The sequence below is a fragment of the Thermobia domestica genome, chromosome 6, assembly GCF_964235325.1.
Source record: "Thermobia domestica chromosome 6, izTheDome1.hap1.1, whole genome shotgun sequence".
Lineage (NCBI taxonomy): Eukaryota > Metazoa > Arthropoda > Insecta > Zygentoma > Lepismatidae > Thermobia > Thermobia domestica.
The window spans coordinates 95,021,313-95,240,818 of NC_137459.1; the positions used below are offsets into that span (position 1 = coordinate 95,021,313).

The 219,506-nt window shown below is 36.7% G+C and overlaps 2 protein-coding genes across 6 annotated transcripts; one reads left to right on the forward strand and one right to left on the reverse strand.

Moving 5' to 3' along the window:
• Positions 1–28,882: 28,882 nt before the first annotated feature.
• Positions 28,883–66,332, forward strand: ScsbetaG (Succinyl-coenzyme A synthetase beta subunit, GDP-forming). Of its 2 annotated transcripts, XM_081761838.1 has the most exons (10): positions 28,883–29,039; positions 32,981–33,053; positions 36,811–36,949; positions 48,915–49,014; positions 51,183–51,335; positions 52,944–53,124; positions 57,404–57,662; positions 57,774–57,908; positions 58,852–58,980; positions 66,018–66,332. In XM_081761838.1, exons 2-10 carry the CDS (start codon positions 32,985–32,987, stop codon positions 66,125–66,127), a joined length of 1,275 nt encoding a protein of 424 aa, XP_081617964.1. In that variant the 5' UTR covers positions 28,883–29,039; positions 32,981–32,984; the 3' UTR covers positions 66,128–66,332. The 2 variants fall into 2 exon arrangements, with proteins under 2 accessions (XP_081617964.1, XP_081617965.1); XM_081761839.1 differs by lacking the exons at positions 28,883–29,039; positions 32,981–33,053; positions 36,811–36,949 and adding an exon at positions 44,063–44,202.
• Positions 66,333–73,678: 7,346 nt separating this feature from the next.
• On the reverse strand, positions 73,679–191,107 carry LOC145688102 (cyclin-D-binding Myb-like transcription factor 1). 4 transcript variants are annotated; one of them, XM_081761841.1, is made up of 14 exons: positions 190,907–191,107; positions 127,032–127,160; positions 125,651–125,743; positions 117,897–118,051; positions 114,219–114,401; positions 108,761–108,888; positions 107,183–107,355; positions 96,586–96,814; positions 91,422–91,573; positions 89,053–89,247; positions 84,715–84,935; positions 83,237–83,357; positions 81,622–81,798; positions 73,679–78,068 (listed from the first exon to the last, which is right to left on the reverse strand). In XM_081761841.1, the coding sequence occupies exons 2-14, from the start codon at positions 127,150–127,152 to the stop codon at positions 77,995–77,997; spliced, it is 2,022 nt and encodes a 673-aa protein (XP_081617967.1). In that variant the 5' UTR covers positions 127,153–127,160; positions 190,907–191,107; the 3' UTR covers positions 73,679–77,994. The 4 variants fall into 4 exon arrangements, with proteins under 4 accessions (XP_081617967.1, XP_081617969.1, XP_081617966.1 ...); XM_081761843.1 differs by having other exon boundaries at positions 117,897–118,048; positions 190,931–191,106; XM_081761840.1 differs by having other exon boundaries at positions 190,931–191,106.
• Positions 191,108–219,506: the final 28,399 nt, after the last annotated feature.

The following is a 219,506-nucleotide window of genomic DNA, read 5'->3' on the forward strand; positions in this document are numbered from 1 at the left end:
AGCCAAGGACTCCGCGCCGAAAGCACGTACTAACCATATAGCTACGAGGAAATTCAATATTCAATCTAACCAGGAATGCCTCCCAACTTTAAGTAAGGTTTTGAATAATTTGAAAACAAATTTAGATTTCCCCCTTCGAAGGTGTAATATATTATAAAGTTGTAGATCCCAATGGGCATAAATAATAGAACTATGGCACAATAAAAATTTGAGAAAAGTGACACCACACAATAGTAAAAGTTAAAGAAAAATGTTTTAAAAACTTCAAACTTAGTTTAGCAATCTATAAAAAAGTATAGTAATATTATTCATACAATAGAGGCTGTCCAAAAGTATTATCATTAAGTGCTGTAGGTAATACAGTGTTGCCAAGCCAGTATGCACTTTTTATTTTCAAATGGAACTACATCATGTTATAACGTATACAAGAGGATTGCATAGTGGTGAATAAAATTTATGTCTAATACATAACACTATTGCAAACTTTGAGTTATTTGAATAGGTTTATAATTATAATTCTGAAGCATATTTCCGAAATAATGGTTTCTGAGTGACGGGAGTAATTCTAAAGGGGGTTATACCTAGCCTCAAGTACAAAAGTATATACATTGACTCAACACTGTTGTTAGAATATAATGCTGTTTTACAATACTTTCGTGAAGGATATTCCGATAGAAATAGTCTCAAAATATAACACATTTCTGATATTGATATTTTTAAAGCATACACATTATCAGTAAATTAAACAAAATAATCATTAAAGAATCAGGCTAGGAAAAGAGAGTGAGGTGAATATCATTAAAATGAACTGCTTTAACCTATTTTCGGTGTGGTGTGGTGGTTAGCTTATCGAATCCCCACGCAGCAGATCAGAGTTCAAAATTGCTTACATCAACTCTTCTTTTATTATTTAGGTTTGTTTTAGTGTTCGAGAATAATAGAAAACTAAATAGGTATGCGAGATATCATCAAATGCTAACATCAAACTGCGTCGAAGTAATGACTTCACTAATTAACTATTTTCCTATAGACTCACTGCTACAGCCTTGATCTATATAGAATATATATTAGAAAAATGTTTTCTTCGTGTTTTCACTTGGCACTCCATGCGAAAAATTTGAAAAACAGTTTATTAGCAGATGATCCGCTAAATATGCATTAGCTGATTCACACACGATTCAAAATACGTACATAAACGTTTATTTATACATACACGAGACACATAATCGTACACATGTAATTTATACTTATAACCACAAAGAACAAAAATGGAAACAAACCCATACAAAATCTCCCCTACAAATAAAGAGGGACCAATGTTTCATACTACAGTATTGTGATTAGACAAATGTTGGACGTCGCTTATGCTATATATCTACCAAATTATGATAGAATTTCAAGAATTATTCTGGCGGTAATTATGTAAGATCTTTTATTTTATTTAGATTCCTTAATAATATGCATTGGGATATGCAAAGAAAAATATCTTGATGATAAATGCACCTCTTTTTGTTATATTTGGTGTTATTGCTTAAAACGTGGTATAACTGTCTGAGCCCTCAAACAAGTGTCTCTTTCAGAACTTTTTAAAGGGTGTGTGAAACTTTCCACAAGAAGGCGCGCGTCACTTTCTACAAGTTGCTGTTGTGATTTCTTTTGCTTGTTGAGATACATGTTTCAAGCAAATTATTTCGGCTACTGAAGTGCACCTTTCCTCCGGCAATTTTCAGAAATGCTATTACCTACAAATTAATTACGATATTACTGCTATTATTAAAACATTAAAACTCCCACTTTTATATAAATCAATAAAAAAATGTTATCCATATCTGACTTTTAAGAGCAAAATATAAATATATTTTCATAATTTGAAAGTATAGACACTAACTCATTGTCTCATAGCACGCCACGCGACTGTTGAAGACGCCAGTCCAATTCACTCATACTACCTAGTTCAATAATATGTGTGAGAAATTAACATACGTAATATAATGTAAAGCGAGAAAACTGTAAAATTTTAGAATTTTATCAAAGTGAATAGTTTATCACACATACGTAGTCATGTGTTTCATGTTCAACAAGGCAAGTCTGTTTTCACTAATATAAACAGTGTTGAATTCAGACTCAAATATTTTCATTATAATGATAATAAACTACAAAATTATTTTTATTATTCGTGTTTTTTCTAAAATGTATATTTACACTTTATTTACTCCAACTATTTTCTTCAAAACCGGTGCTTCCAAAAGCATTTCTCTCATTCAAAACTTCATCGCATCGATTGAATAAGATGAATATTCGCACGAGATTGGATGAACAATTCCATGTTATCTCATTAGTATGTTTTCGTCAGTCTTTGCAATTTGTAATTACTTTGGATCCAGCGGAGGCGCTCCTAAACCACAGTTGAGAACCAGGACAAAAAGTGTAGACCTTCCTGCTTCCTGGCGGATATTTCTTGAAGTGAAAATCCAGCGCGAAAGGTATTCTTTTTTTAATATCCGTACTTAGTAGTACTGGGTCATTAAGACCCGACTCAAAAGCGTACTACTTAGTGCGTAAACACCTCACACTATTCAATTCATCTTGACAGTGAATGTGATTAAGTTTCAATTACAAAGGAAAGCATAGTTTGCTTATTAAACAAAATAATAATAATAATATTAATTAACAAATAGATAAAAAAAAGATGTTACAAATGTATGTAACTACTAGTATTACTATACGTGTCTTCAATGAACGTGGAAAGAGGGGGGGGGGGCTTTTGACATTTTCGCTAGGAGAACTAGCATCCTTATATCCTTTTCACACGCAGCCACTGAGTTGCGCCACCGAGATTGCGCCACTGCTTGGGAACCATTGCTTTAAATTGAAGCTTTCGTATGGGGCAAGTGCAGTTGCTTTCAGTAAAACAATTGCCACCACCGTCTGCTCTAGCGCAACTGTCTCGAGCAGCTCTCAGTATTCGCCATTCGTGAAGAAGCATTGTCTTAAATGGAAGATTTCGCAGTGACACTGCAGTTTCCGCCACTGCACAAGGTTGCCAATGTATATTTTGTAAAATAAATAAATAAATAAATAAATAAATAAAAATAAAAAATGAAATAAAAACAAACGTAGTTGGATTACTGATCAGAGAAGACAAATGCACAATTGCTTTTAGTTTAAAATTTACCTTATTTTACACCATATACTGGAGTTCTCGACTGTCTTAAAACAACTATAGAGTATTCCTATATTCTATATTACAATGCGGTATCATCCCTTTGGTAAACGCATAAGATATTAGGAACATATTGTTGCCTGCTTCTTTATATTACTAACATCTTTCAAATTACCTTTATAATTCTGATTTTTCTGTAACGAACAACGTACCCATAGGAGCTAACTAGTCGTCCATTATGTTTTGTTCTTTATATATTAATCATTAGGGCCCGGATAATTATTTAATTACATATTTTTGTAGGGGTTATATTTTTATACCAAATCAGTGTAATAATGTCATTTGTGACCCATAGTGCCTAAAAACACCCATTTGAAAGTACACATATTTACATATTTTACACTTATGTACATATAATTACATATTTTACTCATGAGCACATAATTTTACATATTTCTTGATATTTTCATTTTTTATAGATATTTCTCATACAAAAACTGTTCAACAATAGACTTTGAAAAGAAGAAAACACTCACCTCTCTTTGAATTTAAAGTGCTTGCTTTATTTTTAATTTTTAGTTTTTATTTATTTATTTATTGTTTCACTGCGTTACACCCTTTTAAAATAGTATTGAAGCGTAGTTTGGAGGATTGGTAGGGAGAGTTGGACACAACCTGATTTGATTAGCAATCGTACACTCTCGGTCGCGGTAGTAACGCTCACATCCTTACGTGAGATTAATAATTCAATCGAATTACTATCGCGACGCTGTTTCACGATTGCCTATCGTGTTGTTGACGCAAGCTCGCCCCATTAATATTTTCCTTCGACGAAAAATATTAAATCAGATGGGGAAGTTTGAATTCACGCAATTGGTAACACTGAACTCTTGATTGGCAAAAGTGAAGCGCCTGCCGCCACAGCACATGCCGTAGGGAAAGTGTGCGCTATTTTATCGAATATTTAATCTCTTGTGCTGTCAGCAAATCCTGTTTCCAAGATACCAAAGAAAAAAAACTCGTTGTCAATAAGACCAAAGCATTTCACGGAAGAGTTTGAGCATTTTTTCCACCGATGGAAAAGTGCTTTATTGTCAGGTTTGTGAGAAGGGCGTCTCATGCGCTCAACGTTCCCAAGTTGTGCAACACATATTCACATCACGCCATCAGACCCGAGCTTCAAAACCTAAACCACAAAAACAGATGCTAGTAACTGAATCTCAAGCTCAAAGTAGTCCAGGGCCACGGAAGTCTCGATTTTCAAGTGATCTGTGCCGTGCTATGGTATGTGCTGATATCCCTATTTGGAAACTAAACAATACAGTACTTTGTGAATTTCTGCACCAATACACACACGAAACAGTTCCAGATGAATCTACAATTAGAAAGCATTGCGTGCCTGATTTAAATGTGGAAACAATGAACTCTATTCGTGGGGAAATCGGTGATGGTCCTATTTGGATGTCAATTGAAGAAACAACTGATGTAGAGGGGCGAAATGTTGGTAATGTTGTAATAGGTTTGCTGAAAGATAATGAAGTCAGCAAGCCTATCCTGTTAACTAGTGATTTGTTGCAGCGATGCAACCATCAAGCCATTGCAAAACTCTTTAATGATGCTATGGGACTTTTGTGGCCTGATGATATAAAGCATAACAATGTCTTCCTTCTAGTGACTGATGCAGCACGGTACATGTGCAAAGCTGCAGAAGCTTTGCAAGTATTGTATCCGAAGCTGTTACATCTAACTTGTCTTGCCCACGCATTTCATCGTGTTGCAGAATGTGTTCGTTCTAGATTTTCACATGTAGATGCATTAATTTCAAATACAAAGAAGGTATTTTTGAAGGCTTTCAGTAGAGTTGAGAAATTTAAAGAACTGTTCCCTGAACTACCTCTTCCTCCTCAGCCGGTACTAACGAGGTGGGGAAGCTGGATTGATGCTGTGTGTTACTATGCTACGAACTTTGATGCAGTGAAACAAGTGTTACAACATTTTGATTCTGAAGATGCATCTTCCATAGAAATAGCGAAAAAAATGTTTGATGACGGGAAGTTGAAGCATGATATTGCCTACATTCAGAGCAATTTTTCGTGTCTCAGTAGTACTATTGAATCCTTGGAGAAATCAGCATCTAGCCTTTCAGACAATCTTGAAATTGTTCGCTCAACAGTTATTTCTCTGGTAGGTGTGAAAGGATCGGTTGGGAATGCAGTGAATAAGAAGATAGCTTTCGTTTTGGAGAAAAATCCAGGCTATAAGACAATCTGTGCTATTAGTGGAGTGTTAAGTAAAGCTAAATCCGATGTCGTGGCTATTGAATACACACCTTCTGATTTGTGCAAGTTTAAGTATGCACCAATTACTTTGAGTGATGTTGAACGATCGTTTAGTCAATACAAAGCTCTGTTGCGTGATAACAGGAGAGGTTTTGTGTTTGAAAATTTGGAACACATTTTCGTTCCTTACTGTTACGGAGATCGTATGTTGAAATAGGGAAAAGACTAATTGAGAATGTTTTGTTCTTCACGATATTTTTTACTAAAATGTTTTGAGTGTGTAATGTACGGAAAGGTTCTATAACGCTGGACGCCCATTAGAAGTACAATAGCATAAACAAAGTTTTCGTAAAAATTCCTTTCTAAATAAGTTTAATTAAGATTAATTAGAGGTTTGAGAGGTTAGGCTATGTTAGATTAGGTTAGTATCCGTTGTACAGGTAGGCGGGCCAGTGTTCTAGAATTATCCCGTAATGTACAGTTGAACGATCTTTGGATGATTTCTGAAAGTGCATAGAAACTCTTTTATACGCGATAACAAGATAAGTTTTCTGACTGAAAATTTGAAACTCATTCTGTTTCTTAGTGTTGCGGAGATCATGTTGGAAAAGTAACAGATAGTAAACATTGTAATTGAATAAATATTGTATTTACCACAGTAAGTGTAGAAAACGTAATAGAAAATGCTGGTATTTTCATTTTACATATTTTGCTATTTTGGAAGGGTTTTATTACATATTTTTGAGATTTTATGTGCATATATATGTACATATTTTCATTGTTTTTAGTACATAATTATCTGGGCCCTATTAATCATATATAATAACCATCCGATTTCCAGCCACCCTTATTTGCTAAATGAAGCATTTCCGGATTATGTTTTTTATTATTATTCAACCACTAAAGAAATAAGTAAAGGAGGGAAATATGTTGTTGACTAAACAAAACATACATCGATGGGATTCCTAATGGCTAAGTGGTTAGAACTTTGCTGCCTATGTAGGAGGCCGGGTTTGATTCTCGGTGGCAGATACTGTGGTTTAAAAAATGAAATGAACTCTTGCAGTTTAACTTCCCAGATTATGCCCCTTAAGTTAAGGGAAGCAATAATTAAAGCAAGTGAATGATGATGGATGAATTGGAGAATGAGAATGTGGACAAATGGAGTACCCCGAGAAATCCCACGGGCACGATGTTGTTCATCATAAACTTACTTGATTGGGGATCGAACAAGGGACCTCGCACAACAGAGGTAAACAATCTACCACTGAGATACCGTGACCCCTATTATGGTTTGAATTAAAGCCACGGATCTACGTCTAATATATCTTAGTAGCCTAGGTGCAATATATTTCTATATATTTCTTGTGTCCTGGCAACTCTGCCCCACTACAGAAAAAATATGTAAGTGTTGAAAGATAAAATACAGAAGAAAAAACAAAAAACGGTGTCGGTGTCTGTTATCAATTGCTTGGTTTATATTTTTTTGATAGGTCGGTTGCATAACTCACTTGCTGTGTGTGAAAAGGACATTAGTTACGCTACTGGCTCTGGGCATAAGGCAGTCAAACCTTACATAAAGTAATGTTATTTTAATTGTTGTCCTGTTCCTCGAAGAACTCTAGTTATAGTTTTAAATTTTTAAATTTGAAACTTTAGTATGTGGGAAAACATTTCTTACTCTGAAATATCCATTGTTAAAATACCTGGCGCTTCATTGTTACTGGAAATAAAAATTAAAACAATAAATTTAGTTCTTGATTGCAATAATTAGACTAAGAATTAAACAGGCAGTTAATTTTCCAAGATGCTTTATTTAACATTATATGCTTTGATGCTTTATTTAAACAAAATCATGCTTTAATAAGCTTCTAAAATTAGTTATATCTAGATCCTTAGATAACCAAAATCATGTCCATAGTATAGTAGCAATCATATATTTAAGTCAGGATTGCTTGCAGGATATTTTCCAAGGTGGGGCAAAAGAACTAATTCCAAGGGGGAAAGACCGACACACAAGTGCATTCGCGAATACACACATGCTTTGTAACAGGTGTGCACACAATACATCGCACATATCCTTATTGACTACAGTGAATAAACTATAGTATTTAATATAAATATATTAAACACTATAGTATGTGAATAAACACATTAGTATACTTGACATGTACTTCCAAGATCTAAACACCCTTCGAGAATCCAGGGAAGCAACTACCCCCTCTTACCCCTCGCTGCGGGCGGCTGTGTCTAAAGTATTTTGCTGTTATGCTTTTGCGTAGTTCTAGTAATAACCATACAATATGAAACTATGTATGAATTTTATTAATACACTCACAAAGCTTACAGTAGATACGATAGAATACTGTGCAATGATACGACAACGTAATGTTTAGAAACAATGCATAACCATCCACATCAGTTTGTCAAAGAGTTTGTTAGCTCAAATGCAAAACCCTTGTCTCTATGTCATCATTCATATCTTTTTTGGTAGACTACTTTCGTGACATTTACTTTTGAAAATAAAGTGTATTCGTATATGTATCACAAATTGCGTCATGGGGGCGCGGTGGCTCAGTGGTAGAGCGTTCACCTCCGGTGCTTGGGGTCCCTGGTTCGATCCCAGCTCGCGCCGTGTTTACTTTGTGGTGGACAAACACAGTTCTCGTGGGCTTTCTCGGGGTTCTCCCGTTTCCTCCTACTTTCTTCATTCACAATTTCATTCATTTCTCATCATCACCGTCTCCTTTAGCCTAACCGGCATAACTGTGGGACATAAAACTCAAAACTCAACAAACTGCGTCATGTTTGGGCTTCAGAAACCAAAATCATTCACATTTGGCTGTAGGTTTCTGGCTTATTCAAACAGATAAATATTATTGAATTTCTCTTGCATATATTATCATCACCTAGTAATTAAAGTAGTTTAGCTCGATTTATCTCTACGTTTCTAGTTTCTTGTGTCCTTCAAACTTGTAAAGCAAGACGCCACATTTTCCATTTTTCAACATTTTGAATTTTAATGCACGCTCAATGCTTGAAGATTATTGTCTTAAGGGTGACCTCAATAGTAGTTTTCTTGGTATTTCCCTAGCCTCACAACTCAACATCATCCACCAGGTTTGTTTCGAAAGGAGAAAATGCACTTTGAAATCTTAATTCAAACAGTTTTGTAAGAAAGTGTGTTGATGATTCAGTCGAGCAGTCTTTTACATGTTAATATATAGTTGGTAGCTTGTCAACAACTAGAGTTATTTGTATGGCCTTCATCTTTAGTAAAGATAAGAAAATAAGTCAACAGTTCTTCTGATAGGGTATGTGACTTTCAAGAAAGATATTATTTCAATGTTATCAAGAGCAAGAAAAAAATATAACTTCTATACATTTTTACAAATCGCATTTTTCTTCCTTTCTGGTGGGTGAAATAATGACTACAATCAGCGGTGGACACAAGTATTTGAACACAATCTCTTCAAATTTACCCTTTCCCCTCCCCGAAAAAAGAAAAGTATTAGAGAATACCGGAGTTGCTTATGACTGAACCAAAATAATTTTCTTTCTGAACTAAATTTTATTCAATTTCGGAACATTTTTTTAGTTTTTAAACCATCATTATGATATAATTAAAGTTCAATTGTGCCATTTTCAATGAAAAATTGTAGTATACCTCTCAAAAGAATCTTATGGTTGCAACCTGCGTCCTAAAACCCACCTGTGAGCACTCGTGATTGAAATCGTACGAAAAAAAAATGTTCAAAATTAAAAGTCATTGTTTTCGAAGGGGAAATTCACTTGTGTAAAATTAGCCCACCTACATGTTGGAGGAGGAGGGTTGGAGCAACTTTGAAAGAGTAAATATTGATCCCAGTTTTTATTGTAGATTTGGATTCTACGGGGGGATAACTACATTTTACTCGAAACATTGGTGATAGATGGCGCTGTAATCAGTTGAAAATAGTTTCACTATGGTTTCGTCAACCGGGAGCTGCCATGTTTCATTACAGAATAAATCTGCGATAAACAGTAACAATAATTTGTCTTAAACGTTTTCTCGATTCATGATAGGTGGCGTGGAAGATCACTCTGCACTACGCGTGAATTCAGGTAATTCAAACGTGGTAGTGTAATTAGATGGTAATCATAGTTGGCTACCAAATATTTAATTCACTGTGTCTCTCCGTGGTCCAAGCGTACGGGACGCAGATATATTTTACCCAATATTTTACGCAGAGGCTACCCGATATTTTTTAAATTTGGTACTCATATCTTTCATTGAGAAAGATGCTAATTTAATCGTTAATCAAGAAATTTGACTACTAGTTGTTTCATTCGTTTATTTTGTATTACTTCTGAAGTATATTTTATTTTACATTTTGGGTACTACTGACACCACATTCTATTGGATATTTTTACTGATTTCATTTAGTTGCTTCGTTTGTTTTGTATTGCGTCATTTGTTGTTTTCGAACTATGAAGTTTTTGCCTTGTTTCATGACTACAGAGCGATGCAGCCAATAATATGCTTGATAGCCAACCACGATTGCCAAAGCAGACTGCACCTGATTGAACTGCTACATTTGAATTATCTTTATTACGTCGAATGCAGAGCCATCTCTGACATCCTTTTCACAAGGCGAGAAAACGTTGAAAACAAGATATTGGTGTTCCTTATCTCAGATTTATTCTCCAATAAAACGTCTGAGTTCCCAATTGATGAAACCCAAGTGTAACTAGTTTTCACTAATGACAGCAGCATGTATCATGATTCAAAATAAATGTTTCGAATAAAATTAATTTACTTTTATCCCTAGAATCCGAATCTGCATTTAAAAAGGCTAATTTTACCACAGGCAATTTTCACCTACAAAAATGATTTCACTTATAACATTTTATTTTGTCGGATGCTTATTCCTCCAGATATTTTGCAGTCTTACGCTAAACAATTCTCTCTCTCTCTCTCTCTCTCTCTCTACATATATACTCTTCAAAGCTGCATCAAAGCTGCATATATAGAGTACCGGCGCACATGATTTTACAGAGGGAGGTAGAAGAGTGACCGCAGTTCCCTCTATAAAATCCATTGCGCCTATAAGTACCAACTCTGAAACAAGGTTATTTTAATAGACAATATACTACTTCCTCTAATACTTTGTTTTACCACATTTGATATATCTCATAGTTTTCGAGCTAGGCAGCCTCAAAGTTCCAATTTTCTCGATTTCGGCATCTCGTAACTTTGAAACAACGCGTTATGGCCCTATGTTCATATGTTTTTTTTTTTTTTTGTTTAGGTGTGAGGATTTCACCAGTGGATCTGGCTACATAATAAATGAACACCCTGTACATGTGTGTGTGTGTGTTTGTACATGTTCAATTATTAATATTTTCTTTGACATAACAATTAATTACCCTCTTGATTATTTTCGGGCTATGTCACTGATATAAACTATGCACGTAACTCAAGGTTTCAATACTGGGCAGCCTAAGATTATTCCTTGTGATGCAGGGAAAGGCTTTCGAATGAACACGCCCAGCTTTGTGTTGGTGGGGTCGTGGTGACTCAGTGGTAGAGCGTTCATTTCTGGTGCAAGGGTACCTGGGTTCTATCCCAGCTCACGCCAAATAAACTTTGTGGTGGACAAACACCGTGTGCGTGTGTTTTCTCAGTGTACTCCCGTTTCCTTCCACTTTCTTCATTCCACCATTTCATTCATTTCCCATCATCGCCGTCTCCTTTAGCATAGTCGGCATAACCGTGAGACTTAAAGATTTCATTTCATTTTCCAAGGTTTCAATAAGCTGGTTCCAAAGAATAGTGTAATTTCCTTCAAACGAAGCAAATGTAAAATTTCAAGTTAATAAACGATCAATAAGGAATGATTTAGAACATCATTAAAGTAGCGCCAAACTCATGGTCACACACAGAGATCAGTAATAATTATCCAAATATAACAGGCACAGTATTTTTTTTTTTTTTTTTTTTTTTTTTTTTTTTTTTTTTAGCTGTTCGTCCTGTCACACTTGACTAAATAAACTCATATTCCTATGATATGAAATACCTTTAAGGCAGTAATTTCCTGTAGAGTCACTCTTCTATAGGAACTTATAAGTTCACACTATTATATATTATACTGGCTGAACCTGCGCTCTCTACACAGCGCATCATTCGCATATGAGCATAAATCTCCTTCTCATTTCTCACAACATATGTACACGTCCCTTTACAGACACAAGTGAAAGACGTCTTGATATAAAAAAATCGGCAAGGGGTAGGGGAGATTTTTTCGATTATTTTTTCTCAATATCTCGCACCGTTTGCAAGATTTGAGCCTACTTCCGGTTGGAGTTTCTAATTCGTGTCTGACCAGTGTTTTCTTTCTTCTTGCATGCAGTATGTAATAAGCAAATACATTACATATACAATTAATTATAATAGCAGTTATATATGGTGTTCATTAGGCAAAACACTCAAAAAATATTTATCTTAGACTCGAGAAATGGTTATCCTTCCTTTTTCACTATTATTTAGCCATGGAACGAGCGCCTGAGACATATACAACCCCAATATACAATATTGTGGTGTTGGAATGCATAACACATAGGATATGATGCTTTAGTTTTTTTTTTTTAATTTCAACGCTTCCTGTGTACTCTAAAAAAATGTAATAAAGAAATAATGACCATGTTTTTTTTTTTAATGTTCAATTAGAACTGGACAATCTACACAAAATTTCCAATCAATCAGTGAAAACGTCATCTTTTTAGAGCCTGCAGTTTCCGAGATCTCATTGTCGAAAGGATTGACCACAAACATATAAACATAGTTTAAAAGAACTCGAAAGATGGAAGCACAATTCACATGTATTGATTTTAGAGAAGACTTATTAAAATACAAAGGCTTTGAACAATAATTTTATATCATAAACTTAATGAAAAGATATAGTTAACTAATTTAGACTATTTAAAGTACAAATACTCAAAATGTTTGTCTCTGTTAAACGTGAAATCACACATAACCGTAAATGAAAGATTTGAAAGCCAAAGTTATAGGTTGGGACTCAGGCTCTTTTAATTGCTATTGTAGCATTTTAATAGATAGATTAATTAATATTAAAAAAAAAAAAACAAGAGTGTCGCGATGTCGTAGTTGTTCAGTAAAGTGTCTCAGTCAAAATAGATTGGAAACCACTGCATTAAGGATAAGAAATTTATTTTTGGCTCAATTTATTCGTGTTGTGTTATATAAACGATAATCAGAAATGAATTCCTCGTAGGCAAATGCCCAACACAGAGGCATTTCATAGAGGTACAAAACCCAACAAAGGTCATAAGTGAGCCAAATTATTCTTTTTGTTTCTGCAGTAATCAACCTTTTTACCGAACTCATAGCGTCGCGATTGAAAAGGCAAGACACACTAATCTAACATCAAATATTTGTATTATGTTCTTCTATACTATACGAAGTTCCACCAGTGATGGTTTTCCTATGCGTTCCCTCCCCCACACACGAGTGGGGGGACAGTCTCCTTTACATCTAAAAAAAGTGGAACGTAAAACTCAAAGATTTCATAGGGCTAAAAACCCAACAAAAGATATAAGTGAGACATATTCTTCTTTTGTTTCTACGGTGATGAACATTTTCCCAAACTCATATAGCCCTGCAGTTGATAAGGCAAGACACATTAATCTAATACCGAAGCATTGTAATATGTTTTTTATACTGCATGAAGTTCCAACATTGATAATTTTCCCGTGCGCCCCAAAAAATGAAATGAAATCTTTGGGTTTTACGTCCCACGATTATGCCGGTTAGGCTAAAGGAGACGGTGATGATGAGTAATGAATGAAATGAAGAAAGTGGGAGGAAACGGGAGAAGCCCGAGAAAACCCACGCACACAGTGTTTGTCCACCACAAAGTTTACTTGGCGGGGGCTGGGATCGAACCTGGGACCCCAGGCACGAGAGGTGAACGCTCTACCATTGAGCCATCTATAAGGAACATAAACTTTTCCTTTCGAACATTTGTAACTTTTCATTGCGATACAGGTTGGTCTTTTAATATTGGGTATTTCTGATAGAAATTTAGCAATAAAATACCACCCTTCAATTTTCTCTTTCTTTGTTTATTTCTGTTTCTTTTTTCTTTTTTCTTTCTTTCTTTTTTTTGTTCAGTTTGCATTAGTAGTCTGAAACGGAGGATATGACCAACGCTATCTAACTAGGTATATTAGAATGCATTTTGGATCAGTACGTTCAATGAACACTACCGAATTTGCAATCGAACCACGCGGAAACAAAGCATGTGTGTTAAACTTTTGACATTATCCTAGATGTGTCTCAGAGATATACAGTTCTACTGAAAATTGAGTATGGTATCCATTATGAAAGTGTCATAATGAATGTTTGAGGCATCCTGTATATATTCGAATAGTTCTGAAAAATATGTTAAAACAAACGTTGTTACTATATTACTGTTGGATTTCTGGAAACGAAATTTTATAATGCCAGGTTTTTTTCTAACTACGTTTGAATTCCAATTTTATCTGTTCTCCCCTTTCTTTTTCTTCCTATCTCGCAATCTCTGTGCCTCATTTTTGAATCTTTTTGTAATAGACATCCATTGGTTTCAATTTTTCATTGTGTGTGTTTCAGTTTCTCCCTACATCAACCTATGAATCTTGTTTCGTCTCGGTTTTGTTATTTCATTTTATCGAAACTAATACATGTGTAGTTTGAAATCAGAATTGCGCTCATGTTGTTAGATAATTTTAGTATGGGAGAGAAGAAAGGAGGAGAGAGAGGGGGTCTCTTTACCTGACACGATTATGGGGTAAGAATATGTATATTGGGTGGCCTAACTGCACGGCGTAACTATCGCAATTTTAGACTTTTACTAGGGATTTGAACTGGCGTACTCTAAGGTGATTGTCCAAAGAATGGAAAAGGTGATAATCGGATGGTTCAACACCCGGAGAATATAGTGGTTGCAATATTATTTCCCATCCAAGGCGGAGAATGGTGTTCTGAGTCATCATAGCCATGTGAGACTTAGCGTTGTCCCGTAAACGAGGACCCATTTGCAATTCAGAAGTGATGGCTCCAGAGTTTTGAGTTTTTTCTTGAGCACAGCTCAACTGCTGACACTACACAGTTGCATTGATACTCTGACCAGCTGGTGGCAGTTCCCGATGCACGATGCGCCAAACACACAGAAGGACCTTCTTCTTGTACAGTGCTGGTTTCGGCTATTTTGAAATCGGTTCATGGGATGCTAACCAATGACGACGGCGCCGTGGAGCTTCGTATAGGAGCCACCTTTTATCACATGTCAACGCCCTGTCCAGAAATGGCTCCGAAACAGTAAATAAACCCAGGCGACTGCCGCCTTGCCTTCTGGCCCGGAGTCAAAACATGTGGGACCCATCGACCCAACTTGTAGTGCTTCCCAAGTTGATGTATGTGCTGCCTAATGGTTTCTCCACACACTGAATTGTAGTCCCAGTTCCTCTTTGTACATGTGTTGGTCTTCTGGCACGTGGTGTTTTCGGGTGTTTCATCATCGTCCTTAAACTTGTTAAACCATCGCTGCAATGTCCGCGTCGTCACGATACCCTCACCAAAGGCCTGGCATATCTTTTGTCCCGCTACAGCGGCGTTTGACCTCCATTTGAACTCGTTCAGCATACATACTCTTATGACGCTCTGTGGATGTCCCATATTCTCTCTGTCTTTACGCAAGTTCACGGTGTAACTGAATTGCCACAACCAGGTAGTATGTTGGATATACCAACACCAACAACTGACGTTCGCCTTACCTCCACTCGCATTCAACTCACGGTGTGAGGTCCAATTGAACACAGACCTCCACGAAAAGAAACAGAATTTTCTTGGTTACCTTTATAGTTATGCACAAAAGTATAACGTTTGGTCCCGGGCAGTAGTTCTTGATTAAGCATAATAAAAACTATCTTGAATATAACTTATGAATAATAATAACAATAATAATAATAATAATAATAATAATAATAATAATAATAATAATAATAAGAAGAAGAAGAAGAAGAAGAAGAAGAAGAAGAAGAAGAAGCTAAAATAGTGTTTTTAGTTTTCCAGAAGGAAACCAAAATTTGCCTTTCTTTCAGGCCTCAAAAACACTAGCAACAACACATTTTTTGGCTTTGTACATTGTAGCTGGCCCACCCTCAAAAACGACGGGCCCCTCCTACACAAACCTGCTGGCTACACCCCTGAGTAGATCCTAGGGCAGGGGGAGGGGAGGGGACGTATAAATAAAAACTAATAAAACCTAATAATTTTTGAACCACCCAACCAATCTCGATCAAATTTTCAACATATATGAGGGTCAGATCTTGGGTGTTTTTTATCGTTTCACTTTGACTAGCCAACCTTGGAGTGGGGAAGGGGGAATATGTAAAAAAAAATAATAATAAAATTACTGCATTTGTGACTTCATCACTCTTGAACCACCCGACCGATCTCAATCAAATTTTCAACATACATGAGTTTAGGGTCAGGGATTACTTTAGGTTATTCACTTTGACGATGCAACGTAGAGGGAGGGGGAGGGGAAGAGAAATTTAAAAATTATAAAAAATGACCGATATTAGTGTTGAATCCGTAGTTTTCGGGGTCGATGAGAGAAACAGTGACACTTCTGATGATGTTTCAATCCAAGTTCAGCAAAGATCGTTGGGGAGGGGGAGGGTACAAAGTAGGGGAGGGGAAAAACATTTAAAAATGATAAAAAAGGACTAATATTCATATCGAAACCATAGTTTTAGAAGTAACTGAGACTAACAGTAACAATTCTGATGCCGTGTGCCGCAGCACGGAGGGGGAGGGGGAGCTATGTATAATATTAATAATCGAAAATTACCAATATTAGTGTCTATTCCATAGTTTTCGGGATCATTCAGATGAACAGTGACATTTCCGATCCGGTTTAAATCCAAAATCAGACCCTCCACTTGGGGGAGGGGGAGAAAGAGATTTATAAAAATGATCGAATATGGCCACTATCAGTGTTGAATTTATAGTTTTCTGGGTCTCTTAAATTAACAGTGATACTTTCGATTCCGTTTAAATTCAAATTCAACTCCACAACTTGAGAGAGGGGAAGGAAGAGATATTTAAAAGTGATCGAAAATGACTGATGTTAGTGCTGAATCAAAATTTTTTGGGGTCGCTGAGATGAACGATGACACTTCCGTTGCCATGGCCTGCAACATGGGATATATATATATATATATATATATATATATATATATATATATATATATATATATATATATATATATATATATATATAAATGGTCGAAAATGACCAATATTAATGTTGAATCTATAGTTCTTGGGGTCGCCGAGATAAACAGTGACACTTCTAATGCTGTTTAAATTCAAATTCAGCCCCGCATCTTGGGGGAGGGGTAAAAGGAAATACGTAAAACTCATAAAAAATAACACATATTAGTGTCGAATCCATAGCTTCCGGGGTCGCTAAGATGACCGGTGGCACTACCGATGTCGTGCCCCGCAACATAGAAGAGGAGGAGGGAGAGATATATAAAAATGATCAAAAGTGGCCGATATTAGTGTCTGATCCGTAGTTTTTAAGTCGCTGAGGTGAAGAGTGACAATTCCGATCCCGTTTAAAACCAAATTCAGCCCCGCAACTTGGAAAAGGGGGAAATAATAAAATGATCAAAAATGACCAATATTAGTGTCGAATTCCTGGTTTTCGGGATCGCCAAGATGATCAACGATCTTTCCGATTCCGTTTAAATCGATGCAATTAAAAACGAAAACTTCATATTTCACGGTTACTAAACACATGAGATGCGGATTTGTGCATTTAAATTTTTATTTTAACCTAGCGAAGCGGGTAATCGATGCTAGTATATATACATACATACATATATACATACATGCATATAGCCTATATACTAGCTGAATATACCCATTCTTCGCATGGGAGCTGTATTTGGAAGTCAACGCCTGTGGGAATATCACCATTCATTTCAGCACCCGCGAAACCTATGGATTTGACACAAATATCGGTCATTTTGGGCTATTTTTACATGTCCCGCTATCCTCCCCCCGCTGACACCTGGCAAGCATAGAATGGGAGCTAAATTTGCAAGTCATCGCTAATGGAAGTTTCAACATTGATCTCAGAGGAGACCGCCAATACTACGGATTTGACAATAATATCAGTCATTTTGGATTACTCTTACTTGTCTCGTTATCCCCCTCTTCGGTGACCCCGGCCCGCAGCCGAAAAGGGTAAATTTGGAAGTTAATGCGATCGGAGTTTCACCATTGATCTCAGCGACCGCAAAAAAACTATGGATTTGATACTAATATCGGTCATTTTGGGCTATTTTTTCCATGTCTCGGTACCTCCCCCCCCCCCCCGCCGACCCCCGACGCGCATACAATGGTAGCTCAATTTGCAAGTCATCGCTAATGGAAGTGTCACCATTGATCTCAGCGACCGCGAAAACTATGGATTTGACACTAATATCGATCATTTTGGATTACTTTTACATGTCTCGGTATCCCCCGGGTGACTCCCGGCCCGGAGCCGGATAACGTGAATTTGGAAGTTAATGCGATCGGAGTTTCACCATTGATTTCAGCGACCGCGAAAACTATGAATTCGACACTAATATCGGTCATTTTCTACAACTTTTACATGTCCCGATAAACGCCCCCTGAGACTCCTCTGGTTCGAATTTTGACAAAAACATTTACTCTGATCTAGAGCCTGGACCAAGGTATTCGTCACTAAAATTTGGTAACTCTCGGTCAATTTGTCTGGTTCCCAAGTCGGCTCCGGTAAACGCCTCCCCTGAGACCCCCCTGGTTCGTAATTTGAAAAAAGGGCTTCGTCTTGATCTGGGGCCTGGGCCAAGGTACCTCTGAGCAAAATTTGGTAACTCTGTCCATTCTTGTGGTCCCCAGGCAGCACACAGACAGACAGATAGACAGACAGATAAACACACAAACAAACTCTTTATTTTATTTATATCAGATTAGATTAGATATATCTTATCTAATATAAATAAAATAAAGAGTTTGTTTGTGATTTTGTCTGGCTGTGTGCGGCCTGGGGACCAGACGAGTGGACCAAGAGTTACCAAATTTTGGTCAGGAATTCCCTGGTCCAGGCTCCAGATCAGAGTTAAACGTTTTTGTCAAAATTCGAACCAGGGGGGTCTCAGCGGGACGTTTATCGCGACATGTAAAAGAAGTAGAAAATGGCCGATATTAGTGTCGAATTCATAGTTTTCGCGGTTGCTGAGATCAATGGTGAAACTCCGATCGCATTAACTTCCAAATTTACCCTATTCGGCTGCAGGCCGGGGGTCACCGGAAAGGGGGGACCGAGACATGTAAAAGTAATCCAAAATGACAGATATTAGTGTCAAATCCATAGTTTTCGCGGTTGCTGAGATCAATGGTGACACTTCCATTAGCGATGACTTACAAATTGAGCTACCATTGTATGCGGCCCACGGGTCACCTGCGGCGGGGGTACCGAGACGTAAAAATAATCCAAAATGACCGATATTAGTGTCAAATCCATAGTTTTTGGGGTCGCTGAGATTAATGGTGAAACTTCGATCTATTCACCCCATTCGGCTGCGGGCCTGGGGTCACCGGGGGGATGCCGAGGCATGTAAAAATAGTCAAAAATGAGCGATATTAGTGTCAAATCCATAGTTTTCGTGGTCGCTGAAATGAATGGTGACATTTCCATTAACGGTGGATTGCAAATTCATTTACCATTGTATGTGGGCCGGGGGTCACCTGCGGTGGAATACTGAGACATGTAAAAATAATCCAAAATGACCAATATTGGTGTCGAATCCATAGTTTTAAGGGTCGCTGAGATCAATGGTGAAGCTCCGATTGCATTCAGCCCATTCGGCTGCGGGCCTGAGGTCACTGGGAGAGGATTCCGATACATGTAAAAATACTCCAAAATGACCGATATTTGTGTCAAATTCATAGTTTTCGAGTGGTGTGTATGTGTGTATCTTTGAGCATATACAACTTGGTTTTGGGTGGGAGAAGAAAAAAAAAACACAAAGAAATCACACTGAGGCTATACCAACCGGGTGTTCATGGACGTATCATATCACTTAATATCTATTTTTACAACAGAAGTTGGAAACGTAAAGAAATAAACTACTGCTCAATCAACTTCAGAACATATTGTTGGTTTTCAGAAACTTACTAAACTATTCATTTAATAATTAAGCGGAAGCACGGAAGCAAGCGAACGCGAGCCTGAATGAAATAAAGGAGCGCGAGCTGAACTGAGCCCGAGCGCGAGCCCAGTTGAAAGAAATGAACCAGAGCCCGAGTGAATGCGAGCCCAGCTGAGAGAAGTGAACACGACTCACGAGCCCAGTGCAAAATGGCCATCTATGAACAAAAGTCAGTCCATCAAGTCTTTTTCCATCTGATCTAATGTATTCTGTTGTTTCTCTCACTGATTGTTTGTTCAGATATCAGCGCTCTTAAGATTATGTCATTTACTGCTGAATGACGTGAGTGACTGTCTGTGTCTACCAGTACTCCTTAAATATGACAGTGTAGACACTGTTTATCTAGTCTCTAGCATAGGCAGGGCAACAATGAGGCACACTCGCTTCTAAACGTAGAGCTATTTCTATCCGGAAACTTTCATGAGAAACATGCAAATATTATATTCATTTGCATTATTATTTTTAATAATTATGTAGAAGTACACAAGATAAATTGAGGAGTTAGATGTAATAAGGGCATAAGCGAGTTTACGCCCTTTTTACATCAAACGCATTTGTGGGTTATGCCATGCTTGTTTAGTCTTCTGATAATATTTCAATTCAATATCGTAATAAAACGCTGCATATTACATTGTTTTATGTAAGATAAAAAAACACTACTTAAATTTTCAACATCATTTTTCTCCAACTGCATGTTTCAGATTTACGCCCTTATTGCATCAAACTCCTAAATTGTCTACTGCAATTAAATGAAAGGAAGAATATGACCAATCTATAATCTTGCTATGATATCAACTTTTCATCTAGGGTACATGGCAGATGTTATTTTAAATATTATATTCCTCCAACAATAGTCAAACAGCAAATTCAAAATAGTTGTTGTTAAGGAAGCTTGCCCTTCTCCCTCGCGTGCCCTTGTTCTCGCGAAGGAAATTATTCCTCGCCCTGGCGCACCCTAACCATAGCAGTGGAAATTGACTCTCGCCCTCGCAGTAACAGTTGGTGTTCGCCCTCGTTCACCCTCGCCCTCGCGAAGGGAGTTGTACATCGCTCTCGCTCGCCCTCGCATTCATGTTGGGAATTTCTCCTCGTCCTTTTGCACCCTCGCCATCGTTGTCGAAATTTGTCCTCACCCTCGCGCACCCTCGCCCTCGCAGTGTCATTTGGCTCTTGCTCTCGTTCCAGGGGTGTCATTTCACTCTTCGTTTGAGGGGGGCAAAAGCACCAAGAACATAAGACTTTAACGTTTTGTACTAGTATATTAGCAGACAGTCGATTAAAGTATATTTATTCCTCAAACTCTTGGGGGGGGACAATTGCCCCTTCTGCCCCCTAAATGATGCCCCTGCCTCGTTCATCTTCGCCCTCACGAAGGGAGTTGCACAAAGCCTTCGCTCGCCCTCTCCCCCGTGCTGGGAATTTCTCCTCGCCTTCTCTGTCGAAGCTTGTCCTCGCCCTCTCGTCATTGAGGGCGAGGGTGCCCTCGAGAGAGCCACCCTCGCGAGGGTGAACATCTCTGCACCAACCACAACCGAAGCTCCATCGTATGTTTGAGCAATAAGTTTTCCGTATTGAAAACTAGTCAGACTGTCAAACACAAAACTACGGTATGATGAAAACGATTGCACAGTTCTTTTGCAACACATCAAACTGCATCAAAGTGCAAATTCAACTAGTAGATTAGAGACTAGAGCTGGAAATTTGCTGAATCGAAAGTATTCTATACTAAATTAAAAACAAAATATTTTCAACTTAATTAGCATAAATCCTAAATAATAATAAATATTCGAATTAGAAGGAGCGCCGGGAAACATCTTTACTTCTGTCTAATTATCCTATTACCCTTGCTCTTGAAATAGTTCACATATAGCACAATGTGCTTATTGATAGGCATTCCCGTATATTTAATGTGACACTTCAGAGACTGACAACATCTTTGCTCTTTTAGGCACGCGACAACTAGCATCTAATTTTTTCTACAGTTTAAACAGAAATAAAATCTCAATAATAATAATAATAATAATAATAATAATAATAATAATAATAATAATAATAATAATAATAATAATAATAATAATAATAATAATAATAATAATATTTTCAGAGCTCAAATTAAGTAAATAAGAAACTATATTTTGAATCAAAACAAACCTATATTAAATTTGTTTGTTAGAATATCCTATGGAATATATTCTTCTTGTTCTCTATTGGTATATTATTCAAATTTAAAGGTAATGTATTAACATACAAAGTCATGTGAAAACGATATTTTAGCATATAAATAATGCACTTTGGAACATACAGTCTCACACAGTGGCGGCGAATGGACGTTAAAAGTGGGGGGGCAAGACTTGACGGAAGGTTGTATAACTAATAGGATACTATCTTTTTGGTTAAAATACCGTATATCTTATTTCATATTTTATTAAGTAAATTGACAAGAGCAACGCAAGTAGATACTAGCCCTTTGTACTCTTAAACAACAAAGGTGTAAGAAGAGATTTGATTCCTTGCTCACGAACATCTTAAAATTCAAAGCGGCTGATTAATATATTGAATCCTTATAAGAAGTGAAAGTATGCTGGAATTCTTGTGTTCCAATAGGTTAATTTTGGGGTTATTTTCCGTGGCAATTAAAACGCAATTTCTGCAGCTTTCTTAACTCTACGGGAGGATAACCATCACGTACTCACGCAACGGCGAATGTTATATGGCACCATTATTTTCTATGAACCAGTAATACATACAAAAAGCTTACATTTCCACATGAAACTATATACATTAATTGGTTACAAAAAGTAGGGGGGCAACTGCCCCCCTTTGCCCCCCCTAATCGCCGCCCATGGTCTCACAGTAGCAGGTGCTCAATGTTGTTACTACGAAAAATCTGCTACTTTTATTTGTCTGAAATTGTATACAGTTAGGACAATGAAATAACTTTACAAATACGGAAATTACAGCCAAGTTTCCATACTTGGAATAGGAAAGCAAACGAAACAGTATAGTTGAATCACACTGCCAGTTTGATCCTCTATAGCGTGAGGAGAGCGAGTAGAATAAACATGCTGATGATACAGTATTCCAGGTTAGCCTTGTTTTGACAGGGAACGTTCCTATTTTTTCCTGATCTACTCAACCGAACGGTAACATAAGGGCTATTCCGAAAGTCCAAATACGAGCGCGCAGGATGCTTCTGGCTGGCACGCTGAAAGGTGCTTCTGGAGTGAATGACCGCTATCGGAGTTCGCGTTACCTCTGAAATCTACGGTATCAACAACAGTATGTTCCTATTTGGCGCTGGCAGTGTAAGTGTGGCATAGGCCGTCTGAACTTTCTTTTAAAAAAAGAAAGAAAGAAAGAAAGAAAAGGAAAAAATGTAAACATCTTCCCATGTTGATGATGAAATTTAGACATATATGAAAAAATGAAATGAAATGGTGAGTTTTACGTCCCACGGTTATGCCGGTTAGGCTAAAGGAGACGGTGATAATGAGTAATGAATGAAATGGTGGAATGAAGAAAGTGGGAGGAAACGGGAGAACCCCGAGAAAACCCACGCACACGGTGTTTGTCCACCACAAAGTTCACTTGGCGAGAGCAGGGTTTGAACCCGAGACCCCTAGCACCAGAGGTGAACGCTCTACCACTGAGCCACCGCGGCCCCTAGACATATATGAAAACAACGAAAAATTGTCATATTTTTACCGTTACCGCCGCTAACAGCGGTAATATGCACTACACGTCCCCTTTTTTAAAGCAATATTTCATTAGCAAACCTATCTATATATTAAAATCGAAAGTGACTATGTCTGTGACCATTGGCGGAGCTAGGAATTGTCTGCTGGAGGGGCAGTGGAAGGCAAACCTTTTGTTCGGTCTCGGAAGTCTTGGTAGGTGGCCATCTTATAGGTGGCATTTTAAATTTTTGTCAACAAGTTGGGTGGGGGAGGCAATGTTTGTGACTCTTAATCTCATGAACCACTCGACCGATCTCGATCAAGTTTTCAATATAGATGATGTTCTGACCTGGGAGTGTTTTTATCATTTCACTTTGGCAATAAAACTTAGAGGAAGGGGAGGAGGGAATTATAAAAATAAACAAAACTTAAAGAGCCTTATGCAGAGTCGTTTTAACGTATGATTAGCGTCTTACTAAAGGCCTGACTACTGCAGGAAACATATGTTAGTCGAAATCTTTAGTATGGCACTAATCACGTCTCAGAATGTCTCTGCATAATGCCCAAGAACTCTTGAACCAAACAATCAATCTCGATCAATTTTTAAATATAGATGAGGTTTTGGCCTGAGATTTTTTTTTTTAATCATTTCACTTTGACGGTCCAACCGATCTCGATCAAATTTTCAACATAGATGAAGTTCGGGTCTGGAAAGTTTTTTCTCTATATATTTTCAGTTTGACAGGTAGAATCTAAGGTAGGGGAGGGAGGGGATATATATATATATAATAAATAAAACTTAATCCGCCTTATGCAGAGTCGTTTTGAGGTATGATTAGCGTCATACTAAAGGCTTGACTACCACAGGAACCTTATGTTAGTCGAACTCTTTAGTATGGCACTAATCACGCGCCAAAATGACTCTGCATACGGCCCAATAACTCTTGAACCAAAAGATCGTTCTCAATCAAATTTTCAACATAGATGAGGTCCGAATCTGAGATGTTTTTTGTCATATCACTTTGACGGTAGAACTTAGGGGAGGAGGAGGGGGAGAGACATTTATAAATGCTCGAAAATGACCAATTTTAGTGTCGGATCTGCAGTTTTCGGGGTCACTGAGTTGAACAGTGATACTTCCGATCCCGTTTAAGTCCAAATTCAACAGAGAAAATTGGGGGAGGGGAGAGACATATAAAATGATGAAAAATAACCAATATTAGTGTCGAATCCATAGTATTCGGTGTCGCTGAGATGAACAATAACACTTCCGATACCGTAGCCCGCAACATGGGAAATGGAAGGGACGAGATATATAAAAAACATCGAAAATATCAGATATTAGTGCCGAATTCATATATTCGGGGTTGCTGTGATAAACAGTGTCACCTCCGATACAGTTTAAATCTAAATTCAGACACGCAACATGGGAAGGGAAGGGAAGAGAGAGAAATATACAAATTATCGGAATGACCGATATCAAAGAGTACTTTAGTAACAGTAAAAGTGACTGACTAACGGAACATATTACTATTTTTTTCTTAATTGAACCCAAGCCGGTAATTGATGCTAGTATATATATAAAAGAGCAACTGCACTGACTTACTAATTTACTTATGAAAAGATGTCAGAAATTATTAGGCGTAGAACTAGGGGCGGATCCAGGACCGACTTCTGAGGGGCGGTGGGTTGTCATACTGCTACTTTTAAGGGCTCCAAACTTTGGGATGGGTTTTATTTATATATATAAAATAAGAAAGTTTCCTCTTCTGGAGGGGGACGATCGCCCCGATCACCCCCCCCCCGTGGATTCACCCCTGTGTAGAATCTTGAAATGTACAAATGTTCCCTTCTGGTCCTAGGAATAGATAGAACGATATTTTTTGAAATGAAGATAACTGCTCATGAATATTTTTTTCTCCGTTCTCCAGTGAGAATGCAATCTAACCGAGTCAGAACGGGAGCTAAGCAGTGCTCCGCGCTGGGGTGTATTTGTAGGGAGCAGGCGCGTCAGTGTCAAAGAGTATGTTCATAAATGAGAATAGTTCAACGAATATTTGAAATCGCAAAACCACAAACCAACTTTGCTAGGTGGCCAGTAAAAGCGAAAATACGATCTAACCAAGTCAGGGCAGGAGTGTAGCAGGGAGCATGTGCGGGGGGTTGTCCATAGGGATCAGGTGCGTCAGCGATGGAGCGCACAAACGAGGACAGTTCAACAAATACTTGATATGCACTCACTCATTTTAACCCTACTATAGCCCTTGTAATGATTACACACTAGTAACATTACATAAAATACTGGTTTCCTATATTGTACAGAAATGTTCCGAAATGTTCAGTGAAAAGCAGGGTGGATTGATTTAAACCAGTCTGATTTAAATCACGATTTAAATCAAGATTTAAATCACTTGATTTTTTATTAAAAATCGTTGATTTAAATGAAATTTCGAAATAATATAATATAAAGTGAAAATAAGTAAAATGCCGTTTCTGTTCTGTTATTTTGGTTATGGGAGACTCAATGTACAGTATGTACAGCATAGAATGAAAACAAGTGTCATGCACTGGAAGATTAGGGAAAATCCCGTTTTGAACGGGTAACAGAGCAATCCTGCTTTCTTCTCTTCGTAACAATGGGTTTGGGTTTGTAAATCGTTAACTATTCCAACGGGGAAATCACCATCGACATTTAAGACGAAAATTCTTTCTTGTGTGCATCTGCTTGTTTGTTCCCAGATAATAGGGCGTATTTAGAGGGGTCCTATTCCCTCTCCGATTTTTTTCTAAGATTTATAACTTTACGCGAAATTTGTATTTCGTGCCTCAAACTAGTTCCATTTTTTTAAAAATATGCCCCTACCAAATATCAGTAACTTTTGTGAAAAAAAAAGTGTTATTTAGATAAACGTTGCTATACTTTTTCCTTAATGCTTAACCTTTTAAATTAGATTACCTATTTTTATTCTATTAAAAATCGAATCTTCATTATTCGATTAAAAAAGTACCAATAAACATTTTTTACTTCGTTTTTTTTTTTTTTTTTCAAGACTGGAGCCATTGTAGAACATGTTACATATGCTTTCACGACTTTCTGCGTCAAGACATAGTGTGTAATGACATCATAAATTTAAAAAGATATTTTTTGTTATGTCTATTATTCTTTTCTTTTTTCTTTCTTTCTTTCTTTCTTTCTTTCTTTCTTTCTTTCTTTTTTTTTTTTTTTTTTTTTTTTGGCGGGTTTACATTTTGCATTCAAAAGACAAACTTTGCACACTCGTTCAGTGCACCTCTTAGTATTTTTCAGATTTTTCAGATCTCTGCGTGAAAACAGGGGGTTAGTCCAGAGGAGTAAAAAGTAAAAAAGTATATTTTTAACAGAAAATCCCATTTTTCGTAATTTTTCCTCCCCAGATACACGATGGAGACATTTGAATGGTACGATTGAAAATCTTTTTTATTCTGAAGAGAATATACAAATCACGACCCTAGGATAAATAGAGATGTCTGAGGAAATTTTTTATATTACATGCGGATTATCTGGGGCATTGTGGGGATGTTCTTAGCTCATTGTTAAATATTTTCCCCGCTCTTACTATTCAAGATAGCTTGAAATTTTACACATACATTTAGTACACCCCTTAGTATTTCCAAGTTGATTTTGAGATATGTGCATTAACACAAGGGAGTCCAGAGGGGATCATTTTTTTTTAAATCCCATTTTCTCTCAAACTTTCCTGCTTCAAGAACACGATAGGGAAATGTGAATGTTACCGTTTCAAAGGCTGTTCTATTCTGAAGAGAATGAGGTATGAACCATGATCCTAGGATAAATAGGGATGATGATGTAGCTGCTTGACTGAAAGTCTATAATTTACCTTTAAAAAAGCCATAATTTAAAAGGGTTAAGAAACATTGTTTGGAATTGATATAGGTTAACAATTGGGGATTAATTCAAAATTCAACCCTAATACTTTCACTTAAATGACATAATTAGCATTTAATACTAATTCCTAATGTTTTTTCACCTAATACTTTCACTTAAATGACATAATTAGCATTTAATACTAATTCCTAATGTTTTTTCTTCAGTTCGCGACTTGTAATTTACGAGGAGAAAGATTTGATTTAAATAAAAAAAAAAAATCAACAAAAATGATTTTTTCCACCCTGGTGAAAAGTATTATTCTAGACCAGTGGTCGCCAAACTTATGAAACTTCTGAGCTACTAAGCTACTGAGCTACTTTTAACCGTAAAATTACACTTTTTATAATGGACTATTCTTAACCATTACCGAAACTTGTTGCCGATCAGAAATATTAAAGTCCAAACTAACCAATCATCTTTCATACTCTTTTTTAACACTTAAAGACCCATGGACAACTATAGTTGCCCTCTTGTTACGAGGCGTTCAGTCCCGGAGACAACTTTAGTTGCCGTGCCACCCATCAAGGCCAGCTCCCGCACTTCAGCACGCAGTTGACGAAAGAAGCCAACAGCTTCATACAGCTAGTCCCTTCTGTTTACTTTTCACTAATATTTATCACCTTCATGCCTACAGGTCACGTACTGCGTAGATTTATATGAAATGCTGTGTCAAATGTATATACCCCAAAAAGATATGAGTACTCAGAAGGAAAGAAACACGTAGTTATTTTTTTCTCCTGTTTTATAAGCCAGTGGAAGTGTGTGTGGTTGTTTCGACATCCTTCTTGTAATTTGCTTAGGCTTCACTTCCTCTTTTTAGTTGAGCTTCTGGCGATGAATACCACCGCAACAAGTCGTGGTTCTTATGATAGTGGCGTATTTTCGCCCGGAGAAATTACGGAAATAATAGATGATAGCGCATCCGATGCTTTTGAAACGGACGATGAATCTAATGTTTAGACATTGCTACAATATTAGAATAACTAGAATCTTCCGACAGTGACACGAAAACAACACTCGATGCTGTTCTTAGCACTAGTTCTCAACCATCGCGCCGCGCTTCTAAACGTCCTCGCACCTAACATGTCACCAAAAGGGACAGGAGGGGGCAGAGTGACATATTGTGATATGTAGTGTATATTTAAACTTATTTATATTTAGTTGTATGGTCGTTTGCAATTTACACGACATTATCGGACAATATATCTTTCGATTGGATTTCCAACATGCAAAAAATATTCCTTAAAGTTTGCAACACTGTGTATTCAACGGTAATAATGCTAAGTGCATTAGTGTTTTTCTGTTATATTAGTACATTTTTATTCGATTGAATCTGAAAGTTTCATTCACTTTAAAAGGGTAGTTTCTGAGTAACAAAATTTTAAAAATACATTTAAAATGGCCGGGATCCAAGCGTTTCTACATTTAAATCCCCTCCGGGTCTTTAAGTGTTAAAAGCAACATTTTTATATGAAATGATAATTTTGAATGCTATAGTTGGATACCCTCATAGCGTACTTCGTCTTCATCTTCCCCGAAGCTCAGCTGATCCACGTCAGGTCAGAGACGTGGAGAAGGAAGAAGAGAGTGTTGTGTGCAGTGTTGAGAAGGGGCTATGCTTACAGTATTGAGTACGGAAGAAGTTTTGTTTACAAAGTAGTTTGTGCGATCACATCACGAATAATATTGTAAAGGTGTGTAGAAATGGTTACTGCAATTCCGACAACCGATATTTGGCTGTGTAATTCACAAGTGATTATATATTACACGTGTGCCACCCTTTTGGCGTACGTCCAAGTCTGTAAGCATTTTATTTCAGCAATAGATGGTATTGTAGAAGCAGAAGACATGTTCAAACATATAGTGCTAGTGCCAATTCAAATAGTTATTTTGAATGATTGCCCTTGCACTTGTACGTGAGTCGTCATGTAACATACTGTGTTAAATTTGAGGTGCAAGAAATTTCCAAATCTAGCACATGAGGGATGTGTATTTATCTATAAGAGTGGTCGGCAAGTGTAAATATAACCAATTCATTGAAAATCATTTTTTTTTTCGGAACAGTGAAGATAAAAAATGTGAAAATGAAGTCTTAAGTCACCATAATTTGAAATATTTACAGATAATTTGGGTATTCGGCATCGAAATACATTAAGGTGGAAAAAAGAAAGGAATGAAATTTAAAATTTTATTTTATTTCACATACAGTGTCCAGTCCAGTGGATATTCAGAAACTAAAATTATTTCATTAATTATCTCTATCGTTTGGACGAATGTTTACACTTGTCCATAAGGTTGCAGTCATGTATTAGATGTTAAGGATGGCATTTAGTTATCTCCCCCAACTCGTTTCACGTCTCCAGAACCGAGTACCTTGTTTTTGTCTAAATTGTGATAAAGGTAGAAAACAACGAATCCCTGCGTGGCTTCTAATCCCCTTCGCTCGCTCAACTCTATTTTGTAAAGTAACACGAGATCTTATATTCGGGGGCGCAGTTGCTCAGTGGTAGAGCGTTCACCTCTGGTGCTTGGGGTCCCTGGTTCGATGCCAGCTTGCGCCGCGTGGACTTTGTGGTGGACAAACCGTGCTCGTGGGTTTTCTCGGGGTTCTCCCACTTTCTTCATTTCACTCATCTCTCATCACCACCGTCTCCTTTAACCTAACCGGCATACGCGTGGGACGTAAAACTTAAAGATTTCATTTCATTTTTTACGAGATCTTATATTTGCAAGATTGGAAAAGGATCTAAATATCAGCCAATGTTAAATTCAGAGGAGCCGCAACAAACGTATTTGTAAATAATATAGGCATTACTCGAGCAGGTTCTACCAAATTTTGATACATTTCTTACCTTTTCAGGTAAGGTTAGAGCTTTGTATTTCTTGTAACAGAGCATGCACTAAATGAGGAGCTCCAGTACTACTTGCAGTTTGACTTCAGAAGGGCTCAGTATTAATACAGTGTGGGCGTGTGGAATAAAAACTACAGTGCATAAAACACGAACCAGCTTGTGCTAGGTGGCCACTAAAAAGCACAAGTGCTATGTAACCGAGTCAACAGGAGTGCAGCAGGGGGGCCGAGCGATAACAAGGGGTGCGTCTTTAGGAATTGCGGTATACGCATAAACGAGGATTGAGGAAGACCACACTTACACATATAATACTTTCACTATCACTCAAAGTTCATTTCAATATGGTGTGCACTGCCAGTAATTACTTATTTTCACATTCTCATTCCTTCGCGAAAAATGTTTCATATCGTATTTTACGTATAAATTTTCTATTTGGTAGAACCGTCTGCTCGAATGAACCCATAATATATATAAATTATATTTTACAAATTTGTATTCCAGTAGCCAATTTTTACTTTTAAAAACGTGTAGCGTACGTAAAGTGAGAGGGTCCACCACCTGACAGCATAAATTAAGCTTAAGATGTGATGAAATTGTCTGTGGATTTAAGGATTGTGAGTCTTTAAGGCGCAGCAACCAAGATTTCAGATAGCAAAGTGCTTCCGCTCCCTATCCTCACGTTTCCCAGTGGGTCCCAAACTTTTAATCAGTGATGGTTTGTGGAAAGAATTATTTATAGCCATGTTTATGGTGACTCTCCTCTGCTCCATCTACATTTAGTGCAAATAGAAAGTCGATAAGAGTATGCGAGGTATTATGTTGTACTTTTTCAAAAAATAAAAATAAAATAGACATAATCCAATCGGTATTTGTGGTTGGCCTCCCAATTTCATCTGTATCGTACAAGGGTAATGTCATGTCACACGGTGCACAAAGGTGAAGAGATTGTAAAAGGATTTCAAGTCCTGTCTTTAAACACGATATCTATATGTACGTACATGTACGCCAAACCTGTTCCTGCTCATGAAAGAGTTTACATATAGTTTAAGAATACGGGGAGAGATTTACATAACAGTGAAACTCAAGTTTCTTCGTCGAAATAATATCCTCATATTTCCGACATTCTTCTTTTGGTGCAGATTATCAACATGATGCCACACTGTGGGAAATTTACAGATGAAATTTGTTGATTCACAAAGGAATTTGGTGAAGAAGAAACTTTCTTCGTGAGTATCGTTATGTTGAAAGAATATATTTATATGGGCGGCCGACATCTAGCTCATGTATTCACTGGGACTATTCTTGGAATGCGTTTGTCATATAGTAATTGCTGAAATTTCCAGTTGGAACTCCCGTCTTCCGTAGCGATTCTTTCTTAAAGCATTGACAGGAGATTTATTAAATCAGATCGTTGAGGCATATAAGTATCAAAATAAAAATGTTTCATCTAGCGATAAAAGTACGTTCAAATAGTTAGATCTCACCAGCAATAAAATTTGCTTCTCTTTAATTTAAAAAAAGAAAAAAAAAACCTTCATGGACATTACAAAACTTTTCCTGATGTTCCAATCTTCTTATTTTCACACAACTCTATTTCCGGACATATTTATTAATATGTTAATAACTTACCAAAACTAATCTGGGACAACTTACTAAAGCTTCTATTTACAGGTTAAAGAGTTTTATATATATGCTTTTATCAGCAAGCGGCTTAGTTCATTTTAAGAATTTCCTTTATTTTACAAAATCATAAGGGGCAGTACGAAGAAAATATTGAATAGGATTTCCGATTAGTGTTTTGTGTAAAATAACTATTGAAAATATGCCAAAAGATTGTATCATGAGAAACTGGAAGGAAGAAATATTAGAAATATTAGTTTATAGATACTTATGACGAATCAAATTTTATGGGCGAATAGCCCTTTGCCAAATAAATAAAAAAAATAAAGTGCTATATTTTGTGTCCGGGTTCGACCAGGGACAGGCTCGGTTTGGTTCGCCTTTTATGTGATACACCTCAATTCTAACCCATCTATTATTGAAACTGAAAGTGGTACAAATGTACTAACTACCACTTTCGGTTGCAGTATTTGATCACCATAGAGTAGAAATGGTAGAGGATGGCATAAAATAGTTTTTCATATGGTTTAAATGTCCCAAGAGTAGATTCCTTCTGCACCTTTTTCCCTCTATTGAAACCGAAAGTAGAAGAAATCTACAGCTTTTGCTTCCGTTTTAAATATTGAATTCGAATCGAGCAGAAAGGGTAAGTGATACTGATATATTTTTTTTTTTCTTAGAATAAGTGCCATCTATTCTAAGATGCCACTTATATTGAAGACGCTGCTGATAAATTTATCACTTCTAGTTAGGATATGACCTCTATAGTATCGGAAGTCTGCTGTAGTTTTACAATGTGTAACGTAACTAATGCGTGTTAACAGGAAATGACACGCAATAGAATTTAGTAAATGTAATTGAGAAATTATTTCTAAATATGTCATCCAGTTAGTGAAAAGAAGTGGGGCTAATTCTTTCGGGGTCTTGAAGAATAAGATTAGTTTTTGTGATAGAAAAAGGTGTAGAATTTAGATTTTTTTTCTAAAGAACAGAGAAATCTCAGTGTAACTATATTAAAATGAAGGGATTGTCTTTTAGAGTAGCGGCGAGTATTATGTTCCTGTGAATATTATTGCTTGAATGTTCTTTTAGTTCATGATTGTACGTCACGTGTACCTTTGAAATGAAATAACCTGAAATTAACAAGTGTATTTTAATTACAGAAGAATGGCAGCGTTAGTTCGATCGTTTGCTGCTCATCTGAAGAACGAACTTTTATCTAATCACCTGAGAAAGGTAAGACTCCTATACTGTGGCAGTTGATTGTCATCTCCTCATTGAAATTAATGTCCAATTAGAATTTCTCGTTTTTGTCAATTAAGACAATTTAAATTTCTATAATCATTTGAGTGCTTAATGCTTATCATATAATTAAAAAAGAATATATGAGAAAATGGAATTTTTATACATTAAATATTACTTCGGTTAACTTCAAAACAGTTCTGAAATCCATAATCTCTATTTATTAAACATTTTCACTTCATAAGAAAGGAAAAAAAGAAAAAGAAAGAAAAACCGAAGAAATATCTACATCTACGACTGCGAGTACGATGCTGTATGATGTTACATTCAGATCACTGATAGATGTTTTATTTCAGTTTAACATAACGTTCAACTTAATTATAATTTAGTTTTTATTTTATTATCTAGATCAAATTATGGATGATACAATAGATCAAATAGAAGTAGAGAAATTAGAGACAGCAGAACAAAAATAAATAAATAAAATTAAAAAGAAAAAGAAAAAAAAAACGTAAGTGCGTTGTCGTTAAACCTGTATTTCTTACTAGAGAGTATTTGTTTCAAATACAAATTATAGTTGTCTATAAACATTACTTCTCGAACACTTATTATTAATTAGTTCACGCTCTGTTAATCGATGAATGGGCACAGAACACTGTGAACATCCATATTAATCGTAAGGGAATAGGCATCTATTCCGATGTACGGTATATGATGAGTAATTAGTCTAGAAACATCTGTATATTAAAATGATGTTTGTCTCTAATCCTTTCGACAATGTGATCTCGAAGACCACAAGTGCTATAAGCGTCGTTTTCACTGGTCGATTCCAAATTTTGTGTAGATTGTCCAGTTCTAATTGATTGTTTAAAGCACTTGGCCGTTATTTCTTTATTACATTTTTTAGGGGCACATTAGAAGTGTTGAAATTTAAAGAAAAAAACATCACAACCTATGACTTATACATTCCAACACCACATAGTTGTATAGAGGGGTTTTACATCTCTCAGGCGTTTGTTTCATGACCAAATAATAATAAAAAACGAAGGATAACTATTTTATTGTTTGGAGTGTTTTGCCCAATGAACACCATAAATCACTGACATAATTAATTGTGTGTGTGTGATGTATTTGCTTATTACATACTGCATGCAAGAAGAAAGAAAACACTGATCATACATGAGTTAGAAACTCCAACCGGAAGTAGGCTCAAATCTTGCAGACAGTGCGAGATGTTGAAATAATAATCGAAAAAGTCTTTCCTTTATGGCACTCCTCGATTTTTATCAAGACATCTTTCACCTGTGTGTGTAAAGGGAAATGTACAGATGATGTGAAGAATGACAAGGAGATTCATGCTCATATGTGGATGATGCGCTATGTAGAGAGCGCAGGTTCAACTAGTATGTAATGAATTTGTTGAAACGGTCAACTCGACTTCTTACCTTATGCTTAACAATAGTACAAAACGAATTACATTCAGTGGATATGTGTCTTTCAATTATCGACTTTAAGCATATTGGGTCGACATGTCAATTTCATATTCACAAGGGGCACAGTTAACGCATATCGAGCCATATGTTCAAACGTAAGAGGCTGTTTTTGCGGCGGTAGCAAAGAAGTTTGCTTTTGATGTGTAAACTATCCTCTAGCGTCTAAAAGATATTTCGTTTGTATTGCTGCTTTCGTAAAATTTGGAAATAATATATTTGAAGTTTTCTTTCACATCAGTTAGTACTTACGAAGGAAACGACAGTGTGAAACGCTCAATGTCATCGCGTCACGTTAACACCTTGACTCTGATTGTCCTGTGTGATTTGGTAGTTGGGTACTGTGGCATGGTTCTGGGTCCTACTTCAAGATAGTGAGGTAGGGAATGACTTCTCCACTTCTGGTCTCGTGTCCATGATAATAGTAGGTCCTCTCCTTCATAACCTCGATGCTACATAAGGATGCAAAACAGATATCAAATTTTTCCTCTTGATAGAAGTCTCTATGTGCGTTTGTAGCGTTAAAAAGGTACTTCCCTTCAAGAGTTTTCGAATAGCTGAGTGATTAACATGTTCGCCTTTGGTGCGCGTGATTTTAAATTTGTATCTAGTGTGATCCTTTTTTCTTTCAGCTTCTTATAGCCTTTTTTCTTTTCTTATAGCTGTTAATGAGCACATGTAACCAAATTATTTGACATTGAAAATTTGAGCATAGCAAATTCAGACAATGGTAGAATTTTGAGATAAATGTACAGTATCTTTATATGCATGTAAGCAGTCAGCAACTGTAGTAACAATAATACTGTACATATTGTTCACAATTGTTATTACTAATGTTATAAGTAATGCACTGTTGTCAAATTGTTACAAACTTACGTGTTTATTGGTGGCACTACATATGCAGAATGTCTGCATAATGGTGAACAAAATCTATTTCACACGAAGCAGTATGAGAACTTTAATAGATATTTTATGAGACGAACTGCTCCAGCCCTGACCTAAAGATGCAGATAAATGAAAATTTCTGTTTTATTTTGATGATAGTAATTCCGAGATCGCCCTTTTATGTGGTCCGAATTCCACGTTAAGCTGCAGATCCACGTCTCATATAGCCTCACTGCTGAACGAGAGGCTAAACCCCAACTCAACCAAGCAACTGAGATTCAATGTGAAGTATTGTCCTACAGTCTTGTACTTCATACTAATACTACATAATAATCATAACATGGAATGGATCATGAAAGTAATCACCAAAAGTAAGATCAGAAAGACAGAATGAGACGAAAATCACTAGCATGGACTTTTATTAGCACCAGAAAGCACAATTTTCTGCTGAGTTGGTAATGCTGCATTGCTTATGATATTAGTGATAACATTGTATACATTTTATGTGGTAGTTCTGCGTTTCCAGAATTCTTAAATGAATTTGAACGAATCCAGACTTATCTCAAAATTTTACAATTTCCTTTTTTTTTTTTTTTTTTCATATTTGTATTGCACTATTATTTTGTTGTTTATGACCGTTGGCACCTACAACTTACGGAGAAATCACACCTTCAAAATGGCTACTAAATCCACTGTTCAGATTTTCTAGACATGTTTTACAGCAAGAAACGTTTCTTGTTATGATTTTCATATTTTATTACAATATTCTCGATATGTTCGGAATCATTTCCCCAATTATTGTAGATTCTTATATTTAGTCGCGTACTGACTTGCATTGTAGTTGTGTGTCCGTTTCCGAGAAGATATACTGGCTTTTGATCATTCTTGTTACTGTGGGATACAAGTCATCTGCTGAACACACACTTTTTTGGATTTTGCTTTGATTTAGTGATAAAGTGGTCACATCTCTTTTCAAGACCCATTCCAGCTCACTATATCTTAATATAGTTGCAGAACATTATATTTTGTTGCTTAAGGCTGTTTTATTATTTCACCAATAATTTTATAATTGTCTGTATTTCTCTATCATTAGCTTACAGGACTTATGGGGCGTAATAAAAAAAGAAAAAAAAAATCGTAGGGCAGGTGTGCACCTTTCGAAAAGGTTCCGTATTTAGTAGTTCATGCTTGCCATTCAAGAAAACTGCTATGTATGCTAGTGAGTTTCGAGAATACTGAATGTATCATGGTGTCTTGAAACAAGTACGGGGAAAAAGTTATTTCCTCAGTATTGTGCCGAATGTGGTTTACTAAAAAAATTAACAGTGTTGTCAAAATTGTATTTATGCGCTAAGAATACAATGTAATTATTTCAGGTAACAAGTCAGCAAGCCAGGCACCTAAATCTCCTCGAATACCAGAGTAAACTACTGCTTCAAGATAGTGGCGTGAATGTACAAAAGTTTGTAGTGGTAGAAGATGTAAGAGGAGCAAAAAGTTCGTTACAGGATTTTAGTAAGTATCTTGTAGGGATTGATAGATTTTATTTTTATTGGCTGTCTTAAAATCCGATTTTTCAGTTGGTTTAGCCAAGAACATAATTTCTTCCCAATGTTGGCCGTGTAACACTGTGTTAAATAAAGGTAGTGAATAGTTTGTTTTATATTGTTACTTGTTAGTATAAAGAAATGACTTTGTTTTGCAGGTCTAGTCATATAAATTAAGAGATTTACGAATTTGTACTCTGCTGTTTTTATATTCTATTTTATCACGCTTATCGACTGGCTCGAAACGATAATGAAAAGAATAAGCATCCCGGACAAAGAAAATATGAAGTGCTTACTTTATTGCTCAATAAGCCGTTACATCACCTGGGTGCGGAATACAACGTTGATTTTTTTTTGTGACGTGCTGTCAGTGTGGGAGAGGATGATGTTCAGGTCCAATTTGTCTCATTCCTTGAACAACTGGTCCCGCAAAGCGGCCAATGTGGGGTGATGTTGATATCTCCTCGTCACATTTCCCAAATTTTCTCGATAACGTTGAGATCAAGTGAAGCCGTGGGCCAGCTGAGATGTGGAATGTCCACTTCATGTTCAGCAAACTATTTCCGCACAATCCTGACTCGGTGAACGATGCAGTTGTTGTCTTGATACTGGGACGTGACCATCTTGCAGTAACTAGATAAATGGCAATACCTCATTATCCAGAATGGAAACGTAATCAACAGCCTTGATGCGGTTGGGCACCTCTATCAAGGGACCCACACCAGCATTCGAAATATACCTCACAACATGACACTACCCCTCCCTTCTGTACAGCCCTTTGCACACACTCAGCTTTGTAGGCTTCTCCGCCCTACCTGATCACCCTGGAGCGGTCGTCTTGGAATAGGAGCAGAACCAGGATTCATCTGACCAGAGGATGTGTGGCCATTGGTCTGTTATCCAGTGGCGCTGATCCCTTGCCCACGACAGGCGATTTTTCTTCTGTATAGCATTCAGTCTGGAGCGTACCCTGGAACGCGATTGAATATACCTACACCATGCAGTTCTCGTCGCAGGGTTTGCTCAGAGACATAACGACTGTGTCCTGTATTATATTCCTGCAGCAGTTCCTGCCGGGTTTGGAAGCGTTTGGAGGTCGATAATCTCCCCACGTATCTACGGTCGCGCTCGGACATGACGGGTTTCCTACCACTGTTGCTCCGAGAAGATTGAATTTTGCTGGACGTCCTCCGCTCTACATGGACAGTATTGACCGTGGATTCGGACACGCTAACGAACAATGACACCTCGGGCAGAGTATGGCGATGTTCACGCCCGAAGATAATGGTTCCCGTTTGCCACTGGGTCACATCCCTTCCTCACCACATGGTTCAACATATAATGAAATGATACTGCATCAACATGCACTTCTTAGTAGCCGCATACTGTCACAAGTAACATACAATACTCACAATCGCTGTATCTACAAGTATACTGCTATGAAAAACCACTTTCCATAAGGTCCCTAGAATGGCCACACTTCGTAATATTTTGTCCGGGGTGCGTGTGCTTATATATATAAAAGAAGTGGCGGCTCCAGATTTCTGTAAGAAGGAAGTCATATCGGGAATGGGAGCGAAACTGCATTTATCTCCATCCGTGCAAGCCTCATCCCAGTTTTAGGGGGCTCTAGTGATTTTTCACTTTGAAGGCATTCTTTAAATTCTGACGGGAGGCACAAATACAGTACTGAGAATATTTTTATACATATATTTTTAATAGTCTCTCTTTGTGTCAATAACTGAGGCGTTGTGTTCTTGATATGAAGTATAGTATATAGTGTAAGAAGGAAATACACCTGCACTGTACGTGCTTTCCTGTATTAAGTAAACGCATGTTTGATTATCGCACAACTTTCGGTCCCAATTAATGCGGCTAAATGACACTACAGTATGTGGGGAATTTAATTCCAGTCGGTCGTGTTTACGATTCTAAGTAATATGCGTGTTCGATTAGAAAGAAATAACTCTCCCTTACGCTGTTTTCTCCGAAGGGTTTTGATTACTTTGACAGCTTTGTTGGTTAGATGATGCGTGGTCGTCACTAAACGTCGGATGAATATGCAGTAAAGTCTTTTCGTAGTTTTTTTTTTTTTTTTTCTTAACTTACTAAATCCGCTTCATTTTTATTTAGATTTATATACACCCATAATGGAATTCTATATAATATTTCTTTATAAGCTTGAATTGCTTATGCTACGGAATTAGGGTCATGAAATACTTCATATTCATTTTCCGTACTACATTTTTTACTCTCCAGGCAAGGTATATGTTACAGCAGTACTTATTTTTTTTTATGATTAAAGTGGTTAATTTTCTTTAATTGATCATTACAGCAACAGGGCCTGGACCAACTTGACTATTCTTTACCCTGCCTTTTTTGAATCAAAATTTGCTTTATTATATTTTAAGAATTGCGTTACACTTACTTTTTTGTGAGCTAAGTTAAATTATCATGTATGATTTCTTTATTATAATATGTACAGTTAACTTGTGTAAAATTAATACTTTTCTGAGAAAAAAAGATAAGTCAATATATATATATATATATGTAGGGTGTTAATGAACTATACCGACAAACTGTAAGAGGTGATTCCTCACATCAAAATAAGACAAAAAGTTCATATGGACATGTGGAGAAAAGTCCATCGTTCCAGAGCTAGGGCTGTCCAAAATGGCGAAAAAGCCAAATTTCAAGAGGTCCTATTTCCAATTCGAGAAACTATGGATGGTGGTCCTTATCAGCGTAAAGGAAGTCCTCAATATGCAGTCCAAAAATGCACCTTTCATTAATGCTCAATGGATGTACAGAGTATTCCCTGCAGGGTGAAATTCCAAGATTCGCCATCAGCCGAATCTTGATATATGCCCTGACCTTATGATTGGTCCAAAGTAAGCAAACGATAAGTCTTGATAGCATTGAACACGGAATCCTTTGGCGCGATGTCGGAAGTGTTAAGGATCGCCAGCAGCACGGCCTCTAGTACTCGGGAAAATGCATGCTGCAATGCTTCCTTTCATGCTTATAAGTGAAGAAAACGTGAAATATACCGCGACGAAATACATTGCATCACACGTTATTCTGAACAAAACAAAAAAAATAATAATAATAAAAATAAAAAAAATGGAGCCTGGTTCCTAACACTTCCGCCTTCCCTCCGAAGCATTGGATGTCCATTGTTGTCAAGGCTTACCTCCTGCCTACTACTTTGGACTCTTCTTGAAACTAGCGTATATCTCAAACCTCTATTGAGAGCATATCTGAGAATTACATCGTTTAGGGAATACCGTGTACACTTATTGAAAATTAATGAAATATGCACTTTTAGATTGTGTATGCGTGGCTTCCTTTACGCTGATAAGGACCACCATTCACAGTTTCTGGAATTCGAAATAGGGCCTGTTGAAATTTAGCTTTTTCGCGATTTTGGACAGCCACAGCTCTGAAACTATACACTTTTCGCCATAGGTCCATATGAACTTTTTGTCTTATTTTGATGTGAGGAATCACCTCTTACAGTTTGTCGGTATAGTTCATTAACACCCTGTATATATATATAAAATTATGTAATAGTGTGTGTCTTGCTCCCCAGAACAAAATTCTCACCACATTAATGCATTAGATTCGTTCTTTTCATCATTTGTTGTGATGAAAGGGTCGGAGAAGTAACGTATATTAACTTTTTTTTTTTTTTTTTTTTTTTAATTTGCTACACACAGTAAGTATCAAATGTGAAATGACACTCACTGTGTGATTATTGCTCTGTCATCGTTTTATTTTTCGTATTTGTAAGTTAGAAAAAGAAGAAAATGCATGCGACGTTTTGCGTCTATGTGTTTGTGTTAAATAAAACTTTGGTAATAGTTATTGGGGCTGTTAAAATCCTTAGTTCTAATTTACATAGTTGTGTTTCTGTAAAGTCTGTGTGATTGAACTTACCAGAATGAATGCAGTGTGATCTGTTATGTCCTTCATGGCTTTCATTAAAACTATAAATGTGTAGTGGAGGTTTCTCAGGTCTCAGGGTGAACTTGTCCAGCAAGAGTATAGTTAGTGGAGAGGTAAACTGCTGTGTGAAGGAAGTGGAGCTCTTGTTACTAATTAGCTTTATATTGCATTGTTAAGTATATATGTAAAGATCGAGTATTAAATGTTAGAGATGGTTTCTTTGTTGGTACACTACATAATCCAAAGGAAGTGGCGTTATTGTATGCCGTTATTGAGAGATTGGAATAAGGGTCTATTTTTAGTGTATTGACATACGGAAGTTGACCAATACATACGTTTATAAGAAGACCAAGAGCTCTCAAATGACATTGCAAAGAGACAAGTAACAAATATAAGCTGATTGATGAATTGGAAAGTAAACATTGGTAGAATTGAGTGTACGAGTAACTTCAGTGAACTGGAAATGCAAGAGATGAGCCACAAAATGAGTATAATGGTACAGGTACAGTGTAAGAAACAGTTTTTTCCTATTCAATCTCTTACTGAAAATACAAAGTGTAACCGTATTATGCAGTACCTTTCGAGCGGAGCTTACAATAACTGTGACCAGATCAGGACTTGTATGATTAAATGGCATATTCTGCGTATTCAATGTCTGAATTCAGGGAATAAAATCCACCAAAGAGTATTCGATATAAATGCGATCGCCTTCAATTTGGAAATCCTGGACGTAATTCTCGAAATTTAACCATCTCGGCGGGAATTTTTTTTTCTGTTACATAAAGCTAATGCTGGTATTTTGATTACAGTTAGAGGTGTTTCTCGTCGAGATTCAGGTTGTCCTACTTTTACTACATCTGAATAGGGAAGGGCATACTTAAGACGTTTTCAATCAGAAATAAATATATGTAAGTAATATTTTCATAGACTTTGCTTGCATCTTTGTTGAAACACGGCGGTTGACCTTGATTCCAGCTGCTGAAACAGTTAAAACTCAGTGACCGGTAACATATATACATTTATCAGTTTCCCCAAATGAGACCAAACCGATCGATGTAAATGAATCCTGCAGTGTGTAAGAGATTCTCCTTTGAAACCACCTAACCTCTTTCATTTTTTTTACTACATGCGTCATTAACATTCGAGAATTTTTAAAAACTGTGTCAGAAAGACAAACCACTCATTTATTTATTTTATAAGGAAGCTTGCCCCCTTGTCAAGAGTTTGTTAGGTCGCTTCATAAATTTCAGTGAGTTTACAGAGGCTAATCCCTTTTTGTCCGAGCAAATCGAAATTTTTATTTGTTACTATTCCTTTTTGTAGAGCCATCACTTCACGGAGATAAGTGGAAGATACTACAAAGGGAACAAATTCCAGTCTTTTTATACAAGTGCCAAGGACTGATGAACCTTCAAATGAGGAGGAGCATAAGAACTTATTTAACCTTTATTTTACGGCTGTTACTACACTGCCAAAATAGTAAATCCGTTCTTTCCCGCGTGTCACTGTACTGACTCAGGCGAAAGGTTTACTTTGACCCGCGAGCACACATATTTTTTTTTAAATGATGTGCCTTATTGTATGAAGAGATAGTCCATAGTGAAAGGAACCAAAAACGTTGGTTCTCAACCGGTGTGTTCGCGGGTCAAAGTAGACCTTTCGCCTGTGTCACTACAGTGACACGCGGGAAAGAACGGTTTTACTATTCTGGCAGTGTACTGACAAACGGTAAAATAAAGGTTAAATGTTAACAGACGGAAAAATAGCAACAATTAATAACATGGCGATTAATAAACATAGTGCAAATTACGGAAGCACCTCACATTTGTTAAAAACGAGTCCTGGTGTGAACCATATGTTAAAAAAAAAAAAAAAATGAAATCTTTGAGTTTTACGTCCCACAGTTATGCCGGGTAGGCTAAAGGAAACTGTGATGATGAGTGATGAACGAAATAGTGGAATGAAGGAAGTGGGAGGAAACTGGAGAACCCCGAGGAAACCCACGCACATTGTGTTTGTCCACCACAAAGTTCACTTGGCGGGGGCCGGAATCGAACCCGGGACCCCAAGCACCAGAGGTGAATGCTCTACGACTGAGCCACCGCGGCCCTCGAACCATAAGTACCACTGAGAATTTCCATTTTTAATTTCAAGGCAATAAGTGGAAATATAGTTGATTCTAAAGCCAACTGCTCGATAAAGCCACTTGCTTACTTCTCTGAGTAGTACAAATTATAATCAAACATAGTCCTGGTTTAATTCTTTCTTAAAGCTTTCATCTATGCAAACTTCAAAATAAGTTACACATATTTTGCTAAACTTGTAGAAAAAATGTAATTTCCGATTCTGTGTACGAAGACCAGAATTCGGACGAAATTCTCAATAGTTTTCGGGAATCTGAGTCCGAGTTTTCGGTTTGATCGCAACTTTAATTCACACTGAAGGGTTTCGATGGCATCTGATTCGCATTCACAAAATAATGTTCAACAGTGAACGTACTGTATCTATCTATATAGACTAGGTCATATGCTAATGGTTGCTTATAGCTTTGGGAAGTTGGAAATGTATGTAATGTCTTGATTCATGTAGGATTGATTTGTATTGATGTAATGCATAAAGAGAAAGCCAATTCAAAGGAAGGATCTAGAACTTAATGGTGCATCACTAGCCAAAAATGCATTTTCGTTTCTCATATATATATATATATATATATATATATATATTAAGTACCTTTTCAATGTGTATAAATTGTTTCATTTGAAAGTAAATTTGCAAGCGCGAAATAAAAATGTTAGTCAAGTGAAGCACTTCATTGATTGGCTTTCTAACTTAAAGAATCCTATGTTTTAAATATTTAATAATGGTTCCAGCAAACCATTCTGAACGACCCCAAGGAGAACGATTTTTTGGTAAGTACGGTAGATGTCCTAACCTTACCTTCGAGCACATGCCTCTATTTTACCGAGGAACATTTAGTAGCTTGAGTATTTGCATTTTTCATCTTTATTTGGCTTCTGCTTCTTCATGTTTTCGTGTATATTAGAACGTTCGTTTTACTTTTAGATCAGTGTTTTGCAACAGTTATTTGAATCCTGGAAAACAAGATACAGTATCGTATGAAAATGGAGTGGGAAATTGAAAGAAGAAGGTATACTGATGAATGTAGTGATTTATAGTAGTGGAAGTTAAGCCAAAAAAATAATTTGAGTTAAAGCTAGCTTCTGATAATAAAAGTGGAACAGTACTACAAGTTGTCATCAACAGATTATGTTGGTAAGCAATAATAATAGTTATGTAATACGTATTTTGAACAATTAAGTGCCATTTCTCGTTTCACGGTTTTTTCCCCTCACTTTCCAAACTGTTGATATTGTAGAAAACCCACTTTCTTTACCTGAAAATGTATTGTGCTTTCTCTGCTGCGATTTGTGATTGTTAAAAGTTTGTTCCACAACATATCTTTTCCAAGTATGATATGATACATTTACTTACGTTGAAAAAGTCCCAACATTTTTTCCTTCATATTATTTGAAAATAAAATTATACATATGTTTGCATTTGCACTATGTAAAACCTTTATTGCTCGTGTTATTGAAATTCATAGCGTATAAGACTACTGATACATTTTTTGTTTTCAGTTGCGCAGTATGTATTGAAATTGAAATATGTTGAAGGAAATTGTAGAAATTTGGGACAGTACGGTCTCTATGGATGTAACATTTACATAATCTTCTGTAAATGGCACACATGAACTTGCATTTCGCGTAAGCTGTTAGGTTACAAAATGCAAATGATGTCTACTGTACTGTTCTTTTAACAAAGTAAGCAGATTCCGTTGTTTGTGATCATTTTAAGTAAAATTATTCTATGCGGATTCTGAGCGATTATTCCTTGTCTCGTAATTTTTTTGATCTAATTCTTTATTATTTTTTCAACACTCATACGAAAGATCACAACTTTTATGACGCGTCTACTTCATATACTTTTAGATCACTTGTAGTATTTTTTATGATCACCTTTTAAATACGTTAAAGTACTAGCAAAATATTTTCAATTTATGTGTTGAGTTTTGTTTTCTTTCTTCTGACAATGACTTTTTTTTTTCTTTTTTTTTAATTTTCAAAGTAAACGAATTAAGCAGAATGTTGGTCATACGCATATTACATATGGAACAGTACTGCTAGTTTAATTTTAAAAAATGGATCATGAATTTTTGATTGGAGTTAGCCGGTTTTGAACAGCAAGGACTTAATGCATTGAAAATTAGGTTAAATGGATTGTAAATATGGATTTATGTAAATACGGAAGTAGTTTATTGAATCTAATGCATATAAGGGATTCTGCATGGAAAGTATTCTGTGTTACAGTGGACGGTACTAACAACATTTTTGACTGAAGTGTCGCTTCTTGATTCAAAAATGGATATACTTTGTATGTGAAAGAGCAGCAACCGGAAATACGAGCGCATGGCAGCAGGGTGTAGTTTTGTAGTGTTTGTGAAAGTGTTTATGTTTTTGTGTGTACGTTATATATGTTGCTGTATCATTTTGTCTGTAAATCTTTTGTTATATTCTTATGAAACCAAAATCATCTAATCTTTATTATTTCTGTGTCTGTTTCCATTTTGATGTCAATATATACCCATACACTCGTCTACATATAAATTTGTCGTGTACATCTTGGTTTCCTGTAGTCGTGTTTATTTGATTTATTTTACTATAACACCTTTTTTTTTTTTTTGTTGTTGTTGTTTTTTTTTGTTTTAAATTAACTTTTTCAAACGACTCTGGCTTAACGCCTTTTGCCGTAGAAATATAATATTTTAAAGATAACAAATTTCATTTAAAAAGTACTTCTAAACATATATTACTTTTTCAATTTTATTTTGAATTTACTTTGATAGAACACAAACCTCCCTGATTCATTAATTGTTATTTGCAATTAGATTGTGACTCACAAATTTGAATTATTTTCTAAAAATTTAATCTGGTAGAAGCGAATCTTTACATGTGTATTCGTCATTGTATACAGTGCAGGTATAATTAGAACGAGACATGTTCAGAGCATGTTATTTGCGTGAGAAATACGCTCGAGGTACATTTGTGTGAAGTTGGACAGCCAGTGAAGAGAGCAGGTGGGAAAATAATACTGCTATGAAGTTGCGTCATAGCAAAATAATTAAGAATAAAATTCCGATTGGATAGCTTGGTACATTATGGGGTCTACTGGCGTGTATTTGTTTCTGCTGTGATAAACCTTCAGATTTTTCAAAGCACAGAATTAATTAAATAGTATGGTAATTGTGTTACTGATCGCTGATTTCGCAAGAAAGTTTGTTTTCACAGAGAATATCGTTTATATAATTAGAAATTGCTCGTAGGAAAGGATTGTAAACCACACATGACAAATAATAGCATCTTGGCTTACTGTGGTAGAACTGGGTTGACAGTTTTATTCATACAGCACCAGTAACCTGAAGCCGATAAATGATTTTAAACTAGCGCCTTGATGAATAATAACATGTTCTTTATCCACGTATTTCAAGAAATTAAGCAGTGCGTTATGTTGAACGTTTATCAGATGTAGTGTTTTGCCTAAAATGTCTTCCCATCGAAATTTATTGGAGAATTTCTGTACATAGCAGACTAGTAAATTCCGTGTCTGTGTGATTTAGAGGAACTTCAAAAAACACTACAGAATAAGTAAAGATTTAATATCAAACATCTGTCTGAAAGTTCATTTCTATATGACATGATTATCACCAAGGTACAGATCAGTTGTTGTCTGTGTGTATCTTATATGAAAAAGGTAGAAAGAGGCATGTTTTAATGGTGAAGCGTTTAATTCAAGAGCATTGGGTTAATGCTAAATCATGAGAACATTGAGGGTATATAAGACATGGTTTTAGAGTTTAATGTGGGATATGAACCATATATATTCCCTTACCTCTTCCTGGCCAAGTGTGCTAATGAGTGATATCTCGGATTTGATCGTGGTAGGGTTACTATCTTCAGATACGAACCTGAATGGTAGTTCGGGTCCCTTTTAAGCAGTAGACCCCGTCTTCGAACTTTAGTCAGTGAATCAGCCACGAATGCTGGTCTTCTGCATTGTAATCGGAAGCGCTAATCACTTAACCACAAACCCTCCTTATTGGCCTACTGGTTAGCGTGAGCGCCTTTGGTGCAGGTGGTTCCTGGTTTGATTTCCGGTGGAAGAGCATTGAAATTTAAACACATTACAGTGGTTCGGATTCTAGATCCAAATCTCGTATAGCCTCGATGCTGAGAAGGGCCGCCAAACTTCAGCGAACAAGCAAAACAATTAACTACACACAAACTCTATGTGTTCTGTGTATTTGATAAATATTGTGCCTAGATTTTCTTAAAGCATTCTTACTTTAACCTCGTTTTACCAATTATCTTCTCATCATTATTTGCATAGGCATTTCATTAGATGAATGGAAAATTGCAAATAGAAACCAGTAGAGTAGTGTAAAATAAAAATTATATCTACTCATAGATGCTGCAATAGTTAATACAGTGGTTCAAAATGTTTTGGTACCGATTCATACATGATTCATAAGAAGAAAGTGAGCAAATATACATCTTATTGTTTTAATGTTATTTATTTATTTATTTTTTCATTAATAAGCTTTGTACCATAGTCGCAATCAAAGTCAACCCACAACATATCTGTACTAATATTGATATTAATAGATTCATAATAAAAATAAGAATGATAAAGGGGAGATGAGTAAATTTAAATACATAGGTGTAGTGCTAATGAAACCAAATGAGAAAATCCATAGTGGATTAATGATGGGAAATGCATGATATTAATACAGTGTACAAAACCTTTTATCGTTGTGACTAATATTGAAGAAATTAAAAGTAAGATTATAGTTCAGCCCTTCGTATTGTATGAATGTTAAAGTTACTCGCTGGCACGCGGAGAAAAGCAGAGACTGAAGGTTTTCGAAAACAAAGTGGTGAGAAGAATTTTTGCCGCGAAGAGAGACGATCGAACGAGAGAATTTAGAAAGCTACAAAATACTGGAATTTACAATAGTACAGGTCAACGAATATCACATGTTTAATAAAGTCGAGAGGTTTAAAATGGGCGGGGCACATCGTTTGCATGGGTAATACACACGAGTTGAACAGTCGTAGTCGGGAAGTATGAGAGTGGAGGAATAAAGAAGAATATTAGAGGGATATGACTAAAAGCAATGCAGAGTGGATATGACTAATATTCTTCATAACTAAGAAGTATTGTTCTGCAGTGATGAACCTGCTGGTTTCTTAAGCCACATTGTTAATTTATATTATTATTATTATTATTATATCAGTAACTCTGAAACGAATTCACTAATTTGAGTACAATTTTCTTTGACTTAAAACATAGTTCCTTGCGCATTACTAAAAAACGCACACCAATTTATTGGTATATTTGAGGTGAATATATGCTTTTGTTGCGAAACACTGTAACTTCTTTTTTAAAAATGATTTTACAATTTGTTTGAAAGCTCGTGACTTGTAATGGTTTCGGTATATGAGATATCTAATTACTAATGGAAGGAATTGCGCTTGCATTTGGGTAACCTTTCTGTATTCCCCATTGTGCAGTTAAAATAGCACAGAATCAGCTTTATATATTTTTCTATGTTTTGTGATATGCAGTGTCTTTTTGTATTGCGCTTGTTAATTAACATGTGTGTTCGTGCTGTTTTGATTTTGTGTGTGAGAAACATATACCACGTTAAGTATTACAAACGCAATGCTTTAGAAAGGTATGCTGTTGTTCTGTCTGCCAATGACAAGTTGACATCTTTGTGTTTGCTTTTCACGCTAATTTTATTTTATTGATGTATGTATGTACTTTTATAGATTTTGATGCTTTATTTTAGATTGCCGCACAGTTATGTTCCTTTTTTTTTTTTTTTCCGCTGTACTACTAATACATTGTACTTTCTATTTTTACAGAAGTAGACGAGTATGTTATAAAAGCACAAATCTTAGCTGGTGGCAGAGGACTTGGTCATTTCGACAATGGTTTCAAAGGTGGCGTTCACATTACTAAAGAGCAAGTACTTTTGTTTTTAAAATATAATTGTGATAATAATAAATGCCGTTTTAAGAAATGTAGTTTAGAATAGCCATTATTTTTCGCAATTCATTTCCAGAACAAATGTATCCGTACTTTTGTTTTACTACAGTTTTTATATATTATGTCATTTGTTCGTGTTGCAATCCTTTTGATATATATGAAATAAAATGTTGGCTGCTCCATATTATACTGCATTTGTAAAGTAGATGAATGGTCAAGTTCGTGAACACCTGATCGCCACTCTTTTATTTTTAAGTACTTTATTTTAATACTTCTGGTTGAATTAAAATACTGAGAGCATAAGGGACTTGAACTTACTTGAAAGAACAACAAGTAAAATAGAAAAAAATAAATGTTATAGAAGAAGAAAATAAGTTACAGGTCAGAGAACATATGGTTCCTTAGTCATGCAGATGTAAGGAAATCAGTATCAGAAATAATACACTATAATTACTTACTTTTACACAAATCTGTAGTAACTTTTATCATCGGTTATCAGAAGAAAGAAAATCTGAATATTCCATGTGTAACGGTAGTTCCGATGCAGAAACTTTCTTTCTGAGAGGCTGTTTTCTAGGTGATATATTATTCTTTCTTGTTAATATCACTTAACGTTTCTTTATTCTGTGTTATATATTTATTTCTGTTCAATTGTGTTATTCTGCAGATGATTCTAATAATGTATTGCTTCGAGTGCACTGTTTACTCATTTATCTTTGTCATACTTTTGATATATGTATATTGCAATTTTGAACGACACTTTTGAATTTATGGAAATGGTGGATATTATGGAAGTCTTAGCTACCTACATTACGGAATTCTGATTACTCTGTAAATTTTTTATCTATGTTTTCTAGTTTTGAAAAGATACACGAACATTGATGAAAATTGAATAAATATTACAAAATGTTGGAAGATATTAAGGTAGCATATTTGTAACTTGTAAGAGTATATGTGTCACAGGTAGAAGTGTCTTTCTCTAGTAAGAGAAGACACAATCTGATATTTATTTATTTATTTATTTATTTTACAGTATGCAAATATAGCTATAAACAATCAGTCCCAGCAGAACTTTCATTCCTTGTTGTTGAGTTCAGTTTAACGTCCCTTTCAGGCATGGCTAAATGAGACTTGCGCCTACTGATTAACGTGGAAACCGAACTACATGAGCTCCCGCCGGGAATGAAACCCGGGTCTCCCACACCAAAGGCTCGTACGCTAACAGCTTAGCCACGAAGGAGCTCAACTTTCAGTTCTTATTGGCAGTGAGCGACATACTTTTCAGTATCGTAAAAGTTCGTTTTTGTTGATTATTATTATTATTATTATTATTATTATTATTATTATTATTATTATTATTATTATTATTATTATTTTGGAAAACTACTCATTAGAATTTACCTTTAAGCATGTAATTTTGTTAAGTTTTATGTGATCTATCAACAGATTTATGTCCTAACTTTGGAAATATTTTAGTTAAATACAGAATGAAGTTTAAGAGTTAATCAGAATTTTGGGCAATATCTCATGAACCGTACTACGTACAGTCATCATCCTAGTGTCATAGTCAAGAGCTTCGTTAGGATACTTCAGATCAGTCTCACATCAATAGGTGGCGTTTATTCATTCATCATCAGTTTTTAGTTTTACAAAATAATTTGTTTTTCTGCATTTTCTCGAAAACTAAGTATGAGCTTTCACACTAATGCATATCATTTTATTCTACTCAATCGATTGGTATATGTCTGATCTTTTAACTTTTTTTCTTTTTTCGTTAAACGCTAATTATATTGTATCATTATTGCTTCTGCTAATGATGTTCTTGACTCCGACTTCACCTAATCTAATAAAAGTTACATGTTGTTTATTTTAGCGTACGCTTAGCTATAGCAACTTACTCGATCGTTATTTTGATCTAATCGTTATTTATTAAAATGAACTAGAAAATATCCAGTTGCAGCTTAACCGTATCTTGCTCTTCCTGCAAATAAAATTTCTGGTGTGCTGTATGAATTGTCTTATGGTTATTAATAGTAAAGAACAGGGTGAAAGATTGGCTACTACTTCATTATTATTCTAAAACCTAATATTGTTTGGAAACGAAAGGTGATCTTTATGCATATTAAGTTCTCTCCTTTCTTCAGCTCTTCACAGGTGCTTCCAATAATTGAGAAAATGGTAGGCCATCGACTAATAACGAAACAAACGCCAAAGGAAGGAATTCGAGTAAACAAAGTGATGGTAGCTGAGTCTGTAGAAATTGTTAGAGAGACTTACTTGTGTCTGTTGATGGATAGGTATGTATGTTGTTTAAGTTCCATGTATCTGTAGTATTGCATTATTGCAATGAATGGAAACACTTTACAAATGAAATGAAAATGAAATTTTTACGTTTTATGTCCCATGGTTATGCCGGGTACTCTAAAGGAGACGGTGATGATGAGAAATTAATGAAATAGTGGAATGAAGAAAGTGGGAGGAAACGGGAGAACCCCGAGGAAACACGCACACGGTGTTTGTCCACCACAAAGCTCACATGGCGCGAGCTGGAATCGAACCAGGGGCTCCATACACCAGAGATGAACGCTCTACCACTGAGCCACCGCGGCCCCTGCACTTTACAGATACATACCAGTTCGTTGTACTGGATTACACAATAGTTTTCTTAGAATTGACGAGTTGGATTGTAGGAACACCAATCTTAACTCCTGACTTAACGTGTTTTAAATTTTTTTTTATCAGTTTTTAGCTATGTTTGTAAATTGTGTTTATATCAACTGTAGCATCTTCTTAAAATTTTATTGGGAAAATAATTTCAATAGCTGTTCGCGATAGTAATGAAGGCTCAAGTAAGTTCGTATATTGTGTTTTTGTATAGAACAATTAACATCCAATTCCTTATAGCAGCCTGGTTGATCACCTATAATGAAATAGTAGGTGGCCTTTTTATGTTGAATTACAAAGTTTAAGAGACCTACGGCTTTTAGTGTTAGTTATACTTGTAACACAAGTAAACTACAGTGTTACTTAAAACTTGCTTACCTAAAAAAAGAGAAAAAAGTAAATAAGCCAGAAAAGTGAATTTTCACCTGGATTCCTACAATCAGGCATAGGAAAAAGTATTGCTAACTTGACAGAAAAAGTATGCATTTGACATAGCTTTGGAGTAGAAGGAAATCAAGAACAATGTGGTATTTAGTTTTGTTGAAATTTGAATAAAATAAGCGCAAAACAATTTTCTGGGTTAGTAGCTTATTTGACTCACCAGTAATAAGCACAACTTCTTTAGAATTAGTAGCTTAAATATCATATACAAACTTTTGCGATATTCGAAAAACAGAAAGTATCTGTGTTGTACTCGGCAGTTACTATTACTGTTAAATTATCGGTGTTAAATACCAAAAGACAGTACTTGACTCACTGTTATTTATATCTTGGAAAACTAAACTGACAGTTAATCCAGAATGTATATGAAAGTCATAATTACATGATTTTGTAGAGTAACATACACACAAACAATAGCGAAGGAAACTGAGTGTATTAATTCTTAGTGGATCGTCAGCGAAGCATGAAATAAATGTAGAAAATCTGAGGGAGAAAAAAAAAAAGAAAAAGAAAGAGACCATGAAACAGTTTGTTAATATGTACGACCAATTCGGCTACCTGGACGGAATAGTATTCAGAGAAGGGTTTTGGAAGGAAAAAAAGAAGAAAGAAAAAAAAGAAAAAAGAAATAAAAAACGAAGGAAGGACATCCTCCGAAAATGTTTGTTGGAATGGAGAGCTAATTAAGTTATAGGTGAGGAAACATAACCTAAGATAGAAATACGTTAAAAATGAAAATCACTGAGTGTAATTAGTGTTTCAAAATTATGAATTTGAAACTTTGTTTTGTTTAATTTTAGGCAAAGTAGTGGACCTGTAATTATGGCTTCCCCAGCTGGAGGAACAGACATCGAAGATGTAGCAAAGAAAACCCCCCATCTGATAAAAACATTCCCTATTGACATTTTTGAAGGAATAACTGACAGTGTAGCAGATGCTGTTGCCGAGTTTCTCGAGTTCAAAGGCATATCGCGAACGAAGGTTAGTCTCTATAGAGTCTGTAATGAAGACATGCTTATGTTTTCTTTGCAGCTACTTCCATTCAGCTACGCAGCTCTAATGGATTTAAAATAAATGGGTTTGTATAATGCTGATTCACTAACCTGGTATTCATCTACTCACAGAATTCTTTCTGCATAAACATTAATTTTGCAGAATTAGTACCAATAAAGTTTTTGCAAGAGCTTAAAAGCCTTACTGGGTGGTATAGAAAATTGACCTATTAGCCTTCTCCTCCCACTACATGGTAGTAAAACACATTTTCTCCGAAATTCGGTGTTGGCAACAAAATTCAAACTGGAGGACAGCTCTCAGCCATAATAGGGGGTGAGTAAAAGCTGATCTTCACCGTCACTTGAGTAAGGAATGGAATGTCTTAAATGTTTTGGCGAAGAAAAAAAGTAGTCTGGAAACTTTGAGTGCTTGGTGTTGCTTTGTTTTTTGACACTTTGAACAGAACGTTTCTTCTTCCGTTGAAAAGGAACGAACCATATATGCAGGCAAGTTGGTCAATGTTTGTTCATGTCCCCCTTCTCTATATAGAAAGACTGAAATATAGAAAGAAGACGAAATACATTTTGGACTCTGCATTTTTTTAAACAAAGATAAACATGAATTCACTTATTGAAGAAAGAAAAAAAAAGCACGAGAGAAATTTTAATCTAAAATTTAAGTCTCTTCAATTCTAGTCGAATAATAATGTCTGAAATACATGATGAAGAAGTAAATAACTTTCTCCTTTACATAATAGATAAGGTTGCAAGAGATCAAAAGTTTATGAATATTGTAGTTTAATTATATTTTACATCGATTATCTTTATAAAATTGTACACGAGAGCATAGGCCGTCTTAATTAATTTTCTTTCACTGATATTCCTCATGACATCACAAGAACATTGGTATAATATTATATTTTCGTCTTTCTTTTCGCTGTGTATAGGCCATGGGGTATATATCGTGTACCCAGAATCAAACATGGCTAGTTATTAGCGGAACATTGTTATCTATTATTATTATTATTATTATTATTATTATTATTATTATTATTATTATTATTATTATTATTATTATTATTATTATTAATATTAATATTAATATTATTATTATTAATATTATTATTATTATTATTATTATTGCAGAGAAGTGTTTATTTAATAGAGATCCGGGTATAGTTGGAATGAATTTTAACATTATAATGAGAAATGGGGAAAAAGTGGAAAGGATTCTGACAGGTAATAAGTAAAAGGTACTATCTCACTATTCGTTTAATGGGAGAATGTTCAGTACTGAGCTGAGTCAAATCTGCATTGGACAGATCCAACTAAGATGCAAAGTGCAGGCATGTAACGGTGTGGCACGGAGTATGGAGTGAAAACCAGTTGTGAATGCTTCAAGAGCATTACCAGAACGAACTTAATAAAAATAATGGAGAGATGTAGCGGGAAGGATAACTGTGATTTCTCCTAGATGTAGAAGTAAATCTTTTTATCCGTACCTTGTTCTCTTTCCCGCAAAAATTCGCAAAATATCATCTCTCTATGGCTTACAGTCCCCGAGATATGGCTCCTTAAATCTCCCGAAATTGGAACTATTTTTGGCCAATATCTCGGGAACGGTAAGAGTGACCTGAAAAATTCCACCACTTTCTCAGATAGTTCTTGATGCTTTATTGAATGGAGGGCTCAAAATTGAAAAAAATCGCAAATAAGAGACAGACGAACAGGCAGACAGACACACAGACATAGAGAATTCAGTAACAAACTTTTTAAGTTCGTTGAAAATATCGGAACTATCTTCATTTATAGGACCCAAAATGCTGCGACATATCTAGATATGCCGGAGAACTGTTACGCCACTTTTGTTAAACGAAGATAGCACCTTCCTCGAATATTGGCAACAGGACGGCGCACCGCCACATTATTGTGGGCTTGTCAAGTGGCTTAATGAACAGTTTCCAGGTAGATGGATAGGTCGGTGTGGACTAGTTGAGTGGCCAACATGGTTCCCCGACCGTTTTACTTTGATTTTTATTTAGGAACGCTTATGTGGCAATGTAAAATTAATGGTATTGCCCACCTGAAAATGAAAATCTCTGAGGCATGTGCAAAATATCATCTTATGTGCTTCGTATGATGCACGACTATTGGGTTAAACGTTTGCGAAAGTGTTTAAAAGAGTGCGGCGACTTGTGGAACATGTTCTGTGTTGGTGCTCGTGTGTTGTTTTTGTGATTCGCAGATGTTTTAGTGATGTATGTAATTGTTGTTGTGTTACAAGGTGTATATGACACGTAATTCTTCCTTTCGGAACATCCTGCAGAATCCAAAACCTACCCTAAAATCGTTCACAAGCTCACAACCGTGACATTGTAAAATGAACTGCACATTCCATTTCTCGTTGAAAGAGGATGTCATATTGATACGAATTGACTTCACATCCAACCCATACGCGATTTGTAAAATATTCAGCTCGGTGCAGATTTTTGGCCACATGCTATACATGAAAAAAAAAAAAAAAAAAAAAAAAGGCGAAGGGCATATCAGTCTTAAAATATACGGCTCTTTACAGCTCTGTCCAGTTTTTCTTAAATTTTTGAAAGGAAAAATACCAAACCTCACTGTAAGGACCCGTATAAATGAATGTGCGGTAGTTTTAAATGGATTTTGTAGTATTTGTTGAAGGAATGTGTTTCGTGAACCTGATGCAGTAAAATTACGTTATGTGCTCTATCTTGAAAACCTTTTATATTTAATATCACATACTAACAACAATCTCTTCTCAGCAAAGGAGCGACTCATTTCCCGAATATCACTAAAACCAAATATAAACATAACAGCAACTTCTTTCGCCTACCTTGTTTCTTCCTTTAAATTAAATACCATTTTCTACATCTTGATATTAAATTTTTATAAATGAATATTATGATAGTAGTTAGATTATATATTAAAAATGTAGCTTTTAAATTTTAAGAGTGAAATTCGCCTCTCAGCTACTTCGGACATCTACAAAACGGAAGTTATGTATCAAATACGAGATATTTCGGGAATAAGTTTACTTCAAAAATAACAAGTAATATATAAATAATAATAATAATAATAATAATAATAATAATAATAATAATATAATCTGATCTCGTTTGAAATAGAAAACATGTTTTCTCATGTGTTTGTATAAACGGCTACTATTGTGTTGGGTAGGTTAAAGGGTTTTAGATGTCAGTTTGGTTAAAATTGAATCACTAATCGAAATGTTGTTTTTGTGTTATATGAGCTAGACCACATCACATTATTCAACCACTGAAGTTTTTCATTAATATAGTCAAAGTTTTCTGAGTGTAACAAATGTATGTTGTACACTTCATGTAATCTAAGATGACTGAAGATGGTCCCTAAAAGTGAATGTGTGTGGTTAGTAAAAAAAAAAAAAAAAAAAAAAAAAAAAAAAAAAAAAAAAAAAAAAAAAACCTGAGTGGTATAGTGTTTTGCACACTAGTATGGTAGATAGGCAGGTTTCTATTTCCAGCCCAGTTACGTGTTTTCAATTTTTAAATTTCTTTGGTCTCCGACATTTAAACTGCATTCATTATTTAGCATCAAGCAGTACTCCTAATATCTGGCACATTTTTTTAGGAGAGTTCATTTCAAATACACATTATAGCATTTTTTTTCCTTTTTTTTCCGAAGAAAATGTTTCCAGTGTGACTCGCCATGTTATCAAATGGATATTCTGTAAAAACTCACCTCTGATGGAATTTGATTTTCGTTGACGATTGCAGTAATGGCATTCTTGAGATGATTTCTTTCACCACAAATATTGTGTCTCTCTTGTTTAAATAGTTGTAAGAGTAACTTTTGCTGGGCTGGTGTGTTTTGTGAAAAATGGTATTGAGAACAGAATTGTTAGATAGATAAAATTATAAATGTATTAGTAATATAATTTTCATTGACAATTAGGTTTATTTGTTTAACGTCCCACGATTATGCACTGAGGTTAAGGGAGACGATGATGATGAGATGACATTCACATGGTTGAATGATAAAAGTGAGAAGAAACGGGAGAACCACGACAAAACCCACGTACATGGTGTTTGTCCACCACAAAACTCACTTGGTGGGAGGTGAGATCAAACCAGGGACTGTACGCGCCAGAAGTGAGCGCTTGACTACTGAGTTAGCGCTGTCTCAAAACAAAAGTTTAGTGATTGACTATACACTAGATATGATTACACAAAATATACTAACACTGCTGATTAATATTTTAGGCTGCAGCGGAAATAAAAAAAATGTGGAACCTTTTCCATAAGGTGGACGCGGTTCAACTGGAGATAAATCCTCTGGTTGAAACAAGGAATGGGGATGTGATCTCTGTGGATGCAAAGATTCAGTTCGATGACAACGCCTCCTATCGACAGAAAGATATATTTAGACTGCATGACACGTCAGAGGATGATCCATGTGAGGCAGAAGCAGCCAAACATAATCTTAATTACATTAAGATGTCTGGAAATATTGGTTGTTTAGGTACGTTTTTTCTTTCTTAACACATGCAGTTTAATCAGCAGTAAATATTTTTTTTCTTTTTTTTTCCTAATTTCATTGGCTCTTTCATTCTTGTTTTTCTGTCTGTTATAGTTAACGGTGCGGGACTTGCAATGGCGACAATGGACATAATTAAACTTTACGGTGGAGAACCGGCAAACTTCCTCGATGTTGGTGGTGGAGTAAAAGAGGAGCAAGTCCGCCAGGCTTTTAATATTCTCACATCAGGTTAGTTCACACATATTGATGCAATAAAATATTATGCAAAGTTTTGGCTTGTATCATGCTTAACTAAAAACATGATTGTTCTGAAGAACCTGATGATTATAAACGCACAGACTAATTTCTTGTATTTGTGCAGGGTAACGGAAATAAATTAATTTCTTTTGTAAAATTTATCTCATTACTATCTTCCGAATAAGCTGATTAATTACACTAATGAAATAATAATAATAATAATAATAATAATAATAATAATAATAATAAAAAGTAATTCAGAAATATTAACAAGGTATGTTCCACTTAGTTCATTGAGCGTACATTTGTTATGGAGTATGCATAACTCTTGATATCGGGAGGTCGTGGGTTCGAATCCCGCTGCCGACCATCCTGTCTGAGGTTTTCCAGAGTTTCCCTCAGTCCTACCAGGCAAATGCCAGGATGGTACCTAGTAAAACAGGCCCTGGCCGATACCTTCCCAAATCCTTTCCATTGTTATTGTTACATATCCAGTGTAAAATGGCCTCTGAGCTGTATCTGGTGATTGCTAAATAAATAAAATAAATAAATAAATATAATTATTTACTTTTATTTTACCATAGGGGAAAAGATTTTGATTGAAATTCATTTAACAGGATTCTTAATCGGACCATTAGCAGAAAACTTCAATGAATTCAGAAGACATATCACAAAAAGGGCATTTGCATTGCGGAAATACAGTTTTTATGTCCGCTCTCCGTGTATAATGTATATTAGTTCATTGGAAGATTGTCTGTACTGTAGTTGGATGGTATCATTTGCTTTAGGACGGAAATTTTAGGAACTGTGTAACTCTTTTTGTATTGTTCAATTATGTATTCATTCAAATAGTATGCCCTCTGTTTTGTACAGTCTACTGTCATTTTTTTCAATAATTATTGTAACTTTCTTCATTATCATTTTTATTTTTCAGATAAAAATGTAAAGGCCATATTGGTGAACGTGTTTGGAGGGATAGTAAATTGTGCTACGATCGCAAATGGAATTGTTAGTGCTTCCAGAAACTTGAAATTGTCTATTCCAGTTGTTGTTCGTTTAGAAGGTGAGTCTTTGAATATGTAATATAGAAATTAGAGTAGTCTTGGGAATAAACATCTTGGAAAACGTTTTTGGAAAAAAAAAAAAAAAAAAAAAAAAAACATTAAAATATATATTAGGTATGTATTTCAAAAGCGTCTGTAGGAAGTGTTTCTTTTAAGGAAAGTTGATTCACTCTAATATGAAGCCTACAACTTAATATATATATATATATATATATATATATATAGATATATATAGGAATACTTAAAACCTCTTTGCAAATATCCTAACTATATTTAACTACATGAGCTACATAAATTATTGAGTACTTCCTGAGGGCTACAATGATTAAATTTGGCATGATTGTAGCTTTCCGGAACTAACCGACAGGAAAATTGCCAAAAGTGAATATTTTTAATTTTTAGGGGGTCTAAAGAGGGAATGAAGAATCTCCCCATTTTATTTAAGTAGGCGGGTTTATATATATATATATATATATATATATATATATATATATATACTTATCTCATGTTTTAGGTACCTAGAATTGGAATAAAAACTTGAAATTCGGTATGCTTGTATGTTTTCGTTAGCGTTACCTAAATGAATCATCAGAAGTAAAAATTTCCAACCTAGAGTGGTTTTATGGGGAACTGAAAAATCTTTCCTATGTTATTTATATAGGACGTCTTCTACACCCAAAATGTTTAGGCACTTCCGGCAAGATTAGAATGATGAAATTTGGCATGATTGTAGCCTTTCGGGACTAACCTACAGCAAAATTGCCAAAAGTGAATATTTTTAATTTTTAGTTAAAATATAAAAATAAATAAAACTTAATAACTCTTGAACCACCCAACCGATCTCGATCAAATTTTCAACATAGATGATGTTCGGGCTTGAAATAATTTTTATCATTTAACTTTGACGGTATATCGTAGGGTAAGGGTAGGGGGAGGCGGAGATATATATGTAAAAAAAATAAAAATGAAAGTGACTGTCTATGTGACTTCACTCTTGAACCACCTGATTGATCTCGATCAACTTTTCATCATAGATGAGGTTCGGGCCTGGGATGGTATTTATCTATTCACTTTGACGATAGAATTTAGGGGAGGAGGTAGGAGGGGGAGATATATAAAAATAAATAAAACTTAATAACTCTTGAACCACCGAACCGATCTTGACCAAATTTTCAACCTAGATTAAGTTCAAACATGAGATGATTTTTGTCATATCACTTTGACGATGTAACTTAAAGGAAGGAAAAGACATTTACAAATGATCGAAAATGACTGATATTAGTGTCGAATCTATAGTTTTTGAGGTCGCTGAGATGAACAGTGACACTTCTGATGCCATTTAAATCCAAATTCAGCCCCGCAAATATTGTGGGAAAGATATCTATATATCTATATATATATAATCAAAATTGCCAATATCAGTGTCGAATTCATACTTTTCGGAGTCGCTGAGATGAACAATGATACTTCCAATGCCGTGGCCCGCAACATGAGGAGGAGAGGGGATATATAAAAGTAATCGAAAATGACCAATATCAAAGAGCGCTTTACTAATAGTAAAAAATGACTGACTAACGAAACATATTACTATTTCTTTCTTAATTTAACCCAGCGAAGCGGGTAATTGATGCTAGTATATATAAAGCAAAGACAGAATTTACGTTTTAGAGATATGATTTTTTTTTTTTTTTTTAAGGTAATACAGGGAATCAGAAACACCAGTTGGTTTCTATTGGCTACCACAAGTGAGCGGTGCATAGGCGTGTACAGACGACAGGTTCTACACACGCGCCTGTGTAAAGGAATTCAATGGATATCTAGAGCTCCTTCGTGGCTAAGTGGTTAGCGTACGCACCTTTGGCGCGGAAGACCCGGGTTCGATTCCCGGCGGGAGCTCATGTGGTTCGGATTCCACGTTAATCAGTAGGTCCACGTCTCATATAGCCTCGCTGCTGAAAGGGACGCTAAACTGAAATTCAACTCAACTCAATGGATATCTAGAAATAGCGTGTCCAAGATGGCGTTCTCGTGGTGGAATTGTTTATAGATGCCAAGTCAAAAGCAGAGACTCAACAAAGATTTCCGTTGAATACGTTAACGTAGGGACGTATTTTACAGTCATGCCTTGCGCTTTAGGAGCAGCAAAGTGGCGCAAGGAGGAGTCTTTACCCTTCATCCTGGACAACCCCAAGCTGTCAGGACACAGTAAAGCATCGACCATATGCAAGCGGCAATCGAGACTAGTCAACAAAAATAATTGCTCTGTAAACTGCAGTCATTGCACTTAAGCAGTGGCAGCATGTAACAAATTCTGCACTTAAAATCCACCCGCGAGCCCAGATGCAAGTACTGTACGCAATGGTCTCCGATAGCAAATTCGCACATCTTTAGTTATGCTACGCCTTTCTGAAGAAGTAGACAAAAGATCCAGGAATTGTTGATACCTTCTTGATGTCAGATAGCAAACCAGGAGCAGTAGATAAACAGAATGAGTTCTACGGTACCGAGAACTCGCGAGATTCTATTAAAAAGCGCAGCCGGTTGAAAGTTGAAGGATGATGCGAAATCGCTACCTTTGGAATCGTCGGTACGTTTTTATTCTGGGACGCCAATGGAGCTCCATGGTACGGAACTTCGTCATTCTAACGCCACAGAAATCTTTATCTAATTAGACGGGAGCTTCCTTGTGGCTAAGCAGTTAGCGTACGCGCCTTTGGCATGGGAGACCCGGGTTCGATTCCCAGGGGGAGCTCATGTGTTTCGGATCCCACGTTAAGCTGTAGACCCACGTCTCATATAGCCTCGCTGCTGAAAGAGACACTAAACTCAGTTCAAATCTAAGTAATAGTTCGAATAGAACTGAGTAACAACAGTTTATACCGCATGGATGTCAATGGCGGAACTGCACTTATTGTTTTCCGGCCACCTTATCTCCCGATTTGTCTGTGTGCCTTGGCCGTCACGTTTGCTGGATCTGATAGCTAGAGACTTTTTCTCTTGGGATTCGTGAAAACCGAGTCTTCGAAGCTCATCGAACAACAATGGAGGCTAACGTCCATACTGAAATCGCTGATACTTTGTTTTTATGCCATAGAATGCATTGCAGTACAGCTTCCTGGCTCAACTGCATAATGACTAATACAACAGAAGTGTCCATACGCACTGTTTAACAAATCTGATTGCCATAGTCCGTGGAACCTTGCAAGCTTGACCGGCCGGCATCAGGTACAAGATGAGATACAAGTTGAATCCAACAATCTTAAAATCTGGTTCCTTGTATTACTAGGTGTTTCTCGCAGCTGAACCCAGAAGATTAATTACAGAACTCAAAGAATGATGCATTAAATGGAGAGGCACACTTATTGTAATTGATAAGAATGATAACAAAAGCAAACTTAGATCCAAATTGAAAGCAACATAGAAGGGCGTGGTGGCTCAATGGTAGAGCGTTCACCTTCGGTGCTTGGGGTCCCCAGTTCGATCCCAGCTCGCGCCCTGTGAACTTTGTGGTAGACGAAGATCGTGCTCGTGGGTTTTCTCGGGATTCTCCCGTTTCCTCCCACTGTCTTCATTCCGCCATTTTACTCATCTCTCATCATCACCGTCTCCTTTAGCCTAACCGGCATAACCGTGGGACGTAAAACTTAAAGATTTCATTTCATTTTGAAAGCAACATCTACTCTTCTGGGTAATGTCAACCCTTTAAATGACATAACTAAAAAAGTGAACTGCCTGTTAAAAGAATCATGGCTAATAGATGACAAGCAAGCTAAATTTCTAAAAATTGATGGCCCATCTGTTCTCATCATTTTTGGATTATGTAAGGTACGTAAGGAAGGCGTGTCCTTTATAGTCTTAGAGAGAATCTCTATATATACAAAATAGCTAAGTAGCAAAGCAGCTACATTACCAAGAACATCGGAAAATTCAAATATACCATCAATAACAGTGTAGATTTAGAATCAGAAATGTGTCTGGTTGTAAATGCCAACAACTTAAAATTGACACCCATCGAAAGAACCTAAAAGTAGCTTGAGAGAGATTTATGAAATAGTCAAGCCTTATTTCGTCTTCGAAAATAAAATTTTCAGACGTAGTCATGAGCAAGGGAGTCAAAATACTGGTTTAATCATTATCTTATATGGAATGAACAAAAACATTTTAAAATCTTTGCATTAGAAAAAAATCCAGATTTGAATTTGGATAAGGTATGTCTGGATAAACAATGTATCATTAATAATTATTATTTATAATTAATGACAGATTTTAATTTGATATAATCTTTTACTTCATCATAAATGTTACATACATAATTTACACCACAGCAGCCATTCAGCGTCATAGAAGGAAGACATTATTTATTTATTTATTTATTTTTTTGTTTGTTTTAAGTTTGGTGATCAACCAGATTTTTATCTACTACCAATACAAGCTGTCAACAAAAAACAGAACAAAAGCAATTTTCAGATAGTGCAACGAATTTTCACGCGCTTGAAGTCAGTTATTCATCTCTTCAAGTTTTAGTAATACATTAAGTACGGAGACGCCGTATCTTGTTAATATGAAATGAAAATGAAATCTTTCATTTTTACGTTCCACGGTTATGCCGGCAAGGCTAAAGGAGACGATGATGATGAGAAGAGTGAAATGATGGAATAAAGAAAGTGGGAGGAAACGGGAGAACCCTGAGAAAACCCATGCACATGGTGTTTATGTATCTTGTTTAGTATTTCGTATAACATGTAGATTTTCCGTATATCAACAATAAGTGTGGAATTAACACAGCTAAATTATATCGGATCCCAGATATTGGTACCAAGATGTAGTTTCCTCAACATAAGAAGTTCAAGAAATTTCTTGTTTCTAGTGCTTCATAAAGAAAAGTTTCACTCCAGAACATGCCTAGAAATAAAAGGAACAAGGTTTCCAAGATTATTGGATTCAATTTTCTCCTACCTTGTACCATAAAATTGCAGGATGTTCTCACAGGTGGTCGTAGGTAAGCCAACCCTGCCGACAAAGATAGTAGCAAGAACTACCGAAACAGTTCAGCAATAACTTCTTGTGACATAATCAAGGTTAAACCAGGGTTGGTAGTGTGGTACTGTAATCCACCTATCTTGATGGCGAGATATTATGGTGGGGAACGATATATACAGGCAGGATTGATCTGGCATGATGGTCTGTGCACCCACCTACTGAACCGGAATCCAAACCCGGTCGTAGTTAGGAACCCACGTTAGTAGTAGGTCCCGTGCTTCATAACCTCGGTGTTGAGTACAAATTAATGGCCTGGTGCTTCTTAACGGCTTCACCCTATATAAAGACGCACAGATAGTTATCAGAATAATACAAAAATCCATGTACTGCGACCCGTAATCTTTATTAATTAGCAATTCGTGCTCTGCGACATCTTGTGTTTGTGTTATTTTGGCTGATAGTGAGTAGTACGGGAGGTGGTGGTGTACGGATTCGTGTGTGCGATAGGCTAAACGTTGCCGTTGCAAAATTAAAGGATTCGCCGATTTTGTAAGAGGGCAAAAATATTGAACCAATTGTATCCACGACTGCCAGTGAGTTTGTTGTTTCTAGAAAAATTGTATTGAAAGTGATGACGGCATACAGAACTCTTTAACAACGTCATCAGAGAAGAGAAATAGTAGATGAAAACCAAGGTTATAGGCAGTCTATTGTAGGCATGCTTTCAAAAGTGTTCCTTCTCCCTAAGTTTGCCAACCGCATTCCCGGAGCTAAGATAATTTAAGTTATGGTTATATGTTACTCCTGCACGAGCACCTCCTTTAGTAAATAGTATCACCTCATCTTGATTTTCCCCTCCAGGAGAAAATTTTTTGCAACAAATATAGTGATAGGGATCACTGAAAATTGAAGAAGATCTTCACAGATAATGGCAGAGCTAGTGCGACACAACTGACTGCAGGACTCAGTCACATGAGGAAAGACTTGCCTCTACATTGATAGTATTCTGCATAACTTCAATATCCGCGATCGGGTTACGATTTCAAAAAACCCTGATCACCGCCGCCAACACTGCAGGACTAAAAGATGGTAGCGAGAACGTAAATGATGCACTTCCGATGATTGTAAGAGAGTAATATAATCCGACAAAACACATTTCTCCTTTTGCTGACAGCAGGTCGACTTTGTGTCTGCGAAATGCCGAAGAGGTATACTCCATAGTGTCTGCTTCCTACCATTACGCATGACAGCTGCTTTTTGCTGGTGTGGGCCACAAATTCATGGTATTCCCTTGATTCTATTATTACCCTCAAAGCACGAATTCTTGTCAGTGATTGTGAACATGTTAGGTAACCAGGTGCAATTTATGGTACATATATTGTTCTCTAACCACGACGGACTCTTTCAAGATGATAGTCCGCTATAATATTCACAGATAGTCCTACCCAGGCTAATTGAGTGTTGCACTGCATGAAGAGTGACCCACCATTCCTCTAGAAACGATTCCTGAGAAATATGACTTCTACTACGAAGTCCTTAAGTTTTATATCCCACGGTTACGCCCCGTAGGCTAAAACAGATGTTCACGATGAGAATGAATAAAATGGTGGAATGAAGAAAATGGAAGTACCCCGAGGAAACTCATGCACACGGTGGCTTCTGCTAGGTGGTCCCACGTCGTATTAATCACGTAGGTTGCATTTTCTTAAAGTGTTTCCATTATTTTGATAAATATATATAATAGTTAATGCACTTACATGCTCAGTAAAAGAAAGTCGAGCATCCCCGAGCGTAGTTTTACCAGTAGATGGAAAGTCCAGTAGAAACGATTTTCCTTGAAGAAGGAAGAAAAAAGTAAAGAAATAAGTGGATTCCATTACACTCAGTTCTTTGTGATAGGGCTATGCGCTTTATCCAAATACCATAGGTAGTGCTGATTCCCATTATTGTCTTGGAATGGACTGCAATCATTTATCGTGTGGATTCTTCTTAATATTTTAAATGCTTGTTATTTTGCCAGTACTTCTCATAATAAGAAGTTGCTTTGTTTCCGCAGGGACCAATGTTGCTGAAGCAAAACGAATCTTGACCGAATCAGGCCTTCCCATCCAGTCAGCAGCAAATCTCGATGAAGCAGCGAAAAAAGCCGTCAGTAGTTTATCATGAAAATTGACTAATTATTTATTGGCTTTGTAGTACAAAGAAACACATGAGTAATTCGGCTTAATGATTTTATAACAACTACAATGTGCTTTTTATAATCTGTATATTTGTACACTAAAGACTGAAATTATCAGGGAGATACGCAGATGCAGTTCGACAATTGTGCATTTTTGTTATGTTTATACGTGCAATAAATATTTTAAGTATATTTCTTTGTGTTTATTTCATGGCAATTATTATAACCAAGTGTTTAGGGAAAGAAAAGAAATTGCTGCAGAGATCGTGGAGTCACTTTACTCACAGTCAGAAAGAAATGCTATATAGAGTTTTGTTCGAAGAAAACTTGGCACCTACTCTCTTTTTAAAATTCATATAATCAGAACTGTATATGAGGTTTGCAGTATTAGTTTTGATTGATCAGTGAAACCAAGGAATATGTTTCAGTTCATGGCTTCACTTCATGCATTTGCATTCTTCTCAGCTGCCAAGTTTCACAAAATGACAGAACACATACATAGTGAAGCGAAAACTAACTTCAAGAAGGTAGTAGCCAATGTATTTTGAACAAGACTGTATTTTTACATCCAAATTAAAACTAATATTTACATTTACGCCCCATAGTTATTTAGTTATTTACTGTCGATTAGATACGATGATGAAATGTAGTTAAAATATTGGATGAAAACGATAGCATCCTAAGAAAATTCATGCATATATTATTTCGCAGTCTAAAATCAAATTTCCAATCTTACTTTTCATGACTTGTATTGTCTTTTCGCCACTTACTACTGCAAACTTGAACACTATATATACAGTAAAACTTGTTGAAAGCGGAAGGTCGATATAGCGGAAGCTTGCCCATTGTGAATAAATTACATGGTCTCAACCAAGGAAATGGGATATGCACTTTTTTTTTTTTTTTTTTCAATAATACGGAGTATATCCAATTCGGAAACGAAAAACTGGTAATTAAAGAATTCAGTATAATGCGGAAATATTTTCGGAATAATCAAAAATTGAGAAATTATTTTTTAGTTTATTCCTAGTACTTTCACAGTTTTCATTTTATTCGCTTACTGCGCGCTGTTTACGGATAACTTAGGACTCGAGAAGTAGTGAAGAGATGCAGCCGAGTGCGTTTGTGCATAATACTTCAAACCATTGTTAGAGGATGGAGGACAATGGATACATCTAAATTCTTGGAGAATATTTCTATTACGCGTACTGACCCTACAACACAACCCATTGACATTTTTACAGTTTAGCGAACCAGTTTTTCCTACGTTTCTAACGGTGAACATCATGGCTAAGTCACTTGTCTTGTCTTTTAATGATAAACGTATCGAAACTAAAGAGAAAACAAACTCTCTGTAGGGGAAATAATGGCACTATTTAAGTGTGGGAAAATGCTAATCTTGGATGCGATAAAACATAATGGAAATAGTCAAATGTAGGGGAAAACCAAAGTAAACCGGCAAACAAATAAATTAACGAACTCGTTTGAGAATGGTTCACTAATGCAAGGTCAAAGAATATGCACATATCTGGACCAATGTTACAGAAAGAAACTGCTGAAATGCACTGCATTATAATTTAATATAGTATGGGGTGGTGTAGTGCAGTGAAATACAGTATGAAATCTAGTGTACACGTAATTTGTAAATGTACTGTTGAGTTCTACAACACCTATCAGTATAAGAATGAAATCAGTGAGAATCTACACTCCTGAACAGTAGGTAAGCCTGTTGGTATGTACTTAAAATTAGTATAAAATTCTTCAGACTTAAAGTTACCTCTGTATTCAATTTTATATAATGCGGAAACTTGACCGATTTGGAAAAACAGTTCAGTCCTGTACGATTCCACTTTGAACAAGTTTTGCTGTACATTTATTATATGTGGTTATGTAAGATTTCTACAGGAAAGTGTAAATTACTCCAAAATCTTAGTCTATCACCTCCTTCAAAAACCATGTGCTGTATTCACCACTGGGAGCCAGTGAACATTGTTTACATGTGTTTTTTTTTTTTTTATAAGGATAAAACAAGGATAAGGATATAAGTAGGAAAAACAGTAACGATTTACAACTTTTCAAATTTAACACATAATTGTTATTTTACTCAACGTATACCCAAATGTAAGCAGTTTTAATATTTTTATTCACATATATTTTCCCAGTATTTACACTCTTCCACGAAGTTAATAAACTATACATTAGATTAATTCCATTTGGGCACTATAGTGCTATTATAATTCGGAAAATACGAAAAAAAGCTCTACGTGTAGTGGGAAAAGGAAGAAAGGAAGAGTAGACATATACAATAATCGAAATGACTCAAGTAGTTCGGTGTGTGATTAAGATTTTTATTGTAAATACATTTTTAAAATGTAATTTTCATTATGAAATTGAATTTCTATAATAGTTAAAAAAATCTTTAAGTTATCATGGGGTTCCTGGTAAAAATATCCAAGTCTTGAAAGAATAGTTTGTCTCCTATGGCCAAGTGACTAAAGCGCGTGGTCCCGAGTTCGATTCCTAATGTGAGTGGTTGCATTGGATATACACTCGAGGTAGTAAGTACTCGATCCCCACTTTAGGCAGTAGACTTTGTTTCATATAACAAGATGCCGAAAAATGAAGAAAGATAGTGGAAGGAACAGAGCCTAGTTGAGAAAAATCACCAAACGTGGAAGAAGATTGTCATAAAGAACCGTAGATAATCGGGTACAACTGACTGAAGTGTCCTGTCAGCATCTGGGACGACCTGTTTCTAGTTTCACAGTTCGACGAGAGCTGCATAACCTAACTTCAACGCCCACGGTCAGGTCGAAACTTGAAAAAGGTAGTAGCGAGAACATAAAACATGGAATGCTGACAATTGAAGAAGGGTAGTATGATTCTATGAGCCATCTTTCTCCTTGTTTCCAATTCCAGATCAGGTTCATGTATGGCGGATGTCCAGAGAGGCTTGTATTCTGTGTTGATGTGAACCATAATCTCATAGTAATTTGTTGGTCTACTATCACTCTCAAAGTACAAATTACTGCCAGTGATTATGTGGACATTTTAGTGACGATGTTCATTTTATGGTAATTGTTCCCTAACTACGACGCAGTTTTCCAAGATAACGAATGCGCTAATACATACAGACAGACCTATTCAGTCATGGTTTGAGGATCATCAAGATGAATTTCAACACCACCTCTGGTCCGCTCCAGTGCCGACTTTAACATTATGAAACATCTATGATAGCAACGAGTCGGAATCAGATTTCCTTCTCCAACTGAACGCTTAACTGCACGAAGAATTGTTCATTATTCTTCTGGAAACTATTTATATGGCTTAATCCTGAGACGAATGCTAGCTGTGTTACATCCTAAAGGTTCCAACGTGCATTAATCAGGTAACTTCTATATAAAGTGTTTCCATTATTTTGATAGCTTTCTGCATATTATATATGTTTTACAAATTGTGTACCTCAATGGAAAAGTCTTTTCCACGACAAACCTTACATGTTTCGCTAATGACAGGGCTGATTACCAACATGTTTGGCCAGCAAGTGATCATTTGGCGAAATACTTCTACCTACTTCCACCAATCGTTACAAGACAAAAAACCATAGCCCTCATTCCCTGGAGGCTGAATTGTGACTGCGTAGGGCTACTGTATATAAGTAAAACCGCTAAGAATTGCGAAGAAATACTAAAGGAGATTCGCCAATTCTATACCAAGTTATATTCAAGCGATGAACCGGAAGTCAAAGAAAGAGAAGATAAGGATGAAAAAGAGAATCCCTCATTCTGCTAGAAAAGGTTGTATATACTACACGCAGCATGAAACGAGGAAAGCATCAGAAGACGGAGTTACATTAGGCATACTAAAGGAAGCTGGGGTAAAATTCTTAACGTAGCTTTATACGAGCTTCGTACTAAATGTCGAGTTTCAGGTGAAACAAGTATGAATTGCCTTTGTCCTGCGTTCATTGACTGAAAAAGTTTTCGATTCGGTGAAGAGCCCGGCAGTTATTAACGCTCTTACGTTATATGGTGTCGAAGTTTTCCACTCCACTGCACATGTCCAGTGTTTGGTTGTACACAGACTCAGAATAAAGAGAGGGTACGACAGGATCGTTTTCAAGTCAGACAGGAATTGATGCAGATCAGTTCTAACCAATTTCTGAAGAAAAAATTGTGAAGAATACTTCATGGAATGGACATTTAGAATCAAGTACAACGAAAAAGGTCACTTATCAATGCAAAGCATAAATCTAGTCTTCAACGCGTCGGAGTGCAGCGGATTTGAAATGTGTAGTGTGGTCCGACGAATCGCGTTCAAATGATGCAAGGAGTTGAGTGCACTGAAAGCTCAATGAAACATTGTGTGGAGGATGACATTCAATGACGATGTTTTTCGTACCATGACTTGGGTCCACTCGTACAACTGAATATGAACATGAACCATCATGTTTCTTTAGGCATTCTCAGTGACCAGGTGCTGTAATTTTTCTAGCATCTTCACGATGAATATACTTGGACATACCATCTTCCAAGGCGACAATTGTTGAGCTCACACGTCTTCAAAGCGTTTGCACACGATCTAAGGAACATTTAGTCACCTCGTCTAACCTGCAAAGTTCCCATATTTAAATCCAATTGAAAGTCTGTAGGACTATTTGGAGCAGAGATTGAAATGTAGGTATATGCATCCCGAAGTACTTTCCTGGAACTCCAAGATGTACTGGTAAGGGAGAGGTGTCATATCTGCAATACTTCGTGAAATCACTTCCAATCATAATCTAAGCGAGAATAGCTTTTGCCTAGTATTAGGTAACTTCTAACGGGTAACTATTATTTTATCCGGTGTGCTTACATTTAAATATAATCCTTAAACATTTTTTTTTTCTATCTTCTCTCTTCGTAGAACCACAAAAACATGTATTGCTGCAGGTTATCCCACGAGACGTATTGCAGATTTCTCTGTTGCATACAATGCATATGTTCCATCTATACTCGTGTTCATGTGTTGCATATTACAAATAGTATTATCTGTCAATAAAAAAAGCAAATATTTCTCGCTGATAGTATCTTTTGCTCCTTGCAGTAATGGAAGGTATGAGAAAATCAGTTCACTTAATGATTTAATTGACCTTATTTAAAACTTTTAAGACTGTGAACCTTGGTAAAATGACAAAATATATTATGCTTGCAAATGCAGTGTACGCAACACGTAACACAAATAGTTTTTCTGTTTTCCTTGCTTGTTACATTGTTATAAGTTCCACAAAACAGAAATATAAAAATAACTTGAATGTTTAAAGTTTATCACAGGAGTACAGCACCTGAATTTTTGGCGTAGTAGATATCGTTTTCATCTACCAGTCAGTTGATCCGTGTTCAACTCTTAATCAAGTATACTTTTTTTCCCCCCAATGATTTATCTATAAAATCTAGCATTACAGTTTTAGATCTGGCTTCATCCTGTTAGATCTTTCTTACTTTCCTTTTGGTAAGATAATAATATAAGGTAATAAGTATGATTTTAGATCAAAAGTAAGTGTGTTTCAGATTTCTCTTCCATTCATAAAATACAGAAATATGCTTACATCCGAAACTAAATTGCACATAATTGAAACGAGCGTAACAAGTTTCAACTATTTGACTCAACTAGCATTTGTGCCTCTGTCCGTCCATCCGTCCGTCCGTCCGTTTCACCATAACTCTCATACAACTTATTCGATTTTAATGAAGCTTGCACTGCACTATATTGGAAAATGCGTGAGATAAAGTGCCCAAGATGACTGCATAAATTCACTTGATTTCACTGGAAAGATGTTTACACCTACTTTTATGAGGAAAATGATTCAGTCATATTAAAAGAGAATAAAGAAATAATTTGAATACCCACCTCTGTCTCAGAAATTTTATTTTCTTCTGTCTCAGCAATGCAACCATTCTTTGTTTCTTCGAAGTCTTTTGGCAGTGCTATGTACAGAAGCGAAGATATGTATTTTTTCCATGAAACCATGAAGGTGAAGGAATGCAGATCCAACCCTGTTCAGAACGTACAGTGGCACGTGTCGAATTCATTTGTTTGCTGTGCGATGTTATGCCTTCAAGCAAACTACTGGCGATCAACTAGATAAGAGTGTCAAGGTCCAATGGGACATTCCATGTGAAATCAACCAATAAAATGACAAAATCTGACCTGACCATCTTAGATTTTTTTGTAAAAATTGTTGCACAGCTTTATTACAGTGGGAGATGAGAAAATCCCAAATGTTACCTCTCTCCTTCTGAAAGTGTCTCCATCGAAGTGTTCAAAAATGTCAAAAAAGGGCATTTTTTTCAGTTACAGTGATTATTAAAAATTGTCATAAAATGGTTAATATTTGCACTAGAGACATCAAACAAACACCATTGTAAAGCTTAAACATTGCTCTACGAGTTGTATTATATTGAGAAACCTTAAAATAGAAAATAACACTTCAAAAATTCAAATTAAAATTTGAATTTCTCATAGAAATGTCCCTGTGAATTTGTTCAAAATTGTCCAGATTGTAGTCCCATATGTGTGCTAAAACACCACAAAGTTGCATTTTGGGCACTCAATGGGATCCGATTCAAAATTCAACATAAACCAAGAATTGTACGATATTGACCATGCGAATATCTGGGTTCAGATCGATAGCCATTTGCCTGTAGCCATTTACCTGCAGCATCAAAGGAATTTATATTCAATTTCATTTGTTTCTTGACGTGTTCATTTGAATTTACACAATTATTCATCTTTCAAGTTATTTAGAGAGGTATTACCTTTCCAAACCGTACTCAATACAGGTCATTATTCTTGTTAGTCAGTATGGATGTTTCTGAATTTATATGGGCTACATTGATAAATGTTACTTTTAATTCCTTTGTTTCAGGATTGCTGTTACAGAACTTATTATGAAAGGGAGGGATATATTTCCCTCCCTTTCACAATATTTGTATCAAATGTGTTATGAAACACAGTGACACTGTTCACAATCACTTTACACGCTTTCAGCACAAATAATTAGTCAATAAATTCTTTTTCCTGTTTCAATTATCCATTTCCACATGTCTGTGACAGCAATCCTGAAACAAAGGAATGAGTTAAGTTCCGAGAATTTAGATGGGCAATCGAGGAAAGAAATGTTAGGATGTCTCTGGAACCACTGTTTAGTTATTCTCAAAGTATGCACACTGCCGCTATGTTAGACGTAATTAATGATAGATGTTTCGTCTTTCAGATTTGCGGCCCTGACGGTTGGTAACATAGGTCCTTCCAATATTTCCACATATTCTCCCGAATCCATCCTACCAATTCTCGAAACTCCTGCTGCTAATATCCAACTACAGAAAACAACGCTAATTCTTCCCCTTCTTGCCCTCTTTACGATATGATTTGGTGAATAACGAGTGCAACTGGGGCGCCACAGAGACAGTCGCATTTAAACACTACATGTGACAATTATGTACTTACGTTGATTTTTTTTTTCGATACATGAAAACATGAAATAAATAGACAAACAATTTTTAGAAAATCTGTTTAATAAATATTCAAAAATACCATTCTAGAAATGATCATAATCATCTTGATAACATATAGCTTATGCCTAGAAACTGAATCTGCACAGAAAGAAACGTTACGAAAGATGTATTTCAACAATGAAAAAAGCTAAAAACTGCACACAAGAACTTCATCCAATATTCAGATGAAACATTACAACAAAATACGTATTCAACACCTATAATTAACTACTGGCACCATTCAGTCATTTATTATTAATTTTGGACATTTGTGATAATTTTCTCAGTGTACTCACGTCAATCTGCATACGAAGGAACAATATTACGTACATTGTATATTAACAATAATAAAAAGAAAGTTTAGAAATTGTTAACAGTTATGCCGTTTAATGTATGAAATTACAATGAATAGAACTCAAACCCACGGATCAATTGGTGGTAAAGCCACCAATTATTAAGCATTACGGACATAAGCCATAATATATTTTCTACCTAGTAGACTTAAAAATAAATAAAAAATAAAAATAAAATATGGACAAAAAAATATTACACAATGATTTTTACCCGACACGAAGAAGAGAATACAACAAAGCATGAATTAAAGACTACTAGTTAAATTCTCGTATCTGTTAATACTTTCGAGTCAGTCGTGACTAAATGCTAGTATTTACATTTCAGGCGCACAGTGGCTAGTTTCATTCCATTATGATGACAAATCAATAATGTGTCTGAAATATTGTAGTTATTTGATCTCTTCCTTCACTCCAACATAATTTCCCGTCATTAACTTAGATGGCAAGATTGTAGAATGCTATATCATTTTGCTCCGATCAGTGATTACTTATTTTATGTTCAACTCATTTTCTCTTTAAGTATGGAGTATTAAAAGAATAGGGGGTAACCAATTAAAAAACAGATAGACAAGAAATAAACAAAAATGGAACATTCGCACAAAAGAATTTAATTTAATATGTAGATAAAAATATTGAGACAACATATGTATCCAACACCCGAAATTAATTCGTGGTTCAATTCAGTAATTATTTCTTACAAAATATTAAATACGAGGCATTTTTGTAAGTTTATGTATTGAACTTTTTTCCTCTACTCGTCGTGGCGAAAAATTCTGATCATCTCTGGTTGTTGTCAACGATCAGCAGGTAAAGAAGGATGCAATGTGCCGAAATACTGCCAGAAACATCTTTCCCAATTCCAGCAAGGAATTTGTAGAAAGTGCTGTTGGGACGAGAACAAAAACTGAAGTTTCTTAATTTAAAAAAAATAAAAATAAAAAAAAATCTTACGGAGAAAAGAAGCTTTTCGAAGCAAGTAGTGGCAAGAAAATCTCGAAGAATTATGTAAAGAGCTCTAGGAAATCACCAGCAAGTGCACACAGAAAACGGTTGAGAAGATCATCTACCTTTACTTACACCAGTTGTTTCTTCTACTCGTTGTGATGAAGCATTTCGATCAACTTGGGTTCTGGTTGAAAGCTGTCAATTGAGCTAAAAGTGGGAAGCAACCAACGAAAGGTTTCAGTGATAGTATAATGCCAGCTTAATCTAAGTTGAATTTTGATTTCGATAATAGTGATAAACTAAGGGAATTAAGAGTTCAATATGCCCGCTGCCCATAAGGAAGAAACACGTAATACTGTAGCAGCCGTCCAGAAAGCACCCTTTAAATCTATTTGGAAAATTCTCCAGGAAAAAAAAAAGGACACTATAGAATGCACGCTTTAATGAAAGATTTGAGCGAAACAGTATAGTACCTTGTAGTCTTACTGTGTAAGCTAACAAGCCACTAGCGACCCTGCGCCTCAAGTGTGAATACTTGCATTTGGTTACGATGGACTCAAGGGACACTATCACTGAAACACTATTTAACAAACTGCATAGATTTTTATCCAGTATGCACATCAAACTTGACCACAAAATACGCAATTATTAGTGGCGGTTTTGCTTACGTGTTCAATAGGAATTTATCTGCAAGAATTCTAAAATATAGAAGTTACCAGTACTATTATGAATTCTTACACAAATATAATCTTTTTACAACGTATAGGGTGCACAGCAGCTCTGCAGCATGTAAGCTGAAACTCACACTAAGTGTTTCATCTTTGATGCGAAAAATCCAGATATAATTTCCGATGGAGGTTAATTGTTTTGGATCACACCTTAAACTAAAATTTCTCGTGCTAAAATGGAACGCTAGTTTCAGACACAACCAGCCAACAAATAATTCATTTACTCGCGCTTCTTTCAGCATTTTCGCATTATGTATTTTACATGCATCTGGTACTTATGTACTTTACAAACCAGAATTTGAAGAACTAATAATATCAAAACAGTTTGCACAAGAAGAAACAATATCTAATGAGTAACTAAGAGAAGTGCTCAACATATTTCGCGAAATTAATGTTTTCAACACTAATTAAACAATATTGTCTTCCAGTAATAATTTCAGCCAATCGTACCCTAGTATATTTTATGCAAAGATGAACAAACAGAATGTTATAAGAAACTTGAACAATAGCAAATTGATAACAAAGGATTATATCCAATAATATGAAACAAAATACCCATTCAACATCACTAAGTAATTATTAGCATTAACCAGTAATTGTCTATGAGAAATTTTAGCAAGTCTGTACATGTTGTACCATAATACGAAAAAGTTGTACAATAAAGAACTGCTATATTATATATATTTTAAAAAATACTAACAGCAATACAAGATTTGTTGAATTACTACAGAAATATTTCATTTAATGTCTAAAAGCCAACAAAATATGTATTAATAATATATGCCATGATCAACAAATTTTGCACTCTCTACTAGATTCTAAAACGAAACAATATCTATCAGGAGCGCATTTACAATTCAAAAATCGACATTTTAGTTCAAGAAGTTCATCATTTGGTACAGAGTATAAATATCACAACAAATTAAGCTTTTAACACCAATCTCTAATTGACCGTATTGATACAATTCATTAACTATGACAATATTATAGTTTGTGCACCCTGCATACAAAGAAAGAATATTGTTGCCAACTGTAAAATTCAGTAGTTACGTAATTAATTCAAATAATTAATTAATTGGAATTACGGATATTTATAGAGAAATTTCAAATAGAAAACTAAATCAGGAAAAATTCAGCATTCTTAAAATACATTGTTAATTATATCCACAATTTTCAAATTTTACACCTATTAACAGAATTGCTAAAAGAAACTTACAAAAAATGTTATACATTAATGTTTTCCCCACATTAAATTCTGTATATATAACAAAACTATTGTGTGTTCATTATCTTGCCCCTGGGAACTCCTTTTATACATAAGAAAAACCATAATTCATTTCGAAAGCAGTTGAGAAATTCTCAAATTAGTGAGGGACTTAAATAATTGAGGCTGAAAACAATATCCATAACTACTTTGCACTTTCTTCATGAAATATTTGAAAGTACCAATAAATAATAATAAAAAAATAAATAAAAAATAAGAAAAAAAATACAATACTGTGATCGACAAGAACTTCGCATTATATCAGTTGCACCAAACAAACCAAAGCTTGCTAGGAAGTCAAATTCATGATTTCTAATATCGCAAGTATTACTTCAGCATTACAAAACTGGGATTACTAGTCGATCAAAGTCATAAAAATGCCACAATTTTTGCATTTACTTGATCGCACTGCAAACATTACTCATAGATATTAAAATTGTTTGTTTGGAATGTGCTGTATCATTCTCCTAAATGACAAATTACTATATTTGGGGACTTCTTTTAGCTACCGAAACCTTATACTTATTGATGCTAAATTGCTGAAAGTTTCAACGTTATGGCAACAGCATGCTCACTCTGATAATCTACAAACTAGTGCTAACCATACAAGGCCTTGTATTAACAGGATAGGCCCTAGCCCTTGCGTTGCTACAAACAACTTCAAATCTGAATACATTGAGGAAAAAGAAATAAAAATCCATCAAAATAGTACAAAATCAATGAGAAGATGATCTGTATGTTAGTTCTAATCCTGCCATATAATTTTGCAAATTTACGTAAATGAAGATGAATATCAAAACATTTTCGCTTATATGTAAATCAAGTTGAAGATACAAAACGCACCATCTTTGTATATTAACTGTACATAATTACATATAAAACCCTTACCTGGCGCTTCTAGTTCATAATTAAAATGGCACTGGTTGCATGTAGTTTCGAAGAAAACGACAAATAAAAATATAATAACGACACTCACTTGAATACTGATGTATAGTTAGGAACGATGGTTACTTTCACAAAGGCAAGTGGTTAACTGCTTTTCTCTTGCAAGTCATGTTTAACTTCTAAGGCTAACGGACTACTGGGGTTGATAAGAATCGGATCTGAAAAACGTAGAAATTATCATAAATATTTACTCTCTCCACAATGCATCTCTTTTTATATTTGTACTTTATTATATATACATGTATTTTATTATATATATTCGTACTTGTTAGAAATTAGTTAAAATATGACCACAAAACAAAAAGAAACTATGCAGGAAATACTTTCGCCGTAATTTCATCAGGCAGATGGGTAAAGAAGTAGGAAGGAAATATTAAAAAAAAAAAAAAAAAAAAGTAACAGTTTAGATATAGTCTCATTACTGGCATCCAGAGTCTTGTGATAACGTTAACAGATTGATAGTGGCGAGAGACAGTGGAGAAAGATATAAAATTCAAGGGATAGGTGGTAGGTAAAGTACAGTGGAAAAAAGGGAAAAAAATACAGAAGGAAAAAGAATTATTGATGGCATATAGACACTAGTAAATTCATTCGCGTGTTAAAAAGGGCAATATTTAGTGCCAATCTTTCTGCGTCTCATTGAATCTGTGCAAGCGAATGATATATTTGTTATTCTCTAGTCCAAATAGGCCCGATATACCAAATCTAGTGTTTGTACATCTAGCGGTTGAAATGAAATACTCAATAAAATTTCTTCTTCGTCCTTTGAGGCGGGATTTAAAAGATCTCCATTGTAAATATCTGCTTGCTTCAGTGATGCCCTATCGTCATGTCCGGATTCTAAATTAAAATTTCATTTTTATATACGAAGAGTTTTCACTTCTTGTGCCTCCAAATATTCAATAAGACAAATTATGCAAGTTGATCACATGTCATGATACAAAAATGAATTGAGAAGCACATTTTACATGAACGTGTGACGTATGAAGATATTAAAAAATACTTTTTTCTTTCCCCCTGTATCCTTCACATTAAAATTTGTATATTAACATTGCTATTCTGTGTATCAAGAAGTTCTGATATAGCGAATTTCGTGTTTTTACATCCAGCATTCAAATTCCATGTTTGAAAATTGAGGATGCTTCTTTTAATCCGTCAAGCCTTTTATGATTTTTTTATTTGTCAAAATTAAACCTCAGCTCCTCGTGGTGAAGGAGGGACGCACTACTCCTACGAAAGAGGTTAACAGAGAAAGTTTAGTCTTACGTCTGACTTAAGAAGCCACGAAAGATTGATTAATCTGCTTTCAAATGCATACACAACCTTAGATATACGATGGACTTTTCAAAATGAAAATGGTCCTAATATTTGATACACTAAAAATTTTTTCTTTCTTTCTCAAAATAGGAGAACTGACCGACATCATGGAAAAAAAAGACAAATGGACATATTTGGTCTTTGTGTGAAACAAAATGGAAATGGGAAGCCGAAAAAGATCTATTAGAGAACTATGTTGAAGTAGAAACAATGACACTAATGCGAATAGAGTGGGAATAAAGGTTAGTAAGAACCCAAAGACAGTGTGGAGGAAGTCGAATTTATTTTAGATGGAAGCATGACAATAGGAAAAGGAAAAATGTACGTAGTAAACTCAAAAATGGGTTGTCAAGAAGGAAAATGTCCGTTCGAAGAAGAGCTACAAAGGGAAACAAGGTTCATAAATAATAGTAGGAGGTGTTACCATACAGGTAGGAAAGGACAGACGGGAATACGAAGAAATATTGAGACATGTTAGTTTCGGAGGAGAGAATGAAGAAAATAATTGTCTATAAATTTCTATCAAATGAACGGACTAAGAATCGAGAAAGAATAATTTAAGAGAAATTGCGCATAACATAGTTTGGACAGAAAGACAAAATCAGTAATAGATTACATAATTACTTGAATATGGGGAAAAGCATTTAGGAAGTTAAATTGATTTCTACTAGATGAATCACAAAGATAATGCATAGTCTTCTTCTTTACTGCTGCTGCTGATGATGATGGTGCTATTGTTACAAGAAAGAAAACAAAGTATGGAAGCTTTGAGCTTTAGCAGCAAGAAATAAATTCAAAAAAGGTGTTCTAAAATGCCAAAACACAAATCGATAAAGAAAAATTGGAAAATACTGAAAAAGAGTGATAAAAAAAGGAAAGAAACATACGAAAGGATATCTGCGTTAAAAAAAATAGAAGATGGAGTGACAGAGTACGATAAGCAATGAGAAAGAAGAGCATGGCTTGAAGGAAATGGTTTAGAAATATATTTGCACAAGAAGCCAAGTACAAAGTGAGAAAATAGTAAAAGAAGAAAAGGCGAAAGCCTTGTCAAGTTTCGTACAAACCTAAAAAGAGATATGGAACGGAACAAGAAAGTGCTGATAGACTAACACAAAAGCAAGAAAAGACAACACGTGAATCGAAAATAAAAAAAGTATAGTGATCGTACAACTGGGAGATCTAAAGAAGGATGGAGAAAGTGTTTTGAGAAACTGCCAGAAGCAATAACTGCAGATAGCTAAGCTAGCAGAAAGAACAAAATCTAACAGAAACAACTACATATATTAGTCAGGAAGGCAGACGCAACATTGAAAAAGGTAAGAGCACTCGGACAAGAGGAAACAATGATAAAATGACACAAGTGACAGGTCTAGTGGGTACACACTGATTTTACCGGGTGACAGACTATCTGGATGAAAAAAAAAAAAGTTTGGAGAAGAGGAGAAACCGTGCCAATATTCTAGAAACTAAATTCAAAAAGCCGTATCAGTAACGGGCCAATGTGCAAAAAGTGATGGGAAGTCATGTGGTCTGTCTGATATAGAGTCCGCGTTGAGAATTACAAACCAACCAATGTACTGTATCCTTCCAAAAGAAATTAGTAACATTATTGTAGGGTCACTAATAAACTACTGATTTATGGAACATGAACAAAATTATTAAAACTATTTTCCAGAGAATGTCATTTCCTTTTTCATTCTAAGTTTAAAATTTGGTTTGATTTGTTGAATAACATAGCTGCTAATGTCTGCACATATAAAAATATATCCAAAAGCTGCAATGTTTTCCCTCTATCGTTTCCTTATTAACTTTTATTCCTTTCTGTTTGAGTAATAATTATATGATAATGATGATGGTAGTAATTATTACTACTAATATTTGTTCCGTTATTTAGATATTCATATTTTTTTCTTATTGCTTCTACTTGGTTCACTCACACTAATTTCAGTTTCTTTACCGAACTCGATCCGTTTCTTTCACCTCTACAGAAGAATTCTAAACCATCGTGTAAATACATTGTATTTAGATTTTTTCTGCATGTCGAGACACTGAAACTTGTAAACCAGTTGACATCTCGACTTCGAATGTTTCAACATCACGAAAACTTCCTTCAAAAGTAAAACCAACAAACTTTCAGAACGAACGGTCCAGAAATTTATAGCTGTTTATTATAAATTTGTGATTTATATTTATGTCCTATAAGACAATTAAGCCTAATTTCTTTTGGACCTAACTCGGTTCAGAAACTCAATCGCGAATTACGAAGAGAGTATATTATAACCTACTCCAACGTAAATTTTTTTGTCATTTCAGATGTTGACTGGTTTGCAAATATCATTTCAAAACACACACACATAGACAGTTAGGGCAGAAATACGTATATAAACTTACCATTAAGCATTATATCAGTATTCACTGTTGCCTCCGCTGTTTCTACTTCGGAATCCAAGCCTTCATCAGATGAACCCTCTAAACCTGACAGACCTTCCACCAATTCAGCGTCCGTTTCAGTCCCCTTATGCTGGGAACACGGCAGAGTCTCACTTGATGATGGAGCTGTAAATTCCGCTAGCGGAGAGAGGGAAAATAAGTTAAACGGTAGACAGTTATAAAGACACAAGAGAAACCTACGTATTTTATTTTTGTTTCAATAAACATTATCTTTAAAGATTGTCAGTTGATTAATGATTTAATTACAGTTGCCAACGAAAGGGCATTCCCACTTTGTACATGCTACTTTCTTAACTTCGGTAAATAAGCTAACCTAAAAACAATTTTCTTCGTCAGAGAGAGGATGTAATTCTTTAAGTCAAGAAACCGTATTTAAATCGATCTTTCATTGTGAAGTCATACGACAAAATAATATGGGAGAAATAAGTTATATGCTACAACTATGCTAGCGACTGCACATTAGATATGTTCTGTCACATTACAATATCGGTACAATTTGCGAGCCGGCTAAAGTTGACGACCTATTCAACTGAGTTTGGTATAAACATTATTAGGTTTTATGAAAAGAAAGGAAGAAAGAAAAAAAAAAAAAAGCAAAGCGTTAACATGAAGAATTTCGTTTTGGAGCTTAAGGCCTTTTCTTCTCACAAGCAGTATATATATGAGAGGAGGGGATATCATTTTAACTGAGATTCAAACCACATGGGGAGAGATGCAAAACAAAAATTGGGATGGTTGGGAGAAATATGATAGATGGACATCAAATTTTGTGCACTCAATTTTGTTGCATCATTTAATCAAAATTCTTAACTTTGCATTTACGTTTACAGAGAGCGTTTCAAATTAAATGAAGTATGCAATGCAAATATAGTAAAGTATTTCGTAGACTAGAAAACGAAAAAGTACAAATAATTAACGTAAATATGGAATCCCAAAAGAGTTCCTTCTCAAAGATGATGTTAAAGAAAATCAATTAGTATGTATTTTGCTATGAAAATTACTAACACGTACAGGAACTGAAGTATGGCTTCTGCCTGGTAAGTAACCGATTTATTCATTTAGCTGCTACACGAATTTGAGACTAATTTTAACTACAGTTCATGCGCTATGTTGAGAGAATGACATTTTTTTTCTTTCTTTTCGAGTTGGTTCAGTTTAGTTTGAAAACCACTACTGATCAGAATAGGGAGTTTATATGGAAATATGGTTCCTTAATTTTCTATAACATAAATTTTATTATTAATACCACGTCTATCCACTAACCATCTCAGTGTTCTTGATTGCCTCTCTTAGATAATAAGCTATTTCTTTTAAAGACAAACTAAATTCTATCAGTGCTATGTCAAGCAACTATGAAAAAATATAGAAAAATACCCCAAAAGTTATTCTTTTTTTTTTTTTTTTTAACGGATTATATCCACTATTTCAAAAGAAAAAAAGATTGTATCCACTATTTCAAATTAAATTTTGACAAATCAACCTCCATAGAAAAGAGAACTCTTGAAAATTACACAACATGCACGAAGTAATCGATCGGAGGATTTAAAAAACTTACCTCCGACATCATCTGCAATGCCTGTGTGATACAGAGATGTTGGATCAGCGCTTGATATTATAAGCTGAGCAGAGGGATTTACCTGCACAGTCACATTTTCGTTACTTGCTAATGATTCAGCCTGGAAAAGCAGAAAATAATATATTCATATATCATTATGTATACATATTAAGATTGTTTATAGTAATAACAGTCCAACATTTACTTAAATACAATGAATAACTGTAATTTAATAAATGTTTATTTATTTATTTTTTCAAATGCAACGGTATCACAGGAAACATAAATTTTCTTGCACCGGTCATTTTAACGTTTCGCGTACGCCACTCTGCCATAAGTTAGCGTGGCTCGAATCATCTTACGTGAAGTTAAACTGATTCAACAACATTAACTTACATTAACAGATTGATTTTACAATTACACCAGAAATATACTTGCAGATTTTCTCTTCGGAATCTGTTTGAGGCATGGTGACTCAGTGGTAACGCGCTCGCCTCTGGCGTGAGGTGTCCTTGGTTCGACACTAGCTCTTAATTTGATTTTTCCCTGCTTTCGAAAAAGTATAAGCAGGTTTTTGGTTTCCGAATTATGGATGGTCAAGTTTTGAGTCATATTATCGAGAAATAAAAGTAAAAAAAAAGATTAAAAGAACATATACCAAACTCATTCCATCGTGATCAAAGCGGGTGCGGTGACTCAGTGGTAGAGCACCTCCCTGGTGCTTGGGGTCCCTGGTTCGATCCCACCTCGCGCCGTGTGGACTTTGTGGTGGTCAAACACCGTGTTCGTGGGTTTTCTCGGGGTTCTCTCGTAACCTCCTACTTTCTTCATTTCACTCATTTCTCATAATCACCGTCTCCTTTAGCCTAACCGGCATAACCGTGGGACGTAAAACTTAAAGATTTCATTTTTCATTTCCATCGTGATCAAACTTGGTATTAGGCCTTGACCTGCTACATAAGCTTGTGAAGTATGTTGTGCAGGTTTCTGGTACCCGGGTTATGGGCGGTTAAATTTTTGAGTCAGATTTACGGAAAGAGAAATAAATAGACGGAACCCATCCGATCGGAATCAACCTGGCATGGTTGATTATCTTGATCTGTTATATAAGCGTGAGAAATATTAGGTTGTACAGGCTTTCGGTTCGCCGGTTATGGACGGTCAAAGTTTTAAATCAATTCATTGGACATAATAAAAAATGTATTAAATACTGTTTCAATAGCAATTGAAGAGCAGTCTTGGACAGAAAAATTAAATTCACATGAAGGACGATTTTTTTTTACAACTATGCGTACTTCACTTGTTCATTTTTTGTTCGAGATAAATACCAACATTTCAACGTATGCAGTAAAATTTGATCAATCAAATGAAACTCTCAAGTACATTCAGACTCAGTCTAACACACAACAAAACTCTACCTTTAAGGCAACATAAAATAAAAGTAATATCTGAACATGACTAACACTTGTAAAGCTTACCGGAACTGTATGAACGAAAACTCCTGTCTCTGAGGGTTGTTCCGTAGTCAAGCTAGTGGTAACCGGACATCCAATGAGAATGGTTTGTGGTGAAGCTACCAAGTTTTGTGGTAACACTTCAACTGCCGGTGATACATGCGTGGTCGGGTCACTACTCGTAACACTAACACACTCTTCAGTCTCTTCCACTGAGTTTGTAAGTGTAGGTTCTCCCTGTGTGGCTGTAAGTGTAGATAAAGTAAGTAAGTTATGAAACAGGAAATAAAAGTTTAAAAGAGGATATTTATTTTTATCCTCTTAATAAGCAACATAAACATACAATTTTTCGATTGATTTTAGTTTAGCGTGACTTTCAGCAGCGAGGTTATATGGGATGTGGGCCTACAGTTAATTGTGGTATCCGAACCACATGGGCTCCCAATGGAATCGAACCTGGGTCTCCCACGCACATAAACATATGAGATTCAGTGTTTAATTAATTAGTAAAACAAGAAAGATAAATTTATATTGTTTTACTAATTTAAAAAATGCTTGAATTATTGTTCAAATGCAGTTAAAGTATGTGGAAAAGTTTATTACTTTGACTCTTGAATTATATGCGTAAAAAGTGGAAATTGAGTAGAAAAGTACAGTCGTGCTCCAGATAAAACCAGGTCACCCACATACAAAGCACTATACTCTCACCTTAGTAAAGTACTACACCTAGTTAATATTATATATGTTTGTTTCTTTAAGATATTCACTGTCAGGTTAAACCTATTATACAGAAATGAAAAGGATCTTGTTTGTCATCGCACCACGGGAAAACTGCTGAACCGACTGAAATAATATTTTGGATATAGTTATCTCGTACCTTGACCTTTATTATTATTATTATTATGTTACTTTGATTAAAATGCATATTCTAAGAAACGAGTTGAGGTCAAAATCTATGTGAAAAATTGAGTCTCTCACTATCCTGTCAAGTGAAATGAAATCAAATCTTTCAATTTTTCGTCTCACGGTTATGCTGTGTAGGCTAAAGATGGTGATGATGAAAAATGAATGGAATGAAGAAAGTGGAAGGAAACCGGACAACTCCGAGGAAACCCATGCATACGGTCCTCTCGAGAAATAGAGTACCTAATGCTTTTTATTATTACACTTTCACTAAAATGTGTATCACAATGCGAGTTCAAATATTTTCGATAAATCTATTCTGCTCGTGCGATAAACGGGGATTTCAGCTAGTCTATTATATTGTACGCGCCTTTGGGGTGGGGATTCGGGTTCAATTCTCAGTGGGAGCTCATGTGGTTCGGATCCAACGCTAAGCTGTAAGTCCACATCTCATATAGTTTCGCTGCTCAACGGAACGCTAAACTCAAATCCAAGTCTATTATAAAATGAAACGGATCTTGTTTGGCATCGAGTCATGGATATACGGCTTAAGCGATTTTTTTTTTTTTTTTTTTTAATTATGTTACTTTGATTAAAATACGTAACCCAAAGGTAGAGCAGGGAGTCATATTTTATGCGAAAAATTTAGTAGCTCACCAACCTCTCAAACTAGGAACATGAAATTCGGTAGATACTTTCGTAATTAAAACCAAACGGACACGTATCCTGGAGTTTTTTAAATTTAAATTCTTGTTTTAAAGGGGTATTTTATATCTACCTGGATGTATGTCTATGTTCCAGCATAACTCTGGAACGCCTGGAGTAATTTCTCAAACTTGATACACATATAACTTACAATCAGGAAACAAATACTGTGGTGATAAATCTTCCCCAGGGTGGTAGGAGGTAGTAGCATATAAAAATAATACAAAAAATGACATATTAGTGTCGAATCCATAGTTCTCGGGTTAACTGAGATGAATAGTAACTCTCGATGCCATTTAAGTCCAAGTTCAGCCTCCAATGGGTAAATACCCCTAATATAGGGGTGGGAAGGGAGTAGCATGTAAAGATAATCATAAACGAACAATATTAGTGTTGAGTCGATAGAATAGTGACATTTGCGATACTGTACTGAAAGAATAACACACCTGTAACACTCCTAGGGGGAGGGGGAAGTGAAAAGTAAAAATAATCAAAAACAACTGATATTAGTATTGAATCTATAATCTCGGCACTGCTGAAATGAATAGCGACACTTCCGATGTCGTCTAAGTTCGGCCACTAGTAGGGTAAAACACCCCTATCATCCACAGAGAGTGGGAAGGGCGTGACATGTAATCATAAACGACCAATATTAGTGTCGAAGACAGTTTTTCGGGATCACTCAGATGAATATTGACACTTCCAACGCAGTACTATAAGAGTAAGACATCCCTACCACTCCTAGTTTTGGAAGGGAGTGACATGCCAAGATAGTCAAAAACGACCGAAATCAGAGTCGAATCCAGAGTTTTTGAGGTCGCTGAAATGAATAGTGACTCATTAGATAACTCCAAGTTGAGCCTTTACCAGCAGGGGGGCGAGAAAAGGTGAAAAGTAAAATGTCCAAATGACCGAGATTAGTATAGAATACATAGTTTTTGGCGTTGCAAGCTGATTGGTGGCATTTCCAGTGAGATTTAAGCCCAAGTTTAGGCAAAACGGGCATGTTAGTTGCCCCGGTGATTTTGCTCTTACATGTATTAACGAGTGTATGTATGTATGTATGTGTGTGTGTGTGTGTATGCATTTCCCAGCAGAACCCCGGAACATCTGGGGCAATTTCAACTAAACTTGGTATATGCATACATAGACACACAGTCTGGAAAAAAAATACCGTGGGTGTAAAACATTTCTAGCACCCTTAGGGTGTTAGGAAGGAGGTGATGTGTAAAAATAATTAAAAAAAAAATAATGCTATTAATGTCAAATCCACAGTTTTCGAGATTGCTGAAATTAGTGACACTTCCGATGCCGTTTAAGTCTAAGTTCTGTCACTAGTGGAGTAAGACACTCCTATCACCCCTGGGAGGTGGGAAGGGGGTGACGTAAGAATAATCGTAAACAACAGATTTTAGTGTCTAATCAATTGCTTTTAGGGACGCTAAAATGGATAATGACACTCTAGAAGTTCAAATTCACCATCCCCCCCATCGGCATGGAGGTGAGAAGGGGTGACAAATAAAATGTCCAAATGACAGATTAGTGTGGATCGATAGTTTTCGGTGTAGCTAAGCTGAATTGGTGACAGTCCTAATTATATTTAAACCCAAATTTAGGCAAGAACGGGCATATTAACTGAGCCAGGAACTGACAGGGGCAACGTCAAAGGCTCCATCCATACGAGAATGGATGGGTATGTGTCTATGTATGTATTTCCCAGCATAATTCTAGAACCTAGGGAAATTTCAGCCAAATTTTGTACACACATAACTTACTATGTGGAAAAAATACTGTGCAGGTAAAAGACCTATATATTACTTAAAAGTGGCATGTAAATATAATCGAAAATGACCAATGCTAGCGTCGAATCCGCAGTTTTTGAGGTCGCTGAAATGAATAGTGACACTCTTGATGCCGTTTATGTTCAAGTTCAGCTCCTATTGGTATGGAGGTTGAGAAGAGGTTACAAATATATCCAAAGTGATAAAGATTAGTGCCGATTCCATAGTTTCTAAGGTCAGGAAAACTGTTGACCCGTTTGAAATGACTTTTGGAGCATAGTTAATATCCACCTCAAGTTGAGATTTTGTCATATCACTTTGATCAAAAGACGTATTCTACGTGGGATAGGGTGTTTCCAAATGTATAGCAAAAGTAGATGTCTTAAGGATTTTTATCATACTTCAATTAAAAATATCCTAGCATTCAGTATCCTAAGGGAAAAGGGGATTCAAATATTTTTCATAAACCTAATTCTTCTCGCGCAAAGAACGGGCATTTCAGCTAGTATCAACATGTGGATAAGAATTTCTAAAATAATTTGAACAACTGTTCTCCTTCAGAAGATTTTGATAAATTATAGGAGGAAAAGAAAGCCATATGTCTTTGTTGTCTGAAGCTTTCTTGCAAGGCTATGCATCAAACTAGCGAGGGAGAGCCAGCTGCTGGGTAAATGGTTAGTGGATGATGTTTGACTCCCGATGGGAGCTCGTGTGATTCGACATTAAGCTGTAGGTCCAGGTCTCGTATGAGCTCGTATACCTGTTCGAAGTGTTTTTTTTTTTTTTTTTTTTAATTATTATTTTTAAACCACTGTTTATAAAGCGAATCATTCACGAAAATTATGTAGATATACATAAAAATTACCCACAGCTACATATTCTTTAATGTTTCTCGCTATTCTTCCCGTAAGTACACAATGAGTAATTGTTTCACGTGGTATTATTCCTTTACCACATAAGAACGTGACATTACCTTGGGTATCTAGGATCATAGACGTCGTTACAATCCCAAGATGAGGAACAATCAACGCTGTATTTGCAACACCCAACGTTGATGGCGTTTGTACCTCTGCATCTACCGTCAAAGGAAGATTCACAGTAGGAGTGTCCACACTTGAGTTTTTCACTAAAGTTTGTGGTTGTATAAGGTACAATTGACGGCATATTTCTACCAAAGAAAAGCAAAGGAAGGTGTAAATATAAGAACATATTACAAAATAACTGAAATCAAAATAACATAATAGAAAATATATAATGAAGAATATTTATAGATTGGATTTTCATAATCTAAGAAAGAAAGGAATTCATGAGACATAACAGGTATAAAATTACATTCATATCGAAATTTATTTTCATTCTGCAGTAATGCAAGCACATTCGATCTTAAATGCCAGTACATAAATTTAAAGATCATTGCTTGCTTTGCAAGTATCGTTGTAAAATTTAATCCTAATTCAACACATAACAGAACTGAAAAAGTGCAACTATAAATATACATAATAAACTATAGGATACATTTTGCAAACTCCTGGAAATCTCATATCTGTAGTTTGACATTTGTTTAAACAAATACATATATGCACTTCCTAAGTCTTACATTGCAAAGCTGAGTGGTAGGTGGCCTTTTCTCTACCACATAGATTATACTATAACATAGGTCTAAGACTCAGTCTAACTACTATTCAAATGCAAACTTATGAGGCATAAATAATCAAACTCAAGGGTAAGTTTTACTCTTAAAACATTAAAGACTATACAACATAACTTTTTTTTCTCCAAAAGTACAGCCTAACTGGGTATCAAGCGAATTGGATCGTTGTAGGATACCACCGCACAGTAAGTGTACTAGATAGTAGCTAGATACACACACACACACACAGACATACCATAAGTAAATAGACAACTAGCAATATAATGAAATGTAATGATTGAAGGTCATTAATGGTCGTAATTTGTTTATTATGGCAGATGTGGACAGTGTGAAGATACCACAAGAGAAACAATGCCTCGACCCAAAGAGCTGACTGATTTCGAATGTGGTCGGATAGTGGGACAATACTTTCTGGCGCATGCCAAAGACAAATTTCTCGAAGCCTTCAGATTTCATTGTTAAACTCAATCGGGTTATTACTCAATTTAAAAGACATCTAAAGGGAAGTGTGGGTCTACATTCTGGTCAACCTGGCCCAACGCAACGGCAGATGAAGGCTTCAAAAAGGCATGTGGAACAAAATCTCAAATGCAAGACTGTAAAGTGACCTGAAAGTGAGCCGAATTACAGGTACCAGTTATCTGCATCAACTAAAGTATCAGAGGAGAGCTGCAAGACGTTAACATAGCCAGTACTGTTAAGTGGAAACAGTGGGCAACAAACATCGTGCGGCACGATCTTAATTTCTGGCCCTGCAAGGTAAATTTCTGTGATGAGTCCATATTATTGCAATTTTCACCGAAGGGACACACATGGGCCTGGAGACAATCCTTTCAAGAATTCCACTTGGACCGCTTACAATCAACGGTCACAAATGTTGGGTTTTCACTGATGATGCGAGGAGCCATTTGGAGCTCTGAACCTTCTAAGTTGCTGTCACGCTCAACAGAGCTGGATACATTTCGTATTTTGAAGAGGGTTTAAATCGCAATTTAAAGTCCAATCTTGGACAGAAGCAACGTAAGTAAGGAAGCAACATATCAAAACTTTAAAAGAGAGAGAGAAAAGAAACAGATGCTGAGACCATTAACCGTAGCATTTAGCAGTTGTGGCATCAACCATGAGGAAAGGCCGATTCCAGTGATGGCCAAGCTTGTTGTATAGAAGTTAGCTTTCACTTCCTTTTGAACGTCATAATTTGCAATTCTATTGCAGGTGAATTATTCACTTTCATATCAAAGAAAACCATATATAGTCACTAAGTTTATCATTAGGTAAAATGACATTTTTACGAGTATGTGTAATTTATTAGTTCGATATTTTTGTAGTAAAACCAAACAAAACGTAATTTTAACAATTAAAAAACAAATATTAATACAGTAATCATTCGGTTTGGTAATGGTAAACAACTCTTGATAGATTATTTATTAACTACGGCAGCACCATTTTTATATTATTTCCTTTGGAATATTGTAGCTGCTAGCCGACTGTACTGATTCCATGTTTGGGCTTCTAATATGACTGCACGCAACGAATACAGAAGATTTGATGGAGAGTCAAACCTTTAGAAAAAGTGTTACATTAATTTCTGTATTAATCTAAAACAATAAATTTGACTTATGACATCACAAAAGACAAAATACTCCAATTAAGTTAGTCAGCTTATCTTACATTAACCATCAAAAGCATACCTTTAAATGGAAGGTTCTGATGTCCCGGTAAATGCCTTTTCAAATTCCACCATTTGCCTCTTAACCATTGTGGAGACCTCACTGATAGCCAGCCCTTTGCTAATTCATTCCAATCTATTTCATTTTCTTCCACTACATCTAAACACATAAGCCTGAAACACAAAATAAACATTATTAATTACAAATACCATATAATCAGTACGCATGTTCCCCGTGATTAACTCATGATTATATCTAAAGTAGAATATCTGAGAAGTAAGCTACAATGTAAGAACAATTAAGATTTTACGCGAGACTTCAGTCAGTGAAAGAGAAACCAACATCGAAACGTCGTCTTGCTTGTCGTAACTAGCTTCTCAGTATATATCTTGAAATGGAAATGAATTATTACAACTGGTTTCTAGAAGGTTGTTGAGAACATTGTGATTTTATTGATAGTCTCAATCTGTCTGACTATAGAAACTCATAAAACCCAGAATTTAATATCTGCATCCAAAACATGAATATTCAGGCCCCATTCACTCACGCACTGACTAGATCGTTGCTAGTCTAGAATAGGTGAAACACATTCTCAACATCTCTGATAAAAACATGTCAAATGAGGTATGAGTTTGACCGTGGGCTCCTTCGTGGCTATATGGTTAGTGCACGGGTCGATGGCGACTCCTGCTGCAACGTTTTAATTTCGAAGTTAAAGCATACAACGTAATCAGTAGGATTTAAAGCCTGTAACATTTGTAAACGGTAGAGAGACATATGTAAGCGCCTTCTTAAGAACCTCCATACTGCCATCACTGGCATTGCAAGTTCACTACTGGCCTTCCTAATAGACTTTTTAAGACTTCGCAAGAAACACACCCTAACGCTCTCAACATTCTCATCAGAATCTCTTGGTCGTCCTGTACTTTTACCTTTACACAGACAGCCGGTCGTTTCACACTGGTTATGCCATCGACGTATGTTGTTGGCATTTGGGGGATCACAAATAACTCCCTACGAAACACACGTTGAACTGCAATAAATGATTCATAACTAGCAAACTGCAAAACACAAAATGTTTTCTGTTGAGGAGTCGCATTGTTTGTTACGGTCGCTGCCAAGCAGAAACAAAGGAAAGCTATCTGCGCATGCACGCAACTAAAACTATCTTTCTTACTCTTTAAATTGAGCCTAAAACCTACCTAAGTGATAATATATATATATATATATATATATATATCAAATCAAACTGCTATATTCATTTATATACATCTGGTATATTTTGGGATTGTGATAAGGGAAGTTGTATCCAAACATTTCAAGTGCTGTCAAATACAGAATGGAAATAAATACAGAATGTAAAAATCGAAATCTCTAGTAACGGACTGTTGACAATGTTCAACGGATGAAGATACGTATTTATAATTTCTAAATGCTATCTTGGCCTCACATGTGGTGCATTACTAAGATCGGAATGGAGAAGTGTGATGAGTTTGTTCAGTCCAGCTCTTACTTGTACTTTGTACGGTTTGTCTTACAACAGAATTGTACCAGGATGTTATCTTGAGATTCTTCCTGATATCTTATTTACTATTACTACTTCTAAATAAATAAATAAAAAGGAATAGTGTGCTATTCCTTAGATTTGTGGCCAAGTGGAACTGGAAACTGTAAACAAAGAATATAAAAAAAGACGAATTACAGTAAAACTAAACGTGGGGATCATACGCAACTGAAAGGTCGAAAGCAGTACTTCTTTTTTCTTCTTCCGAGAAGCTTGTGTTGTTCGGGATAAGATAACTACTTACTACTTCACCGTTCGCAGTAACCTAATATAGTCGTTTTTGATATCTCATACATTCAAAATGTTTCAGAATTCGTTACACATGAAGCGTGATTGTACTGACGAAACGTAATAGAAATAATAAAAACGAAAGTAAAAAAAAAAAAAAAGTGTGTCTGTAGAAACATTCGAAATCGACTTCAGTTCTGATTTAAGTCTCCCAATATACACGAAAATAAATCTGCAAGAGGGACAACCAAAGCACTGATGTCTTTTGGAGACGACTAGCTGAAATTTCCGTTCCTCACGCGGGAAAAATAAGTTTATGGAAAATATCTCAGCCACCCTTAGGGTACGCATTTCAATGAAAGCGTAGTGATAAAAACTAACGAGATACTTTACGTTTCGCAGAAATTTTAAAACTCTACCCCCTTAACATATGCTCTTTAATCAAAATGAAATGATAAAATGCCATCCTAAGGTAGATACTACCTATTTTCTAAAATTCATTTCAAAGAAGTCAATCGTTTATCCGCGATGTGATCACAAACAACAGAGCGTCTATTTCAACGTGAAGACGGAAATTATAGAAAATGTCGCTCTTCTTTACTTAAAAGGGAATTTTCATAAACGGTGAAACTTGTTTCCTCTTAATGAGGAATTTATATAGAGTTTTACTTTCCTAACTTGACGGGTTCGTGAGATACTTTTTTTTTTTTAACAAATTTTGAACTCCCTCTACCTCCCTTAGGATACGTATTTTAACCAAAATGACACAATGAAATCCCAGCTAAAAGTTGCTACCTACGATGTTCCAAACTTCATTTCAACCTGTTCAACCGCTTTCCCGTGATTCGATCACACAGAAACAAACATCACTATCAATGTGATTACAAAAATGTAAAAAAAGCTCCCTTCTCCTTCTTGAAACGAGAATTCTCAAAAAAAGGTAAGACAGGTCCACTTATTTTTAATGAGGAGTTCATATTATCACGTTTCATTTTCCTAACTTAACAGAATTGTGAGAAATTAAATTTTTCGCGTGAATTTTGGTCCCTCGCTTCTCCATTAGGATACGCATTTTAATCAAAGTAACATGATAAAAACATAGTTTGAGGTAGTTTATAACTATATCCAAAAAATGATTTCAATCAGTTCAGTTTCATTTTTATTTATATAATAGGGAATAAGTAAATAAAATGAAATTTCTGGTTCTACATTCCACTGTTACGCCATATAGGCTAATGGAGAGTGATGGCTTAATGAAAGTAAATGATCATTAAATAATTGGTGAAAGGGTAATGTGAGAGGAAACGGGAGAAAACCCATGGGAACAATGTTGTCCACTACAAACGCACATGGCCTGGAATCAAACCAGAGACCGGGGCCACGGTGGCTCAGTGGTAGAGCGTTCATCGCTGGTGCATGCGGGTCCCTGGTTCGATCTCAGCTCGCGCCAAGTGAACTTTGTGCTGGACAAACACCGTGTGCGTGGGTTTGCTCGGGGCCTGCCACTTTCTCACTCCACCATTGCATTCATTTCTTATCATCACCGTTTCCTTTAGCCTACCCGGCATAACCATGGGATGTAAAACTTGAAGATTTCATTTTAATTTTCAAACTAGAAACCCCTCGCATCAGATGTGAGCGCTCTACCACTGAGCCACCATGTCCTCCTTTAAGATGTAGTGGTGGAGAAAATTTTAAAGGGAATAATACGTAAACCAGCCAATAATACACCACTGAGAGCACTGGAAATGAAATAAAATTATTTGATTCAGCATTCCTCAGTTATGCCGTATATACTATTAAAAAAAATGAATGATGAAGATGATGAAAGAATTCATCAAACGAGAATGTTCGGAGGACTGGTGAGAACCCTGAGACAGGAAGTTTCCAACCTGAATAGCAAATTAACATAAAATTTCTGTGCTACGTAATTTCAAGCATTACGAGTTGTTGATTTTGATTCGTGTAAGATCCTTTATTTAGTTTCTCGAGTGTATTTCAGCAATGCAACAGGAATTCTGAATCACCCAACATATAGGCTACAATGTGGACCATTTATCTTGATATGCTCTTGTAACTTCTAAAGTAATGGATACAAAACGCTGAAATTTCGTATCATGCAAATATGGACAGGGGAACATTGTTTGTTGTACTCTTCAATACTGCCAGGTTAACAGTGTTGCTAACCCAACATAAAGTTGTATTTTTTCAAATGGCACTATGTCAAGTAATTACATATTTTAAATCTACATGTAAAACGAAAATTTACAATTTCACACTTGTTATACAGTGCTGTAAACTAACAACGCTATAGTATCATAAAAATCGTAAAAAAAAAAAAATAAAAAAAAAAATAAATAAAAAAAAATAAAAATAAAAAAAAAATTGGAGGGTTTTGCAGCAGTAATTATGCAAGTAGCACGGACGGGATATCACATATCCAAAGTACTTTACTATTGAATACCACTGTCATCATATGACGTATTTCGAACAAGTAAAAACAAAGCTACAAGGAATTGAAAATTTGACTTCTTTCAAAGGACTTTATTTATTTTTTTTAAATGTTTGCCCAAGTATCATATTCAATTACGTAGATGGTTCCCAACAGACAAAGATCATTATGCTGTTTACAGCAATTTGATATTTCAAAATATTCCAGCGATATGAAAAAATTGTTAAATTTGGTATATTACTTAAAAGGGCGTATTTGTGGGAACTTTTTAAAACACTTTTTGATTTACTTTACTTTTATGACATTATAACAACACTTTTTTTGGTAGGCGTAAATACAAAAAGTTTTTTTTTTTTTTTTTTTTTTTTTTGAATTACATAATTGTAAGCAGTGCTGCAAACTTTACCAGTATTTACCATATTTCCAGAACGGTTTGACATATCAAGTTGCTGTAAACGGCATTCTGATCCTCAAACATATTGAAGGACATCTATGCAATTGAATGAGGTACATGTAGTTATCTAAGCAGATTTTCAAAACAGACTTTTGAAAAAAAAAGTCAAATTTTCAATCGGCTGTATCTTTGTTCCATTTCATTCGAAATCTGTCATATTACGATCATAGTATTAGATACTCAAGTACTTCGGATCTGCATTGCCCCGTCCTCCTCACTTGCGTTTTTATTGCTATAGAGGCTACCAAAATGTGCATATTTGTGATTCTGTAGTAACTTTAGTTTGCAATACTGAATAACAAATGAGACACTAAGTTTTATTTTTCCATATAAATTTGAAATATATAATAAACTGACCGTGTTATTTGAAAAAAAAAAAAAAAAAATACATGGCAACAATATTAATCTGGTTCTTTTGAAGAGTGTGTGTGTGTATATATACGTATAATTATTACAAAAGGGACATTAAAGAATTGTATTTTCTTACTTAGTAATTAGTTTCATGTCATCCTCTCGTGTCCACTCGACACCACCTGCGTGCTTCCAATTCAGGTAATTAAGCCACTTGGTTCGACACTGCTTCTCAGATCTACTCACGACACGTTCTGCAACATGGGACCATGATATTCCAGAAGTCACTTGTTCACCTGGTATTGCATTTGTTAATTCGTAAACAGCAGTCGCCAAACGCTCCTCTTCTTCTGGAAGCCATTTCCCTACGTAAAGATAATAAATTTAATTAGAGGATTCACAAGTTTTGTGAATTTTTAACTAATTTTTCCACTTGAATTTGTACATTTTCAAAACTCTTATCTTTATTTTATCTAGTTATTAGATTATGTTAGTGTTCTTTTGTTGAAAAATGGTGATTAAATCTGTTTCTTAAAGTCAATTACTAGAATGCGAGAAAGTAAGTAGTTTTATCAAATTTGAGATCATGCAATAATAATAATAATAATAATAATAAATCTTATCTCACTACATCTGTGTGTAAGTAAATAGAACGTCTTCCGAGATTAAATAGCTTCATCTTCCACGTAGATGAGGGTATTTCAAATGTTTTGTCTTCGTGATCAAGATTGACAATTTTTAGGTGAAATATTGGAGAAAAAAATACTACTACAGACGTGTTCAAATTATTACACTCACGCTCGAAAAATGCAAAATTGATGTAGGAGTCCTAATTTCAGAGTTCTAAAACATTTAATTTAAGGGTTAAACCACCAATATAGGGTCCTTCATTTGTTTACTGTACAGTTGAAGTGGTGATATCACCATTGAACAGCAGATGGTATTAGTGAGGGGAGAAATTTCTGAAAGTGGTGTTTCAGTTATAGATAGCTATTGTGGTTTCTATCAACAACTTAGTCTGAAGTGTTGTAGTTGCTGTCGTAAGAAGTTAACGACATTCAAAGCGTTCACCAGTTCGAATGGGCCAGTTTAAATTGATCGTGATGTGTTTCGTATATCCATCTTTTACTCTGCGTAGTTCTGTAATTGCAGCATAATGGGGAAAAGCAAAAGACCTTTCTTCACGTAAAATGGAAGTTAACAAAATACTTCTGGTGGAAAAAAAAATATACACGGCGATACATTGCTAGTAGAGTTGGGATAGAACAAAAATCTGTGAGTAGAATCTCTCTTGAAATGAATAAGAGCTAAAATAGGGTTGGGAAGTGAGGGCGAAAACCAAAGCTATCGCTAAGAGGTATCAGAAAACTAAGAGATTGGCTCTGGGAAACAGAAGTGCAACTTCTAATAGACTTAAGCATTAAAATGGCTGAGTACGGCACAGGCATTTGGCCTGAAAGCGTTCGAAGGATTCTTTGTGCCGAGGGAATAAAAGCACACGGTCAAGAAAGAAAACAAAAATTAGAGTCTACTCCAATCATGGCAAAGAAGCGCCTCGAATGGGCACGAGGCCTACAATATTGGACTGCTGACAATTGGAGAATAGTGTGTATTAGTGATAAATCATGTATCTTTGTGTCTGATGAATGTTCACAATATGTGCGACGTTGACCTGGGAGGAATTCAAGTTGGAATGTCTTTAATAAATCGTGAAGCATCCTACTTCAGTCATGGTCTGGGGTGTGATCTCTGTCTTCGGGCCTGGAAGACTGTATATAGTAGAGAGGACAATGAAGCACGACCAATACCTGCAAGTTCTTTAAGAAGAAATGCTTTCCCAGACTGCACTCTGGTTTGATGACGTACAATTCATCTTTATGCATGATGGAGCCCCATGCAACTGGGCCAAGACTGTGACAAAATTCTTCGAGGACAACGAAATTAGTGTTCTTTCGTGGCCAGGCACTAGTCCTGATATGAACCGATTGAAAATTTTTGGAACTTTATGAAGGAAAAGAAAAGAAGAAGCACACTACAACCAAACATCAATTGATCAAGATGAACAATTTGTGGTATCATGATGCTAAATTGAAGGCAAAATGTGTTAAACTCGTACATAGGATGTCACAAACTATGAAAGACTTAATAAGGAATAAAGGATTTCATGAGAAATATTAATATTTGTGTGAGAGATAATTTTCTTGTAAGTATTCCATTTCATTTTTTGTTTCCAATTTGGATATACACACTTTATAGTAATTATATTTGAATGTTACGTACGCATTTGTTTTATTGATAATGAAAAGCATATGCCACACCCACTAGAAATTAAGACAGAGTTACAAAGCAGTAATTTGGACTAAGTTTGAACGTATTTTCTCACATAATATTGTAAGAACAGTAAAATATTCAGAAACTGAATGTTGAGTCTAGTAATTTGAACACGTCTGTATTGCTCACATACAAAGAACACAGTGAGATAAGGCTAATTTATTGTGTTTGCATGCTCAGTGTATATAAGAAGATATGTTTCAACATCTTATATACTTAATTGTATTTACTAAGTTTAAATAATGATCTCTGCAAACAGCACAATATAAATATAATATAACCGCTACCAGGTTATAGAAGGATTTTTTGTGGACACTCTGTATATTTCGTAAAGACTGTGATCATTATTTTCGATTTATACTTTATTCTGCAATGCACATAAGTTCTTTCTTCGGTGGGAATTGCTTCTTTCCCACACAATTGGACAAAGAAGTCTTTCATCATTTTTTCATATATATATTTAAAACATTGATTTTGCTGAGAGCATTTCAGTTAGTGACTAACCATTTCAGTGTTTCTCCCTGACTTATTATATGCACAGTATATATTCTATAGTTATTGGGAACTGAAGTAAGTGCTTTCTTTAATCGCTTATGGAAACATTATAATAGATTAGAGAAATACGGGCTGACCAGATGTTCCAGCAACCAAAGTGGCACCAACTGCGTTGTTCTGCAGTCCGTTATCTGTACTTTCTCACGCCAAAGTTATCGCCGTGTCTAGTGCATTATAGGCAGTTGACTAAAATTAACATAAATTGTTTTCCATATTCTGTTTGTATGTGCATACAGGTGAGTTCACTGAGTGAATTTTGAAATGAACTGCCAACACTTTTCCGTTGACCATTGCAACCCGTAGCTTGAGCTTGGATGCTCGAGGAGTTCGACTCCAGGTCTGGAAGCCGTAACCACGCATATCGCGTCGAGCTTCTAATGTAACTTTTTGTAAAGGGGCACAAGCTATTTAGCCGATGAAGGACGATTTCTTACGGCTAGCCCCAACTAGTGAAGTCCCAGGTTCATAAACCTAGTGCGCTAAAAAGTTATATACGCGCCCTCCAATATCAGTATTCAACTGTGGAGACCTTCTTTTCGTTTATTTACTGAAGATTCACCTTTACGCTGCAGGACTGTTCAGCGTAACAACTGGATTCATCGTGGGACGATCCAGACAACTTTCCCCCAGTGCTAACCCCCCAAGTGTGTCAATGTTGTGTGAGAAGCATTTGTAGTGATATCTGAATTATAATCATATATATATAAAGGGCTATATTGCCCGAAAAGGGCAAAGCCTGATTTCAGCGACTAAAATTGTTATACATCCTCAGTGTTCAGTGTTGTGTCCATTCCTCTTTGCTATTTTTTTATAAAATAGTGTTCTAATAAATAAGTATAGTGTTATTTAATCCAGTGTGTTTTCGTTGTTTGTATGAGTGATGTTTGTGTGCGTTATGGTCTGGATGACCGTCTGATCGTCCGTGAGGTTTTCGAGACGAGACACCCGAACCTCTCGGCGCCTACTGCGAATCTCATTATTGAGACCGACGAGCGATTTGGAAACAGTTTGCAACCTTTTCTTGGAGAGGTCCTTCATCGTCCTGTCCAGGTAAGTTAAAGTATCAGGAGTATACTTATTGGTAGTACCACGAGCCACGGACAGCGACCAGATTACACGGAGTGGTTACAAATAAAAAGCCGCCCGAACAGCGACACGAACTCAGGACGGTTACAAATAAATGGAAGCCCGAACAGTGATTCGAACGCTGGGCGATTACAAATAAATGACGCCCGAACTACCGACCCGAATCGAGACCGTTGGTGCTCGAATACTCATAAGATAAATGTTTTAATATATCACTTCTTTTCCAGCATAGAACTAGTAATCTGAAAAAAAAAAAAAAAAAAAAAAAAAAAAAAATTCTCTTTCAGGTGATTTTAATAATATGTTTTGTGATAGCATATTTTATTCTAATTGTATGTTTTAAGCTTTATCTTGTTCAAGATGGCATACAACAAAGCAGATTTGTTTACTAAGATAGCTTCAGTTTTTCAAAAGCATTTTGCTAGGTTAGAACGAAAACTAGATAAAAATAATGAAAGAATTGAGAGATACATAAAGGAAAGTAAAGTTGATTTTAAAGAGACTTTTGCTGAGGTAAAGAGCGAATTAGGGCAAAAGATAGACGATTTACGGGACGTATTTCGTGAAAATAGTCAGCAAACAGTAAATACTGAAAACAGCCAAGAAACAGAGAGCGCTGAAAACAAAACACCGGAATGCGAACCCGAGTTACAGTCAGATGTTCCTACTGGATACGAAACACCGGAAATTGAACCTCAGTTAGCGACTGATATTCCTAGTGTAAATAAAACATTGGAATTGAAACCTGAGCTAGAAACTAATACTCCTAATGAAAAGGAAACGCAGGAATCTGAACTCCAACCAGAGACAGGTAGTCTAAACCAACCTCGTAAGAAATCTGACAATGATTTTATTCATTCAGAATCTAACAACATCCCTAATAGTAGTAGTAGTAGTAGTAGTAGTGACAATTGCGAACATATGATTGTACACGACAGAGGTCGTAAGCGCACAAGAATAACTACCACTAACCACAGAGTGAAAGAGCACAAACGAGGTTACAGTTATAGCAATAGGCAAAGATACGCAGACCGGAGCGTAAACAATACGAAATTTAAAGGGAATCAGAACCAAGACCGCACTCGAGAAGGCAGTAACAGAAACAGAAGGAGTCGTAAATCACGGCCACGTAACCTGAGTTATCACATACTAGACAGAAACCGCAATTTGTGTGACATTAAGCATAGATTTGTACATAGAGATAACCGCTGTAGGAATAGACGAACAAACCGTAATTATCAAAGTAGAAACAGTAATCATAGAAAAAAAAGGGGTAACCAAGATTTTGTGTGTTGATACGAATTTTCTTTCAGGAAAGCAACGCATTTCTTTTAATCTTTCTTTTAACTGTTCGGCGATAAACATGTATTCATTTTTTTTTCCCTTTTTGCTTTTAGTTTTTGATCGAAACACCTGGATACGAAAAGAAGAACTACGCATTTCTTTTAAAATTCATTTTTGCTTCTAGCTTTTAACTGTTCAGCAAAGAGCAGATAACACGTTATTCTTTCTTTATTTTGATAAGATAGTCGCTGCATTTTTGACCACCTGTGTTTATTTTTACGAATAACGGGTGATACACAGCTGATTAATTCTTTTCCTCCTTTTGTCTTTGCTCCGTGTAGCACTTCATACCTCAGTCAGCTGTGCATTTGTGTTGCAAACCTTATCAATGACTTACTATTAGTTTAATGTCATTAATTTTTTTCTTGTTTTCATTTCAGATGTTTGAATTTAGATTTTTTAGTAAATAATTAACGTAGGGGAATTGCATTTTAAAAGCAATTTGAAATCTTGGCGCGATTTCCGTACCCCCAGCTAGTGGGAAGATGTTTTGGCGTTATAATATATTTTATTAAATGTTTTAAATTTTAAATTCCTTTTTAGGATCCCTTCCCACTTTCGAAATTCTTAAATATGCTATTACATGTTATTTACAATTAATGTTTGATTTTCTTTTAGAAAAAAAAAAAGAATAATGTATCCAGATGCGCAGAATCAGAAAAATTTTAGTTGTTACTTATATATATAGTTGTATGTTTATAAATAAAATTTAGTATGTAATCACATACGTAGGGGAACCGTACTTATCTGAAAACGGTTTGAAATCTTGGCGCGATTTCCGTACCCCCAGCTAGTGGGAAGATGTTTTGGCGTTATAATATTTTTTATTGTGTTTTAAAATTAAAAAAAAAAAATCTTTTTAGGATCCCTTCCCACTTTCGAAAATCTTAAATATGTTATTACATGTTATTTACAATTAATGTTCAATTTTCTTTTCAGAATTAAAAAAAAAAAAAAAATGATCGATATGCTCAGGATGAGAAAATTTTTAGTTGTTAGCTATGTATGTATTTCTGTATTTGTAAATGAAACTTAGTACGTAATCTCATGCGTAGAACATGGAATTTTACAATTATCAATGTTATTTTTTCAGTGTTAATCTTAGATTTTCGTATTCATTTTAATAGTAACCCGTAACTAAGTATGTGTATTCTTAGATAAGATTTTTTCAGCATGTTTTATTGTTTAGTAATATCCCAGCAAATATTTTAGCGTTTATGAATCGTAACTAAATTGTGTATTTGTATGCTAAGGTGTTGTAATTTTTTTTAATAATTTTCAGAAAATTATATATTAGTCACAGTATGTCCCAAAACTATTTGGAATTTATTAGTAAAATTGTTTTTGTTATGGAGGATTTTTTAAATCAACATGGCCAAAGGTTTTGGAATATAAATCTTTAGGTTTCAGCCATACTGCAAATGACGGATGATTTTCTTCAAAAATCGACATGGCCCATTATTTATGAGGTTTCAGCCGTCTCTGAGATATTGAAATAGATATTGAAAAATAAACTTATTTTCTTTCTTTCCAACAGCATGAAGCCATAATGATTTATGAAAATTATTTTCTGTCAATTATTTTGTATGCTCGATGACTTTAAATTTTAATATGTTAATAATACCAGTTTGAATATTTTGTAGCGAAGATGCCTAAGAAAGTTTAACTGTCGTGGAGTGACATAACTGTTTTGTAGGGAATTTAATTGGATGTTTCAGACCGACCAGAAAGTTGTAATGTCCTTGACTATATTCTTGTTTGTATCTCATGTTTTTCTTTAATAGGTCTCATGTGTTTTGTCTTATAAAAACATATTTTACGGTGCTACGAGAGCATTTGTATTTTGTGTGTTTACACATCTTTTCTAGGTGGAAGACGTATATTATGTTCCAGGGAACATACGCGTAGTTTACTGAATATTAATGTTTATATTTCAGTTTTGTGCAGAAACATTTTGTAAGTGCCTATGGTTGCAGGCCTTTCCTCGTTTCTAATTTTGCCTCGCAGGTGTCGATGGCATATTTTGTATGTAAGTACGTGTAGTATTACACATTTTCCCACCTATGGTTTTGGTCAATTCATGGCGTAATGACCATTTATTTTCAGGAATGTTTGGACTAGTGAGTCAACTTCCTTGATTCAGACCTTTGAGAAACTTGGATCAACACCGTATAGTTTTCAACGCTGCATTAATATTTTTTTTGCAGATAATACCCACATTTTCTGGTAACCCTACAATGTTTACGTTTATGGAAGTGAACAACAAAAATTATTCTAGGCATAAGCTAATAACAACTTTGTTTCAGAACGAAACCATTTGTTGTATTGAGCATTATTGAATTAAAGTCTCGATTTTCACGACGAGCAGATGGCATTTGATCTTATGGCGTGCCGAATTTTCTTCATACATGTCAGCGAAATCACGATCTTTTCTTTGATATGCAGAATCATGCTTATTTCTTGGAATTACTATGAACGTCAATTCTGACACTTAAGTTTATTTTTTTTATTTTTGAAAAACGATTTTTCGTTCTTTTCTGCCAAACAGCACGAGGCACAGTTAAAAAAAAAAAAAAAAAAAAAAAAAAGGACATACAGGTTAAAACCTTATTTTTGTTTGTATATTGTCAGTTTATCATGTGTTTACATTTCCATTCATTTTACTTTTTCAATGATTTTCATATTTTTCAAATATATCACAGTAATATCGAAACTTTAACAATAATTTTAATATTTTAGTACCTTTAACATGTTTTGCTATTTGCTTATTCATTCACATTTTGATATTTTAAATACAGATATCAGTATATTTACTAATTTTTATTGAGATATTTAATAATTCTTTAAGTCGATGTTTTCATGAATAGTTATTGAGTGTGTATATTTATTTCATATTATACAAAATAAAGTGATCGAAACTGAACACTTAAACATTTTACGAAAAGAATTTATTAGTGTTTAAAAAAAAAGGCATTTAAATAGCCTTATAACGTATTTACTTCATATTATATCAAATAAAGTGATCGAAACGGAACACTTAAACATTTTACGGAAAGTATTTGTTTTTTTTTTTTTTTTTTTTTTTAATAATAAGAATTTTAATAGCCCTACAAACGCTTTTTGCGCTTTTTTAGTGCAGTTATCATACAGGTGTTGTAACCGTACTTCGTTTCTCACACCAGTGTTTAAAAAAAAAAAAAAAACTCCCCTTCTCCCCTCATCAACTCATCGTTGGAGAACCATGGAGGATACTCACACAGGAAGACAGCATGGTTTCAATATGTGAAGAAACGGAAGATAAGGAAACCCAACTGCACCAATTGTTCAAGAGGATCTTATTACCTTATGGAACACTTGGATTGGACATTGCTCATGCAGGAACCTCATATTTTGTAGTGAGTGGACAAGTTTTCAACTATTTTAAATAGCCCTTTTTCAGGTGAAAAACCAATCATCGTCTATGCACGTAAGTCTCACACCATATCACAGTGTTGCCAACTAACTGATTTCAAATTTTTGGTGAAAAACCTAATTTTATTCATATTTCGTCATACGGCCAAGGGTTCTCAACCTGTCTACGTGTGCACTTGACAGGTCGTTCCACGTTTCAGACGCCATATATAACAGCTACCAGGTTATAGAAGGATTTTTTGTGGACACACTGTATATTTCGTAAAGACTGTGATCATTATTTTCGATTTATACTTTATTCTGCAACGCACATAAGTTCTTTCTTCGGTGGGAATTGCTTCTTTCCCACACAATTGGACAAAGAAGTCTTTCATCATTTTTTCATATATATATTTAAAACATTGATTTTGCTGAGAACATTTCAGTTAGTGACTAACCATTTCAGTGTTTCTCCCTGACTTATTATATGCACAGTATATATTCTATAGTTATTGGGAACTGAAGTAAGTGTTTTCTTTAATCGCTTATGGAAACATTATAATAGATTAGAGAAATACGGGCTGACCAGATGTTCCAGCAACCAAAGTGGCACCAACTGCGTTGTTCTGCAGTCCGTTATCTGTACTTTCTCACGCCAAAGTTATTGCCGTGTCTAGTGCATTATAGGCAGTTGACTAAAATTAACATAAATTGTTTTCCATATTCTGTTTGTATGTGCATACAGATGAGTTCACTGAGTGAATTTTGAAATGAACTGCCAACACTTTTCCGTTGACCATTGCAACCCGTAGCTTGAGCTTGGATGCTCGAGGAGTTCGACTCCAGGTCTGGAAGCCGTAACCACGCATATCGCGTCGAGCTTCTAATGTAACTTTTTGTAAAGGGGCACAAGCTATTTAGCCGATGAAGGACGATTTCTTACGGCTAGCCCCAACTAGTGAAGTCCCAGGTTCATAAACCTAGTGCGCTAAAAAGTTATATACGCGCCCTCCAATATCAGTATTCAACTGTGGAGACCTTCTTTTCGTTTATTTACTTAAGATTCACCTTTACGCTGCAGGACTGTTCAGCGTAACAACTGGATTCATCGTGGGACGATCCAGACAACTTTCCCCCAGTGCTAACCCCCCAAGTGTGTCAATGGTGTGTGAGAAGCATTTGTAGTGATATCTGAATTATAATCATATATATATATAAAGGGTTATATTGCCCGAAAAGGGCAAAGCCTGATTTCAGCGACTAAAATTGTTATACATCCTCAGTGTTCAGTGTTGTGTCCATTCCTCTTTGCTATTTTTTTTTATAAAATAGTGTTCTAATAAATAAGTATAGTGTTATTTAATCCAGTGTGTTTTCGTTGTTTGTATGAGTGATGTTTGTGTGCGTTATGGTCTGGATGACCGTCTGATCGTCCGTGAGGTTTTCGGGACGAGACACCCGAACCTCTCGGCGCCTAATGCTCATCTCATTATTGAGACCGACGAGCGATTTGGAAACAGTTTGTAACCTTTTCTTGGAGAGGTCCTTCATCGTCCTGTCCAGGTAAGTTAAAGTATCAGGAGTATACTTATTGGTAGTACCACGAGCCACGGACAGCGACCAGATTACACGGAGTGGTTACAAATAAAAAGCCGCCCGAACAGCGACACGAACTCAGGACGGTTACAAATAAATGGAAGCCCGAACAGTGATTCGAACGCTGGGCGATTACAATAACACACACGTAACGTTAAGTGTTTATAGTGACTCTTTTTACTATTTTGTTATAAGTAGTAATTAATTTCCATTCCCATTACCTGATTCCTTTGTTCTAACTCTCTCTCTTTTATATGAGAAACGAAAGAAATGTATATGAAAAATGTTTAACATTTTCTTCCTTTCTATTTCTTCTAATCTCTATCCGATGAAGCGACAAGCAAAGTAGTTTAAAGTGTATCTTCCTTAGTGTGTAATATATACATGTATGTGTTAGTTGAATTTGAAAAGTATATGTTTACTTTCCTTACCTGTGTTGCAGTTTTCTTTCATTAATCTACATCTATCTCTTATTGATGATGCCGATCGTCCTAAAGCAACACCAATTTTTTGCCAGTCATTGCCATGCTTCGCTCTTAGTTCCCGCAGTTTTTGCAGTTCACTCTGATTATATTTGCCAATGTGATTCTTATTGTCATACATCCTAAAGAAAATCGAAGACAAAAGAAACAATGACTTCTCCAAGAAATGCACTGTATGTTACCAATCTAAACTCCAGTAAATGTACCGAGGCATTTACTTACATATAAGATCACATGAAATTAAACCCTTAAGAGTAGTCTCACATTATGCCTTGTAAGTTATAGATGATAAAAATACACGTGAATGATGAAAGAGGCGATGAAATACCCCACCCTTTCCCAGAAAAAAGTACCCTGAGAAAAAACAGCACGATATTCGCCATATGGGTTTGGATTGAACCTCCATACCAGAATTGAGACACTGTACCAATTTACAAACTAGTACAATAGAAAGACTACGTACGGCAATAATGCTTCAAGTTGTTCGAGAATAAAATTATATTCATATTGTACAAACAGTAAATGCTGCAGCTGGCATCAGCTACAAGATCTGCTTTTGTATCCCTTTCTATTTGCTACCCTTACTAGATAAACACAAGATCCAAAATCGGGTCAAAGTTGAAATCTTGTTTCCTAATATATAGTATATGCATTAGCTATTTAATATGCCAATAAATAAAATAAAAATAAAATGAAACGTTAGATTTGACTGTCAGCGAACACGTTTAGGCAATACAAATAAAAAGACGTTTGGATAGATACATGAACTGCCCAAAGTTACCTATCAAATTCCTACGATACCTTTCTACCAATATCAACAATAATTAAGGATGAAAAGGGTTCGTATACTTTGTAAGTGCTTTCCAACACTATGAAAGTAAATTGTGTTTATATGGTTATCATAAATATTTGTACCAATAAAGTATGCTAAATACTTCATCTTTAAGAGCACAAAATAAAAAAAAAAAAAAGAAAAATATGCAATTCACAAGATACATCAGTTTGTTAAATCTATTTCTCAACCTATAATAGAAACGTAGTACTAACCAAGTTTTTGTTTTTTTTTTTTTATTTATTTACAACTTATTTTGACAGTGATGGCTGTATTATTTTGAAGGTAATAAAGCATTATTCCCTGAAAATTCACACCTTCAAATACATACAAGATAAGACAATTTCAACTTCTATACGAAAATATTATACTCAAAATTCAAACGTGCTCACGGTACGTTAGGTGCTCTTAGTCTTTAAAAGCCATTAAGGAAATCTTGTTAATTTATAGCTCAATTATGCTCAGTGAATATTGTTGTGAAGTATTAATCTAAGTAGTATACTCTACTAACATGAATTCCAGATTTGTCTCTTTCAAAAAAATAGCACACATTATGTTGACTTGCAGTAATATCGTTACTAAATCTGTAAACAATAAGATTTTACATTTTCTGCTAAGAAAGTATCTCAAACAAGTTTTATAGTTACAATGGTATTTACAAAGGACAGCTTAATACCTTTATTAACACTTCTTACCTAATCACTCTTCTATAAACAGAAAACAAAGGTCTGTTAATTCCCTTGGCTACTATCCTATAGAAATCTTTCCTTTGATCTTTACTCATCTCAAAGATAATTTCTGCTGGATCTATCAAGCCGTGTTCCTGAAACAAAAATAAGTATTTCTATGAGAATATGTTATACTAATATCCATTTTTTTTTTAAAAAAAAGTACACCTCACGGAGTGGAAAGTTGAGTCTGGGTTTTCTATTTGGAGGAACTGTTGGTGTTACGACATGCTGCGTGCAAAGTTTGAAGTCACGATTCGAAGAATGGAGATACAGACTGCTATTAGTGAAGAACGGAGATACAGCTGTTAGTCATTTTTCTGCATCAAATTCTCTATGGATTCCAACTATGCAAACACCTCACGTCTACCACCTTTAACTATCTTTCCTAACCCTTTCTAACCATCAACATTCCACACCTTTGTGCCTATCTTTCAACACTCTTTCCTATCGGATGTTTTCCATCTTTTAATTCAGTGAGAAAAATGCCTTATCGTTGATGAATGAAACAGACAAAATGACAATAATGCTTCCTTCAATCTCTCGTTTTCGAAAATCCCAAATTCACCATGGTACAAGTTTCTGAAAAGTACATCGATCTGTTATAACCCTTAGGTGTGTACTCCTTCAGATCTTACAAAATCTAGTATAGTATTTTAAGGATACTACATTAATTCTTGCTTCTGACTAGGATATGGATTTGTTTAAGAATTTTATATACTTGAATCATTTCTGCATTTCCAACTCAAATCTTTTTTTTTTTTTTTTTTTTTTTAATAAATACATTAACTAGATCAATTCTAAACGGTTGTATAGTGTTCTGTCCTGATAGTTTCGAAAAATGAAATCTGAGTTTTACGTTCCACGGTTATGCCGGTTAGGCTAAAGGAGACGGTGACGATGAGTAATGAATGAAATGGTGGAATTAAGAAAGTGGGAGGAAACGGGAGAACCCCGAGAAAACCCACGCACACGGTGTTTGTCCACCACCAGGTTCACTTGGCGGGGGCTGGGATCGAACCCGGGACCCCAAGCACCAGAGGTGAAAGCTCTACCATTGAGCCACCGCAGCTCCCTTGATAGTTTCAAAATGATTGTTATCGCGATAAATGGACAAATGTGCATTTCTTAGATGTGTTTACTCTAACCACTCATTCTACAGTATAATTCTCATTTTCTCAACTCATAAAAAGTTTATCGTGTAGAAGTGTTTGTAAAGAGTTCCACATGATGCATGTATTTTTCAATAAATTTGATCTTCTAACGTTTCATCACCATATTTTATAACAACTTTCGGATTTGAGAATAAAACTTCGCATACTGGCATTATGCGCAGTGTTCTATTGTTTGCGTTGACGAAGATTTGTACTCTGTTAGATTTTCCTTGTGTTTTAATCCTAACTTATATATTCCAGAAACTATTTACTATAAAACACAACAAGAGAAAGTTCCAGGTATGTACTGTTAATTCTGGAATCTAAATACGGAACTTTTGCTACTAACACATCAATTCGACTTCTCTCTCTCGTCAGAAAGGATGAGAATCGATTTCTCATTTTCTATAAAATTTACAATTACAATGTATATAACGACCTTTTAGCCCCGGATTTTTTATATATCCGGTATATAAAGGAGTAAATCACCGATTCCTCCCGAACAACTATGCATAGACTCTTGAAATATTGTGGAAACATTCCATTTACAACCTAGGCTGTAGATATGACGGAGTTTTGTGAAATATGTATCCTAAGGGGAAATGGGGTTGAATTACTTTTTTTTTTTTTTTTTTAAACCATACACCAGATCTCCGAAACTTTTAGACGCAAAAATTCGAAATTTTGTGTAAGTGTTCCCCTCGCAACCTAGGCTCCAAATAAGGTGACACTTTCCGGAATTGAATGTCCTAAGAGGGGACGGAGGGCTTAAATATATATTTATTTATTTGCTGCTCGCCATCTCTGTAACTATAAGAATCTTGAAATTTTGTATAAATACTCTCCTTGTATCGTAGGCTGTAATAAGACTAGGTTTGATTAATTATACATCTTAAGGGGAGGATGAGGGCTTTATTTTTTATATTATTATTATTATTATTATTATTATTATTGTCAGTTTCCAGATTTCTAAAACTATAAGGCCTACTATTTTAAAAGTTTGGCATAAATGTTCTCCTTGCACTCTAAGCTGTAAAAAAGACTATCTTTTCTTTTTCGATCACCAGATCTCCGAAATTCTTAAGCGTATAACGCTGAATTTGGTATAAAATTCCTACTTGCAGCCAAGGCTGCATATAAGACGAAATTTCGGGAATTGCGTATTCTACGGGGAAATGGAAGGCTTCACTATTTTTGTCGTTCGCTAGATCTTGGAAACTATAATGTCAACAGCTTTAAAATTTTGGTATAAATATTCTCCTTGCACCCCAAGCAGTAAAAAAAGATTAAACATTTGACAATTGCATAAGTTAAGCGGGGATAGAATGGTTGGAATGATTTTTTGCCGTCCACTAGATCTTCAAAGCTTTTAAGCGTACAACCCTGAATTTTGCCTAAAATTTCCCTTTATACCCTAGATTACAGATATGACGGGGTTTTGCGAAATACAACTCCAAAGAGTGGGGTACTTGAATGATTTTTTGCCGTTCGCCAGATGTACCAAAATGTCAGGTGTAGAACGTTGAAAATTTGTATAATGTTCTTGCATCCTAGGATCTAAACTAGACGGAATTTCGCAAATGCGAACCGTAAAAAAGGAAGGGAAGTGCTTTTCTTTTCTCCAGATCACTTGCATTGGATATCGAAGACAAAGAGGAATGGAACGAACGAGAGGAAGTGATGAAAAAGATTATCCGTGGTAACACACGGAGGTAAACGCTAGTTAATTGTAAGAGAATATGCATTTTATCGTTTTCGAAAATTCTGCTTCTAAAGGGGGAAAATTTTATAATACTCCCCCTTTTCTGATTTATAACATGCCCAGTGTAGGTATTCATTTAAGTTCGGAAGTGTGAAATTTAGTACACAATCTCTTCGTTAAATATGACCAAACACATGTTTCTGAGTTTTCAAAAATTTTAGTAGTGGAAAGAGGAACGGGCTATTTCTACAATATTTAAGTTTCCTTTTCATATTTATTGCACCTTATTCTTTTCGTGTCAATAACAGGCACTTCTGCTAGTTGTTAGAATAAAAACAAGAGAGATACTATTACTTCATTGAGTAAATTGTTTTGTTTTGACAATATAGTTATAAAACCTATTTGCAATAAAATAAAATAAAATAAAATAAAAGTATTCTAGTGTAAGAGGAAAACGTGAGTGAGTGTCATACACACAATAAATCTCATATTTTACTATGTCAAGCGACGGCAAGAAATTTAGGAGAGGAAAGCTTATTTGACTACCTCCACTTCATCAGTTTTTCATACTTTTTTTAAAGGTATACTACTGTCTTGTATAGCTTTATTGAATACAGAACGAACAAGAAATCTAAAATTGTGGCACGAATTCGACTATGTGGACTTTCTAAAAAATCACCAATTAACGAAAATATGGAGGGCAAATTTTTATCATCAGTTCAACACATTTGATCACTAGAATTCTAAATTTTAATCTGCCTCAAATTCCTTGGTGTGATTACACTTTAGCACAAATCGAAGTAATATTACATCAGAGTAAGCATGCACTTACACTTGTAAAGAAGTGACAAAAATTTGAACGAAGGATCTACAGCATGGACTATTTACCTTGAAACTCCCTTACGAATTTTAAACTAAAACAAAACGCTAAAATATTGCAAAATTCAAACATCTACAGGGGAGCACTGTTTAACATATTCTGCAATAGAACCAGATTATCCCTGTTGCCAACCAAACATAAAGCGCTTTTTTTTTTTTTTTTTTTTTTCAAATGGCATTACTTTATTACTAATTTCAAATCTACATATTAAACGAAAACTTACACTACCACCTTATTATTTTGTATTACAAACTACGGATGCTGTGGTACCATAAACATCAACAAACATCCTAATTTTAGAGGCATCTACAATAGTAATAGCGCAAGTGAGACGGACGTGACAATGGATATCGAAAGTGGCTTATTGTTAAATACTATGACGAATTTATAATGAACAGAAACGAAATTGCAAGCAATTGAAAACCTGTTCCTCTTATAAAGATTTTATTTCAAAAAACTACTTAGTAAGTATGATATACAATCATATAGATGGTTTCCAATAAACGTAAGGATCATAATACTGTTCACAGCAATTCATATCTCAAACCGTTCCTGAGACAAAATGAGCATTGTGAACTCTATATTATGCAATTATGATAACTTCTTGTAATTGTAACTACAGAAAACTATTGTTGTAATATTACAAAAACAAAGAACAACAATAATTAATTTAAAAAGTTTCCACAAATATGCTATTTGAAGCAGTGTAGCAACCTCTGCCCGTATTTTCCGTATCTCCAGAAAGGTTTGAGATATCAAATAGGTATAAACGGCGTTATGATGTTTAAACCTATAGAAAACTATGTGTGATTGGATATGGTATTTATCTAAACACTTTTTTTTTTTTTTTTTTTTTTTAACAAAGCCATTTGAAAAATAATAAATTTTCAATCATCCCTAACCTTCTTCCTATTTACCCGAAATACATCATATTGTCAGCGTATAGTATTAGGCACTAAGGTACTTCGGTTACTCATTCCTTCGTTTATCTATCTCTTTGCATTATTATTGTTCTAGACGCCTCCAAAGTTTGAATATTTGTGATACTGTAGCGCTCTTGGTTTGTAACACTGAATAATGTATGTGGTATTGTAAAGCTTTTGTTTAACATGTAGATTTTAAACAGGAAAAATACTATTAATCTGATGATACTGCAGTATATGTCAAACAATGTCCCACTAACGATGTTTACATCCTGTAAAATTTTAGCGTTTTCAATCTATAGTCTAAATATGCGTTTCAAGATAAATGGTCTACCTTACATACGTACACTCATGTCCAAAATGATTGTCGCATATCTATAACTGTCTTCTTGTAAGAATATAATTTGATATTGTTTTTGCAGGGTACTTTTAATACTGATACTATGTATATAATCGGGAAATGTACATTTGTAGTAAATTTCATAGCAAAAGGATTATAAATACGAAAATTAGAATGAGCAAAACAAAATGTTGCTAAATGGAAAAGAAAGATTTATTTTTGTTTTATTGTTCTTATTTACTGCTCTTTTGACATGAAATTTTCCACATACATGTCTTTACCGATTATACACGTACTAACCTTATAAGAAATACTGGGCAAATTCGTTATCAAATTAAATTCCTACAACAACATATTTATAGACATGCGACAATAATTTTGGACATGAGTGTACATATTACTCGACCACGGTGAAATATAAAGTACCTCGCAATATTTGGCAATGTTTTGCTGCAGCAACTCTATCTCGTCTTTGCTCCACATGCCTTGTTTCCATGTATGACCTTTATTTTGAAGACTGGTCTTGTCTTCTCGACTCGTAAACCAATTTTGATTAACTGTTGCCACATTTTCATCATTTCCACTTCTTGGACAAAGGACATCTCCCTCCTAGAAATAAGTAAAACAAAAGTTAAGTCTACAGTACACAGTAACTAAATATGCATGGCTTTAAATAACAACATATATTACAAGAGAGGCATATAAATAAACTTTAGAATAATATCCTTTTATTGTGATAATGAAGAATATAATAATATAGTTTGTGCACGATAAAGTTTGAAGAAGGATGAGTATAAAGGATACTAAATTTGTCCATCATAAAATTCAAATAGCAGCAGCTGGCACCTAATAAATAATCTATATGCAAACATTGCAGAAAATTTGCGCGAAGCACTGGTAAACATTCGAAATTATTCTTCCGCCACATGGTTATGCCTTTATTTTACGCTTCTGATATCTAACGATCGAGGAATAATACCAAACAATTACTGGAATGAGAAAATGGAAGAGAAAGTAGCTAGTGTGTTCAATAACAAATACAAGGGGATATTATGTGATTGAGGCCAAACTTCCGACTCCGGGAGACACGGTGGCTCAGTGGTAGAGCGCTTACCTCTGGTTCGTTGGGTCCCTGGTTCGATCCCCGACCAAATAAGCTTGTGGTGGATAACATCGTGCCCATGGGTTTTCGCGGGGTACTCCCGTTTCTTCCCACTTTCTCATTCCACCAATTCTTCCATCATCATTCATTTCCATTAATCATCGTCTCCCTTAGCCTAAAGGGCATAATTGTGGGACGTTTAACTGAAATATTTCATTTCATTTCAAACTTTCGACTCTCAACTTAAAAGCTGAGTGCTCTACCAACTGATTCAGCACAAGCTCTACGTCATTTCCATAGTTTATGAAGATATTGAGGGAAGAATAATAGAAATGTGAATCTCTTGTCTACAATGACATATCCAAAGCAAGAGTATTATTTCTAATAATACACTGGTGGAAACAAACTTAAGAATAACCCACATACAGCGTCTTATTCAAACAAAATTCGAACCATAGAATGTGTATCCGTTGAGATCGTGTTGCTAGTAGTTTAGAGGTTGTCGGACAATACGATAAATGTTATTGAGTGACTGCAGCGCCGAATTCGTTATGTATGGCTCACAGGCTGTATCTGTGAAATACAAAGGCGATATCAGAGTACGAATATTTTTGTGGGTCAGTTGGTCGTTCCGCAGAATAGCTGTTCGCATGGTCGTGGCGTGGCGATAGTATATCAATATTTCGCAATAGGAAGTAGAGAGTTTTTACACAGATGAGGCCCTCAGAGCCCTTGCAACGTACAGTGAAGATCTGCACAGAAGAATCATTCGGGCGGCCTTAACTGAGAGGACGGTGTCCGTCAGTGTAGTCAGAGCCACAGCGGTCCCACATGTGAGTAAACGAACACTTGAACAATTTACTGTTCGAGTCAAGTTTATGTTCCAGCCTTCCTCTTGCATGACTATCCCAGACTTTTGCACATCGCCAAAAAGTCTTCAGTGGGTTTGAGAGAGACTTCAGCGGCGAGAGTAGTTTGTGTCTGACACAGTGGTGACTATGTGTTATATGTGAAGATGGGCCTAAAAATCTAGCGTGTTCCCATTTGCCATACAGAATCTTCACCTAGTATTCTGGAATGGGGGACAAACTACACATCCAGCTTACCTCTGGTCTTCGTTCGGGAGAGTATGTGTAGTACGTCGTCAACCTTGTCCTCCGACCTTATTTGGATACACTACGGGACAATATCTTCTCGCAGAATATAAGTCGCTTCATGATACTGTCAGGACACTAACGTTCTCCACTAACGAGAGAAGGGTGTGATGTCATTCAGAGACAACTGCACCAAATTTGGTGTAGGAGTAGGTAATTGGAATAGAAAAGAACGCATGGAAGCATTCGTTTTGCAAGCGTTCGAAATCAGAAATAATGGGCCCTACAGTTCTGGAGAAGTATGGCCTGTCAATCAGATATTGATGGGATGGAGCCTTTGCTTGCTGTTGCTAAATTGAGAAATTTTTCTCAAATATTGCGGACTTTCCTTAAAAAAAACAGTGAATCAATGGCGTTTCTGGTTGCCAGTGAACCCACCGTATAAAATGGCCACTGAGTTTTTAATCATGCAATCATCTTTTTGAAATATAAAATCGGTCATTTAGGCCGTCATGTTGGAAATTATTGTTATTTTGACAAATTACTTTCTTAATATCAACTTAATATACATGCCAAAATCTATCACTTTAGTAATTTCTTCTAATTGTTCGGAAACTTTAGTCTGTCTTAACTACTTTATTTTCCCTTGATATCACTTACACTTATAACTGTCCATTTGGACTCAGATCTTCACAGTACATATTCCACACACATGTACTATGTAAGATTGATTCATGGTCGTCGACGTCCCAGAGCTCTATGTTTCCGTCTTTATGTTCTACACCAGTTGATGTAACCTGGTGTCGCATGTACAGGCCTTGCACATGCCTGTCCATTTAAACACTAATACTGTTCTCTGAACTGTTTTGTTTATAATGCAATAGTTACACAGCACGCGCTAAAATTCTGATGTGCACAAGTCTACTCTTCCAGATCTGTTTATACCTCCCTACCACAAATCAATTAGCATCTTGATGGCTGAGTAAGCCTCAACGTTCTATTGACAAGTTCTGAAGTACAAGTCGCAGATGCCAGCTTCGTCTTTGACATTGATTTATTTTCTGTATATATATTTTCTTTATTTTCTTAATATCATTTCATTAGGCTAACTAGTGATGCATACCCAATGGACAAGAGATAAGGTGGGTAATGATAAGGCCAGTTGATAGATCTAGTATCCCGCCATTCGCCTGGTGGGACTGAAGACGGACATCGGCGCATTTTCTGTGTAGATCATCTTTTCTGTTTTCATTCTATTTTATTTAACTTCTTCTGCATTGGCCAAAACAGCGAGCAAAAGGCTTCGTCCAATCAATATCTGATTGACATGCCATACTTCTTCAGAACTGTACGGCCCATTATTTCTGACTCCGAACGCCTGCGAAACAAATGCTTCCACACGTTCTTTTTTATTCCCATTACCTACTCCTACACCAAATTTGGTGCAATTGTGTCTGAATGACATCACATTCTTCCCTCGTTAGTATACGCCTTCTACTCTGAGCTGCCTAGTTTCCAATCCGAAGCTATATTGAACACGTATGTGACATAATGGGGCTGCGACTGGCCACGAACCGGGCTTCGGCAACGAACATCGCCAACTTACGTCTAGATCTACAGCAAGCGTGAACACAGCCCAGACACATATGTAGCATCTATACTACCGGCTACCTATCTAAGCAACTGCTTGTGTGGCTACTCGAGGTAGATGCACACGCTAGTGCTATTATTAAGGTGACTTCACTGTATAACATGTTCGGAATGCTGCTAGGGGCGCCATGTTGGGACTATTAGAATCATCATCTTGTGTATCAACCCTAGGCTAAATTTGTGAATTCCTACTAGGTGTTCTTAAATGCGTCTTCACCAGTATGCTTATATAACATTTTTGAAACCGGAAATACTTACCTGCTGATGTACCGATGATACAGTCAAGGGTTCTAGTTCAAGTTCTCCATCCGCATTGAGCCTAACAAGCAAGGTTTGGCCGTTATCTTCTACCAGCATTCTTTTAAGAGTTGGTTCAACATTCTCTAGTATTAATCCATCTAGCTGCACAGCTGCTGTAAACACATTTTATAAAAGAAACTAATAGGTAGGGTCTACACTAGATTAATGCATACAAAATCTAATTATGCAAATATAGAAACTATAATTAATCATGACTATATTTTATGGATGATCAACAGAACTTTACATTACGCATGGAAGTAGTTTTTTTTTCTTTCTTTCATTTCTTTCTTGGTGGAAACAGGGTCTAGCGGACAGCTAGTCATGAATCATGTCGTCCTTTTCCCCGTTAACCTTTCTTCCTCAGAAATGGCTTGACCGATTTTGACGAAAAAAATACAAACTTTTTAGTGCTTTACTTTCCAGTGTTGCAGGATCATGAAGAAGAGTAGGATCTGAAGCACCATCTTACTATGTATCTTAGGCCTTTGTAAATTCAACAGGGTTTGAACCTCATGAGAAAAGAAAGTAAATATTCTAGAATGATGCTACTGAGAACATATGGACAACATCTTATATTCACAATATCTAAGTTGCGAAGCTGATGTTTAGCATATTGAATATGATTAAAAATTCATCATCTTCTTACAACTGAACTGTTAATCCTGGAAAATAGTTTCCAATAGTCATTTAACAGTTGGTAATCACTGGACTTTATAGTAAATGTAGTTGAGTTTCATACAATTTTTGTTTGACTTCAAAATAATTACTTATTACCTTGAATACACAATGTTTTTATTTTGTATAATTACTAATATAATGAAACAAATTTGTAATACATAAAACATATCAATGTTGGCCAACATTGTTTCATAGAAAACTTGCTCACTTAGAGGGCGGGGAGATTTGCTTAGTGGTTTTCAAATCCCCTGGGTTTTCTCATTTAGGTTTTTGAAGTTGGAGAGATTTGGCTTGTGCGTGTCAAGAAAACCCGAGGTTTTTCGTCTGGAGAGTTAAATATCTCTGGGTTTTTAAAAATGGAGATATTTGGTCTACAGTGAAAAAACCCAAGGTTTAAATACCTAGCACTTTACTGGGGGAAATTTATCCTACTGGTAGGAGTGTTTTTTTTTTTTTTCCCCAGACGGAATAATTTCCTGTAATCAACCTGGACGAAACAGACCACATCGATTACGTGGGTGATTAAGAACCAGCCACACCAAAGAAATTATACAATACGTGGCAGAGTAGATCCTTTGGCAGTCTACAGCAATGAATAATTTGGAGATCGTTTTGGCTATACCAAAGAAACTTTCCGAGCATTAATGCATTTGATTGAAGAAGATCTACACAAACCAGTACGTAAGCATGACTGCTCCGCAGATTTACAGGTATTGATTACATTACGCATTCTCCACACAGGCACTTTTCAACGAGTTGGTGGTGATTTGGTAAATGTGCATCGCACAACTGCAGAAAAAATATTTCACAGTGTAGTTGGAATTATAGCTAGAAGACGCAGTTCATAAAATGCCTGCAGGAACAGAAGTGCCTGCAGTGAAACTGAAGTTCTATGAGGACTCACAATTCCCTGGTGCAATTGGAGCAATTGATTGCATGCATATTCCAGTTCTGTCTCCCTTTGGTCCAACTGCAGAGTTGTACAGAAACAGGAAAAGGGTACATAGTATCAATACACAGCTAATTTGTGATTCTAATATGAAAATATTAAATAACGTTGCACGTTGGCCTGGCTCCACCCATGATTCAACAGTTTGGAGGAACTGTTCCCTGAGAGTCATAGCCGAAGAAAGAAATCTTCCTGGATTATTAATAGCTGACGGTGGTTATGCTTGTACAAGCTACATGTTAACGCCTGTTCCAAATCCTAAAAACGCTGCAGAAGAAAGATATAAACATGCTCACAGGAAAGCAAGAAACGTTCGCTGGGTTCTATTCGATTAGACAGACAGGGAAAATAATACTTTTCAGTCACATGTACAGCAAGTCGGTGGATTTCAAGAAAAACCCTGGGTATTTCACCCCACAGTTGATAATGAGAAAATCTATTCACTGAAAAACCCCGGGTTTTCGCAAAAATACCTCGGGGGCAAATACCTAGTGTTTTACTAAAAACCAGAGGTGCAAATCTCGCCGCCCAGACAATGGGTGTAATGGAAGGTATACGGCGTATATGCACCTAATATTTTTGTAATGCAGCATATACTCACTTTAAAATCTGAAATGTAATGCAAGCGTATTGTTAAGTTTGAAAATGGTCGAATGTATACTTACCAAAAACTCTAGCAATATATGACTGCAGGGTACCAAAATACAGAGTAAAATATATACGTATATCTTTATGGTTCAGTACATACCTAGGTATATAAATACATACATTAAAGTGGCCAACTTCTTCTCGCTAGAAAGAAGTTCAAACAAAAGTTAAAAAATTGGAAAGGAACTCTTAGAAGTCCTCGAATTAAAGTCTAAGCCTAGAGTCACATCAAGTAACACCAATGCAATAGACTTAATCCTTTTCGTTAGCATGGTAGTAACCTAACATGAAATAAGACTAAATATAAGCAATTAACTATAATGTAGAAAATTGTGAAATATCACGTTCCGGATGATAAGATTTCCAGTAATAGCAATCGTTGTATTATATTTCTAATCGGCATAAAACAGCGAATTCACAGACATGACATTATTCTTATGTAAGTAAATGGATCAATGCATGAATAAAGAATCATGCGTATTATATATATATATATATATATATATATATATATATATATACACATATATATATATATATTTATATAGGATGGTGAAAAACTATTTGAACAGACTTCGAGAGCTGATTCCTGACACCGAAACCAACAAAAAATTCCTCTGGAACTTTGGTCAGTGAGGGATAGTTTCGGCGAGGGATAGTTTCGGTGAGTATGTGTGCGAGGTATTTCCCAAAGGAACTTAGGAATTTCCTATAACCTGGCAAGTAATCCCTACGTTCCTTTGGGGAATACCTCGCACACATCTTGCGGAGGTTTCAAACATACATTCTTCAATCGAGCAGGTATGACTTCCAGTGTCATGCTCTAAACCGCACTCTCTACGTTGCGTTGTTTTTGAATTACAGCCCTCTGAAATTCATTTTCCCACAGTTTCGGCACCTTATTCGCCGAAACTATCCCTCACTGACCAAAGTTCCAAAGGACATTTTTTTACTGGTTTCGGTCTCCCAAAGTTTGTTCAAATAGTTTCTTACCACCCTGTGTATATATATATACACACAGAGAGAGAGAGAGAGAGAGAGAGAGAGAGAGAGAGAGAGAGAGAGAGAGAGAGAGAGAGAGAGAGAGAGAGAAGAGAGATCGATAGATGGATATTAACACAAAACTCAATTTGAGGACTTGTTCTGTAAAATAAACATCATTGCTCATATAAAGAAATTAAAACACAGGCCCTGTTTCCACTGAGACAAATTGATTCAGTACGTTTGGATTCAATGAAATGCCAATCCTTAGCCTTCATAAGAGCTTTACAAATTGCAGACATTTGTTTCATTAATTGATCCAACTTCTGAGAAGCTATGCGACTCCAGTAGCTCTGAAGAGCCTTCCAAAGACCTTCAGTACTCGTTATCATCTATTTACGGACTGTGAGACGGAAGTTCATCTTACAAAAGCTCGATGGGTAACAAATCCGGTGACTGTGGCGACTATTCCATTTGTTGATGGTGTAAGCTGCTTCTTTGGGTTGCAAATAATTACTGTATAGCTTGGAGGAATGTCTGGGATGTTGTACAAAGTTTTTGTCACAGATCCACGTTCCTGATGGAATTCCATGTCTCACTTAAACGTTGTGAAACACATTTTTTGTCCATTATTCCATTAATTCGAAATAAATTATCAACTTGGTAGTCTGTGAAACATCCCCAAACAGTGACGCTACCTTCTACGTGCCTTGATATAGGTCGGAGATAAACGGTCAGATTGAAAGCACTTTTCCGAACGACGACGCACGAACTTCTAGCACTGGAAGGCGACAACTTGGAATTTAGATTCGTCGGTCCAGAGTGTCCTCTCCCATTGTTCATCGTTTCAGTCTTTATTTTACAGGAGTATCTTTTTGTAACGTTTCATGCTTGAGGGAATGGTTTCTTTACCGCAATCCTACCCCCAAGACCATAGATTTGAAGGTGCTGGGCCACAGTATTATTTGATACTGTCTGGAAGTGGCTTTTACATAGTTCTACTGGTTCTTCCGGAGCGGTTAACATATATTCCATTTGCTTGTTTTTCCATTGAACTTGTCCTTAAGAGAAGTTGGGTGACGATCAGTGCGTTTTCGTGTGATATTTACATAACTTTCTGATTACCTTTCAAGAAGCCGGCACATTGCTTCGCCCGATCACTGAGCGATTTTTCGCAGAGAATGACTCTCTTCTCCCAAAATGACCATTTGAACACGTGCTTCTACTCTTAACAGTTTCTCTTCAGCATTTATAGCATTAGCATGTTCTTCACACTATCGCACGTCATAGGTTCGCATCCAATTTTGCCCATATTACCACACGACTGAATAGTGTACACACAACTGTTCATTGAAGTAAAGAGACAACTACTGACAAAGGTTCATACACACCACTAGGTGTCGTTGAAACGACATCAAACAAAGCATGATGTTAGTTGTCTGTCCATTAGTTGTGTGTTTATTGCCAAGCAACTTTCCTCAATAAACTTGTTTCGATGTCAACAAAACCATGAATTTTCGTATCCTTATACGAACAATGTTACTTATTTTCAAAAATGAGTCCAATAAACATGGTTTTGTATGGATATAGTGTCTTTTATTTTGACTGAAAATCAATAGCGTGCTCAGGCTTTTGACAATGATTATATATGTATATATATATATATATATATATATATATATATATATATATATATATATACTTATTACAGACGGGAATACAAACATATCTCCACCTTAGATGCTTTGTTCTTCGTAGTTGCTTTCACTCTGCCTCTCAGTGTCCAATTACGGAAAAGACACGCCTTGACTGAACGGAGTTTCCACCCTTTTACGAGGGTTGTTCAATAGATTCTGCCTCCAACCCTCTAATATTTTTATTGATTGAAATACGTGCATAACTGTACCCTCAAACAAAAGCTTAAATCTTCCGCACTTCACTGACAACAACGCACTCGCAGGATTAGTAGCGGACTACATGAACATCCAGTTAAAACAGCGTGCGACACCCATCAACATCCACTGATTCCAGCTATCTTTCACTGAATTGGTCTAGAAGCATAACTCTTGTTCCTATTTATGATGTGTGCAGCAAAAATGATTTGCATATGAACGTGGTAGTATGGTGGTGGTAGGGGGAGGGGGAGAATGTCAAATTCAATGATTTTTTTCTGCGTGTAACATTTTTTGAGAATATATCCCAAATAAAACGAATTCATTACGCTTTGTATTGCAACAATGGCTACCATTTTTTATATTATTGTCACAAGTGTCTGGATTACACATTAGCATCATTTTGTCAGCGTAGGGTGACTGCAAAGATTACCAGGGCTCCGGAAAGTAAAGTTTTCATATTTGTTATGATTTTTGTGTTTCTTCTTCTTCTATGAATATGGCGGGAATTGCACGAATGTTACCTCATTTGAATCTGTAATCTATAAGTTTTCCAACGGTGTATGAATCATGATTGTGATAATTAGAGGCGTCACCAGAGCCCCGAACGTGAGAGTGTACGATTTTGCTAAAATCTCTGGTAGGTGTCTAAAGGTTAATTGTGTTTTTCCCTCATAGATACTAATCATGGTTAGTTATCCATGTTGCAGATAGAGATGTATCTTGAAAACTGTTTAGTTAAAATATGTCATTTGCTTCTTGTAGGCTAGTCACTGCTCTTTTCTTTGAGTAGTATTGTATTTGTCAACGTATTTCTTACAGCTTATGATGTGAGAACTGTTCATTATTATGAAATGATAGTGACGAAAAAAAAAAAAAAAATAATTTGTGAAGTTGGATTTTAGAAGAGAGTATAGTGTGTTTAACCTTCGTTATTCTTGGAAGTAAGAAACGTTCAAATACTTCACTTGAATTTCTGTTGGTTTAGTTATAAGCACATTGTTGTGCGGAATTTCGTTCAGTAACTCCTGTTATAATAAGAATAAACCGTGCTTGTAATTTACTCCATGCACAAATCCTGCGGAGGATGGGTTGTGTTTGTTAGAAAATTAAATTTGCTTCTTCATTCTGATATTTTAGTTGTTTTAAACATGCTCAACCGCCCTAGAAAAAAAGTTTAAAGCAATTTGTTTAAAACAAATTGAATAAAACAACAGTCCTCGTTTTAAACATGTTTTAAAGACTTCTTTTTGACATTTTGTTTTAAACATATCAACCCTGTTGGGTTCAAGAAAGTGTGTTCAGGATGGGTTCGTGTCAGCTTACAGTAGAAATGAAAGAAGCCCGCAAAGACACATGCAAGCAAAATTTCAACAGCGAATGCTTTTCTCATGCGTTTCGCAATTTGAGACAACTTTGGGCTCATTGCTTCAAGTCCGAGGTTAAATGCTAGTCAATGGAGTACACGCATCTATTCTTATCTCATCCTAAAAAGTTCAAAACGCAGCCATCAGTAGGGAAAGTCATGGTCATCATCTTTTGGGACAGTGAAGGTATGGTGCTGATTGAGTTTATAGTACGTGGCGCCATTGTCAACTCCGAGAGCTACGTGCAGGCACACACAAAAATACCATCCTTCAACACGACAACGCAAGGCTCCACAGAAGCCGGTAGACCACTGCCACGTTGCAGAAGCTCCAACACGGGAATGTTTTGCCACATCCATCTTACAGCCCTGACCTGACCTCCTGTGACTTTTGGCTGTTCCCGAAGCTTAAAGAAACACCTAAAAGATCATCAAGGCAGTGCATTCTTACTGTTATCAGCAACATAGCTCATTCTTCACCGACGACATACAACAATTAGTGCACCGTTCACTCGAATGCATTGACACCAGTGGGACTACAATAAAAGTAGAAGACTCTTCGGAAAGGAGACGGTTCAAGTTTTCGTTTGGGGGTAAAATTACTCACGTACAACAATTAAAAAATACAGGGTAGGAAGCAAAAGTTGTTCAACAACTCTCGTACGTCGCTTTGTCGTAAAATATTCTACATTTCTGAATGATTTTACAGGCATTATTTATGATATACTAGATTTTAACTCTAGGCCTTCAGTTTTATTTGCCCACATTGAAAATAAATAAACAAAATATTGATACTAAAGAGCAAGAAGCAAATATCACTATTCAGTGTACTATAATGGCAATAAGAATTTTATATTGTATTCCTAGAACTTTTTGCAAATGTTTAAGAGTGAAATACAAACTATTCTCAAACATTTAATTAGGATACGTACGTTCCATGAATATAATCTCTACAGAGTATTTGAGGTGCCGAAGTTTCGAAATGGGGGGTGGAGGATACCAGTAATCAACAGTAACCATGTCTTCACCCACGTTACTGACTACTGTATTAAAATACACATTTTAATACAAATAAACAAATATATGACTAAGTTGAATAAATCAAGGTTGATACTACTACTCAGTGACTCAAAAGCTACAAATTTTCTTCCAATATTGGTATAATGATTCAGAAGTTCGAAAGGCATTTACTTACTAGCATTATCGTCCTCATCGAACACAACTACAGTTCCTGATGAATCTTTTATTGGACTATCATCTACCTCGTATTCTTCCGGTGGCGTGTGGCCTGTATCAAAACAGAATTCTATTACAAATTGATAAAAATTCAAAATTCGGTAAAACATCAATTCAACGTAATATTAGGTCTTTAGACAATGGCTACGAAGCTTTCAGAAAAGTGTTTTCTTTAATCTTTGCTTTACCATTCTCTACCAAGAAGAGTAACTTGGTTACTTCATACAGTTTTTTCAGGAAATACATAAATGTAGCTTCCTGTCAAAATATGCCTTGTTCGCTGGTATTATCTTTAATGAACGACAAATCTGAAATCATTGCAGCAGTATTCGAGGACTGATGTAAGCATCTTTCACGTTTATTGAAATAGGAATTTTACAGGTTTTCGAGTAACCTAGCCTAACATTAACTATCATAACCTATGCTAACACATTATTGCTCCAATATCTTGTTAGAATGCTCTTTCTTTTCTTAACTGTGTATATAATCCATAATTTACCAACGATTTTCCGTAATTATCCAAAAATAATCCAATAAAATTAACTGTCTTATCCCATAACATATTTATTCATATAAACTAAACAATAATCAGTATACTAAGGAATTTGATTCTAATTACAATAAACAACATACAGATGGAATATCACTTCCCATTTAAAATATTTTCATCAAAAGTTTTCAGAGAAACGGATGTCGGGGCAATTCAGGTACAGTACCTGATTTGGTATTAAAAAAGCTAATTGATCAAAATAATTATGGGACCAAGTTCAAAAAGAGCAAAATTCACCCTGGTCTGTATTTGCGACTAGTAAATGTACAGCTCGTCATAAGATAACATAAAAAAGACGCAGTCACAGCAGGAACTAACTTATGATCACGTATGTAGTCTCCTTAAATTGTTGACGGAAGTGGGATTGATATGGCTTAAGATCCTGGAAATCCTGCGACATATAGGACGGGCCTCTGCTACATTCCATTCTGTCTTTCATGCTTCCATTCTGTGTACAGCTCTTCACACAATATATAATGCTAAATCACACACTGATACTTTTGTACTCTAATGAACATGAAACGAAATACATGTTTTATATAGGTACAGATTGTCCATAAAGCCTGCGAAAAACTGAAAATAGGAAGGATGCCAAGATATATGTCTTTAAGATACGAAAAAGTGTCACCCCAATCCCCGAGCGTCAAAAGGGTAACCTCAAATTTTTTTAAATGGCAAGGAGATCAAGCGACCGTTTACCATATAAATCACAGTGATAAATCACTACGTGTCTAAAATCAAACACGTTAATAGTTTCTCACACAAAATAAATATATGTGTCGAGACGCACCTTTCGATCTCCTGGAATCTTGGTCTTCGTTCTCTGCTGCTTCTACCTCTACTTCTTCCTTAATAAAGCCCATTGGTTCAGTTTCATCTAAGACATCACAAGCCTGGTCAGTGCAGCTCATTCCCTTCCCTGAAAAAACATGAAAACAATTTATAAATCCAAAACTAAGAAAGGCAAGAAAAACATCTAAAATTTACTTTTTTTTTCTCCAAAGACTTCACAACATGCAATATACTTTAAAATGAAATGAATACTAATGTCCCATAATCGTATTCTTTTCACTGCAAGACATGAATAGTAGAAGTTAACGAAGTAGGTTAACTTCGGCATATGGCATAATTGCGACGCAGCACATCATTTGATGTGACGCAGCATAAAAGATTAAGAAATCAGATAATTCGAAAACGCAGACTTGACAAGCAGGATTGGACAAGACAACAATTTGATGAAATAGAAAAGATTATGAGCACAGGAAGAGTAGACGTGGCTTATAAGATGATTGAGAGGAACTTCAAACCACAAAGACCAATGCACTAAAAATAAAGAAGGAAGATCCATGACTGAAGCTGGAGATAAATTGAAAACATGGAAGAAATATTTAGAAAGGCTCTAGGGAAGTGATAAGCAAGTAGAAGAATTAGAAATCATGGAGAAAGTAGAAGAGGCGAGTTTATGCTCAGATCTGACAAGTAAACCTTACGTTTGGGTGAATCGAGTTGCTGACTGAGACACTTATGAAAAAGTAGTACTAAATGAGGTCAGTATTTCAGTGAAGTTGTAGGTGCGAAGCTCCAGGGGTTTAGGAGATACAGCTACCAGAACATCACATGGAAGTACAGAATAGTCTTCGTACAGTTGGAGGTAAAAGCCCTGTAAGACCTCTTGTAACGACAAAAGGTGAATAACAAATATATGGGTACATATTAGGACTAGGGGGAAGTCGTATAGTAAGGGTATACCTGACGGCGGCCATCTTGAAATCCGCCATTTTCAATTAAGGTTAAGTTTTTAAAATAGGAATAGGGTTATGTGATACATGATTTAAGGCGCAAATTTAATCAGAAGAACAATGGTGACGTTAATTTTGATTTACGCGGAATTGGTAAAAAGTTACAGGGAAATTAAATATTGTTGCAGCATATGTATTAGTCCTTTACCCCACCTTGTAAATTTTGTGTTAATGATAATAATTAAATAAAAAGCAGGTGGATAAATATTAGGTCTATGGTAAGAGTTTCCTTGATGGCGGCCATGTTCAAATCCGCCATTTTGAAACAGACAAAAGTTTTAAACAAAACGCATAACATTGAAACCTTATTAATAGCAAATTTTACCATAAATCCAACGGTATAACGATTTTTGCTTTATCTATTGCATTACTCTTCCCATTTAATTTGGTGCTGGTTAATGATAAAGCAAAAATGGTTATACCGTTGGAGTTATGGTAAAATTTCTTATTAATAAGGTGTCACTGTTATGCGTTTTGTTTAAAACTTTTGTCTGATTCAAAATGGCGAATTTGAACATGGCCGCCATCAACGCAACTCTTACCATAGATCTAATATTTATCCACCTGCTTTTTATTTAATTATTATCATTAACATAAAATTTACAAGGTGGGGTAAAGGACTAATACATATGCTGCAACAATATTTAATTTCCCTGTAACTTTTTACCAATTGCGCGTAAATCAAAATTAACATCACCATTGTTCTTCTGATTAAATTTTCGCCTTAAATCGTGTATCACATGACCCTCTTCCTATTTTAAAAACTTAACCTTAATTCAAAATGGAGGATTTCAAGATGGCCGCCGTCAGGTATACCCTTACTATATGACTTCCCCCTAGTCCTAATATGTACCCATATATTTGTTATTCACATTTTGTCGTTACAAGAGGTCTTACAGAGCTTTTACCTCCAACTGTATGAAGACTATTCTGTACTTCCATGTGATGTTCTGGTAGCTGTATCTCCTAAACCCCTGGAGCTTCGCACCTGCAACTTCATTGAAATACTGACCACATTCAGTACTACTTTTTCATATGTGTCTCAGTCAGCAACTCGATTCACCCAAACGTAAGGTTTACTTGTGAGTATGACAAAGCATTACAAGATCTAAAAGATGGAAAAGCTCCAGGTGTAGATGAGATACCAACAGAAATCATACAAAATGCGGGACAGGAACTTCAGGATGAATTGTATAAATTTATTAACAACATTTAAGAAGAAAGGGAGGTACCTTCAGATTTCCAGACGAGCAAGGTAGTGCTACTACCAAAAACAGTAGCTGGTGGGAAATGCGAGAATCACTGAACGATAAGCTTGCTCATGCATGCTCCAAAAATCTTGACAAAAGTAATCTATAGAAGATTAAAGTCCAAGATAGAAGAAGTACTAGCAGATGACCAGGTAGCGGATTCAGAAAGAAATCCGGAACGAGGAAAGCAATATTTGCATTAATAGGATTGTGAGAAGAAAGAATCCAAGTGGGAAGAGCGACTTACATAGCATTTGTGAACCTCGGTAAAGCGTTTGATACTGTAGGATGAACAAAGTGTTGATTCCAAATGAAGCAGAAATAAATTATGAGGAGCTAAGAATATATAATCTGTACAAAGAACAGAAGGCAATAGCTGAGGTAGGAGATATAAGAAGCAGAAATCCAGAAAGGGGTTAGAGAAGGATGCTCATTGTTGCCAATCTCTACATTGAAGAAGCAATAAAGAAAGAAGAAAAAAAAATGAGACATCCACAACATAGAAATAACTGTTCACGGGCAGAAAATACTCATGGTTATATTTGCGGACGATATCGTAATGTTGGTAGACAGCGAGAAAAAAAAAGTTAAAGGCAAGTCTAAACGGTATGCAACAGGTACTTAGCATGAAATTCAATATGAAGATCAAGAACAAAAGTTATGAGATGCGAGAGAAAAGAAACAAGAAAAATTAAGATTAAATAAGATGATGATGATTTGAAATGAAATGAAATCTAGTTTTACGTCCCACGGTTATGCCGGTTAGGCTAAAGGAAACGGTGATGATGAGAAATGAATGAAATGGTGGAATGAAGAAAGTGGGAGGAAATGGGAGAACCCCGAGCACGATGTTTGTCCACCACAAAATCCACACGGCGTTAGCTCGGGACAGGACGTTTGGGCGCCGCCATTTGGGCGCGGACGTTTTGGCGCTGCCGTTTGGGCGCCGGACGTTTGGGCGCAAAGCCGTTTAGGCGCCAGACGTTTGGGCGCGAGGTACATAGTAAAAATCACAATTTACGACATATAAAGTAAGCTAGGCACTGAAAACTAGAGACCTGCACGGGCCGGGCTTGGCCCGAGGCCCGAAGCCCGGCCCGGCCCGCGGGCCGGGCTTGGGCGGGCCGACTCTGTTATTTCTTTGGGCCGGGCCGGGCTTGGGCGGGCCGACACTGTTATTTCTTTGGGCCGGGCCGGGCTTGGGCTGGCCGACACTGATTTTTCTTCAGGTCGGGCTGGGTTGGGGCCGATCAATTGCAATTCTTTAATAATCATTGACTTTCGTTAAACGATAATTGGAATAAAGCCAAACGTTGAAGAAGTGTGTCCGTGAAAAATGTTACAAAGAATGCAATAGCTATTTACAGTTTGTGTTGCTTAGCAGCTCCACTTTCACTATAGAGGATTGCAGGCATTATGCGCTAAATTGAGCTCTGACCTTGACCTTCACTGAACTCAAAATATAACAAGAAGGGGTGGGAATGGTTTGCCTGTCCAAAAATCAATTAAGTTAGATTTTTGTTACAGGGAATGGAGTTTTTGTTCTCTCGATGACAGCCAAAGTTCTAGGAGGCAATGGTACCATTCGGGAGGCAAGCGTTAGGTTGTAAACCAGAGTTTAGAAAATGTTTCTAAGGTTAGGTCAAATTTAGTACTAAATTTTGAGAAAGAGTGGGGCTTGAGCTAATTTTTTAAAAAAATTATCGGGCCGGGGTCGGGCCAAAAACTTTTAAAATTTATTGGGCCCGGGCCGGGCTTGGGCCAAGAAATTTAAAAAACTTATCGGGCCGGGCCGGGCTCGGGCCGAAAATCCCCAAAACTTTTCGGGCCCGGGCTGGGCCGGGCCTAGGTACGTTCGGGCTGGATTGGGCTCGGGCCGAAAAATTCGGCCCGTGCAGGTCTCTACTGAAAACTAAGCGCCAATCAAGATATATACATTTCCTACACTTCTATCTTTATCTCACCTCATTTATCTGTATATTTTCTATCTCTATCTTATTTATTCATCTAAATTAAATAGTTTAATGCGTTTGTGGCATTTGTTGCCTAACCTCGTCATGGATTGATTTTTCGCTTGTTCACGATTCTTGTACTTCTGATCTAATTTTTGTATTATATAAGAAAGCTAGGAAATAAAGGAATCAGACGAGCTGTTAATTTTCTTAATGTTAATTAAAACATATTGATTTAATTTTTGTATTTTTTTAAAGAAAGTTAATAATTACATATTAATGAATATTAAAATTTGTTTTCTTTCGTATTACGTTTGCCAAACTCTTCTCTTCCTTAAGTCCAATAAAGAACTACCAATAAAAGATTGCAGCGTAGTCGCTAACACTCGCCTTCGGTGCGATCGGTTCCGGGTTCGATTCCCGGTGGGGACACTCGGTTGAAAAAGTGTAACACGCTCTTTCAGGCCAGACACCCTGAATGAGGTTTTCCTGGGTTTTCTTCATTCACACCAGGCAAATGCCGGGGTGGTACCTAATTTATAGGTCCAGGCAGCTTCCTTCCTTCCCCAATCCTTTCTTCCTTCCCTTTCCCCGGATAGTGTGCTCCCTCAAACGTGACGGGCTAAATGGCCTTAGATGCCGAGAGCCCAGAAATCTAAAAATCCTATATCCTAATCGAGTTGAGGGAAAGATATTTTGCATACATGGTGTGTAAGACATATTTTGCATACAGGATGTCTAACACATTGAGTTTAGGAACTGTAGTATGCCGTATTTCTGGTATCACTTTTTTTTTTATTAACATTCCAATATAAAAATCAAAACTTAACACACATTTTTTTCGTCCCATTGTAAGCATTTAATCTGCATTAAAGAAAGTGGCGAAAGAAAAAAAAAACAACGATTTCAAAGTGAAAAATAATAGTTAAGTGTACATATATTGGTCATTTAGCCACTAGAAATGTGTTTGACATTCACACTTATTGCGTAACTACAGCAGAAGGCCTGCTTTAAGTTTTTTAATGGAATAGGCTCACTATGTATGTAATGCAGTCAATCATATGTAGTCTGGTCGACTTACATTTGGCTTGAAAAGTTATCAAATAAAAAGCACACTTAACTTTCGTTGAAACTTAAATTTACAAAATTTAATTGTTAATTCAGTTTTTATAATTTTGAAATTCCAGTATTTCTAGTATGTAAAACAAAATCCAGTATAATTCAAGGACTTCCACTACAGTAGACACCTTGTGATATCTTGATTCGAACTTAGTACTCAGCGCCTAACATAACGACTTTTTAACTCGCGCCCAAACGTCTGGCGCCCAAATGGCTTCGCGCCCAAACGTCCAGTGCCCAAACGGCGGGGCCCAAACGTCCGCGCCCAAACGGCGGCGCCCAAACGTCACGTACCGCGTTAGCTGGGATCGAACCAGGGACACCAAGCATCGGAGGTGAACGCCCTACCACTGAGCCACCGCGCCCCCTTGATGATGATTTGAGTTTAGCGTCCCTTTCAGCAGTTGGGGGGGCTATATGAGATGTGGACCTACTGATTAACGTGTAATCCGAACCACATGAGCTCCCGTCGGGGACTCAACCCAAGGTGCGTACACTAACGGTTTAGCCACGAGGGAGCTCAAGAGCAAAATAGGAGATCATGTGATGGAAGAAGTGGATGAATTCTTTTACTTAAGGAGTAAGACAACAAGCGATAAAGGTGCAAACAAGATGAAAGATCCAGAATAGCTCACACGGATAAGGCATTTGAAGAAAAAAAAAAGCTTATAACCGGAAGCATTGAAGTAGAACTGAAGAGAAGGCTGATGAAAGAATGGAAAAACGGAAAATAGAAACCTTTGGAATGTGGTGCTATAGAAATAAGTTGAAAATTAGATGGACGGACAAGATATCAAATAAGAGAGAGTACTGGAAATGGTACGAGAAAAAAGGAGTATATTGAAGAATATTTTTAAAAAAGCGAGATAGGATGACTGGACCTATTATAAGACATGGAGGAATCACGTTAGTAGCTATAAAGGGAATACCAGTAGAAAAAAAAATACCCAGAGGAAGGCACCGGTTGAAATATACGAATCAAATAATATAAAATATATTATTTCCGGACATTCCATATAATATGACACCGCGTTATACGAGTGGTGGCCAAAATACCGACCGGCAAGTCATGAAAGGTAGCCTGTAGTAGTCTGTGTCACACTGTACCGATCACTGTTGCTGTTTTATGATTTCTTTCAGGGACTGATGAGCAGATAAACGGACCACCGGTGACTTTTGAAATGAAAGATCTCATACTTAAAAAGGAAACCATCCTTGCTCTAAGCACATTGTCTATCGGAGTGGAAAGGAAACTTTTGATAGGAAAATTACCACCATATACCCAGTGAGATTGAGAGAACACCTACATAAAACCTATGACCGAATATGGGATTTTTACCTGAGAACTTCCAGTTCCAAAGGAGGAGGGTTTCCCGCTCACCTACACTCGCTCAGCTAATGCTACTTCCAGTCAATAACGATGGAGTGAATTAACCCCTCTGATTTAAAAGCAATGTTCCGCGAAAATTTAAATCAATTTTTATGAAACGTAGTGAAATCGGTAAAGAATAAAATCCGTAAAACAAGGAAAACTCTCACTCTTCTACAACGAACACCATCACTAGTTATAGCTGAAGCAAGCGCAGAGTTCTACCATTCGACTTATCCGCAATCTGTGTGTATGTGCATCTGTTTACCTATTCCGCGATAACTCACGTAAAATTTATCCAATTTTAATAAAAGTTGGCTTGTAGTTTCCCCCAGCCTTTCAAAATAATTCTACTGTTTGTGGTTGAGCTCTATCAAGAATAAAAGGATAAATTTAAAGAACAGCCACCCTATGTTGGAAGTTTGCACATGTACAGCAAATTTACCGTAGAGCCAAAACTACGTGAAGATTATTTGATTTTGACAAAATGTATTTTTTCTGTAGGTCACCAGGACCATTATAACTGGTTGTGGTTGAAATCAATAAATGATAAGCACATAAAAGGGGCGAAGTTCTACCGAACTTCGAAATTTCTGTGTACAATAATTTTCCTCGATAACTTTCACCAAAATGAGTCAATTTCGATGGAATATGGATATTTTCTTTGAACTTTCTAAATATATTCACTAAATGGAGTTCAATAGGTCAAGAATTAGAGGTTAAATTAATTCTCCCGGTCATTTTGAAAATACGTTCCGCGATATTTTCCGCAAGATTCATTCGATTTTTAAATATGGTGTGTATGTTACTTCTGCCTTATCACCGATTCCTACGTTTTAGGGTTAAGCTCAGTCAAGTATCAAAAGTGAACACCACTCCAGATAAGAAAAAAAAGAACCATGTTCCTAGGCAAAAATGGAGTATATTATTTTTGAGGTTTCCCAATCATCGCCCCTGCTTGGAGTCGTAATTGGTCAGTAATGAGTGAGTAAATTTTATCCCTTTTCCCATCTAAAAATACTTCGTAAAAATTAGAAATTTGTGGAAAAAAAAAGATGTTTTGTTTGAAATCACAGATTTACAGCTCTTGTTCGGAGTTGAAATTAGTAAGAGGAAAATGGACGAATTAACTTTATTTCATAAACATTTGTTAATCATTTTTCTCCGAAGTTTCCAATTTTCATGAAATAATAGGTATATTTTCTTTCAAGGCCTAATTAGATTTACAGTTTATGATATTACGCGAGAATAACGGGGAAAATTCGGTCAACTTTAAGATTACATTTTAGAGTAAATTCCGTGTTATTATTATTATTATTATTATTTTTAATTGACTTCATGAAGCAATGTATTATCTTGGAAGGTTAAGAATTAGAATTGTTGGTAGGGATTGAAATTTGCAGGGATGTAATGGAGGGTGTACGCGGGTATACAGCGTATACTCACCTCTAATTTTTTTGGAAGCTATCGTATAGCCACCTAAAATTTAGGAAGTACGTGGGTATAAGCTACATTCGATCCATAGTATAATCACTTCATTGAAACAAACAACAATTGCTTTTCATGTACTGCATTTCAAATCTCACTAAACAGCTGTTCACATTAGGCTGTTGCCGCGAATGATGTCTAAATTCTTTTTAAAATGTTTGCGTTTTCAGGATGTGGGAATCGAATTTTCCGAGAATCCCTTCTATAATGGAAAACAGCATTCTGAACCTGCAGTGTTTTTTCCTCAAGATGTCAGATGCGCTGCCTCTACCTTCTGAAAGCTGACCTCTGGTATTACTATATAAAGCCAAGCTGTTTCCAAATGTTTTTCTTGGGAACTCTTAGAAACTCTTTTGTTTCTAAGGATCAGTGGGAGATAGAGTTGAGGGTGAGGAGTACGGCCTATATTAATGGGACTGAATTTTTTTCTGTTTTGACATAGCAATGACTACAGTTTTCACGTCCTCTTTGATCCAAATTCAAAGTCTAACAACGGTATACAATTTGAGCAAGGCAATACGGGATGGAACCAGCTCCTTTCTAATCACCGAAGGAGGTTCTGATAAAAATGTGGACTTTACTTTAGTTCACGGTTAAGAGGAAATTAAATGAATACATTTGCGCCAAGAAATCGTTGACCTTCACAAAAATAACAAAACATCTGACCTATCGTCGGTCTAATTTGAAACAGCCAGCGTCGTTCTCAATACCATCAACTACAGCAGCAAATCTTGGATTGTACTGTCCATTTGTAGCCGCAATTGACATCAAACAAAGCGGCAATTTATTTCTATAAATACTCGGCAGCTAGTACTATAGTAGTAGTTTCCCCGCAACCTACTGGGCAAAACAAGAGACGGTAAAAATAAACATTTTCTTTGTTCTTTCGGTTTCATTCTGATAAAAAAAAAAATGAAGAAAATTTCTTAACAGGAGGGGGTACAAAACAAGAGCCAGGAAAGATTTGTAGCATATGAGCATGTCACAGCAATCTTTGATCATCGCAGTACAGCCGTCACTTCGAAAATATTTGCTTAGTAGTGTTCAAGCTTTCTTTGTGGGTTGACGAATTAAGAGTCACTTCGCAATTTGCAAGATGTCCAAGAAGGTGCCAGAAAATTGGTTTAAAAAAATGGAAAACAAACAATACCTTTGTAAATTTCGTTGATGAAAATGTAGAAGCAAAGACGTCGAGAAACAGCGAAGAAAAAACGAAAGAGCATGCTAATTTGCCTGCTACTACTTCAGAGAAAGACGTAAGCATATTTAGTTATTTATTTCATATAACGTACATACGAAGCCGACACATACGGATCTTTATCTCAACGCAACCAGCTTCCATCACAAGTCACTTCTTACAGTGCTAAACACCTTGAACTCCAGAGCAGTTCCGTAACTAGAAAAGTTTACATGAGGAATTGAACCATCTTCGTTCGACGCTACAAGAGAATTGCTAGTCTTACAGATATCAATATGGCCATAAAAAGGGCCGTCACTTCCCAACACAAACTGATCCAAAAAGTTAAGAGTGAGGATTATTTCTGTACTACTATATTGCCTTTAATTGGCCGCATCTATGGCAAACTCAGCATACTTTCCTTGTCCGACATAGTATGGGAGTTATTCATAAATCTCCAGCCAACATAAGATCATTACTCAAATCAGTGAAAGACGACCTTAACTTGCGCACTCCAGATGTATATCGTATACCACGTGAATGGGGCAGATCATACTTAGGACAAACTGGACGTAGAATAGAATCACGATGAAAAGAACACAGAGTTGATTTTTACAACTACCACCATAGTAGTTGAGTGCAGCAATTTTTAAGACAGAATAATAAAGAAAGCCATAGCTGTCTCACGTGAAAGGAACATTCTCAATAGGGACAATGGGTTTCAACTTAGCCCTATCTGGTCGTCCCTTTTCAGGGACAAAAATACATTCAACAAAGCCATTTCTCGCAGCCACGAAGTAGCCAATCAGGAACCAGCACCTCTCAACCAACCACAAGCCAGCAATTTCCTCAGCTAATCGCAAGCTCCCTTCATAGCTCCGCCACTAAATAGTCACCTACATGCCCACATTAACTTCAAGCAAGACTGCAGGTCAGTGTTGCCACACTCGGTACAATTGTACCAAATCCAGCCCTTTTTGTCATTCATCGGCCCCTTGGTACCACCCTAGCATTTTCAGCTCCTTTTGTGAAAAAGTTTGTACAATTATATCCAATTCAGCACCATTTAACAAATACTTATCACATTTTCAAAAGTGTCAGTAAGACTTTTTCCTGCATCTCACGTTACTCATACTCTGACGTTGCACCGCATAATACTACGAACTTTGTGTGGAAAGTTTGTAATTGCAACTATACCGGGAAACAAATGGCGCTAAATGGGCGCATCCGCGCCGCGCATGGAGAGGAGAAAGAAGCAGTGTGTTGGAAATTTAGCGAACTCGGAGATGATTGGTTTGTTCCTAGTTTTATAATTTTTTTTTTCGTATATGGAAAAATACAATTTTTGTTTATAGGTCACTTTGAAATAGAGGCGCGTTTGGTTTCCTTACAGTACATACCGAAGATGGTAACTGTTTTCCCTTTTAATTTATGGCCTCTGTTATACTTCCTACGTGCGAGAAAGTTTCATCTACTTCCACGGTTGTTCGTGGTCTTCCTATTTGAATGTTTTTTTTTTAAACAAGCATTGGACTCTTAGAAGCGGGGGAAGTGTCCTAGAACTTTACCTCTTTAAGTTTCGTGTTATAGAATCATGCATTACACCAGTAAAAAATTAATGAATTCAGCCCTTCTTGTTTCAATTTGATACCATTTTTCAGCCCACTCCAGAGCTAGGACTGTGGCAACACTGGTGCAGGTGATACTCGGATAGAGAGTGGCAAGTTGCCTTTTTGATGCGACCGCGAATAGAATTTCCGTTTATGGCACACAGGACCATCACGAGTCTTTGAAACAAGACAGCAGCAGGATAAGGACCGCGTGACATTAGTGTTAATCTGAAAAGCAACAGTATTTGAAAGAGAAAAGAATGGGATTGTACCGCTCTTTTAGAGTAGTGCTATTCGGCTCTTATTAGAGCCTTCACGTAAAGTTTCCTGTACACATAAATCAGACTGATTATTCGACATATATAGATTGTGCCGCTCTTCTCAGAGCAGTACCCTCCGGCTCTTATTAAAGCCACACTACAGACCCACTATAGACAGTTGACTACTAACCTGACTAAACAGACTGAACGTAAGGATTGTACCGCTCTTCTCAGAGCAGCACCCTCTGGCTCTTATCAGGGCCAGTGACGAGCTAAATTATCATTTCTCCATCTCCGACAGTATCGACGAATTACGCACCGAAAGGATTAGTTTGGACTATCAGCACTCCTGTCCCTCTTGAGTGACCGAGCTTAGAGTAGCCACTCTCGAATATACAGGCTTTGCCGACAGTCGGAGAGCGAATAGGCTAAACTGATCCCAACGGGACGATGCTGTAAGACCCCCGCACAACTATATATATATATATATATACACACACACACACACACATTCACAACACAGTTGCTCCGGAAACCTTGCGGTATTATACGAAGGAGCCACTACAACACACCACATCACTCAATATACACACCCTAATCCCCACCACCCAGCCCCCACCAAGTAAACTTTGTGGTGGACAAACACCGTGCTCGTGGGTTTTCTCGGGGTTCTCCCGTTTCCTCCCACTTTCTTCATTCCACCATTTCACTCATCTCTCATCATCACCGTCTCCTTTAGCCTCACCGGCATAACCGTGGGACGTAAAACTTAAAGATTTCATTTTTTCCTAATCCCCACCACAACCACCTGGAAGCGAAGCAAACACGCATTGAGTGACTGCCAAGAACCAACGAAAAAACAAGAATGAAGCCCTCCAGGAACACTAGAAGTAAAAGCCAGACCTGCAAGGAAATCTCCAAAGAAGCTCACAAAGAAGAAATACATCAGCCAACAAGAAGAAAACAGCGCAATCCCACACAGACTACGCCGGAGAGGAGCATGCAAACCATACCACAACAAGAACCACCATCAGATGAGGACCTGTCCTTGGAAGCCACTTTCTCCCGCGCAGCGGACTCACCAACTCTAGCTTTGCGGATGTACTGAAATCTCCCAGCTCACCAGTGCAACACTCCTACTCCCCGACCAATCAACCAAGATGAACAAATATAAGGAGCGAGTACAGTTGCAGTTTCATGGATATGCCCATAAAAGCACACGCCCGTAGCCGAACCACAACTATCTGCTCTCAAGACGGAAGAAAAACCAGCCAGAGGCCGCCAGGTCACAACACATACACTACAGAACTACAAGAAGAGACAAGAGAAAATTCAGCCAGACCAAAAAAGAACAGCATAAACGCCCACCAACTGAGTGAAGACGCATCCAGCAGAAGTGACATCGAACCAAATGAAGCAAGTAACCAGCGAACATTCCAAAAGACATCACACAACAGAGGACACAATACATACGAGCAACCCAGTCCCACGCAAGACGAGCCCTATAGCTCTTAAGAAAAAAAATTCAGATGTACACCCAGACATCAAAGCCACTGTGTACCACCTAAACAGGAATAACGGCGCGAAAATTATATTCAACACAAAAGAGGATAAGAAAAAGTTTCTTGATGGATTCGTAGTGTCGGATTTCGGAGTCAACGCCCAGTGGAATACGAATGACTACACTAAACGGACCAACTCTCACCCACAGACGCCACAAGCCACTTTTACATGTGTGGTTCGAGGAAATCCTGTCTACGAAGACATTGCAGATATTAAAGAAGATCTAAAGGAGCAACAAATTAACTTCACAAATGTGACAAGGATGAGATCTGAAAGGGGACCGATTCCACTACTTTGGATCTTTTCAAGAGACCCCGAAACCATAAATGAACTAATAACTAATGGAATCACAATTGGGCTCACAAGATATAAAGTAGAAAATTCTAGAACCTCTGGACGACCCACATCATGCACCCACTGCTTCTACTATGGACACCACGCATCCAGCTGCAACAAGAGTTCCTTCGTGGCTAAGAGGTTAGCGTTCGTGCCTTTGGCGTGGGAGTCCCGGGTTCGATTCCCGGCGGGAGCTCATGTGGTTCGGATACCACGTTAATCAGTAGGTCCATGTCTCATATAGCCTCGCTGCTGAACGGGACGTTAAAATCAACTCAACAACCAGCTGCAACAACGAGGCTACGTGCTTCAGATGCGGCAATAAACACTCACCCAGAACATGCAACAGACACTTCGAAGACGTTCTGCGCCACCTGTAAATCCAAGGAACACAGAACCGGAAGTAGCCGATGCCTAGAAAGACCATACCAAAATGAGGACAGTCAAATTTTAAAAAAAAAATACTCACTCTATCCAACGAACACGACACGAGAAAACAAGTGTCCCCACGGACGAGGAAACTACCTTACAGAACACAAAATCCCACTCCAATTGAGAAAACACTAGAAGAAATAAAAAAAAGATACTACTTCTGCAGGACAATATCCTCACACGGGTGACCAGTACCCTGACATTATACACAAGGATAAACCTCAGGAATTATTGGGTATTCTAAGAACGACAGAAGATATCTTCAGTGAAAAAATAAACATATAATGAAATCCAGTGAGGAAATTTTGTACGTTGGAAAACAGTATTTTCGCAGAAATAAGAAACTGAAACCCCACTACACCACAGATGAATACACAAACGTGATTGACCCATCCGGTAACGAACAATAGAAAGGAGAAAACCAGAAGAAAGCTTCGACTGATGCTTTTCAACATTCAGGGAGCTCAAAAAAACTGAAGAATTAAAAGAATATGCGAAAGATCACAATATACACATAATCATACTAAACGAGACGATGCTTCGGAAAAAACATTCATTATACATACTAGGCTACAACATAGTCCGCAATGACAAAGAACAGGCAATCAAAGCCAATGGAGGCACTGCCATACTAATAAAGCACGACATAAAATACACTGAATATACTTTACCACCAGAAATAAAAAGTAACTCTCAGACCTCTATCTTGTTCCATATACACACATAAAACCCTTTTTACCTAGCCACATTCTATAACTCGCCAAATCTAAACGTACCAAATTCCTTCCCCATCCTCAACTACCTTGCCCAGTTCAAAAGAATCGTCGTAGCTATTGACAAACAGTCAGCACCAACTAATCGATGATCCTATTACAAACAACAATGGAAGAAAACTGATTGAATACCTGGCTATGACCACGTGGATGAATGTTCAAATTCCAGGACCTACGAGGGGAGCTCGTAGACCAAATGAAATCGATACTAAACCTGACAAAATATTCACATCTCCACAAATTAATGCAAAAACTGAGAGCCACGGCTCTGACTCCGCAACCGGATCGGACCATGCGGCGATTCCCTTCACAATCCATGGGAAAAACATCGAAACACCCAACACTAAAACTATCTACAGATATGATGAAACTAACTGGAAGGACTACAGGAATACAATAAATGACAGAATAGCCAACCTACAAATAGACGCCACCCCGGAGTCAATCGAAGCGGCCAAACAATGCCTCACTGACGCCATACAAGAAGCGAGAGAAACACATTCCAAAAACCAGCATTAACCCCCAGGAAGAAAGACTACCGTAAGCTATCGTAAGCAAGATCAAATAAAAGAGACAACTATATCGTCTACACAAGATACATCCTAACCCATACACCAAAAACGCCATCAACAGACTGCAATGAGAAATCAAAGAAGACATTATACTATACAAAGAATCAAAACTGGAGACTATGTAGCAACCTAGAAGAATTACAGAGAAGAAACCCGAGGAAATTCTAGAAAACTATAAAAACGAAATACAACCGACGCACTGAAATTCCGAACCCACTCAGAATTAACAACAGGGACGTACCAACTCCCAAGGAGAAAATCCAACTCTTCGAAGAAATCATGAGGAGAAAATACGCCCGAGCAGCAAATGAAACTACAGAACAAAGAAACATAGCCAACCAAGCTCAACTTATAACTAACATAATCAACCACCACCATAACTTGATAGATGCAGACAAACTAGACACCCATCCGGGAGACCACAACATCCTGTTAAAAGAGATCACACATGGAGAGGTAATGAATGCACTAAGGAAGAAGAAATGCACTGCTCCAGGTCCGGATATGATCACCGCACTGCACATCAAGAAATCACCTGAAGATCCCACACGCAAATTTACCGAACTATACAAGGCCACCTTAATCACGGGATATATTCCATCAGAATGGAAACAAGCACATATCATTCTTATTCTCTAACCTAGGAAGCCTTCCACTTTATCCAGAAGTTACACGCCTATCACAGTAACACCCACATTCACAAAGATATTAGTAAACAGAATCCACGAGTACATGTCAAACAGCAGACAACTAAATGAACATCAAGCAGTCTCAGACCAACATATAACACCATTCAGCGCACCGTAAGAATATTCAACGATGCACAGGAGGCCTTCAAACGAAAACACACTAGGAGCCATGTTCCTTGGCCTGAGCAGTGCATTCGACACTGTATGGCACGAGGGACTGCTATATAAGCTGACCAACCTAAACCTGCCCACAACGATAATCCGATGGGTTGTCGTCTTCTTAAGGAACAGGGAAACCAGGCTGAAATTCCAAGGCACATTTTCAAACCCCATACCAATAGAAAGAGGGGTGCCTCAGGGATCCACTCTTGCACCACTACTGTACATATGCAGATGATACGGCCTATTGGACTATATCGCGCATCACCAAAAACATAATAACGAAACTAGAAAAACAAGTGGACAGTTTCTCGAAGTGGTGCAAAGAATGGCACCTCGACATGAGTTCAACTAAAACACAATTACTCATCATACATCCTTCAGCCAAAGGCACAAGGATAAACCAAAACAGAACCATTAAAGTCAACAGTGCACACATCAAACCACAGAGAAGTGCCACATACTTAGGAGTCACCATCAACAACAGATTAAGCCTGAATCTACACATCCAAAACCTGAAAAGCAAAGCAATCAACATCATGCATTTGCTCAAATCTATAACGAATAATAGAAACAACACGATCAACATTAATTCCAGAATTTACAAAACAATAATCAGAGCCAACCTTACTTACGGATCACCGCTCTTTACGAATCTGGATGTACAAAAACTCCAAAGAACTGAAAAATACTGGCTAAAAATGACTATGGTAGAAACCGAGACAGAAGAGGCATATCAAGTATACAACCTTAGGAAACTGAGCGAATTCATCACATATCTAAACACAAGGTTCGCAAATAGACTTAAAGTAACGGACTTCTACAAAGATCACTACGAAGTGACCAGATACACGGATAACCCACAGACATTAATCGAGGCCCTTACAAACCTCACTAAAAACTACAAACTAAAAAAGTTTTGGATTAAATACCAGATTTCGGGAACTGCACTCCCCTTTCGAGTGACGTTTGAGATGGAACTTCGAGATCACATCAAGAGATGAAAAGACAAGAGCTTGCTTCCAGTAGTAACCCAAAATCTAACACCTCCTATACCCAAGAGTGCCTACCTGACCTGCAACACAAAAATATTACATAAAAATACTATGGACAAAGTAGCCCGGATGGCTAGACGTCCCTCCCATTTAAATGAGAAACAGACTGACTTTGACTTAAGAGAGGCAAGCACAGTCCGCGCAAACTTGAACATTTCACAGAATCAAAATGAGTTTTTGGAACAGGCAGTGGACGGATAGTTCACGCTAAGTACAGCGTCAATTACCGACGTTAGATTAGGTTACTAATATCCAATGTTGATTTCCAACGATCGGTTAGGCCATATGGCGAAGACTATAGGATTTTCCAGTCATTATTAAGACCAGACCTAGACTTGTACAAAAGAATGTTCTGTTCTTATAAGAACAGTACTTATCCTGTTCTTTTTAGAGCCAAGAGCTAACATATTTCCTCCCTCCTGACGGTACTGACGTTTGTCAAGGGTCATTCTGTTCTTCTAAGAACAGCACTTAACCGGCTCTTGTTAAAGCCAAGAACCATTGTTAATTACCAACGTTCGGTTAGGTTATACGACTAAGACTACAAGTTTTGCCTGTTTTAAGATCAGACTTAAGACTCAAACCAAGGATTGTTCTGTTCGTCTAAGAACAGTACTTATCTAGCTCCTTTCATAGCGAAGAACTAGTGGTAATTACAACCGTTCGGTTAGGTTATATGACAGACTACAAGCTTTGTCGGTCTTTATTAAGATCAGACTTAGACTCGAACAAAGAATCGTTCTGTTCTAAAAACAATACTTATCCGGCTCTTTTCAGAGCCAAGAGCTAACCTATTTTTTCCCTCCCCGACAGTGTTGACGTTTGACAAACCGAAAGGAAGAGTTTAAACTATTTGCACTCCTGTCCCTCTTGACTGACTGAGCACAGAGTAGGCACTCATGTACGTACAGGCATTGCCGACAGTCGGAGTGCAAGTAGGATCAACTTATCCCAACGGGATGATTCATCTGTATTACACACAAGAACACACACATCCAACATAGCAACTCTGGATACCAACCGGTGTTATAGCAAGGAGTTGCTTACACATACAAATCATTCACACTACAACCTTCTCAGTAGCACTAGAAGAAAAACAATCATAAAGCATTCACCTAGAAACATGAAGAGTACCCAAAATACTACACAGTCAGATCATTACTCAAATCAGTGAAAGATGACGTCCACTTGCGCAATTCCTGATGTAGGTCGTACATCATGGAATTGGGCAGATCATTCTTTGGACTAACTGGACTTAAAATAGAACAAGGATGAAAAGAACAGAAAATTGATTTTACAAATACCATCATAGCAGTCGAGTGCAGCAATTTTTGGGACAGAATAATAAAGAAAGCCATAGCTGTCTCACGTGAAAGGAACATTCTCAATAGAGACAATAAGTTTCAACTCAGCCCTATTTGGTCGGCCCTTTTTTAGGAACAAAGAAATACATTCAACAAAACCGTTTCTTGTAGCCACAACAATAGTCAAGCAAGAGTCAGCATCCCTCAGCCAACTAGAAGCCAGCACTTCGCTCACCTATTCACAAGCCCCCATTCATAGCTCTGCCTCTAAATGGTCAGAAAGCCATAGCTGTCTCACGTGCAAGGAACATTCTCAATAGGGACAATGGGTTTCTACTCAGCCCTATCTGGTTGTCCCTTTTCAGGGACAAAAATACACTTAACAAAAGCCATTTCTCGCAGCTACAAAATAGCCCATCAGAAGCCAGCACCTCTTAGCCAACCACAAGCCAGCATTTCTCTCACCTAATCGCAAGCTCCCTTCATAGCTCCGCCCCTAAATAGTCACCATATATGCATACCCATATTAAGAGGGGCAAGCACAGTCCGCGCGAAACTTGAACAACATAGCACAGGATCAAAATGAGTTTTTGGAACAGGCAGTGGACGGATAGATTGCGCTAAGTACAACGTCAGTTACCGATGTCTGATTAGGTTACTAATACCCAATGTTGATTTCCAACGATCGGTTAGGTCATACGACGAAGACTATAGGATTTTCCGGTATTTATTAAGACCAGACATGTACAAAAGAATGTTCTGTTCTTACAAGAGCCAAGAGCTAACTTATTTCCTCCCTCCTGACGGTACTCACGTTTGACAAGGGTCGTTCTGTTCTTCTAAGAACAGCACTTATCCGGCTCTTGTTAAAGCCAAAAACCATAGTTAATTACCAACGTTCGGTTAGATTACATGACTAAGACTACAAACTTTGCCGATCTTCATTAAGATCAGACTTAGACTGGAATAAAGGATCGGTCTGTTCTTCTAAAAACAATACTTATCCGGCTCTTTTCAGAGTCAACAGCTAACGTATTTCTTCCCTCCCCGACAGTGTTGACGTTTGATAAACCGAAAGGAAGAGTTTAAACTATTTGCACTCCTGTCCCTCTTGACTGACTGAACACAGAGTAGGCATTCATGTACGTACAGGCATTGCCGACAGTCGGAGTGCAAGTAGGATAACTAATCCCAACGGGACGATTCATCTGTATTACACACAAGAACACACACATCCAACATAGCAACTCTGGATACCTAACGGTGTTACAGCAAAGAGTTGCTTACAATACAAATCACACACACTACAACCTTCTCAGTAGCACTAGAAGAAAGACAATCACAAAGCATTCACCTAGAAACATGAAGAGTACCCAAAGTACTACACAGTCAGATCATTACACGAATCAGCGAAAGATGACCTTCACTTGCGCATTCCTGATGTAAAGTGTACTGTACACCACGGAATGGGGTCTTTCATAAATTGGACTAACTGGACTTAAAATAGAACAAAGATGAAAAGGAACAGAATTGATTTTACAAATACCACCATAGTAGTCAAGTGCAGCAGTTTCTGGGACAGAATAAGAAAGAAAGCCATAGCCGTCACACGTGAAAGGAACATTCTCAATAGGTAATGAGTTTCAAGTCAACCCCATCTGGTTGGCCCTTTTCAGGAACAAAAAAAGACATTCATCAAAGCCATTTCTTGTGCAACAATAGGCAATTAGAATCCAGCATCTGTCCGCCAACCATAAACTAGCATTTTCCTTAGCCAATCACAAACCCCCATTCATAGCTCCGCCCTTAATAGTCATTATATATACACATGCCCACAAAAGAAGGTAGGCATTCAGGGAAGACCTTGCGGTGTTAACAAGGAATTGCCGAAAAGAACAAAAGATTGTAATTCCTTTGCAAAAAGAGAAAACTGTTACTCAAAGATTACTGTCACAACACATTACACACATCGCTTCCTGGAGAAATAGGCATTGTTTTCCGTCGGCTGGACTCCCTATTGTGCGTCAAGCTTCGCGCTGGCTATATTGGTTGAACGTCCTTTGGCGACAGTCGGCTCACTGGAACGCAATACTATCTCTTTGGGATAGCATTAGGGTGGCAAATACACATAAATTAGAGAAACCAAACCTTCATAACTCTTATTTGAATTCCAACCAGTAGACAGGCCCTTCTCAGAGCCATGCCCAGGCCTAGAAAGAAGACTCCGACGAGACGACAGGCAGTGAGAGAGGAAGCTGAATTCATCGATGTAGTCACAGTCGTTGAAGAAACCCAGCCTGCAGGCACTTTCTCGGATGTTTCCCCAGTGACCATAAAAACCTTCTTAGGAGCCACTGTAGCCTATCTCAACAGTCATCAGTCTGAAAATCCTCAAAGACGAGTTCCATGTGATACAAGTGGAAGGCACCACATACAGAGTGTATTTCAAATCAGAAACTACAAGAGAGAGATTCCTGAAGATTTTTCATGATACAGAATTTGGTTCGAAGGCTAAAATCCTGCAGAAGTGTAATGAGACCACACCCAGAGAAGATGCCAATTCGTCGAAACCAAAACTAAACTTCCTGTACAGGCAGAGAAACCTGAACATGAACACACACAGGTGAAAAAACATGTTCCGGCTCTTATGAGGGCCACTCAAACATACAGGTGGAAAACTAAAACATCAAGGTGAAGAAACCACACACAAGTGAGAAGTCTGGAGCTTATGAGGACCACGAAGCATCTTCCCAAGATGAGAACACGCTTAGCAGCCACAAGAGGAGGATGACTTCCAAGTTGTGAAAAGAAGAAACAGAAGAGGGAAGGCAACGCGAGAAAATACTGAAGCCTCACAAAGATAAGAAAGAAGAAAACCAAGACGTGAGTCAACTTTCATGTGCGTAATCAAAGGTGTGCCTACTTCAATAGATATCGGCGAAATAAAAACAGCCCTCAAAAAAGAAAACATCAAGTTCACCAGTATCATTCGTATCCAGACAGCAAGAAGACCAGCACCAATGCTGAGATTATTCTCGAAGGACGCCAATGATGCGAACCGCCTAACATCCTATGAACTGGAAACTCAGGACAACCACTTCAAAGTAGAAAATTCAAAACTACAGCCGAGACCGATCGACGCCTCTAGTGCACAGCCCAACGTGTCTGCTTCTGGTGTGATAATGCTTTCGATGTGTATGACGATCTTTTGCCGTCTCTGAGTCTGTCCGGGTTGCATGTCTCAGTGCTTCAATATAAAAAGTCACGAAATTCGTAAGCAGTTCTATCACTGCTTTCCAATACGAAGGATAACACAACGTTTGTTCCAAGCATGGGTAATAACAAATTGCGGTCGGGTATATTTTTCTGAAAACGGATATTCTAGAGGCAGCTCTGAAAACCATTTTCTTCATAATGAAATTTCATACGTAACAAACACCAATTTGTAATAATAAACAGGGCATTCATATGTGCAACACACGCATTTGCGCGGGGCAGCAAAATATGTCATAAGTATATTATTTAAATTAAATATTTCTTGTTGGAAACAGACTTCATGATTATGTAAGTTAAATTTACTAAGCTGACCTTCTATTTAAATATTACATTTATAGATCATGTTTAGATCGCATTAGTTTAAGATCACATGGACATTGCTAAAGTAAATGTTCAAACAAATCCCAGCGTGAGTTGCTTGATTGTTGTCAAATACAAAAACTCAATTCTCGAACAGTAGCGAACACCTGTTCCATTTAGTTAGTTATCACAGTTTTGATATGAAAGCTAGTCTTGTCTTTAGCGTTTACCTCTAATGCGTTGCGTCCCTGGTTCGATCCCCGGCCAAGTAAGTTTGTAGTAGACAACATCGTGCTCGTTGGTTTTCTCAGGGTATTCTGGTTTCCTCCCAATTTCTTATTCCGCCAATTCTTCCATCATCATTCACTTGCTTTAATAATCTCCCTTAGCCTAACCAGGCACAATTGCGGGGCGTTAAACTAAAAAAATAAAATTATTTCATTTCATAATCCTGTCTTTGTCATAAAGTTCCTTATCATTGCGGTGGAAACATTTTTTTTTTAAATAACAGATAGGGTTGCGCACAAGATGACTCGAGACAGGATTTTCCTGACAAAATTCGGGTCGAGACACGGCTCTTCCGATAGAAAAATATATATTTTTCGAGTCGAGACAGCCATAAATCTTGCCTCGTGCGCATCCCTAATAACAGACGCAGAAGAAAAATCTAGAAATAACGATAAAAAGAAAATAGTTGTGCTAGAAATGCAAACTGCTACATCGAGACTGAAGTTTGATATTGAATTCTATTGAAAGAATTACCATCTTCCCTCTGTAGCTGTGTTTGCTTTGACTAACATATTATTATTTGAAGAAAAATCAGACTTAATAAAATTGCATTTGTAGTGTTTCGGCCTTTCTGAGGGTGAGTGCCCTTTCCCTCCCTTTAGTTGTTCATAATAAGGTAGCACACTTCAAGTGTGGCTTTTAAGATTTTGTCTTTCTGGAGAAATGGGGATAGCAAAATTACCTAGGGCCGGCCCTGATAGCAAATATTCTGTTAAGTGTACAAAAATATTTTTTAAGCCTTCTACCTAAAACAACCGAAGTAGGCTGCTTTAGGAATTAAAAAACTTTATTAGTTGCTTTGTTTGCCAACGAAGCGTTGAAGTTATTTCTTATCTCTTTAATATACGCAAAAGAAAAATAGGCGTTGTCCTAAAATCCGATTTGTAGTAATAACGTTATTTTTTATGACAATTTATAAATAAACTATCTGAAATGCCCGTCCTTCGCACGAGGAAAATAAATTTATTGAAAATGTCTGAGTTCACTCTTTCCTTAGGATACGTATTTTAGTGGAAATATAATGATAAATATACAGAAATTTCCATACTTCCGGCATAAATTTGGAAACATCCTACACCTAAAAACATGCCCTTTAATTTTATTGACATGATTTTAAAAAATAATGTGGGTACTAATTATATTCTGAAAGTCATTTCATACGGGTCATATTAGCTAGACTGGACCGTTTTTTCTGCCCCCGAAAACTATGAATTTGACATTAATCTCTATCACTTTTGACACTGTATATTTCAGGCCCGCCCCCTCTTCTGCCGATGGAACTGAACTTGGACTTGGGAGCGTCATTATTAATTTCAGCGACCGCAAAAACTATGGACTGCACACTAATATAGATCGTTTTGTATTATTTTTTACTGTTATCCTCCCAACTTCCATTCCTTGCGGTGTCTTACTTCCACAGTATTTTTTACAGACTGTAAGTCATATGTCTATCATGTTTGGTGAAAATTGCTCCCGGCGTTTCAAAGTTACGCTCGAACATACATTCATACACAAACATCCATTCATATATACGACAGAACACTCGTTATCCCTGTAAATTCCCAATCCAGCTAACACGACCGTTCTTGCTTAAACTTGTCTTTGTGATTGTCACTTAAGCTTGGTTTAAAGCAGTGGTGCCCACCCCCCCTTATGTCCATGACGCACCCCCCCAATTGTCTATCCGTAGGTGTTCTTCCATGAAAAAATCTTCTTTTCGATTAATTTTACCCCCCCATCAAACATATTTATATAGATTTTTAACCCCCCCAAATATTTCAATGACGCAGTTTGCGTCATAGCCCCCCCCTTGTGGGCACCCCTGGTTTAAAGGGACAAATTTTGTCGATAGATGGCAGTACAATCTTCGTATCTCTTCCATGTATTTTTTACCTTTCACGAAAATTCACGATTTCTGTTACAAATTTCAACCTACAGACTTCAAATTTTTAGGAAAGTAACTTCATAATCTATCGAAGGCAATAATCCGTGCCGATTTTTTATATAGAATTTTCTTCATTGTTGAAATGGTTTGATTGTTGAAATGGATATCCAAACCTTTAACAATGGGACTGTTTCAACAATGAAGAAAATTCTAAATAAAAAAATCGGCACGGATTGTTCCCTTTAATAGGTTATGAAGTTCCTTCTCTAAAAATTTGAGGTCTCTACGTTGAAATTTGTAAAAGAAATTGTAAATTTTCGTGAAAGGTAAAAAATACATGGGAGAGATACTAAGGCTGTAGTGACATCTATCGGCAAAACCTGTCCCTTTACACTAACCTTAACAGGTTAGCGTCCCGAATGCTATGGTTTCGACAGTAACCTCGGTCATCTTAGACATTTTATTTTTCACCCCTTCTCACTGCCCATACCATATTTGAACTTGTGATGTCATTGGAAGTGTCACTATTTATCTTAGCGACCTCAAAAACTATGAATTAGACATTAATGTCGTTTTTTAAATTACTTTTACACGTTCCCCCTTCTCACTCGTAGGAACACACTGTGATCTTACCCCCAGTAGAGGCTGAACTGGAACTTACATGTGGACTGTCACCAATTAACTTAGCGACTCCGAAAATGATTGTTTCGACACTAATATCAGTCGTTTTGAGCATTTTATGTCAGCCGTCCCACTCCCCCTAGGTATGCTAGGAAGTTCTTATTCCCACAGTACTCTTTTCGAGACTATAAGTAATATGCGCACTAAATTTGGCTACAATTTCTCCAGGTATTTCGGAATTATACTGGAACATACACAAATCGCTTTTTATGTATGCATCTAAAATACTTTCCGTTACAAAGTGGCTAAAGCAGCGATAAGCCCACGAAGTTCCTCACTGAGCCACAGCCTCTTTCCCATCTTTCTGTTACTTATACAGAGTACCCGAGGCTATCCGTTACGCCCTTCTAAAATCTAGAATTAATAGTAAATTAAACATGTCGGATCAATTGGAGATATCATCGACCTCCGGTTCTACTTGAAGTGGCCTATTTAGACTAGGAGTAACCACTCACCAAAATGCAACCAAACTTGGTAGGAGCATACGAGGGAACATGCAAAAGCGATTAGTGTAGAAAATAAAATTAGTTCCAATTTTTGCTACCAGAGGTAATTGTGGCGCTGTACATCGCGATGTAAGTACAGTGTGGAAGGAAAACGACATTAGTGATGCTAAATGATAAGAATGACTGTAATTACCTCTGCAGGCGCATAGTCACGCCTGCATGTGTTCCACTGATACGGGTTTGAGGGCCACTAAGTGCCAGAAGTGAATTGACGGTGATCCGAGGTTTGCTTCTTTTTTCTTCGCAAACTCTTTATTTTGTGTTCAAGAGGTCCCGGGTTCGATTTCCGGTGAAGACACACGTCAGTCGGATCCCACGTCACCGTGTATGTCCCGTACTTAGAACGCCATCATCATCTCATACGGTACTAGTCACCATGCATTTTCCTTGCTCAGGGACCTTCATGTCAAAAATCTGCCTTTGGGCAGAACCCCACATCATCATCATCGTTCATAACATCACTACACCACGGGGTTAATAGGAGTAGAAATCAATGCCACGCTTCGCACGGGGGCATAATTACGGCCTTTCTTTCATTGAATATCATTTGTCTTACATACCACACTCACCGTACTTAAAACTGAACAGAAACACAATAGCCTGTGGAGACGAGATTTGACACTACTCTTTTCCTGGAATTTTAGAGGGAGCTTGCATTTTAGGGACCACAGGAAAGACCAACATTTAACTTCGTTTTTGTAAGATATCCAATAATTTTAAAGGGACGCTTCAGTTCAAAAGGCCCATTCTCCGTAAATCCGTCACTGACCACGGAGTATTAATAGCATAGGAGATGTAATTACTAACATTTCTTATCATTTAGCATCACTAGTGTCGTTTTATTTCCACGCTGCACTTACTTGGTGTTGTACAGCGCCACAATTACCTCTGGTGGCGAAAATTGGAACTAATTTTGTTTTCTACACCAATCGCTTCTGCATGTTCTCAAATGTACTCCTACCAGGTTTGGTTGCATTCTATCAAGTGGTTACGTCTCCAGAGTTCTCTGAACAGCGATACTTATTTTATAATAACCTGGTATATTTTTTTAAAAAATAAAATGGGATAATTTTTAAACAAATTTCGATCCCACGCCCGAAAATAAATTTTTGTTCGAAACATTTTTCCGAAACCATCATTTTCAACCCCAAAATCTCCTCTGAAGTCGAACAGTCCTAGAAAGATACACAAAGAAATGAAACGTACTGACATTAAGAGATTGTGTTCACAGTAAAAACTGATAAAACTGACGATTTCCGGAAGTGATACATTCGAACCAGATATAAAGTCAAGCCACATGACAGTCTCTTAATAGAACATAAGGAAAACACCCCAGTCATGGACACTATTAAGAGCACTTTTGACAAAATATGCTGTAGATGGAAGAGAATTGTAGTAATCTTGTTTCGTAGTGGTAGGCATAGTTTACACTTGCGCCTATTAAATCGTAGTCATTACTGTTATAGAAAACGAGTAGAATGTACTATTTGAGTTATTCTTGTAACCCTATTTTTGTAACCAGTGATGGACATTAAAAAAAATGGATGCCCCAGTTATGGATATACAAGGGAAATCAGCAAATTTTGACGTTTAACCTACTGAGGTGTAATTTAATACGTAACCAGTATTTATGCGTAGGATTTTTATTTATTTTTCACTTGAAAAACGTTAAGCAAAACCAGTTCTTGTGTGCAAACGAAATGAAAAGCGCCCAATGTTCATAAGAAATTGTATGTAATTGGTGAAAATAATGAACACTTTTATTGTTTATCCTTTCAATAATAAAGTAAAAGACTGTTATTGCTTTTTACGTTCCATTTTTATTTGTTCTGTGAGTAGCTTTTCTTCTCCCTTCCACTCCATCACACGTTTTCTCTGTAACTTCTCCTGCTAAATTTTGGCTTTTTCTTTAATTTTTGATTCACTATACAGTCAATATTGTTCAGATGTAACAACTATAGGAATCCGTTCCTTCTTTCTTTTGGATAACTTCGGTTTGTTCTTGGACCAAAAGAGAGCGCTTTTGAAAGGAACTGGAACATGAGGATCACACCATACTGAATCGTGGAATGTAGCTGATAAGGAAGCAACTTCTGTTGGTTCTGAATTGTTGGATGTAGATGATGAGGAAGTAACTGCGGTTTCTGAAGAAGTGTCCCCTGTGTGAAATTCCGTCATCAAGGAAGCTGCCGTACAGACGTCTGGATTTCTGGATGTTTCTGTACATGTAGAAGAATATTAAGCAGGCATGGGCATTGTTTCAGAGAATAGAAACAAACTATTTGACGCGTTATCTACTGGGAGATTTATGATCTGACTAGGGCCCAACTCTTTCAAAGATTAATCCAAATCTGCTTGCGTGGGATTTGGCAAAATATTGTCGTGGGTAGTTGCAAAAATTTCTTGGACAAGTTAAGCAACATCATTCATATGAGATACATCTTCGGTTTGAACTGACTTGTAGCTTTGCGACTAGTTCATTCCAAAAATAAAAGAGAAATATATCCTCGTTGGGTCTATTCCATGGTTGCAAGTCCTCCAAACAACGTTTAAATAGTAATAGTTTTTCTCGTGAAATTTGAGACTCGATAACTGTTACACCTGTTTTGAAGTCGTTCGTTGAAATACCATTTATTCGACATAAGACAAACATTTATTTGATATGTTTCCTTTCGGGGCCTCGTGCCGTCGGTAGGGCCCCTTCAGGAGTTCACATTTTAATTGTATTTTCGTCTTTTCGGCAACTGTGGCTAAACATGAGGAACTTAAATGGTGTGGGATACTGGCTGAACTCAGATATGGAAATAAATGGCTCAATTCGAAACTGTGATATCTAGTTGGGTCGATTGTCTGTATGTCCGTTTCTGAGTTCCAACGGTCAAATACCGGGACGTTATCTTACGAATAGGTCCTATACAACTTCTAGTCAATATCCCACATCCTTTCATTGCCTTACGTTCAGCCAAAATTGCCAAAAAGCCAAACATATCATTCGCTTTTAAACTCTTTAAGGGGCCCTACCAACGGAACGAGCTCCCATAGGAAACAACGCCAGATACACTTTTGTCCTCTTTTGACCTCTAGAATCACCCCCCCCCCAAGTGTTGTAGTAGTTATTTTGAATCACCCCGTATATGCGAACTGTAATGTGCGGAAAATGTCCATAATTGGACCAAAGTTGCTGAGGTACACCAGCAATACATACCCATTGTCCATTACTGGTAAACGTCACAAGCTATCAGTTTCTTTGAACCAAATTGTTCATATAGCTTTCATGGTACTTTTGCAGTGGACATTTGTGTTATTCAGACATTTTCAAATTCTACTAGTAATAGACGGAGGATGTCCAACATTAACAAATAGCATCTTTATCTTACCAGTCATGAACAGCCCCAATAATGACGGTTTAAAATTATTAATATACATTTTTGCCACATTTATGCCTTTCCTGTACCAATATTAGTACCAATCAGCAGTGTATATTTTTTTATGAAAAGAAAAACATATTACTTGAAAAATATGTGGGACACTGGCAACATTGTTATTTGTCCTCAGGGTTTGAAAACCCCAGTTTTTTACAAACCCAACCCACCTGGGCCCATATGGATTTTTTCGGGTCTTTTCGGGTTTAATTGGGTTTCTTCGAAATATTTCAATATCTTTGGGATAAAAGTGTTAAAATGTGATTTATATTCCAATCCAAGATAGTCATTGTCACAACTTGCAACAACTTTCTATTCACTGCTGTTTTTTTAAAAAAAATGGCCGCCATTTTGAAATTTTACATTAGATCGTCGAGAAAATGTATACAGCAAATTTAGAATATATCATGCTTCTACCCTCAACATTTCATCGTAAAAGTCCGAAAACTGCACCCTGTAGCGTGGATAGCCCATTTTGAAATTTTATGTTGGATCGCCGCCAAAATATATACAACTAATTTAAAGTGTCTTGTTCTTCTAGAATGGAAATTTCAATTTAGAAGACCGAAAATTGCGGTACCCGCTATTTTGAAAGAAAATGGCCAACATTTTGAAATTTTACGTTGATGTGCAGCCAAAAACTGTACAGGAAATTTAGTGTCTTGTGCCTGTACCCTTAAAATCTGTTCTTAAAAGACTGAAAAGGTATACCCTGTAGTGTGTGTGGTATAGGCAGGCAGGCGAACGAATGTAGATCGAGTCATCCCAGGAGCCTCAGTGACTTTCGCCAAATATGAATACCAAATATGTTAATTTAAAACAAAGATATAATTCATGCTTTATAAAATAAATATTTCAAAATGTCTCACACGACATATTTGGTCTAGGAATTAATTCGTGCGGGTGGACAAGAGATGGCGCAACGAACGGAGCGTCCCACAGTTCCGTGTATCCACACATGTGTTGCAAACCCCTGTCATCGCGTATCGTTCGTAGTATAGGGCAGTGGATTAAAGCGTCAACAACACCAGTTTGCAGTTAAGTGAACATGGCGCAATTTGTGCCTGATAAAGTGTTTTTGCGGGGTGTCCTGCTGCATTACTTTAACATGCAGAAAAGTGCGACTGAAAGTCATCGTATTTTGGTGGAAGTGTATGGTGACCATGCTCTAGCTGAGCGAACGTGTCAGAAGTGGTTTGCACGGTTTAGAAGTGGTGATTTCGGCTTGGCAGACCAAGAGCGAGCTGGACAGCCAAAAAAATTTCAAGACGAAGAATTGACAGCATTGCTCGAGCAGGATTCGTGTCAAACGCAGGAACAACTTGCAGCAGCATTAGGCGTTGATCAAACAACAGTCTCCAAACGCTTGAAAGCCATGGGAATGATTCAAAAGATGTCACATTGGGTTCCACATGAATTGAAAGACAGAGACGCTGAAAGACGAAAAACCATTTGCGAATTGCTGCTTCAACGACAGAGCAGAAAGGGGTTTCTGCATCGAATTATTACGGGTGATGAGAAGTGGATCCATTACGAGAACCCTAAACGAAAAAAGGCCTGGGTGAAACCAGGTGAACCAGGTCCATCACAACCAAAACGAGATATTCACTGTGCAAAGGTTATGCTGTGCATATGGTGGGATATGAAAGGTGTGGTGTACTATGAGCTGCTGCAACCGGGTGAAACTATGAATGGAGAACGTTATCGACGACAATTAATGCGTTTGAAGCAAGCTCTGGCCAGAACACGACCAGAATGGGAGAACAGACATGATAAACTTATTGTTCAACATGATAACGCTCGCCCACATGTCGCAAAACCGGTGAAAACCTATTTAGAAAATGTCGGATGGGAAGTTTTACCCCACCCGCCGTATTCACCAGACGTTGCTCCTTCGGACTACTACTTGTTCGATTGCATGAACAACGATTTGATTGGACAGCGGTTTACTTCTTCAGAAGATATCGAAACATGGGTCTCTGACTGGATCGCTTCCAAGGATGAGGACTTCTTTCGCCACGGAATCCGTACATTGCCTGACAGATGGGCGAAAGTGGTGGCTAGCGATGGACAATATTTTTCTTAAGGTATTTATGTATTTTGTGTTTGTACTACAGCTTCAATGTGTGCGTACCAACCGCACGAATTAATTCCTAGACCAAATAAAATATTTTCCAGCGTAAAATAAATGGTTTTATTATTGAATTTCACTTCCGACACTTTGTGCATTCAATTACGGAAATTTCCTGAGCACTTGTGTCAACTTGCAAGACTTCTTTCCCGAAAATTACTTTAAAACAATTAACAAAGATATAATTCATATTTTATAAAGTAAATGTTTGGAATTGTCTTAAATGAAATTAAATATCTTCCAGCGTAAAATAAACAGTTTTATTCTTGAAGAATCCACTTCCGATGCTTTTGCGTTCAATTGCGGGAATTTACCGAGCACTTCTTTCACGATGAGTTTTTCTCAAAAATACAGCTTTCTTTACTGTACATCGAAATTTCCACTAGTACGGAAGTTTGAATTCAGCGCTTGAAATAGTAAGCGGTACGTAGTCTTCGGAACTCCGAGCATTAAGCTTCTTAAATTTGACAAGAATTTTTACGCTATTGCTGGTGTTGATTCTACAGAATGCTTATTTGAAGAGTAGCAACAAATGACACAACTAAATTGTTGTTGTTGGAAAACCAAATTTTAGTGAAGAATACTTGTGTTACCATCAAAGGTAAGAAATAATAATAATAGTTTTACTAATGTATCTACATATGTACTGGTAGTACCGGCACTTGTGGCCTTAAAGCTGTCAAATTTATGAGGGATATCGTTCCTCGGCGTCGCCGAGTCGGCGAGCACACTATTCACGGCAAGTATTTTCTAAAATATAAAACTGCATATTTTACTTCAATAAGGCTGTAAGCATAATTCATATATTAATTTGTTCTGTAATTATCTCAAGCTAAGCTCTTTTATTCATTCAGTGCATTCAGAACTTTATAAAGGTCTTATGGTGAATGATGTTTTATACCTTAATGTGAAAGCATCTAATTCGCCCAAGGAAAGTCCAAAATCTGATAACAATCATTTTCAATGTGATCACCTTAGTTGTACCAATAATATACTAACAAAGAAGCTCAAAAACCCAGGTGGGTTTAACCTGAAAAATCCGACGGGTTTTTTCGGACTGTGTCTACTTGGGCAAACCCTGTTTGCCATAGGCCGAAAAAAAATAATGTCGCATGTACGCCAGACATTCGGAATAATCATATAAGAAATGAAAAGCGAAGATACAATAGTAAAGGAAAAAAATTCGGAACATCGTACCTACGAGAATTATCTTGTATATACCTAGTTATATCATAAATACCGTCACAAGTTTGAATGTGAATAACACGGAGAGTATTAACACCAAGGCAATTTATTTTGGCCATGTTTTACACTGATATGTTGTACACCTGACGCACGAATCATTTTTCGAAATGTCCCCCCTTGGCCTTGATGCACGCGCGAAGTCTGTCCGGCAACTGGTCAATGGCATTACGCACCACGTCCATGGGAAAATGGTTCACTGCTCGGGTCAAGGATTGTTTCAGACTGTAGACAGATGGATACCGTTTATGGCAGACCTTTGCCTGAAGGACTGCCCAAAGTTTGTAGTCCAACTGGTTAAGGTCCGGGCTGCTAGAAAGCCAATCAGCGGTAGAAATGAAGTCGGGGACGTTCCGTGGGAGCCAGTCCTGGGTTGTTTTCAATTTGTGGCCTGGAGCGGAATCCTGCTGGAAGGTCCACCTTTCTCCAGGAAACATGGTAGCAGGCAGTGGTTTCACTATAGGTGTTAGCACTGTGTCCTGGTACACCTTGGCAAATGTTTTAACACCTTCTTCGCAAAAATGCAGCTGGGTTGTGCCTGAGTAGCTCACTCCCCACCAAACCATCACTGCGGCAGAATGATGTGCACTCTGAACCCTTGGAGCTGCCTCAGCAGCTGCAGTAGATGACGTGGCATACACACGGTCATTTTGGGCGTTGTAGGACTGCTCAATAATGAACACCTTTTCGTCAGTGAACAGAATCTTTCTGTGCAGATTGTTGGCGTAACGCCACAACAGTCCCTTTGATTTAAGGACCCTCTGCGACATTAATGTTTGGGTCAGAAAGTGAACAATCCGCCTCTTATACGCCCGTAGATGTAGGTCACTCCTGAGCACACGAAACATGGAATTTCTGCTGATGTCCATCTCAGCAGCCATTACACTTTGTGTTCGAACAGGATTTCTTCGAATTCTTGCTGCAACTGCTTTCTGGACCTGCGGGGTTCGTACCGTTCGTGGTCTGCCACTCCTTGCGCGGTCAGCTGCCGTTCGTCTCGGTATATCGCTGTATGGCGCGATACACGAATCTCCTGCTGATTTGTAGGGGTTTCAAGAGGTTGAAAATCTCACCTGCTGTCTTCCCGACCTTGTGTAGTGCAATTACTGCTACACGATTTTCGTAATCGTCCCACTCCATCAGAACTCAGTAGAATATCAACGTATGTCATGAACAGTCAAACACACACTACATGCATCTTCTGCTTTATACACAGATGGCAGCACTGTGCCACTCCGGATGCCTACAGCGCCACTCCAAACTTTGTGACAATATTTATGATATAACTAGGTATATATATGAAAGTATATGAAAGTAAAGTATATGAAATATCTTGCAGAATTTTCACATTGTCAGGCAAAGCCCCCCCCCCCGAAAGTTAGCAAAGCCTCCCCGAAACAAAATCGTAAATATGCCACTGTATATATTGTCGTCTACCCTGACGTTGGTAACCCTAGAGACGCCCGTAGTTCTCACAGACATGAACGTACCTCGTTAAAAAGCTTATAAGACACAGACTCCAAGGGTAACTTTTGTGCCTTCCATGTTCAATTCGTTAAGTTCAATTGATTCTGAGTTTAACGTCCCGTTCAGCAGCGAGGCTATATGAGACGTTGACCTACTGACTCACGTGGAATCCGAACCACATGAGCTCCCACCGGGATTCGAACCCGGGTCTCCCATGCCAAAGGCGTGCACACTAACCGCTTAGCCAAGAAGGAGCTCCCATGTTCAGTTCGTAAAAGAAGTAGTCAAAAAAAAAAAAAGTCGGGGAAAAGTACAAATTTTCGAAGGTTGTGGGCTCTGGCAACACTAATTTGTCGTACGCGCCGGGGGCAGAAAACTTACCTCGTTGGAATTTGTGTCCGATAAGCTTTCCAAGATATGGCTGATCTGATATCTCTGACAATTAGCGTCACTAATGCTGCCAACGTCAGAGCAGACCAAAACACATGTACAGGGTGGTTTTCTTAAGAAACACGTTCAGAATTTTTTCTCACTTAGTGTTTAACTTTCGCCCTTTATTTTTTACATGATTGTACCAATGTCTGGCGTACACGTGAAAATACTTTTTCCTGCGTGCGACAAGTAACAGTTTAGCCAGCATCACAATTTTTCAAAAACAAAAAGTTTTCATTTAAAAAATCGTCTTTTTTTTCAGCGACGGGTTTGTGGAATCTGTGTCCCATAAACTTTACAGCGAGGTATTGTTCATGTCCTTGTGGCAATTATAGGGGGGTACTAGGGCCGCCAACGTAAAGGTCTACGATTTTCTTGAAATCTCTATCGGTCCTGAAAAGGTTAAGCAGCGAAGTGTTTTCCTCCATTTTTGGTCGTCGTCTTTTGTTATGCCTTGACAACCAAACCTCTTGAGTAATGTAGCGATCCAGCTACATGGAAATAGAGATTCACGTTGAATGGATTTTAAGAAAAATTGTATAATCTAATTAAAGGCTAAGATTTGTATGAAGAATATAGACGTAATATTATTTAAATGCGGAGAATATATACTCAACTATAAGGTATTTGCATTATATATCCATATACGGTAACGATTGTTTAGCGTTTATGTGGTTATCAGGTCTTTTGAAAGAATTTTTTTCTTTTCTTTTTTAAAAAAAGAAAGAGAAATTAAAGAAGTAAAGAGAGATAATAACGTGAGAGAGAATTTCCAACACTAAGTGGCAAGTCTTGCTTGCAGCTGCCCCATGGGGCTGACTTGCTGTTTTGCCTTCGGTCGATGGAGTTGATTTCGCGTGTGCTTGATCGTGCCCCCTAGAAAATTTTCTTCGGCCGCCCACGTCTGGAGGTACACAATTTCGCAATTTCGATTCCCGGTGGGAGCTCATGTGGTTCGGATTCCACGTTAATCAGTAGGTCCACGTCACATATAGCCTCGCTGCTGAACGGGACGTAAAACTCAAAATCAATCAATCAATCAACAATTTCGCAATTCAGTGGATACGATGTGGATGTATTCAAAGTCTACTGATTTACCCATCAAATTTAAATTTTATAACAATATTCTCAGTGAACACTAACCTGAGAAGAACTATTTTTTTAATTCGATCGCTAAAGATTTTTTTTTTCTTTTTCACCAGGTCTCGGTAATCGTCCGGCACGAAAACCGAAGTTCTTACAAGTGTTTCCCTAGCAAATTTTTTGAGAAAGGTGTCCTCCAGGAGCGTTATTTAGGGGGTAATTCCTGCGTTTGTTATATACATATATATATATATATATATATATATATATATATATATATATATATATATATATATATATATATATATATATATATATATATATATATATATATATATAAGATAAGTAGGAGCTCCTCCGTGGCTAAGCGGTTAGCGTACGCGTCTTTGGCGTGGGAGGCCCGGGTTCGATTCCCGGCGGGAGCTCATGTGGTTCGGATTCCACGTTAATCAGTAGGTCCACGTCTCATATAGCCTCGCTGCTGAACGGGACGTTAAACTCAAAATCAACTCAACTCAAAGATAAGTAGGAGCGGGTCTTTAAAATTAGTTCGGAAAGATAATTTGAAAATCTGGCATAATTTGCAAGAATCTATCTATTCTAATATAAAGAAAATAAATAGTTTGTGTTTGTCTGTCTGTATGCAGCCTGGGGACCAGACGAGTGGACCGAGAGTTACCAAATTTTGGTCAGGGGTACCTTGGCCCAGGCCCCAGATCAAGACGAATCTTTTTTTTAAATTTGAACCAGGGGGTCTTAGGGGGCGCTTACAGGGACATGTAAAAGTGGTAGAAAATGGCCGATATTACTGTCGAATTCATAGTTTTCGCGCTCGCTGAAATCAATGGTGAAACTCTGATCATATTAACTTACAAATTCACCCTATTCGGGCCGGGGGTCATGGGGGGGTCGGATACCGAGACAAGTAAAAGTAATCCAAAATGACCGATATTAGTGTCAAATCCATAGTTTTCGCGGTCGCTAATATCGATGATGACACTTCAATTTGCGATTATTTGCAAATTCAGTTATAATTGTATGCGGGCCGGGAAAAAATCTTTAAGTTTTACGTCCCACGGTTATGCCGGTTAGGCTAAAGGAGACGGTGATGATGAGAAATGAGTGAAAGGGTGGAATGAAGAAAGTGGGAGGAAACGGGAGAACCTCGAGAAAACCCACGCACACGGTGTTTGTCCACCATAAAGTTCACTTGGCAGGGTCTGGGATCGAACCCGGGACCCCAAGCACCAGAGGTGAACGCTCTACCACTGAGCCACCGCGACCCCCAACTCTGCTCCCGCGAGCCTTCCGAACAACAACAGGACGCACAATATCTACTCAAACGGTCCACAATCGCCTTCGAGAAGGTGGTCTCTACGCACGTAGGCGTATGCTGTCCCATTAACTTCACGACACCGTGTTGATCGAAGAGCATAGGCGGGGGAACATCGTGGGTGGGGACGCAATGAATGGGGCAATGTTTTGTTCTCTGACGAGTCTCAATTCAGTGTAGAGCCTGATAATCGACGTGTTTTCATCTGGAGAGAGTGTGGAACACGACACAATCCCATGTTTGTGCGAGAAAGATCCGAGTATCATGGTGGTGGACTGATGGTGTGAGCAGGAATCAGCATTGTGGGCGTACTGAGCTCCACATCATCCGAAATGGCTCTTTGACGGCTCTCAGATATAGGGATGAGATCATGAAAACTCTTCTTCTTCCTTATGCTGGTGCCATTGGTGATTCGTTCCTTTTCATGGATGACAATACTAGTCCTCGCAGAGCTCGGTTAGTGGATGAGATGCTGGATGCTGAGGGTATCGCTCGGATGAAGTGGCCAGCATGCTCTCCGGATCCCGTTCCAGTTGAGCATATCTGGGATATGCTTGGCAGACGAATTGCCGCTAGGCCAGTAAATCCAACAACCATTCCAGAGCTGGAAGTCGCTCTTCTGGATGAGTGGCACAACATCCCCCAAGAACTCATCGATTATCTGATTGAATCCATGCCACACAGGTTCGAGGGTCTGTTGGTTATTCGAAGTGATCATATGACATATTAAGGAACAATCAGTGTTGTTGCCTTGCCTCTTTGTGAGCAGTTCGAGAGGTGCACACATAACCGTCTTGTGTCGAGCCATGTGAACAAGGTTTTCCGTGCCCCAACACCAGTATGTGCCCCATTTTTCTAATGTATCTTAAAGCATTCCTTCTTGTATGATATATATGAGTCAAACACAAGCTTATTCATACACTATCTTAAGGTCTTGTGTGATATTTCAGCTGAACCCCTAATTTTTTGAGCATTATATACAGTATGTATATTATATATATATAATATAGTGGCGGATCCAGGATATGATCAAGAGAGGGGCTAAACCATAGTTTGCAGTTTTATCCAGTGTAAAGCAGGATTGAAGCCCATTTTATGCAGTGTATACTTGAGTGTGAAGGGGGGCTATAGCCCCCTTTGATCCCCCTCTGTATATATATATATATATATATATATATATATATATATATATATATATATATATATATATATATACATGATCGAAAATCGCCTCGAATGCATACTCGCTGAGATGAACAGAAGATGCCGTTTAAATCCACAAATTCAGCCCCATTAGTACTGTAAGGAGGATGATGACATGTAAAGATAATTGAAAATTATCGATATTAATGTCAAATTCATAGTTTTGGGGCTCCACAAGTTCATTGATGACAGTTTTGGTGCCATTTGTGTCCAAAATGAAACGTATTCTCCCCGAGCGAAGAACGGATATTCTGCTAGTCTGTAATAATAACTAACGGAAGTTTCACTTAACATATTTCTCGCTGCTCAAATTTACTCACTTGTAAGGTATATGTGTGTAAAGTGGAATTAAAACCTATTGCTTTAAGTATTTTTCCGTTAGCGAAATACATTGTATATACAGTAGGACATCGATAATCCTAACGTCAAAAATCCGACCGCGGTCCCTAGAAGCTTTTTATATTTTGTCTTAACGCTAGCGATAAACAAACAATAGCGTGTCCATCGACGTTATGTGAAGTCAGTGTTTTTACAAAAGTTCATTTATATGTAATTGTTTGTCATGTATTTTTATTTTTTCTTAGGCCTATAAGTTTTAAGTGTGACTTACAACAACAGTGTTATTTAGAGTACAAGCAGGTTCTTCAGAAACATTAAATGTAAGTAGCCTTACGCACGATATTGTAATTACTGTATGTTCTGAATAACCACTGTATCGATAGAAGAACATACCGCACAGTGTATGTAAGCCTAAATGCCATTTTCTTGGTCATTTTCGAAAATCCGAACAATTTGAAAATCCGAATACCTGTGGTCCCAATTAGTTCGGATTTGCGACTTCCCACTGTATATGTTGCAGACATGTTACAGCAAGTAGGATTACTAGCATCAGGCCAACAAATAGTTTTTAAACTACATTTTCCTGTTTTTGCCAATATTTCCGAACAAATGATTTTTTCTAATGGTTTCAAAATTTCCGGAATTTTACATAGAACAATGAAGATATCTCTATGAAATATATGTTTGATTTAACATATTAACTAAAATGTTCTGTGATTAACAAAAATGATGATTCTAATGATACCCAAATTTTCCGTTTTTTCCCCAGCTCGGGAAAACAGTAAAAAAAATTTTTATCCAAAATTTCCGTTTCTTTTTTTTTCACAGGCCTTCACAACACTAGTTTGAACACACAGTGCACCGAACACTCCTAACGATGGCGAATGTTAACACCACGACATCGGCAACTATAACTGAAATGAACACGTGCCCATCGCCACTAGACCTGGGCAAAATGGCAGAGCGTTGCATTGTCTGATGAATCCCGATATCATCTTCATCATGACGATGTGAGGGTGCGAATCCGTCATGTTCAAAGGGAACAGCTCCTTGACATCTGTACCGCGGGACGGAGACAAACTGGCTGCGGCTTAATTATTATCTGGGGAACATTCAGGTGAACATCCATGTGTCTAGTGGAGCTCGAGCAAGGCACTATGACGGCCGAGGCATCGCACGCTGCTTACAGACTACGTACACCCCTTCATGACGGCCATATTTCCCATCGGTAGTGGCATTTTTCGACAAGATAATGCACCATGTCACAAGACCAGGAGTGTGATGGAGTGGTTCGAGGAACACAGGAGCGAGTTCCAAGTGATGTGCTGGCCCCCAAACTCTCCGGATCTGAACCCAATCGATCACATCTGGGATGTGATTGAACGTGACATGAGGGCGCATCACCCCCCTCCCCGGAATTTACGGGAATTAGATGACCTGTGTGTGCATATGTGGTGCCAACTCTCTCCAGCGACCCACCTAGGAACATTGCGACCATGAGAAGACGCGTTGCCGTTGTTATTCGTGCCAAAAGGTGGACATACTAACAATTAGGTAGGTAGTCATAACGGTCTGGCTGATGTGTGTGTATATTTTAACTCGTATATTTTGTCTCGACTCTAATTTTGAGACGTCTCGACTCGAATTCGAGTCGAGTCGAGACAGCAACATAATTTCGAGTCGAGACAACATTTTCTCGAGTCGAGTCGAGACAGGCTTAAATCTCGACTCGACTCGACTCGTGCGCATCCCTAGACGGACCTCACGGAAAGACCCGAGGAGGACAAATAAAAGGACCACCGAGGGACCCAGCATCAGTCGTCCAACTGATCAAATCACCTACACCGCCCTGAGGTCGCACTGGACTAAGGGTCCTTTCTACAACCAAGCCTTGCGAAGCTGCCTTGAGCTGAAGGGGCTATCGTTCCGGACTCACCGAACCGGCAGGTGCCTTGGAGACTGCCTTGAGAGAAGGGGCACCGTGCAAAACATCTATTCTCCTCTACTTGGAATAACGAGAAAACAGTATTGTACTCTTTGTAATCAAAGACGTTTTGTATTTATCAAATTTTATAATAAATTGGTGAAGGGGATAAATCTCGGTCCATTATTGACTAACAAAATCATTACATAATACTCATTTCTGGTACTTTAATCTGGTTGCACTTTCAATGTGTGATAGTGAATATCTGTTCTTCAAACGTTTGAGCAACTATTCACTTCCGTCTTGGAATATCTGTCCATATTTATATGTTCAGATATTCGTGTCTTAATGTAATAAAATTTATTTGAAATCTGAAATTGGTTTTGTTGTTTTTACTATTATTTTTGTTTAACCCAGTTCCAGAGTGAATACTGGATAATCACAGACTAGTCACAGTCTAATCGAGTGATTTTGAGCCGCGCTGATTTACCTACCGTAGTCCCTTCTTCAGTGGGATTTGGGGTTGGTTTAGAATTATTTTATATTTTTTTTTTTTATTTGTTTGAATCAACCTCTGACTCCTAGGGGAATGAGGCATTACAGCAATTCAGTGGAAAATAGTATACAGTAGAAAAATATCGGAAACGTAAAAATATTAAAGCAAACCAGTTGAGAATGAATGATCCAAGAGCGCTGCCAGAACAAACTTAGAAAGAATAGAGAAATAGAAGGGGAAGGATAACTGTGATTGTTACTGCATGTAAAACATTTTAGCCACACCTTCTTGTTTCTTGCAAAATATCTCTCTCCACGACTTACGGTTCTCGAGATATGGTTCCTTAAATCTCCCGAAATTGTAACTATATATATATATATATATATATATATATATATATATATATATATATATATATATATATATATATATATATATATATATATATATATATATATATATAGGCTGTAGAGAATTGTCTTGCTCTTGAGGGGAAATAATTGGCCGAGTAACAATGGGGCAAACTGTCCTTCAGATCGCTAGGGATTTGGGCCGTGACAAGAAAAGTCAAAAATGGATTTAGCGATATGAAGAGAGTACAGAATATTTCACGCTTCGGGTAAGGAGTAGGAGGTCTAAAGTGACAACTGCCGCTCAAAATCAAGGGTTAGTTACGGAAGTACGGAACAGATCTCTGCGCCACACATCTATTCTGTTGGGCAGAGCCAGGTGATTCTCACGAAACAATAACGAAAAAAATATTGGAGGTTGGTCTAAACTGTTCAAAACCGCTACGAAGACTCTCCGCACTCTCTCACACCCAGATGAATGGAATGGGCACAGAACATGACCCAACCTCAATAGTATTGAAACTTAATTATGTGGACCAAGAAGAAGGGTTTCCAGTCGAACCAGCAAGACAAATTTACTTTATTTCTGTAGACCACACAGATCCAGGTATGCCGAACGAAATGTTATCAGAACTTCTTGTTCAGAACGAATATCAGCACACTTCTGAGGATATATGACGGCTGCTGATTCTGGAGAGTTGGTTGTTGTGCCTGGAACAATGAACAGCACTGCTTACATTAATATCCTCGAATAGTTGTTTTCTTTCTTAGAAAGAAACTTCCCCGAGCAGAAAGAGTATGTATTTATGTATGACAAAAGTGTTGCTAACACTTCTCGGCAAACACGAGTGGTTAAGTGAACATCCGGAGCTAATTTGTATAGAGTGGCTTACTGTATCTCCAAATTTGAAGTCAAATGAACATCTGTGGGCCTATATGGTGGAAGAATGGGAAGAGAAGCGTCAGGACAGAAACCAAACATTTTTTCAAAATCGTATTATGGAACTGTGGCATCACTTTCGTGACAAACCGTCGTGTTATTCGAGACTTGTATCTAGTACTCCCTCTACACACCAAGCAGTTATTGGCTCTGGAGGTGATTACATGAAGTACTAGCATGTAAACATGTTTCAGTTCCATTTATTTATTATATTTTCTCAAGAGCAAGACATTTGTTCATTTTTGTTGTTTATTTACTACTTACGTTAAAACGCAAGGGAAGAGTATTTTCAAAAAGCATTTTTTAGTTTGAACGCCTTTGAGAACACATTTATTTTTTCGTCTTACCCTATATCACTCCCAATATTACTTTCATATCAGTTCATTAATGACTACTTCACATCTCGGGTAAAAGCATTCCTATCTCATCGATGTTTTTTTTTTTTTTTTTTTCTGCTGTTTAATTTCTGGTTTCAAGTGTTACCTCAATTCGAACGAATAAAGCAGATATTATTCATTGTCACTTCTTTAGCTCAGTTCTAATTCGAGAAAAAATGTGCTATAATTTAATGTCTTCATTCTTCATATAGAGTAGTAATAGCATAATATTGATTATTACTTTTCATGAGTGCAGTTGAGTACCGAGAACTTAGAAAAGCATTAACCTGGTTATTCTTCACGCAATGACAAACGTAATATACATTTTAGCTCTTCCTTCTTCTCCACAATAATGAGCCAATGCTTTGTTTTTAGTTAAAAAGAATAAAGCAACGAGGAGTTTGCCAAGAAGACCTTTTGTTCCGTATAGGACATGAAATAAAGGGGAGAAATACACGTGCTAAAAATCAAAGCAACACAGCAGTCTGGTAAACAAACCATGAGAAATAAAACTAAGATTATAAATCATTTCAATCTCTGCAAGAAATATTTGGGGCGCACGGTGGCTCAGTAATAGAGCGCTTACCTCTTGTGGGAGTCCGTAGTTCGGTCCCTGGCCAAGTAAGTTTGTGGTGGACAAAATATCTCCGTGGGTTTTCTCGGGAACTCCTGTTTCCTTGTACATTCTCATTCCACCAGTTCTTCCATCACATTCACTTGCCTTATTCATCAGTGTTCGATAACCTAAAGGGTACAATCATGGGACGTTAAACTGAAAGATTTCATTTCTGAGAATGTAATTTTAAACCATGGATATATGGGCAAAGCTCAACCCATGCTTGGTTAGAGTTCAGTACAGAGATTCCACCTACAATTTATGGTGGAATCTGAACCACCATAATATACCCAGTTGAACTTCGGACCTCGTGCACAAAACATGCACCCACTAGCCCAGCGAGAAAGTCTTAGACGAAGATCAAGTCTTATAGTCGACGTATCAGCACATGGCAGGCGAACTGCCACTACCAAAGGAAGGCTTCCCCACAGTGTTGTTAGCTGATTATACGTATGCTTTTGCGCAAAACCTAAACTACCAGGACAGGAACAAATTTTGCGGTTTAAAGTATCTGATAACCTTTAGCGAACTGAACCTAATATCACCATGACGCGTCCCATAATATGCAAGTAGCCAGAAAGAGGCGAGCATTATCTATTGCTTTCAACTTAATAAGTTGATCAGAGCTCAGCGAGTGCAGGGCTATAGCTAGGGGGTGTGGGTGGGGTGGAAGTCCCGGGTGCTGATACCAAGGAATAACCAAACGAGCAAGAAGAAAGGAAAAGTGTTGGAAATGAGTAAACTACACGTCGCCCCCCCCCCCCCCAAAAAAATATTGGCGCCCTATTAAATCAATATTATTGTCGGTTTGTAAAGAAATAGATTTGCTAAAAATTTTCTTGCTCCCTCCGCTCGAAACCCGAACGTTTCAATAAGAGTTACAACACGTTTTTAACCTTACTTAAAGAAAATTATTATACCGTAAGACGGGGTTACTTTGCAAAAGATTTAAGCAGTTTTAAAGAAAATCGCATGTAACTTACAAAGATATAATAGCTAGATATATAAGAAAAACATTAGTGCAAGTTCATTAATAAACATTCAGTATGACCATAGTCACTCAAACACAAACTTTGGTGCAAAATAACCCCACAGGTGGAGTTACTTTGCACAACATACAAAAAAGTATGCTCAACATATGAACCTAACGTTTCTGTGCAATGTTTTCCCTTCAGTATTTATACACTTTACTTTCTACACAAAACTGAATGCAGGCTACAAATATTGATATTAGAATGATGGTATCGGTATCAGTACTTAGTTTGAATTATCGATATTTGTAAAGAAAATTAGGTATTTTCTGGTAAAGGCACAGGAACCAAATTCTAATAGTTCAGCATATGTCCCACAAAAATGCCAACTCAGGAATAGAAAAAAATCCCCGTGAACTGATTTGCTATGGTTATTCCTTATGTCCAAGAGTATCATCCCAACCGTAATCAGTGGAAGATTTACAGGGTTTGGGACTTTCAGGTTGAAGCCCATCCAAATTGCATGATTTCTTTTTTTTTAAATATAATGTTAGTCATTCCTATGCTTGTAAGTTTCACCCCTCCTCCCCAAAAATCTAGTGATTTCTAAAATAAACGAAGCCTCTGTGAGTTAAGCAAATCTCAAACTACTTTTCTGGATCCGCCACTGTTCATAATTTATTTTCCAACAAAAAATCCATTCTGGCATCTACCTAAAGAGAAAATTTACCTAAATTTAGAATGCAGGAGGTTCCAGTAGTAATAATTTCCTATCTAAGCGGTATTTTGGACTGGTGCAAAGTAACCCCAAGTAGAGGCTGAAACCGTCTTCTCCCAGTTTTACTTTTTTATGACTTTAAAACTTTTCACATTTCAATTTCAACTATTGCATCAAAGTCCCATTATACACAGTAGTATTCTACGAAACTGACTTAACTATGACGGAAATTCTTGTACGTGATATCTTTCAAATTTTGGCGGCCTTTACAGTGACTGGTTTCCATACCTCTACAACAACGAACTCTCCCGGTAATTAGAACTGATGTTAACCGCCAACATTATACCCAAAACACAGATGTTCTATCTTACGGTGGAAGTTCAAAATTTCTCTTTACTGTTCATGGTTTTACAGACAGAACACTGTGAACTCTTTTCATATTTTGTGCAAAATCTTATGATACCGGTATATGATTCGTTAATGACTAGGGCAACCAACTTTATGCTTTATACAGCTGTATATTGTGCTTTATTTTTCCTTGCATTATGTTTTATTCCTAAATTATGCCTTAATATGCTGTTCCTTGAATTACGCTTCCTTTTTACTCATTTCTGTTACATATTTATTTTACTCGTTTTTATTACACAAGCATTAAAAATGTATATGAAACTATTCACTTTTCCTACTAAAAATTGCATCAATACTATCTCAATTTCATCAATACTACCCCATTTTGTGAAGTTTTTCTTAAGAAGTGTTTCGAAGAAACACGTACCTGCACACTAGACTTCTCATATTTCGTGAATTCAGAATAAAAAGTACAAAATAGATTACTGTCGTCTACTTTGAAATGGTCAGTTGGGAATTCTCTTACTCTCTGAGATTGCATATACTCTTGATTTTGGCATCTTGGAATAAGCACAACCAATCTCTCCTGCCTTTTAACAGGAAGTGCAGAAACAAAAAAGTCCTTCTGAGCAGAAGGTGCGGAAAGAGGAGGAATTCGAACTTTCCATTGTTACGCGTAAAGGCAATTGGCAGTTGATTTCCATTTTTGCTGCATTGATAACAGGCTTTGTTGATTTTTTTTCTTTGGCACAAAACATATTAACAATTTTTCTTTATTGCACACATACACAAGGTTTTGCAATAAAAAGCATTAAGAATTATGCATTATTTCCGTAAATTGTGCTTTCTTATGCTTATAAGATTAGCAAATTCGGACTTGTAAAAAATCACAGATATGGTGCCAACCATAAGTGAAAAATTCCATTATGCTTTTAACTGCTTTATGGTTGCCCTATTAATGACGATCTGATATACAAGGTGCCGAGTAATCACTTATAGCGTGCGAGCAAGAGCATTTTCAAAATCAGAAACGGTCAATCTGAAATACATATTCGGCGCTATGATCGTAATGTGCTTGCTTAGTTAATCACGCTTTTCAACCCAACCAAATTAATGACGACGGTGGGAATGAACGTATGAAAATGAGAGATGTAGAAACATACGTAAGCTGTTCTTTGTGCGGGAATGTTAAAAATGAAGGTAAATAAGGGAAATAATAAAATTCTCGAATTTCAAGTGCTCAAATGATCAGAACTTAACCCAACGAATTTCGTATTTCCCAGAGACTGATCGCAACCAGTATTTTTTTTTATTATTATTATTATTCCATTGACATACGAAATGCTTCCAATTTGAATGAATTTATTGGGATCATTTCTCGATCAACCACTTATATCACCAGGATATTTTTGCGTGTGTGTACGTATCTACTTGTGTGGTATTTTTACATACAAAACATATACATACATTATATTAGATGTGTGTGTGTATGTGTTAGTGGATTTTTAATATGTTAATTAAAAATAAGTAACCTTGGGTCTTATGCAGTTATTATGACACGTGATTAGTGCCATACTAAAGAGTTCGACTAGCATATGCTCCCTGCAGTAATCAGGCCTTTAGTATGACGCTAATCATACCTCAAAATGACTCTGCATAAGGTCCCTTAAATACAGACCTTTCATTCATTAAGAAATTAAGTAATTTCTATAATTTCAAATGTATGTCGTAGCCAAACTATATTTTGGATTTTAGATTCAAACATTAAACACATTCTTCACCTCCATCTTAATACTGAGAAATTCGTAAAGAAGGATCCTAAATTTCCGTTACGTTTCACAATGATCAAGTGTAACATTCTAGTTTATGGGTTTATTTGCTTAGGATCTTCCGAGCTTAAGATGTAAATAAAAACACATTAAGAAAAAAATAAAGACACTAAGTTTACCTGATGGATAACAATAAGAAATGATATAAAATGAATGCAGTACGCTACTGTGTAGCTGCTTTTGAATCACCCTATCAGACCACCAGTCCCAGATATTTTTCTCGGCTCGTAGTGCACGTAGATACTTCAAACAAAAAGTGAATGACCAAATCGTATGTGGAGAATCAAATGATGATATTTTCATATCCAGTGGCGTAGCGGAAATATTTCCACGGGGTGTCAACTTCAAAGCAGTGTGTCAGTGTCTATGGGCAGCTGGAACAAATTCCATCGCAAGGGTACTTTCAAACTGGGAGAACGATGGGAAAAATGTGTGCAAAAGAACGGAGACTATGTAGAAAAGTAAAGGAAAGGTCTATAGATTGAGACGATATATTTGGTTTCACTTACAAATAAAGATCACGGTTGTGAAAAAATATTGCTCACGACTTTCAGTGCGCCCCTCGTAAAGCTTTTGTTTTCTAGTTACAATTAAACAATACGTAAGACAGATGCAAAATCGTAAAATTTAACGAAAAGCGTTTCCTGTAAAAGTTCCTTCTTTTTCAATAATACTTCCAAAGAAATTGAAATTGATACCACTTTCCATTTGAAATTTTGAAGTTAACACCCCGTGGAAATATTTCCGCTACACCCCTGGATATGAAAGTATCATCATTTGATTTTCCACATACGATTTGATCATTCACTTTTTTGTTTGAAGTATCTACGTGCACTACGAGCCGAGAAAAAATATATATAAAATAGTCAGGTTCCTTAACGTGTCCCGTGTGCAGTGTAATGGTTAAGTATTGCCGGTGGTTTCACCTTTTCAGACGCATGTTGGAGAACACGAAAAGCGATGGTGGAGGTCTGAGGTCTGCGACTGGCCAATATGGCGGCCAATTCAAGATGGCGCCCAAGCTATGTTTAAAAACCGCTGTATCTCGTTTACCTCTCATCCGATTTTGATGCTCTTTTTTTTTAAAGTGCAGGTCTATATTAAAACTATATTTAATGTTATTACACATTTTACGCTAAATACAATAGTTTTCTAGGTATTTCGCAAAAGCCGATTTTTGAAAAAAAGTTTTATGTTTATTACAACAACAAAAAAAATGTTTTCTGTTTATCAGAAAAAATAGTATTGCGGATGGTTTCATCTTTTCAAGTACTTCTTCGAGAACACGAAAAGCGATGGTGGAAGTCTGAGGTATGAGACTGGCTAATATGGCAGCGAATTCAAGATGGCGGTCAAGCTAGGTTTAAAAACCGCTGTATCTCGGCTACCTCTCGTCCGACTTTGATAATCTTCTTTTAATTGTCTTAGGTCATTATTAAAGCTATATTTGATGTTATTACTCAGTTTACGCTAAATACAATGTTTTTAAGGATTATATTATAACATTAATAGAATTGTGTGACATTTTTATATTGTTTGTGTGTAGTAAATTTGAGTGTATTTTAAAAAAATGTTCTAGATATCTCTGTTAGGAAGGAAAATAGAGAGTTACCAAACTCAGTATACTCAATTCAGCCCTTGCTCATTCCTAAGTTGTTGAAACCTAATAGTCCATTATCTCTATAGACCCCCCACCAGAAAAAAGCCTGAACTTTTAATTTCTGCTGCAACCAAAGATTTTGTGTGGATGTTAACTGGTTGCATTGGTATTGAAAGTAGTGCCAGCAATCAGTCTGGGCTACCTCTAACATGGTCTGCACATAATTTAATGGTAGGTAAAAGCAATGCAAAAACGAACAACATAATGTCAATACTTCCAGAAACACAAACCAATGTTACTGTGTTGTACTCTGTGATGAGTCATTTGGAGAAAGTAAATAAAAAAGTTCAAAGTCAGTCTAAGAAATTGGTTGTCACAGCTGGCCTGGGCATATATCGACCACTACTTCATTTAAAAATGACTATTGCGAAGGAAAATTGGGTTTTGATACCTGGGGTCTTGCATATTTTAATGGCAGAATTAAGAGCTATAGGTAACTATATTGACGAAAGTGGTACTCCTGAGATTTGGGTTGAAAGTGGGATATATAGCGAAAATATTGTCAAGAGAATGTTAGAAGGGAAACCTGTACGGCGATCACTTCGAGCTCATATACTGACACTTCATGCATTGTTCAGTCAGCAAGTGGAATGGCACTCCAGGGACGAAAAAGACCTTAAACAAACAATATCTCCACATGCAACAAATCTATGGAAAGCGTAGCAAAAAGGAGACAGTGAAGAACTATCCTTAAAGAATCATCAATTCAACACTGCCTTGGTTGAAGAAAACACGCTTGAAAAGCTTTATGAATTCTGTGAAAAGGCATGTTCAGGGAATCAACTTCCAACTGGCTGGCTTTTCTAAGAGCAATTTGAAGTCGTGACTGGGATCTAAGGCTAGTAGCTTTGGAGTTCACAAAGTATTTTTTTTTTATTTTTTTATTTTTTATTTATTTATTTTTTTTTTTTGCCATGATTATGCGAAACTACAATGCATTATGTGCTTGGCATACAGCTGAAATGAAATTTTTAAAGACGTCAGATACAGAAACTTGGACCAATATTAGGAACGTACGGGCTCCAAATAAATCTGAAGTCTTATTTTGTAATATTGGATCTGATGAAGCTCTTGAACAGGAAATCCGAAAAATGAAGGTAGCAGGTGGAGTAGTAGACATAACACAAAGCCTACAGATCCTCACCAAATTCTATTTGGTAACACCTGAACTAGCTAAGATTTGTTTAGAAGTAACAGAACGTGTTCCAGGTGTTCAGAAGGAAAGACTCATCATGAGGTAAGCCGATCGAAGTCATCTCGCTACCAAAATAATTTGACCAAGATGACTCTGTGTGCCCATAATTTTGTAAACCTTTTCAAACATGAAGGTAATGACCTGATCAACCTTGTAACAATGACTGTCGCACCATCTGAAGTTGTCAATGATGTCACTTTCATGCCAGTCCAGGGATTAGCACAGGACAAGTCTTTTGCAGAAGAGCTGATAATGCTACGGACAAGAAAGTTTTGGGATAGTCTTCCCCAGAAGAAACATAAACTGTTTAGTTCGATGGGAAAGAAAGTAAAAGTGCAAACTAAAGAGGGGGTAGTGGAGATTAAGGAGGACAGGAAGTTGTTTGCTAGACTTGTCCTTTTGTGTCGAGCACGAACAGATTTAAAATTAGATGACTGTATCGGTATATATGAGCTGTGTCGTTCCAAGATCTATGTTTTGCAGTGATGGGTCCATGCATCGTATACAAGTTAAGAGCAAGCTCCTTCATCATTTAGAATAGCTTCAAGACAGGAAACATGCGAAAATCCTGATGAATCACAAGTTGCAGCTTCTGACAGTCCAGTAATGTCAGTTGCAATCGTAGATGGAATGGAAGAGCTCAATTCTCTGAAGTTGGACAATAATGCTAAGAATGTGTTAGACTTAGCAAATCAGTTCTGCAGAAAAATCTTTCGGAATTATGGGCATTACTCTGAAGTTCATGTTGTTTGACACATATCTCGAAACTTCATTGAAATATGCTTGTCGTGACCGTCGTCAACATAGAAAACCACCTGTTCAATATAAAATTGAGGCTGACACCAGCATCAAATCAGTTCCCATTAAGAAACTGCTTTCACATATATAAACTAAGGCATCCCTTATGGAGTATTTAAGTAAAGAACTAATCAAAAAGGCTAATGACGACAATAAAATCATCATTGTGTCCTACAAGGATACTGCAGAAGCTTCAAAGTTAGTTGTATCAGATTTGGAAACTACTCAAGAAGAGGCTGACACGAAAATTACCTTGCATGCCCTACGTGCCACTGGAAGAGGTGCAAAAGTCATAAATGTGTTCTCCCCTGACACTGATGTACTAGTATTGCTCATCAGTTGGTATCCACAGCCCCCAACGAAAACATTCTTTTTTCTCATTGGAACTAAACCTCAGAAAATTGAGGTAGAGAAAATGTATGCGAAACTGGGACCACAGCGAACAAATGCACTGACTGGGATGCATGCTATATCTGGTACTGACGTAACTGGTGCTTTCTCTGGAAAAACAAAAACTACTTTTTGCAACCACTTCATGGAAACAAATGAAAGAGTGCTTCACGCACTTTCATCTCTTGGCAGAACTTTGCATGTTTCAGATGAAATCTACAATGGTTTGGAAGAGTATCTTTGTTCAGTGTACTTACAAGAGCCGAATCTTCGAAAGTTAAGTGAAGTAAGATGGTGGTTATTTTCAAAAAAACAAGTTGAAGGGACCAGTCTTTCTCCAACTTTATTTTCATTTCGTCCTGAAGTTAGAAGAGCACATTTGCAAGCAATGATTTGAAATACATCAGATATTGCTACACCTTGCCTCCCATCTGCATTAGAATGTGGTTGGAAGTTGGAAAATGGTCAGTTTGTTACAGAGATGAGTGAGCTTCCCTGTGGACCTCTAGAAATTCTGTCATCCATACAATGTTCGTGTGTGCAATCACGTTTTGCGCCCCCCTGTAAGTGTTTCAGGCATGGAATTCCATGTACAGAGATGTGCAGCTATTCTGGAAATGAACAAAATTGTGACAATCCTTCAAATGAGGAATGAACAATTTGATGACAGTGATGAAGAAGAAAATGAAATCTTTAAGTTTTACGTCCCATGGTTATGCCGGTTAGGCTAAAGGAGACGGTGATGATGAGAGATGAGTGAAATGGTGGAATGAAGAAAGTGGGAGGAAACGGGAGAACCCCGAGAAAACCCACGAGCACGGTGTTTGTCCACCACAAAGTTCACTTGGCGGGGGCTGGGATCGAACCCGGGACCCCAAGCACCAGAGGTGAACGCTCTACCACTGAGCCACCGCGAGTGATGAAGAAGAGTTTGACGAAAATGACAATGAGTAAAGGGCCCAGAAAACGGAAACTATCAGTCTTAAATACTGTAAATTATGGTATAATTATTTAGTAGTACAATTAACAATTCATAAATTATTCATTTCAACTTATAACTTATATATTTTACATATCGTATTGACTCATCAGAATAGAAGTTTTTAATGAACACCTGGATTTTCGAACACAATACAAATTTCCTCATGGATGTACAATTTCTAATTTCATGTTATAGTCAGGTTCATTAACGTGTTCCATGTGCAGTTTGATGATTAAATATTGGGGGTGTTTTCATCTTTTCAAGTACTACTTGGAGAACACGAAAAGCAATGGTGGAAGTCTGAGGTCCCAGACCGGTCTGCGATCTTGAATTCGCCGCAATATTAGCCAGTCGCGGACCTCAGACTTCCACCATCGCTTTTAGTGTTCTCGAAGAAGTACTTGAAAAGATGAAAACACCCGCAATACTATATTTTTCTGATAAACAGAAAACATTTTTTGTTTTAATAAACATAAAACATTTTTTTTTTCAAAATTTGGCTTTTGCGAAATACCTAGGAAACTATTGTGTTAGCGTAAAATGTGTAATAACATTAAATATAGCTTTAATATAGACCTACAATTTAAAAAAAGGAGCATCAAAATCGGATGAGAGGTAAACAAGATACAGCGGTTTTTAAACCTAGCCTGGTCGCCATCTTGAATTGGCCGCCATATTGGCCAGTCGCGGACCTCAGACCTCCACCATCGCTTTTCGTGTTCTTCAATATGCACCTGAAAAGATGAAAGCACTCGCAATACTTAACCATCAAACTGCACACGGGACACCATGATTGGCCCCTAAGGAACCTGACTAAAATGCTATTTGTGTAATCACATACAGAATAAAATTTCAAAAGTTTACAACTATTACTAGAAATTAATGCTGTCACTCATTTCGAACATTTGAAAGCACATAGTTTCAAATGTATTTAAATTTCATTTTTTAGCAATAGTATGAAATATAAATCGTTGTAAGGTGCATGGAGAACATTCCATGATAGAAACTCCTTGTTAGACATGGAGTCGGTGGCGTTGGAAAGATTTGGATCCCCTTAGTACAGCGGTGATGTCAGAGATTTGACCCTGGACCTGATGCCCCAGAACTGAGATCCCAAAATTTGGGCTCGGGTCTCTTCTATTTGCCTATCAGACATGGAGTTGTTGTGCAAGTAGGAGTCGTTTCAGCACAACAGCAATGTCACAAATCGGGCCCTATCCTCGATCCTTAGAAAATAACGTCCCGAAATTTTGGGCTCGGGTCCATTCATTTCTCTTTTAAGCATGAAGTTATTGCATGCAAGTGGTGGTGTTCGAAAGGTTCGGGTCTCCTGAACATAGCAGTGACGTCAGAAACTGGACCTCGTCCCAAAGCCCCAGAAATAAGGTTCCAAAGTTTTGGACTCAGGTCCCTTCTATTTGTGTACTAAATATGGAGTAGTTGTACGAGGTGGTAGCGTTGGGAAGATCCGGGTCGTTTGGGAACAGCGATACTGTCAGAAATCGGGCCCTGGCTTCGAAGATTCGGAATCTTCAATGTTTAATTGGTAAATAGATGGGGCTCTGAGCCCAAAACTTCGGGACCTCATTTTTTTGGCCTCACGTCTTGGTTTCCATTTCTGATATCATCGATGTGCTAGGGGGAGCGGGACCTTTCGAACACCACCACCCGCGTTCAAGAACTCCATCTTTCATAGAGAAAACCCAAGCCCTAAACTGCAGGACTCAATTTCTGACTCCTCGGGGCTAGGATCCGATTTCTGACATTACCACTTTGTTTAGAAGAGTCGGATCTTTCCAACGCCACCACTCACGTCTAACAACTTTCGGGACCCAGGGTACAATTTTTGATATCAACATTATGTTCAGGGCTATTCCAACGCCACCACCCGCGTTCAGAAACTCCATGTCGAACACGGTTCCTCTACCATAGGAGAATCGGCTCCATGCGCTTTCCGTAACTGTTCCCCAAGTAGATTTATATACAACCAAAGGTAATTTTGTCAAGTTTAACAGGAAGTCCAAAATAAGCCTCTTGAGAACAGCTCTTATTTGTAAAAGACTGTATAATGATAGCTTTTGGCTGTTGCAATGGTCTCTCCAAGCAGCTTGCTAAAAATTCAGCGTAGCGTAACAACAAAAGCTGTTTCCCTTACATGTAAAAAGAGTGTAGGAGGGCGCCAAAATCTCTAGCTACGGCTCTGAGTGTGTGTAATGTAAGACGGTCATGGGCTGTTCGAGGGCAGTGACTATATGGCGTATGTATGTGCATGTAGAGCAGAATGTCCGGGATAAATCCCGATGAGTGCTCATATGCTTCGGATCTTACATTAAGCTGCAATTACATGTCTCATGTGTTCAAAAACAGAAATTCCAAACGTAAGGAAATTTAAGCTGGTTTTAATTTGTTCACGCAGGTTGTGAATGTGATACAAAAGTGAGTAGCAACTCTTAACACAATCTCTTTCTAGTAACCTAAATACAGGATGCGACAGGAAAGACTCCCCTACTTGGGAAACTAATACATTCAAAACGAAATCTACGGCATTTTTAGGAGTATTATTATCTCTTGAAACCACACAAAATACTTTTAAATCAACGTGGTTTGAACAAAACAGTTTCCTTATCAGGAACAATGTCTCATCGTTAAAGTGTGAAGTAGATGCGAATCCCACACTGGGTTCCAACGGTCACCCACCATTTTTAAAAATATTTTTTATAAAATCCTTAGCAACAAAGGGACGATGTTTCGCGACAGGTCCCCTCCCAAATCCGGGAGTTCTTTCTGTCACATCCTGTGTAATGCAAACCGTGATAATATATTTTAAGTGTGTAGTTTTGCAAAATCGCTTACTTCAATTACTATCCTTGCCATCTATATTTTTCAAAGTTTCTAGCACAATGCAAAGAGCACAGGCCTTTGGCAACTCTTATAGGAGAACAAAGCATCAAATACAAACTAGAGCTGTGGTTCGGATTTCAACTTAAGATTGTCGTCTCGCTGGAAGCTGTACTGGAAAACCTGTTGTAGAATTCACATGAGTTCTTCGTCATGTTGCCCTGGATGGTGTCTAATTGTTTATCTTTTAAGGTTGAACTCTGTGTAAGAAACAGAGAAGAGTAACAGGCAGCGAGCAGGAGAATAATGCACAATGGTGATGTTGCTTTTGCCCAAGAAGTCGGATACCATTCCCGAAGTTTGATGCGAAACAGTGTAATGATGGAAACGTCACTATCCATATACTATTTATTTGCTAGACCATTTATGACAAACAGATATGGCCTAACATATTAGAACCTGTGTAAACCTATTTATTGATGTTTTCACAACGTGGAATAAAGTTATGATGCACGGTCCCGAATATTTACTTGTAATTTTATATTTAATTCGCTTCATTACAATAAATTGATTGATATTTGCTCAGTAGGTCCAGTCTCATATAGCTTCAGGGAAGTTAAACACCTACCCACTCAATAGCTGCACGTCTGATGATATAGTTTCCGTGATTATTTTCGTAAAGTAGGCACGCTTTGTGGTTTAGTGTTTTTCACGTTCGACAGTTAAAAACTCACTCCACGTGTTCCATGGCTTAGTTTTCGGCCTCTCATAAACAACGCTTAGCAGTTCAAATATGGTACCTCCCTTTACCGGTGCTGAACGAGCGTAGTACGGGAAATAAAGCCCCTTCAACCAGGGAACGAACCCAAGTACTCCGGTTGGTATATTTTTGACTTCATTTTTAAGCATTTGAAGGGATAATCATATAAAAACTTACCGGGAATTGAATCCGGTCCTGGAGTGCAAATTGTACGAAAGATAACCATTTAGTTACAAGGAAGCTCATATTCCAATTTCATATTACTGAATATTGCATATTAATTGCAATAATTCATGTGGATCGTCCGGAGGTTCCAGCATCAAGCGTTGGAATCTAGGCTGTATGTTGAACTACTGATACTGAAATAGTTCTCCAATAAAATATTTCTTTTCTCAGTAAGTTCCGAATGAATGAACCAGATTCAGAAAATTTCTCTGCAACGCAAAAATTGAGTTGATTTTGAGTTTAACGTCCCGTTCAGCAGCAAGGCTATACAGGGTGTCTACTGGAATACCAGAAAGTAAATTCATGACTTTTTCATGACTTTTCATGACCTTTTGGTTCAAATTTTCATGATCATGGCGATAAAAACTTACCATTAGTAATAATAAACCCCTACCATCAGTGGTGCATCGGTTAAGATGAAGATCATATTATGTTCTTATTGGCTAATGTACATAATGCCGATTAGCTGACAACTAATTTTAAAATGCAAGAGCAATTTAAAAGGCAGTAAACAAATTTTTAATTGCGGTTCAAGTATGGGTTTAAGGCTTACCAGGTTCTATAGATTTAAAAAAATCTTGTGAACAGTCCCGTTACATTCTGGTATGTTTTTTATCTGCATTTTATGTACTCTGAATTCTAAATTTATAATTTTCGTTTACAAGAAAAGACTGATTACGTAAATATACAATTCTTTTCCATCGTGTCATATTTGAAATTAGCGTACATTAACATACTGATAAGACCTACTGAATTTGTTCATAATGGAACCTTCATCCTGGATGGGGTCTGATGCCTTCTTTCTTCTCTTTCTTCAAGGGTACTTTTACAAATATTTTTTTTTCTCACAGTCTGCATACTAGTATCATATCAAAACTTAAAAAAAAGTGAACACAAAAAATGGACATCTTGACAACTGTTTCAGTACATGCAGTATGAGGTATAAAAGTATAAAGTATAAAAATATACTCTGAGATTTCAGATTTTCATGACCAGTTGGGTAAATAAAGGACTTTTTCATGGCTTTCATGACCACTAAGCAAAATATATGACTTTTTCATGACTTTCATGACTTTCATGACCAGTAGACACCCTGCTATATGAGACGTGGACCTACTGATTAACATGGAATCCGAACTACATGAACTCCCGCCGGGAATCGAACCCGGGTCTCCCACGCCAAAAGCTCGTACGCTAACCGCTTAGCCACGAAGGAGCTCAGTGTGCAACGCAAAAATACCGTGATATTATTTCACTTTCAGGGAGATGGAAGCTGCACCGTAACTGACGATGCTATTCAGAAGTGATTGACAGGAAAAGGTTTATCATTGTGAGATTAATATTCGACAGCAATGTTAAGCATGATTGTCGTTGAACAGATCCGTGTTTCTTGTGTTCGGAGCCCGAAGAAGTCATTGGCCAGACGTACTCGACAATTAGGAGTACCTAAAGGTACTGTGTATGATATTGTGCGTAAAAGACTTAAGTTGCGCGCCTATAAATTGCAACTATTACATGAAATTAAACCTACTGACAAAATCGAAAGGTATGAGTTTGCTGCTGAATTTCTACACAGAATTGATGTTATTTTTTTTTTAATTCTCTTTTCTGATGAGGCTACATTTCATGTCAGTGGAACAGTCAATCGTCATAACTGCAGAATTTGGGGGACAGAGCATCCACATGAAGTTATTCAGCATCAACGTGACTCTCCCAAACTTAATCTCTGGTGCAGTTTGATGGAATATTGTGTGATTGGTCCTTTCATTTTTGTAGAAAAAACAATAAACGGGGACGTTTACTATGACATGCTGACAGAGTACGTCTTTCCCCAAATGGACGATATTGAAGCGGAAAAGGGGCTTGGATTTTGCCAACAAGAGGGCGCCCCACCTCATTACAGTAACCATATGCGTGCGGCTCTTGACACTCGCTTTCCAGGAAGGCGGATAGGCAGGGTGGCCCAATACCTTGGCCACCACGAAGCCGAGACTTAACCCCACTGGACTTTTTCTTTTGGGGCCACATAAAAAATGTTGTGTACAGTGAAAAGATCAGAGACATCAATCATTTACGGGAAAGAATCGTCGCAGCGGTTGGGACAGTTACACCTGAAATGTTGGTGAATACGTGGCGAGAAGTGGTATATCGTCTCGACGTATGCAGGGCCACAAATGGATCTCACGTTGAATCCTAACCAACATTAAACAAAACTTGAAGGAATTTTCTTTCATGATATGTACTCATTGATGTAAGTTTTCATTCATTTCCCAATTAAATTTATACTTAAAACTAGGGAGTTTTTTCAAACACCCTGTATTACATGATTTATGCAGCTAAATTATGATAATTAGACTACTGCAGCTATTTGCAGGTAAATTATAAACTTTAATGGCGTATGAGTTATAATGAATACCTTGAGTTTTCTTTACTCTATGCCTACAGCTACAGCTGCTAATGTTAATTCGTGGATAGACAGGCCTAATTTTCTAGTTTTGATTCTAAACAAACTTCTTTCAAAGCCACATATTTCCTTGCACTTGGCTGTGGGCGGATCGTAATATGTCAATTACCGTATATTTTTTGCATTTTTTACAGCTGGCCATAGTGAAATAAAACAACAATTTTTTTCTGTACATTTATCAAAGATTTTACGAATTCGACTTAATTCATGTAATTCCATTACCGTACCAACTATGAAACGATTATGAACAAGTAATTCCTTTCGTTCAGTTGAACAATGAGAGCCATTTATTTTTTCCAAAAAACGTCTCTTAATTTTCAATTTTTTTTTTCCCGTGGGACGTAAAACTCAAAAATTCATTTCATTTCATTTTTTTTTTTTCTATGGTTATACTTGGACGAGGGGATTTGTGTTGTAACTGAGTAACCATTTTCGCTGTAGGAAGAATGTGAAAAAAAGAGAGAGGGATATATCAAGAAATGCCGAAAGTGTACTGAAGTCCATGCAAGTATTGGAGTATACATATATACAAGACTTCATTTAAGTGGGCTTATAAGATAGTAATCTTTTTTTTTTTTTTTTTTTTTTTTTACCATATTACTTTAGGGTTATCCACCTTGTGTATATGTGATCCTTATACATTGATATCTCATAGGGACATAATAGCTTTTACTGTAAATTTTGGTACTCATCTCGTCCAACTGCATTACTTCTTTCCTTGTCATCCATGTAAGTTAACTTTTTGCGGAGATAAGGAAAAGGATACACTATTTCGAAGATTTACGGGTAGAATCTATAGATTCACGAAAAAAGAGTAATTATTAGCTCAATATGGTAGAAATAGTTCAATTAGTATGCCTGTAACCGAAGGACTACAGTAAAACTAGCACAATTACAGTGGCATTGTTGTGTAATCTCCCACACAGACAGCAGATACATAGAATATGAACTCTCTAAGATCTGATACATTATGCATTTCACAAAGTACTTTTGCGCCATATTATTGTAAATAACGCCCTCCTCAATACCTTCAGTGTCGTAAAGCTCTTGCAAGTTGTCTGCTGTCACTTGCAATAAAATTCCTAAGCTATTTTTAGGGACTAAGAAATTAAGTCACATTGCTTGCTAATAGCACCCGCAACAGTATCATCAGCGCCCTAACCACTAGTGCTACTTTCTTCCCGGTGGATTAATAAATATTCTCTCGCGCAAGTATGCCTAATAAAATAGAACATCGCCAATAGTTAGTGTATCTTATGTTGTTACGAGTTTATTGTGTACATAACACAATGTGGAATTCCGAAATAACAAGTATCTGGAGGTACGGCAAAACTAAAGTTGTAGGTATAAATCTTCTTTCTTTTGTTATCAATGTTTCATTGTCTACCACAACGAGTTGTTGGAACGAAATGCGGTTCAAAAGCTAACCTGATGAAGTGTGCACTTGGCGCTTTTCGACACGGCCTGAGTTTAACGTCCCTTTCAGCAGCGAGGCTATATGAGACGGGACTACTGATTAACGTGGAATCTGAACAACATAAGCTCCGCCGGGAATTGGACCCGGATCTCCCACGCGAAAGACGCGTACGCTAACCGCTTACCCACGAAGGAGCACCATACAGTGGATTGAAAGTTCGACTCTTTCAAAAGTATTTATTTCGAAAACTTGCTTACGTAAGTAGCTCATCTAACTACATAGATGGCTTTCAATCGATGTGAAGATCATAATGCCGTTTACAGCAATTCAATACCTCAAACCGTTCTGGAAATATGGTAGTTTCCAATACTGCTTAAAATGATTAAATTCTGAGAACTTGTGGTAATTAAAACTTTCCAAAAACATTGTTGTAACATTATAGAAAGAAAGATTTCTTTTTATACATCCGGAATGATTTGTGATGCCTATTGAAAACCATGTACGGAATTAGATGTGATACATACTTAAACATTTTTTCGAAATAAAGTTCTTTGAAAAAAAGTCAAATTTTCCGTTCCTTGTAATTCCCCCCCCCCCCCCTACTTATTCGAAGCAAGTCATACGCCCACAGTATTCGACACCAAGGTGCTTAGATGTGAATTACCAAATCCATGTCACTTACATTATTACTGTTGCAGAATCCTTTAAAATTTGGTCGTTTTCCAATGTTTGTGATCCTCTAGCGTCCTTAGTTTGTAACACTACATAGTAATTGTGTTATTTTAAATTCTTGTTTTGCATGTAAATTTGGGTTTACTTGAGCAGACGGGTTCTACCAAATAGAAAATTTATAGGCAAAATACGATGTGAAACAGTTTTCCTGAAGGAATGAAAATGTGAATATAGAAGTAATTTGTGTCAGTTCACAGCATACTGAAATTATTTTGAATGGTAGTCAAATTTATCAAAATTTGGTAGAATCAAACTGAAAGTTCTAACCTAACCTGAAAATGTAAGAAATTTTCAAAATTTGGTAAACAGTTTTGAAGGTAAGAATTATCACCAGTACTTTAGAAGCTCTAAGCTAACCTGAAAATGTAATATATCTGTCAAAATTTGGTACTAACCTTAAAGCTCTAACCTAACCTTAAAAAGATAAGAAATCGTCAAAATTTGGTAGAACCGTCTGTTCGAGTAATGCCGTACATTGGAAACCTGTAGTAACCTGACGTAGTGCAATTTGAAAAATACAACTTCATGTTAGGTGGGAACATTGTTAATCCGGTTATATTGCAGAGATTATGTCAAAACAATCTCCCACTCTCGATATTTCCTTGGTACGAAATTTCACCGATTTGTATCTATTAGTTACAGGGACGTACCAAGATAAACGGTCCACGTTTTATATATATAACAGCGTTAATGGTAATATTTATTTAATGTCTGGGCTTGACACTACTATCACCAAGGTCACTTTTCAAACAGTCTTTCTCTGAAACCATAGAGTGTTACGCATTTAACTTCAAGGGCTGCCCAGACTTAACTGAATGCAAGATCGGAGAGACAGCGGCATTTGTGCAAACGTTGACATTTTGAAACCGAAGGTTTCTTTTTCTTCTTCTTCTTCTTCTTTCTTGGCATGTTATTACCACTGTTACTTCTAACACTACCTCTAACCAAACCAAATGGAAACTACACAAAACAATAGTGATTATAGACGCCTATCTTACTATTCGTATTTTTTGAAGCATTTTGCTGCTGAAAAGGATTTCTAATTACTAGAACCGCTTAGCAGAAATCATGATAGCTAATTGTAAAGTTCATCTGCTCATAAAGCTCTCATTACATTAAATACTTATTCGGAATGTGAATTACTGACGGCAAGGTTCTAGATTACTGGTCCCCCTTCCCATTGAGCAGTAATAAAAACAGAAAACAACGTGCCCTGCGGGGCTCTAACCCGCCTTCACTCGCTAAAGCTCGCTCGGCAATACTGTATAAGTTAAATGTATAAACTTTAGTATAGAAAGAAACCTACCCAGCTACTTATCTACATGGGGGACCAGTAATCTAGAACCTTCCCATTACTGACTTTTATAGCGAGAATATACTGTGTTATTTTGAACAAGTGTGTGTATCTGCTTACTTGGAAGATCCAATTCATAATTTTCAACAATTATTACTACCCTACGCATGAAGTGTTATCTGAGATTCCATTACTATTACCTATAAAATGTTAGAAGAATGCCTCATAAAATGATTATCTAAACTAATTATATACTAGGTATTAATTTATTTGGCTTGGCACAGACTTCAATAATTAGTTACAAATCCAACTCCCGAAGAGTTGCCAACATAAAATAATTCCTACAAAATAGCACTTTTATTTTTGTCGGCACTTATGCAATAATACTAATTTCATCAGCGAATTTACGTTCTCCCCCACACAAGCGCATATGCTAATATTATAGCTATGAGGGAGCTCTCAAGAGCTTGCGGCCAACATGTAACCACCATAATACACTGTCCCATGCACAAGTTATTTGATACAGTGAAGCAGCACAGTAGAGGTTATTAGGGTAGTTTATGCTTGTTTTTAGGTACATTCGGTAAATTTAGCTGAGATTTATTAAGATAGCTTACACACATACTTTGTATTCGTTTTATCATTAGTCTGACAGTTAGTATCTTCCCCTATCTTGCACATATAGGATTTACAGTGTGTTACTTTACAAAATACAAACTACAAGGGCCCTGGGGGCTTCTAACTCCCTTCGCTAACTGTCCCTAGCTCAGCTATATTTCGTAAAGTAACAAAATATAGCTGAGCTACGGACAGTTAGCGAAGGGAGTTGGAAGCCCCCACGGCCCTTGTATTTCTACCTTTATCACAATTTAGACAAAAACAAGGTCCTCGGGGATATAGTATACATGAAGCTGCATCAGTTCCCGAAGGAACAGGGCGCCCATACTTTTAGGGACTATTCATTGAGTATGTACGAACTTAGAAAGGGGGTAACAAAGCAACTTTTATTTACTTATCGACTGATACGAAAATAACAAAAGAACGTACCTGTACTTTATATCTGCATGTGGAGTGCCCTTGTACTTTATCTATGACTATGTGTGTGTGTGGGGGGGGGGGGATTTAACGCATATCGCATGTCTTGTGCACATGGATACTTCTTACTATTGCACTACGTAGAAAATTTATGGTATTTCATGTAGAAGTGGTAACACAAACCAGAAGAAACGCAGATCAGGGGGTCCTCATGTATACTATTACCGTACTCGGTTCTGGAACTATGAAACGAGTTGGGGGAGATACTAAATGCCATCCTATCATTATTATCCAAACGTAAACTGAACAACTAAAACTGCCAAACATATGTCAACAGCTCGTCATTCTGCACCTACACTATGTCGATCCAGTTCTCACATTTGGCTCACTGTCCTACACCAAAAGAATTTTGCTTCCAAATGTGGTAATTTGCAAAAGAGCGTCACTTACTTGAGGAAAGTATCCGAATTATTCAAGTACAACACATTAATTAATTAGAAGTGCAGTAATGAACTGAATTATTAGCTTATGTATTTCTGCAATAATGTGATTTAAGGGCGAATTATCTGTACTACTGTCATTACAATATTCTCCGGTATAGATTAAACATATTATGTACATTTACACAGCACTGATTAAAATGAATTCCGGGACTTCAATGTCAATACCTCTCCGGAACTAAATAGTTGCTGATTAACCTATTCTTTTGAAAAATAAGGGTAAGGAATAAACGTAACTATTAATTTGACTACTGGTTGCGCCAGTAAAGGCTCTATTAGTTTATTCTATAAGTCGTAAACAAAATTTATTTTAGAACAGCAAAATACATACAAGTCTTATATATATATATATATATATATATATATATATATATATATATATATATATATATATATATATATATATATATTGCTTTGACAGTAATACGACAAAGTTGGCATGACAGCGACCTCGTTGAGAATTTATAGGGGTTAAGTTCCAAAGTTGGGCGTCCGTTTTGAAGAAAATTTTTAAAATTTACAGGAAAGATAAGGATAATTTAATCGTTTGTGTGCTTGATAATATATAAGGGTCTCGAAAAATGTGTTTATTTGTTATATATAAGCGGTTATAAACATGGGACTATATGCCGAGCGGAGGGAACTACTTGGCGCAAGGTAACCGAACAGTTGCATTATGTGAAAGTAACGAGCATTTATGTTAGGAACATGACGAATGTACAAGGGCAATGAACTAACAGTTTAACATTTGTGAAGCAATGCGTTGATAACCAGCAAAATCTTTTAAAAGTTTGTGAAGAGCACGGATTAATGAACCTAATAACAAATTGCAGAAAATGTGGAAAGGAGATAAGAGCGAAAAAACGTGGTGAAAGCGGACGCCCAACTTCGGAATAAATGCCATTTATAGTTATAATAATAGTAATGTTAATAATGTGGATTATAAACGACTTTCATTAACACCACTACACGTTATTATAAACTTCAAATTTTTAAGGGGTAGCTGAAGACCGAAAACAGTACAAGAAACGTCAGACAGGAAATCAAAGGAACTGTACGTATCTATGAAAGAAATATGAAAGTATTAAACTTTCGATTGTGAAAACATCAAGAATAACGCTACTCCTGTCAGGGGTTATAACGTCAATTTCCAACTTGAACGAAACCACTTAACATCCGTAATTTACTGCGCCATATTATTTTCGTAACTCAAGAGTACACCTTTCTATTACAGATTTGAGTGAAATATCATCGCCTGCTCCATCACCCTTCGCCCCAAATCTATCTAAATATCTATATATCCATGCACACCTCACTCTCACGTGCAAATCTAACCTCGTGACACTCTTTCCTCCGGGTTATTCGGAAAATACCAGGATGTTCCGTCACCAGGATGTATGCACCACACCAAATTTACTTTTTAAACACACACACACTACACAGCGCACAGCAGAAACTCGGCACAGCACGGCAAAGAGCGCACGTCTGCATACGGTCTGCATGGTTTCGTGCAACGAAATGGCGACATAAAGCCAAATGAAACAACTTCAAGTGTACGCCATTTTTCAGCAAAGATACTTAATTTATAAAGAATAAAATATTTACAAAGTATCTGTCATATACGTGAAAAGGTGGTTGTTAGTGTTTTCATTACATCCATTAAGAAATAATACATGACTATTTTATTTTTAACTTATTGTAATTACTAGAAAGGAATAAGTTATTTTAATTTCTAGAAAAGAAATATTCAATTCAAAAATGTTAATTTATAAACTTATCCAATGGTCTATTCTATTTTATGAAACAAATTTGTAAGCTCTCACTCTTTAAGTATTCTTTATAATCACTCGAATGCCGTTCAAGTAAGTGTGATAACTACTACAATAATGAGAAAAAGTTGTTAATTCAGTGCAGCTAGTTTAGAGACCCCATACCTCCCCATTTAGGTGGAATAGCACGGGCGTCTCTGGCGGAGGGATTGGGGGACGAGTACCCCCAATATTTTGTGTAATTATGAAATGGGTTAATGCTGTAAAGTATTTAGTTTTTCATATGGAACAAGTAAAGACAGGCAAAGGAAATATATATCTGTTCTTGAGTATTAATTTGATGTTATTAAAATGTCCATCTGATGTATGTCACTTTCAAAGAAAGTTTTTTTTTTTTTTTAATGCTACACTGCTTGGTTAGTCAAAGTAGTCTCTGTTGCAGCCACTCAACCAGCAAAGATCGCAGACAAATAATGCGATCATACTTAACTACGCTCACCTTGTTTGAGTCTACCTCTATAGACACTACAATCAGCATGCAGATGACCGATGTAGGTCTACGTATATCGCTCAAATGAGGAGATCTATACGGGAGTAAAGTAAAATGTGTTTCCACCAGTATCTTATTTTCACTTCACACGCAACAAAAATTGAGGGTTAAATATGAAAGAGATTCTGTGGACGAAGAAGTTGAAGAGTTTAATTTGGGAGGAGACAACATAAAGAGGCAATTAGCTTCCACTGAGCAAAATAGGTGAAAGCCATTTAGAGAAGGGAAGAAAGGAAATGAATGTAGTGTTCGTTGGTTTAGAATAGTTTTAATTGGTTTACTTTGATAATTTGGATGAAGATGCTAAAGAAGCTTGGGGGAGAAGCTCAAAGGTTCCGAAGAAACCCACATATGAACCAAGCATTCAAAGTTGGTTTTTTGATTGATTGATTTTGAGTTTTACGTCCCGTTGAGCAGCGAGGCTATATGAGACGTGGACCTACTGATTAACGTGGAATCCGAACCACATGAGCTCCCGCCGGGAATCGAACCCGGGTCTCCCGCGTCAAAGGCGCGTACGCTAACCGCTTAGCCACGGAGGAGCTCGCATTCAAAGTTGGAATGCAAGATATGATATAGGATGGTGAATAGAAAGAAGTGTTTGGCAAAAAGAAAAAAATACTTCTTTCGACCTAGAAGAGTAGCGAAAAATAGTTTGTTTAGGGAACACGATTATAGGAGGACGAATATGGTTAAGAACTATCGTTATTACTCTAAAATAAAATGGTTGTTACTGCAGGATATGAATCAATAATTTGCACGATGCCTGACAACACAAAGAAAGGCTCTGATAGTATTATAACTGAAAATAAATATGAAAAAGAAAAGCTAGATGATTGAGGCTGTGATAGATGTCTGAGAAAGGCAGTAGAATATGTGATTATGTTTAATTTGCTTTGACTTCAGTTTAGTTTAGCGTTCCTTTCAGCAGCGTGGCTATATTTAAGACGTGGACCTACAGCTTATGTGAGAGCCGAACCACATGAGTTCCTGACGGGAATCGAACACAGGTCTCCGGCACCAAAGGCACATACGCTAACTGCTAAGCCACGAAGGAGCTCTGCCTATATTCAAATACCTAGGTAGTATTATTAACGAAGATATTAAATATAAACTTTAAATAGAAACCACGGGGAAAATGGAGAAAATCTTTAGGAAGATTGTGATTATTATGGTGGGAAGCAAGATACCATGAGTTACTTAATGAAGAGTTACAGAAAGGACTCAAACGAAGAGTATAAAATTGTACGAAGCAGAGACGTGGCATTACGAGAAGACAAAAAAAAAAAAAAAAAAGTAATCTAGATCTCGAAATCTGTACCTTGAGATGAACGTAAAACTTGGAACAATGAAGCAATGAGAGACACTGGGAATAATGAATCAAATGAATATAATTGGAAGTAATTAAAGAGATATTAAGACATTGTCAGAGAATAAATGATATTCCGAATGACGTGTAGAAGTTGTGATAGAAAAGAACAAGGATGGTAGGGAAAATTTAAATTGATGCATAGTATTAAAGGTATAATTTCTTTGTCAAGGCGAAGAAATTATCTAAGAACCATAGTGTATGTAAACTTAAATTTGTGGCAAGTAATCTCCAATAGCAGATAATTACGGTGAATTGTGTTGGTAGATGTAGGAGGAGGATCCCGTTAGCTCATGATACAAGAATATTCCCATGTACTTTTTGTTTTGACATATATTTAGTTGGGGTCTACTAGCATTCTAGTCGTCCCCCCAATTTTATGATTCCAGAGACGCCCATGTGGAATAGTACCAATTTTTTGGCCAGGTGGTGCTTCTTCTCTGATATACGGACCCCAGGGGCCATATTACTGATCGTGCTAAATGCGGAATTATCGGTATTTACAGTTCTACTTCTCATCCCCTGTTTGTTCGATGTTTTCCGCTCAGGGTAAAACCTTTGAAATCATCATAATCTCCAATCTTGAATAAATCTCACATCTCTACTTCTTTATTATGTTTTACTTTTAAATTTATTACTATCTGAAATGCTCGTTCTTTGCAGTGGCGGTTCCACTAAGGAACACGGAAGGGGTGATCTAACCCTTTCGGGATCCGGGGTTTTTGGGGTATTTTTTAGAATTTCAGTCAAGCAGCTACTGCATCGTCACTATTTATCCTAGGATCATGGTTCATACCCCATTCTCTTCATAATGGAGCTGGCTTTCAAATGGTATCACCTTCATGCTCATACCATATGCCAGGAGAGGGAAAAGTGATGTCAAAGGGAAAATTTTGAGGACAAAAATTTTGTCACATTTTGGGCCCCTCTGGAACAACCCTGTGTGAACGTAGAGATCTAAAAGAAATCAGATAAATAGTACTTGGCATACTGAATGTGTGTGCCAAATTTCAAGTTTCTATCTTGAATAATAAGGGTGGGAGAAATTTTATCAAGAATCCCCACAATACCCCAAATTACCACAAAACACCATGATCTCAGGTAAAAAAAAAAATAATCTTGAGACATCTCTATTTACCCTAGACTATAATCCGCCAGTCATTCTCTTCAGAATAGAACTGCCTTTCAGTCGGTACCATTCACGTGTCTCTATCGTGTATCTAAGGCGGGAAATACCCGAAAGAAGGGATTTTTTGTCTAAATATCCCTTTTTCAACTTTTAGCCCCCTCTGGACCCCCCTGTTTTAACGCAGAGATCTGAAAAAATCTGATAAATACTACTAGGTGGGCTGAATGTTTATGCACAATTCCAATTTTCCAGGTGCAAAAGTAAGCCCGCCAAAAAAATATATACCGACAATGTCCCATATTCCCGTATATAGAGAGATATTTTGTAAACATTCCCTGAGACATCCCTAATTATCCTAGGATCATGGTTTGCACATCATTCTCTTCAGAATAGAACTACCTTTCAGGCGTTACCACTCACATGTCTTCATCATGAATCTAAGGCGAAAAAATCCTGTGAAAGGGATTTTTTGGTAAAAATATCCCTTTATTCAACTTTTAGCTCCTCTGTGCCCCCCTGTTTTAACACAGAAATTAAAAAAATATGTTAAATACTACTCGGTGAACTGAATGTTTGTGCACAATTTCAATCTTCTAGGTGCAAAAATAAACCCGCAAAAAAATACCGAAAATGTCCAAAATTCCCCTATACAGAAGTATATTTTGATAAAAATTCCCTGACACTTCCCTAATTACCCTAAGGTCATGTTTCGCCAATCATTATCTTTAGAATAGAAATGCCTTTCGGGCGGTACCACTCACATGTCTCCTTCATGTATCTAAGGCGGGAAAATCCCGAAGAAAGGGATTTTTTGGTAAAATATCCCTTTTTCAACTTTTTGGTCCTCTGGATCCCCCTATTTTAAAGCAGAAATCTGAAAAAAAAATCTGGTAAATACTACTCGGCAGGCCCGTAGCCAGTCGAAAAATTTAGGGGGGCCCGGTCGAAGTTAGGGGGGGCCCGACCCAATCATATTATACTTCATCACTATATTATAGTTCATTTGCAGGCCTACCGTGAAACTTTTATTGGGGCCAGCCAAAGTTTAGGGCCCCCCCTAGCCCCCCCGTGGATACGGGCCTGCTACTCGGTGGACTGAATGTTTGTGCAAAATTTCAATCTTCTATGTGCAAAAATAAGCCCGCCAATAAATAATGAACATAGGCGAAAAAGAAAACACATAAGAGAAAATATATATTTTTAGAATTATGATGTCATCATCTCCTCTGTCTCGACGCAGGAAGGTGTGAAACCATACGTAAGGTCTTCTACAATGCCTCTGGACTTTGGGGGGGGGGGGAAACGGACGAAAAAGCTCAAATAGGAGAGTTATAACGCAATGTACCATGAAACACCCTTATGGTACAAATTGTACTATAAGTACCCAAAAGGGCTAAATCAATCAATGTTACCTCTATACGAAGGTAAACCAGGGCATGTTTTTCAAAAATTGATATCGAGTTCTCACCGGAAAATAACATCTATACAAGAAAAGAAGAATAAATAATTGTTACTTAGTTGGTTTGAATTTTAGTGTCCTGTTTTTCATTGAGGCCATATGAGACGCGAACCTACTGTGCTTAATGTGGAATCCAAACCACATCAGCTTCCACCGGAAATAGTACTCGAATAGTGTAGGCCGAAGGCCGCGTAGACTAAATAAATAGCCACGAGTTAGTTAAAAAAAATGGTTTAAAAACTGAAATGGAGGGTTCTTTTCAGGATTAATTTAAAAAGAAACAAGATATTTGCCATAGGCCTCATTCCGTGACGGTCTACTAGAAATTTATGGTTCCTAACGCAACGCAAAAAAAGCATGAAGTAATGCTGACAATCACAAACTAAGACGCAAAGTTTGCTTTGCATTGATGTAAACAGCTGCGAATGAAGCCCCCGGATTACTTTTTGAACATTCACCAGATATGTAAAAATTCTTTTCAAGAAGTGCCATGAAACTTGCATAAAATGAATCACGGGCATTATTTAACCATTGTTTCAAACTTTTACCGAACTTCAATATTTGATTTTTAGTTACCAGTATGTAACATGATATTCATTGAAAAACCTTTATTCCTGCAGAAATATTTTAAATTCATGAATTGGTTCAATTCAAGGAAATGTCTCTCTCCCAGCATTGTACTCTCCCTTTCACATCGAAATATCTTGTAGCATAAAGTAGGCCTACTTTTCTGTTGTAGTTTTATTATCTGATCAGAGAAGATTGGAATGAAAATGAAAATTATAAATCCTTTCCTGATTTAACATTCCAAGTTAAAGAAAAACGATGAAGAATTAATTAGGAAAAATCTTATATGAGTGAGCTTCATCATCCTACTCACAAAAGAGGTATCGAAAGGATCCGTAGTACTAACAGTGTTAAAATTTGTGTAAACCAGGAGCGTCATTTCAGATTTGGCTTGGGGGGGCAAGACCCCTTGATATAACTAAAATTTCGCGTTTTTTTTTTTTTGCTGATTTACTTCTATTCTATTGATAAATCCATATACATCTCAAATTCAGGGGGGGAAATTGCCCCTCTCTGCCTTCCCTAAATGACGCCCCTGGTGTAAACTAATAACGATTTAGACTATTTTCGATAATAATTGTTAGAGTGGGAATTTTGTCTTGGATACGTATCGAAGTGTTGGTGTTATTGGAACAAAATTATTGCTCTAGTCTATATTATAAAATTAAAAGTGACTATGTTTGTGACTTAATTTCTTGAACTGACCTACCGATCTCAATCAAATTTTCAACATAGATGGGCTTCGAACTTCGGGTGATATTTATTATATCATTTCGAGGATAAAATTTAGGGTTGGGAGGAGAGAGGGAAATATATAAAAATTAATAAAACCTAATGGGTCTTATGCATAGCCGTTTTGACGTATGATTAGCGTCATACTAAAAGCCTGACTACTGCAAGAAACATATGGTAGTCGAACTTTTTAGTAAGGCACTAATAACGCGTCAAAACGACTCTGCATAAGACCCAATATCTTTTGAACCACCCGACCGATCTCGATCAAATTTTCAACATAGATGAGATTCAGAACTGTAAAAAACAAGATTGTATTTTCTCTTTGACAGTAGAACCTAAGGGAGGGGGAGATATATACCTAAAAATAATAAAAACTTAATCCGCCTTATGCAGAGTCGTTTTGACTTTCGATTATCCTCATACTAAAGGCCTAACTACTGCAGGAAACATATATTCGTCTAGCTCTAGTATGGTACTAATTAAATGTCAGGACTCTGCATAAGGCCCATTAACTCTTGAATCGTGCAACTGATCTCGAGTAAATTTTCAACATAGATGATGATCGGGTCTAGGATGGTTTTTATAATTTTACTTTGACAGTGCAACTTAGGAGAGGGGGTGGAAGGAGATATATATGTAAAAAAAATAAAAATGAAAGTGAATTTTTGTTACTTCATTACCTTTGAACCACCAGACCGATCTTGATTAACTTTTACACATAGATGAAGTTTGGTCCTGGGATGATTTCTATTATATAACTTTGACGGTAGAACTTGGGGCAAAGGGAGGGAAGGGGGAGATATACAAAAATAAATAAAACCTCTTGAACCAGCCGACCGATCTCGATCAAATTTTCAGCATATATGAGGTTCGAGCCTGTGATGATTTTGATTATTTTACTTTGACAGTGTAACTTAGGGGAGGAGGAGGATATTGCGCGCCACAGTTACTTTCATTTTTATTATATATATATATGAACAGTGGCACTTCCGATCCTGGTTACATCCAACTTCAACCCCGCAACTTGAGAGAAGAGGAAAGTGAAATACGTAAAACTGATAAAAACGACCCATATAAGTGTTGAATAAATAGTTTCCGCGGTCGCTGAGATGAACAGTGGTCTTTCCAATGCCGTTAAAACCAATGCCACTAAAAACGAAAACAGCATATTTCACTGGTACCAAACACATGATATATGGAGTTGTGCACTTCAGTTTTCATTTTAACCCAGAGAAGCGGGTAATCGATGCTAGATTATATCAGGAGCGGATTCAGGGGATGGCGATCGGGGCGATCGCCCTCCCAGAAGAGGAAACCTTTTTTATTTTATATATAAATAAAACCCATCTTCGAGTTTGACGCTCTTAAAAGTAGCTCTAAGTACCAGTATTACAACCGACCGCCCCCCCAGAAGTCCATCCTGGATCCGCCCCTGGATTATGTTATAAAATTGAAAGTGACTATGTTTGTGACTCCCAATCTCTTGAACCGCACGACCGATCCTGACAAAACTTTCAACATACATAAGGTTCAGGCCTGGGATGTTTTCGTCATTTCACTTTTACGGTACAAGTAGGGGACGGAGAGAAGGGAGATATATGTGAAACAAATAAAAATAAAAGTGTCTGTCTTTGTGACTTCATCATGCTTAACCACCTGATCGATCTTAATCAAATTTTCAACATAGATGAGGTTCAAACATGGGGTATTTTTTATCGTATGACTTTGGCGGTAGAACTTGAGGGAGAGGAGGGTATATATATATATATATATATATATATATATATATATATATATATATATATATATATATATATATATATATACAAATGGTTATCAAAATAATGGAAACACTTGAATAATGAACCAAACCTGTTCCATATGGCGAGGAATAGTTATTAACTTGCAGACAATTTCTGATTAGTTGTGGAATAGAGAAATGTAAGCTATAAATGGTTTCTAAAATGCAAAAAAGTTGTCATTTTTCAAGCCATATAGTATTCCGTTCCGTCAGTGATAGTGCAAGAAGATATTAGCTTTGATTCTGGACTCTGGAACTGACCACAGAGCTCAATAATGTTGAGGTCTCGGGATAAGGCAGGCCAGGGAAAATGATGTAGTTCATCCTGATGTTCATGAAACCACACTTGGAAAACTGTGTCATGGCTGGAAATGCTATTTAGATCCTAAGATGCAAGTGCTCATTTTAAATATTCACATTATCACTGGCAGTAATGCGTTTTCTGGGCGGTCACAGAACCCACGTAATAACAAGAAATAGCAGCCCATAGAATCACAATACTGCCGTACCGTCGTTTTTCATGAATGTCCCCCATTTTGTCACGCTAAAACGTGGTCTACTGGCTAAAACGTGGTAATCAGCTGTTTGGATATTGCAACCCGACCCCACGGACATTCATAATATGAACTCACGTTGTTGGGCTGTGATAATTGAAATAGGTGTTAATTGAGTTCCTATTTCACTTTTGTCGCGTTTGATCTACGGTCCTTGGTAGCAATCCTTTTCAATGTCTGCTGCAGAAACCCGTATTCCGTCTGCTATTATTTTCCACCGATGTTATTGCTCTATCAGGTATGCGGGCTGTCGCTACCTTGTACACTGTTCCTCGTGACTAACTTAAAGCTAGACTTGTACCAACTAACAGTACACTCACAATTTAGCCTCTTAGAAAGTCAGGGAGGTTTCCCATTTTGTACTAGCATTGTCTGGCTCTTACCACACATGCCCTCTCTCTTTACCTTTCCTTAAGTACTACAGATCACCTAAGGTAAACGCGCCTGAATTCGACATACCTGTGCTTAAATGTTGTGAAATAAGCGTAAGATGTCATCCCTGCGATCGTGAATAGAAGTGGTAACATTATGGGAGTGTCTTCTCTTGTGTCAAAAGTGCGGTTACAGTAGATGAGTCATACGCATGGAGAAAAGAAGTACATTGTTGTGTGTGATACACTCTTCGAGAAGAAACACATAATCTTAAGAAAATCATAAGACGGCAGGTTATTTTCGTAAGACTTTTATTAAAGTTAGGTTTGCTTCAAGCAAATAGTGGTACTTCAATGTTATAAAGGAGTTTCAATCAGTGCGTTTTGTTTTCTTCTGTGAGGACAAAGGTTGTGATGTAACATGAACGGCGGGTTGTCGAAAACACGAGCCTTTATTTGTAACGTGAACCGGATTTCGACAAGGTTGTCGAATTCATGCTCAGTAGTGCAAATATAATTTTAACTGAATATCTAAACGTACAAGTATGTTCAAAGTCTTTCATAAAGCTATTTGTTGCATAATTCTCCGATAGTTGTAACCTCAGTTCGACATGGAATGTCGAAATCAGGTTCCAGTATGTCGAATTGAGGATCATCAAAGTAACTACTCAGTTCAGAAAATATAAGTTGTGTTCTTTTGCCCGTCTAATAATTTCTGCATAATAATAAAACAATATTTGAAGCTGAGAAGAGATTACTACTACTAATAATGCCGACTTAATGTTTTACATGGATATAATTGAAGGTGTCGAATTCAGATACCGCAACTGTCGAAACCAGGTGAAGTGTGTCGAATTCGGGTTCCATTGGCGAGTTCCAGTTTCATAAAAAAATTTAACATTAGCATTTGATCCTTGAAGTGACTTTTAGTATTAGTAGAGACTACGTTTCAAGGAAAAAAAATGGGCCAACACCGACCAATGTTATGGCCACAATAGGCAATTGATTTTGAAAAAGGTCCTTAACCTGTCGAAATCCGGTGCGTTTACCTTAGTATACTACTAACAACGGCCAGGTGCTGAGGATACATGATCAGTGTGGTCAATAAATTATCTGTGTTGTAATCCACAGATGTTTCCATTATTTTGAAAAACACACACACACACACACACACATATATATATATATATATATATATATATATATATATATATATATATATATATATATATATATATATATATATATATATATATATATATATATATATATATATATAACTTTACTCTTAAATCACGAGGAGGGGGAAGGACGAGTTAAAAAAACAAATAAAATTAATAACTCTTGAACCAAACGTTCAATCTCGATCAAATTTTTAACATAGATGAGGTTCGGGCCTGAGATACTTTTTGTCATTTTACTTTGACGGTGTGATATAAAGGAGGGGGGCCGCGGTGGCTCAGTATAGAGCGTTCAACTCTGGTGCGTGGTGTCCCTGGTTCAATACCAGCTCAAGCCAAATGAACTCTGTGGTGGACAAACACCTTGTGGGTGGGTTTTCTCCTGGTTCTCCCGTTTCCTCCCACTTCCTTCATTCCATCATTACACTCATCTCTCATTATCACCATCTCCTTTAGCGTAGCTGGCATAACCATGGGTCGTAAAACTCATATATTTCAGTTCATTTTTAAAGGTGGGTGGGGGAGAAACATTTAAAAATGAGATCAAAAACGACCGATATCAGTTTCGGATCCTCTCCAAGTCGCTGAGATGAATAGTGACAGAAGGTCCTTTAAATCCAAATTCAGCACCGCAACTTGGAGGAGGAGAGGGGTATATATATATATACCGTAAGACGGGGTATACTTTGCACAAGAAAATCGCATGTATCTTACAAACGTAATGATTTGTAGTGCTATATTGTAAACATATACGGTAATAGCTAGATATATAAGGAAAACATTAGTGCAAGTTCATTACTAAACATTCAGTATGACCATAGTTATTGAAATATAAACTTCGGTGCAAAGTAGCCCCATAGGTGGGGATACTTTGCACAACATACAAAAAAAGTATGCTCAACATACGAGCCTAATGTTTCTGTGCAATGTTATCCCTTCAGTATTTATACACTTTACTTTCTACACAAAACTGAATGCAGTCTACAAATATTGATATTAGAATGATGGTACCGGTATCAGTACTTAGTTTGAATTATCGATATTTGTAAAGAAAATTAGATATTTTCTGATAAAGGCACCGGAACCACATTCTAATAGTTTAGCATATGTCCCACAAAAATGCCAACTCAGAAACAGGAAAAAAATCCCCGTGAAATGATATGCTATGGTTATTCCTTATGTCCAAGAATATTATCTCAACCGAAATCAGTGGAAGATTTACGGGGTTTGGGTCTTTCAGTCTGAAGCCGACCCTAATTGCATGATTTCTTCACTTTTTTTTAAAAAAATCTAACATTAGTCATTCCTATGCGTACAATCTGCAAACCCCCCAGAAGTCTAGTGATTTTTTTTTAAAGAAACAAAGCTTTTGTGAGTGAAGACCCTCTTAAATTACTTTTCTGGATCCGCCACAGTTCATAAATTATTTTCCAACAAAAAATCCATTCCGGCATCTACCTAAATAGGAAATTTACCTACAGAGAGAATTCAGGAGATTCCAGTAGTAATAATTTCCTATCTAAGCGGTATTTTGGACTGGTGCAAAGTAACCCCGAGTAGAGGGTGAAACTGCGTTCTCCCAGTTTTACTTTTTTATGACTTTAAAACATTTCACATTTCAATTTCAACTATTGTATCAAAGTTCCGTTATACACACTGGTGTTCTACGAAACTGACTTAACTTTGACAGATATTCTTGTACGTGAATTTTTCAAATTTTGGCGGCCTTTACAGTGACTGGTTTCCATACCTCTACAACAACGAGCCCTCCTGGCAATTAGAACTGATGTTAACTGCCAACATTATGGCCAAACTACAGTTAGATGTTCTATCTTACTATGGTAGATGAAACTTCCTCTTTACTGCTCATGGTCTTGCCGACAGACGACTTTGAAACTCTTTTCATGTTTTGTGCAAGGTAATCCCTGATGTGCAAAGTAACCACGTCTTACGGTATATATATATATATATATATATATATATATATATATATATATATATATAATCGAAATGACCAATATCAGGGTCGATTTCACGGGGTCGCTGAGATGAACAATGACATTTCCAATGCCTTGCCCTACAACATGTGGAGGGAAGGGATTTATAAAAATCATCGAAAATGATCGATATCAGTGAGCTCTTTGGTAATAGTAAAAAGTGACTGACTAACGGAGCATATTACTATTTTTTCTTAATTCAACTAATCGAAGCGGGTAATTGATGCTATAGTAACAAATAATTATTTAAAATATAGTAAAACCTCTATTACGCAATCACTGCTTGTTCCTCTGAAAATCTGTGGCTCAATAGCAATGACGCCGATTTCTGTACAACTTCGGGGGGAAGGGGCGTTCAGATATGTATTTCTTCTTGTCATATATTCAAGCAAATATGTTCATATTTTAGGAGGCCCCAAGAATACTTTGGAGGAAAGCGGACCCTATCGACTCCTCCGGAATCGGCGATCATAATCCATAGGGATTGCCATTTTCCTGTATTTTTTAAAATTCTATATCGTTGATGATAATGATACAAAACAAGTACAGTGCAGTAATAGGCATGTGTATATGGTTCTTTTGAGACCAAAAGATATGAATTGAAATTTTGATACCTTTTATACTCTTACAACTACATTGACCCCAGTTGTTCACTACTTGAAGTTCAGTTCACATTTTACAAAGAATTAGTTAGTTGTAAGCTGACTTTGTTATGTACAATTTTCTCGAATAATTACCTTTGAAGTCAGTTGTGAGAGTGTGAAATAACCAATACAGAGTGGGAACAAAGTCACTTTCTCCCAAGACACGTTATTTTTTCACGCATTAGGAAAAGTGCGTGGCCACCCTGTATATGCTATCATATCTCTCATCGCTGCTACTACATTTTTTTGTTTGATTTAATTTAACGTCCCACGTTTGCTGCTAGTAAAATTGCAATCGTATGCAAGTGCTCTATAATTTTCAAAATTTCCGGCAATGGTATTGAGTAAGTCTCAGGCGCTCTCTTTACAATCTTCATTATCTCCATCTGACTGTTTCTGAGAGTGAAGAAGAAAATCGTAGTCAAGACCTGTATTTTTATGATTCAATTTAGTGTAAATTATAGAAGCTACAACTACCATATGCATATCGAATAAACTCTGGTAAAAACAGTAAAGAGTATATCAGGGGAACTATTTCCATGTATGGTATATGAATAGACAGCGTTAGTCATACTTACACCTTAAGATGTAAATAGATTGACTCTAATAACGAAATCGACAGAGATAATTGCTCTTGCTATCTGCTGCAAAACACAGAATTAAAAAATGTACGTACATGTATGCTATACAGGGTGTAGATAGCTACAGTTATCTGATAATCCGTTAACGAATTTACTTCATTACCGAACTCAGTCGGGGTTATTGTTTTAGCTATCTATTGTAAAATACAATTCAAAAATGTGTTTACATGTGCGAGATACGGACTATGGATAGCCGCTGTTATATACTAATCCATGAAAAAATTGACTGTGTTAACGAGATAATTGCTCTTAGCTACTGTTGTAAAAAATAAATAAATGAAAATAAAAAATAAAAAAAATGCTTGTATGTATGGGATGCGCGGTATAGATAGCCTCCGTTAAAGTCACGTTATCTGATAATCCGTTAACGGATTTACTCCATTAACGAACTTGGTTGAGATAGTCGCTCTAACGATCTATTACAGCAAACAGATTAAAAAAACTCTTATATGCATTGGATATGAGCTAAAGGTAGTCACTGATGAGGGTCGTTATCCGTTAATACGTTAACGGATTGACTTCATTAACGAACTCGATCGAAATAATCGTTCTATCTGTCTGTTGAAGAAACAGATTTTTTTAAAAAAAATCGCTTACATACATGGGATATGGGCTATAGATAGTCACCGTGAAAATCGCCGTTATTAGTTAATGCGGGTAACTGATTACTCCATTAACGAATATGGTCGAGATAAGTACTGTAGCTATCTGTTGCAATAAAAAATTGAAAAAAGTTGCTTATATGTATAGAATATAGGCTACAGATGGCCGCCGTTAAAGTCACCGTCGTCTGTTAATGTTAACGGATTGGCTCCGTTAAGGAACTTGGACGAGAAGATCGGTCTAGATACCTATTATAAGAAAACAAAATTAAAATATTCGAATCCGTTTAAGAGTCATTGTGTGGAGTAAAGGACGAACGAAAGGACGGGCGAAAGGAGAAAGAACACAATATAATAAGTCTCACTGCTTGATGCTAATAAATGCGTCTCGTTTCAGCTTAATTTAGCTCAACTTATAAACAAAACAATATTGAAATTCATGTTAATATTGTAAATTGACTATTTCGTGCGAATTTAAGAATGTCACACACATTCGACACATACCACTTTTCATCTTGCTGCAAGACATTTCAGATAAACATAGTGGATGGAATATCTTCTGGTATGGACTACAACTGTCATACTGCTATATCCAGGAATAATTGTTCTTTCAAGAATTTTCTGGTACGGTAAAGTTGTTTAAGGTACTTCTAGTAAGTTGGCAACCGCAGGCAGTGATGACTTCATATTTTCTCGGGAAGAATTTCAATATACTGGGATTAGAAGTAGCATTACGAAAATACTGATAATCTACATTGAACACCATAAGGTATATTGTTCCGGGCGAGAATTTCCCCGGGACACCCCCTGTAATAGCCACTAGTGTTGCCACGAGACGAGACGAGACAGGCTTCAGGCTGTCTCGCCTCGTCTCGTGCAAAACATGTCTCGCCTCGTGTCTCGTCTCGAAAAAATGTGCTCGTCCAATCTCGTGTCTCGTCTCGAGAGGTTCTGTCCCGTCTCGTCTCATTTGTCTCGTTTTGTCTCGTCTTGTCTCGTAAAAAATATAGCAGCATACCATGGGAACGGAAGTAAAATGTAGCAGGCTGCACCATGCTAATTAAGATACAACTAAGTTACAAGTATTACCCAGAACACACAAGACAAGAAATGTCACGGTAGCTGCACCGTCAAGCCTTCACCTGTGGTGTATGTGGTAGTCGGTTCGATCTCGGTTAGTCCCATGTGAGCTTTGTGGTGGACAAACATTGAATGTGTGTGGGGACCGCGGTGGCTCAGTGGTAAAGCGTTTACCTCTGGTGCTTGGGGTCTCGGGTTCGATCCCAGTCCCGCCAAGTGAATTTTGTGGTGGACAAACACCGTGTGCGTAGGTTTCTCGGGGTTCTGCCGTTTCCTCCCACTTTCTTCATTCCACCATTTCATTCATTACTCATCATCACTGTCTCCTTTAGCCTAACATGCATAACCCTGGGACGTAAAACTCAAAGATTTCATTTTATTTCATTTCATTTTTCGAATGTGTGTGTTTTCTCGAAGTTGTGTAGTATCCTACCACTTTCTGCATTCCACTAATTTTCCCATTATCATCCATTCGGCCAAAGTTGCCTAAAGGTCTTAAAAATAAATTCAAATAAGCTCACAAGGCAAGGACAAATAGTTTTCAAGATAATATATCTCTGCTTTTAGTTGTCTGAGGCTTCTCGACCCTGGCTTCCTTTTTTTTTACATTCTGAAAGATTGAAATTTGTTTCACCAGTTTCAATACACGAATATACAGCAAATTGCTCATAGGTACGTCGAAGATGAAGACACTAATGTCAAATAATGTCAAGAGAGAGAGAGAGAGAGAGATAGGAAAAGAGAGAGAGAGAGAGAGAGAGAAGACAAAATTTTAGTTGCAAGATGACATACTTCAATTGGCGTTTTCGGTTCATATAGCAAAAAGAATACCGCCACCAGAGAATAAAGACAAGTGTAGTCTGTTTCGTTCTCTTCCGCCATCTCAGCCAGAACTTTCAACTACAGCCTGTAATGAGTGTAGACCTTACCCAGTTTTCAAATTGAATAGATGGTGGTGGTACTTCGGTTTCTTGACCTTGTAAAAATCTTCCCTGTCTTTGATTTTGTTTGTCATCATTCCAGTCAGAAATAAAAAAAATGAGAATTCCTCAGTTTACAGCAAGTGGAATTGGGGACAAGACATTAAGGATGATATTCTTGGAAGCTCATGTATCACGATTGTTTCATTCAATAGACAGAGAACAATTTTCTATGAAGGCTTTTCAACATGTTTTATCACAAAGGGGATTTTCCTTTTGCAATCTACATGACCACTGGCAATTTCAATCTTGGCCATTCCCGCCAGCGCTTTCATTTTCGAGATACGAGACGAGACAAGACATTTCACGAGACGTCCCGTCTTGTCTCGTGTCTCCTCTCGTTTTCGTGACGAGATAAGTAGTCTGTTGTAACGCCCCTTCCACCTAGTATACACAGAAAGCTTCCAGTCCGACAACTATTATCATTCAAAGTAATAATAATAATAATAATAATAATAATAATAATAATAATAATAACAATAATTATTATTCCAATATTTCCAAAAATTCAAATATACATAGGAAACAAACCTTATATACTAAATAAATGACCACAACAGAAATTCAAATTTAAATAACAATTTTATTAACAACTTGGGTTGTGTATTTACACTATTGCGTTAGAATAATGTAGATACACTAACGAAATAATACAACAAGAAAAGAAAAATATTATAAAAAAATTATTTTCTAATGAAATATCGAAGCGATTCTAATGTGCAGAAAAGTTTCTTTAGTATTCTTTATTTCTAAATAGCAATATACTTTCAGAAATTATTCTTCAAAGAAGATTCTATTTATCAAACAAATGCAATTGGAATAAATTACGTTAATTTCCTCTTTATATCAAAGATTCTCAATAATATTTCTATCAACGTTACTTCATATCAGAATTAATAAAGTCAAGCAAAATTTCTACAATTTACTAGCGCGCTTATAAATTTCTCTTTCTTGACGAAGAATTAACAAGATCAAAGTTACTGAAATAATCAATTTCAAGAAAAATAAGTATATATAATCTCTGTTATACTATATTAAGCAATTCTTCTTCCATATGAACTCTCAGTCTCAAATTTTAGAATAGTGGAATGAAAATGTTGAAACATCAAATCTTGATTATACATATATTATTGAACATTTCATGCTATTCTCAGTCAATAATTTATTAATATCTATAATTACTCTTTTCAATAAACGTGGAATGAAAATGTTAGAGGAAAAAATATTTGCAGTCTGTTTTTTTAACGGCAAAATATTCTGAACACTCAAAATATAATGATTAATAACTATTAACTGTAAAAGAAACCAAATTAAACTGGAAATATTGGAATTATTACGATTTTCCAAAAAAGGTCAGTTTTGTCCCACCGTACTACTTAACTCCGCGAAAGATCAAAATTGCAGAAAAAACTAAGAATTTCCGTAAGGGTGAAAAAACATTGGAATTGCATTAGCAATACAACCTGGAGTGGATCACGACTCAGACAACCGCACAAAACACAAAATTAAACAAGTCAAAGCACTACTTGGAAAAGTCAGAAATTACACTCACCTTGACTTGTTTCAAATATGAATTTACCTTCTATGTGCAACCCTCTCTCTCTTCAGGTAATATGGCTTCCGTCTGAGCTTTTCTGGTGTTCGAGTAAAATCAGATTAGTGGAAAAACGTCAGTTTTTTAATGTAATGTAATTCCTCACAAAAATCTTCCTGTGCCTTAGTTTTCAAACGAAAATATAAAGCAAGAAAGAGTTATTACTGGTATTTAAACCAACTAAACCAGCTACTATTTAATTGGAATTACTATTAATGTGATCTAGTCGGGCTTTCACTTGGCACAATAGCCCCCACAGAACACTGCCCTTTAAACTCACTTTCTTTGCACAGAATTAACAGAAAATAAGCTTATAAAGCAAATAACTATCTGTGCTATCAATTCACAAGCATAAAACACACTCTTAAAGAAAGCTTTCACTCTCCTATTCACTTTCATAACTTAGCAGCCACAAAACGAGGAAAGAAAAAGAGCCCGTTTGACCTGCCACTAAGTTTGCTTGCGAGAATTGAATAGTGAAGGAATAAAACATTACTTTTTCCACTGATCACTTTGTTATATATAACTGACACAAGACCAATATGATTTTATCGATAGACGTCGATAATACACACATCACACCAACAGGAATAACAACGGTGTACCATTCTCAATAAAGAGAAACCCTGCCGAAACGAAACTACACTCTATAGATTGAACAATCCTCCCGTTACACCAATACGAACAGAGCAATCTTCCGGCTATACAATACGAACACAAGTAAAGTAGGCACGTAACCCACTTTAGCTTGTAGATTCGGTTTCGATGACCACGCCCACTATTCGCAATTGCAATCTTTTCCTCTAACAGTCTTTGCAACTGTCTTTACTTAAATATTCAACATAATTTAATACTTTTTCTTCCTTCTTTTCCAACATTTTTACTTTTTCTATAATTTAAAAAGAAGAACATAATAAGCAAACCAATGAATCTTACACATACTAAAGTGACTCTTACAATGAAATATGAGTAACTCAATCTAATTTACAGAGTTTTTATCCTTCATTGGATTGAATTCTTCTTGTGTCGTGTCCATATTCGTCGGCCTCATTCCGCACAAAGTCGACACGGCACATTCACCAGCCCTTTACAAAAAGAAATTCTGCTCCAGAATTTTTTAATAATCATGGAAATCTATAAATATACAAAAAATTCATTAATATACAAAATACAATTAAATATTTCATAAATTTTACATAAAAATATTAATTAAACTACTACATTATATACTATTCAAAGGATAAAACTTATTATTATACACAATACTCTATTTACAAGAATTTTGTTAATCACGGCCGTGATTAAAATATAAGAATTAATATTTACAATTAAGTAGTAGCATTTATTTGACATTTCATTATATACAAATATTTACTATTTACAATTTTCTATACCATTACTTCAAATTTTCTCTTCCAGCATTTCCTTTAACTTTTAATTCCTCTGGACCCGATAAATCTTAATCTCGGAGACGTGACTCCGCTTGTACGAATCAGGATTATCGTTCTCGTCCGAAATTAAAACAGTATTTGGTGTAAAGAATCTCCTGACTATAAATGGTCCATTCCATTTATCACTGAGTGATTTAGCAACTTTGTCCTTCAAAGAAGATTTCACATGCTATCGATTTAATACTTTGTCGCCTACCTGGAACGCTACTTCTCTTCCTCTTTGCTGCATGAGTCGTTTTCTTCTAATCCAGGTTTTTTCCATATTCTTTATGGCATCCATCCATAAAGCTTTAGTTGACTTTCCGGCAATATCTGCTTGCGTGATGTCCCATCGATTTTCTATTGGGGTGTAAGTAGGACGTCCTAAAAAATTTCGATAGGGCACATCTTAAGACCGGAATGCTCGCTAATATTGAGCGTATACTGTAAGTCTGGTATTAGAGACGACCAAAGATGTTGCTTGTCTGCAAAGTAAGCTCTAATAGAGGATTTTAGCGTTTTCATAAAACTCTCCGCAGCGTTCTCTTCAGGATGGTATGGGCTTAAAGTAATGTGCTTTATCCCCAGTCCGAACAAGAATTTCTTTAAAAATTCTGAAATAAATAGAGAAGCATTATCGGTGGAAATTTTTCCACCTTCTTCCAGCTTCTGGATATCCTAAACGACTGAAGATATCAGACATTTTGTCCATTATAGAGGCTGACGATAACGATCTCAATTTCTCTAGCACTACAAATCGGCTAGCGTTATCAACCCCAATTAATATATAACTATACCCCTTTGAATTAGGCAATACACCAATAATGTCAAAGTACCAGTGCGATCCAATCCTCTTACTATATTCTGATATCAGTAACCCCATTTTCCTTTTATTCTCTTTTTTTGAAAGCTGATACCTATGACAACATCTTACATATTCAGCCACTTCCTCTTTCATATTTCCCCACGTGAATCTTTTCATTAACTTCTTGAGAGTCCGATATGTACCAGCATGACCTCCTAAAGGCTTATCCTCATGGTAGTACTCTATCAGAACTCTTCGTAGAGCCTTAGGGATAAAAATCTTAAAAGGGTTATGGACTGAATTAGTTTTCTTCATAAGAATTTTTTTGTTTAAAACAAAACCTGGAATGATGTCGCCATTTTCTAATCTCTCTATTATGGCTTTCAATTCTGGGTCTTCTCTTTGAAGATCTTCGATTGGTTCCTTAATCACTGGCAACTTCCATCTATGAGCTAATCTCAAGTTACTATCAAAGGCCGCTAATCCCAAAGGTCCATCTACTAAACTAAACTCAAAAGGATCGTAAACTCTTGTGAGGGTGTCAGCTATCACGTTATCTGCAGATCTAACGTGTTTAATCTTAAATGAAAACTGACATAATGTCTCAACAAGAGAGCCATACCTTAATAGAGGCTTTGAGTTGCTTAATATCCAAGTCAGGGCCTTGTTATTCGTCAGGACATCAAATTCTTTAACCAAATAGTGTTTAAATCGGGACATAGCTTTTATTAGGCTTATAAACTCTATCTCGTATATGCTTCTATGTTTGTCTGCTTCTGACAATTTTTTACTGAAGAAACAAACAGGTTGAAGTTTCCCGTTAATGTTCTCCTGAGACAAACAAGCAGCTATGCTTTTTCGTGATCCATCCACATTTAATAAAAAATCCTTTATTTAGATCTGGGGTCTTTAATACAATATTTTCCTCCAATATATCTTTTAATTTGTCTAGAATCCTTTGGTGTTCCGGACTCCAGACAAATTTATTCTTAGGAGATTTCAATTCACTGAGAGGTCCTATCAGTTCCTGGAACTCAGGAGCGAATTTCGCATAATAACTGTAAAGCCCCAAGATCTTCATAAGACCTCTCCTATTCCGTGGAGGTGGTATGTTTCTAATTGCTGAAACCCTAGCCGGGTCGATTTCCATCTGATCTCCGGTAATAATATAACCTAGATAATTAATCTTAGTCTGAAAGAACAAACATTTATCCGGAGATATAGTTACGTTAAATTCACGAAATCTTTCTAATACCTTTATTATAGTATTTTTATGTTGTTCAATCGTATCTGAAAATATGAGAACATCATCAAAATAAGATCGTGCTCCTTCCCCTTCCAAATCTCCAAGTATTTTATGCATCACTCGGTTCGGAATGTTACTACCAGTTTTAATACCTACTGGGACTCTCGTAAATTGAAAAAGACCCTTTGGCGTAACAATTGTAGTGATGTCACGTGAGCTAGAATCTAGTACAATTTGAAAATAGGCTTTCTTAAGATCTATCTTTGAATAGAATTGCTTGCCTGATAGGCCATCTAAACATTCCTCTATGTTTGGAGACGGGAAAGGATCATTTACAATAAGCTCATTTGCTTTAACAAAGTTCCCTACAATTCAATAACTGTTGTCTTTATTCTTAACTAAAAAACAACTACTGGCGTAGTTCGAATGGTCAACTTCAATTAATGTACCCTGTCTAAATAATTCTGAAATCTAAGTATCAAATTCTTTTTCTTTAGGCACAGGGAACGGATTTTGCTTAAAAGGTTTGTTTTCAGCTAGATACAATTTGCCTATACAACCCTTAATACATCCGATTCTATTCGTAATTATGTCAGAGTATGAATCTCTTATCGAACCCATGAATGAATCTATATCAGGATTCCGAAAACTCCACGATTCTCGATTAGAGTTTTTCACCTGTATGTTTTCTGGGTTTTTCACCTGCGGGAATCGATCATAATAATTAACTGAATTTCGATTAATTTCCTCCCCAATATATTTCTTATTCTTCTTTAACAAGTCGTGGAATTTCTCTGACTGCTCGACGTCCACGTATGAAGCTTCCGAAGAACTAGATGGTTCATTGTTCTTAACTTTAGAAGTCGTTGTAGGAACTAAAACAACGTTCTTCCTTTCCTTTTCACACACAACACTACGATCGCGCCTAATCTGTTGTTCATTTTCACCATCCATGATGTTTTTCTTCTTCTTTTTCTTTGGCTTCTTCTTCTTCTTCGCTGGTTTCTGTTTCTTAATTTTGGGATCCACCACTGAACGGTTTAAATTTGGAATAATCTGATAACCGGTGTCACTCTTCATATCTTCTTTGGAATTGTTTTTATCTCCTATATCGCCAACATTTGTCGAAATCATCGCTAAGTCCACTGAAGATCTACGATGTAAACAATCTTGATCACTATCCATAGACTTATGCGTGATGGAAGAGGTTTCTGGACAACCCTGATCTGTATCCAACCTCCGAATTTGCTGATCAACACTAATGCTGTCTCTCGATAACTCTCCCTCAATTAAATTTCGTAGCCCAAGAAGCTGCGAAGCATCAGGAGCATTTATAGTTAATAAATGTTTTTCCAGATGTTGAAGATCGAGGTCACATTGCACACCCTTTTCATTAGGACGGATTGAATACGAATCTGCCCTAATAAACATAGAAGATATTCCAGAAGATTTGGTTGATAAGTTCTTTTTTGGAAACTTTCTACCAGTCCCTTCTTGTTGACTAACCTGTTCACCAGATCTAAATCCCTTTCGGAAAGATTCCACAAAATCCCTGCGATAATTAAGTCGCACACGTTTCTTTCCATTACACAGAACCAACAAATGTTTATCGTAATCAACTAACGCCGACGTTGAACGCAAATATGGAATTCCCAATAAACAGTCGCAAGGAAGATTATCAGTTACTCTGAATTTCACAGATTGAAAAAATCCGGATAAGTTTATCACCAAAGTCACCTCTTCATCCGTAACAAAGTTAAGACCAGAAAGCGCATTGATGGTTCGTTCTTCCACCTTACGAACATGTTCTTCCACATTGCATCTTTTCACTAGATTTCGATTGACTAAGTTAAAGCTAGAGCCCCCATCGACACAAATATTTGTTAAAATATTTATTTTTCCAATGACGAACGTTGCCACAAATCCGTTCATCTCTGATGGGACACTATTATTCTTTTTCTGGAGGAACAAATCGATTCCTATTAAAGTTCCCAGAAAATCTTGAAGTATCCGAAACCCAAAAACTATTCTTCATGAGATTCGATTTTACATTAGGTAAAGTAGAATTCGGAATACTATTACGATATTCATTCTTATTTATTGAAGAACCTATATTCGAACAGGACATTTTCTGTTTGCCTTTATTACTCCTCAGCAATTTAATATACTCCATTTGTTCTTTATTTTGCGGAACAAATTGTTCGGATATTTCTAACAATTTCTGTCTATTAGCTGGACAGTAATAATGTAACATCCGAAATCGTTGATTCGGATTCATTCCATTTAAGATGATACCTACTAGTTGACCTTCATTCAACCCGAGTTGTAAAATATCTATAGATATCATGACTGATTTAACATAATCATTAATTAATTCTGTCAACCCCTGTTTTCTATAGACCTTTTCACTTTTTCTATAGTCTTTTCACTTAAAATAAACCCAATCAACGTTATTATTCAAAGCTGATGTAACTTCCTTTATTATAATACCGTCACATTTAGAGAGAAGTACTGAAAGAATCATATTAAATGAATAACTAGTATCCATTAATATTTCTTGGATTTTAAATAACATACCAAAAGTTTGATTGCTATTATTTCCACTAATGTTTTTAATTTCTGACAGTTTATTCTCTAAATATGTCAAAGATTTATGAAAGGTATATTTAGTCATCAGCTTGTGTTGTAAATTAAGATCTGAATATACATGATCTTGTCTATTCAAAGGAAAGTTATTAACCGTATCACCTTCAGAACTATTCTGGTTCCTATAATTCGGATTATGCATTCTGAGACTAGGATTATTTAAACCCACTTTCGGAGTCGAACTCAAAACATTAGAAACTCTCTTATAATAGTTTCCTAGATTAAGATATACATTCTGTATAACAACTCGTTCTCCTGAGTTACTACTATAAGAAGTATTCGGAATGTTTCTACTTAAAGGCGGTTCCGAAATAGTTACTCTAGGATCATTTCTCTCAAAATGAGTATTAGATGGATTAGCCATACGACTGACTCTATTTAGATCAACTGAGTTCATCAAAGATTGATTATTATTAATAGGAACACTAAATGATCGTACATTAAAGCTATTCGTTAATGGAGGAGTAAGTTTCATGCTCATATGACCAAAAGTTGAGTTTTGATCTAAACTAGGATAACCAGTAACGTCTACTGTTAAAAAATCTGCATTCGACATATCAATGCTAACATAATCTTGTCGAGACTCCATTATTTGATCAATATTTAAATAAACAATGTTATAAAGAACAACAAAATAATATAAGAATAATATACTATTACCAACTAACTAACTAACTCTATGGCTTATGGAACCCGGAGGTTCAGTGCCGCGTTCACAAAAGCCCTCCACTGACTTCTATCCTTAGCTAATTGGATCCAGTTTCTACTTTGTATTCCTATCTCTGCGAGATCCATCTTAATATTATCCTCCCATCTGCGCCTAGGTCTTCCTAATGGTCGTTTTCCTATGGGTCTACCAGTCAAGACTTTGAAAGCGTTTCTACTTTCTTCCATTCTAGCTACATGACCTGCCCACCTAAGCCTCCTAGACTTGACGACTCTAGCAATGTTGGGTAAACCGTATAAATTATGTAGTTCCTCGTTATGAAGTTTCCGCCATTCCCCATTTCCGTTCCTCTTGGGTCCAAATATTCGTCTCAGGATCCTGTTCTCAAATACTTTCAGTCTATGTTCTTCCCTCAGAGTAAGTGACCATGTTTCGCAACCATACAGAACAACAGGCATGATTATCGTTTCGTATATTTTAAGCTTCAAATTCTTTGACAGAATTCGCGACGACAAGAGATTTTGAACCGAATAGTAACACGAATTCCCTGCTTTTAGTCGACATTTAATTTCTTCGTGAATATGATTTTCGTCTGTTAATATTGATCCTAAATATTTGAAAGTATCCACTTTATCAAAAGTATTATTTAATATTTTAACGCCTCCACAATTTGCCGTATTACGGTCCCGACGCACTTCCATGTATTTAGTTTTCTCTGCATTTACTTCTAAACCCATGTCCCTGCAAGCGTTTAATAAGATCTCTGCATTTATTTCTACTGTTCTATCATCCCCTATTAAATTTACATCATCAGCATATGCCATAACCTGGTGAATGCCGTTCAACTCTAGGCCCTGGTTGCTATCTTTGATTTTCCTTATGGCGTATTCCAGCACAAATTTAAATAATAATGGCGACAACGCATCTCCTTGTTTCAGGCCATTTTCGACGTGGAAGCTCGTGGACAAAAATTTTCCTACCCGGACTTTACTTTGGGATTCACTTAAACATATAATATACTATTACTAAACATATACAAATACTATTTTCTACACTACAATAATACTAAGATGGAAATCTACTCGACCAAAGCAACAACGCTGGAAGGAAAATCGAAATTTCAAATGGTCCAATAACATTAATAAATACAAAATTTTGTAAAGGCTGGAAGAATATTTCTATCATAAATTCTTATTTTCAATGAAAAAATATTCAATTGAATTAAATTGATTGAGTCACTATAATTCTCAAAAAATCTATATTTAATTCTATATGCAAAATTCAAAAAAAATTTGGTAGAATTATAATGTTGGAGAAAAAATTTAAAAAAAATTTAATCTCAATTTCAAAAAATTTGAAGTACTACAAAATTATTTTCAAAGTATAATTCAATACTTAAAGAAATTACTAGAGACTGAGAATCTATTCAAAAATATTAACAACAATAATAATATTCTTGTAACGCCCCTTCCACCTAGCATACACAGAAAGCTTCCAGTCCGACTACTATTATCATTCAAAGTAATAATAATAATAATAATAATAATAATAATAATAATAATAATAATAATAATAATAATAACAATCGTCAGACCGAATGCAATCCTATTAACACCTAGTCGATGGGACATGGACCGGAAGATTTAGTTCTCCATCGTACAACTAGTCAGTGTGAAAGTTAATTATTATTCCAATATTTCCAAAAACCACAGTAAATTCAAATATAAATAGGAAACAAATCTTATATACTAAATAAATGACCACAACAGAAATTCAATTTTAAATAACAATTTTATTAACAACTTGGGTTGTGTATTTACACTATTGCGTTAGAATAATGTAGATACACTAACGAAATAATACAACAAGAAAAGAAAAATATTATAAGAAAATTAATTTTCTAATGAAATATCGAAGTGATTCTAATGTGCAGAAAAGTTTCTCTAGTATTCTTTATTTCTAAATTGCAATATACTTTCAGAAATTCTTCTTCAAAGAAGATTCTATTTATCAAGCAAATACAATTGGAATAAATTACGTTAATTTCCTCTTTATATCAAAGATTCTCAATAATATTTCTATCAACGTTACTTCAAATCAGAATTAATAAAGTCAAGCAAAATTTCTACAATTTACTAGCGCGTTTATAAATTTCTCTTTCTTGGCGAAGAATTAACAAGATCAAAGTTACTAAAATAATCAATTTCAAGAAAAATAAGTATACATAATCTCTGTTATACTATATTAAACAATTCTTCTTTCCTATGAACTCTCAGTTTCAAATTTTAGAATAGTGGAATGAAAATGTTGAAACATCAAATCTTGATTATACATATATTATTGAACATTTCATGCTATTCTCAGTCAATAATTTATTAATATCTATAATTACTCTTTTCAATAAACGTGGAATGAAAATGTTAGAGGAAAAAAATATTTGCAGTCTGTTTTTTTAACGGCAAAATATTCTGAACACTCAAAATGGAATGAATATTAACTGCTAACTGTAAAAGAAACCAAATTAAACTGGAAATATTGGAATTATTACGATTTTCCAAAAAAGGTCAGTTTTGTCCCACCGTACTACTTAACTCCGCGAAAGATCAAAATTGCAGAAAAAACTTAAGAATTTCCGTATGGGTGAAAAAAACATTGGAATTGCATTAGCAATACAACTTGGAGTGGATCACAACTCAGACAACCGCACAAAACACAAAATTAAACACGTCACAGCCACTACTTGGAAAAAGTCAGAAATTACACTCACCTTGACTTGTTTCGAATATGAATTTACCTTCCATGTGTAATCCTCTCTCTCTTCAGGTAATATGGCTTCCGTCTGAGCTTTTCTGGTGTTCGAGTAAAATCAGATTGGTGGAAAAACGTCAGTTTTCTAATGTAATGTAATTCCTCACAAAAATCTTCCTGTGCCTTAGTTTCCAAACGAAAATATAAAGCAAGAAAGAGTTATTACTGGTATTTAAGCCAACTAAACCAGCTACTATCCAATTGGAATTACTATTAATGTGATCTAGTCGGGCTTTCACTTGGCACAATAGGTCCCACAGAACACTGCCCTTTAAACTCACTATTTCTTTGCACAGAATTAACAGAAAACGAGAGAATAAGCTTATAAAGCAAATAACTATCTGTGCTATCATTTCACAAGCATAAAACACCCTCTTAAAAAAAGCTTTCACTCTCCTATTCACTTTCATAACTTAGCAGCCACAAAACGAGGAAAGAAAAAGAGCCCGTTTGACCTGCCACTAAGTTTGCTTGCGAGAATTGAATAGTGAAGGAATAAAACATTACTTTTTCCACTGATCACTTTGTTATATATAACTGACACAAGACCAATATGATTTTATCGATAGACGTCGATAATACACACATCACACCGACAGGAATAACAACGGTGAACAATTCTCAATTAAGAGAAACCCTGCCGAAACGAAACTACACTCCATAGATTGAACAATCCTCCCGTTACACCAATACGAACAGAGCAATCTTCCGGCTATACAATACGAACACAAGTAAAGTAGGCACGTAACCCACTTTAGCTTGTAGATTCGGTTTCGATGACCACGCCCACTATTCGCAATTGCAATCTTTTCCACTAACAGTGTTTGCAACTGTCTTTACTTAAATATTCAACATAATTTAATACTTTTTCTTCCTTCTTTTCCAACATTTTTTACTTTTTCTATAATTTAAAAAGAAGAACATAATAAGCAAACCAATGAATCTTACACATACTAAAGTGACTCCTACAATGAAATATGAGTAACTCAATCTAATTTACAGAGTTTTTATCCTTCATTGGATTGAATTCTTCTTGTGTCGTGTCCATATTCGTCGGCCTCATTCCGCACAAAGTCGACACGGCACACTGTATCGTCTCGTGTCTCGCCTAAAAGGGTTCTGTCCCGTCTCGTGTCTCGTCTCGTGGCAACACTAATCGCCACTGACGGCAGATGTTGTCTGTCGTGGGTTAGAGTCCCGTTCAGACCGTGGGTATTACCGTGTACTTAATGTCCTTCCACCATTCATTTCATTATCATGAATTGAAGACATTGGGGCAAAAACCT

Excerpts from the sequence above, each read along its gene's own strand:
- ScsbetaG (XM_081761838.1), top strand. The coding sequence starts at position 32,985 with ATGGCAGCGTTAGTTCGATCGTTTGCTGCTCATCTGAAGAACGAACTT. Across the intron at positions 53,125-57,403 it reads AAGGCATATCGCGAACGAAG|GCTGCAGCGGAAATAAAAAA; the intron begins GTTAGTCTCTAT and ends TTAATATTTTAG. Across the intron at positions 57,663-57,773 it reads TGGAAATATTGGTTGTTTAG|TTAACGGTGCGGGACTTGCA; the intron begins GTACGTTTTTTC and ends TGTCTGTTATAG.
- LOC145688102 (XM_081761841.1), bottom strand. The coding sequence starts at position 127,152 with ATGAGCTGCACTGACCAGGCTTGTGATGTCTTAGATGAAACTGAACCA. Across the intron at positions 83,358-84,714 it reads TTTTCGTTCATACAGTTCCG|GCTGAATCATTAGCAAGTAA; the intron begins GTAAGCTTTACA and ends CTGCTTTTCCAG. Across the intron at positions 81,799-83,236 it reads CATTGCAGATGATGTCGGAG|CGGAATTTACAGCTCCATCA; the intron begins GTAAGTTTTTTA and ends TCTCTCCGCTAG.